Source organism: Cygnus olor, chromosome 1 (assembly GCF_009769625.2).
Source record: "Cygnus olor isolate bCygOlo1 chromosome 1, bCygOlo1.pri.v2, whole genome shotgun sequence".
NCBI classification, from domain to species: Eukaryota; Metazoa; Chordata; class Aves; order Anseriformes; family Anatidae; genus Cygnus; species Cygnus olor.
This window is the reverse complement of record NC_049169.1, coordinates 67,471,696-67,729,208: the sequence shown is the minus strand read 5'-3', so window position 1 is coordinate 67,729,208 and position 257,513 is coordinate 67,471,696. Positions and strand designations below refer to the sequence as shown.

The 257,513-nt window shown below is 38.9% G+C and overlaps 3 protein-coding genes across 11 annotated transcripts; 1 reads left to right on the top strand and 2 right to left on the bottom strand.

Annotated features, from left to right (window-relative positions):
- Nucleotides 1–21,802: 21,802 nt before the first annotated feature.
- Nucleotides 21,803–77,090, bottom strand: DERA (deoxyribose-phosphate aldolase). 2 transcript variants are annotated; one of them, XM_040563813.1, is made up of 9 exons: nucleotides 76,944–77,088; nucleotides 67,242–67,339; nucleotides 64,011–64,158; nucleotides 62,458–62,553; nucleotides 60,843–60,977; nucleotides 53,146–53,274; nucleotides 30,175–30,287; nucleotides 26,456–26,605; nucleotides 21,803–24,129 (listed from the first exon to the last, which is right to left on the bottom strand). In XM_040563813.1, the coding sequence occupies exons 1-9, from the start codon at nucleotides 76,972–76,974 to the stop codon at nucleotides 24,073–24,075; spliced, it is 957 nt and encodes a 318-aa protein (XP_040419747.1). In that variant the 5' UTR covers nucleotides 76,975–77,088; the 3' UTR covers nucleotides 21,803–24,072. The 2 variants fall into 2 exon arrangements, with proteins under 2 accessions (XP_040419747.1, XP_040419758.1); XM_040563824.1 differs by lacking the exons at nucleotides 21,803–24,129; nucleotides 26,456–26,605; nucleotides 30,175–30,287 and adding an exon at nucleotides 32,610–37,846 and having other exon boundaries at nucleotides 76,944–77,090.
- A 1,341-nt stretch (nucleotides 77,091–78,431) lies between these two features.
- On the bottom strand, nucleotides 78,432–87,040 carry LOC121073136 (serine/threonine kinase receptor associated protein). The gene is made up of 10 exons (XM_040563801.1): nucleotides 86,722–87,040; nucleotides 85,574–85,709; nucleotides 84,725–84,806; nucleotides 84,394–84,466; nucleotides 83,728–83,824; nucleotides 81,855–81,992; nucleotides 81,146–81,282; nucleotides 80,277–80,426; nucleotides 79,701–79,766; nucleotides 78,432–79,363 (listed from the first exon to the last, which is right to left on the bottom strand). Exons 1-10 carry the CDS (start codon nucleotides 86,831–86,833, stop codon nucleotides 79,302–79,304), a joined length of 1,053 nt encoding a protein of 350 aa, XP_040419735.1. The 5' UTR covers nucleotides 86,834–87,040; the 3' UTR covers nucleotides 78,432–79,301.
- Nucleotides 87,041–121,378: 34,338 nt separating this feature from the next.
- Nucleotides 121,379–253,872, top strand: EPS8 (epidermal growth factor receptor pathway substrate 8). 8 transcript variants are annotated; one of them, XM_040563199.1, is made up of 22 exons: nucleotides 121,676–121,921; nucleotides 158,600–158,658; nucleotides 199,796–199,886; nucleotides 200,973–201,046; nucleotides 209,661–209,728; nucleotides 211,663–211,824; nucleotides 211,994–212,143; nucleotides 214,383–214,465; nucleotides 215,417–215,553; nucleotides 216,909–216,982; nucleotides 218,051–218,177; nucleotides 218,556–218,644; nucleotides 222,273–222,347; nucleotides 222,940–223,088; nucleotides 225,435–225,618; nucleotides 229,828–229,862; nucleotides 233,854–233,965; nucleotides 234,845–234,988; nucleotides 243,037–243,274; nucleotides 246,621–246,801; nucleotides 247,237–247,366; nucleotides 252,478–253,872. In XM_040563199.1, exons 3-22 carry the CDS (start codon nucleotides 199,825–199,827, stop codon nucleotides 252,589–252,591), a joined length of 2,388 nt encoding a protein of 795 aa, XP_040419133.1. In that variant the 5' UTR covers nucleotides 121,676–121,921; nucleotides 158,600–158,658; nucleotides 199,796–199,824; the 3' UTR covers nucleotides 252,592–253,872. The 8 variants fall into 8 exon arrangements, with proteins under 8 accessions (XP_040419115.1, XP_040419133.1, XP_040419075.1 ...); XM_040563141.1 differs by having other exon boundaries at nucleotides 121,689–121,921; nucleotides 229,828–229,961; XM_040563171.1 differs by lacking the exons at nucleotides 121,676–121,921; nucleotides 158,600–158,658 and adding exons at nucleotides 168,534–168,948; nucleotides 169,304–169,753 and having other exon boundaries at nucleotides 229,828–229,961.
- The last annotated feature ends 3,641 nt before the right edge of the window (nucleotides 253,873–257,513 follow it).

Sequence of the window (257,513 nt, the reverse complement as noted above, 5' to 3'; positions counted from 1 at the left end):
GCAGGTTCTTAAATGGAGGTGCTTAAAATTCTGCTGCTTACAGGCGCTGGCTCATTTCCAAGGGGATGGAGCAATGGAGAGCTATGTGTGCTGCAAAGAGCTGCAAAATGAGACCATAGTGTGCCTGGCAGCATGAGCTGGCATGCAAAGCTACAGAAATTATTGCAAAGTGTCCTATTTCTTGTGAAGTCAGAAGCACAGCAAGAATACTGGCATTCCCAATGCCAGTCTCCAAGCAGTGTGTGTATCATCAGAAGTCATTGCCAAACCCGAGTTTATTAAAGTTACAAAGCCAGGAATGTGCATTTTTAACCCTTCTGTTGTACTGCATGTAAGGGGTTAAGTCTTGCAGTTTGTTAAAGTAAAACTCTGTGGAGCAGACTAATTATCATACATACAAAATTACTAAAATCTGACAGTCACATGTCTCTTGGGACGGACAGCCCAAGAGAATAAGATAAGAATGAAGAAAAAGATATTCTTTAGGGAAAACTTTCCCAAATTTTCGATAGTTGTCTACATTGTGCTTTCCCTTCATGTCTAAAATTAGTCCCAGACAAGAAGAATACTTTTGATCCATGCATCTCAAGATCCATTGTGTGTATATGGCAACACCACAGCTGTCTGCTTATCCTCTCAGCTGTGGACAGCCCTCACGTGGAGTTGCGTTAAAGCCATGAAGACCCTCAGTACACCCCTAGTCTGTGCTCTGAGGGTTTCTTCACCTTCTAGAGGACTTTCCAGCAGTGTTCACCTTCATGTCTGAAGGGAAGCCCTGCTGGCTGCCAAAACCTGTTCATTCTCACCACTTTGCCCAGAGCTCACTTTTCTCCAGTCCCTGTCCCACAGAGCGAGGGCAATGTGTCACATAAGAAACAAGCCCAGCTTGCCAAATATTTAGAGGCCACATTTGAAATGATCGCTGCTTTAAAATAGAAGAGTGGAATCTGAAGAAGAAGAATTAACTTCTGAAAGTACCCCTCTTTGCTACCTTGGAGAGGAAGATAAGTAGCCGCATGAATAATATATACATGCCCTTATGAAGAGATGGGATTTCTGATGTGCAGATACCCTAACCCCAGCAGCTGCTGAGCGTGACCATGCTGGCTGACACGAGTGCACTCCACCTGAGGTTTGTCACTGCGCAAGTGAGATTGTTAAGGTTTCGGGTGAGGATTTTTCATAGCAGATGTTTTTCTCCACTTACCATTTGTTTTAATTATTCCTGATGTTTTGCCTATCAAATTGGAGGCTTCTACAAAGGAAAAGGAATAAGCAGTTGTCATAACAACAAAGCTCTTCATTACCACAGGAACCTTTGACAGCTTTATTTAAAACATTAAAAAAAATTAAAAGAAAAATCCAACCAATTATTTTTATGAGTCTGATTCATGTTCTTCTTAAACAGATTACAGTGTGTTCTCTAGCAGCTACACTATGAAGGAAGTATGGCATGAATATTTATTATAATGTAAACTTCAGGAAAAAAATAAAAATGTGAGTTTGTTGTCTATGAGCTTTCTGTGGCTATAGCTCGCCTTGAGTTCTCATTAGAGTGGATGAAGCAAAATTTAAAGGTGCATTTTTTTTCTTTTTTTCTAAGACATGAATCAAAATGGTTACTGTATGGAATAAAAATACTGAGATAGCCATTTATATGTTCTATTCAATTACATCTTCCCTTTTTCAAGCCAAAAGCATGTTAGGATCCTGAAGACAGAGGAGGAATGATCTGTTTGCTAAGGGGATGGGGCTCTTTGCAAAGTTTAGAACCCAATCCTGATTCAAATCTTCATCTTTCTGAAGCTGAAGGGGAGGGGGGGGAAGATGACAACCTCCTGTTCTGCCGTCTTGCAGACGAGAAAGCTGTGGGGAGGTGCTGCTTACTGCTTCCCCAGGCTACCAAGAGGAGAGCAGTTGACTGCGAGGTGCAACCTGCTGGGCAGGAGGAGGGGGCTGCCCTAGGGAGAAGAGACTGACTGGCCAAAGAAGAGCAGCAGTGAAAGCATCCTTGTATTTTCTCCACACAAGAGAGGCAAATAGCTCCCACTGCCTCCTGTTTGACTTGCGGACTTATAGTTGAAAGATACTTTTCTGGATTTCACATTCTAATTTTTAGTATGAAATAAAGGCTAAATGCCTTTCATCTGTTCAAGGCATTTTTAGTATCCTTAGCAAAAGGATTTTTCTACAGCAAAGTGAAGGATAATACTGGAATTGTTAAACTCATATCCCTTAAAATAAGTTACATTTGTCCTCACTTTGAACAGAGGTGTTTCTTGCTGGGCGTAATCAACAACTTAATTCTTTCTCTAAGCCAAGGAAAGAATGAATATCTGCAGAGACCTATCATTCTGTCTTCCATCCATAAAAGAGTATAAAAAGCAGCTGTTGCATTTATCTTAAGAAGATGATAGCTGCAAATTGCCTTGTCTCACAGGCACTTCTTCTACAGATGTCCATAATTCCTCTGTCACGATGATGACCAAGAAAAAGCGGGGAAAATCCCAAACAGGTAAGGCTGGACTCCCTTCCCACAAGAACAGATCACTTAACCTCAGTGATGTGTTGGGATCATCATGTCCAACATTTTTTGGACTGAGATATTTTTACTTAATTTTTAACAAGAACTAGCTACACACAGAACTCATTTTATTCCTGAGAAAAGGTGATGGCAGGTGCTTTGTATATTAGTTTCCTTGCAGCCTACTTCATCTACCCACAAGTTGGGTTTGACGGCTTCACTCTGATGGGAAATATGGCTGTGACTCTCCTGTTACATGAGATGGTGTAGGGACTTATTATTTAATTATGACAACTACACACATACAAGACATTGCATTAGGAAACACATATACACCATCTGCTAGATACCATGATTTAGCTGTAGGCGTACAAGAGCAGAGTCTTATGAGCATTAACTCTATTCTAGGAGACTATAAATGCAGGTCTCCTTGCACAGCACTGCCAAGGGAGGCATTCAGGGAGAGAACATTCCTCGATGATACAGTCATTACTGTTTCAGAAAGATGTTAATTTTTACAATAAATAAGTTTAATCCTTTTACGCAGATCGTTTTAGAAAATAAACAGGCCATTTTTATGAGCTACTTAGAGCTGGGGCTGAGATGGGATTTGCAGTAAGATCCCCCATACACTATAAATTGTAAGCAATTTTTAATTCCTGGGGAACTACAGTGGATCATTAGTTGTTTTTTAAATAACGTATAGATGCAACATTTCTGTGTTTCAAAGCATTTAAAAAGCAGAAACATTGCCTGGTGGCACTAAATTGCTGATTATGAAGGAAAGAAGATGATGGTAATCTATGCACTCTGTGTTTTTAACACACAATCTTTTTTTGAGTGTTTCTAGAGAACTTGAAAGGAAAACATAGTGTGTGGGAGCTAGCAGAGGAGAGCCTGACCACTGGCCTTGGAAGCATGGGTTTCCCTTGCGGTTCAGGCTGGTGTCAGTGCTAGTCAACTCTCTAACTTCAGCTGAGGCTAGCAAATGGCTGGCTAGCTCTGGTACCTTTAACTGCTGACCCCACTTGTGCAAAGAAAGCAATAAGACAGCTTTGGACTCAGAAGAATATTGCTGTCCTGTCTTAAGGGGGCTGTGAATAGTAATGTATCATGAATGCATGATTCTGATGTGAACTGGTGATTAATGTTTGCTGGAGAAATAGTGTGCCTGCTATCCTGAGAATAACAGAGATGTCTTTTTGATGAAGTATGAAAGAAATAAACAATATTAGTGGCCGTAGAAAGTCATTTAATGTCTTACGGAGCAAATCTTGAGAGGATACTGCTTTTGCCTTCTGGCCAGCCCTAAGATGAATGCATTTACATGACAGTCTCTGTTTTCACACTAGATATAATATCATTTCCTGGCCAGACGGTTTCATGGGTTTGGTGAGAGTCTATGAAGAAGCTGAATCACTCCATCCCCAAATAGTTGGGCTCTCAGGGGAGAAGTGGCCTGCTGTTTGGGCTGCTGCTGCTGACCTTACACCACGTGGGCTGAGCCCACTGATCTGCTGACCGCCTGCCTGTGAGTACTGACAAAGCTGTGTAGCCTGAGCCTCCACTCCTCTCTTGTAAATAAGAACATCTCATTTCCTTAGGAAATCTCATTTTCTCTTTAATGGTGAAAACAATGCTCAGGCACTGTGGAAAAGGGGCTCACACTGCTTCTAACAGATGACCCTGGGCTGCACGCAGCCATGCCATTGTGTCATTCCGTCCCAGAAGCATCCTCAGTTCAGCAGCTACAAGTTGATGCTTTCACTCCCTGTGGCATAAAAGTTTCAGTAAGACTGTGTTCCTCTTCTCACTGTCCACTGAGCCAAGCAGCTGTGCCTCACAAGTACAGGAAAAGCAAGAGGGAGTGTGGCTTTATTAGGGGAGCCTCAGGGAACTGCTGTGGCTCTGGCCTCTGCCCTTCCCCTCCAGGGAACGTGGTCCTGTGCTGCATCAGACATCAGCCCTGGTTTGCCTGACCACTTCCAGATGCAGTGATAACTAATGCAAACAGAAGCACCAACCAAGGAGCAGTGCTAACAACCTAAACAATGAAACCAGTCGTTGAACAAACTGGCATCGAGCTGAAGCGCTGTTTGTTGGTGCCTGCTGACCCATGAACATTCCTGCTACGTGCTGAGTGAACAACACTCCCTTCACACCCCTGTGCAGAGTGGCCCAGGGTCCCTTCAAACCCTGCAACAGTCCAAAACACTTACTTACTTTAAAACATCATCTTCTAAACAAATCCTGCATTATGAAAAAGAATGAGCAGATGAAAATATCAGTAGTTTTTTTTTTATATATATTTTGTAAAGTAGGTAAAGGGGTTTTGTGGTTTTATTTTTAATGCATATTTTATAATGTAAATATAACCTGGGTGAGGAACAGAAAAAATGTTTTCATCATGAGGGGGACTGTAATTCCCAATTAAACAATGCCTAATAAATGTTGGTATTGTTCAGTCGCTGTGGAGGCTACCACTAACATCACACCCTGTGTAGGCCCCCAGCGCTCTTGTTTGTTTCTAAAGCGATCAGGTCACACCACTCAGTTCCCCCCAATTTATTTAAATCTGTTACTTTATTTCAAGTGCTAATTATCTCTCACAACAAACAGAGCCTTGTCAGCTGCAATTACTGGCATTACAATAGATTATCAACAGAAAAGTGTGTCTTGAAGCAAGAAGTGTTGCCTTGGTTACCAACCCAAAATGCTCCTGGATTGCATCTGTAGCCACAATTTCCTGATTATACCTGAAATATTTCATGAGCAAGTCCCCTCTTTTCCTCCTCTATTAGTACAGCATATCATGAGCCAAATTTCACCCTATGGAGTTCAGATTTAAATTAAGGGAAGGTGCAAGCGTGGAGCTGGCAGTGGGCTCTTAAAGGCGAAAGAGAGGGTTTACATTTTGGATGAATGGGTGGGATGCATTTTGTGCTCAGTGTTGGCGTATAAAGGAATAATTCCTCTGTCTTCACAAGCGTTATGCCTGACTTGTAAATGAGAGTAGGCTCTTGTCCAGTAAACCAAAGCAGGTGTGTTTATTAAGGCTGTTCTCCTATCTACCAAGCACTTTGATGCGCGTGAAGAGCTGGCACGAGCTAGGGAGCCTTGGACTGGATGTAAATGCAGTTTTCAGGATAGCTGCGAGATCGGGATTTGATTTGACTTGGCAGAAGGATAAATGTCAGCTGTGAAGGAAGCGTGAGCTCCAAGTTCAGGCGAGAAGTTTGTAGGTTGGGTATGTCTCTCCTGTGTCACACAGCCAAAAGCTAAAAGCCTGTGATTGCCTAAGAAATGTCTGCTTGTCTTTCATTCCATGTATGGTTGCTTAAAATAGGAGGGAATCAAAGCCAGTGGAGATACAATGCCTGAAACTTAGTGACCTTGTCATCTGAGCAAGACATCAGGACTGTTCAGGGACGTGCATCAACCTCTAAAGGGGAAAACAGAAGGACTGGGGTACCTCAGTGATACTTCCATGAAATATAGCCAAGTATAAACTAAACTGCAGTCCTACAAAGCACCTTTTATTTGGACCCCAGCTTTTAACTCAACCTTTTATAGGCAGTTTACTCCTTGCAGGCTTTCCAGAAACCTCACACTCCATTTTTGTGCACACAGAAGCATCCAAGTCTTGAAACAAGCTGACCAGCTTGTTGCCTAAGCCTGATTCTGCCTAAGCCTAATCAAGATCTTCAAACAACATATTCATACATTCGCTCTCCCAGAGGAGTCTGAAAATTTTGCAAATAACAGCCAGATTGGGTAAAAAGTGGTGTAATCCTCTGCTTTCATTTAAGTTCTGTCTTAAATGGGAGCTTTTCTGCTCTCTTATAGTGGTTCAGTGTTACAGCGCTTGGCCAGAAAGTGGGAGTCCTGAGCTGATTACCTCCCCCACCCGAATCCCTTTCTGCCATTCCCATATGTGTGCCCTCTTTGCCCAGCTGCATTTTCCAGCCTTCCTGCAGGAACTGTGCCACTATGCAGAAGAGAATCAGCAATGATTTGGGCCATAGCCAGTCTTGTAGTCAGGGGATTTATCTTGAAAAAGGGTATCCTGAGTTCCAGTCACAGCTCTTTCTGTATTTTGCCCCTGTAAAATCCATGTAATGTAAATACATTTAGTTCTAGGAGCATGCACTGGGACCAAAGGCTCTCCCTCTCAAAGGAACGCTCTAAATAATCCAAAGAGCCACAGTCCTTTTGCTTATGCACACTCCTTCTCCTCTCTCTCCATCCCAATTAGTACCAAAGCTCTTTGGCTTTTCAGAAGAGGACTCTAGTGGAAGGCTGCCCACCCTCACACTGGGCTGAGCTAGGGCACATGAGCACACCCGTACACACGTGGTGTCAGCACTGGGCCATAACCTAGTGGTTAGGGTAGGACATGTCAATCTGAGCCCCCCAAGGTAGAGAAAAAACTTGCACCTGGATATACTGGATCTTAGTTAAGTGCTGTAACACGGCTGACACCACAGTGCCGAGCTCACGCAGGCATGTGGGTTTTGCAAGGTGAAATTGCACCCTTCTGAGGGTTGGATTCAAAGCCAGTCAGACACAGCTATGAAAACCTGATAATACCTCAGCTGGAGAGATAAAGTCCTGCCAGGGACAAAAATCAGAGTGAAGGAGTGGGGACCAGACATAGACCTGCACAGCCAGTATCCAGCATGGACACACCATCAGAAGAACATCATTGTTGGTAGCACTCATGGCACATGTTTCTTTGGCTTAGTCAGGAAATGAAGGGTACTGCAGTACAGGTCCTTCAAAGGTATGTTTTGGCTGCCTCAAAAATTAATTTATTAATTCTAAATAAACAGAAATTTAAATAAAAGTAGGCTTTAAGGTAAAGTAACTAGGAGTGAGGGGGAGAGCTGGGGAGACACAGCAGCACAGAGAGGTCTGGACATAGAGAGAGGGATGGCTTTAAGGTTAGCTCATTGTGCTCCTGCTACAATTAGATTCTGCCTGGTTTTTCCTAACTTAGGTTTTTGCACTGTCTTTGATAACACCCCCTCTGATATCCTAAATACACACTAGGGAAGTAATATAGATTAATTTCTATCAGCCCTTGATGTTTTATGTGCCTGGTAGTGCTCCGCAGCTCATGGGAGGAGGACAGCTGACCCGTGTGTGGTTTTCAGGACTGCACACAGATGAAGTGGGCATAAGCAAGTTTGTGCCATTGTTTAGATGTTGTATTTGACTGGCCTCTAATGCATTTTGTCTGCATGGAGCCAGCACTGGAATATGTCTAAAAGGCTCCCCTACTGAAGGGCAACAGGTTTTGACAACCACCAGTGCTCGGAGGAAGAGCAAATGTGTGATTTAGACCATTGTTATGGACTTTTTTTTTTTTCACAAAGAGATTTGTCACATTGCAAAAATGTGAAGCTGCGTACAATAGGATGCTGGCTGCAAAATATATTACAGTCATACTCTCCTATTATTTAACAGTGTAACTATGGCTATTTACCAATCCTAGATTGCCAAATCATGGAGGAGAGCAAAACTATGTGAAAAACTTAGTATGTCTATAACAACAACAACAAAAAAGCATTCTAGCTGAGGCTATGTTACTACATTTTGTATTAAGAAATAAAATTGTACTAAGAAATAAATTTATTGTGTATTGTTTACGTTAGAGGTGAGTGGTTCTGAAACTGCATTTTTTGTTCTTTTTTTTTCTTTTTTTTTTTTTTTCCATGTGACAGTGAATTTCAGTGAATTTTGAAGTTTCAACAAGAAATATGGGTCAGTTTCCTTAGGCAAGTTGAACAAATCATTTCTGACAATTTAGTTAGGAGCAGCAATGTGGTCTTTTTGTAATCATACACCCAGCACCTAGAATAAGGTGTACAAATCAATCTACTGTGTGCCTTTAAAATAAATGGCTAAATAATCCCAGGTGTATAGGAAAAACAATAATTCCAGAACAGGTTTTGTCTTCTGTCAACAATGGAAGTTTAAAGGAGAAAGAGAGAACCACCAGCAAAGTAAAAATAAGTGTAGTGTAATTGATAATTTTTCTGTCATCGACTAAAATTAACAACACAGCTCTGTGCTGGGGCAGAACAAAGAGAGCTACTCTGCCCTGAAAATTTTACAAGAAAAAAAAATGCAATTAAAAATGCAACCAGGTCTTCCGATTCTCTTGTTTTATGACCCTCCCCCGAACATCCTTTAATTTTGGTCTTTACTTGCAATGCTTGCTTCTGCGTTCCTTGCAAGCCTGTAATTCCTCAGACCGGTTACAGGATCAGGGGGCACATGAGGACCGTAGGACTGGGCCCTTGTTCTGTTTCATATCAAATACGCTCACTTCTCAAATGGGGAGCTCCTCCAGAATAGAAATAACTAATGTTAGTGTGACTACTTGAAAGCCACATGGAGGGAGGGAGGGAAGAGATGCTATTCACTTCAGCAGTACAAATAAAGCAAGAGCTTTCTTTCTACAGGCATGTGTGGGAAGGGCAACAACAGAGCAATTACATGGTGGGTGGGAAAGGGGATTTTGTCACTTTGGCAGCACTGACAGACAGAAATAAACTGCTTCTAGGGGGATAGCAGGGTAAGAACTTGCACATCAAGAGCATAAGCAGAATTAAAATGGGCCCTTAAGGGGATTTATTGAGGGTGTTTTTTTTTTTTTTTCTAAGTTCCTAAGGCTCCTACTATTTCATTGTGTGCATGCCAAGAATCAGGAGAGGGGAGAGAGAGTGAGCAAGTTACATCCAAACTAGTAAGAAACAGTTTGACTGCAAGAACATGATTGTGGCCAGCTGTTCCAGATGGGGGGAATGGCACATTCAGTGCGTAGGGCCTGGGATGCGAGGGAGCGAGGGAGGGAGTCACGGTCAAGAAGGCAGCATGGAAAAAGTCTTCCCCCATGCTTGGTTTTTAATAAATGAAAATAAATTGAAAACTTCTCAAAGCAATAGTGACATCCATTTCCTTTTTTTTTTTTTTTTTTTTTTTTTTTTAATATAAAACCAAATTGAAATAGCCTGAACGTATGTGCACGGCATCCGTGTTCCCGCTATCTGTGACAGACTTTTGTTAGCAGATATGATTGTAGTATTCTTATTCTTTCTTGATTTTCCTTTAATTCAGTATTACTCATGAGGGCTGAAGGCAAAACCTGCTCCAGGTGGACTGGAAGAGGGGACCAAAGCATACTTGTTCTGTACCTACATCTGCAGAGTGCTGTTGGTCTTCTGTGTGACTTAGTAATATTAACATGGGTTACAGGAACAATGGATGGCTGATATGCACATTCTGATCATGGAGATGGTTTTGCTTCTTTTTCATTTCTTTCTGTTAAAAAGAAAACAACCAGGGATGTCTTACCAGCATAGGTTGACATGGAGAGTTGCAATGCAATCATTCTGAATTGGCAACAGCAGACGCAAACAAAATATAAGAAATATAATGCACGAAAAGCATAGGAATAGGTTCACACACAAGTTCATTCCACCCATCTCTATCCCTTATGCTCATCTCAGAGGGAACCCCCTGACATAGTGAATCCAGTAACTTTCCTCTCCTTTTCCTCTCCAGAAGAAGTGATGGAAGGGATGTCAGCCTTCTTTTTAATGTTGAGTGCTGTGAAGGGCTGGGTAGTGGACTTTCCCTTCACATGTAAAACTTGTACTGCTATTTCATGGACACCAGATTTCAACCAAGTTTCCAACATCCAAGTTTGAGTGGATCACCATTTGGCAGGGCCAAGACCGGGCAACTCATTACACTCTTTGCTTTTAACAGCAGGCTGTGCTGCCATGGAGCACACTGCAGCTGAAAAAGAATCAGCCTGCCTTCAGCAAGACAGCCTAGAGATGTTTTAGATGGCAGATGATTGGTGATGTCACATAAAATTGACAGCTTCTCAGACAAAAGGAAGAAGCTTGACTTAATGAGTGCCATGGGTGGGTGTATAAGCAAAGACTTTTCTAAGAATTATCATTACCTGGGAAAGGCAATTTTGAGCTGAATCGACATTCCAGTAATTAAGGGCCAACGTAGAAATTCTTGGTCATTATAACTATTTAAATTTCCAAATTGCTTAGTTTAGAATTGCTTATGGTTGAACTGCTACTGACAGCTCCATCACTTTCTATTTTCAGCCAGCTTGATTGGCAAATTGATGAGGTCTGTACCGCACATCCGCGGTTCCATCCCAGTACCAAAAATCACTACCTGAAGCAAAACAACGAGCACAAACTATGGTCAGATCAAGTCACAGTTCCAAATTTATATTCACTTCTTGATAGTGTATTTACATGTTGAAAGGGTCATTGGGTGCCAGAGTCTTGAAAACAATGGTGCAGGGTGTTGTAGCATTTTAGTTTTTTAAATTTACTTTATTGGGGTGTGTTTTATATCAGACTACTTGGAATTCTCTCATGTAACCTACACTGCTGGGCTAATATAAAAAATCTTTTCCTCTGTGTAAACATGCTTGGGTGGACAATGCTTTTCAAAAGGCTAATGCTATTTTGTGGTGGTAAAAACTTTTTCCAGTGAGACGGGTGGGAGAGACATCTGGAGGAGGTTGCATTATATCTTGAAGCAACTTCCCTAATTTTGAAAGTGAACCACTATACTGCCAGTTGTTTTAATTCTCTTGTCATATCAAAGTCAAAAAAGACCAGGAGAGAGAAACCATCTTTTTATTTTAACAATTTAGAAGACTTTGCGCATTATTCTGCAAGGATGAAGGCACTGGATCTCTTTTAGCTTTAGCGTGTTGGCCTCTTCCCCCCCCCCCCCCCCCAAAAAAAAATGTATTGACTTACCATGTACTTTGTTCTACCAACTTAGAGGCAAATTTTTTTTTTAGTCCCTCTTCCTCTGTACTGTCACTTTTGATTCACAGTTGCTAAGCGTTGCAAAAGCTCACCAGAGGGACAATCTCATAGTGTGATTTGCAAACTTTGAAATAACACCCACCAGCAGAAGCACCATATGCTACGAAGTTGCACAATAAACTGACAGCAGTATTTCATTTATAATTTGAATTTCCAAAAATGTCAGCATTTTTCACATCAACAAATGCTCTCAGCTTGCAGTACATGACTCTCTCCTCTGAGTGGACATTAAATTATGTTAATCCTACTAAAATTTCTGCAGACTTTATTAATGACAACCACATTAAAATCAATTCATTTTTACTGTAGTTACATGTGGTTTAGAGACAAAATGGATCTGTGAATTTTCTGAATGTGTAGCTAAGTCGTTGGGTTTACATACTATACAAACATATATGTAATTTATGGTGTGTGGACTTTGTGGCTCTCTGTAACACTGATAATCCAGTGTACTCTTTTTGATAATAAAATAAAGTACCAAGGAATATTTTTTTAATCAATCAAATGCAAACTTCACATAAAACACAAGCTGTTCCCTTTGTGGTTAATTTTCATCCAGCTGCACTTAAGTACAACAGAGCCAGCAGAGAAAACTACTTGGCAACACTTCCTAATTAGGGGACGTTAATTACAGCTAAATACTATACAATTTCTATGTTATAAGAGTTCATCTAAATCAATGTTATTATGGTACTAAAGGAATTAATAATGATTTCATACTTAGAGGCTGTTGCCAAACTACCCATTAGTTCAGAGTTTAAAATGACTTTACAATGAAATCTCTAAATCTGCATTACACTGGAACATTCACAGACGATCACACTTGGCACTTCTATTATGTATTAATAACTGTGCCTGATGGCATCCCTTTGTCATGCTGGAGTGTTGATGGGGAGGGTGAGAGAAAGAGAGGAAAACGCCCCAGGAGACAAGGCATATATCCTTACAAACTGTGAAAGTGAGATCTCTCTCCAAGAACGGAGTTTGGTCCATTGGGAGATTTGATGCAGACTTCACAAGGGCACCAGCAGACCCTATAAACACACAGATACTTTGCACACAAGCAGCTCAAATTCCAGATCCGCAATACTAAACTACGGGCACGTAGGGCTGTGCAGTGGGATTGCAGTCCCTAAATTCATTGAGGTACGTGGCTGGCTCCAAGGCCACCATTTCAGATGTGCCCCTCCATTTAGTGTGGAGAACTTATGGTGGAGCTCATGCATGCTCAAATGTCTTTCAGGGGACACAGTCTTGTTTTAAATATAACACAGTGATTAGATCACTCTTTATGCATCTTCCATTTCTAGCAGCATCTGTCTTGTTGAAATTATGATTTAGCATTTCTAAATCAATGCAAATTAAAAAAAAGGAGGAACATAAGGCTACTATGCAGATGGAGAATTTTGCTCAGGTTAGTTCTTATTAAATAGGGATCCACAGGTGCCCACTGCTGTCAGAGCAGCCACTGCTCGGCAGCCCTGTCAGTAAAACTGGAAGAGAGATCAAGAGCAGCCTGTAATCACAGAGCAAACTAACACCTGGTCTGCACAAGGGTGTGGATGCTACTGAGTTACGAGCTGCAGTGGCTTAGCGAAGGCTTCACAGGGAGGAAGCCTGAATGGCTTAAAGACTTCTTTGTGCTCAGTCAATTTGCAAAAACTCTAGTTCCCTTAGCACAATTTGTACAACTTACAGTGCTCTCTCCCTGTGCTGAAAGAGCTCATTGGTCTTCTCCCCATCCAGATTACTACCACCCTGGAAAACACTGAGCTCTACACTTCATTTCCAGTGCCATAAGGAACTTCCCTCTTAGTGTCTAGCTCCATTTTATCTCATTCTGCCCCTTTGATTCAGTGTGATGGAAGAGGTACAATGCATTCAAACAGATACCCTCATTCTGGCTTTACAACTTCATTGGTTTATTTCTTAGAAATGGACAGAGAAAGATTAGTGTTGTTGCAGGGAAAAGCTGCTCAATTCATATAGTTTAAAGTAAATCAGGATCAAAGCAGTTTATTGATTCATTAATGACATGTAATTAACTGGCAATCAGTGAACTATATATCCAGGGTCCATATCAGCAACACAACAGAGAAACTACAATGCAAGATTCTTACAAAATTAAACACTAAGAAATTCAAGAAAGGCCTTCTATAAGTAGTCCCTCAAAGCTTTAACCCCATCGCCTTCCCCTCAAATCCACAGTGATGTGTCCCCAGAGGGTGAGGAGGCACCCCATGTCCCCACATGTTGTGCCCCGCACTTTTGGTCCACTTGTGGCATCTGGCAGGGAGGAGGCAGCACAGACCCTGATAGAGGTGGGGATGCAGTGGTACCGACGAGGTTTCAGCTGCTGATTCGTAGCTTGCCTCTCTCACTCACAGTACCACTGCCATTCTTTGCATAGGCAGCTGAGTACTGTGCCTGCAAACCAACATCTTTTGCCTCTCAGTTATAGTGAAGTCACTTTTTGTTTAAGATAGTGTATCTGTGTTAATACTTAAATGATATTTTAATAAAATTTTTAGTAATGTTTATAGTAGAAATACACTAAGTACTGCATCTTTTGCATACGGAGCAAAGGGTTGACTTGCAAGAGACTGCTATTTTGATAAGACTACCTTTTGCTTAAGAACTAGTCTTCAGGTTATTTTTCAAGTGTTATTCTAAATCTATGTTATAAAATGTTTATATGTGCACTTCGGAGCATGGTTATGGTATAGCTGTAAAAGAAGGAAAAAAAAAACACAACTGGTGTCTTTTCGCATACTTAAGATGTCAGAACCAATTTGCTGTTCTGTCACCCTCAGGCTGTGCAAAGCTAATCCTCACAACCAGCCGCACACTACTAAGTGCACGTATATGCACCAGCACTCAGTGCATTTCCCCGGTGCTCGCCTCCACACCTCGCGCAGTCACAGGCCGTCCCAAGAAACTTGGAGCAAAGCAGAGTGGTTCTGTCACCTTAAGGATGTGAAAGGAGATGTTCCTATGACAATAAAAGCATTCCTAAGTGCACCTCCAATCATAAATCATTTTCAAAATCGCTCCTGGCTTTTTAATTTCTTTCATTTGTAGGATTTATAGCACACTGACATGCTAGAATGTTTATTCTGTGGTCTGCCCATCACGTGGCGCACCATTGGCACAACACCAGGCTTCAGCCTGCATTAATCTAAACCTCTGCAATGATCATTTGCGTTTTTAATAAATGACTGATAATTGTGCGTGTAAGTCTGATAGTGATTAAAACTATCATCAGTACAGGGTGCAGACTGTTTCAGCCTTTTTTCATAGCTATTTGCCATTCGTTTTAGTATTGCCGTCACAGAAACAAAAAGCTTCTTGTTTGAAAATTATTTATGGAGTGATGCAGAGCTTTATAAGATTTTCATACACCACTCTGTGAGCTGGTATCCTTTTGGATTAGAGTGTACTCTCAATTTCAGCTCATGGATGAGAACTACTTGATTTCTCTTCATAGTTCTCAGCTCGAGAAATGTCCATGAATATGTATTGCATCTTTTGACATGCTCCTTCATGCTGGCTTTTGGGAAAGGCTGTGCAGAATCTCAGAAGTTAGAGACAGAGTGGACCCATTAGAACATCCACTCTGCCTGCATCGCTGTACAGGCTTGCACCTTCTGAACGTAGTTGTCTCCTATTCAGCCAGGTCCCAGCCAAGGGGCTTCTGCTATTTCCTTGGTGGGCTGTCCAACAGCCTTGCCTAACTACTTATAGAAAGATTCATTGGTACTCACTCAAAATTTTCTGCTTGTTATTTTTGCATGGTGCACCTGATATCATCCCAATGTTTTGTATCAAACTGTTCTCCTCCACTGTTAGAGTTCACATTTACCTTTTATCCTCCATTGGCATACTATTTCCTATTTGCAATCGTGTGACATGTAAGGGTGCTAGTCACAAACCACAATATTGCAGCAAGTGATGTGCAAAAACAGAACAAAAAATCAATCCCTGCCTCAATGAGTTAATTGCTCAGATGAATTAAATTTACATAACGCACAACATGCAACACAGAAGAAATATTAAGTTTTCAAAGACAAAGCATTTCAACGTTACAAACCACTAGCACGAAGGTTGCCCATGCCACTGTATCTCAACCTCTGTAAATGCTGTTTTCAGTGACAACGTTGTTCTTTGGTCTGTCTGTTGCTTCTCCAGCCATTCCTAAAATGAAATTCACAGACAGGAGATTAGGTCGGTGAACCGTTTTCTTTTGGTCTCAGTATTGCTCCTTTCCTGACAAGGCATCATGATGGGCTCACTCTCCCTCATCTTGCCCGGATCACCTCGCTCTCGTTCAGCTGCCACTTCTCATTTCTCATCTTCCGAGGCATCTTTCCCCCACGTCTTTCCTTCTGCTTTCCCTGCTTACACTTGCACTCACTGTTTCCTTTATTTCCCATTAGCTCTAACCTGCACCTGACTTACTGTGCCAATGTCTTTCTCTCCCTCTAGCCTAGCTTTTGGCTGCCATTTGAGTTTTGCTGCTTCCACACTGCATTGCTCCTGTTAGCACCACATACTCTACAAATGCAGCAGAAGGCAGGTGGTAAGGACAGGAGCCCTTCTCCCCTTTGCCATGGTTCACGTTCTGAAGCAAGGGAATTTAACAGTGTGAAATCATCAAAATTTCTAGGTGTGGGCTGCAAACCCCCAACCCACTCCACTTTTTTATTCAGCTTCATTTTTTCATTCTTTTTTTTTTAGAAGAAAGCTCAGCTGAGGAAGATAATCTACCTAGAAAATTGCAGTCCATACAACTAGCTTGCCAATGTCACAACTGGAGCATAATGGAGAAAATAATGTTTATGATTCTTAGCGTAGCCTCTGCCTATAATACATGTAGTTTCTGAGGATTCAAAGCTCTGCTTGTGTTTTGCTCATGCACTTCACCACCCTTTTCTGAAAACATAGCCTATTGACCAACTGCAGCATGTTCAAACATCCTAGCAGCAATTAACTTACTTATCTGCCTCACCTGTCACACGCATATCTAAAAATCTGTCTTAGCATCTCTGAGTTTCTGAATGTTGTCAGCAAAACCCAGAGCACTGGGGTATTCTAAGGAGCCATACATTTTTGTTCTCTGTGTTGCACCAGTTTTACACCCCATTGAGTTCAGGAGAGCAGTACAGCAGGAAATTAGGCCCAAAGTACGTATACAGGTTTAAATCTGCTTGTGTTCTAAAGCACTTGTAACACACTGCTCTACAGCCCTCTAATGGAGAAAACGGCAGAGATGCTCAGGAAAATGAAACAGAATTAGCACTTAACAAAGAAATCTGCCCTGGAGGAGGCAACTTGGAAAACACATGTTCATTTAAGAGTGGAGGGATATTTTCTTGTAGGTGAAGTGACTTTTGTTTATTCGTTTATTACTCCGAGCAGAAGGTAATGCGTTTTCAGTGAGTCACAGGGGTGGGCGATGAATTGCACGAGATCAGCAGAAAGAGCACAGCTGAAACCTCCTGGAGGCCCCAGCGCCATTGTCCAAGGCCTGCTTGGGGGAAGTCACTGCTACTGGGGACATTTCTCCAGGTGTCTCACAGAGACAGTCTCACTGAGGCTGTGGGCAGAGGTGACACGTGTCCAGTGAGCAGCCTGAGAAACCTGGCAATTCTCTCTGAACGCTTTCTACAACTCACTAATACAATCTGATTTGATTGCAGTCCAACACAAGACATCTAGCAAGCAGAGGACTCTCATGCATTGTTAACGTACCTGTTAAACCCCGACAGGCTGGGGGGAGTTGTTTCAGGTCAGGTCTCTGTAAGGACGAGCTGCTCCTGCTCATCAGCGTTTCTCATCACGGGGGATCTGTTTTGGGACCTTCCCTGGCATTTTCAGGAAAAGCCCAATAAAAACTTTGGAAATTGGGAAAACAGCTCTGCCTTCAGTCTGCTGGGGATACCTTTTAGGATGCCCTCTACTTCTGTCTCAGCTGCCTCCCCATTAGCTTAAGTGTCTGAAAGAAATAGGAGTTGTGGGAATTTGTACGAGATAATGGTAGGGAAAAGTAATGATATTTTTCTCAAACACTGTAGGAATATGCCCTCTCTGGATGCCATTGAATTGTTCAAGTATGTTGGAGACTCATATTGAAATGGTAGCCAAAGATATCTGTCATTTCTGAATAGTCAAGAGACTCTTCTTGCAAGCTGAGGCATTAGTCATAGCTTGCAGGGCTTTTTTTTTTTTTGCCTTTTTTTTTTTTTTTTTCCCTTTTTAAACCTCCATCCCATGCTAAGGAATAAAGGAGCAAACCATCTAAAGATTATCCTCGTTTCATTAGCAAATCTGAACAAGACAAACTACCCGTGCTAGCACGCCAAGAAATATAGTGGCTCCCTGTCCAAGTTCAGCACATCTTCAAGGTGTTTATTTAAAGCTTCTTGAGCTTCATACAGGTGTAGGCCAGGTCAATTTTCAGACCACAAACTTCAAGGAGCCCTTACGAAGCACCATTAGCAGAGGAGACTTGGTATGGCACTGTTTTACAGGGTGGCACTTGTATTTTCATGGATATTTGCCATCTGCAAGGACCAGTGTGGTCTGGCAGCCACATGGGGAAAAACGTTTGTGTAGATGTTCCCCGCTCTGCTGTCATCAAACACTGAAACAGCTTGTTTAAAAGGGTTGAAGAAACTAGAACAAAGTCCCTGGTGCCTAGATCTATAGTTAGAGGGGCATTACTGGATAATGTGATCCTACCAGATTGTAAGGTTTGTTTTTTTAAAACATCAGAGGACTTGCCAACCCTGAAGGGACTGAAAGGAGGATGAAGAGGAAGAAACTACCTGGATATGCAGCACCACAGATTTAAAGCTCTTAGTCTCAGAGCTCAGCACATGCAGTGCATCTGTGTAACATCCCTGCTGCTTCTGGGCTTCACCCTGAGAATTGCTCAAGCACTGCGTACCACCAAACATCCCCCCTGCGCTCGCATTAGGCTTCTCTTTATGTTCAGAGGGAAACAACAAAAGTTCCCCTTTTCCTTTACAGCTCTTTCACTTTCCGCCTAATGAAGGTGGAATATAAAATGTTGAAGGAAAAAGCAGTTTTTCCCCTACAGTAGAATTTCCTTTTCAGTTATTTTTAATCTGACATCTGTTTTAACATGCACTCATACACTACATTTATTTTTTTCCCTCCCTTGTGTTTTATTATTTACCTCCTGTTCCAAAGAGATCACAAAAGATTACACTTCCGTGAAGCAGTAACAGTGGTAGCAACGCTCTCTCTTACTTCTTGTGACTTCTCTTTTCACCCGTTTTCCCTTTGTCTACATCTTGCTGTCACTGCCCTCCCAGAGGCCTTGTTACAGTCACTACCAGATGGGGCGATGGCATTCATGTTTTTTGGAATTGGACAGATTTGTGCTAACTAAAACACAAAGCCTTTCTTGTTCAGAGCGCAGATAGTCACTCTTTGTTCTAGTTTTGCTCAGGCCTTTCAGTACATGAGAGCAAGAAACCCCACTCTGCCTCAGATGATGCCTGTGCTTTGAAGAAAGCCCAAGACTGCTGAACACTGCAGAAAGCAGCCAATGCTGAGATGTGGCAGCCTTTAGCCAGAGCTGTGATGTGACACCAAATGTTTCATTTCCCTTGGAAATGAAGGTAACATCCTTAATCAACTTAAGTGTGATTAAATTAAATGACGGAGAATATACATTCTCCGACTTCTCCTCAGAAGCTGGTTGCTTAGCTCTGAGCATTAGGGGCAAAAAAATATTCTCGATGGACCAGTAATTGCTACAGACAAATTTAGCACCTCCCAGTCCTGCAGCCAGGCTGGTAACCCTTGGGGCATCTTCTTGGTCAGTAAGACCTTAGGCTGGCTTCTCCACCCAGCAGGCACAGCAGTGCACCTTGACACCTCCTGCAGCGCATCTGCTCTCTGGGCTGCAACAGCAACAGGAAGCCGTAAACTGTGGGATCACCAACCCAGGCTTGGCCCTGACCTTCGCTGAGACATGGGAAGTAACCTAGTTTTTTGGTTTGCTTGTTTGTTTGATGGTTACAACTAGTAAATAGGAGATAACTCATGTAAGTCTTTGCATACAAACAGATCTCATGCTATTAAGTGAAATGGAAAAATGAGCTTATCAAGCTTTCCCAAGATTCTGGGCAAATCATCATTCATTTGGGGGTTTGGCTTTATACAACACCTTACTGTAGAGAAATGACACTTACCTCTACTAGCAGAGCCTAAGAAGTTCCTTTGTCTAGTCCTCCCACAGAGAAAGCAAGACTTACAAAAACAAGCATAATAAATTTCAGTATCACTTACTTGGTTTGTTAACATCCATTAAAAGTCCTTTGTTTTCATTTTGTCTAAGGAAGTAGTTCCAAACTGATGTTTTTCAGTTCAGTGTTTTCAAATGTTCCCTATGAACTGGGAGACCTGAAACTGTTATGCTTCAAGAAAGCTCTGCTTCCAGAAGACCACATTTTCTGCAATTTCCCAGAATTAGCAATCCACAAGATGTCCCTAGTGCTCAAACCAGAGCCACTTAAAATTACTAGACACAATAGGAATGGTTAGAGCATCTTGTGGGCACTCCTTGTATCAATGTTAAATTTTATCAAAGGATATTAAAATAACTGTGTCACACTTTCTGTTGCTATGTTGTTATTGTAGGTCCTCACAGAAAGTGAAGGAGCTGTAACCTGTACAAAACATACGAAAGGTCTCCACAATATAGCTGGATGGAACCTGATGGTCACCCATCACTTACTTACTCTTCCCTTTAAAGATGTGCAAGGACTGTAACCTTTTTTGATGCTTTTCTTTCTTTCTTTCTTTCTTTCTTTTTCTTTCCTTCTTTCTTTCTTTTCTTTCTAAGTCTTACCACCCCTCAACTTACAGTTCAAGCTCTCTAGGATTCTAATAAAAATGGTCAATTGGTAATTTGAGTTATGATGTCTTTGCATATTATAAATACTTTTATCCTTCGTTGCCCTATTAAATAAGAACTGACCAGATGGACATTTCCCTGTCGTTTTCTCCTGGGTAGGTTGCATCTAATTAAAAGCAATTCCCTCCCTCTACTCCTACTGCACACTTTATATATCATCCAGATGTCAGCACTGGTAATTTCAGCAAAAGCACACCAAGATTTGGATAAAAGTTGCTGTTTCTATTTTTTTTTCCCCCAGAGGAGGCAGGGAGCCAAAGTTCCAACTGAGCAAAATAAAATTAAAAGTAGATCAGCTTTTTCTGTCTCAGTAGCATGTGCTAAAGTATATAATGTATGTTCTCTGCTTCAGAAAGGAAAGAATGAACTTATACTACCAATGAAATAAAGATATCAAAGTATTACTTGCCCCAGCTGATATAATTACTATTTAATATCTTTGTTTCCTACAAACAAGAAAAAAAGCTTACCCTTTCTCCCAATTCCCTCTTCTTGTAAATAAGTTTATGCAGAATATTCTAGATTTGTAGTTTCTACTTGACTTTTTTCTTGAATTTATTCTCTTCTTTGTGAAGTAGTTAACAAAATGAAGCTATTTAAAACCTAAATGAATAAATGTTATAAAAATAATTAGTATACTAGACTGACTCGTATAAAACATATGTTATACTCTGAAATATATTTAGATGTGAGTGCATAATTGCCTGTTCCTTTTCTAATGGCCTGAAGCAGAGTGCTAAATCTGAACTTTTCTCGAAGTCTATTCAACCATGGTGCACTGCCCCCTCCTTGGTTACTGATTTCAGGTCCCCATCACCTTCCACATGCTTTGTGCAGCAGATACAACCAGCTGCAGTAGTCCAGATAAAGTCTCAATGCTTGTCTGATAAACGGAAATAAATAGCAGCAAACAGGCAGCCACAATGGGAAAGACGGAAGAGACAGCAGTGGAAGTGCTGGTCAGGGCGAAGGGCAGCATTGCAAGCACGAGCCCAGAAGACCACACGGAGAGCACTTCCAGATCCCCATGGGTGCAGGCGTATGTCCTGCTGCCAGTCTCTGACGTGAGCTCTAAATGCATCTCTAGCTCTCTCATGGGGCTAGCACTAGAATGAGCACCAACAGTCCCATGGCCCTGCCCAGCCTCTCCCCACCCGCACACCCATGGACTCAGAAGCCATGCTCAGATCGGCACAGGCATCAGGTACACTGCAGGAGTGCCAGTCTCCAGCCCTGCCTCTGCCTCCTGGGTGGACCTTGAACCTGTGCTGCTGGACTCCGTAATGCTGAGAAATCTGCTTATTCCTCAGGAAAACAAAAACAAGAAACAAACAAACAAGCAAGCAAAAAAACCCCACCCCAAACCAGGATTGTCTTTATTGGAATATGCTTACAGATTCTGCTACCCCCACCCCAAAAATAAATCGCTGGTTTCAACATAAATGATGCTTAAACAACTTTACTAGGAATCCAGCTTCTTCCAAAACACTGGATGGCTTGAAGCTGCACAGTATTTCAAATTGTTGTGTTTGTAACAAAAAAGGAAGCGAACATCGGACTTTCAGAAAGCCAAACCTCTCCATGTGCAGAGGGAACCTCTTCCCACCAAAGCAAACCAACAGCAACAGTCCATGTGCACATCAAAACAGAGAGGGAAAGGTAGGCGAAGGGGCGTATCAACAGTGATAATAATTCTCCTATCAATTTCGTTAATCAACTCATAGGTCCCATGAAAACAGTGAGGGTGTTTCCAGAAGTACTCACATTAATTAGGAGGCATGCTTGGACCTTTCTCAATTTTAAGAAACATTAGAGTCCTTCCTCTAGAAACTAAATCATCTCTACAGAATAGCTTGTGTGATCACACTAAATGTCTAAAAGACAACCAACAAAAAAAAGTGAACTTTGCAAGTGAGGTGACTCTTTCTACGAGATAGGCATTGAAGTACAGTCTAAACATTGACATGACTGGAACTAAACAGCAGCAAAAGCCCTGTGACGTGGCTGGGAGGGCATGGCAGAGGGACAGTCTGGCAGGCAGCTGATGGGAGGTGACGTCGTACAACAGACTCCATATTCCTGGAAGTTCAGCAGCAGAATTTTACTCTAAACATGACAACAGGCACTGGACTTTTTCCTTCAAGAAACTTTTGGGGAGATCAGAAGGCAAATCCTGTGGCAAAAGAAGGCAACTTTCCATGAAAACAAATGTGAAAACAGCCACAGCTCAGTCTACTGAGCCCTAATTTGCTGTGTTGAGACCTAAACCAGAAAAAGCTTGAGAGCCTTGGGTGAACTACTTACTGGGAAATGAGGGCCTATTTTTAGTACTAAGCACGGCATATAGGATTATGATTTCTGTATATGTTGCTTCTCTGTTCTTTTTTCCTGTTCAATTTTCCTATCTGTCCAATGTGTTTTATAGAGCAGTAGCGACTCAGGTGGTTTAACCAGATAAATAACTGAGTTATTATCTTTATGAAGTCAAGATCTCTTTGTAATAAATGTACCTCGTAGCTTGATTTACAGCAAAATCCTCCTCCTCTTACTTCCCTGATGAGACCTACTTAAGTCAGTGAGACTAGTCATGATGATAAGATAATTAAGTTTTTAGTACAACTCTGGTTAGTGAGTAGAATGCAGCTCTGAAGTAATGAATCTACTAGCTCCAGTCTGATATTCAAAAGGTGTTGATAATTTAGGCATTACTCTTAATATGCTCTGAGAAAAGTATTCTTTCATTAAAGCTGTAAACCCTGTATAGGCCACAATTCTTTTAAATTAAAGAAATGCTTTCAGAATGGCAAAGTTGAAGTTCAGACAGCATACCAGTGACACCTGCAAACTGACAGTCAAACCCCCCTACATTAAAATGCAAAGATTTGCATGAATGTGTTTAAAAATGACAGGAGACAGGAATGGGAGCTTCTAAGCAAGTTAGACTAAAAATTTTAAGAGTGAAATGCCTAAAAATAGGCCCCTGAATGCATAGTTAGGCACCTATATAGAGGCTGCTTGATTTTCAGTTGTTCTGATCACCCAGAGCTCCCATTAACTTCAGGAGCAACTGTGGATACTCAGCTGTTCTAGAAATCAAGCCACCTTTATTCAAGGGTCTAAATATGGATGTCTGTGCCCAGGTTTGGGGGAAAAGAATAAAAAATAAAAGAAAAAGATTTTTGCTACCAAGATTTTATAAAAGAAGGAAATAACCAAGTTTCATTTTCTCAGGTTACAATGCTTGAAATTGAATCAACATAACAATTAATAGTGCCACATATCTGTGCAGAAGATTTAGTCAGAGGTGAATGGAAAGCTGTTCCAAGATCTGTAGCTCTTAATTAGCAATCTGAAACATTCGTTAGATATTTCATATTCTGAGACTCCGAAGTGTTACCAGGCCACCTAAATCTTTCTCATAGTATTTCAGTGTTGCCATTAATAAGCTTTTCAGGCTGGTCTGAGGAAGACTTTGCAAGATTAACTTTGCAAATCTGTAAGTATTAACTATTTAACTGTTTCTGAATTACCATTATTTCTACTTTTGGATCAAGTACAACCAGCAGACTTGAGCATATTTTTAAATACTATAAAATATGAAGAAGGGAGAATTAGGCCTTTAATTCTATCAAATGCACTCGCTTGTCAGAAGACTTCTGAATGCTGGTTTTTTTTAAAGACCTCTTTTAAAAAATAATCCGGAGTTGATTTTGCATTTAAGCCGTTGCCAGGTCATGCTGAAGTGCATAAGAGCCAGTCACATGGTGGAAAATCTGCAAGAAGAAAGAAAATTCATGATGAAATTACATATGAGTATAAATTTCCAAGTGCCACGGAAGTAATAAATTAAAGGCATGTCAGATGAAGATGAAGGATATTTGTGTGTGTGTGTGTGTGTGTGTGTGTGTTCATAAAATATGATGTAGTATACCTTCATATACATGTTTATAGGACCCAAACTAAGGGTTCTTGCTGCCTTGCTTGGAAAAAAAAAAGTAAAAACTCCTGTTTTTAAATAAGCTTTCAAAATCAGACAAGTAGAAGATGATGCTTTACTGATTCATCGTAATCTGATTTTTTTACTTTACTGATTCATTGTAATCTGATTTTGATGATTTTAGTATTACTTCTAATATTCAAAGTATTCAAAATTGTTTATGCTTTTATATGGTTCATTTCATTCTCTTTACTGTACTACCTTAGGGCAGGAGGTTTCTCCATTTTCTGTGTTTTGCTTTTGTATGTATTTCTTTTAGTGGATATAATGAATGGCACATTTTATGATACATGTTTTTAGATGGCAGAGTATAGCAGAGCTTTGGTCATGATTGGGGTCTTCGTGCAATCCCTGGCAGACAAAAGGATGCCACCCTTAAGAAATCAGAACAAGCTGTGTCACATACACTGGCTGTCTTGTAAGACCCAGCAGTGATGGCAGTGGCAACACAAAAGCTCATGCTGCTTTGTCATAACCAGGGACATGATTTTAGGTCAAGTGAGAGGCAGAGACAGTCTGGCAGTGCAGCAAGCCAGTATTATCCTCATTGCAAGAGGGAACCTGGGGGTTTCAAAAGTCTCACAAATATTCACCCAGCAACCTTCAGCTGTTATATTTTTCTTAAGACACGTCAGTATTTCAGTTGCTAGAAAAGATGGGCAGGGGACTTATGTTTTTCTCTTTCAACCTCTTTACACAGCTCTGTTCTCCCACCAGCAGCAACAGCACAAGGGCTCCCAAACCATTTTCCTGGTTAGAGCTATTGTCACCTCACCTCCTGGGCTTAATGAGCACGAGAGTGAAGTTCAGCAGCCCTAGTGGTTTAGTCCTTCCTATGAAGCTATGTCATTTCAATTACGTTGTATTCTTCGGGGTAGATCCCCTACTACAGTGAGGCAGGTCACAGGGCAGATAGGTTAGAAACTTTCTTCCTACTGGGAACTACACTATTTGTCTGCCAGGAAACACAGTGACCTGCCCGAACAAAAATAAAAGCAATTACAAAAATGAGGCTTTGTAGGAAACAATTGCTTTTTCTTCCCCAGGAAATAATCAATATGTTAGAACTTCTCTATCAGCAGTACCATATGCAGAATGAGACGTGACTTTCTCCACAGCACAGAAATACACTGTGAACAGTTGTGACAGTGACACAAAGGGTCTGTACAGTATTCTGAGAGCCAGCTGAACTGGCAACAGACAGGAGTGCAGGGGAGTGCACTACCATGTATTTGCAAAAGACTCTATATGTGTACAAACTGAGCCCCTTTGCTTACTGCATTGTGAGACTGGCCCAGACAATTGTCAGCTGCCCGGATACCAGATTCCCAGGGGCCGGCAATGACAGGCCAAATTTAAACCAATACTGGGCTGGAAGTGAATTTGTCATTAATAATGCATTAGATGTATGTTCTGTTATCTTCTAAACAGCATCAAAAAGCATATTCTGGAAAAACACTAAGCTAGCACATTTAGAAAGATAACACTTTCTCTTCAACAGTGTGAAAATTGTTAACAACTGTCCTGGTTTCAGTTAGGACAGAGTTAATTTTCCTCCTAGTAGCTGGTAGGGTGCTATGTTTTGGATTAGAATGAGAAGAGCGCTGATAACATGCTGATGTTTTAATTGTTGTAGAGCAGTGCTTACACCAAGCCAAGGACTTTTCAGCCTCTCTCTGTCCTGCTAGCGAGCAGGCTAGGGATGCGGCAGGAGCTGGGAGGGGACAGACCCAGGACAGCTGACCCAAACTGGCCAAAGGGGTATTCCATACCATCTGACGTCATGCTGAACAATATATAGGGGTGGCTAGTCGGGGTGGAGGGGGGGCCGGCTGCTCGGGGATAGGCTGGGCATCGGTCAACGGGTGGTGAGCAATTACATTGTGCATCACTTATTTCGTACACATTATTACTATTAATACTATTATTATTATTATTATTATTGTTATTCTTTTCCCTGTCTTAATAAACTGTCTTTATCTCAACTCACAGACTTCACTTTCCCGTTTCTCTCCCCCATCCCGGAGAGGGAGGGGGGAGGGTGAGCGAACGGCTGTGTGGTGTTTGACTGCCAGCCAGGCTAAACCACAACAACAACTAACCTGTTTCTCAATATCTTCCAACAAACTACTAGCACCCAGGCGAAAGAGCTCTGGCTTTAGCCACTCCACTCCCAGTTCGTCCTTCACCAGCATAAGCCAAGTAATAGCTTCTTTTGCCGTCCGAATACCCCCAGCAGGTTTAAATCCAACCTTTATAAAGAAAAAAGAAATGTAATATACATTTTCATTCATCACAGCCCCAGAAGAGCAATCAGCATTTGTATACCTGCAGTCTAAGTGTGCCAGTGGTGTATATAGCACATTCTGTTCAGTAAGTATCTGACTGCAAACAGCGTTAGGTCTGGACTAGTGCTGAGAGCCATCAGGCCTCAGTCCTCACTGTGAAAGACAGAATTTTTGCCCTGAGGGGAAGCAAGGGAGGGAGTAATACTTTTGACACCTCTACACTTTCTCAGGAGCTGGGTTTGAGAGAACTTTGCCCATAACACATACTAGAACAAGGAACGTAGGCAGAACCAGGGATATCTGCATATCACCTACTGCCCGTGTTGCAATCTAATTCCAAATAAATAACACCAAATATACATGCAGTAGTGTAACACCAACGATGCTGAAATCAGGCATGTGATGCAGCTGACTTGTGTGGAGAGCAGTGAGAGAGAGCTGCACTTTATAAAAAGCCTGTGTGCCACAGTTATACGTGATTGGGCTGTAAATTCAAACTTATTTGGAGCTTTTTCACTAAAATTTTCCAAATTTCAATTAAATTAGGTCTGTCTTTACCAGAAACTGAAATTGTTTTACAGGAACTGCAAAACTCCTCTCCCACCACACAATGGCTAAGCTTTCAGACTCTCAATGAGAGAAGTGTCATACTTGGTCAGGTGAACTGCCACGTATGAAAAACCTATCTTTAAGGTAAAGCATGCCTTGAAATCCATGATCCCATGAACCAACACTGAGGTGACCAGATGTGCACCCCTAACGCCAATCTTGGTTATGTGCCATCTACACACATCTCATTCTAAGACAGAGCTTGTGATGCACAGTTACCAAAAGCCTGGTCAAAAATTTTGTTGCTTGCATTAGCTCAAATGTTGGCAAGCAGCAGTTTCTTTTAAATTCATGAAAAATAAGAATTGGAAAAAAGCGTTTCTTCATTAAAGAAAATCTGAATATATACAGTAGCACATAGTGATGCTTTCTACATTTCCCTCTGCCTCACATCTTTACCTTGGGTAGTCCTTCACTTTAGCCTCCTTCTGTAAGAATTATTGTTCTGATTACTGTATATACATTCCTAAAACCTCAATGCATTGACAACTTCTTTGTACCTTATAGATATGACAGTAGAATCGAAAAGTATCTGTCATTTTAAATACGTTTGGCAATTTTTATAGCGATTTCAGGACAAACAAACATAGAATAAATCCTTCTCTAACACTGAAGCATTGTGATAACAGCATATTTCCAATAAGATTATAAAGAACTATAACAGGAAAGGCTTGATAAATCCAAAACACAAAGGCTGTGTTTTTGTGGACGGATGGATGCATGCATGAATGTATGCATACATCTGTTAACATTAGATTTCCAAAAGGAATTTAAACCACAGCAACTGGAAGAACATCTTCTAGACAATAAATTAAAATAGCGGGACTGTGTTTTCCCTCAGGAAGAGAAATCCTAATCAAATTCAAATTTAGACTTCTTCCTAGAAATGTTACAGCTCTTTGAGGTAATCTGTGGGAAAAACAAGTAAAATACAGTTAATAAGGCAATTAAAAACACCAAGCATAATTCCTTTCCCTTTTAGCAAATTCTGAAAGCTCTTTTCTTTGGAAAAAAAAAAAAAAAAAAAAAAGGCTGACAAAGAAAAGCCTGTCTTCTCCCCCCATTTACCATCTTTCCAAATGGGGCAACTGATTGCCATAAAAACGCAAAAAGGAAGGGGGGGTTATTTAAGTCAAGAGTGGTATAAAGTCCAGCTACCACTTCCCTGCTGTTTCACAGTATTTCATTATTTTGCTTAATAAGTTCATCTCCTCAAGAATTTTCTCTTCACCTTATATTATTAAAAGTAATAAGTTTTTCTGGATTGGGGGTTTTCCCAACAGAAAAACCAATTTATGTATGTCCTTCAATAATGACAGGAAAAGATTATTTCCCATTATATTGCACACTTTTCATATCACCACCGCAGCTTATCATTCAATAAATGTTACTCTGCAACTTGTTCCTTTCCTCGAAGAAATTTAATTTCTGTATTAACCTGTTTTTCCCAGCCAACGCCTTGCTAGAAAGCATCCCTACAGCAGCAAAATTAGTTTGTTCAAGATACCATTTAGAAATCTCTTGTCACTGATAATATTGTCTTCAGTTAATAAAGCACATGAAGTCAGTTTACATCTAATTCTCTGACATATGCAGACATAAGCACTCATTCTTAATAACACATTTTATACCATGAATACACCCTTTAAAAGCAAAAGGTGAATTCAATATTTATATCCAATTATTATATGTACAAAGCTCTGCAAATGCGGCAGAGCCAACCACAGCTCCTGTAAGTAGTACCTGTGCCGAGGCGAGTCACCTGGCCCAAGGGATCTGCCTCAGGTTGGCAGCAATGATGCTCCTGAAGAAGCAAGACTATCCAAGATGCTGGAGTTGTTGCATGGCAGAGATGCAGACTGGGGAAGGTAGGGGAGAAGACAGCCCAAGGATCCAAGCTGGCCTCATCTAGACAGCTACAGAGAGGAGAGGGACACACATCTATCCTGCTGTCACCTGGTTCCTCAAGATCCAACAGCCCCTGAAGCTATCTCAGAGCTCTCTCTCTATCCCACTGGTCATCCCATGTCCTAACATCACACCTCGAAACGCCATCTGTACAAGGGGCAGAAGGGTAAGCTAGAGAGGACAGAAAGTGACCCAGAAGTGGGGAGAGGGTCTTAGCTAAAGATACAGTCTCCTTCCCTGAGGCCTCAGGTGATGACAAAGCCTAGCGCTGAATATCTGCACCAGATCTAACTGGGGACCTCACTTGTCTGAGGATACGGGAGGCAAGAACTGGCTTAAGTCTTCCTGGAGAACCTCTTCTTTTCTCCCTGCTCCTCACTGCCACTGACCTCCCTTGACGGTGACCTGAGGGATAAATGGTGTAATGCTCTCTCAGTTGCTGTCCTGCTCTCCCTCCACCTCAGACAACAGGATCCAACTGGATCTGCCTTCTTGTTGCTTTGGAAAGCCTCTCTGGCTTCTAATAAAAGATCAGAATTTACTCTTTGGGCTGCCAGAACAAAGTCAGAAAATAGAGCTGTGTATATTGGATGGACTCTCTGTGGCTATACATTTGTATAGTTCCGATGAAGTTTACAGGAGCATGCCAATCACTGCCAGCTTGAGATTTATTGAGATGACGATTTAAATTTCTTAAATGGTGAAACAAAACTCAAAACCACATGCAACACAGGATGTATCAAGACTGTGTGAGCTTTTAGGGAATTAACTGACAGTTAATCAAGGGAGGAAAGGCAAAGGTGTATTTTGGTTTGGGATTTTTTTTTTTTTTTAATTATTAGCAAATGGAAAGAGGAATACAACAGAGAAGTCCCACTGCCCATTACCTACTGCTCTATAGCCATGGAAGATAACATATGCAGATTTATATATTCTGCATTTTGAAGATGTTCCAGTCTTATTTCCTTCTGAGTAAACCTGTTTGGTCTATCTTTAGAAAGGTCACAAGAATTTACCTTGCTGCCGGTTTGCCAGTAGAATTCTTTAATGGCTCGCATCATGACTACTCCGACTGGAAGGGTTGCATTTTCCACTTCCTTTCCTGTAGATGTCTTTATAAAATCAGAACCTTAAAGGAAGTAAAAAGCTTTGTGATAGTTTTAGAATAAGCCACTGTGCACATATGTAGTTCGTGCCCTCCAAGGATGTCCTCATCCTTCACAGCAATTACGAAGCATCCCTTTACACGTCCCTGTGGTGTCGATATTAACCTTGCACCAGCTGAGGCTGGAACAGGAAGGTGAGTTACTCATCCGGTTTCTGAGCTACTCAGACTTCCCAGGGTCTAAATGAACACCTCAACTTTTAATTCTTTGCTCTAGCTATCGCACTAACAATCTCTTCAGGGCAATCCAATATATTATATGTTCCTGTATGCACATTCAATATATACATGTGTTACATCTGCTACACACACATAAAAGAAAGATATCAGATTAACCACAATAAAGCAAATGATTTCCTCTAAACAAATGTTGCGTATAAATCAACATTTTAATACTTACACAAGGATCTTTCTGAATAAAAACAATTTTCATCAGATTTTTAATTTCAGTTTGCATCCATTTAGTCTCATATTTCTAGTCTAGTATCATATCTCCTGCAGCTGTTTAAAGTGGAAGGAAAGAAATCCCATGTGTGTTTATGAAACCAGATGTGTAATACTGTAAATAGGGGGAAAAGTCCTTTCTTATGCATTTTACAATTGTAACATTGCAAATTACTATACTTAAAGCCATTGTCTGATATAATACAGTAACAAGGTCAAAAATTCTTATTTAAAGAAGGAGAGTTAGCCTTGGCTTAATTTTTATGTTTTCTCACTTTTATACAATATTCCTCACTGTCTTTCCTGAATACTTGTGTTCTTGTACATTCTTGCTGTTCCGGTTTGGCTTAAAATGAATCCAGGAGCACAGTATTGCGAAAAGCTAAGAAACTAAGAACAACAACAACAAAAAATGCCTTGCAGTGTCTGATGCTGCACTGACACAATACAATGACAAAACTTCTTTAATTGCATTAGGGCATGCTTCACCCCTGGGAACCTACTTCTTAGAAAAGGTGTACCGTGGGATCATTAATTATCAAAAGTAATTGGGAGGAGAAGAGGGCTAATTCAAACACAGCATAGTAGTGCATCATCCACTTAAGTCAATTGGAACTGCATCTGCTTCCACTTCAGATTTGGCTTAGGGTCCACTTTGTCTCTTATTTGAATGATGATGCCTCTGTGACATCCCCTAGAGTAAGAAAGGGAACTTTCACTACTGGCTGCAAGTAAGGAGTTGCCTAGACTACGTTTTTGACGGTGTGCTGCGGCATGCTCCAGAGAGCTAGCACATGGCTAGATTTTAGCCCGTTGGGAAGTTGAGACAAAGCCAGGCATGCTTCAGTATCCTGCAGTTTAAACATAATTGAACTGTATCACTAACATTGTCTCCTCTAAGACCACGGCTCTCTCTGTAGGCTTCCTGCCTAGGCATTGGTGTTTAAGTTGCACGACATTTCCCATTCTAAACAGAAGCAACTACTCAGGAAACAAGTTCTAACTCCAGCAAAGTTGCAGCTTGAAAAGGAGGCAATTAAGAGTTGATTGAGCTTTACAAAGAACTGAGCACATATGAGAGATAGTTGAGTTATATATTTCAGAGCTACTCCCTTTCAGAGAGACAGTATGGACATCTGATAGTCATGTTAAAACAAATAACAGTGGAAGTGAAACTTTAACAATGCCAAATTATATTTTTAATTTCCCTTTTAAAATGTAGCACTTAAAGTCCTTCAGCGCAATACTTTTCATTTTTTCTAGTATAAGGTAAGTCAAAGCTTTTATAAGTCTTATAATTACAAGTCTCTATGGTACAGTTTCATTAAAAACTTTCATTAAACAACAGCTGCCCTTGTATATGGTCTTCTAATCAATTTGGTCAAACAGAATGACTTCTAATCAGCTGTTGATAAAAATAGAAGATGAAATTTTAATTCTAATAGATTAACCACAAACTCAAGATAGTCTTCAAAATCCATCTAGCTCTATTCTCCCGTGGATTTAACGACTATTCAGCAACTCATTACTAAATAGAACAAGATGAACATTTTCCAGTTCATTAAAGAAATGTACTATGTATTTTTGCATTGTCCTCATGATTCGTTACAGGGAGTCTTAATTACAAGATAATGGATAATGGTTATTAAATGCAGACTCCAGTAATGAAGCTCTATTCATTTGCAAGCCTCAGAGACTGCAAAGAGGGGAAAATAAAATTACTAGCTTCAAAAGATTAACGGATCAAATTATTATTCAATTTTGAAAATCTCATTCAGACTTCATGGAAACAAGAAGAGATTAAAAACTAGTATTAGTACAAAAGTAGTGCATTTATATATTTATTTTTAAATAATATCTTAAGGCTATTACCAGAATAATCAGCTTTAGATGTGATTATTAGACAAACATACAGCCAATTTAGTAGCATCCTCTAACAATGAAAACAATACATTTTTATTTCATGAACAAATTCTATTTATGATACAAGAGCTTCCTTGCAGGACTCCAGGCAGCCTCTCACAGAACTCGGAAGATGCACTCTAGCAGAGAGCACCACAATGTAACATATTATTAGTGTGTAGATTTCAGTAATGAAAAGGGGGATTTACAAATCAACCACTGCCATAAAAAGCAGCTCATTAAGTAGAATTTATGCCAGCCTTGTAATAACAAAAAGCATTTCATCAATTCTATTTCTTACTCATGTTTTCAAAAACAAGTCTAAGGAATGAAGTTCAGCAGGAGTATCATTTGGAAATTTAGGTGATGATTTAGAAACCAAAATTTATCATGCATCCTCTCATCTTCCTATGAATGTATACATGCAAATATCAAGGCTGACATTAAAATATGTCCTGGGTCACTTTCCCCTTCCTTAGGGTAGGTTACCTCATTCAGCGAAAAATTAAGTCAAACTTACAAAATGAGTTTATCGGTGTAGACTTGTAGACCAGTAAGCCTGGAAAAGGCCACACTTTTTACTCTTTTCCAGTGTGCAACCACAATAATGCATTACCTTTCAAGGCAGTGAGTCAGGCACGACTCATTGAATCACTAAGGAGTTCAGACATCAAAGCCCTTTGAAACACAGCAGCATTAGATGCCTGTTTCAGCTTGGCTTGCTGCAAACCCAGTAACCCACCTGCGTGGGATGCTTTACAGCACCAAGGCCCAGCAAACATTGCTTTCGTGTAATTGGAGACAGAAATCTGTATAAACCAGAAGAAATGTGACCACTGCCAGTCTGTACAGAGAAACCAAGTTCTCTGCACAGTCGAGAGCCAGGCCACTTGGGTTGCGGTCACATGCCTTGTGACATCAGCTAGAGTATTTTTTTAAGATACTAAAACCCTCTTCCTTCGCTCTCTCACCCTACACACACACTTCAGCCACTGCACTCGACCAAAGGCCATTTAAAACAAGCCAGTTGAATTTGCACATGCTAAATTAAAAGCTGTGCCTTCATAGCTTGTTGTGTGAATCCACACCTAAAGATTAAGATGAAGCCCATTAAATTTATCTATCCTAGATACTCATAGGGCCCTATTTACTGTTGTACCTGACTGTAGTGCTGAGGCATACAGAAAAGAGTGACTTGCCCAAGGCCTCTCAGCAACCATTTGGCAGGGCAGGAATTGAACGTCCTGGTCTCCTGAAGGCCAGAATAGAGCAGGCACGACTGGCCTATCCCATTGCTATTCCCTCTGTCATCTCAAAACACCACAAAGCTTCCCAGTCCGCCTAAAAATGAAACACAGCACGAGAATCAGAGAATGTTATTTAGATTAGAGCATCCAGGAAATGAATTATGGTTCCATAATTAAGCAATAAGCAATAATAAGCAGTATAGCAATTGTAGAGTAATCACAACCTTTTGGTTGTGAAGTGCTTCAAATGCCCTTGGGGAATGATTATCTTCTGATAACTACAGACTCTGTGTTGTTGCCTTACTCTTAATGAAGAGCAAAGATACATCTGGCAGTTCCAAACAATAGTTCAGAGACAGGCGCTTGCAGAGGGACAATTATGCCATACTACCTTGTACGTACTTGCAACGAGCAGAAATGTATCTTGGTTGCTGCAACTCAGATATAACAATATATGGCAGCACAGGGTGAACACATGCCCACAAGACTTCTAGGAGTAGTGGCAGAGAGTCATGCTGTTGAGGGGACCTGCGTAAGCCCCTGCTGTTTGTACTGACAAAGTAGCAATCATAAAATAATACATTATCAAATATGCATAAAGTTGCATGAGCAAGCCATCTTTTTATGAGTACCTAAAATAAGGGTCTTAAGATTCACACGTGGTTACCCCGACCAGGGGCTACCAGGTTATCAACTCACTGAAAATGAGAGGCAGGGCAAGGTACAAAAGGCTAATGAAGTAGCTAATTCTTGTTAGCTGAAGCATCATAATAGTCCCCCTACATGTCCTACAACTCCAGTTGCAAGATAAAAGACATTTCCTGCTAGCTTAACTTTGCTATTGAGGAGAAGAGAATACACAGCTGTGACGACTCACTTGAGCAGGAGCTCACTGAGTAGCTTGAACTCCATCACACATGGCTACACTGCCAGACCACTTATTTAGGTACTTATGCATGTTTTCATATGCTGGTGTCTAAGCTACCATTTTTGAAATTGCTGGCTTATAACTTGGTATTTTGTGAACTTTTTCTTTTTTCCAATTCTTTTCTGAAAAGTACCTGTATGAGGAAGAAAAAGAGTCGCATCATGGGGCTCCATGTCTAATGTCTGTTTACAAATATGACAACCTTTCTAATGACCCATCCTATCATCTCAGCTTGGTTTTCAAGACTAGAAATGGATGCTTCCTTTCTTGTACACCATCTCTGGTAATAGGCGATCTGCAGGCCAAATGATGCCCTTAGGAACACTTACGCACGCACACAAAGGGACAAATTATTAAGTCCATACTTAAGCAAAATTCCCTGTAGATGATCTCTGAAAGAATTCAGCATTGCTGAATTATGCATAGCTTGCTAATGCACTATTATAGTGTCTACCACAGGTCTCCATAGGATACTATTTCTTAATTAATATTAGTTTCTTGTGTGTTCATTTAAAATGTGTTTCTTGAGAAGGTTCAAAAGAAAGATCCACACCACCTTCGTCACTCTGCTATATAGTATTGACTTTTGTTGTTTTTAGAACATTTCTTCCAATCCAATTCCTATTGTACACAGTGAAAGAGAAAAATAAGTAACTGACATGTGACATGCTCCAATCTCAAAGGCCACAGCTGGGATTGTCAATGGTGGCTCTTGGCTTTGGCTTCAAACCACACTAAAACATATGAAAAAGATGCTCCCAGTCCCCTACCATATTTCCAGGCTGGGATATGGCACGGGTGCAGGATTAGTACAGGCAGTTGTGCATCAGTCATTCCTTGTCCTCTCCAAAGAAGCAGCAGCAGGACATTTTCCCAAGAGCAACTACTGGGACCACATGGAAGCTTAAGGAATCCCTATATTGTTTTCTGCTTGTTAAATTTCATGCTCCTTTACTGAGATTTTCATTTATACTTATTCAAAAATGTGTACCGTGCATTACACTCCAGGGCTTTACAGTAATGACCTATATTAACCTTATTTTGTTTTGCAGATGGCAATACTGAAATTGGTTAAGCAGTTTGCCTAACGACACGTGACGAGCTAAAGGTAGAAAGAATAAATAAATCAATACATCCCAACACCTAATGGTAGCTTTGCAATTATCACTGAGAAAAAATATACCTTTCCTCTCAGCTTATCCAGCCGTAATGCTTTTATCCTTTACAGACAACGGTGTGGTTTGCCACTTGCCTCTGGTTTTGAGCAAGACACAAAATACCAAAATACTTGAAGAGCCAAAGAACCACAAACAACCTCCCACTCCCCAAAAAATCCCCAAAATAAAATCATTCACAAACTACACTGCAAAGCTGGCAAAAGGATGTTGTTACTGATGAGGGTAGGCACAGCACTGCATAAAATCTAGTGGAAGTGCACTGCAGCGCAGGAGAGCACAGAGCAGCAGACCCGCTCCCTCTCATTGCCACCATCATCTTCACTGTTACGCAGAGGTGACCTACAAAAAAGGCAGTCACATCTTTCAACACCTCATTCCCATTCTTTGCTGCAAAGATAGCGATAGCTGAATTCTGCAGCTCACCCTAACATCCAAAAGTCATAAATTGCATAAAAAAGCTAAAGGTTATAAAATAACACATTGTCTCTGTACGAGGACATTGACGTAGCCAGGGGCTATGAGGGGGAAGGTGACCTTTCCCTGCTCTGGCAGAGTGTTAGTATCACACGTTCAGCAGCTACAGGTACGATGGGTGTTTGAGAAGGAACCATTGCATTCATTCTCATCACTTTACCCGTGACACACTGGTTGCTGCTAAGACAAGTTGCTGTTCCATTACAAAGCCGCATAAAGGTTGGCCTCTCTTTTCAGATGAGATGCAGACACTCAGGTTTTCAACACCCAGCCATGTGCTTGTACTGAGCTGAGTCAAAAAAAAAAATGTGGGAGAAGCTAGATTTGATTTGAAAATCTCACCCATTAAGCTTCCTCTACAAACATTGAATTGTATTGCATCATTTACTTGTTCACACTTAAAATAATCTAAACAACATTAAACTATCCTAAATTGTGATATAATTAAAACAGTAATGTTCTAGGTCAGGCTTTTTCCCTGATGGCATTCCTGGCTTTGGATCAATACAACTTAGTCTCTCACAATGTTGCCTAGTACATGACATAATAAAAATTGTGGCTAAAGCCCTGATATATCTGCCAGTAATAGCACTACGACTTGGAAGTAAATAATAAATATGCATGACTGTTTGGAATCACAGCACTACATGGCATATCGCATACCATATTTTAGCAACCAGATATAGCTTTGTGCTTTTTAGTGTTGATAGCAACTCTGAAACAAATATGTTAACATTAAGTCAGGTATGCTTACATATTGTCTATTAGCTTGTAACAAAATTACTCAAATTGAAAAAGAGCTTCTTAAAATCCATTTGGAGATACTCCATACTGAACAAAGCAACTGGAAAATTAGTCTACTTTATCAAGATTAGAAGGTGCTATGAATTTTAAAGATTTTAAAAAAAATACATAATAGAGCCAAAATCATGACACTTCAATGTCATTTTGAGTGTTTTCCAACACTTCATGATAAAAGCAGTTTAAGATTCTGTTCCGACTCTAACCTAGAGGAAGGCGCAATTGATTTTTGAGATTTAAAAGTCATGTCTTAATGCCACAGTCAGAATCTGTCCAGCATTCAATTCTGCAGTTCAGCCACCTATTTGTCATGCAGAGGACAAACTGCCAGCATCAGCTGCTCATCCATACTGTCTCCTACATATAAGGAGGCAGCTAGCACAGGTGGAGGCTTCTGTAGAGCTTTTTCTGCACCGGGGAGATTTCCAGTATCAAAGGAACTTCCCAAGAGCATTTTGGGGCCAATGTCCTCCCTTTGGATTTGCGTGAAAAACACGAAGTGCTGGGTCTCACCAGTCTCCAGTTTGTAATGTCTTTGTTTCCTCCTGGCTTTAAGAAATGATATAGAATAGGTTACTTACAGGCTTAAATAGCAAGCTGAACCTTCCCCTTTCAGTAATCATGTGATTACTAGGAAAATGTTATGCACTTGGCTTAGTTTTTATGACACTTGAAAGTCTTCAATACCATAAATTTATGAACATGTAGACTGCCACCACAGCAGGTGTTGTTCTCCTTCTGATGCAACAAATATCAAAAGAGGAACACCCTGGACGGACTTAGTTACCAATAATGTAGTGTATTTCAAGGCAAAATTGTTAAAATGGCAAGTGTCACCAGCTATTATTTCTTTCTCAATTACTATTATTTTTTATAATATTACATTTAATATAAGGAGGTTGCTACCCCTCAGAGTGCTTCGTTCTTCTTCTCCCACGTTGATAATTTGGTATCTGGCAAAACTGCAAAAACCAGTATGTGTAGGCCACAGCTTGGGGGGAGAGTTTCCAGTTGCTAATGGATGTTTTCACCACTGTCAGGAGGGCTGTCAGTTTTGGTATTCAGGGTGGCCTGAATATCAAAAAGCTTGCCACCATAACAAACAACAACAACAACAAAACTGACTGTGCAGCCACACTCTGAGCAGGAAGCACCTCTCTGTTGGGGGAAAGACATACAAGCTTCTGTTTTTTTTTTTTTTTTCTTTTTAAGAAGTCTCCTCTCCCCACCCCACCTCCTCCCTCAGCTGTATTATTAATGATGCTTACATTGCAAAATTACAATTTTACTTCAAAGGGATGCTTTGTGAAGGCATGTTGGTGATAAATTGTCAGACTTTTTTGGCATAAGGATCTACTGAGAGCTACTTTTAAAAAAATGAAGAAAATCCAAAGAACCCTTAAGCACCATCAGAAATAGGCAGCAACTTATAAAAAGGTATTTAACATGCTGGAGCATTGTTTTTCTCCCTCCCCTTTTCAACCGTCCATGTCCTGATCTGGTCAGAGACTGCAAATACAGTGAGCATCTCAAACCAAAAGTACCAAAAATCTGGTTAAATAACTGACTGTTTTTTGGTTAAAAATAATTGGAACCGATACAGAAATGTGCATTTGGTTAGTCCACTGTCAAAAAGAAGATATTTTAATCTTCAACTCCACATGCTATATGTTTTACTTTTTTTTTTTCCAAAACCTACACTAAAAATACATTATCATTTTGTATATTGTCATTTCATCCCTCTTACTGAAAAACTGGAAATGAAAGAAATCATGTGTCAAATTCTCTTTGTGCTAGATGTACGTATACTCACAGGTATTATTGGAGAGTTATTAAATGTCACTATTCATTGAGACATGACATTTAATGTCTTTCTTACAGAAAAAAATAAATAAAATCTGCCTAAAGTTCGTATCTTTGCATGGAAATATTTTAGAGCCTTACTTTGATACCAATGGCTTCTTCATCCACACTTACCAAAAATGTACTGTCTCCCCTCCCCATATGAACTTGGTCCTAAGCACGCTCAGTTTAGATCACACAGAAGATAACAGCAAACAAAGCTACCCAAGGCTGAACCCCAAAGAAACAGATACTTGACTTGGTAGACTCTAACCCAGTAAACTCAAAGCCTTGCAGGATCAACGCTTTCAATTATGACTTCTAATGATATCTAAATTGGTATTAATGTTTTTTGCAGTGACTCAAATTATTCTGTCAAGAGTGGGATCATGAGACATGCTACCATGTTTTTTGTTTCCATGCTTAATCTAAAAGAAAAATACAAAAGTTTAAACATGATCTGTACTTTTTAATAGCAGGTGCTTTTAATTAAGTAAATTTAGACCATGCTATGACACTAAAATTCAGGACGTTTAACAACCTGCCACTTGGCTCTTCTCCCCATCATCTGTGTAGAGATGTACATAGTTCCATAAAGCAGCTACTTTTCAAAGTTACTGAATCACAACTGAAGTCACAAGGAATTATGTGTGCTCAGCATTTCTCTGCATCAAATCAGATATACGTATATTTATATATTTACATTGAAAAGCACTGGTCTGAAGCTCAGCATAGCAGTGCTGCATGTATCTTGTCCATCAGCTAACCATAATATCCTCTTTGCTAGCCATCTTCTTGTGCTTTAAGACACCCAGACATTAGCCCAAAGCAGAGATCGATTGTCTCCATTTAACTACATATCTTTTCAAGCTTCCTGTGATCAAAATGACTGAGTTAAAAAAAACAGCTACTAGTAACAGGAGGCTGTTTTTAACCAGCAAGCTCAGGTGGGTCCGTGCGTGTAGAGATCAGAGGAAGATGCTGCTGCTGCATGCTGTTTGCTTCTCCAATGTGAATTTATAAAGGGACATGGAAAGTGCAATATCAAGTAAATTATCAAGAATTAAAAGGATTAAATTCCCAGGAACCAATGAAGTCAAAGAAAAATGGAATATGGATTCAGCCCTAAAAAGATAAAATTATTTAACAACTTATTAAAACAGTTTATCATCGTAATTAAAATCCAAGTGCCTACAAGAAAGTTGCACAAGAAAGATAATTATTTATGAGGAGACTTTTAAAAGCCATTTATTGTGAATTTGGGAGAGAATCAGTCTGAAACAGTTGGTAGTAAAAAGAAACTGTTTGTTTATTCATAAAACTTATTTTGGTCTAGCAAACCACTCAGAATCCCTAACATCTGCTCAATGGCAGCTGTAAGTAACATTAGGAACACTCAGCCAATTTATATCTTTCCTTTTTATTAAAAAATAAACAGGTCTTTTTAAATTATTCACAAGTAAATTAACATAAAAATCAGTGCTGTAGCAACTCACATTTTGTGGAAAGGCGTCTGCAAGCTTTGTATAATCATGATGATCTAAACCTTTCTACATTTCACTGACTACTTTAGTCTTTATGTGATGTCCCACCTAATTTAGCAAATGAAAACGTAGAAAACCTACAAGCCGTATCAGTCACAGCTATGAATAATACAGAACGCATCACTGATGCCTCAAATGCTGTATTAGCTGCCTCCTTCCAACTTGAACAGATTCTAGTCTTACCTTCCCTTTGCCTTCCACCATTTAAAACCTTCTCTCACGCAGTCTCAGCTCCTCTCTTATTTCTGTCTTTCATGAAACAGACCTTAGACAATAACCTCAACTGGCACAACTGTTTGCTGAATTATTGCCAAGTAGGGAAATGCAGCAGTGTTAGTAATTAATAATTCTTTGTAATGAAAATCTGTAGCATTTCTATACATACATTGCTAAGTGCTCTGCATGTTCCTGTGTTCCACTGCAAAAATAGTGTACAAAAGGCACAGGAACCCCGTCATCCCTCAAGATTTCTCTGTACCCAACACACACACACATACTTAAAACAAACAAACAAACAAACAAACAAACAAAAGCCTCTCTTGAACATTTCAGCAGAAAAATACATTGCTTCCTTCCTAGGTTTCTCTCATGCATTCAGTTCTTACTTCCTAATAGGAGCAACTCTCTGCAAATGAACTCATCAAGTAGTTCCAAAGCATGGAGTAGCTATGTTTATTTTACCAGGATTTTTTGGTTTTACTCTTAAGCAGCAAACCAGTATTTCTGCAGTACACTCTGGAGACAGTTAGTTTACAGCTAAGTGAGCTGTAATTCTATCCCAGGCACTGGAAATCACTGGAAATGGCATAGCTAAAACAGCACAGAGTCCATCCAGCTGAAGGTCCCTGGGGAGCCTGCCTTGAGGCTGCAACTGCGCTACAACTGTAACTGAGCAAACTGCTGTGAAGCTAAATCTGGTTACAGCCAGAGAAGCTGCAAACAGTACCTGATTACAACAGGAATATAACCAGTTACCTATTAACAGCCTGTGCATGGTGTCTTGTTACCAGAGCACTACACGAAAATGCTGCCCCTCTCCTCTTGCTGGGGACTAGAGCTCACGAGAAACGTGGCACCCCCTTCCATCACACCCCACCAAGCTGCTTTCTCATCGTGGGGCTTGGGTTCATTTCAAAGCTCCATTTATGTGTAAGGCTTTGCATTTTCTTTGAGCTCTCTACATGTCCATTTTCCAGGACCAGTGGGAAGACGGCTTTTGAAGATGCATGATTCATAATTTTGTTTTGCATAATTTAAGTCTAATGTGCTGCATGGAATATGGAACATTGCCATTTGTTTCCTTTCTGGTCCTTTAGAGATGAATTAACAAATCTTGATAAACGACAAAATTTTACCTCTGCAATGTTTGGGATAGACTGATAAGTTGGAAATTGGATTGGCAGTGTAGCTGCAAAGGTGACAGAAGGAAGACTTTTTGTTTATAAAAACGCCCAGGCATAGTCAAGGAGGAAGTTTTTCTACATTTCAGATTTACTGAGAACTCAACTTGAGAAATCAGCTGCAGTTGTACACTGCAGGGAAAGTCACTCTATAGCACAAATGCTAGAGGGGGAGAAACATCAAAGGTGCAACAGACAATCAGATGTCAGATCCCTGTTGACTTGCCATGAAGGCTATGGACTTTACTATCATCTTTGTCTTTGAAAATTTCCCTCAAAAGCAGGGCTTTTACAGGAAGCTCTGGAAAGCTTCTGCGGTTGGGTAACAAAATAGGCATGGTCAAAAACTAGAAACTGACTTATATGAGAGATGATAAAATTAAAAACTAACATTTCAAAAAAGGAATATAAACTAAATAAACAAACCAGAAATGTTTCCCAGAGGTTGAAATTCCAAAGTATCTTGTCAAAGAAAGTACACGGTTTGCACTTTGGTAACACAAATCAAAGGAGCATAGAAAGCCTGGGAGACAGACTAAATAATAAAAGTACCTACCAAGGAAGCCCAGGTCCCTTCACAACTCACCAAAAATACTGCAAGCAAACACTGGGGCAAGCTGGGAAAAGCCATGAAGCGATCTTTCCAAACACCACTGAAATAAGCACATTTCTGAAGAATATTGCTATATAATATTATCATATTCTGATAGAAACATTTTCCTTTGAAAAAAAGGTCAAGAAACTCTACTAAGATGACCTTCTGAATTCCAGTTAAAAACTTATAAGGAATGGAAGCTGTTAAATATAAGCTTAAATATTTGCAATTGAATAATCAATCCTGTTTAGCTCAATAAGGAACGTGTTTGTAGTGACACGCAACACAGCAGTTAGCTTGGGTATTCAGCCTGTTCCTCTGAACTTAATGAAGTAACACCTGGAAATACAGTGTCAGCACTATTAAAATGTGATCTGTTAAAAGTTAGTTCGTATCTTTATACTGATCTCAGTATTTTTAAGATCCACTTTATTGGTAAGGAAACTATCCATAATCTCCTTAGGACTAATTTGTTTCATATGACTAATTTTTGTCCCATTTTAATATCTCAGTATGGAACTCACTTGTGTTTTGTGTCCACCTCTTGGTACGCTGCTTTGTTTTTCACTGCATTCCTGCTCCTTATGAGTAAATAGGTTTGTTCAAATGAGTATCTAGAGAGTTTCAAAATGGCCTCTTGATGTTCAAGATCACATATTCCCGGTGTATTTTTCCATTCAACATCTTTCTGTTTAGAAGTCTAATTTCACATTCTGCTATGATGGGCATATGCTTCAGAATAATTTCATATCACACAGGCCTGATCACAAAGCCATGCCACCTTAAAAGCAACACAAAAATCACAGGGCCTATAACTAGTAAAAGCATGCTGAGTTTATTTCCACATCTATATTAAGTTGCTGTTAAGGGACTGAACGTTCTAACTGGTGTTCCTACTTGCAATCTCTTAAAAGATACTTTAATATTTCATAAGACAATTTTGTATAATTGATAGATACGGTAAATTAAATATTTATTTCTATTTTTCACTTGTTTAGTAGAATTTAACACCTGCTCCTAAAACAATAAAAAAACAGCCTGAAATATCAGAGAAATAAATAGTACCCTGTACATCTATTGATTTTACATAATATTTCCATGTTTTAAAATTACATTCTCTCAAACCATTACCTTCAATACCGGAGCTTCACAGATGCAAAGTTTTTTGCTATGAAGCCGTGTTATTTTGATGGCATGTTTGACTAGAACTATTCACTGTGCAATGATTTCTGAGTCTGAAGCGATATGAAACTTCAAAAGTTTTAACTCAAATTCTAACAAATTATTTAACATAGAAACAAGGTTTCATTCATGGGGAAAATTAACGCAACAGGGGTGCTTTCTCACCTCTCTGCATCAGTTGTTGTAAATTGAAAGTATACCATTTAGATATTCCTTAATTAACATGCTCTGCAAAGACTATCAGCAAAAGAAAAACACTATTCAGGCATTTAGGATAGTTTGTTAAAAGAAGGCTGACCCCTCCCAGCAGTATGTCACACTGGCAGTACATGCCTACTCACTGTAACCTATTTCACACCAGTTTCAGAGGTTGAAGCACAAAGAATAGCCACTTTCTTATAAGTCAAGTAGCAGAAATCTGTGCAGACTAGGGTTCAAACCCTTAAAATACACCACAGGACAGTGGAAGCCCACAGCACCTGTCCATGCTTTGAAGACCTGTGTTGAAGAAAGCATAACTTGTTATATGATCCTCACTGATCCCGCTGTCTCTGTCTTCTCTGAGATCCAGTGACAAGTCCTGGGGAGATACCAGACTCCTCCCCTACACTTTCTTGCAGGGGCATGTTGCTCGTTCCACTTTGCTCAGTGAAAGGAGAGCACCAAAGCATTAATAAAACAGACATACAGGAGGCATGGCAACCCTCCTCCATTTAGAAGAACGTTTTGTGTGGAGTGCTGTGAAAACATCTGAAGGGAGATGACCTCCCTGCTGCTACAGACCGTGCCAGTCAGTTGTGCAGTGCACGGTACCATCACCCTCGAGTACCATGGCAAGCTGTGCCAGCTCCTGCCTCCACTGTAACTCCCAGAATTGGCTCTGATAGTCAGAAGCTCTCTCCAGAAAATTTCCAAAATTTCTCTTGCTCAAACTTCCCCATTTCAGTTGTGACCAAGGGTATTCCATCTTCATGCACAAACAAAGGAAAATTCTGCCTTCTAATGAGAGGAATACGTTTCTGCTTCTATCGTAATTTACTAGACGTCACAGAGGTCCTATGAAATGCTCAATGTCAGTTTTATGCATGGAAAAAACAGAGAAGTTAACTGAGTTGTCAAAGGTGATGGCAAGCTAGGAATCATTGTGCTATTTCAAACAATCCTACCCATCTTCTGGTTTCCTAACCTAACTGTATTATTCTGTTGGGAGGTGCTTGGAAATAGCACAGTTTCTCTTTATAAGTGGGGAATGGGTGGCGGGAAAGTAAAGTAGCATTGTAGATAACACAAAATCAAACAAACACGTATATAAAGAGCAAGATGTCAACTGTTTTTGCATCGGTATGTCTTCTTTGACTTGAATAGAGGCTTTATATTGGTATTTCTGATTACAGAACACCATTAATAGAATAGGCTTTCACAAAATTAGCAAACTGAGTCACCAGGCATCCTGGTATGGCAAATATGAACAACCCTACACAACCATCTCCCCCAGGTATGGCTGTATAGACAAGCACATGGTTCAGTAAGCACATAAGTAAATGCATAACAAAACGTGGCATTGCATGCATATCTGGGTTTCTACCTTAAACCACAAACAAATGAGGCTTTACTGGATGCACTACAACTCTTGTCCCCTCAAAGATCCTATGTACTTCAACATTTCTGTTTCTCTTGCATATTACTTCTATCCTCTACTTACCCATATAGTATTCTGTTGCTCTTTTGACTTTACTGAGAAGATTTTCCATTAGAGCCCACCCAAGTGTTTCTTAACCATTCCTTCACATTCCTTCATTTCTGATTCCCTATACATACATAATTGAGTTCCAGACAGATTTTTAAGTCTCATTTTGCATTCCTTCCAGATCTGCTTTATGCAAGACCAATACTGTTTTTGTGTTACTACTCTTTGTGTGGATCCTCATCAGTAATCCAGACCTGAGGATATTGTGATTGCATTGTTAGAACTTTTCAACTCCAAGCTTATCTATCACGCCTACATTATTTCTAGTGATTAGCTGCACTATCACTGTTAAGCTTGTAGGCAATTACATCGTTTAAGGGAGCATCCTTGTACTGCCTTTCTGAACATGCAGCTATCTGCATTTTTATACTACCGGCTTTTTTCTTCTTCTCTTTTCTCCCCACTCTGTACTAGAATAAATCGAGTCACTTGTTCCTGTACAGATCTCTTTTATACAGATTATATTTAAAGACTTTCCATGTTGCCAAGAACATCTTTTGATCTAACTGCTAATCCAAAACCTTTTTTATTCTATATCAACATTCAAACTTTTGAGGCAGACTGTGTTACTCTGCACTGCTCTGTATCTTGTTTTTTCCACAGCATGTTTTATGCTCGTTCCTTGCACTGAACTTTTGGTGATGTTAACCAGAGCTGTGAACATGCAGAACGACTGCAGACTATGCAGAATGTGAGACATCTGCTGCAGCAAACAGACAGTAAAGTTATCAGCAACCTTAGTGTTAATTACTGTCCCAATGAGTCTCTTACAGCAGCCATACTGCGACCATTTCTACATTCCAAGGCAGTAACCAAGGCTATACTCCTAAACGTACCTGCAACACTGCATCTTCACAACACAACGTGCTGAAGCAGTTCCAATTCTGCAAGTTCAAATTTATCTAAAAATTCTGAAGGAATGGGCAGATCTTTGGACAAACGAGGTACTGTTTGCATGTGTTCAGTCAGAAGACAGCCAACGCAAACATCGTATTATGCACTCAGTAAATTGAAAGAAATTCAGAAACGTGCTGATGTCCATGCTAGATCTAATCTGTACCGCCAGAAGATCACAGTCAAAGCAAATTGGGATTATTCTCTACCATTTGATAAGGCAGGTGGAAAAACTTTCTCTGCACTGTGCTTTGTTCTCTGAAGACAAGCAGTCAATGCAAGAACACATTGCATTCCAACATCTACCTTTTCCTTCCAGCCAAGCCAGAACAGCAAGTAATCCATTTTGCACCTTGGACTCACTCTGAGTCCTGCTTCGTTGGAGGGAGAGAGGAATCACCACCAGACTGTGACTGAAAAAGCCTTAGGCACCGGTCAGACAATCAGTCCTCTTCCCATATATTCAGAAGAGTAAGGACTTACTAGTTTGCCCCCGGCCCTACACCAGTAAATCTAAACACCATCAGTCACCCTGGAAAGCACTCAAAGCCAGTTCACTTCTGTAGAAAGGAATTGACAGTTTTAACCTGGTCTGCTTCTAGAACATGACAGCCACTCATTACTCCTCATTTCCAACTGTCCCTTTACAGGCCAAAGTGTGCCTTTTACCAGTACACAGCAAACTCAATACAGTTGGTTGTGTTTCGGATGTATAAAATAAGACACAGACTGGAATCTTGTTTCCTATCTGCTACCCAGCCTCCTGCCCTGCTTTGCTTTTCATTTGCTCTGGGCTTTAATAACTACCTTGTTAGTATCAAATTACAGCTGAAGCTGTGGACACATAATTAAATCAAACTTGTCTTTAAGCATAATGCAGCTCAAACACTACTGAAAAGGACCCTCAACTTTTGGTACGAGCATGGGATTTAAAGCCAGGAACTCACAACTGATCACAGCTTGACTTTTGACCCATCTGTTATGATCTTTGTCTCATACTTTACAGAGCTATTGTGAGATTTATTCTGCTAATGTCTGTATGTACTTTGAAGACGTAAAGTGCTAAGTATTATTACTTATTCAGTAGTCTTGTTTCCTACATTAGTAGCATCTGCACGAAGCATGCCTAGCTTTTCAATCAAATTTTGCTAGTTTGGTCTCCTCTCTTTTTTATTTCTCATGAAACATTTGCTTGGTAGAACCTTTGCTTTGGACCATGCCAGTCCACGTCCAGCAGCAGGAAATGCATTCCTAACACTTAGAAGGCTGCTAGCATGTTTAAAGCCATACCATCTAACCTGGCTCCAAACAAATCTTTGCAAGATAGTGTTCAAAATAGCAACAGTTATTGGTACCTCAGAATTTGCGTTCACATTATTCATGCTAAAAATGTGTCTGCAGCAATATTAACTACAGTATAAATACCTTATTTAGAGCTGAGCTAAAAGCTTTGTGTAGCTAGGCATTATTCTGTGATGTTCCACAGCACATTTCCTGGACTCTCCCTTTAATCATTAAAGTGTTATATCTTTTCTTAAATCAGAACTAGCCTTTTGTGCAGTGGGACGTTCTGGTCTTCAAGATTTTTGAGGAAACCTCTTCAAGCAGTACTCCCGTGTCCTGTCTTTTCTTAGGGGGAACCCTTTTGCCACTAGTCTCTGCTTTTAGAGACAAAGATCGAGTCTGACAGCCCTCAGCCAGTCTCTCCCTGGATCTAAGCAAGGCCAGCCTATTTCTGAAAATGATTTATGAAAATGAGTGTGTATTAACTGGAACCACTGCAATAAGGTAGGTTGAAGACTGGCAGAACTGATAACGGTTTCTCCTAAGAACTGCAAAGCACATTGTTTCTTCACTGTTTAGCTCTATTATTTCCTGCTCACTTTGGAATTAACAGTATCAAAACATCTACAAATTTCTGTGGGCAGATTCCATGTGTTTTAATTTTCTTCTTCTAAAGAAGGTTGCCTCGACCATCTTTTGATACTTTTTACAGGCTTCTTTGTGCTAGCGACTCTAGACATTACTTTGTTTTAGCACTAATTCATTCCCTTTCTAAATTCAATTTTTATAAGACTTAGTATCTCCACTTATTCGACTAACTGCTTAATGACCTACAAAAAATTATTTGAAACCCATATGTTTAGTAGGGCTGCAGAAGAGCATACATCACTCCTTCCTGATCTTTACATAGGTACTTGTTTAGTGATTTATAATGAAAACAAATATCTTTCATATGTCACTGTTTTATCTCCCTCAGCTTCCCAAAGAATGAGGTAAAGGGAGATGTACTGTGGAGACCAGCTTTGACAGCTAAAAACAACAGAGGAAGTTTTCACTTTTAATGTAAAGTATATTTACTTAGTTACTTCTTCCACCTCTCCTCCATTTGTGTATCTTACTTAATACAAATTCTTATATAGAACAATTAAGTTTTTGTAATTAGGTAATTTGGTTAAAACATGATTTTCCAAAATACAAACCTTATATATACTGAAATATGCAATTAAGTCATCTACATCTTTATTGAACCTTTCCCTTCCCACTGCCATCTTATCATCTTTCCCCTCCTTGTCTGACTTCTTTGGCAGTCTATGTTTGTTTCCAAAAAAAAAAAAGGCCTCTCTGCAATAATAAAACTGCATACAAGCCCTGTTTTTATTTTCTTTTCTCTCTCTCTTTTTTTTTTTTTTTTTTAAAGGCACCAAGGTGAAGAAACATGGTGTAGATCCCACTAGTACTGGGGAGCCAGGCACTCCCATTTGTGTTCCTCAGAACAGTTTCTTCCGAGAGGCTTCAAAGATGCAGATTTGATTGTTTTCTGTAGAAATGGACCTGACTCACACAAGTGTACACAAGACATTGAAAACCACTGATTAGTTTGCTCTGCTCAGTGTCTGGAAACTTTCTGTCAGAATCGAAGATGCAGTGAGTTACCCTTGGGAAGCTCATGCACTCAGATTCACCATCAACACCTCAAGAAGCTCAAAAAGTGGCAGTGGACATTACACACAACGACCAAAAAAATCCCTGATTCATTGCTGAGAATTGATCTCAGTCAGCTTTCTGAAATGTGCTCCTTTGGTAGTTACAAAGAGCCACTGATGCGCAGTCCTTACCTTCTCCATTCTCTCCTCCTTAGCACTGCAAGAATTATTCTTGCCAGCTGACTCACTGTCCTTAGAGGGCTGTCAGCCTCTTCCAGCACAGCACTCAGAAATAGATACTTAAATATTCCAGAAGAATTTTTATCACATCAGTCAAGTCGGTAAAGGGTTGGTTAAAAGAATTTAAGAGAACTGGGTGTCTGTTTCCATTCTGATGTCCTTCTCCCTATGCACTGCGCTAGAGAAGGAAGAAAAAGTAGACATGGTACTTCAGAGATAAGGTTTCAGACACAGGAGGAGCCTAATAGAGGCAAATGATTATATTTGCTTCAAATAGAGGCAGGTTATTATTGCATTCGCTGTGAAGCCATACTTTTTTCCCCCCAAAGTTCTGGCAGGTTCAAGCATTAGCAACTTGTACACAGGCATGTTGTACAAAGCACGTTTTCTACAGCTGACCCCTGCCATCAGTGCACTGCTGGGATCTGCATGTCTTGCTGGGCTCAGGCTCTCACTGGGGTGCAGTGAATGGCTTCCACCAAGTCCTGCAAGGACTGTGCTTCAGAGTACAGCTACAGATGTGGCCCATGCTAGCACTTTTGAGTACAGACGTGTGCAGGCACACTGCCCCAGCCTGAGCATGGCCCTTAGTGTTATCTTAAAATCCCAGCATTATCTTAAAAATCCAAGTGGAGGGGCTGACCTTTTACCTTTTGCCATACCTTTTCAAGTCAGTTATAGAATCATCTGTGCAGCTGGCTTCTCCTCCAGTGGCTGAACCCCCACTTGCTAGCTGAATCAGACTAAATATAACATGCTGTTCTTCCCAGCACACACCCATCATTCCTTAAGCCAGCATAAGGAAGCCTGTATACAAATTTTGAAAAGTTACTCGGGAGAGGAGACATCTGCATTGCATTCCCTGCTCAGTTAATTGCTTTGTGCAAAGCAGAGCAACTTTATCAGGAGGGACTGAAAACCTTAATGGCAAATACACTGTAAAATTTACCTTTGTGTGTGAGAACAACCACGGAGTGCCCAGGTGTCAGACATCCCAGGGAAGCTTTTTAACCATGGAGCTAGTGCTAAATCAGCACTGTGACACTTTCCTGTCCCCAGCCTTCTGAGTCTCGCAAATGAGACAGATGGGAAAAAAAATATGTATTTTAATACATGTTGCAACACAGATCAGTGCTTCTGAACCTAGGTGAGAGTGTGCATGCCCAGCAACAGTAATGTAAATATCAGTACAGCTAGGATTTTGTGCTCCCTACATGATAGACTTGCATTATGTGCTGTACAGTGAAAACAGCTTAAGGATTACAAGCCATGTCCTCAGCTGCACAGATACAACTGCATGCAAGGCAGGGCAGTAAACCAAATTGTTGAGGGGGTGGCAATTGGAAAAACAAACAAACAAAAAAACAAAACTAGTTACCCCTTTCTGAAGTAATTTGCATCAGTATTACTTCGATAACTCAGTTTACTGCGCAGCATGATGAGCACTTCTAACACCATAGCTGAAGGAGCAGCAGATTTGGGGGCAAGTACAGTAACAAGTGGCCAGAGGTAGCAAGAACTTCTAAAGTAAGTTTTGCATTTGAATCCAATATACTACATAACTATTTTCTCCACATAAAATTAATCATTAGCTTCAGGGTTATCAGAGGTGTTCTTTTTTACATTCAAATGAAAGTTCCCAGGACCTGCCATATCCACTAGATCAGCTGCATTTTTCCTTTCTTTCTTTCCTTTAGATCATAACAGCAGCTATAAAAATAAATGGACACTAAAGCTAGAACCTAAACCTACCATGCCAAATTACTTTCTCCCCAAAATATTACACATATGCATATCAAACAAACTTCATCTGGAATTTGAGTTTCTCAGCAGTTCTGACAAGTCAGAATCTGAAAATCTGGCCTTCAATACATGTGTGTAGAACAAAAATACATTTTTATTTTTACACTTACAAAGGAAAAGGAAGAGACTGAAACAAGAAAACTACTGCAAATGCTATACAGATAAGTATCTTATAAAATGAATAACTATGCAAGGAAAATCATTAACAACAGGGCCATCTGCTGTATTTCAGAAAAATTACACCAGCAAAAAATCTGAAAACATTCTAATGCTTTACAACCTGAATTCATCAGTACTGTATGTTACAAAAATGTGATGATAATTATTAGTATATCAGTTTAAGTGACAGGAAATGTATTTCTTATACCTATTCTAATTAAAAGCAGTATTTGCTAGCATAATACTGTACCTAAGGATACTAATTGACATAGCAGTATAAAATGCCTCCCATTCCATTTGAAGTAGATAAGCACAGTGTTGTGGAAGGAGGCAGTGAGGTCAGCAGCAAGTTGAATATTTATTTAAATACTGGAAAAACACTCAGATGACTTTTCTTGCTCTAAAATAAGAATAAATCCTAGGTCTGAAGAGCTTACAGTAGGAAAAAAAAATCAGTGCAAAAAAGAGGGAAAATTTAGTTAGAAGATGGACTAACTCAGTGGTTCTTAGTACTTCTTTACATTTCTCTCTGTCAATATTCATGAGGTACCCTCTTTCAAATATGGTGGAAGAAACAGGTGTCCAGAATGATGTCCAAAGAACATTTTGCATCTTAAAGACTGTATTAAACCACAGCCCTGAAATCTTGTTTAAACTAGGGAGAAATTGGACCAGCACTGGTCCAAAGTTGCAGAGGAATACACTGCTGTAAATCTAGGCTCAAATGGGTGCTTTCTTACATTCAGAGTCTGCAATGGCTATAGCTATGCAAAATAGTAATACCTACAACATATATACAGCCCCTAGAAACTCCATCCTGCTCATGGGAATGTGTTTCTTAGCTGAAAGGTTCAGGATAACAGACTGGCATGCTCCTAAACATCAAGACAGATGTAATTTAGTTTTCAAAGACAGGTAAGACTGAACACCAATTAATTGTCAGTAGTGAGTGTCCCAATCTTGAGTGGTCCGGTTATAACCTAGCACATTCCCACACCTGCTGTAGCACGTGGTGTTCTTCCCTTTGCTGCATTTCCAGCACAGTTGGGTACCCAACTCACACTCTCATAGAGGTAGTTAGAAGTGATCACAAACCAGAAGGGGAGTTTTCAGTGCAATCTTCCCAGAGAAATTCCCACTGCATTTAAAATAGGTTCACAAGCCACCTGCCTACCGCCCTACATCTGTATGCTCATCAACACTACCTGGAAAATCTACCTCAAATGTATGTGCCCTTATTAAACATCCCACGGATCAGACATTTGACAACATTATTTTTCCTACAAATCTTGTCATTTAGCAGTTTTAAGTGTTATTTAACACTTCATGCCATTTTTGTAGGTTATACAAACAAGTGATACTTCATTACTACACCTGCAACTTCAGTAATTGCTGCATAATAGTTTTTGCCGACTATAGGCAAAACTAAACTTTCACGACTAGAATTTTTTAGGCTTCATGAATAATATAGCAAAGACATTCTTAGCTTAAAAAGAAGAACACACATATATTTACCTGCCATCATAGCTATCATGCTGGCTTTGTAGACATTAGCAAGGGACCCCAGTTCACCCGTTGCTAGGATTGTTTTCATGTGAGCTTCTCCACAGGCCTCACGGCACTGGCGGATCTCCTCATAGAGACCTGTGGATAAAAGCATTTGAAAATGATCAAAGTTGGCTGAGAGACATTTTCAAGTATGGCTGTAATTTCCACTTCTGGATTAATTTCCAATCTTATAATTAGTCATAGCACTCAAGAACTTAAGTTTTGTAAGTTCAATAAATTACATGACTGGAGGTAATTAACAATGCCACACAGTTTCAGACTTAACTTAATAGCTATTAATGTCGCTTCTCTCAAAACTAAGAATGTGCACAGTATGCCAAACACTCATGAATACATCAGGAGAGAAAAAAAATGCTGTAATATTCAAGATTGATTTTAAAACAGCTTTTTCAGCAATAAATTTGGTACTAAACTGAATCAGTACTCAGGGACAGTTATGCTTTCCCGCGCACATCGTGACACCACGCTCCCTGTCCCCTTCAGCCATCTATACCAAAGGGCTCAGCCTACGAGGCAACAAAGGTGTGACTGAGTTGTCTAATTAGGGACCTCGGTGACACTTGAGGTGCCTGACCTATCATCCGCCTGGCTTCCAGCGGCTGCTCCTGGAGGCACCACGTCTGCATTAGGTCCTGTTGTACCCCCCAGTACCATGGGGCAGTCTGTCAGCGAGCTAGGTGCCTGTGTTTACGTATCCGAATCCCACAGAAGCTTCTTGAAAATACGAGTTTCCTGAAAATATGCAGCCTAATCAACACAGGCTGCTAGCACCCCTGGTGAGGAGAGCCCGAGGCCTGAGATAGCACCTTCATGGATCAGTGACTCTGCACAGCTCGGTGTTCACGAACCAGCTCAGGTCACTGCACTGCCCGGGGGTGACCGAGGACATGGACTTACTGCGTTTTTTCAAAAAGGCTAGAACTCGCATACTTGGTCAGGAAATGCAATGTGGGGAGCACAGGAAAACCCTACCACCCTTTTTACCAAAATTCAACTGTGCTCCCCACAAAACTGTAAACACAGGAAGATTAAAGGAGCTAGAAGTAATTGAAATGTAACTGCTAGAAGCTGACCACTTGGAGATGATTAGTGTTAGTGGTGGGAAGAAGCAGCTCTTACAGTGTACAGGCAACATTTCCAGAATCTGAATTAGAAAAAAAAAAAAAAAAGATATAAAATAAGCAAACGGGATCCTTCGTAGGAGAGTGCTTTACACAAACTGTACTTAATCTTCAAACACACAAAATTGAAAAGTTAATTTATAGAAGGTAAAAACATGGCTTTTAACAAATCCATCTTGCTAAAAAATGTCCAGGACCAATTTTTTTCAGCAATACTGGCTTTCTTTTCCTCTCAGTCCTCAAGCAGGACCTGTAGACATACAGGAGGATTCGCCATCCTGCTGCATGGCTGGACCTCCTCTCCACCCGCAATGCTGCCGAATGCTATTGATGCTGCTGGCACACCAGGCAGCCAGGGCTGGGATCACTGCAGTGGTCCGCTGAGACACGCTACACACATTAGTAGACAACTGGCTAATGCACTTAGCAAGTCCCTTTATAGACACCAGGTTTCACCTTGTTTCTCACTGTGTACCAAAGGTGTGAATTAATCAGCACTAGCATGCAGTCTCACATGTTTTATTGATCAATTGATGATACTCCAGAAACCTTCTACATCAAATCAAGTCTCAAAAAGGAAATACAAAGAACCTGTGCTATTTTCTTGTGCATTTGATAACATTGCTCATGTTAGATCCAAATGCAGTCTCTTTTTGTGGAATGACTCTTTCCCAAAGCCTTCGGAAAGCCAGAAAAAGCAGCTTTCATGTTCTAGTTATGGTAACAACAAGAAAAGACTCAAGTTTTCTCTACCTTTAAGATACACTGCCAAAAAATGTCAAAACAAAATCAACAAAATGTACATTTAGGTTGGATTCCATGAAAAGGAATTATATCCCCGTAACTGCTTTTCACTGAAGTTAGTACTGCAGCTACTAAACTCTCCCTATTGTTGGAAGGTACTTTTATATGCAATTAGTGCCAAGATCATTTGAAGAGTCTCACTATCTGACAGCATGCATCAACCCACAGATGGGAACAACTGAGGATCTTCAATCATCTGTGTCTATCAGGTTAGATGAGGTGGTGGAACAGTAGGCATGTTTTAATGCGGCAGGTGTATAGGTAATAAATACTGTTCTCTATTCACAGACCAATTATTGCAAACAATATCTGGCACTCACAGGACATTCTCAGCCTTACTGTAAAAGCACAAATAGAAATGCAACTACCTCTGGGACAGAGAAAATTAAGCAGACTGAGAACCCTAGTCCCAGGTCAAAGAGTGACTGCTTTGATACCGAACAAGTGCAAAAACTCCTACTCTTTTCAAAAATAAAAAGTTTCAGTACTCAGTCAGATTTAAATCGAAAGACTGATAACTTGATCATCCTGAAATTTCCCGTCAAACATCTGAAGTGTGGTTGGAGTTAATCACACTTGAATATGCACTCAGTGTTTCAAGAAGTCCTGGGCTGCCTCTAGAACAGTCAAGGCTGCCAAAAACAAACCACGTAACTACTCAGTTCCTTCAAGCTCATCAGTGGCAGGAGAAGCACTAGACACTGGTTCTTGGAATATCTCTGACCTGTGCAGAACACCAGTAGTAGTTGGCACAGCAGATGGAGCTGCTCTGTAGTGTCAGTAGTGTCTGCAGTAGTGTCAGAAAGCTTTTAGGATAAATCCCTATCACAGAAAACCACGCAGGCATATATATTCAACTGTGAGCTAAGACCATCATCAAAAGGTTGCAAGTGATTCTTCCTCTGACTGTTAAAAACAGTGGAAAAGAATAATCAAGAGCTCTCAAACCAAATGGCCAATATTGTGTAGTATCTTGAATATGGCATTAACACTATCCATATTAAATGAAGTCCAAGTCTTAACCAGGAAAAACAAAACAACCAAAAAAAAAACAAAACCAAACACACACACACACAAAGAAAGCAAACCAAAACCAAAACAAAATAAAACCACACACAAAGGAAGCCAACTTATATGGGTAATATTTAGGGTCAGATGATCACTGATGCAGTGTGTAATACCTTCACTGATTTAGCAGTTAAAATACGCGACAAGAATATTTCTACTTTGCACCCATTTATTTAACATACCTTACTGTTTTTATGAACTTTAAATCTGCTTTTATTATATGAATTTATACAATTTAGATTAAAAAAAACACAACAGACTTGATAGGAAAGAAAAAATAATTTCATAGCTGTGGTTTTAATTCTGCTGTTAGAGAAGAAAACAATTGGAAGGTGCTTTTTTTTTTTTGTGAGTTTTCCTGTATTTCCAACAATTAAGTAAAAGCATTCTATTGATATTTAGCAGCTATTAAGTACACCAGAGAAAATGTGCCTCTCCCTTCATGTCTTTCAAGCAAGTACCCTTACCAATTAATGCTGGCTATAACCTGCCCCAGATTATCTATATGGTCTTTTGCTTTGGTCTAATACATTTGTTCTAGAATCACATAATAAAGGGAATAATCTGTATCTTCTACACAGAACATGAAAATGTTAAAGGAAGAAAAAGACAGCTTAAATTTTTATGAAACAGCTCTTCTTCAAAAATGTGGTAATAGAAGCACTTTTTTTTCCTTTTTAATTCATCTTATTTGTTGTTTTCAACTAGTCAGTCACATTGACTGATGTTAAGGGTAGAAACTGAGATAAGAAGGGAAGATGTTTCAATTTCTGTTAGACCAAAGATCAAGGTAATCATGTTAGGAAACTGGAAAAGGAGCTGGAATCCCTTCTGTCTTGCACATTAATGGCAGGTTTGTTAACAAAATGACAAGCGCAAGGCTATCAGCACAACACGACTCTATCAGTTCTGCTCTCAGCCACATATGTGCAACTCCAGGCTCCAGTGATTCACATGAAACTGAAAACAGGATTTGGCTTCAAGAGTCTGAGCTGCTGCTGACAATGTAAGAAAGAAATTACGCAAAGACTTTGAGGTCCCAAATCAGCTTACAAATCTGGAAAATAGTAAATCCAACTATAGTATTTCAGAACAACATGTGCAATGCTTTCCAAGCCTCTGGATCAGGCAGTGTATTTTAGTGTATTTTCTCTGTGCAGTTTATACAGTATACAGCACAGAAGGTGTCCCCAACTCCTGAACAAAGCCTCTGAACTCATGATTGAATAGTTATTAGTAAGGATCGAAAGGCAACCTTCAGAAAGAGGTTATATCTATCTATTTCATGGACGCAGCCATGCTAAAACTTCTTAAAGTATACTTCTTTTGTTCCATTTTTGTACGAAACTTTGATTGACACAGAGCAAATATAAACCGTTATCAATGGTTAGCAAGAATTTGGAAGCCACTGACACTTGTGGTATGTCCAGTTGTTTGCTAAAAACTGTGGAACTAGAAGTAACATTGGGGCAACTCAGACAGCTTCAGAAAGTACAGCAATTCCAACATATGTATGGAGCACATATCCAGTTTCTTTCAGTAATTTGTTGGTCAACTTCATCATGCTTTACGTACAGCCTCCATACCCTGTGCTTAAAGACACTATCTAAATTCTGATTTTTAATCAGAATTCATACTTTGTCAAGTGATACAAGACAATGGTTGAGTAAACTATTGTAAAATATTATTGCTCTACAAGCTAATAGCTTGTAAAAGGTATATACATATAAGGTCATAAACTTAAATCTCATTTAAGGTTATTTTCCAACCTAAATTAGCTGCCCAATAAAGTGTTTACATGTTCAGCACCATTAAAAACCTCTTAACAACTACCTCATAAAGAACAGACCTACAAAATGTGTCCTGAATGTCATAAAGAGCCCCAATAATAATAACTGCTTTAAAAAAAGTTGATATAATTGAACGTACACTAAAATATTTAATAGCCACACAAGCTTTTGAAACAAATCACAAAGCAACACTATTTTATCATGGCTACCCCAATTATGGCACAGATTAGAACAGCAACTCGAAATATATAAACAGTAAGATAAAGCACTCTACCAGGTGAATATTTTTGTCAATAGTACCTGAAGTTTCAAAGAATGACAACATGAGAAAATAACCATAACAATATACTAACTAGTGTTTTAAGTATAAGCAAGCATTTTGCCATAACTGCAAGGCAGCTAGAGTTTATGAAGTACCTTGAACGCAGTCATTGCTAGTGCACTAGACATTCTTTTTCAATTTTACATACTAAATGGATCCAGCCTAAAAGACATTTCTTCATCCCTTCTTCTAACTTCACGAAATGTACTTTATAGCGTATCATACCTAACCATTAGATAGAGCTGGAAAGCTGCATGTTCACACAAGTAACATACACCTGCTGAAAGTAAATTCTTCACTTGGAGGGTGGTGAGGCACTGGCACTGGTTGCACAGAAAGGCTGTGGCTGCCCATCCCCAGAAGTGTTCAAGGCCAGGCTGGACGGGGCTTTCGGCAAACTGGTCTAGTGGGAGGTGTCCCTGCCCATGGCAGGAGGGCTGGAACGAGATGATCTTTAAGGTCCCTTCCAACCCAAACCATTCTGTGATTCTATGAAAGCTAGACAGAAAGAATAATGAATTCCTCCCCTCTCCCCCTCTCCCCCCCCCCTCCCCCCCCCAAAAAAAATCAGAGTTCCAACTGGAATAATTTTTTGGATGGGCACGTTAAATATTAGAATTTTTCCCCTTCATTATCTGGCAAATACATTCTGTTCCTGAGGTATCTTTTTCAAGACAATGTAAATAAGTGCCATACACAGATTCATGTTCATAAACAAACTTTCAGAAAACATTTGGAAATAATTTCAATTCTGCTCTCAGTAAAAGAAAAGTAAACTAACCATTGCCAAAAAAATGGATGGCTTTCAAGCTTGTCATGACTTCATCTATGGATAAAAGAATATATATACCAAATCAAAAGTCAACTCTAATTTACTTATTTAGTAAACTGGTAGCTTTATACTGGGTCCATCATTCTTATGTCTGCGTATTCCTCCCTAGTAATTTATGATTACCAAAAACAATTCATTTCCCACACAGAAAAAACTAACAACATATATCTAGTCCATTTCAATCAGTGATACAAACTTTCTCTCTGAATCTAGCCCTGTAATTCTCCTCTGAGTTCTTGTAACCCTGGACTACATAGTCTAGAGCCTGCATTTGCAACTGACTGCATGCACTAACCTTCTGACCTCTGCTCTGTGTAACTTGCACTTAACAGCAGTTAGTACCTCAAAGTCTGAAGCATGGTGACCACAGTTATGTCAGAATTGCTGTAAGACAATTGCTGGCAGACTTTGTCAGACACAAATTCAAGTTGATGTTCAAGTCCAGTCTGCTGGTCTTTTTTCAGTCTTGGTCAAAGATCATTGACTGGAATCATTTTGTACCTACCCTGTAAGTGTCCCCACTGGAGGGCATCTCCTGGAGGGGCAACATGCTTTGTAACTGGAAGTATGGATCACTACAAGGCATAGCACAGCACAGGAAGATGTGCGCACAACCTTGCTGCTAGCTGACACAGAATTTGAACCATCATTTTGTCTTATTTAAAACTGCTCAGTCACCTAGTCTCCATCTTCCAGCAGTTCCTGAGGCTGTATCTGAATTTAAAATAGCCACTCTGAAAGAAACAAATGACTGTGACAATGCCTGTCCTCAAGAAGCCAAACATTCATAAAGCTACATGTATTTATGGGCAAAGGGATATGATAAATACAAAAGAGGTCAAAATGTTAGAGAGAGTGGAAACCAATTTTGAAGACAGATGCAGAAACCTGCTTTTTTTGTTCAATTCTAACTGCTAATTGAAAGAAGGCCAAAATCAGAAAAGATCTGTTACCATGATGACTGCATTTCCTTAACCAAACCTTTGGAGTCTTCCAATCACACAGGCTATTACAGTACTGTATTATACAACTAAATGCAAAATTCATTCCAAGACAATGATGTGTTTACCTTCACACTGAGATTAGTTGTAGAAGCATTGTCAGCACTTAAGGCAAACCATTCACAGTACATTAAGGACGCAATTAGAGCAAAAACCATCTTCAGTATTATTGTTCTAACTTATTAGTTGTAGTCTACAGAACAGGAACATCAAAAATAATATGAACAGTCAATATGTACCCTCAACTTTCAGGGAAAACAAGTAAAATACGTATTTTTGGTCAAATATTGAAATATGTATATTTAACAAGATATTTAGACTCTCAGCCCTTTGGGGGGGGGGGTTAATAAAACAGTTCAAAGACTATAGCATTCACTTTTCTTCCATTTTACTTGCTATTTTTTATTCCTATATGCACAATCCTCAAAGGCATAGAAGCAATGGACCCGAATTTTCAAAACACAAAGTCATTCTGAATATCCAACTTGACAAAATTTGTAACAGCATTCTTTTCAAAAAATCTGACCATTTGTCATAACTTACTTATGCTGTTTTTATTTCATTCAGTGACCTGGATTATCAGCTACTCTTTGGGGAGGGACCAAATTATTCAAGGACTGATGTGGAAACTGGAGGAAGAGACAAAGAAAGAGCTCACACACGTGCACACATACAAGTTTAGGTTCCTTGCCTAAGGAGACTTACTTTCCCATTGGCCACTCAGCACCAGGCTCCTGCTAATGACGATGTCGATCTCTCTGGCACCATACTGCACAGCTAGCTTTATTTCAGCCAGTTTGGTTTCTAGAGGAGTTTGTCCAGATGGAAACCCAGCAGCCACTAGCAAGGAGGGAGATGCAGGCAGGGGGATGAAAATTTGTTTCATAAATTGAACATAAAATTTGCACTAAAGAATGCAACAAAGAATTTGAAAGCTTTTTTTTTTTTTTTTTAATTTTAAATCCCTATCACAATTCAAAAATCTAAAGGCAGCTCATCTTACTGTCTCCATACACAATAAACATTATTTCTTCCCTCAAGAACCAATGTCCAGCAAGATACTACAACCACTTCTTGAAAAAAGGTCTCTTTCACAAGCCTTAAAGTTTTCCAAAATGGCCTATGCGAGCATAGTATCTATGGCCTCCAGCGGAATTGAACAAACAAGGAGAGGACTCATACATGAAGCAATACATACTTTTAAAATTCTCTCCAACGTTTATAAGAAGCATTTCAGGTTAACTCCCAGTAATACATTTAACAGTTAAATCACAATATGCTAAAAACTTTTTAATGTGGCCTACTTAGAATTTCCTTTATGATGTTTAAGTACAAAAGCTAAAGTAACTTTGGAAATGCAAAAAATAATGGCTGTCAGAGATTCTCTGACATCTAAATACATGTAGTATTTATTTTTCCCTACACAATGAAAAAATGAAAAGAAAGCACAGAAAACATGGACATAAGCACCTGATAAACTTCAAAGTTAACCCCTGCTTTGAGTGGGAGACTGGACTAGATGACACCCAGAGCTCCCTTCCCACATGCGTAATTCTGTGATCTTATTTCTTGCTTATTGTAGATTCAGGACTTCTCTCTCATGTGGTTACTGGAGAAGAACTGGTGCTATTAGATTTGTGAGTACAAGTCCTGAACCTGCAGGCTGCTCAGCAAGCAATAACCCTTGCCTCTTCACACAGCTTCACTGAATTCAGCTTGTAGGATTACACTTAAAAACCAAAAAACTGATGGGGAAAACAAAACAAATCATACAACCAAAGACTTGTATTAGAACTGTCAAAATGATTACTGTAGTTCTATTATTATTAACAGTTACTTATTGTCTACTGATTCTTTGTCCAGCACACTATCTCAATTTATTTTATTCAGGTGAGGGGAACAGGCTGCCCAGAGAAGCTGTGGATGCCCCATCCCTGGAAGTTCAAGACCAGGTTGGTTGGGGCTCTGAACAACCTGGTCTAGTGGGTGGTGTCCCTGCCCATGACAGGGGGGTTGGAACCAGACGATCTTTAAGGTACCTTCCAACCCAAACCATTCTGTGATACTATGATTCTGTATCTTAAGGACCTCTCTGACAAACTTCCAGCAAAATAGACTTGGCATTCCTGATACGCTTAAAGTTGAAACAAAACAAAAGATAACAACTGCCAGAAGCAAATCCTTCTCTCTGTTCCTTTCCTTCCACCTGCTACCTTTTTACCTTACTCTCTGAAGGAAAAGCAAGTCCAAACTTCCAGATTTTTCTACATTTTTTTATAGCATAGAAAGATTTAATTTTTGATTTTAAAATAAAACTTACCTGAAGCTACTGGTATGTTGCAACCAGCAGCCTTTAAGGAATTAACAGCATCAGTGACCCTTGCAGGATATACACAAACTGCTGCAACAGTAATACCTGCAAGAGACACAGTTCACTTCTTCGTACGTGCATTTCCACCTTCTCTAGTGCAATCCATATAACAAGCACATGTGTATTGTTTGCACCTCCCACTTTTGTATTTTCACAAGGACCTTAAGCATCCACACTGGGATATATGTTTTATTGTTCAAGCAGTTCAGGTGATTCTGCATATCGTTACCACACTCATGTTTCTTCACCTGACCCTGGGAATAAGTTTGCATTAGCAGGAGTTCAAGCTACAAGATTTTTATTGATAGATTCACTGTTTAATGCCATACAGTAAAGACACTCTCAGTCAGTAGGATACTGTGAGAGAAACTGCTGCCAAGCTCTGTTCTTACCTGTAGAGCCAGACTGAGCCCAGCAGCAACTGAGCAGTCTTCATGTTAATGCAGTTCTACTGCATTTCTAGTTAAAATGCTATTCTCTCGAAGTCTCAGATAATTGGTCTCATATTTAATATTTCAGCCATCTGAAGAGTCCATAAATCTAGAAAGAAAGACTATCTTTGATATTTCAAATGTATGGCTAGAAACCAGACATCTAATCTCCCCCTTCGGTTTTATATCATATGACTCCAGTTGGTGGACAAATGCCCACATAAAACAACTGAAATATTTCAATAGTAGAAGCATGCCGTACATGTCACCAAGTTTGTTCTTTTTGTTAGATCATCATAAGGCCAACATAGCAGGACAAAAGTCAAACGGCATTCACTGACACACCAGTGATTGTATGTGGAAAAATTGAGAAGCGCTGCTCAGATTTAAAGAGGTTTTATATTGAGTCTTAATTTGCTCTGAATTTGTATTGGGTTCAGTCTTGGGTGTAACATTTGAACTTCAGATAGAGCCTGCTTGAGTAACGTCAGTGAAAGTTTTACCACTAGTTTGTAAGGGCTGTCTTCTTTCCTTTCAACTGTGTTGACTTAGCTGGGAACTTTGTAAGTGTGTGTATACATGATACACACACAACCACAGACACTCACTAAAGGACTGACTCCTTAAAGCAGATTGGGCTGCAAAGATGTCTCTTACCATAATTACTCAAACAAGTGGGTAACAGATAATACTTTCTGAGGGAAAAATAATATTCTTACAAGTGTGGAATGCATCTTTTCCAACAGGCAGAGTAGCAGACTTGCAGACTTGGTAGTAACACAGAGCAACATCATCTAAGTGTGAAATCCAAAGTCACATGAACATCCCCCCTTCTCCAGTTTAGAACAGACAGCAGCAGATTAATGGAATACTCAATTAGTTACACCTTAATGCACTGCTATTAAAACACATACACTGAAGTTACACCACTTACAGCTTCAAAATCAAATTTGCTCATTACGTACCATAACTTACCGTGTTTCCCTGACTCCATGCTTTACTGAAAACTGAAAAAATATTGAGGAAATAGACAATTTTTCTACAAAGCAAACAGAACAAAAATGATCGTACCTTTATCATGCATATCCATGGCTTTCAGCAGATCCTCTCTGATGGGATGCTTAGCTTTAAAACACATTCTGTGAACATTTGAAGGAGTATCGTCACCTGAAAGAGTGGTAAGGTCTATACATGTGACAGCTTTCAGCAGCCAAGCAGCCTGCAAAGAGAGTGAAGGAAGGAATACAGTATCTCAGTTTATGCTTCCAAAGTCAAACTGACTTAAAGGATCCAGAAATCCAAAGCCTAGCTCTCACTCTAAGAATCAGGAAACGTATGGCATATAATATGGAGGATGTGTAAAGAATGGTTTATGACAGGGATGGCAGAAATTTGCATGTCTTAAGCAATATCTAATAGTACAGAAAGGATTTGGAATCAAAAGTCAGCTTTTTCGGTGCAAAAGCTAACTACCTAACAGGACTCTAAGAATCAGACAACACTTTTAACTGGACAAAAAACATTTAGTTTCAAATTAAATTCTCTAAAACAAGGATAAAACCATCACCTACATGAACAACCTTACTGTTTCAGTATGTTCCACGCTATGCAGTATGCCTGTATCTTTAAAGCTGGTATGCATAGTAAATTATACATATGCTTAAAAAGGAGCACAGGTTTGCAAACACAAATAACCAGATGAGTGTACATGTCGGCAATTTGTACACTTGCACATTTTTATGTCTGTTCTACTGTGAGAGTGACTCATGGAAGCAATGGGACGTAAGAACCCATGCTTCTTAAAACAGGATCTATACTCCAGATGTTTCCACTTTCTGTTATGTGAATCTGAGATAAAGAAAAATAAATTGTAATTATTTGGTTAAAAAAAAAAAAAACACAGCATAAGAGCTAAATTACAGGGCTAAAGCAGCGTTTAGTTGAAAATGCTACAGAACTTTAAAAGACTTATTGATCAGAGCACTGAACAAAAGCACAACCAAAAAATTTTCAAGCTTTGTTGTTGAACAAAAATTTAACTTGAAACATTATTTTGAAGTATTTGTTAAAGGTCTTCCAGTAAATTCTCATTTACAGTAATGGCTTCACTAAAAGTAGAGATCTTTTGGTTGGCACTTGTTCAACAAGGGGAGAGGTTGGAGTAGCAAAATCTGTACAGCAATATCACGGGCAATGCCTCCCTGACCATTCTGCTCTGTGACATGATTTGTCAACATCTGCAGCAAAACTTCTTGCTTCTGCATGAAGGTATTACTCCGCAAATCTTAAGAGGCAGGCCAGCCTACAGACCTGTGCCACTTTGCTAATGGGAGTCTCCTTTCTAAACTTGTAGTAAGTATTACGCCAAAAGCTGTTTTGCGGTTACTGGACTGAGTAATGAACTGTTACTGGCCTGTGTTAGTCTAAGCTTGACTTCTTATTTCTAATTGATTTCTACTTTCACCCTATAATACTTTAGAAATGTTTTTCACTTTAAATGGTTTAATATATCTCTTACTTGGATGCTTTTATCCTTCATTCGAAGGATTTTTTGTCTCATCTATCATGACATAAATCATAAAGTCATCAAGACAGGTGTAGCAAGGGAGTTCCATGAACTGGTACGAACTTCATTTTTTAAAGGTATTTTTAAAACGTGTATTTTAAAATGCAGTATCTGAAGATAGCCAAGGTTACAGAATACCTTCAGGATCTTCTCACTGACAGTATAATGTCCAAACCCAGAGACACTGAATTGCTAAGTTTAGTATCAAGTAGGAAACTCAGGAAATGCTGAGCTAATCTCCAATTTTTATCAGCTTATGTCCATCCTTTTATTTACTCATAATGTTCAAACCACAGACTTCCAGGTTCATCTAACAGGCAGGAAGTTACTTGCTAGCAATTTATAGTAGGATCTTACGCAGTTCCCTCAAATTGTCACTGAACCATGGTCTACAAGAAGATTTGTGATCATCCTGAAGGTAGTTTCGGCCAATCCAGAATGGCTGCCTGACACACTAAGCTCAGAATGTCAACTATTTTGTGGAATTTTTTGAAAAAATAGGTATAATTAAGTGATTCTTGCTTTGTTCTGATGAGTGGCATTATTAAGATTTCTCCTTGTTTGCCTCCTTCCTCCTGCTCCCAGTTTATGAGTCACTGTCACAAGTAAGCAATGTGTTCAGTGTACAGAGGGGAGGAATGACACTTCTGCTTGCAGCACAGTTGTTTGGTGAACCTGGAATCAGCTTGTCCTTTGGACACTAGTTACAACCCCACAGCTGAGAGCTTGCTGGGAGCTCTGGGTCTACTCCACGGCATTTCTCAGCCCCTGCCTTTGGCTGAACACTGCCAAAGTGCTTATGGCATTCCTGCATCCAACTCCGCCTGCCAGAGCTGTCGCTGAGGCGGCAGAAGCCAGCACGTGGCCATGCCTTACTTGCTCTGCTTGGCAGCATTTGCTTACCTTGCTGAACTGACAGCTTTGCATTTTGATTCGCATCTATGAATTGAAGAAGCCAAAATATGCACCAGGTCAGTATCTGTCATTTCTGCCAGCAGGGCAGCAGAGGTTGACGGTAACTGCCAAGACCCTCTAAACGTGTGTTCAATGAATACAAGACAGCCTTGTAGAAAAGTTAATTTGCACCACTGGCTTTACAAGTCACTTACGTGCATGAATGTATTTTATAGTAAGATGGACAATAACTGATTGTTTACCATATCTCAGCAGTTGAGAAGTCAGCCCCCGTAATGTACGTGGCATCTTTTCTTCTTTCTCTCCCTGCCTTCCACCGCTCCCCCACCCTCCCAAGTCCCATAGCCAGTTAGGATATTTGAGTTTTAGGTAAGAAGTAGTTAAGCAAAGAAATCACACATGTTGGGCATGTTTAAGTAAACAACAATCATCCAGGTAGGTCAAACTTGACAGGGACCACGACCATATCTTACAGCTTTAAAATTAAAAAATAAGAAGGCTGTGCACAAAGAAGTCTGTCTGGGAAACAGAATAAATGTGGTGGGATAGTAATATACAATTTAATCCACTCATGAATAAAGATGACTAAAATTCATTTGCGGTTTTGCCACTCATGAGTTATAAGGTTTTTAACTTGTTTGGATAAATGCGTCACCTTATTCCATCCCATCATCATCAAATACAAATTATTAAAATAAGACATGGACAAGCACATCTTTTAAGTTTACATGCATCTTGAGCAAAATTCAATATTGCAGCCTAGTGCGGGAGAGTGACTGCTTTAAAAATACAGGAACAGAATGCATAAAAAGAGTACTTACTTGCCAATTGCCTTTCACAGTTCTCCATTTCTGAATTTGTTCTGCATGCCTTACAACTGCAGGTTGATTCACATACACTTTTGAGATCCAGCCAAGTTCTGGGGTAGGAGGAAAAAAAAAGAAGTCTCTCATCCATTTCTGTGTTATTTAATGTACCGTGTGGGAATTTGGATGAAAGTTGTAGCTTTGTTTGGGTCCTCTGAAGAGCATGTTGTGCTTTAATATCCTTTAAAGGGCTTGCACACTTCTTACTGTGCAAAACATCATACTACTATTAACTTCAGTCAGGGGATGATCTGTGAACTGGATGTTTCACGCAGCATGTTTTCTTTGCCATTAAAACATAATTAACTTAAAGCTGGTGAGAGATGCTATGTTTCCAGTCCTGAACTGTGAAGTTTATTACACATGTAGTAGACAAAAACGCACCAAACAGCCTTCTACCATTGCTTGCTGATTTACTTCTTGATTTAGAGTACGGTAACATTTATTCAATCCTTTGCTTGTCTGCCTGCAACCAGGATCCAACGGCATTGTGTGTGTGTGTGAGCGCACGCGCATGTGCGTCTGTACCTTTGATTACAGGATCTCTATCCCACATGGCACCAAAACCTCTGGACAGACCTCTGTGTAATAATGCATTTAGGTTGTTTTTGTCTAGAGCTACTTTCACTGAATTTGCTACTAGGACCTGGCTAGCTGCAAGTCTCCAAATGCAGTGAATTCCTGGGCAGCACATCTATCTGCCTGGAAGCTGCTGAGATGTATGCCTGCCTCAGAAGTGCTCACCTTGCCAAGCACCCCAGGGGACTTGTTTCCCCATCTTCCGTCTGTGAATTTCTTCAGATGCCCACTGCAGACAGTCTGGCTCACAATTTCAATGAGTTTCAGAATCCATAAACAATAACCAAGTCACAGAAAAGTGGATGCTCAACATTTACATAATAATGAAACTGTCCAAAACCAGAAGCACTAAAAAATGGTTACCTCTTAATGAAGGGTAACTGATAATGGAGAATTGATAGTTCAGGCCCTTGCATCTTGAAATTTCTGCTTAGTATGTTAAACTAGAGGTGCAAATTTGAATGTTAATAAACAAATTCAAATCCTCCTGCTCATAGAAGGATACAGGTAAAGGAAAATAGAACATCTTTTAAATCTCTCGTATTCCAAAACATAATTAATTCTTCTAAATATTATTCATATAACAAAACTATGAATATACTCTGAAGACAATATTAATGATCATCAACCACTAACCATCAACAAATCACCCCCATCAGTGGCAATCATCAATTACCATCATCAGTTAAGGACTGTATATGGACACCTGTACAGATATTAAGAGAAAATAATTCTGGGTAATCAATTAATTATTAATCAATCAATTAATTTACTAAGTGCTTCTCATCTCTTGGAGTATTCTTTCTTGCTGTATTAAGCTTGCATTTAAAAAAAAAAAGCAGATAGTCAAAATCATTAATTTCATACAGAAATCTTGTCCTGAGTTTTTTCTTCCTATTTTTTAGTTTTAGTAACATATAAAAGTGCAGGACTAATACACCAGTCAAAATATGTGTAAATACAAGCTTGTTTTCCTAATGGGACTTACAGAAAACACTGGAGAAACCAATTTACGGTAGAGATGACTCAGTGGAAATGCAGGACAAAGGCATGAAACAATTGAACTAAGCCTTGTTCTATAAGCCACCTCACGACTGCTTTTCTATTACCACCTACAAGTAATAATATAAGCCATACCTACAGGCAGGTTCAAAATGGTGACCAGAGGAAGTAAACAAAAGAAGGAATTTTAGAATTTCTAATGTCAGAGTCATTGTATGGTGAAAAAGGAGGAGCTAGCGAAGTTGCAAACCTCTGTAACAACAAACCCTCATTAATTCTCTCCGTTTGAAAAGCCACAGGCTAATTCATTGTCTCAAATGCAAGCAGCTCATCTGGCACGTAGAATGCAGCCAAGAAAATCTATAGCTACAATACTTACGGCTAGATCTTTCCTTCTTTTTGAATGTCAATAAATGTAAACCACATAAACATAGACAGCTGAAGTATAAGCTACGTCTTCTGCAGTTGCTTTAAGGTCAAGTCTCCCAGGTGATCAGCAGAGAACATTAATCTCTTCCCATGGGGCCACCATAGGTGATACTTGCCAAAGCCCATTGGAAAATATAAATGAATACATAGACAAATAAAGGAAACACAAACTCTGTGTAGTGATTCTTCTACTGTGTGCCAAGTGTTCAGGTAGAATCATTTAATCATAATCCAATTTGTCATGGTAACCTTTGACCTCTACTGGGTATACGGTGATCTTTCAGCTCCTTTGGAAAATATGATAAAGTCAAAGAAGCCAGTTTAGGTGAGGAACTCAGCTTCTAACTCTCTAATAAAGATCCAGAAGCTTCAGTTAATCTACTTTAACCCATTCTTCCTACCTTACAGAAGACAGCCAAGAAATTGGACCTTATAAAAGCTGCCTTCTACAGAGTTTGGAAGAATATGAAGACAGCATCCACTTCATTAGATATGGAAAATTTTCAACCTCTTGGCTATTGAGGCATAAACCCGAATTTAAGTGATAGAACAGCAACTGCCTCCATGGAGAGGTTAACGCTTTGTTGCTTATTATTTGGAGAGGATTTAATCTGATACATCTTGTGCTGGACTTCTAGAGACATACCGTTACTATATCTGGCCATACCTGACCTTTGGGCATAGCTTCTCAGAAGGTCTGAGCAATCTGTGTAGGAAATGGAGCCCTGCACATTAGCTTAGGTTAAAGGAAATAATCGAGGGTAATGCTGCTTGGGTGGTGGTGGGAGAAGTAATGTTTAAGAAATTCACAGTCAATGTGAGAAAAGAGGTGGAGGAATAGTGGAAGTGAAATAAGCCACTAATTTGTTAACTCATATTCACCCATTGCTGCTTTTAAAGGAGTGGGTACCTGAAAGATGACATGCTTATTCTTATGGTCCATTTAAAAGAATAAATAAATAAATAAATAAAAATAAAAATAAAATAAAACCACTCTGTTCAGAACCAAAAGGCCCTATATATAAAATTTAGTTTTACCTGGTCTCCTCAGAGTGGTAAATCACATGAGAAAGTCACCATATGATATGCCAGCTCATCAGCAATATGCACTCTTGGTTCTTTGCAGTACAATGAAAGGCACTGGCTTAAACCCTTCGGTCTCACCATGCAATACATTTTACCTTCTGTTTTTAATATCTCAAGACCAGTCATGAAGGTAGCTGACGCATGGCAACCCAATCTAATTTTTGTCTGAGATTTTCGTTTCCTTGAAAGACCACAGAATTTGGATCTCTAAGTCTTTTTCTGAATGTGGGATATTGAACTGTGCACAGCTTTAAAAACAAAACAAACTTAAAAAAAGAATATCAGAACTCCATGCAAAACATTAGGCAACTTACAAAGAGAAATAAAAATGCTGCAATAAAAAGAATGCACGGCAAAGAAGGACAAAGGTTCTGGTAATATCCAGCAGCAGATGGAGACTCCTATCTGACACAGATCTTTTATTCAAGCCCACTTCTCCATTAATTAAAGCAGTGGGCAACTGAAAACAAGTATATCTCAGTGTAATTGTCTCTAAATAGACTTTCAAAGTTTACTGTGTGAGACCTCACTAGATTTTAAATATAGGTGTCTCTATTCAGAAAAATCACTTACAATGCCAGCTTTTTTTTTTTTTTTCAATTAAGAAAAAATCAGAATAAAACCACTATTTGAAATAGAACTGACCGCCTTTGGATTCTGCCCCTCCTCCACTCCCCCAAGCTTTATGATTTAGTATCTGGATAAGGAAAACTATATTTAATTAGGCTCATTAACCTTGCAGTGTGAACACGTCTTTTTTTTTTTTTTTAAATAAGTCATCTGCTAGTCATCTGCAGCGTCATGTGGCTTCAGGGATAAAAGTAATTAAAGCAGTTACACTATAGCTAATTAGCCAATATTCTGTAATCACTCTTCAAGTTTACTTTTTCCTCTGAAGACATTTGAAAAAATCATATTCAACATCTTAACAGGAAATTCATCTCCTCCCTTTGAAGAACCCGACTCCAAAAATACCAAGCATTTCCTCAGAAAACAATAAATAAAACCACTTCATTAGTATAATTACATAAATATCTAAGATACCTAACACATTCCTCATGAAAAAAAAAGACTAAGCTTTTCAGAAGCTTTGGAAAATGTGTAGCTGTTACCCTTCAGATGGCGAAACAGAAAGTTAAGAATGCCTGAGGCTGTAGTTTCACAAGCATTTCAAAGCAGCGCTGTCCCCAAAAGAAGGTGCCCCCCCAACTGTTTATTTCCTTTTCTGTGCCAGAAACAGCATGTGTGCTCCTGCTCTTACCATAAACACATGATAAAATGGGTAAGGGAAGTGATGAAAGCTATTATTTCTGGAGAAGCTTATATGAAACTGTGTCCTGAACCTTCAGTGGAGAAATGAGGTTGAACAATTGAATATGGGCTGAATCCAGCTGGCCATTCATAGTCTAAGAAAAACACTGAAGAGAGAGAAAAAAATCCAGGATCAGGTTACGCTATACAACAGTTTCGTTACCAAGTAAGATGTTTAGAGCTTGGGGGTTACTCAGCTTCTTTGACATAGAAGCTGCAATCACCTTCCTATAGAAACTCTTGCCAGAGACCTATTTTATTCTCAGATGGGTCCTTCTTATATGGGAGAAGTTCAGCCTGCAAGTCATCAGCATTCAGGTACACAAAGAAGGACACCAAGGCATGAGCTCTGAACTAGAAATAAGCTCTACTGGCTCACGACATTAGTAAGGTCGCATCATCTTGGCTATGGATCCGATGAAATGGCTCACAGCATCCTCCAAAGCACTTTGAAAACCGCTTATGAGCCTTTCTTTTCTCAGAAGGCTGGCTGCTCCACGAGCTGCAGAACAGCAGGAGCTTGCTTTCCTGCAGATCTCAGTCGTCTGCTTCCACCCTGCCTATGGAGACCTCTCCTTACCCCAGCAGCCCAGCTGTCCTGTTATGGTCCTTATGACTATGGAGTAAGACAGGACATTGTTACTTGGAAAAAGCCAAAAAAAAAAAAAAAAGTTGTAATGAGAAGCCACATAATTGCTGAGCTGTGCCTGCCTTTTCCTCAGAGAGACTAGTTTGGTCATTCTGCCCAGTGACTTAGTTATTTCTGAGACGTCTATCTTTCTTTCGAATTACAGTTGTCTAGCAGATTCAAAAGGTGTTAGAGAGGAAACAGTGAAGGAACGGAACCACTGTACAGGCTAAAACCAGATATTAATATATTAGAACAGAATTACGTGGTCTTGAAAAGGGATGCAATGCTTCATTATCTAAATGCCACTTACCAACAGGCTAGCTCTCATATGTAAATGGCTCAGAAATACCAACTATAATTAAAAATATCAATTTAAACGTAACGAATGTATTTCTGGCCCTTCATCTAGAGGGACTGAGCAACATGGATGGATTTTTTTTTTAATAGTCCAAGAACAGACTTGGCAAAACAAGTGTAATTCATTATTCATATATATATACACACACCAAAAAATAATCAGAGAATGATTTGGGCTGGATGATCTCTATCATCCAGTCTTTTATCCAACCTCCTGCTCACAGCAGGGCCAAATCTGAGCTCAGACCATGTTTCTCAGGACTTTATCCAGCTGCATTTTGAGAGCCCCCGAGGATGGAGACTGCACAGCCTCTGGGCAACCTGCCCCACTGCCTGACTGTCCCGCATGAAGTTTTTCTTCATATCCAGTCTGAACTTCTCTGTCTCAGAACAAGTCTGTTGTCTTACTTCATCTCATCACGCAAGCCAAGAAGAGCCTGGCTCTGCTTTCTTGATGCCCTCGCAACAGGGATGAGCAGGCTGGTGTTAGTACCCCTGAAGCCACCTCCTCACCAGTCTAACTCAGCCTAGCTCCCTCAGTCTCTCCTCACAGGGCAAGTGCTCCAGGCCCCAGCTGTCTTGGTAGCCCTCTGCTGAACTTGTGCCGGTTTGTCAATTTAGTGACGTCTACACACTTTATGAGCAACAAGTCTATCACCACCTCTAGGTTACTGAAAAAAAGGTTAAACAAGATGGGCACCAGGCGAAACCCCTGTATCACTCTACCTAGTACCAGCCTCAAAGCAGGTAATGGTCAATTGGTCATACTCTTCTCAACTGAACCATCCAAACAGGTTTTTACCCATTCAGGTATCTACCTTCCCAAATGCCCCAACTTGGATACAATAATTTTGCAAGAGATAGCATCAAAAGCCTCGATAAAGTTGAAATAAATGACATCTACTGCTCTCCCCTTGTCAACATAACCAGTCATTTTACTATAGAAGGCAATTAGGTTGGTCAAGCATGACTCACCCCTTATAATACAATAAATTGTAAAACTGTAGTTTTTTCAACTGGCAATCAATTCTGCTGTTGATCTGCCACATGACCTTGGGTCATTGTTCAGGCCATTCCCCCATCCAACCTCCCTACTGAGCTGCCTGAAGAAAGATTTGTACCTAGGCACAAGTTCAGGATGCACAAGATGCATTATCTGCTGAGCTTTAAACATCCTAGTTGTCATTTTCTGCCTCTACCCAAGGTTACAGGACATCTGTCTATTTTTCTCCATGACTTCTGAAGCTGCTGCATCAAAATTACATCTGCAGGGAACAGAAAAACCATGTGGCAAATGCCCGCATCCCTGCAGTTAAACCAAAGGAGTATACTACTTAGCTTACGCTACAAAGCAAATGCTCATTCATGTTTCTCACTACTTTGTTCTGAAGTGGCATTAAAAGTTGCATCTGATGCTTTTCTGAAAAGTGATAAAGTACAAAGCACCTGGTCCATTATACTCAAGTGCCCTTAAGAGCAGAAGGGGAGAGGCAGATTCCTTTCAGCCCTCATAGTCATCACGATGTACCTGAGTATAAAAGAATGCTTCTGCAGACAGTCCCTGTGGAATGACAAACTTATAAAATTTCTTATCCACCTTCTTTATATGATTGTCTCACTGAAAATATATCAGAAGTGCCAGTACATTAGACTAGTGACCCTCTGACTAGTTCATTCAAATCTGTGTCTTTATCTGCTTCAGATGTACCTGTTCTTTTTAACAAGTAAACTCCTACTTCTACTGAGGAACAGCGATAAGAAGAAAGAAAGGATTAATTAAGGGTTTTTACAAAAATGTATTTATTTTACTGGAAAAAAATCATACGGGGAAGCATTATATGCAATGATTTAAGAACAGTTTAGTTTGCCATTCATGAATAAATAAGATGCTCTCTAATAGTGGCATCCGAAACACACTTCATAAATAATGACATTACGTATTGAACAAAGAAATAACAGAAGCACAGAAAAGGATTCAAATGAAATAAAGTATTTTTTAAGTAAAAGATATTTTACCACTCGGTGTCCCTATTAGCAAACACCTATAATGTTACAGAAAGCTCTGCAAGATATGGAGCAAATTATTTGAATTACTGTTAAAGCTGCTGTTGCAAGCAGGCAAAACCTTCAAAAGCTAACATGTAAAGTCACAGAAGCAATGTGCATAGCTAGCAACCATGAAAGATAAAGGCAAGGGCTTAACATACTCCTTTTGACTACTGTTACCAGCGAAGGTACAGCACTTAAAATATGATAGAGCAATTTACTTAAGATAATAGCACTAAAGATGTGTATTTACTTGGAGACTGAATGGCAGGGAGATTTTCTCCCTTAAAGTGCCAGCATAAGCCAGCAAGCAGTTAGAAACAGCCACTGCAGGGTATGACCTGTACCTCCAACCTGGGTCATTTTGACCACAACTGATTTAAAGAAATCACTGGGAGGGGATGGCAACAAGTACCTGTGGATAAACGGGGGGCAGTGGCCTTTCCAGGTGAACCAGCTGCAGTTGGAATAGGCCATGTGGTACAGCCCTAAAGACATCCATCCCACTGTGTTCTCCCTCAATAATCTTGCACGCAAGTTAACTCTATCTCTTGGGCAGTGGAGTTACAGGAACAGAAAATTACAGAAAATAGGTGGAAAGGTTAAAAAAAAAGAGTTAAAAAACTCAAAGATTATTTTAGTGGGTGCATAAACTAAAGACTATGCTTTGTTGGTCAGTTGTACACTGAGTAGTTTTTCTTTTCCTTTCACTATGGTTGTACAGCAAGATCCAGCCAAAAGTTAATGAGGTCACCTGTCTCTACCAGTAATTTTATACTTGGCAGCATTGCCTTCCTTATGACTACTCCTGTCTGTTGGATGACAACTGTTTAATAAAACTGAACTGACTTCAGATTCAAGTTTATGGAGTTCCTGCACATGCAGGTAATTAACTGTAAAACTAAATTTACTGTAAGAAGTACAACACGTGCCTAGTTTACAATAGCTGGAGCGCATGTGCAAAATTGCATGCTGACTTTTTTTTTTTTGTAACAGAGACAGAAGGTTTGCCACTGCATTATTAACACATTTGTGTCAGCAAAAAAGATAACGTTCAGACAGTTACACTTGAAAGAAACTTAAGCAGCCCAAGGATAAGCACATCAGAGAGCAACATGACAGCTCACTTTTAGGAGCTGCACGTCAGTCATTGCAGAGAACGAAAACAGAGTTAACTTCAATTTGTCCACAGGTTAATCATTCAAACTGCATATTAACTCTGTAAAAATGCCTGCCCTTGTGCCAGAGAGAGGAGTACAACCACGTGACCCTGTGCTGCATGGCCTCCTGCACTCTGCTCACGCTGACTGAGACCTCCTGTTCCTCCACTTCCATGACACAACCCTGTATCTCCTCCACTTAATTTACATCTCCTGCCACTGACCAAGTTATCATACCCCTCCAGGTGCCAGTCACCTCAACTCATTCCACCACTGCAATCAGGTGTGGCTGTGTGGAGAAGTCAGAGAGCCATGGCCAATTCTCCTTTCCCAAGGAGATGCATTCAGCAGTTAGCAGAATACAAGTTCCAGCCGGGGAGTGGCAAGGAAAGCCTTTATTGGAGGATCTCTGCCTTATCTGGGGTACTGCCACCTTTCTGGACTGAAGATCACCTGCAAACATCAGGAAAAACCTGATCAGTCCCCAGAGAGCAAGTAACAAATATGGAAAGGCAAAGTCCCAGATTTCAAATCAAAACTGAATTAATCAAAAGTGCTTTGAAACTCTTGGGGGAGAGGAAGAGAGAAGGAAGCCCAACAACAAAGGTTTCGCTCAGTCAGAGCCTGGAAGGGGCACAGGAGGGGACCCAGCTCAACTGCATGCCATGTCCATGCACCCCGTGAGCTTTGCTCTGCCCTGAGCCCCTCCAGGCGGGCAGGCAGTGCGCTGCGTGAGGGTAACCACGACCACCTTTTCGTACACTTAAAACTCGTACATTTGAAACAACTGTGCTCGAAAAGCCTGACTGGCACCAGGCGCGCAGCCCAGCTGCTCCACGCTCCTCCAGCACGGGGCCGCGCTTCCCGCTGGGGGGAGCAGGGGGAGCCCCGGCACTGCCCCCCGCAGCCCCCGACCCACAGAGGGAGGCAGCCCCACGGAGCCCCCAGCCTCCCGGGGAGACTCCCGTTAAGGAAGCCCGAGGCCGGACCGCCAGGCTGCCTCCCCCCCACCCGCGTTGTCTCTCCCCGGCCCTCGCCGCGGGCCCGGCCCCTTACCCAGCTCGGTGCCCGGGTTTCTGGCCGCCATCCCCCGCGCTACCGGCGGCTTTCCAGCCCGCCTGAGGCCTCCCCGGTCCCGCCCCGCACCGACAGGAAGCGGCGGGGACACCGGGCGAGCGCCTCCGGGCCGCGCTGGGCACTGCCCCAGCGAGGCGGTAAGCCCGGGGAGCAGAGGTTGGAAGCCTGACTGCCCCCCATTTTTTAAGAGGCGCACGCAGATGCCGCCACGCTGTCCCCGGTACCCGGGGCACCGGCACGGAGCCCAGCCTTTCCTAGGCAAGCCCCCAGCCGGGGCACCGAGACCACCGCCCCTTTGCTTTGTGTTATCCGTACACTGGTCCGGCAGCCCCCACAACGAGTCCGGCCAGCTTCACTTTCCTCCGAGTTCAAAGGAAAGTTCATATTCCTCCAACACTTACTGAACATGCTCTATATAAACTTACCAACTTCGTAAAGCTTTCTATTAACAGCTAGCAAAATGAAAATCTAAAAACTCGTGGCGTTGTCAGTGGCTTTGTTTCATGTTTTTCCCCTACAGTTGCAACAATGCAAATGCAGGAAAAAGAAGTATAAAGCATTGTCAATATTGAGACATCTTGCAACTTCAGTCCTACTCATTTCACTGCTAGCAAAGAAACCATGGACTACAACAGCATCTTGTAAAGCCATGAAGGGTCACAGCTCTTGGATTTGAGAATGCTATTCCAGAGTTCCCTCTGAAGTGCTGAACAGCCTACTTGAAACACAGCACAAAGACCACTCTATAAGAAGTTTCACTACAGCAGGGATAGAGAGCTCCTTGTTTTAAATGCACTTTTCAACTGGTAAAGTAAGCTTCTAGGTTGAATCATGAGACTTGGAATCACCATAAGCCTTAACAGAATTAGAGATGACTAAATCAAACTATTAGCTGTAAAGCAGAGGAGTACTCATGTTTAAGATAAAATTTCAATAAATATTTCAAAATTATCTTTAGTTGCCACTGAACTAACACACCTTTAATTATACCATAATTTACTACGAAAGCAAGACTCATTTTATCATTCTTTATTATCCTCCGTATTACTGTTTCCACCTCCACCACAGCAGAGTTGGGGCTGGAAGGGACCTCTGGAGACTTACTGAATCATAGGCCCCTGCACGAGCACACAAAGCTTCAGCAGGGCCAAATCCAGTCGGGTTTTCAGTGTCTTCAAGAAGGGAGCCTCTACAGCCTTCCCAGTGTTTGACTGCCCTCACTCTGAAAGAGTATTTTCTCTATATAGAATTACCACTGTTCCAATTTATATACAAGTTTTCAAATGTTAAGCTTCAATTTTCTTTTAACATTTCTTCTAGCATTACTGGTACTCCTCTGGACAAAAATCCCAAAGAATAGTAAGAACGAGAACCCTCCCAAATGTACCTACATAACATTTCTCCTTTCCACACAGAGCACGTTTTGTAAACCTTTCGGTGTAACATTAAAGGAAGTGACAAGTGGAAGAATGGCAATATTTTCTTTAATGAAGAAAATATGATTTTGACCTGGAGACAATAACTTTTTTTTATCCAGTTTAGAGGACTAAACCCAAGCTTTATACAGATTCATAGCCAACCTCTGAAATTTCTGTGTACAACCAAGTAGTTTCAGGCAGCACATTTAGTTTAGTAGTTTTCAATGCTTTTGATTTTAGAGACTCACTTTTACATTCAAACTTCAAAGAATAAAATGACACAAGGCTTACACGTCAAGAACTTGCCACTCTCTGTACCAAACACTAAAACATTCTTATTACTTTCCCTCTGTATAGTACAAAAAAACAGATTTTAGAAAGGATTACACAATTAACTTGGCTGCTTTTCTGTTCCATGAACCCAAGGCTAAAGAGTAAGATAGGAGTTTTGAGAGGCATTTTATTTAGACAACTGAAAACAGTTAAACATTCAGAAGCAGTGTACAATGAAACAAAAACCCAACCAAATACTTTTAGTACATTAATCCCCCTTCTTTTCAACTAAAGCCAAATCTTTCAAATTTCAAGAAAAAAAGGTAAAAGCCATTATATTTCTTCTCCATAATAAAGAAAACACACTACAATGAGTCTAATTGAAATTGGAGACTGGATCTTGGTTTGCACACTTCTTTCGAAAGACAGTAGGCAGTTATGCTAAAAAGACAGCAAACCTCTAGTACTTGTCTTCTTTTTTTGGATACTCAGTTCTCTTACAGACAACACCTAGCCACTTCCACCGCATTCTCATCAATTACTGCCCATCTTTGCCTTATGTAGAGAGCGCACTCTGGAAGGCTGCTGTTCACTGCTCACTTGATTTAGTCTTGTATGTCCATATGTTGCAAAACAGTTGAGATAATCACGCCTTAACTTCAGGAGTTGAGCTGTACACCGTATCTGAGTTTTCAGAGGCAACTTCTTCTGCAATGAAACAAAGAGGGTATTATTTAATTTCACCTTACCTATATAAACCAAAGAAATACTGCAGCACCTGTTTTAAAGGCCAGTTGGGTTTGTTTTCCCATTTAACCTGATTCAGTTATTCTACCACATCTGTTCAGTCTGCAGGCTGACACAGCTCTAGTCACCAGCCTGACACAGTCATTTTCAGAAAAATGCACTTAAATACCTTCTGAAAGGAGTGAAAAGTGACAGAAGGTACTTGGAGAAAACTAACTTTCCCATCCTATAGAACTCTACCATCTTGACTCATCTTTTAACACATAGCTGAGTGGAACTTGGCAGTTCAGTGCATTACCTATTTCCTCCTCTGCAGTTCCTGGAAGAGTGGTCCTTGCTTTTGCTGCTTCTGCATTCTCCTCTTCTGCAGAGAGGAGAAAAAAAACAGTTAATACCTTCACTTCCTCGACCCACAGAAATCAAAAAAAAAAATCCACTGTAGTGTTGAGGAGAAAGAGCTTGGTAAGCAACTCCATGAATTGTTACTTGCTTGCGGTTTTCTAGAGAATCAAAGCACAATATAAAATAAGCCTATAATATACACTCCCTTCCAGAGATTCTTTTATCCTTCAGTATTTAGAAAAGTACTTCATATCTCTTGTTCTTTAAGATCAAAATATGAGACCATTTGCTTAATTAGACACAAAGGGTCTATATTCATCAAGCTTACAGATTTGAAATTAATTGATTAAATGACAGCTACAAAAGCAAAACCTTAAATCCAACCAACTTGAGGGGCTATGAAGACGCCTCAGATGTACAGATACTGTACAAAATTCGGATGTTGTATACCACTTGTGATATTACTGCTAGGTATTACCTAAGAACTGAGTATGAAACAGCTAAATTTTACCACAAAAACATACACACTTACCAGGAACTACACACTTCCAAAGACCATAGGTTTTCCCTACTGTTGTCTGCCACAGCCTTAGCGTACCATCCTCTGAACCACTGGCATATAACTCTCCATCAGGACTAAATCTCACACAGTGAATTGGACCGAAGTGTCCTTTGTAAGATTCTGGAAGAACATAATTTCAAGTATCAGTCAACAGCAGAAGTTAACTGGTAAAGACTGAACAGAAGAAGAAAACAGAAGTATCGATGGGGGCACTTTCCCAGTATTTTATTCTGATGCAAAACAAAGTTTAGAATAACTGGTATCCCAGTGATTTCTAATTTAGAGAATATTAATGTTATACTAAACACAAGAAAACAGGTGCTTAATTCAAATTCAAGGCAAAAGTACAAAGCAAGCCAGTAGCATAGAGTACACAACCCTGTTCCTTCAACCACTCACTGTGCATACATCTGATTTTATATGAGGATAGGATTAAAAAAGTTAAAAATACACTTAAAAACCTGTATTTGGCCAACACTAAGAAGAACATAAACATATTACATTTTTCACACAACCAAGTATCTGTGACTCATTTGACATAATGAATGCCGTAGTAAGACATTTAAGTTAACATACAGCAGTATGGAATGACTCAACTTTTTTTTCCAATAGGTACAAAGAGCTGTTTAATGAAGGTTTTAATTAGATCTAGAACGATAACATTAGATGTTATGTTAGATATGCTGACAAAAAAAACTCTTAACTGACTACAAACCTTTTCATTGTCTTGCACAGCAAGCTATGCTAAGACCTCGTATAACAGTCTCATCTATTAGCCACCGTCATTAATCTAATACTTACATCAGAACTCATTTTTCTATTATAGTAGGCAAACATACCCAATTCTTCTCCTGTGTTATAGTCGTATTTATAGAGCTTAAAATCTTCACCGCCTGCAACCAAACATTCTTTCTCCGGGTGAAGTGATGCAGAATTGATTGTAGCAGGTGCTTCAAATGATTTAATCTGCTCTAGACTGAGGGAGAATTTTTGTTTTAAAAAAAGGTCCTGAAAGCAAAGAAACTAATTCTACAAATCACAACTGCTTTTAAGAAAAACAGAAGACACCCACACAGTTTCCAAAACAAGTTTTAGTACCTGCAAGTCAAGTCTATCAAGTTAAGAAACAACTAGTTCATAGAAACAACTAGAATAAGTAAAACAGAAGGCTCACAGATTCAGAACTACTTACTGAAATATGCTTAAGAATGTAACATGCTTTCTTAAGACATCACAGAGGTTGTATAAATAACTAGTTCCCTGAAAAGCACACTAAACTGAAGCCTGGATGAAACTCTTATTTAATGACAATTACAGTTAGTTTGAACTATGAAAATGGCACCGAACCTTTGCATCCTAGCATCTCACAGGCAGTTAGGGAACGCTATTTTAAAAAAGGATAGCTGTTTCACACTTCTTCTGACAAGATGGCAAGCAAAGATATCCACTCACACCAGTTCTGCCACTTTCATATTTTGGCCCTGTACTAGTTTGACCCACAATCAAACCCATTACTCAACCTGTGAAAATTCTGTGTTTTGGACTCACGTTTCTGCACTATGAAAAGCAATAGTCTTCCCATAGGTTATCACAAGTATCTGTCCTTCTGGAACATACTCCATGCTGCTCACTGACATTGCAACATTTAGTGCCTTCACTTCAGTCATAGTACTCCAGTCCCAGAGGCTTAACAGGAAACAAAAACACAAGGCAGACTCTCAGATTACTTCAGCAAATCAAACAGCTTTTATCCCCATCCGTGACAAGCTGTGGTTTAAAAACAAAAAAAAAAAAAAAAACAACAAAACACACCTAATAAGAAAGCCTGTGGTTTGATGCCACTGAAAATCCAAAGTGTCTGTGGAATTCTTATCTTTGCTTTGTGTAGCTTTATGTAGGTGGGAATTAAGGCATGGTTGCATTAAAATACTACTACTTTTGAAACTTCATACAACAGTAAATGGTCCACATATCATTCAACCACTCAAGGGTTCTCTTCAGAGACTGAAAACCTTATTATACATCTCCAGAAAAATACAGCTTTCTAGAAGCAAGGACTGAATATTCCATTCTGCCTTTTTAACTCAGAACACAGAGAGGTACTAATAGCAGTTTACCCAAAGAACAGACTCATTTAATGTAATCGAAAATTTTACCTAGGCATGCCAGAGCTATCTAAACAGAAACCAAATTAAATTGTGACATATAAGAAAATTCATAAATTGAGTGACCTCCATATTTCTATTTCTAAAATCCAGAAAAGAAAAAAAAAAAAGACCAGACCAGATGCTTGCCTATCTTGAACACGAGGAAGGCAGGGGACTTATAAAAAAAAAAGATGGAGAGCAGCTTTTTGCTCAGGCAGAAAATGACAGGACAAGAGGGAATGATTTTAAACCAAAAGAGGGGAGATTTAGATTAGAGGTTAGGAGAAAATTCTTCACTCAGAGGGTGGTGAAGCACTGGCACAGACTGCCTGGAGAAGCTGTGGATGCCCCATCCCTGGAGGTGTTCAAGGCCAGGTTGGATGAGGCCCTGAGCAACCTAGTCTAGTGGGTGGTCTAGGGGGGTTGGATGATCTTTGAGGTCCCTTCCAACCCAAACTATTCTATGGCATGAAAACTGAAAAGCACTGGAGCCAATAAGGAGACTACAGTTAGACTGTACCTGTGACTTCAACCCTCCCCTCCTTCTTTCCACAAAGCCAGATTATTTCTCTGTGATAGCTGTAAGAATGATAAGACAACTAGACACTGGTCACATTAACTAGAAAGCTGAAAAAGCAGCGAGGCTTATCTCCCATCTAGACAGCAAAGTTTGAGGAAGGGTCTTTGTCATTTCCTCACCACCGCAGCCAGGTTTGTCTAGGTTTCCATACATCTACCAATCCGGCATAAAGGAAACAAAACATTTAACCATGACCTGGGAGCCATCTTAAAGACACAAAAGCCTTCACAACTTATCAGTAGCTTTCATTCTCTGCTGTGCTATCTATCTGTCTATCAACAGAGCACTGATTCCAAATAGGCTTCCCAGTCTTTTATCCCAGACCCTGGCTAGTTCACACCTTGTGAATCTTTCAAGGCTTGGTTATGGAAGAAAAGGCAGCAATACCTCAGCACATGTGTTCACAAGACCCCATCTATAAACGAGTATTTTCTAGGATTATGAAAGACAAATTCAATCTACTATTCAGCTGTCAAAGACCACCTCTTACTATCAGTGAGGACATGTTCATGGGGTAAATCAGAATTATTTGGATGATTATGTCTCCAACAGCATAAGAGCATTTCATTAGGTATGCAACCTAGGATCAAATAACCTGTGTTACTGATATCCTTTACCAGAAGGCATAATGATCCTGACAGACCTTATGATAATAAACGATCTTCTTCAAAAACTCAAAGTTACTTTTTCTTACCGAACAGTTTTATCGTCAGCTGAAAGAATCTGTTTGTCATCACTGCTCCATAAAGCCTTTTTAATGCCAGAAGTATGCCCGCTGACAACATCAGGTTCTTAAAATAAAATAAAAGTATTTTAAGAACCAGAAATGACACCATGCAGCACTTTAGAAGCTCCAATAATCTACACAGGCTTCTATTTACCAGAAAATGTAAAATTACTTCAAACACCTCTGACTTTATTTACAGGTCTTATTCCAGGAACAGAAAAAACACAAATTGGTTAAGTTTAGACTGATTGTCTAAACTTAAAAAGCTTCCCTAGTTTAACACCAGTGCTGTCTAACTTTTTGTCAATCTTCAGTAGGTCAGTGTTGATATGAATTTAAACACCGCTTTAAACACATGGAGACTTTTTTTTTTTTTACTTTCAGATGACTGAATTTAATTACCTACTCCCAATAAGTCTGTGTTGCACTGAAACATGCTATCCTTGAAGCCCACTATAGATTACCTCTACTTCACTTGTAAAAGGATAAATTTAAAGATAACAGATTATTTTATTATGCCAAGGTGTTAAAAGACACCATGTTTGTAAAACAACCCTCGACTTTGTCTTTTGTGCTTCTATGAATTTCAGAACTTGTGTTTAATTAAAAAAAAGGTTCTGAATGAAGACTTACCTGCTTCTGGCTTGCTCAAATCATAGATGCGCAACAATTTATCTTGTCCACCTGTTAACAGATAATTGCTATCCTGAAATAGAAGTTATATAGTGTCAACTCTATTTTGAACTGAAATACCAGCCTTCATTCATGAGTCTTAAAATAACTGTTCTTTCTCTCAGTGTTTAAAACATTTATTAAATTTAAGCTTTGATCTCACAAACTAGAAGCTGCATGCTGGATTATTTGCCTGTTAAAATACACATGTAAAAAGAAGAAATGTAACTAATACCAAAACATACCCAAGAGCTTACCTCTCTAGTGAGTAAGCCATAGAAGTTTTTCATACCTGTGTAAAATCCACGCTTTTGACTATGTGTTTGTGAGCCAATGTGATCAGTTCGTCTCCTGACACAGCATCCCATACTTTGCTAAATGACAAGAAAAAACATTTACATTTCAGTAGCACCAGGATAAATCAGCTTCGACAGTCAAATTACCCTGTTTTTCCTATCCTACCTAATCTTTCCTGACACTATTGTTACTTTTTTTTTCTAAATAACAAACACTACATTCTGATCAATTACAATACAGTCAGTAAGTATACCTCATATGTTATTACTAAAGCTTTTTTTTTGTACTATACCCCCATTTTCCTTCACCACCTTCTTCAGGTGAATGCAGAGTAACTAGCGTTTTATTATGAACAAACAAATGCAGTTCTCTGCAACTTTTATAGATTGGCCTCTATTAACCAGATTCAACCCATCATATATATTGATATAGACTGCAAACAGTACAAATGAAGAAAAAAAAGAAAGAATTCACTAGTGTTTTTGCAAGTGTTCTTGAAAGAAAAAGTGCTTAACTAGTAAGACACAAAAATCACTCTTTCAACACTTTCTGGCATAACTACAGTGATAAAGTTTAGAATTGAACAGAAATGTTAGCCTAGCAAAACAGTACAGTAATTAAGCATATTTGTCAAGAAGCAATCATAGTTGTTCAGCATGACAGAATTAGCAATAGCTGCTTGCAAGCAGCTAAAATTCTTGGTTTTAATTTAGCTACCCATAAGTAAGCTAATAGTTTAATAAAAAACAACAAATGAATCAGTAACTTACTACAGCTATACGTCACAAAAATGTGCTATTGCCTAAAATCAAAATACAGACTTTAAAAGCAGTTAAGCACTTACGCTGTAAAATCTGCTGCTGCTGTAGCTGCTTTTGTGGCATCCTTGTTCAAAGTAGCACCCCAAACAGCACCTTTATGGCCTAGAAATGTGCCAATCCAGTCTCCTGTGTCACCCTGACGTAGCATAGGCTTACCATCTTCACAAAAACAAAACCATTATTCAGGTAACATGATAAAAAATGAAGCTGTTTTAAGAAAAGGCTCCCTTGCATGAAAGAATGAGATTGCCAATGGACTGGCCTCCCTTACTGGCGGAACACTTACCTTATGAAACTATTCTTTGTGAAATGGTTTAGCTGAAGAACTTAAGTATACAGCTGCACCTCCTGCACGTACCTAAAACTGTATGGATATTGGAATACTATTCCAGATGAGATACCAGTTTTCTTTTAGTTTTGTTTCTACAGTAGAAGGGTGATGGGTAGGACTGCCCAAGCTTTTATCAGGCAGAGCGGTTCCTTTGATTTTGGAACAATACTTTCAGACAAACAGTATGCAAAAAGTAGTATTTTATTTCTAACCAAAGGCATTTAAAATGTATCCAGAAACGTTGCAAAAAATAAAATAGGCTTGTAAAACCTTTCTTGTGATTATTTTTTCCAGGAGGCTATCAAAATATTATTCGCATGTGAATCAATAAAGATGACTATGAAGCATTCCAAGGCGGAGAGGAATGTCCTTTTAAACACATGAATACATCCAGAAGATTAACATCTACACGTAGGAAGTGAAAATGCCTCTCATAAACGAGCAGAAGAGAGTTCTCATGGGAAAGGAGGTGGACATCACTGCTCTGTTTCCAGGAAGGCAGCTGCCTTGGCTGAAAGGGAGCAGACTTTAAAGGCTACAGAATAGGCACACATGCAGTAGAAATATGCAGTTTCAGACCGGTATTTTCGAGTCTTTCCTGTCCTTCCCTCCCCACCCTCCACAACCGAAGGGGGGCTCAGGCACCCCGCAGGCTACGTTTACAGCCGAACCCCCGACAGGCCGCTCGCCTCGCCCCCCTCCTCCCCTTCTCCCCCTCGCAGAGAAGCGGCGGGGCCCGCGAGCAGCGGGGCAGCGGTCCCTCACACCCGAGGGCCGAGCAGCGTGCCCGGGGGACTCCGTCCCTCCCCGGGGGGCTCCGTCCCCGCCGCCCTCGCTCACCCTTGCAGGCGCTGATGAGGAAGTATCCGTAAGGGGTGACGCCGCTGAAGGCCAGGTCCACCACGGGCCGCGTGTGCCCGGAGCACGTCAGCGGGGTCTGCCTCATGGCCATGGTGGCGGGGCCGCAGCGGGCGGCTGAGGAGGAGGAGGAGGAGGAGGAGGAGGAGGAGGAGGAGGAGGAGGAGGCAGCGGGGAGGGTGCAGGCGGCGGGGAAGCCGCAGGGGGGAGGCGGCGGCGGAGCGCGGGTCCCCTCGGGCCGGCCACGGAACGGCACCGCGGTGCTCCTGCTGCTGGCGGCGGCGGCGGCGGCGAGGGAAATGACGCCGCGGAAGCTCGGTGGGGCCGGAAATGGCGGCGGGGGCCGCTAGGGGGAGCGGTTGACCTGGCGGCTGGCGACGCGCGCGGTGGGGCTGTTGGAAGGGGTGGTCTTCGCTCGTCCCCGGTGTGGGAGGAGGAGGCCCACGGGCGTCCGCGGGCATGCTGTGGGGTGGTTGGGGGCTGCTGAAACCGGGGGTACCGCGAGGTGGTGTGTCCCCACACGTCCCCGCAGCCACTTTCCAGGCGGTTCTCGGTGTCCCCAGGGGTGCTGCGCAGCTCCTGGTAGGCTCCAAAACCAACAGCGAACCAGTCTTGCCAAAAGCAGGTACAAACCAAAGTTTGGGGTGACTGCACTCACCCACTGTTGCTTTGTGAAGCACAGGCACCGTTTTCCCGTGTCTGACCACCTGGTGTTCCCGTTTGTCACCCAGACTGCTTACAGCCACAGGCTACCACATCAACCTTTTCCAGATTTCAGAGATATTCAGTTGTTTTCTTCTTAGTGATATCACCATCTCGCTGTGCTTTGATGCAGGCCTGTAGCTGAATCTAGCCAATCTCGAGCTACAGCTTATAGTTCTGGGGCATTCCAACGCATCTCTGAAAGATTTTAAAGTAGCATTTAAAGTCATATTTAAATGGAATTCCCCAAATTTGTTTCTCTTGATAAGACTCATTGTGACCAAAGAAGTTTCTGTATTTTATCCCATCCTTAGGAATACCTTTGGAGATTAAATATTTTTGACTAAAGTCACTAAAACTTCAGAACTTCCATACAATTTTATTATACAGCGACGTTTCCAAAATGTCGAGGTATATTAGCATGCTAAACTTCACATGTATGTTCTCTATCTGTCCTACTCCTTGCCATGTCTTTTTTCTTAACTGGACTGCTCTGGTCCTCGGTAGGGCCATTTCTCACCAGAAGGTACATTTATGGGAATGGGTCAGAGGCTAGGGGAAAAGACAGTAGGTGGAGATCCCTTATCTAAGCTTATATTTTAAACAGAACTAAACAAAAGATTTGTTACTTTAACATTTTTCAAAGGCTAATGTAAATGTAAAATTCCACCACCTAGTTAGCAAAGCTGCTTGTGTTTGTGTTCTAAAACACTGTTCTGGTAGCTGATGATATAAAGTTTTTGAGTGGAAAAATAAAAAAGCTAAGGGTCGGTAAAAAGACAAGCTTAACATTAAATTTAAGTTACCTACTTAAAATTCAGTATTAAGGATGTTGAGCTGTGTTTAGGAAAGTTTAGTTTTAGTGATTTCATAGCTTTGATTGATTTCGTCTTCTACAAAATTGGAGTGCAATTTTCTGCCTTCACAAAGCAACAATATGACATCTTCTTAGGGAGCTGTAAAAATTTATAACAAGCAGACGAAGGCAAAAATATTTCCAATTTGCTGAAAAGTAGATGTAAGTCAGAAAAGGAGAAAAACATGGAGATATGAAACTTGTAAAATCTACTAGGCCTAGCAAAACTGTACATGCATTCCTGAAAACACTAAATTGGTTAGTATTATGAAGGAAGTTCTTCATACACTTCAGGAACATAAACAATCTAGTAAGAAATATGAGGGGTGTCCCTAAGCCAGAACCCTAAAAGGCGACGTTGACATCTAACATGGGGTCACAGCAGACTCTTTGCTGCTGTATTTCATCCCAAGGAAATTTATTTTACTGGGTGGAAACCTGTGTATTGATTGAGTGTTATCAGCTAGTGCCCAGTTTTATAAAAGTTATAAATCTGCTGGGAAATGGGCTTAGTACATGCATGTAGTGGTCCTGTGTCTGGTTCCAGTGTTAGGTATATGCCTGATGATTCATAGTGAGAGCTGGACGCTTCCCCCTTGGCCCCAGCCACCATACCTCTGGCCTTGTTTCCCACCCACCAGCTCCCCTGGGCTGAACCAGAACACAGCAGCCTAAAACTGATTTTTACCTTATGCTCTGAGGATATTTCGATCCCTATGTACAGTAAATGTACAGCCACATGGCTGGACAGGAGCAATACTCTACGTATATCAACTGTAGAAATTTCATTCTCTCTTATCCTTTAGAGTTAAGATTTCACAGTAATATAGAAGCATATCACTTCTTAAGTTGTAATTCTGCAAAGCATGGGCACTTTGGGGAAACATGATTAAGGACATAAGGAAGTAAAGCTGAAAATAAAATCATCTACATATTTTCTTAAGTCAAATCTTTAATACCAAGCTAGAAGATAGTCATTGAAAGCCTCGGAAGCTTGTCCGAGGCCTAACTCAGGGTGTATCTTGCATGATTCAGCAAACTAATTTGTTTAGCAGCAGTCTCAGACTTTTTGCCTCCTATATTCCATATTCTGCATCTCTAGCCCAACTCCAATGAGAAATTGCTAACACAGCATTTCTTAAACTGAGGAGGGGAAATAATACCATAGAGCGTTTGGGGTTGAGGAAGGAGAAGCACTTTGCCATGGAGCCACTGCACATTGACTGAGAAGTGTGTTCAGGAGGAAGCATTTCAAACAGAAACAAGCAATGATGGGAAGGGGAAGGGCCAAATATACGCAGAGCAGGAGCAAAAGGAGCTGCTGAACTGATACGGCACTGTCAGGGGCTCTTGCTGAGGAGTAGAGAGAGTCGTAATGCAGTATCTTCTGTCAGGTGTGCTTCCTCTGCTTGTGTTCAGAGCTGTTGTCTTCCTTCCTTCACTGGAGCCTGACAGCCTTTGGCTCTAGCTGCACCTCTGGCATTACCCCTGCTCCTTTGTAATATCCTCATTTAAATATGTTTATTCCCCACACTTTGAGAATCTTTGATTTAGAAACACACTAATTCTGTGCACTCAGGCTAGGCTTCTTTTAACACAGAGATTGTTAGAGAAGCTGGAAACTGTAAAACAGGCTCTCAGGTTTTCAAGAGAAAGTGTGGGAAACAGCAGGAAAGGTGGAAAAAGCAGCCATTTACAAGTTTATCCTAGCAAGTTGGAAATAAAAGTAGGCTTTTTTGTGTTTTTTTTTTGTTTTGTTTTGTTTTGTTTTGTTTTGTTTTAGCCAAGGTGATTATATGTCAGACTTCAGTAAAGTAAGCAAGAAATTTCATTAAAAACTTTTTATTCAAAGTTTGTTATTTATCCATTTCGTATCCAAATAAGTGTCTTATATAGTGTTAAATATTCGTCAACCCCAACTTGTCAGGAAGTAATCAGGGCCTTGTAATCATACAGAGAAATTTGCGCCATTACTGCGCAGAGTAACAAGTATGCCAATCACAGGTTACAAAGCACCTGGGCGAGACTCTTTTACTTACCATTTCTAATTCAGAGTATCTGCTTGATTAAACAACATCTTTACACAGCCGGGGATTGAATGTTCTCAGAAATTGTTGCTGAACATGAATAAAGCTATCCTATTGAAAGGTCATGATTCTAGTGCTGTGATTAAAGTAAATCAAGCAGAGATTGAATTAAGTAGAGGGTGTTTAGTATACGTATTTACATTTCCAAAGATTCCTTTCTTCTTGTGTTAGATTACATTGTTGGAAATACCTCCTCATGCCACTAAGTGGAGCTCCTTGCATATCTATTAGCATGTTAACTCTAGCTGATAGCTTCTACTCTGAGGTGACTTTATGATGGTTACTTCAGCTTGCTTGCACATCAGCTTTGTGGACGTAGCGCTACAGAATTTACTAGATGCTTCTCTGAAATGAATTGGCTCAACAGATGAATGGAAATCTACTGATGCCAGAAGAGACAGCAACAGCGCAGCCCCTTTGTGAGGAAACTTTGAGTTATACTAACGACTTGCAGATTTGAAACATGCAGTGTAATGTGTATGCATGTTGATGCTCTGTACCTCTGTTAAGTATTCCTTTGGAGAAATGTACCCTACTAATTTGTACAGCTAATTTAGGAGAAAAAAAAAAAAAAAGAAAAAGAAAAAAAAATCATAGCTGTTTGCTGAAGGATGATGCGTTGCAGATGCTGTGAGATAGGCAGATATGTGAGAGCAGTTGCAGAGCATGTGGCTGTGTTTTCACCGGGGGACTAATTACAAGCAAGAGACAGCTTTGAGCAGTCAGTTATCACTAAGTAACTGGATGAAAAATGTAATCATATTTCACAAATAATAGAAAAGTGTGCATCAAGTCAAAGAGTACTTTCTAGATCAGCCTTTCACAGCAGGTGACTGTACTATTTGTCATTTTGTGGAACATATTTTAACATAGATCTTGAAAATATGAGGGCTGGAGCACACAAACCCTTTTTTGGATGTGCATGGCAGTATGGTTTGAGTGTGTGAACAGAGGCAAAGGGGATTAGACAGGGAAATGAGCTGTAGAGAAATTTGGAAGAGTGTGAAGAGGAATTTGAGGGAACAGCAAGAAAGAGATGATAAGTGTTTTAGTGGGAGAAATGTAGCACACTGAAGTTGGATGAAAGGGGAGATAAGAGACATAGCTCAGTGTCCAATTGCCTCATAGTGGGATTTGTACCTTTTTTCCTTCTGTCTCTTACAGGTGAGGTTAAACGTAAGATCATTTCTTTAATCACCACCTGAGCATTAGAAAATCAAAAGGATTTACTCTTCTGAGAAGAATTTTGCTCCTAACCTTTTCTGCATGCAAGTTAAACCCTAGGGAGCCTTTCCATCTGACAGGGATCAGGGACATTCAGAGCATGCACCAACAACAGAGTGATGAAGCCAATCAGGAATATTAAAAATGGTTTTATCTTTCATGTAATAGCTTCTCTGATCCTCAGTCTTCGGGTCTTCTGTCTTTTGAAAGGAGAAAGATGACAGTACTGGGCAGATAGACAGGATAGCAATAAGAAAAAGAAACTACAAAGTTTAAATAGCCAGTGTTTTCACTGAAAAGCTGATCCACTGCAAAACCAAAGGGGCAACAGTTGAAGTAATTATTAATACAAAAACAAATCCAAGGAAAACAAATGCTTCCCCAAATTCAGTACTAGCCAAATGTTCCCAAAATACAGAGTTGCTAAAGTTAATCCTCAGAGAAGAAAGTAATGTAAAGTAATTATACACATATTTTGGGTTTAGTCTGGAAGACGTGGAGTAAAGATGTAGCTGAAGAAACCTGGAAAAGATCAACATAAGAAACTCACCTAAAGCAGAAAATATAGTGTGCATGTGTTCCAAAGTCCTGCACTGGGATTGACTGTGTTCAGTCAATTCATTTAGCAGTACAGAATTTTACAGTAAACCAGTGCATATGGTGTGCATTTATAGATGGATAAGGATCAATGAGCAGCCTTATAGCAGCTCACACAAGGCTCGGTGCAAAGAAAGGGGACAGATTATCTTGCAGTGTTAATAAGGCAGATGGGAAGGAGAAATGGAGAGGAAGAGAAATATATACATCTGTTCCCATGCTCAGAGTTAGTGTAACCAAGATAAAGTGAAACAGCTAAGGTAGGGGTGTCAGGGTTATAGGTTATGGCTGAAGTAAGCCATTTCTATTTCCTTTCTCAGCCACCAGCTTTGCTTTCTGGACAGTTCAAAGCATGACTGAATTTTAAAGGAGGAAAAATAGTTAGGAATAACATAATATTCTTTTCCTACCTCTTTTCAAGTCTCATATTGGAACTGCTTGATAATTCAGGCTACCTAAATAAATATTTACTTCTGGAAAAACAAAACAAAACAAAACAAAAAAAACTACCAGCAACAACAACAACAAAAAACTCATGTATTTCAATTCACAATGAAAGCGTATTGGATTATAAAGGCTATTCTAACAGAGAATTAAAATTGTCTGGCAGTTCACTTACTTTTCAGGAAACAGTTTAGCAAAATTCATATTTTCTAAGTATCATCACATCTGTAATACCTCTCTGTGAGCTTACCATACTAAAAGAAGCAGTAATACATTTTTTTTCAGGAATGAGCTTTAGTTAATTTATAATTGTAAGCTGCTTTGATGTTTTCACTTGGAAGGCATTCTTCACAGTAGAAGATATTTATAGTTTTTTTTCTAAGAAAATAAAGCAATTTAAACATCAACCTGTAAAAATCAGTAATAGCAGACAGCCTTAGTCCTACACTCCTGGGAGTAGGAGTGTCCAGAGAGGTGGTGGAATCTCCAGTTTTGGAGAAACTAGAGATTTTTTGAGAAACTCAAAATTTGACTGAACAAGTTCCTGAGCAACCTGATCTATGCTGTCCCCGCTTTGAGTAGAAGGTTGGACAAGGTTACCCCTGGAGTTTCTCTTCAGCCTATGTGATTTTATTTCATTTCCTATTTCCTTTGAATGATGATTTTTTATTCCTTCGCTAGATGTATTTGCTCTCAGCCTTTGAAGTTGAGTTAGAGCAGCTTTCAAAGTTGTCTTCATGTTTAAGGCAAAACACTGTGTCTGAAAGGGCTGGCAGGTGTCACCTATACATACTTTATATTCAAGCATTGACCTGATTTCTCAGAAGCACATCCTGCTCCACTGCTAAATTTTACAAGTCCTTCACCTTCATGCACAAGATGTCATCTAACTTATGCTTTCTATGCATTAGTGAATCTATATATCAGACACACAGTGCTGACTGATGCAGGATGGCTATTACTCACTATCAAATTGGATCATTCAACAGAGTCATACACCTGCTTCCTTTAGTCACACAACTAGACATGGCAGGGAGTAGATCAGTGACACTCTTTAAGTGACCTCCTTACATTACAATAATGCCAAGCTGGTGCAATGAATGCTTCCAGCAATGTCAAGAACTAGAGCAAACATAAAGAACACAGTGAAATTTATTTTGATGATTCCTGGTAACTGTCAAGACCTTGACAGGGCAGAAGGTACAGAATTAAATTTATGTTTGCTTGTAGTGTATGTATTTATTCTTTTTTTTTTTTTTTTTTCAGAGATGCAAGCTTTGCTGAATCCAACAGTTAGAAAAGAAAGAAGCTAAACATCAGGCAGGCTTTATTGATAACCTTTTGCTAATCACTTTTTGAACAATCACAGATTTTCTTTAGATTCCATTTGTTAGCACTCACAGTCTGGTTGTTATACCATTAATATTAGTGGTACAGGACAAAGAAGCAAAATTCTGTAACCTCTGATAAATAAAGCTTAGTTTGTAACTTGACTGTAAGCCTCTTCGCCAGGCAACATGACATTTTCTTATTTATCAGAACAAGTTGTGCACAGCAGAGAACTAGAACACAGCAATGTTTTTTTGCTACTCCTTGTACAATAAATTAATTTTGAAAAAAAAAAAAAAAGAACAGTTTTGTTTGTTTGCTTGTTTTAGAGTAAAGTACTATGTATTGGTCTCTCTTTCCTTTTAGGATACACCAGAAAAATGGGTGAAATTGAAGATGGATGATAGTAAGAAAAGGATAAGAGAGAGTACTCATATGTCACATATACTCATGTTATTTAGAATACTTACTAGATAAAATTTCTTTGCACAACAAATTCATACATTTATCTCTGCCCTAAGGGCATAAAAGAAAAACAAATTTTAAACAATTATTGTTGCTGTTCTGAGATTTAAAAACATGTCCCATTTCAAAACAGTTTAAAGCTACATTTGTCTCTGGACTGAATCCACCAATGTCATCAGTATTAGATCATGGATTCATTTGGCTCATGGTATTATGCTTGGAGTAACTACAGTTGTGGAGTTTTGTTTTCTTGCCAGGATCAAACTTTGAAAGAAATTAATAGCATTGATGGTGGAAGAAAATGGCAGTGCTTTTACAACTTTGAGACATGCCAGGGAGATTTGCAAAGGTTTCAGTTTTACTGAGATTTGGGGGAACAAATATTATTGTCTTGAGGTGTATAACATATAACTCCAAGGAACTGAAAATATGTAACAGTGGAGTGAGTCAAAAGGAAAGGAGGTACCATGACAGTTCTTGAATAGAACTTTACCTCTGAGGCTTATGCAAGTAATTGGAAAATCATTAGTGCAGTGAAGATATTTGCCAGTTGTCCTTCTGTGCGAATTTCAGGTTTAGTGTTGCATGTCATATAACCATGCAATGCAAAATAAAGACTAGGACTCCAAAGAGTCTAATTATTATTTCTTTCTTTTTGTTTCTTGATGGTGACACAGGAACGGCTTGATGAGTTGAAGGGAGGCGTTAGTTATCTCACAGACATGTCCAAGCTAGTCTGTACTAGGCATGGATCATCTGCAATCACTCCAGGATGCTAAAAACAAGAATCTTAATTATATGTGGATGCCTATGTGACACAGGTTTCATATAACATTTAATCTGGATGAAATAGTTTTATATGGAAGAGAAGCTTAGATTTAGGCTAGAAGTGGCTGGCTGTCACACTGGATAAAAATGGAGAGAAAAATAAATCTTTAGAAACCCATGCATACTGATTCCAGGTAAAACCATCATCTTTGCTTATACAGTCAGAAGCCCACCAGCTAACTGAGCGTGAACCAGGAGGAAATCATAAGTTACCAAGACATTTAGATACCTTCAGAGCCATCAATGGCCTTTGAAGAAACCTCAAAGTCTAACTCCAAGGCAATAAGTATAGGATCGTGGACTCTATGGAAACTGAGTACTTGGTTCTGAACAAGGCATGCCATAGAAGTTCATTGTAGGAGTATCTAAGCAAACAGAAGTATCCAGTTATGTATCAGCAGTTACAGTAATATTCTCTAGTTCTACTTGTCATTTTTCCCCTGCTTTTATGTCTAAATCCTTGACTTCATTTTTTTTTTGTTATTATTATTATTATTATTATTTTTATTTTTGGTAAGGCTATGCTTGAGTTTACAGACTTGGGTTGCTCCATCTTTGAAGGGAGAGTGAAATCAGAGAGAAGTATATTCAGGCATCTTACAGAGCCATTCCCTGGGATAGATGGGGCAGTAGATGAGTGGGGTTTACTAGAGTATAGAGCAGCAGTGAGGGAATATCATCAAATACAAGCTTCTGGAAAGCTTCTCATTTTCCTTCTGATAGACTTCTCATTTGTCACTTGCCAAGAAGAAATATCTTAGAAGGAGCTTGTCATTTTATGTAGATGAAATGGAACCAGTAACAACACTCTATAGTTCCTGCAACTCCCTTGCATGTTCTGACCACCCAAGGGGTGATAGCTACAAACATATTACAGACAAAACCCCTGATCACACCAGCAGATCTGAGGGCTTCAGCTAGTATCTTTACATGAATAATAAAAGAACACTAAAAGTAGTTCATATGAATATAGTAATATAACCTGTAACATGCATCTAGTATCTTACCTATTCAAGGTGCGGAACAAATAACCACATGTGAATTAAGACATGGGAACAGAATTTAGAGATTAACAACTGGTAACCCACAGGAATAATATGAGTAATTTAATTTATCTTACCCTAACATCTCAGTGTATCAGCCAATCAAAAATATTTTTCCATTAAAAATCTGCCCTGCACCTGGAAATGTGCTGTTACTACAGTTGGCAAGAACTACAGAGATTTTCATCTGTGGATCATTAATCAAGTCTGTGACAACTTGAAAGACCAAAAGCTGCTATCACTTAGTTTGTCATCTTAAAAAAAGAATGGAAAAAAAAAAAAAAGCTGTCAGAACGCTCTGTGGTGTGACAGCATCACTCAAGAGGCCAGGGACCAATTAATCCTATTATCTGAACAACTTTTCTTCTCCTTGTGAGAATTAAAGTACATTGGTGGTAGGGTAGTAAGACATGGAAAAGTAGTAAATTATGCATTAATACATTCATTTCATTCTACTGAAAAACAGATTTCTTCCACATATTCCATTAAACAACTGTCAGTTCACCATCCTATCTGTCAGATCGCCAGCACTTATAGGCACTGCTGACTGTAGATGAGTGTGAATTGGCTGTCTGGAAGCAGAATATTTTGTTTGTTTTGATAACTGATATAACCCTTAACCTCCTGAAGGCCTTCAAGCTTCTGCCTTGTGTCTTATATCCAGGTTTTGACACCTGCCTCTGCTTTCTCTGTTACCTGTCTCTTCTGCCTCTTATAAGTTCATCCACTGAAGCCACAGCTGATTTGATGAACATTGTTTTCCTTATTGTTTTACAAATATTTTGCTAACTAAATTTATTTATTCTCTTCACCTGGTTTTGACCACTGAACTTGAAGACAATGAAGAAGAATCCAGATAGAAACTGCTTTTGTGGCTTCATATGCAAGTGATCATGAGTCGCTTGGTCTTAGGTGTGCCAGCTGCTTGTTCAAATCTATTTGAGAAACCCAGAATTGAAGTACTTGAAGGGATATGAGTGTGAGGGAAAACATAGTTACTGGATGTTTATTCAGATCTGTAATGTGAATAAGGAGATAAAAACAAACATACCACTTTCATACGCTCTTGATCTGACTACAAGTAGTATGGAAAACAGTGAGAGAAAGCATGTAAGTATCAAGAATAAAATTAATTAATGTATTAATTCTTTTTGGTGAGAATCTTTATACTTCTGGAACAAAAAACAATGCTGTACTTTTATCTCAACAGATATTACTGAAAATAGCTTGAATTCCACCTTCAGTGGAAGTGGAAACTTGGCATTAAGTTCGTAGTTACAAAAGTTTTTACAACTATGTCCCTACTTGTATAATTCCCTAAACCAAAACCCGAACTGCCATCCCTAGACTTTCAAGTCTATATAAGGATTGTTTTCATAAAACAAGCTAATATGAGTCTAAAATTACTTTTAAAATATTTTCCAGGAAACTAGTTTTAGCTTTTTTAAACCATCTTCAGAAACTTTAGATAAAATATTTTTGCTTAGATATCTGGGTTCATTGAACTCTCACGAAGTCTTAACATATGCCCGAGCCAAAAAAACATGGAACAACAGTTCACAGAAACTCCTGAGAAACAGATCCGCTGACTCTGGTGGAGAACAAATGTTTTTAAATTCATTTCAGTTTCTTTTATGAATATAATCCAAGCAGTACCAACTAGCTCATTCCATGAGCATATTTTCTGCTTCTCCCAGGACAAAATGATAACATAGGAGTCAAAGACTTGCAGCATCACAGTATCATGGCCTATAATTCTTCACTGTAGCAACAGATCTGCAGGAGAGCAAATGTTTGCTTTATAGTATGGAAAAGGCTGTTGGAAAATAACAGAAATCCCCATATTTTTCTTTATCCACAGTATTCTAGAGAACCCCGTAATGCCCTGTCTCTAATGTAAATGTACAGTACTTCATTTAACATACTTCCTTTATTTATTTTGTCTTAGTAATCAGCTGCAGCCTTTCAGAGGATAATAAAATTAGTTTTTATTCCCACACATGTACAATGCTATTTATTATGACCAATTTACTTTTTTTTTTTTTTTTAGAGAAGCTAAAAAAGGAGAAATACACAAGAGCACCCTTGTTCGAATAAATACTAGCCTGTCTGTATGGAATAACAATTACATGTTGAAGCTAGAGCAGATGTATGGGTGTGAATCACATAAGGGTAGGTTGGGGAATTATAATCAGCCAAACAGACCCAGGAATCAATCAGCAATGGGATTTTTTCTATGGTCAAACAGCAGATTTTTCTAACAGTATTATGAGGCAAGACAAGGAAAGTGATTTTCAACCCATATTTTGCTGAAAGTCAATGTGGAAGTTCCCCAGGTGTAGGACATGCTTTTGTGGTACATAAATGCAAAATGAAATGAGAGGTGAGGCTAGCATTGGCAGCCACCATTAAGACTGCTGAAGAAAAGTTTGCAGACCTCTTATTCAATACTCTGCAAGAACAACTCTATAGCTAAAACTACAGGTGTGGATGTGTATCCTCCTTTAAAGGGTAAGGTCGGCTTCTATATTGCAAATTAGCTCATCATGCAATCTAATGGTATGTTGTTATTCCCATTTGTGATATTCCGTTGGTACTTTCCTACACAAAATAGTCTCAAAGCACTGTTTAAAACAAATATCATATTTACCTACTTCATCATTTCTGCATTATCATTCAGAAATGTTAATTCAATGAATTCATTCAATGGCTTTCCCGGTAGTGTGTTTCTTAGCCATTTTTTCCATTGCTTGTAAAACAGTTTTGCCTGAGCCATCAACATATGCACACTCCCAAAGGGAGTTAAACATAAAAAGTTATGCTGCAAATTTTGTCTAACGTCAAGTCCTTTGCTTTCTCCTATTTGTCTTGTATTTCACATGTTGCCGTATATCTTAATTAGATTATTGGAAATGAACAAAGGCATGTGTAAGCTAGGGGTTCAAAAGCATCCTCCAAAAATCCATCAGAAAAATCTTCCATCAGCTTCAAGAAATAAACAATTGTGCTTATTAAGCTCATTCTTTGCTGTCAACCACAGCCTAGGAGGACTGAGTAGAATGTGCAATTAGTAGTGATTACACGACATTACTTGTGACTTCAAACTGTTACTATGGAACTCGATTGGGTGGCATTTATTTAGTGATTTTTTGTTCACTTCTCCAATATGTCTGCTAAGTAAGAAAAATAATTCTAGCTACGTGCTCTGTGGGCAGTCTCAGCTGACAATTCAAGACATAAAGGCAGAGGAACAGAACCAAGGACATTGCTAGGGGACTGCAGGGGATGTTGTGTCTTGCAGCTGTTGCTTCTGCTGCTCTTCTACCCACTCCATGTGGAGAGAAGGCAGTGATGCTTGTTGTCTCATCACAAACGCATTCATCTACCAAAAGGAAGAGGAGATTTTATATTATATTATATTATATTATATTATATTATATTATATTATATTATATTATTATTATATATATTATATATAATATATATAGTATATGTGTTATATATATAATATTTATATTTTATATATATATAATATATTATATTATATTATATATTCAGTTCATAATTGAAGAAGATTTCTCCACTATTATCCCCTCTACAGAAACTCCATGTGCATTAACTGCTTCCCAAAAAGCATGCAGCAAGTCCTGGCAGTTAAATGTTTCCTAGCCCATGACTTAAAATAATCCAACATAATTTGGAAAACGTATGATATTCCAGATTTTTAAACAATTTACAAAAGAAATACAAGTGTTTTCCAATAAGTATGGGAATGGTTATGTAACTTAAACCCAGTGATCAAAAAAATCAAGCCTTTCAATTTCTAATGATAGCTAACATGAGACCAGACTTGTTTCCAGTCACGCCAGTGAGGGTTTGTACAGTGATTTTAGAGAAAGTAAATTGAGCACTTCATTCTTTTTCCACAGTCTTTATTAAGTGGACTTAAACACTGTGTAAGACTTAGTAAGTTGAAGAAAAGATGGTGCATTAAAAAGCAGAAAACAAACCTACTGGTTTATCATTCTGCTTTAAAGACATAAGAAGATGCCTGAGACGTTTTTTTTCTGTTGCAGTAAGACACCATCAGAGTATATACCATCTCATCTACAGAACTTTTAGTGCAGAAATTAGAGATCTTTTCTTCCAGAAGTCTGAGAAAGTCATCTTGTGAATGTATATGTGTGGAAATAGTTACAAAGCAACACACCAGGGAGAGGAGGCATGGTCGTTGAATCCATAGTTGGTGCAAGGACCATAAGACAACTGAAGATGTCATAACAGGTTTATACAACCAGGGCATGCATTTTCAATTTCTATCTAGGTTTTCTCCTTCAATTCTTAGAAGAGACGGAAGACACACAGTGTCTCTATTGCATTTATTATTATTATTTTTATTTTCAAATCTAGGTTACTTAGTGCCACTTCTTTAAGTAAATCTCCTTGTGTTTTATCCTGTTGTGCTAACTGTGTAATCCAACCACAGCAGTGACATCTGGGATGGCAGTCTATCCTATTTTAACAGACAACAGCAGCCAAGTAGGAGTGTCACTCCTGGGTGACAGGGGATTCCCACTTCTGTGAATTGATTTTAGACACACATTAGCCTCTCACGAGATTTGGGCTGAAAAACCTGGCTACTTGCAAAACTAGCCAGGCACGTCTTCTGATGTCTGATGAAGCATTGGTTTATCAATGGAAATTATGAGTTTTCCTTAGAGAAATAAGATCACCACGGATTTTGTGGAAGTAGTAGGATACTCAGGATAACAATGGGTATTGGAAGCCTCCCCATTTATCACACACTTTTTATCCTCATATTTTTAGACAAAAATAATTGTCAAGAAGTAGTAAGGCCTAGAAACATCCCTATTCCTAGACTAACTGGGTATCAGTACAATACAGAGAAGCTAACAAAGAAAGGGCAAGGCTTTCTTGTGGTACTAGATAGGAACTGTACATGAATATTCCATCTTTTGACAGTATTTTGATGGTGTATCTGACCATCAGATGCAGAAAACCTGTTTTCATTACAAAGTAAAACAGGAACAATGTACGATTTAGCCATTCACTACTATAGGGAGTCAGTCATTCCCTATCAACAGTGTAATGAGGTAAGTAAGTAGCAACAAGTCCTGTTCTGCTAAATTGAACAAAAACTTGCTTCAATAAATATGATACTACCTGAAAAAATGGAGTGCTGTCAGTCATATATCAAGCATAATTGCTTGGATATATAGTTTTCCACAGGAGAATTCATCATCAAAAATTCCAGTGTATCAAGAAGAATTAATGTTTCAATGACGAACCAGTTTTTCAGATCATTGGTATGCTGTGCCAAAATAAGAGTAGCTGCCTCCCAGAGCTGGCTCAAGTAGCTAGAATATATTTTCTTCCTTCCACCCAGATGTTAATGTGATCAGAAGCATCAGCTTATTCATTAGGTCATAGGCAGCGTGGCAAGAACTCATCCTTAAACTTGATCCAATTCCCTACATCCTATCAGAAGAGATGCTGACTACAGTAGCCCGTTAGCTACAGAGGTTGTCCAGAGGTAAAGACAACACCAGGGCTTCTGCTGCCGAAGAATGCAGCTGTCTGGTTTTCAGTGGGATTGAGAGCTGCAGCTATTCTACATTGTTCTGCACAGATCTTTGTTAGCTTCTGGTCTGCCAAGTTGAGAGTCAGATCCTACTCTTTAAAGCCATCACTAAGTTTTAATCTTTAATATTGGTGGAACATTGCAATCTACACTGCATCAGAGAGTCCAATACAGAGTACAGTAAGATTAAAGAAAGATATTTTTGACAGAGGGTGTTCACTACAGAGTAATCTCTTCAAGGAGATCACACACTCAGCACTCCTGAACCGTAAAACCACTTCTAATATCCTTTCCAACTTTACCTGTCTTCCCTGCATTCTGCAGAATCTTTATGGTACAAAATCATATATTTTGTATCAGATACGTGGAACTGTGAAAATGTGATTACTGAGATTTATTTTCAGTTGAGAATGAACAAACCTCCAATCAATGAAAAGGGACTTGCACAAAAAATACTGTGCTCATTTTAGGATCCTGATGACATCCTGGCCTTCCACTTCACGGTCTGCTAATTGAAAAGCAGTTTGTCTAGTCCTCAGATTTGAGCAATTTCAGATACACTTCCAGACCTATCTTGACAAAGATTTTTCCACTAGAACTGTGTAGATTTAACTTATAAAGTCAATCTTTACCAACGAAGAAAGATTATGTCACGTATTCAACTCCCTTCAGAAATAGCCTCTTCTGCCCTCCACATATCCAGATGGGGATAATCCCCTGCAGCTGCTGATTCATGGTGAGGTTGCTCAAGCAAAAATTTCATGCAAGATTTACATTTTCAATAGAGTGCCTATAGTTGTGTGAAGGGACTCTTGCAGAAAACTAAATTTATGTTTCATTTATAAGCAATCATCTGTGTTCTAAGTAGTGATGCAATGCAAGGAATCAGGTAACAGCTTGAAGATCACCTGATTATACAACAGCCTACAGGTAGCTCTATTATAATACTAAGAAGGAAGAGAAACAAGGAAGTATTAAGAAAAATACATACCCACAGATGCAAGAAAACAACAACCAACCCCACAAATCATTTTGTGTTTAGTGGTCTGTCTTCTAGTAGACTAATAAGAGAACTCTTCCTGTTGGTATTTGTATGATAGTTTAGGACAGAAAGCAAAGACTGTCTTTTTCTTCCAATGGTACTTGCTTTCATACTCACCCTCCTTTTCGGCTAGCAACAGTGAAGTAACTGATTGTTGCAGATTAATTTTCAAACTTTCAGTAGTCCATGTTTTGACTTGATACTTCAGTTCTTGAAGAAGCTCAAACTCCACTTTTATAAAGTTACTAGGTCTCACAGAGAGAAAAATAAATAAATATAAACCCAAGTGCACCTTACGGGCTTGAAGTTAAAGGAAAACTAAAAATATTTTTATATAATATTTCACAGGTAGTCTGCATTATATGTTATGTTTACAACTAGCAACTTTGCTGAAAATTCTGTTCTAGATATTAATTATTTCTGGGATAACTTTCTGTAATTCAAATATAAAATAATCTATCCTCAAAAACATTTCAAAGATTCCAGTTTTGTGATTCACTTGTGAAGCAAGTTATTTTCAATCTTTCCCATGATCTCAGTGTCATGGGATTTTTATTCTCTTGGAGCCATGATGACACAAATAACATTAACAGTAACAAATGATTTATCCACTTAGAATTTATGATAAGAAAGAAACTCACTACCTCTGGTAATTTGTAAGTGGGCATCTTTTTGTAAGGTAGCATCTTATACTACCTGCTGCCAATACAAACCCAGATGTCATCAGTTGTGAAAGGCTGCATGGACTGAACTAGATGTCAGGGGAACTGCAGCACGTTTACACCCTTTTCTTATCTGGTGTGCACACTCTAGGCAACTGTTGGACAGTTTTATGTGGCATACTTGCTGTTAGTCTCTCAGTAATTCCATACATACAGAAAGAGAAATTCCTGTCCGTTTGGAATGTTTTCCTTACTTCAAGTGGAGTCTGTGTCCATTCTGTTTCTGTTTTGTGGTTAAATTAAGAACGTGGGTTTCTTGGAACACCCCATACTACATTATGATAGCAAAATAAATACATCTGGAAGGAACTGCAAAGGCAATACCAGTGCCTGCCCTCCTATCCCAGTGTTTTGCACTGCTGACCTATGCCCTAGTCTCAGTGTGCCCCGTCCAGCAGCTGTAAGAAGCTGCTCTGGTAAGGCATGCCGAGTGTGCCCCAGCCCCACAGAGCCCCTCAAGGTCACTGTGACCCTCCAGCTTTTTATTCAGAAACTAAAAATACCGCTGTTGTGCACAAGCTTCTGTTTCGACGTTATCTCACTGGAATTCAGTGTCAAGTGCCCCTGACGGGCAGATCACACTGTACTTGGGAGGCACAGGCTTTTGCTGCATTAGGTTAAGTTCTTACTGTATCTCAAGTGATAAAGATGGAAATAAAGATGAATGGCTGTCCTATGTTGAAAGAGGAGTAACTAGGTAATGTGGTGATATATGCTGATAGTCATACTATGTTGTCACAGAGGATGTTATGAATTAGTAGTAGAATAGAACCCCAAAATTTGTCATAATATGTACCTGAAATAAAGTCACCAGCCCAGATATGAATTTTGCATGTGGTCTTTTAATTTATTTTTATAGTAGGAATAAATATATAATAATAAATATTTAATATATATGATACCTGTCTTTCTATTTCCTACTGTACAATGAGGCAGAATTGTCTCTTTCATTAAGCTTTAACTGTGATTAAATGATTTTTGTTATATACTGTTAGGTATTATGTAAGAACAAAATAGATTTTTTTATTTTATTTTTAATCTACATTTATTGCAAATCAATTTGATTTTTTTTTGCCTAGCCAAAGGAACACACCTCTATCTTAGCTATATAGGATGTTTTTTATTATTTTGAAAATCTTTTCTGTATTTTTTCTTGTTTTTAGAATGTATCTGAATGAAGTTCTAATACTTGTGATGGGGTTCTTTTTTTTTCCAGAAACATTTTAGGCCGAACAACTCAATTTAAATAATACGGTGTAAGGTATCTCTAGTTTGGATTCATTATTTTATTTTAGAGACTGTTCTAGTCTCTACATGGTCGAGGATAATAAATTCTGTTGCGAAAATATGAAAAAAAAAACTAAAATTGATAAGGATATATCTTTACACATTTATTTCAAGAGGGGTCTACTTCAAGTCATCGCAAATAACAAGGAATAAGTCAGATTTCTTCTAACATTGTTTTGTTTTTGTTTTCACTCTCACAAACATTGGATGCAAAAATGGTATCTTCTCTCAGGCAGCTGTTGCTTTTCTGCCAAGGTCAGCTCTGCAAGCTAACTTTGTACTTTTCACATGGCTGTTTTGTGCTTCAGTGATTTCTCTGGTGTATTAAAAACAAACAGGCTCTTCTCCAATGTCAAATGATCACGCCTTGTCATTATTTCCCTGCTTCCACTTTAACCCATACAACTGTTAAAGCCCCAGGAAGATGCCCCCATGCCCTCATCCCACCCCATCCTTAGTCTGCCTGCTCTCCAGCTGCTTGACTGCTGAACTGAGCAAGAGCTGGTCTGTCTGGGGAGGCAGGGTTTAGGCTGTAATAAGAGGAAACTACTGATAAGAAGAAACTATTATGGATCCAAGAGTGGCAATGAGTAGGTCAAGGATGCACATGAATTTGTTCCGCAGAAAAGCCATGTGCTTACGGAATTGGTAGAAGATGATGACTGCAGTTGTTATAGGAGAGTGCTGTGTTTTGTTTTGTTCAGGGCCTACAATGGACTGTCTGTTCTATTGTAACTATGATACTTTTTCTTTTTTACCCCTGTCTTAAGTGTAGGACCCAAATATTGAATATAAGTTTTTCAAAATAGAGTGGGAGCCAAATGTACCATGCGATTGCAAAATTTGAAGGTTCTTAACTCTGTTAAGTCTTCGCAGTTTTAGCTACTTCATCCTCAGTGTTATGAGTGTTGTGGTCTGGGCTGTGGTCCAGAGTGAGCTTTGGTTTAAGTGTTCTTTGAGGAACAGATCTAGTGATCAACACCTATATACTGACAGATAGTACGAATGTTGTTTTTACGCATATAAAGTTGCATAAAGAGCAGACTCGAAAAGCTTGATACTTTCTGGCTTTATAACTCTGTAAGATAAATAATTTATTTTCTGTTTTATATCTCTAACTTAATGATAAACTTCCTGTTGTAATACATGCAGCTGTGGCAACATGGGCCTGGAATCTACAAGATGCTAGAGCAACACTTGGGCAAATGAAGTGCTGGCTGTTGGCAGAAAGAGGATCTTCATATGAGTCCAAGAGATGACTCAGTGATATAAAAGGCAATTTTAAGTTACCCCTTGTGACTTATAAAAATATACCTGGGAGCAAACTTTTTCGATTTCCAAGTATCAATACAAGACTCCAAACAAAACAAAACAAAACAAAACAAAGGAAAACAAAGGAAAACAAAGGAAAACAAAGGAAAACAAAATGAGAACTACCAAAACAAGCAAAAAAAGAAAAACAAAACAAAACAAAACACAAAACTACAAAAATAAAACAAGAATGAGTCTCAAGATTGTGAAATAAAGCATATTAAAATTCAGTCAACTTAATGACAAATCAAGTGCAATTTATTTGGCATAGTTCCACAATTTAACACAAACTATAATGCTGTGTCATAAGTAGTTAGCTGTGATTCCTATAAAGAGTTTATTGCTCTCCTCCTGGGGCCCAGGAGGAGACCCATACCTCATTTTTGTCCAACGTGGTAAAAACTACATACAAGTGAGAAAAAATTTAAAATGCAGGTCATTAAAATCATATTCCTCTAGTATAAAATAATAAATCCTCTGAAGAGAAAGCTCTGCTGTAATATCTCTCAAGATTTAATATCCTTAAATATCGTAAGGATAGAAATTGATGACTGGAACAAGGATAAGGTCAATATAACATAATAAACTCAATGAAATATATCAATGAGGATGAAATATGTAGCAAATCACTTGCTGACAGATGGTGATAGGCAACAGTCAGCTATTTATTTCCAATGTACTGTGAGCTCCACAGTCAAAACTATCAATTTTGCCATCAATTGTTCAAGTTCTGTCTCATTTTACTTCAATTCCTAGCTCATAAAGTATTATTTAATAGCAAAAATGAAATCTTTCTAATATAAAAATAAAATGTTATGAAAATATGTTGATAGGAGAAAAAAAATCCTGTTTACAAATCGGTCTACTACTGAAGAGACCTTGATTCTGTTTGAAGTTACTCAGAAAAAAAAAATATATTTTTTCAGTAGGATAAACATGCTTTGAGCAATACTCTGTTCCTATATCTGGCATCAACAACAATAATAATAATTCATATTCAGAGAATAAAGATTTTTCTATAAAATGAAATTAATTCTTGGTTATTCTATAAAAAGACACTAACAGTACTGCATTAAAATTATGCAGTCCTGCAGTGAACCCTAACTCATTAACATAAGCTTGTGTGCATTTGAATGGGGATGTATGGTAAAACGTATTTCATACACAGCAGAGTTCTGAAATCTGGTGATTTGAAAAGAAAAGGGATTTCATTTATTTACGGACTGCAAAAGAAGTCTTGAATCATAAACGTTTAAATCATAAAGCTGTTGGGACAGGATGAGAGATGAGGGAATAACCAGGGAGAAGGCCTCTCAAGTTAATGTTGCTAGTATTAAGGAGCAGCTTGTGGATGAGGGAGAAAAAGGTTGGATATGTAAGGGAATTCACCATATTTGTGTTTTACATCAGTATGTTAACTAGGCCATGGATGAATATGTGAAATAAAATAAAAGCAACAGAAGAACTGGAAGAGTTACAATTAAATGGACACAGTAGTCTGTGAAACCCAAATCCAAAACAGCTTACACTGGTAGGAATACTTTTAGCTCCCAAAGACTAGGATACATTCTATTTGAGAACTTGCACCTTACACTGCTGGGTTCTTTATTAAGATTATAGAATAACTATAATAATAATAGGCCACTTAAATAATAATCATAATATACTATTAACAAGGATGTTTCAAATACTGTCTTTCTCATTTTCTTTTCCTTTCTCCCAGATTTTGCAGGCATTACCATATTATTGTTGTTATTCCGTAGAATAGAAATGCTTCAAAGCACTAGAAGCAGGATTATGCAGTGGCTAGACTAAATCAATGAACAGGGATTGACCCCACTCCGGGGAGCTTAAAATCAAATGCAGAATGAAAAACAACAACTGAATTTAATGTACAAATGCTTGAAAAAAATGTGAAAACATGAGATAGCTCTAGGGCGTTAAAGCTGGGGACAAAGCTGGGGACTGACTATGCCACGGAACAGCTCTGCAATAAAGGACTTGGGTATCCTCGTAGACAGCCAGGTTTGAGCATGCATCAGCAGTGTACACTGGGAAAATGAAGACTAAGCACATACTAGGCTGTAGTAACAAGAAGATAGCTACAGATCAAGCAAAATGATTGTGCTTCTCCAATAGTGCTTGTGAAACCATTATCTAGAGTAGTGAGTCTGGTCTGGCCCCTGAGTAAAAGAGTAATATGGACAAACTGAAATGAGTCCAGTGAAAGGTCATGAAGATAACTTATTTGAGTGATACGATGTATAAACAGGATCTGAGAAAACCTCAGCCCTAAGAACAAAAAGCTTACAGGAGATCTTGCTGTCTATAACTGCCCAAGAATCCAATTAGTTAAAAAAGAAAAAAAAAAAAAAAAAAAAAAAAAAAAAAAAAAAAACAGAAGAAGGGAAATGGAAAATAATGCCATGTACAGTTGTCAAATGAGCTTAAACTTGTATTTTCTTTAGATGTAAACTTCTAGGAATGCTGGTTGTATTCCTCGGAAGAAGAAAGGTTCTAAGATACACAGAAGGAGGTGCTCCTGATCACAGCTTTTTATATGGATAAAGGGTGGTGAGGCACTGGCACAGGTTGCCCAGAGAAGCTGTGGATGCCCCATCTCTGGAGGTGTTCAAGGCCAGGCTGGATGGGGCTTTGGGCAACCTGGTCTGGTGGGAGGTGGTAGGAGGGTTGGAACAAGATGATCTTTGATGTTACTTTCAACCTAAACCATTCTATGATTCTATGATTCTACACATGGAGGAGACGAGGTCAGACTTTGCTCAGAGGTGCACAAAGGAAGGATGTGAAGCAATGACCACAGATTGGAACTTGGAAAATTTAAAGTAGATAAAAGCGGAAAAAAATCACTGTAAAGTTGGTTAACAATGGGACATGGACAGTGTGGAATTTACATCTCTTGGAGACACTAATTCAGCTGTACAAGTCCCCAAGCAGCCTGATCTAACTTCGATGTTCACTTTGCTTTGAGCAGAAGATTGGACTAGATGACCTTTAGAGGTCCCTTCCAAACTGAATTATTCTCTGAATCTGTAATTTGCTGATTTTCATTTATATTAAATGAATTAAACTATTTTACACCAAGTCTTGAAGTTTTGTGGAGCTTTCAAGTAAGTATAAATAAATAAATAAAATATGCATATAAGTAAATGAAATGGTTAATCTATGTTGCTGAAGCAGGGTAAACAAGAATCAGGACCACCAAATCCCAGATTCATCCATGAGAGTCCATCATGTAGGGTCACTGCACTGGGCAAACTGCTGTGTGGAGGAAACAACCCACAGTCTGATCTGCAAAAGTTTGCATCAGTTTGAAAAGAGGAAAATTCACTCAGCTCATATCTGAGTATATGCCAGTGCTGGTCACTCCAATATCCAACTGCAGTTCCCCCCATATGGAGAAGGTTCACTCAAATGCAACATTTTCTTTAAAGCCTTCAGCTTTCTTGGCCAGTAGCTTCTCCAGAGAACTGAACAGGGAATTGCATAAAATCCCCTGCGTGTTCATTACAACAAGCTTACCAATTAAGTGTGTTCAATTGCAAGTGAGTGGAGAGTGTCTACAAGATTAGGTAATATAATGTCTGCCTGCCTCTCTACCAAAGGGAAAAAAAAAATCCTGTCAAACTGTCTCTACCTGCTCTGTCTCTGCATCCTTCTACCTGAGCAGGATGAAACACACACAAGCGTTTTTCATTTATCGCTAAGCTTTTGGATTCCTTCAAAACTGAGGCAGCATCCACCTCATAAATGAGGAAAGTTAATTAAAAATTGCTCTCAGAGTGCAGAGCCTGACAGTGGGGAGTATTGTCTCTCTGTGCTATAGTGATTTGATTGGGGCTGCTGTCAGATGTTATATACTTTATGTTCGACTCATTACTGAAAAACAGCCTTTGCCATTTGCCCTGTTCTCACAGACAGGAAAGCTCAATCCATTGTTCCTGATTTGTTTTGAATTGTTTGCCTTCATGCTGATAATTTAGCAGCCTATAACTTAGATGAGGATAATGAGAATCTGTCTTCAAAATAATGCAGAGCAAAGGCACATGGAAGCATAATTAATTCTAGTTTCATAGTACTTTCTGCATTCTGATTTATCTGTTGCAACAGTCACTTACTCTGTAAAGTTCAGTAGTAATTTTGCAATGTATTTTGCCTGCTCTAATGTCCCATCAATTGAAAATATCCTTTTGGCTTCAGTGGACTTTAAATTCAGTTTTATCACAATTCTCATCTTGGGATTTCACAGTGTCTTGTAATTACTGCTGAATAAGTCTTCATGGTGTCACTCTCTTCCCTGTAATGATTCACTTTATCCGGAGGGTAGGGTAGAGTTTGGAGGCAGAGAATAACAAAGAAATGCAATACTAGCCATTCATCCTCTATGCGTGAAACCAGCCTCTCCTGTGGTTTCAGGTACAAAACCCTCACACTCCCTCGTGATGGACTTGCACTTTCCTTTAGGACTATAAAGCTCTATATTGATGTAAAAAGAAAAGAAATGATATTTTTATTTTTACCCTTATTCCATTTGACTGTGGTATGCATATAATACATCTTAAAAAAACAGTTTATTTTTTTAATGCAGATACCACACCATTTTAAATTGTCATGGGGCCTCTGTTTTGAGGGAACTTTAGGAGAACTGTTAAAATGAAATTGTTGCCATTTCCTACAGCTTACACAACATGGGAGCATACCAAAAAAGGAGGCAGTGAAATAATTTTTACAACTGTTACCAAAACAATTTAGGAATAACTTTCACTCTATGATAAAGACAAAGAGGTTGTTTGGACAGAAGTTTAGAGATACAAATATTTTAGCTTTTCTACTTTCAAAAGAGTTTTGGGGTCTTAAGGTGGAAGTCCCACCGAGTATCTCATTTGTGTTGGCTTCATTTTTGTTTTCAGACTGAAAAGGAGGAATGTTCCAGACATCCAAGGTTCACTTATTTCACCTCTATTGGAAAAACAAAAAAACACACACACACAAGAAAAACACACCACCCCCCAAGTTTTAAGTGCAAGGAAAAAATATCATAAAGCTGCATTTTTTTTTCCTCAGATCTCACAAATCCAAAAATACTTTGTGGGTTACAAATCCTTGAAATATGTTTCTGGTAGACCAGGTAAGCTAGCAGTGCATTGGGTAAATCTCTGTCATGTATTGCTGTCCTGTGGTTGTGAATCCAAAAGCTCTTTTGCTTCCCCCAGGGAGTCTTCAAAATTATCTATTCAGTTATTTTCAGAAACTGTTTGTTTGTTGGATTAACTCAGTTCCCTCTCTTCCTATTTTTCTTATAGTCCAGAAATATTCTTATCAAGAGTGTGTTCCCACTACTTGGTGTGTTCGCTTTAGAGGTTAAGAAATCTGTCTCTATCGTGTTCTAACAGTTTCAGTCGTTCTCAGTTTCTCCTTTTGTTCCCATACAGCTGTACCAGGCACAAGCACAGCCTGATCAAGACCATTCAACCCCCCTTTAAATTCAACAACAGTCTGGGTGTCTCTGCCCTTTTGGAGCAGTGAATTCTGCTGGCTCGGAGGAAGAAGAAATCCTTCTCTTGGCCAAATGATTGCTTATTCTTTTAACACAGGATAATGTAGAAAGGAAGAGCTGGCATTATTTTTATTATTATTTTGTCTATTTGGGGAGGATACAGAGTCTCTTCTCAGCACAGTGGCCTGGTTGTGCTAGGCACTGTATATATACATAACTGAGGACAAATCCCTGCCTTGAAAATCTCACCCTTTTCAAAACTGAAACCACAAAAGATGTGGGGAAAAAAAAAAAAAAAAAAAGAGGTTCTGTAAACAAACAGGCTAATTATAATTGCGGGTAAGCTCTATTTCTTTCTGCAGCTCATTGAAAAGCACCCCTGTGAAGGGTCATGAGGGAAGGTGTCTCAGGTTTCTCCCACTTCAGATGTTGGTGGGGTGAGGAGGAGGGGATGCACCACGGTGCTAAGCTGCCACATGGGACCCCTTCTGCTGACATGTCCATCAGCTGCAGCCTGGCAGTATGGCTATTCTCCACTTTACCCCTTCCCCTTGGCACCTCCATGAACCTTATGTATGTGGTCATGGCAAGAGGAAGCACCTCCACTGCTGCCTGACAGGATTGGGACACCAGCTTCATCATGGGGACAGGGTCAGCTCTTCAGGCCTCACACTCATGACATGCCATTGATGGGTTTATCCAGGATGTGGTCTTTTGTTTTTGAATAGCCAAACTCTTTTTTTTTTTGACATCTTGCACTAGAGGGGCCAAATGACCAGCATCTTACTGCCACTGGAAAGGATAAGAATGCTTCTTGCCCATGTGCCACTGTGCAGCTGGGTGTTGATGGATGCACTTACTTATAAAGGGGTGAGCAAAGTGCTAGGAAGTCTCAATAAAAATGAAAGGAAAAATAGCGAAAGAGGGCAGGACTGACAGAGATGGCTTTAACATCATGTTACATGCAAAATCTTGTTATTGGCAAAGGGGAAAACAAGTCAAGAATTTTTAGTCTAATATAATTCTTAACACTAACATACAATACAGAGTTAGTAGTGGTTGTACCATTACAATACGGAAATATTCACGATCCAAGTTATCTAATCAATATAAAATTAGTTCTATTGAGAACACAGTTTAAAATATTATACTAAATAACAGTCTCACAAACCTACCCCTCATTTTCCCGCGTTACACTCCTTTCTGCTGCCTCTCTGAGACCAGTGGATGATGGCACCAGTCTTCCTTTTGGACAAAGCGGATAGCAGACTTGCAGCAAGACATCAGAGTCCCCATGGCCCTGGGAACACCACCAGACCTTGCTGTACCTGCCCCAATTCCCCAGGGCTCCTCACTCTGCCCATGGCCCAAGACCCATGTCAGCCCCTGACCCAAAGATGCTGCAGCATGGCCAGATCCAGCTCCCCACAGCTCTGCCCATGTCCTGGCATGGTCTCAGCCTGTCCTTGTCTCCAGGGAGGTGTTCAGCCATCCTGCGGCAGTTTCTGACCCTGGTTCATTCACCACAAGTGAATGGTTTATCCCATTCATGTCTCCAGCATCATCCTGTGCCTGTCTGTCTCTGGGCTGCATCCTGCACAGATCTGTGTTCTGGGCAGGTGCATCTGTGTTCCTGCTTTTGAGGCTTCTGCTGTTCTCTTGTACCAGGGTTTTATATTGTAACAGGGTTATAAATATGTCATAATACACAGGCTATCAGGTCATTGCTATTATTTGTATAGAAATGATGATCGGGCCAAATAGAGTTACTATATGATTATACCATATGATTTTCCTCAGCTCTAGAGCTAAGAAAAAGTTAAGTGAATGAGGCAATAGCCACCTGGTCACTAGAGAATTGCTCTTGCAGCTACATAAACTGAAACAAAGTTCCAGGCAGGCTAAAACACGTCTGACGTCCAACATGTCCTGAGGCCTTGGCATGTTTGAGCAAAGCCAGTGGACTGTCCCAGTGATAGTGCTGGGTTTCTGGGCTCAGAGACTACAGCTGGAACACAGGACTGGGCATGAGGGACGGGCACTTCTTGGGGGTGGAGGGAGAACTGGGATTTGGCAAATAGCCACCCTTCCAAAGCAAAGTATCCACTGCCCGAAGGCACCCTGATGCCCAAGGGGACACAGGGGTGGAGCATGCAGGGGTATCTTGTCTGTTGTGACACCACTTCTGCAGATACTACTGAAAAAAATGAGTATGTTGTTGGCAGGATGGCAGTTAGAAGGATGGTGCCCTCAAAGACCCCTCCAGAGTCCAGCTCTGGCCAGAGGCAGTGACCTCCAGCCAGGAGACTTCCTGAGTACTTTTTCCATGTCCTAGCCATTTCTTCTCAATGTTTCCTCAGATGTGTGTAACAGCCAGTGGGACCAAATCCCCACTGCTGCATCTGTAGGAGAGAGAGGGTGCCAAACAATAGGAGCTTTCTTAAGCCCTTGGGATATAAACACATCTTTGCATTGTTTCTGCCCAGAAAAGGATGCATGTGGTGTATGTCCTCTGAAAACTCTCATCCCCTGTTTACTAGGCAGGACAATTTTGGAGTGCAGAAGGTCCTGGAGTGCAGGAAGGACATAAAGAGGCAAGATCCTAAACAAAAAGGCCAGCGAAATCAGGAGTGGGCCTTGGGATAAATGTATGAGGCAACTGAAATAGAAAATTATTGTTGGCTTCCATAATATGAATTCAAAAATTGATTAAAAATGTGTGTTGACTGACATGTCATTTATATTCTCTTCTCTCAATGTTTCATCTGTTGCTTTGCAGTGCTTTCTGTAGTGTGCATAGAGCTTGGATGATTTAACCCAAGTAATTGAACACTGCCTTTCTAAAGCATGTTTCTGTTTGGTTGTATTTATGTTGTCACTTTGTCTCATAGTATCGTATAGTGTGCTAGTAAACTGTTAAGATGCCACTGCAGTCCATCTCATGAGCTTTGCAGGGCTGATTGCTTTTTCTAGACAGATTTTTATTCCATACCCAACAGCAGCCATCAAACTGCTTGCTCAGTGTCAGACTGCACAAAGACCCTGCAAGCACATTTCTCCTTATGCTCCAGGGGGTTTGCACAAAGCCTCCTAAGGTAGACAGCTTCCCCCCTTTCCCAGCATACCTGAGCAAACAGTTGTGACTACCTCGGTATGAAATTCACTAATGGCTGACTAATTATGACAATAAAGACACGATTTAGACTCCTTTTTAATTATTAGCCTTCCCTGACTTGACTTGTTATAAGCTCATGGAAGGTCTGCTTCGATTCAGTAGTATGTGTGCTTCAAATGCTGGTATTATCACAGGGTTTGGGGTGCCTTAAGGCAAAATTACTGCTTGAAGTAATGCAGCTGCAGATTTGCCACATCTCTCACAGACTTAAGCAATTGTGAATTTGAACATTACGTATGTTTATCTGAAAACTGTATAGAAGTGAAACTCTCTCATGGGCACCGTCCTCCGGAAAGAAAAAGCTTGTTGAGTCTGGTTGCCTTTGTATAGGCAGCCTTTCCATCACATCATAGCCTTCTCCATTATTAACTCCCAGGACTATGCCCGTGAAACTGAATTCAGAGACATTGTCTCACTTTTGTTTAAGGAACTCCAATGGATGAAGCACAACGCTGGCAGATTGGGTCTGTGGGTCCCACCATAGCCCCACATCCATGTGCACTGGATGCAACTTGCCATTGCTACCTAACGTCTCCAGCTTTGCCAGTGCAGTGTGACCAGAAATAACAGGACATTCTCATACACCCAAAACTCATGAGGTGCATGTATTCAAAACTATACATGTACACACACATACGCAGGTTTATTTCATATGTATTTATTGTCATTTTCATTTCTGAGATCCCAGGATCAGTTGGTACCATCTTTTAAATTCTGTGCTTTTAAGTTTTAGTAAAAACACAACTTATCCAGGTTTCAGGATGTAACTGTGAAGATTTGCAGTATTAGCTAAGCCTTGGTGTCTCCTTCTGCACAACGAAGCTTGTGACTCCAGATTCATTAATGCCAGCAGATAGATGATTTTGAGGTCTGTGGCAAGAACTACGTAACCAAAAATTGTCACCGGTATTATTAATTACTTCCCTCATCTAGTGAAACAATTACGGGATCAGAAGTAAGCAAGCATTTGCTGAAATGATGATTTTTTTTTTACGCGTATGCAAATAGCGAACTTCAGATACCCTACACATTCTGTAAGAGGGTCAGACAGCTGAACCGGCCTTTCTGTCCTTAAAACCAGGAACTGTGACTACCATTTGAAAAGTTAAAATTCAGTGCAAGAACAGGAAAATTTAATGAAGAATAACAATACAGTTTCAAAGTAATTCTGGCCAATCTATTGATTTTAGTATTGTGGTAATGATATTTTATATATTTCTTAAAAATTTAATTGTCTGTAGTCCTGTGAATGCGCCAAAACCTTTCTATTTGTTAGAAAAAAAAGTCTCTTCCTCTGACATTTCTGCTAGGAAATATGAAACCTGTGGACCCCAAAGCCAAATAAAAATGTCAGCACCTTTTTTGTTAGCACCTCATGATTCTTAAAGAAGTGTCTTAATTTTAGGTGCTTGATTCAAGAACTCTGGAGGCCTGGGAAGAGCAGTGTAGTTAACATTGTTCCCTCTCAACCACCAGATAAATGTATGTCCAAAACCTCAGAAGGAAAAACAAAGCCCATAAACTTATAGAAGTTTCATGCAAAAAGAAATTCTGGCAAAACAGATGAAATAAACGTTTTCAATTATATGTTTTTCTTTCTCCCTGCCCCCTTTCTTTTCTCATGAATATAAGATGTGAGGAAAATGTTATATCTGAGGTTTAATGCTCTACCTCTCTCTCAGTAAATATACAATTGTAATAAAAAAAATCTGTCATGCTTCCCTATAAAGAGCACAGCATAGATATAAAAAGATTGATTGTCTGCATCATATTTCATTTTTGTCTCACTAAGATAGGCATACAGAGGCATCAGAATGCATAACAAGGTTTGAGTTCGCGTTGTAACCTGCAGTTTATTTGCTTAAATTCAATTAGAGTCTCATGCATCAAACACAGTGTAGCTCTTGAGAGGGGATAGAACAAAATCTAGCAATCACTTCCAAATGTGCTGAGCTTTACCCACATGATGTCAGCGGCTCCTGGATGTCTTTTCTTGTGCTTCAGGTTTCTCTCAGGACAGAATCCTTGACTTACAAACCAGAGTGCCAGCTAGCAACTAGAGACTGAGAAATGCACAAATTAAGGACTTGGGCCTGACTCTACTCCTTCTGAAGCAAATGGCAACACTCCCCATGCCTTCAGTGGGAGAAAGGTCCTCTACGTTACTTCACTAGTTGATTACGATCCACAAAGGACTGTGCAGTAATGACTGCCAGATAATTCATAATGTCCCAGGACCCTTGTCTTTCTGGAAGGCTTTTTATCATCACACACACAACTTTAATCCCAGCCATAAATTTACATGGGTTGTAATCAATGCATTAGTAACTGGAATGGCTGGATGGCAAGTTTGTAAGTCATAGGTTATGGCAGCTTCTGGCTGAGGAGTTTGGGGGCTCAGATGTGATGATAAACAGCTGTTTTTTTTATCCCAGTCAGCTTACTCAAATAATCTCCTCCACAGATGTAATGATAATTAGGAGGAAGGAATAAAAATCTGGTGACCCTTGGCAGCTAGACTAAGGAGCAAATCAGGAAAGTGTATATTTAGAGAAGCAAGCTCCAAATTAAGCACAACAGGAAACAGAACACCCCGGAGGCATAACTGCACAGCCTCTGACTTGGGGATGCAGGTACCACAAGGACCACGAGCAAATGATTGTGCCTTTCCTTTTCTCAAGACGTCTGACCTGTCTGCAGTTTAGAATAGTCCCTCGTATAACATGGACTGAGTGATTCACGACAACTCTTTGAGACACTCATATCCATCACACTTGAAGTCTCCACGGAGCCCAGTGCAGTGACTCCAGCCTGACAGACACCTCGTTATCCTCTGATATATTCTCTCCTGTATCCTCGAGCTCTTCAGAAGAATCATTTCTGGTGTGGAAATGAGACTTTCGGGAATCCTTTGCGCTGCTTTGGCTCCATACCTGGGAAAAGGGCTCTGAGTCAGCCAGGAACAGTCCAGGGGCTTTCCCTGTGGTTCAAAAATATGTTTGCAGCTCTGGTTCTGTGAGGAGAGGGTTACAGACATGCTGGGCTCCTTCTTCCTTTGCAGGTTTAGGTCTTGGATAGTTCTCTCATCTGCTTTGCTTCTTTTTGCTGAACCAACCTTCCCTAGAAAGGTCATTAAAGAAAACACAAGTAACTCTGTAATTTAATATTAATCAATGAAGCACAAGCTCTACAATAAAGGAATGAACTGACTGGTTCTTAATGCCTATGGGGAGAGAGGATGGCTTTTTATAATTTTATATTATATTCCATTTTCCTGGCAATAAATAAATAAAATAAAACACCACTACAAATCAGAGTGTTTGCCCAAAGCTAATTTTTGGATAGCAGAACTTATGTTTCTAATTTATTTAGAAGTTTACAGAATCTTCCCAGCATGTTTCGACCAAATCAGTCTCACCAGTTTTGAGGCTGTTATGTTACAGATAGATTTACTACTCCTATTTATAGACTTACTACAGCTCTAAAAATATTTTTATGGCACAAAGGATGACACATTTAAGCATAATATTTTAGAAACAGGCACACCCCAAGGAAACTCCTGATCAGATTGTAGACAATTTGGGGAAGAGAAGAATCTCTGTGCTTATTCTTATCTGCTCTGGCCTGTTCTAGATGGCACCATGGTTAGCTGTAATGCAAACAGTCTTCTATAGTTTTACCTAAGGAGCAAATAAATAGTTTCCCCATTTGGGATTTCCCTTTTCTTTTCCATGTTTTTTTTTTTTTTTTTTTTTTCATCAGCATAAAGAATGGAGCAACACAGACTGCTAGCCAGTCTCTTTTGTTTCTCTCTCTTGCTGTGGATTACTCTGCGTTAAGCTCACATTTGTATGATCCTAAACCAGAAACAATTTGCTTGTTTCTCACCGTAAGCTCGTGCCTTAAAATCAAGAGAAGAATCAGGCTTGCTTTGTGTGTTTCTCTCCTGAAAACTCTATGGTTACAGCAGGGTAGTTTTTCAGCAACAGTGGAAATTCCAATATCCAGAGGTTAATCTAAAATCCCCAGGCTTGCTGCAGCCAGCACATAGCATTTGAATACCTGCCCATCTATTTTCTGTACAGCCTGAATAATGGCCCTCCCCCTGAGTGCACAGGTTTGTTGTCCACATGCCTTCGGTTGTATGGACACATGCAAAGGAGTTGGCCACCAGCTGTAGCGGGGTGAGCGGCTGCAGGGCTGAATTTCAGGTGGGAAGGAGGCTCCCAGCTCCCTGTGGAAGCCATTCGCTCTGGGTAATCCATTCTACAGGTCCCCAGCTGGAAAGTATCTTTAGGCTGTTCTACAACAGGAGGAAATTTCTTGGTGAATTTTGTTTTTTCCCCAACCAGAAAAATGCTTGTGAAATGTCTTCTTCAGCCACTGCGTTACCATGTTCTGATTTCCTACCTGCAGCATTATGAGCTTCATAATTATATCGAAACCTTTTGATAAATGCCCACGCCTCTTGCACACACCCTGGTGAACACATGGTAAACCACATGTTCTAGGTAGGTACAGAAGCTGAATTTATCTTTCCACAAATCTTTCTGTCTCCCATTTATTCTTCTGGTTTCCCTCATCTCACCCTCATGTCCCACTTCCTTCCCAGTTTCCTGTTGATTTTTTTCTGTTCCCTTTAAATATTTTCTTCCCAAATAAAAACAAGCAACCCACAGTGGTCTCCTGCATTTGTTTTCTGTTCTTTGTCGATGGGGTAAGCACTTTTTTGTGTAAATTGCTATTATTTACCTAGGGAGTCTGCATGCGGCGATTGGTATCAATAGTTTGGAAATGTCAGTTCAGATGTCAGTGTTCCTGTGAGTGCTCATTCACACTAATGACTGAGATGACCTCTCCATAACCTGATTTCTGAAGGTTTGAAGGTCTGTTGGAAACAGACTTCCTGTTATCAAGGTAAGTGGATGGTATCTACGCACTCATTCCCTGTTTAGGTGCACAAAAGCTGCTTCGATCCTCCCTCCCCACCCCCATCACTTCACAAAAGTTCTTTTTTCTCTTTCCTGCTTTCTGGAGAACCATCTGGACCAGAAAAAGTAGCAGGGACAGAGCCATCAGGAGAAGACCCAGGGTGATGAGGGGTTTTTCCAGTTCAGAGCTAGGAAAGGGAAGCTGGCTGAAGTGTTTTGCTTTTTCTCCTGGGTTTTTTGAAGCTGGATTGAGGTGAACTCCCAAACGACTGCGGGCTGAGACCCCACCTCTCCTGCCTGATCCGCAGGCTCTGGTTACTGTCTCTTGCCTGGTTCACAGGAGCCTGCAGCAAGGCTCACGCCTGCGTGCTGCCCACTGCCTTCAGACCTGAACCTGCCCAGGAGCCTGGCAAAATAACACAGTGTGCAGTACTCAGATCTTACTCTCAGGAAGATTTGCCAAACAGCCCCAGGTCAAGTATGAGCTAGCATCGCTGTAGAAGGGTACCAGCAACCAAACCACTGCAAACAGTAGCTGGGAAATATCTTCCTTTCTCCTTTTTGAGAAAGTGTTTGGGAAAACCAGTGTCCTTGCTGGAGAAGCCGTCAGGGGCATGACTCTGGCAGCGATGGCTCTGACTTCACCTGCCTCTGCAAATGAGTCACAGAGTGTTATAAAAAGCAAGGACCTGCCAAGTCTCATTTTCTTGGAACTGAGTGGAAATTGTAGAAGGCAGCTGCTCTTTCACTAATTTATACTTTTCCTGTGTGGGTTTTTTTGAGGAGGGCCTGCAATCAGAGAAACGTTGCAGCATAAAGGACCTGTTGCTATGTTTCAATAACTGTGCCTCAATCCTGCAAATGGCTGTATGGATGGTTCAGACCTTCAAAGACTGCACTTCTTAATTTTGCTCTTTGTGAGGGATCTTGGAGAAACCTGGAAGGAGACCTGGGAACATAACCAAACAGGTTTGTAAGCCTTGCAAGCCAGTTCCATCATATCAAAAACCAGGAACTGTACCTCAAAAACTAGGTTAGCTATTTTATATGCTACTTGAAGGGGGGGTCTTTTTTTTGTTTGTTTGATGCTGTTGAAAAATTAGTTTTCCAGCTTTTCTATGGAGTCACAAAAGACAGAAAATTACTTGAAAGTGAAATCCGTGAAAATTGACATTCTCAGGGACCAGCCTGACTGTAGTGGTGGAAGTGGCTGGTTATAAAAGTCATGAACGTGGCACCAGTGTAGCATCAGGGCTTTGGCTGCCTGTCAGCATGCCAGGAGTATCTGTGCACAGGACTATTCCCCCGTGCAGAGCAAAAGACACGTCCAAGTTGTCAGGATCGGGAGGGATGTGGTGCCAGATGGAAACAACATAAACAGCTGGGAGATTTCATCCGGGATTTCCAGTGAGGACGGGAGACTTTTGTTCGTGTAGCCGACTCGTTCTACAGCCGGTTTAGATACATCTACATCTTCAGGGATTTTAGCTTTGGAGTCCGGGTAGGTTTTGTGCGTGGCTTTTTTTTTTTTTTTTTTTCGGTAAATGCTTCAGATCGCTTGAAGCAACTCACCCATCTGATCCCGACTCCGGGGAGGTGCTCTAAGTAAAGTACCCCGGCGTTTTGCAACTGACCTGCAAACCTCGACAGGGCGACGGGGGAGCAGGGGCTGGGCGGGCGGCCGCGCACCGCCACCGCCGGGCTCCGCGCTGCGCTTCGCGGGCCCGCCCCGGCCGGGGGCTGGGACCGGGGCCGGCACCGGGGCCGGGAGCGGGGCTGGGGCCGGGGCGGGGCGGCGGGCCGGCAGAGGGAGCTCGGCATCGCTCCGCTCCGCTCCGCTGCGCGGCTGCTCCCGCTGCCCGGCGCCCTTCCCGCGCCGCTCGGGCACTTTGTCCGCGCCTGCCGCCCCTGCCCCCGGCCGGCGGCGGCGGGGAGCCCCCCGGATCTCCCCCGGATCCCTCCCGGATCCCCCCACCGGCCGCCGCGTCGCCTCGAGCGGGAGGAAGGCGCCCGCGGAAGGTAAGGGTCTGGCGGGGAGGGGATTGCCTTGCCCCCGGTGTCGGCGCCCCCCATCCCTCTTTATTCTGCCCCCTCTCTTTTATTCTGCCCCAACCCTCTTCATTCTGGCCTCTTAACATGGCGAGCGAGGTGCGGAGCGCTTGCCCCAGCCTCCTCCAGGTGCCGCTGGGGCTGCTGCTGCCGCCCGTCCTTCTCACTGGGAAACTGCCCCCGAGTCCCCCGGGCGAGCTCAGGACAACGCTCTGGGAGCAGGGGTCGGAGCCTCGGCCGCAGCCCTTCCCCGCGTACACCTGCGGGGGTTCCCGTGGAGATGCGCACGGGCTCTTTCCCCCGGCGGTGTGCCACCCGCGCGCACCTTGTCCCTCGGGGAGGGTCCCCGGCCCTGCCCCCGAGCTCTGCCACCTCCCTCCTCACCTCCTCCCAGGTGGCCAGCCCGGCTCTCCCCGCCGCTCACCCATTTTTCCGGAGTCTAAGGTGGTTTTTCCCGAGGTGGTGTGTGTTGGTGGTGGGTGGCGGTGAGCAGCTGTCGGGTGGGATAATCCTGCGGTGTGTGCCCGTGTTGCTTTGGTGCACTGCCCTGCCAGCTGCCTCCTTGGCTGTTCAGCCCATTGTCGCTCTCTCTGCTAACTTTCCCTGGCATTCTTCCTCCTTCCACACCTCTCATCGCCATGGCGTGCACTTCTGTCCACATTGCACCAGTGCACTAAGGGAGACCCGGGCGCATGGTGGAAAACAAGTTTCTGGCATTTCACAGGGTGATATACGGTGCTCCATACCCCCTGTAACTTCTGTAGGGCTGGGTTATGTCCATCAACAACAGCAAGGGACTGCAGCCTCCATGAAACCCTAGCCTGAAGCCAGCTAGGAGCAGACAACAGGAGAACGAGTGGATGAGTTTTTCTTAAGGATATTTTTTTGCAAACCAACTCTCCCACCCCAAAGCTGTGTTTCGCCTTAGCTCATGGCTCTTGTACCCCGTGGGTTATAGACATGCAGCAGTATGACCTTTGGTGGTGTCTGTTTGTTTACTTCAAGCGAAGTACTGAAGATAAAAATATTATTGCTCTAGGTTGTGTCTGCTGAAATATTAACCAAATGATGGATCTCAGATTTCTTTGCAGTGCAGACCGTGTTTTAATACGGTTTCTCCTTCCTTTTGTCATAAAAAGTATGGTCCTCCACCCTTCCTATTGACCATCTTTCTTCTCTTTTGTGATTGTGAAATGTCTGTATGTCAGCTACAAAAATTGCTTACATGGAAGAACATAAATATGACCATTTTTGTCATTAGCAACTGGAAATACAGAATCAGCACTGTGTGAGCAGTCTTCTTCCCATGGAATACCAGTGGAAATGCTGCAGCCAGAGCCTTTTGAGAAGAGGGCTCTCTTAGACCAGCCCTAAAATGAGTTCCTCGTTTTCTCCCAGTGGTGGGGACTGTGAAGAGCTTACAGGGTTTCCAAGATGCAAGGGAGACACAGCATATCTTGGCTCAATTCACAGTTCACAGCAAGTGTAATGTTATTAGCATACAGGTGTCTTCAGGTAACAAGATACTGTGCTCAAAGGTCTATGGGAGCAGACGGAGGCTGCTGTTTGCTCTGGCTGGGGGAAACTATGGAAATATAACCTGTTTTGGACAATACTTGTATTGTCACATCCTCATAGTGGCTGTGGTATTGAGTTATGCATTCTTTAAGCTCAGAATAAATTTTTTTGATTGTATGTAATTTTGAAAGCACCCAGAGCATCTCATTAGGTGTAATTGGAGGGAGGTGACAACCCCACAAGGAAGCGAGTACAACCTGGCTATACGCAGCAATAACACAGAGTCCAAGATTGATCTAAAGATACTTCTGTTGTGAAGTGCACAGAGTTAAAAAAAATGCAAAAGCTTTCCACCTGGTGACAACTAAATTCATGAAATATGATTGATTTTCTTTCCGGTCATACTCTAGCTGTAAATGGCAAATCACTCACATTAACTGCTGTATTTGTTCCCCTGTGCATGAAAGCTTATTAAAACCTAAACATCTGAAGTTGAATAATTGGTGCCCTGAGGGTCAAAATAGATTGAGTATATATGAACTTTTCTCTTCAACTATGGCAGTGGCATAACAGAAGACTCAAAGTCCCCACAATAAATGCTGCACTAAGAAAGTGCTTGTTAACTTTGATTTCAGTGTCTAGCACCTCTCTCGTACTCCTAATTGCTGCGTCAGCCTGTCTTCTAGAACAGCGAATGACTGGTCGAAGATGGGAGATTTCCTTAAAGAAGCAACTTTCAACCATGCCAGATGGAAAAATGGAAGCTTTTGGTCTGTGAACCCTCCAAAATCTGGAGCACAGTAGAACCTCTTCTTTCTTTGCTGCATGGCTGGTAGCCAGAAAGAAAAGACATTTAACATCTCAGAGCTGTGTAGCTTATGGTACAGGGTGCACAGCCCAATCCTGTTACCTCCATTCAAAGAGAATTGGAAAGGTGCTTTGCTTGCAGTGTGTGTTTTCCACATATGGATAGGATAGGTTCTCATATATCCTTTTAAACCAAGATTTCTTCTTGCTTTTTCATTTAACAGCGTCTGGTTCTGTGTCTCCTTTGTCTATAGGCATTCAGGGTTTTCATTATTCTAGTCCTGAGCTGGGGTCCCAAGGAGGCTAATCAACACCCCATGACTGGATGGCTTTGAACTGATTTTGAAACCTCTGTATTTATTTTGTGGTACAGAGAGCAGTCTGATGCCTGAAATATGCCTTTTGCTGAAGCTAGGGCAATACTCAATACTTACTGAGCACCTGCTAAAACTATAAGTCACTAAAAATACTGCTGGTAACTAAACTACCAGTGCAGATACAGATATTGAATATTCACAGTGGGAGAAAAAAAAAAGTAATAAGAGGCGAATTTGTTGTTTTCAGAGTTAGTTCTCTAGTTTTTCCAGTGTTAAATGCTCTGCGTTTGCAGAAACTAGAGTTCCTGCTTCCACTAAGGGTTATGACTGCTGCAATTTTATCTCAACTCCAGAATTAGACTCTGCTTCATCCATTTATTTATGCGTCCAACACATATGATTTTCTCATAGTTTTGTATATACCTTGATTTAACCCTGACACCTAGAAATTTCAGTTTCCCATCTTGGGTATCAAGTTATATGATTGTTGCCATTTGAATTTTATTTTTGGTGGGAATTTCAGCTGTTACTATGGTCATGAGGGGCTGCTGGATTTCCCACTGTTATGAATGTACACAAACCTACATATACAGTAAAGTTTAATCTCAGTCAGTGAGACTACTTGGATTTGCACAGGTATCTACTAAACAGAGCTCTCAGTTCACTGAAACAGGAAGATTAGACAAGGTGTGTTTTGTAGCATTTGCTACTTTAGTGATTCTGTATCATTTTGCTTGTTCCCATGCGAGCTTACTCGCAGGTTTCTTGGAAGGATCATGGGGATGTGGGAAGAAGCAACCTTCACTATTTTGTGATTTATTTACTTATTTTTTTTGTCCCTCTCAATAGCACATTATGGACTTTGAGGAGGTAAAAAATTAGTCAGTCAAAAATACAAACATTGTTAGAATTAGCTTTTGAGGACCACTTTTCATTTTGAGCTGTATCCACGAGCCTGCATTCACTAACACATTGCTTTGATTTTATTCACTAATTTAACTTCCAGTAAAATTTCTCAATATAAGCCAGCTCAGGGCCTTGAATGCTACTAGTTGAACGCATTCAACCCTTTCTTCCCTTCCCGTTCTATGCCACTGTCTATGCAATTAAAGTTACTCATGCTGTGACTCTCTGCAGGAATGAGATCTGAAGTGGAAATAGCAAATTACAAATTACTTTGTTTGCATTTATTACCTCTGTCATTTTCTGAATAGACTCTAGCAACCTTATGCATTTTGGATGGACATAGTGAGCAGATGTCTCTAACTTCAAAGGTTTATCGCTAGTAATTTGCATGGAATTTGTACATCTTGTGTAAAGTTATGCATTTCTGTAGCATTTTCTGTTGTGTAATGTTCTGATGCATAAAGGGCATCTTCGTTACTAATGGTGTGACAGGGGATTCTAGTTGCATTTGTTTTTAACGCCAAATTGAGTGAAGCTTTTTGACCAGCGAAAGAAATTGCGATGTTCTCTAATAAAACTGTGGGTTGTGAAATGATGAACCTGTTGTTCTGGAATACTGTGAAACCTTTAATGTTTCCACAGAATATTTAGGAAATGTATTTTAAGAATGGTATTTGTTGAGTCAATATAGGTGTTGTGGATGTTATAACTCCAAGCTGGCTTTGTACAGATAACTTGTCCTTTTTTTTTTTTTTTTTTTCCTTTCTTTCAAGAATGTGTTGATTTGATGCAAGATACATTTATCTTTTAATAATACAAAATGTTACCATTTAGAGATTTTATGGATTTTACAGATTACCACTGCAGGTAAGGGAATATATGACTTCTTTTAAGTGTCCCGTGAGCACAGAGGAGCTGAGTTCAGCTCGCTTAATTGTGAAGCTGCCATGGCTGTTTTTTGGGGCAGGGGGCTAGAATTTACCGTATCTCCGGAGTGTTTCAGACTTCACTTACTGCAGGACAATCATTGTAAGTCTTATGTCTGTAGCTTAGGATTTTTTTTTTATTTATTTATTTTTTAATATCTGGAAAATAAAGGGATGACTCATGGGGATTTGTGTATTACTTTGATTTCTGCTCCGGCATGTAAAAGCATTTTTAAGATTTGACCAAGTAGAAAAGCAGGCACTAGGCTTGCTGCTTCTCCCATCAGTACTCCCTTCTCCTCCCCCTCTTCTTCTAGAAATTGGCTCATGTGCAAAGAGAAGCTGAAAGTCAGATGTTAGCAGTGCTTTTTCACTCTTCATTAAAATAGGTCCAGAGCCATTAGGAAAGGGAAACGATATGTAACATACCTCCCAAATTAGCTGCTTAAAACTTAATCTAAAAAACAGGAGAAATACAAGAGATCAGAGAAGTGGGTTTGTTCTTTCATACTTGCAGATGCAAGGTGAGATACAAGATTATCCTGATCTTATCAATGTTTTCACTTTAGGTGGAATTTGGCATTGCTGTGATTTGTTCACTTAATGGTCCTAGTGGTTTGTCTTGCATGTGAAATATGAACGTTGGTTAATGAGCACTTTCTTTCATTATGGGGTGGTTGAGAGGGTTTAACATTAATTCTCTGAATAAATCTGAATGCTTTTCTTGTGAAGATGCAGAACTCTTCTCATAGTTCTGATGTACTTTCTCTTCTTGCAATGCCACTGCTTTTTTTTTCTTTTTGCTTGCTTCCACAGTATGTTTTATGTGTCATCTTCTCTATTACCTTAGTCAATAACCTCTTTGTTTCCAGTGTAAAATATAATTTGCAGTAATTAGTGTTGAGAAAGCATGCTTTTTCCAATACATAAATAATGTAGCAGTGTTTCAGGGGGGTAGATATTTGATTGATACAGGCATTAGTAAGAGTTCAGTGCCTTTGAAAATCGCATGTTTACAGGTTTATGTATGTCATAAACCTGTACATTACAAATATTTTTATTATACCTATCATGGGAATTTAAGACCCTTGTTCAGAGCATGAGACATTCATGTCCCTTTTTCAGTTCTTCAGTGTCAGTGCATATGACAATAATATGGCTATAGCTATGCCATGGAATTGAATTATGTCGTGAGAAGTTTGTGATACCAAGTTGTGATAAAATGATGGTCTTCCATGCCATTTTAAAAACGGAGAAGTCAGCCACTTATAGATAGGCCTCTAAAGTAATGTACAGCTTTGCACAACGTGTCTTGAGAAGCATGTGAGTGCATTATATTGCCTGCAGTTGGAGATATAAATATACACGTGTGGTTCTCATTTAGAATTTGGTGGCAGGCTGTGTATTTAAATACATATTTTTCTACTTTAATTTCAGTGTCATCTCAGGCTTGTTTTTCCCATAGTGGAATTGCTTATTCTCTTCTCCACTTCTATTGTTATTTATTGCTTTGCATTCCTTCCCATGCTGTGACAACCTTAGTGTAATGTTTCATCTCTTTTATTTCCTTCTCTTCCTGTATGAGGGATAAAGAATTGTCCAGGCATTAAGGCAGAGGACTGGGAGGTAGGAGGATCCCATCTGTTCCTACTTCAGCTGCAAACCTCTTTATAGCTAATTAACTCTGGGCTAACTGATGATTAGTCTCTTAGTGCTGTTTCACTCACAGAGGACAGGACAGAGTGAGGAATCTGGACTTTGCACCTTACCGTCCATTAGGTAAATCACCTGTATGACGAATGTCCTACCACTGATGAGAAACAAACACAGCTTCTCTGTTGTAGTCACTGTTTTCCTTCTGTTCCTGCTCCTGTGCTAAAGCAGTAACGCATTTTGAACTTTGCCTTCTGCTTTGGTCCATGTTCTCCCTGCTCAACTCAGCCCTTGGGTTAGCTCTTAAGATTTTCCATTCTTCTGTGCTTGCTCAAACCATGTTTCTCCACCATCTTCCATATTGTGGTCCATCCTGCTCTTGAGTCTTGATATAACTTTAATCTCCTGTTTTATTTCTTCCTGATTCTTTATTTATCCTGTAAGTTTTCGCTACACTTTTTGTTTTACTTTCATCTTCAGTTGTGTGTAGTGCTTCTTGTCCGCTTTGCATAATGCACTTCCCACCACTGCTTGCAACAAAGCTGTTCCTTTTTCACAAACCATTTCTTTTTCCCCATTGTGTCCATTTGTGCCATTAATCTGTATTTCAGTGTCTTCTGAAGTGCATTTCAGATTCATTGATATCAGTGGGATGGTTCATATTTGAAATTGCATGGATAATCAAGTCTTTGTAGGATATGGCTTTAAAAGTAATGTATTATCTAATGGTTTAATGCTGTATTTTGTCTAGGCAATAATTTTAAGCTCACTTCAAGCTGCTCTAGAGCTAAAAACCTGAATAGGAGGTGTTAGTGTGTGTAGGCATTTTGTTTCTGTATGTGAGCGACGTGTCTAATATACACATGAAAAATCTGTTCAATTGATGTCTTACTGAATATGAATGGGAGACCTAATCAGAAATGCCTTCACTAAGCAGTGGCATTTGTTCATTTCTACTTAGTATTTACAGCATTTCTCACTTTAATCTAAAAAGTTAAATATTGATGTGAAAGAAAGAAAATGTGTTTGTATGTTTTTTAAACTGTGACAGTGCAGAACACAGCCCCAGAGGGCAAGTGAGTTGCTTTTGAGGCACAGTCTTGATGATGATTGATTGAAGTAGCAGTTTTGTGCAGTTTATCAATGGTTTTATTTTTCAGAGGGAGTCGGTCTTCCAAGCTGGGGGTTTGGCAGATGTGATGGTCCTACTGGCCTGTTTTGTCCAGCATTTCATGCTCTTCAGTGGCAAGCAGCTTTGAGCAGCTGGCAGCAGTGAAGGACGTCTTCCCTGGGAAAATGTTTTCTTTTTTTTTTTTTTTGGAGAAGGTGGATGCACAGAGCATGAAGGTTTATGTCCCATCACATTCTTTGGGTATTTTAAGCAGTACTTTTATAACTCCAAAAGTTCTTTTCATCCATAGAGATGTCTACTCCCCTTTTTAACATCATCTCGAGATCTTGATGTTGGGGACAGCTGTTTTGTCTCTCTGCCTCAGTTTTCCTATTTATAAAACTGAAAAAAACTGTCTCTCTGGGAGGCTTAATTAGCAAATGTTTACACAGCCTTTTGAAGATGTAAAGCATCGTATAAATGCTAAGTATTATTATTATTACCACCAGCTGCTTCATAGTAATTGCAGTAATAAAAGTGTCAATGCTCATGGTGGTATTATCCTTGCTCTAGCAGTGGATTGGTTTGCATCATTATTAGGATCCTGAGAGTTCTTCCGCTTCTATTGTACAATGCAGGAAATGAGACGTTCAAAATATTTGACAAGGTAGCCCACCCTGAAGTTAGTGCATAGGGTGCCACTTCACATATTTCCTTTTTCAATCAAGTTTGCATTCCGGAACATATTTTTCATGAAATCTCGCAAGCTTTCCACATGCTCTGACATCATCTGTTCACACTGCGTCTAGTGTTCCGCTCACAGGGGAGCAGGCTGAACAATGCAGACATTGAGGGAGGTTTGTGAAAGTGATGGTGCAGACTCTACTGAGGTACAACATGTGGGAGAGCTGAGGTGGGAGAAGCTGGGCTTCCAGCGATGAAATCTTTGTGAAGGACTTATTTAAAAGGAAAAGAAAAGTTAAAGTCCGTAACTGGGAAAGAATGAAATGTCTTCTGCAGCATGACAGTGTTTGCACGTCTCAGGGCTGACTCGGGGGTGGTCTATGCTGTGCAGTGTCTGAGCTGATTAGAAATGAGCCAGAAGCAGTTGTGTTCATGATGTTTGTATGTAAAAGAAGAGATCTTTTAGACGTGATTGATAACTGGTAGTGTAGGGAAAGAGGTGCGGTATAAATCACAATTAGCCTTTAGTGGTTTTTTTTTGTTTTTTCTTTTTTTTTTTCTAGGTTTACTTTTGTAATACATCCATGACTTAATGCTGAGCTATTTTTATTAATGTTCTTGTGCTTATCTCACATAACCAGCTTGTTAAAAGAGGATATGAACACTTTTTAAGGCTCTGACTTATAAATTGTGAGAAAGAGAAAAGAAGATTGATTCCAACAGGCTTGAAGGTAGATTCATTTTTCTTCTAGCTAGTAAAATGGAAAGGGGAATAATTAAAATGAAGCCATAGTGGGGCACAGTTTTAGCTGGGTGGAAAATTATTAGATATTTCTCTAATATACAATTTAATTGTAAAACTTAAACCTAAGAGAAAACAAATGCAGGGGAATTCTGTTTGGTGAATTGATGGTAGAATCTCCTAGTCATTTCTGCCTGAAGAAACAAGGATAAGAAAAAAATAGAATAATAACAAAGGAACACTGAGGGGGGATAATTATTTTGCTATCATATCCTGAAGATCTGAGGGGATTACTTGGTCGAGTTATAAGAAGCATCTTGTGCTGCTGGAATGTTGGGTAGGATTGGTAGTGATTGTGCTTTGAAGAAAATGTCTCTGTTCTTTTTACTATAAACATTTGAGATAAGATGGAAAAGTTTGGAAGAACACAACACATTCTGTGAGTTCTTTCAGCGTTCTTAATTGCTGATTATGAGATGAGAATATTGTTGTTACTTATTTTGGGTGATTTTTAGTGAGCTCTGCTTCACTAGGTTGGGCCACCAAAATGCCTGTAACAAATGATCATTTATTAGTTGTATGTTAGTATTTAATACAGTGCTTATTTAAATTGCTAGGGATATTTCCCAGTAGCTTCTGGATCAGTTGTAATTATGAAGACCTGGATGAGTTAACACATTAAAGAGGTCACGTGAATCTGGATCATGGGCAGCATCACTTCCTAGTGGCTGCGCTACAAGGACTCTTAAACTAGAAATGATGCAAAGTAGGAAAATGATTTAGTCCTTTATGATTCTGTGTATGCAAATTTTCAGACAGCTCTGAACACTATTAAAAACAACAAGAAAAGGCACCAGCCTTCTTCTATATTCTGTAAATTTAGGGAAATCTTATTTCAGAAACATCCATAAACTGATTACTTCTGATAACAACTGATAACTCCTTTTACAGAGAAACAGGAGCATAGGAGTAGGCCATGTAACCCTGAAGCCCCAAAGGAGTCCCAGATACTGGCTGGCAGGTTCACAGAATTTTGGAGCATACTGCTTTAATTGCTCAAAATATTTTCGATGGTGAAGTGGAATTAAATTCAAAGTATTGTATTAAAGTTTTTCTGTCTTTATCGTGTGAGACTGGTGATATTCCACTTTGAAGAGAAGTCTGTGTTTTTCTGAGGGCTGCAGGGAAGAGCAACTATTTTATGCCTCCTGCATACAGTAGTACAGCAATTTGATAGGAATTTATTTTTCTGTTACCCTAGACTGTAACATATAGTAGTATAATAGATATCTTTTGAAGTATAGAAAATCTGCCTAAGGGGCCATCATTTTAAAGTCTAATATGAAATTCTGTTTTAATAAGGTTCACTCCTTGCACATTTTAAATGCTAGGAAATGTGTATGTTGAAACCTTACTAATCCTTCATTTGCACCAAGTATTTGGCTCATTCCCTAACTGTCAAGGAATTAATGGTGTGCTTCAGTGAGATCTTGCATTGCTAGAATGTGGTTGTAAGAGATTCTACACTGCATTTGATGGTGCTTTATGAATTATCTTAATAAATAAAATGAAATTGCCGTTGTCAAAGCATAAGAGCAAAGCAATCCAATTCTGATTGTTTGTGTACTCACTCACTCACAAAATTAAATGATTTCCAGTGGACTTGCAGGCCGTCCATACAAACTGGGGAGCTTTTCTGTGTTATATTGTGCTTGTGACCAGTTAAACAATGGTGTAGCTGACATGCAGTCACTCTACTGATGAGATGACAGCACCTCTCTTCTGTACTTCCTCTTTTGGCCTTGTACTTGGAAATGAAGCAAAAAGATAACACACATATTGGTGCATGTAATTAATTCAGATCCCTTCCTGAACCAGGACGGCACGACCTCTCGCAATTATTGTATGGTAACAGGCTTCGAATGAAGTCGTTCAGAGGACTGCCTACAGCTGAGATGTCATGACAGTGTAGGCAAGGGGACTTTAATTGTGCTTCTCTAGTGCAGGAAACAGGCTACAGTTGCACGGGATGCTGTTGTCTCCATGCCTCTTGGCTGAGGACAGAGATCCTTGCTGCCACAGCTAAACCATGTCTGGTACCTGAACCTGGGTGTGGTGTCTGCACCATAGACATGCCCGCCATCTGTGTGCTTTTCTGCAGTCCTGCACCTGGTAATGCAGACTGTGTAGAAGATAGTACATCCTGTTTACATTTCAGGCAGATGGAGTCAGTGGGATAAAATTACAATTTCAGAATATCTACCTATTTCTGTTGTGTTAGCTTTTTCAGATCGTAGCTAGTGACTGGAGGCTTGTTGTACTAGGCACTCAGTTTCAAGAGAATTTTATTATTTAAACATAATGTCTATTTTTAAGTCATATAATCTATAAAACCTGTTTAAGGCCACAAGGGATCATTACATCATTTAGTTTGACCTCCAGAGTATATGAAGGAGGAAAGTTTCTGCCCTTCTATTTCTGGTAGGAAAATATAAAACAAGATTTCCTGCCCTTCCTTTTTGTCCATGATAGACACAATAGTTTAAGCTACCTGCCTCTGGCAAATATTGGTATTTTTCACTAAGTACATTAGTGAATTTCTAGCAGTTCTGTGTTTGAATTGTGTGAATGCCAGAATGCGGTGCTACCCCCTAGATACTGTTGTTTGTATTTTTATATTTTTGGCACATAGGAGATGCAGTACAGATTTCCTCTTCTGCATAGAGACCTTTCAGTCAAAACCTCATAGGCTAAAAGCAGATGATCCTGGAGCCTGTCCTTCTTTCTATTCATGCTTGACTGTATAAATTGTATAAGCTCAGATCACTTTCTGAACCGCTATATACTTATGTGCATAATCATTTTTGGCTCACATGGCTGTCTAACACATTTGGCTGGAAAACATTTTCTAAGGGTTAAAGGCTATATTGCCCTGTGGGAAATATCTGTGGAAGTGTTGGAAATAAACAGGAACCTCACCACCTAGGCAGATTTGAGAGAGTCTGGGCCTTTCTACCTCCTAGACCATAGAGATAGTGTCGTACAGTGACTCAGATGTCCAGATGCATGCTGTCCTAGTATTCCCAATAATGCCAGCAATAACATTTTTTCTCCGTAGTCATATCTTCTTTATGACTGATGTTGAAAAAGATTCACAGATGTTACTTCAGGCAGTTTAGTAAATTGAAGGCATGATGACTGTGTGGGATTGTGTCACAAGTGATGCAAGTCCTGCTTGGTCTTAAAACCTCCTTCACAGAGTTTTACTGCAATGATTTCTCTAAGATGTAAAAAGTGAATAGTATTTTTAGATATGACCTTGCTCTTTACACGCTCACAGCTTGTTTGCCTTGCATGGGACTCCAGCTTCCAGTAATGAGGAAATGTTCTGAGGCGGTGCTGTTGCCATGATGACTTATAGAAATAATGGTGACTTCCAGATATTCCCCTGTTTTTTCCCTGTGGTAGCTGTATGTCTTCAGGAATCAAATGACCTTAAAATGATGCAGATCTCAGGCTTGGGGTTGTTTTTGTGGTAGAGAAATGATTTTTCATTGGTGTTGGGATGGTGGTGCTGCACTGATTATATGTGTGATTAACATTCTTGGTCTAAATTTGCAGTCTTCACTCTGGACACATTACCCCTCTAGAGCTTAGAGAAATGCAGTGAATCTTTGCTTTGGAAGGAAAAAAAGATGCAGGGTGTTTACCCTCTTTTGCTTTTTCTCATTTATGCCTTTAAGACTGTTTGTATATAAATTCTGCACAGATAGTTTTTCAGTTTCTTTCCAGTTTTACAACAGCTGCATGTATATATATTTTTTTCATCTAGAGCTAGTGTCTTTCATAGGAAAACACATCTGGTTATGTAGATATGTCTTCAGCAGTTAATAATTTCCAGAAAATGATACAATTCATGTACTGTGAATCTGATAAAGTGTAGGGTCTGGTGTACAGTAGTATTTAAATGTTTGTAGCTTGGCAAAAAGTCTTCTCCCCTTCATTCTTTGGATGTATTGAGCAGAAATCTTTTGTTTCAAAACTTACCAAGAGTTTCCTAAGACCTACCTTGACCAATTTCAATGTATTCTTCAGTCCTGTTGGAAAAGTTAGCTGCTAAAGCTTGGTGGTGGTGTTCACGAAGGAGTTGCCCTCAACTGAGGGGGAAGAGGGGTAATTCAGAATGAAAATTCTGATCTGTAAGTATTTGTTCCAGTGATAGTAATGGGGTAACTAGTCTTTCTGCCTGCTGTTAAAATTAAATGCTTGTGAGATTAAGGTCTAAAATCTCAAATAGGAAAAAAAAAACCAACACCAAAAACAATACAAAACCAACAACAAAACCCAAGAAAATTCTACATTATTTTCTTAATAGAATCTTAGATCATATGTAAACAATGTAAAAGAATTTGTCACTTTTTTTTTTCCTGTGTTTTCATTTTAATGTGAGTAGTGACTTTTGTTTGAAGTGTGTGCTATTTTAAATGAGCAGTATTTTTCATGAGAGTTGTGCTGGACAACATCTTAACTCCAGATGCAAAAACAAATAAACCAAGAAAAACTGTTTATCAGAGATGAGAGTTTGAGAGAAGATCTAAAACTACATAATGGTCTCCCTTGTTTCTCCTTAATATTCCTTCATGTTTTTCTGCAGTCCTCGGGTATTATTCTATTTTGTTGGTAAGTCACTGGGGTATAAACTACAAAGAAGTCTTAAAGCGCTTTCCATCTTCAAACCGTATAGTGAAGAGAGGCTGAAAGTTCTGTAATGGTTCATATAGGTTGATTCTGACTTTACTCTGTTCAGATGTAGATTTCAGAGGAGAGGCGGAAATTCAGAGAGTGATGTAGGTGTTAATTGACAAATAGCATATTTCATGTACTTCCTGTACCCTGGTGAAGTAATCTGAGAATTAACCTCTCTGTTTTGGGGCTGCTCATTTTATAAAAAACTGAGATCGTTTGTGTGTAAGGTTGGCAACGTGAAATTTCTGAAGCTAATTAATGAGATATGGCAGGTTATTCTCAATGTTACTATTCAGTATTGCCACAAACCTATTCTATTCTATTCTATTCTATTCTGTTCTGTTCTGTTCTGTTCTATTCTATTCACTGTAAACTTCTCTAACCTCCCTCTTTTCCATTGCATTCTGTCACAATTTCCAGTTGCTTGAGAAGCCAAAGAATCATCTGTCATGATTTCAGTATTGGCACCGTAGATGTAGGTATACTAGATGTGGTGAGTGAAGTGAAGAGTAAGAAACCAGAGCTGTTGACTGGGGAATGAGCAGTCTACATGACTGAGACTTAGGAGAGCCCTCAAGGTCCTGTATCAAGAAGCCCTTGAATTTGCTTTCACTCAATTCTTTCTCCATCTAGACTTACCTGTTTAAAGGCTAGCAGTTAAATGGGAAGTACATCACTGAGGAATTTTCTTGCTTTTTTTTTTTTTCATGGCATCTACTGTATGGTTGGAGCAGAAGATTTATTTATATATATATATACATATATATACATATATTACAGTACGCAGAGGTTTTGGACTGGCTGAAGCCCCTGTTGTTACCTACCAGACAATGAAAAAGGCAATGACCATCCCACTGGCCTAGCAAATCAAATTCCCAGCCATGATATCAGGTGGTGGGGCTGTGATGGCAGTAGCAAACAGAGGTCTGGCATGAGGAATGTCAGTACTGCCACTCAGGAAACTAGAGCTGGTGGTTTTTGTCCCTCTTCTGCAAAGTACTGGGATGTCATGTTTAGTTCAGTATGCTACGTCTTGTGAAAACAATGAACTGGCGGACTTCCAGTAGCATGATTTTTATCTTGAATTAACAATAACTTGGCTTTCTTCACTAAGGCGAGTACTTATGTTTAAAACTAAAATTGCTTTCTCTTCTTGGGGATTCTAACATGTTTGCTAATGTGAAATATACCTCCTCCTCACCCCCAATAATCTTACTGCTATCAGGCTCTTTGATCTGCCGTGGATTTTAATGAGTCACTTAAAAACAGATATCTATTTTGGCAATTTGACTGTGATCCCGTCTCTGAAGTCAGCTACCATTTTGAGAATGACATCTGAGTCTGCCTATGTTTCTGCATGACTGGAAACTGTCACTACTCATTTAAACTTATTAGTGTTGGAAATGGATATGCTGGTTCATCTAACAAGGATGAAACTAGGCACTAGCATTCAGATTCAAATGTTGCTCCCACGTGTAAAGGAAGATGTGATTGTAGTCATGAGAGCTTGGACAATTGGGGGTGAAAGCTGCACTGCAGCTCAAGGGGGTGTTGGATGCTTTTCCTACAGGTCACTAGAAGAAGGTTGTGGCATTTCGGCCAAGTCAAGAAAATTCCGTGTTTGATTATAAAAGTTTAATACAGTAATTCAGTGCTTCAGCTGAAGATTACATCATGGAAGATACTAAGTCTTGCTCTGAGGAGGCGTCTTAAGTTGTGAATACTCATTTTGAGGGGGGGAAAATGAGCATTTGAGAAATGAGATTTTTGAGAGGGCAAAAGTAACTTTCTGACTAAAAGTTGAACCTCTGTTATGATTCTTGATAGTCCGTGCATGCACTGAAGGCATGCAAAATGTTTTTCTTTTTTAAATACAAACCTGGAGAATGATGGCCACAACCCTCCATCTATCTTTAGAGGATCTGAAGTGCTCGGGACGTACAAGCATTGCTGGCACACAATCGCTTTTCTTATCTAAACAGGCTGTGAGCCAAAAGAGCAGAAAGAGGCAAAAGGAGAACCTGGATGTCTGGGGCTGTAACTAGTGGCATAGCACTGCCACTGCTCTTCTCACAAGGCTGTACCATGCAAAACCATGTTTTAATTTATTCATTATTCTTCCAGTCTATTATGTCTAAATACATTCCATGAGCAGAGATTGTTTTTGTCTATTTAGGCACTCCTGTGGCTAAATACAAGCCCAGAGCTTGCTTGTACTAGGAGCATTTTGGCTGACAGTACCTTCACCATTTGAGACTAGCGCTGTGCTAAAATGAACAACTGATGTTCCTGAAACTGTAGAAGTGACCTGGCAAAATGTGATTTTATATAGATATTTCCTTTCTTTCTTTTTCTCTTCTTTCCTCTCACTTAGCTGTAGATGAGTCTTAATTCTGACAGTGCCACATGGTTACAACACTGGTTAATGTCTCTGCAACCTGCAAAGAGCATACACTCTGAAATGTTTACCTAATCAGTCAGTAAAATAGAACTTAAATGATAATAATAACCAAATCCTGGTTTAACCTTTTCCTTTTTCCCTAAGTAGAGTTCAAACTGCAGTAGAAATACAATCTTGTCTAAAACTGATGGCTAATAGAGAATGCAAAGGTGACTGTCAAGTTGATGGTGACAGGACAAACTAAATGCTACTAATGGATTTATTTAAGACTGCCTCTCAACAACACATTTATTTCTCTGTAATAGATGACTTGTGGCTCTGTTTAACTATCAGTCTTTCTAAAGTAGGCTTACAGTTCTGCTAACCTCTGATGCATCGACTTGGAGACTTTCCTCTCTTGACAGATAATACTATTGGGAGGAAAAGGAAGTTTTGCAACCCATAAATTTCCTGAAAAAAAAAAAAAAAAGAAAAAGCTGTTAAGATTCCTTTAAAATAAATTAAAAACAAGACTGAAAAACTCAGTGACTCACAGCTTACAGGAACATCAGCTTTTTTTTTTTTCTGTGATGATAACTAGATAGATTTTTTTCCCGTTTATCCCAAAGGAAGGCAAACTTTGCCAGCATTTTTTTTCTTAATTTTATTTATTTATTTTACAGCTGCTACACTTCAGTATCACAACTGTATTTAAAAGAATAGTATGAATTTTCATCCATTGGTAACATGAGGATGCTTCAGAACAATTAATAACATCAACATTAAAGGTTTGAACATTAAATAAAATGAAATGTTGAGTCAGTTGAAAAATATACGAGGAATTTCCAAAAGGCACAGTATAAATAACAGAGGTAGACATTCACAGAAATGCTTATAAAGAAAGACATTTTCATTGTAGCAAGCAGTCTGCAGCTCACTTATTGGGAAAACAGTCAAAACAAAATTTGTTTCTGTAACACAGTAGCAAGGCTTTGGCTCAGATAAAAACTGCAATATTCCCTTATTAAAGCAGTAATGCTAGCTAGAGAATGTGGGATCTCTTCCAAGTAAAGTCATGTTTCCTGTATGAATTAGTGACCTGATCTTAAAGAAGGATCTTACCTGATCTGTGCTCGAGGTTGTATGGCATTGTGCATTACACATTTTTAAAACTCTTTTACTAAATAACATTTTAAGAGTGTGCTTTCATCTATTAGACATGTGCTGTACCTAAAACTTTTAGTTCACAAGGACCATCATGTTCTCCCTGATGACTTTTTTGACAACTTTTGGGATTTTCACTTTTGAATATCTGTTGCACATAGTGCTTTCTTTTGACCTTCAGGGAAACAAGAGTGTGTTTTTTATCTTAAACGTAGTAAATTTTTTGTTTTGCTTTGTTTTTCAGGCACTTGAAATAATGATGTAGTTATTAGATAGATAACAGTAGTTATCCTGTCCATTTTGTGCTCACAACTGCAGTAGTACAGAGCATCAGAAACCTGATTTGTCCTGGTGCCTGAAAAGAAAGTTGATATGGTATCTGGGCACTATACATCCCATTTGGGACTTGAGTTAGGTGTGCCTATTTCATTTAATTTTCTACTCCTCATGAAATGCGTTAAGCCTCCCAACTCCAATAAAAAGTCATGTTGGGTATATTAAGTATCTCCTCACTCTGTCTGCCCCCCTCACTGCATCCCATCTGCATGTGTCTTCGTCCTCTCTCCATGCTGTGACCAGGGGCGCTGCTCTGGCACTTCCCAGGTGCAGCAGACAGACATCATCCAGTGTCCTGTGCCCAGCTGGGCCAATGCTTCCTTCTGCAGCACCTCGTGGGTGGGGGCTCCTGCTGGAGTTGGTGCCTTGGAGGCTGGGCCTTGTCCAGGGTGCCTCAGAAGCCTTCTTCATCGCCCCTTTCCTGTGCTGAGAGCTGGTGAAAGGGAATGTCTGTGTGCTTAAAGGAAAGGAGAAACCTTGGTGGGGTTGAAGTGTTAGGAACCATTGTGTAGATGCTTTGGTGTTAGCTAGTAAGAATAGTTCCCTCCTCTTTCATTTTTATGCTCTTTTGCAAAGCTTTAATCAAAAGAGGCTTATCTTTTAAGATGCAGGCATCTCCCACACGCAAGAATGTGACGGCTGCTCTCTTTCTTCTCCTGTGTAAGATGTTCTCTCTTACTTCGGGTGATGTTTTCACATTCACTCTGTGGTAGGGCTGTGGGCCAACCATGTCTGTGCCCCGAGCACTCAACAGAGCAGAGCAGAGACCAGATCGCAGATGATGGGCTGGGTGCCTCTCTGAGCTTGCAGCTGTATTGAATTACTGTGGTGCCTTTTTTTTTTTAAAAAAAAAAAAACAACACAACATTCTTGCTGGGGGGTTTATCACCATGTGTGAGCTGTTTGTAGAGGAGCTCTCACATTGTAGAGAGTTTGGGTGAGAGAGAAGAGGGGCTGGGAGGGACAGCAATCTCAGTTGTTGATTGTAGGCGTACTTTGTGTGCAAATATGCCAGCCTAACTGGTAAGGCCAAAAATTATTTGTAAGACTCTTTCTTAACAGTCAGATCCTGTTAACTTGTTAAGTTCAACATCTTCAGGATATATAACTATTTTTGTTTGCTGGGACATCTGTAAATATTTATCCAGTTCCAAGTGGTAGCTTCCTATTACCTACTTCTTATCATCAGTTTATTTGCAGCATTGAGTGATGGCTGTGGTGCCTTTGGGGTAAAAAATAAAGAGCAAATGGAGCTTTCTTGAGCACAGACTTTCTTTTGGCCCTGCTTCTGGTGGGCTTTCCATAACTTTTTGATAAGTAAGAAGTTACTTTCCTAAGTCGGGGAGAAGAAAACTGTATCTTCCATATGCCAGGATATCTTGAGGTGATTCATCATCATCTTTTTTTTTTTTTTTCCCCTTTTTATTTATTTATTTTTAATCACAGATAATCACAGAAGCACAGAGGGAGATCTGTTTCTCAACTAATAATGCCAGTACTTCTTTGCCCTTGGAGAATATTCCCCTACAGATTTGGGGGGTTATTTTTGTTTTGTTGTGGTTTTTTGTTTGAGCCGGTTTTAGTAAACAAGTTGAAGTTGCTCAAGGCTAGAGATACAAAGAAGTTCAGGGTGGTGACCTGAGGACTTTTGCTGAGACATGTTTGCAAACTAACTCTACTGCCAACATAGAAGCCATAGGTAACTTGTTCTCTGTAAGCCTCTGTGAATACAGTTTCAAAATACAGTGCTAGTACTTACCTCCAGGTAAGGCAAATAGCTGGGGTGAAGGGGTTATTGTGCATGTCCTCAGTTCTTTCTTCCTTACTTTTATGATTTTTCATGGTTGAATGTGGGGTAATACTTTGCATGGTTATAACTAGAAATCTGCTATTGATGCTTTGCATCTCAGTCCTGACTTGAATGCAAATAATCATTCAGTTAGATAGAACAGGTATAGTTTATATCCCCGGGACACTGATTGAGAATAACTATGTAAAGCTGCAGATATTTCCCTTCCCTCATGCAAATTGAGCTGGAAATATTTGCCCCCAGCCCGCTCCTTCTTTTGCAGTCTTGCATAATGTGGAACATAAAGGGTTTTGTAAGAGCTTTCAAAGGGGAAAAGTATGATTTGCAGACTCTTTTTTTTTCTTTTTTCTCCTGCTTTTAGGTACAAAATAAGCAGAGAGCTCCAGCATCTGCTGCTGTATCCCAGTGCTTGCACTGGGAAGTACTCAGCTATGTCACGTGGCTCAGGCTCAGAGAAGTTCTCTGCTGGGCTGTGCAGGTTGTGGCAGAAGAATGGGGTTTTCATTTGTGGTTTTGCAAGGAAATTCATAGTGAAAATAATACAAATAATACAAAACTATTCAGTCACAAAAGATTTGCAGATCTCCGAAAAATGATATGCCAAGTTAAAACTTAGATTTTAGGAACTGTATAAGCATTAATACATGCAGAAAGTTTTATTTTCTTGCCTGGCTGGAGTTTTTCACAATGTAAAGAAGAATCCACATGTAGCCTGAGTAACACACAATCATGTTGCACTGGAACTTTCAAATAGGACTTTTAGGCTTGATGGGCTCTTCATTGTGTCAGCATTGTACGGCTGTAATGCAAACAAACCATAAGTACCTAGAAAAGTAGACTGAAAAATGTGCCAAACTTTTAATGCTGGGAATTGTTATGTCTCTGAGTAAGTCTTGTATGGAAAACATTTTTACTTCCCTCAGGAAAACAGGTGATTAAACATAATATTCTCATTTTCCTGTTCTTGCAGTATTTTTGCAGCAAGGTAATAATAATTTTATTTTATTTTTTTAATCCACCCATGCCCACATTATGTGGTTCTGAAAGCAGTCTTTATTTCTGGCTGTTTCACACAAACCAGTTGAATTTTGGGGATGAGACTTTACCATGCTACTGCTACCCACTGTAGGAGAAGGGAGGATGTACGTGTTTAAATTCCTAGCAGCATGTAGACAATGCTGTGATCAAAACTCTTTCTTGGTATCTTCAGGAGCCATCCCAGCATTGCCGGTATCGGTATAAATAATGAATGGTTAAAAAATGAGCCAAGTGACTTAAACTCCTATTTCTGTAAATACAGCGTCTTCTTGCCCAGCTTTCCTGCGAGGATTTGTTCTGATACTGTTTGCCTATATTAGTCACTACTTTCACGATGGTAAATTGGTGAATCTCATGAAGCCACTGGCCCACTATCACAGCTAAGGAAATATGTGACTGGTTAATATGTGAATAATATACAATAAAACTTAAAGCTATCATAGACAAGTACTTAGGTGTTTTTAATCTGTAGGTGGAATGTGTCATCCCTCAGTGGAGTAGCTACATTTGTCTCAAATAGAAGAAGTTATGTGTACAGACTGAGCACTTTATCTTCATTCTGCTGCTGTACTTGAAGTCATCCCGCATCTACATTAATTTCCTATTATGAAAGGTTTAGAATTTAGAAATACTGGCCTGAGTGTCATTTTTCTGAAGTAACTTAATGAATCGGCATGGAGGCTTGTCATCTCATGGTTGGTTGAGGTCCTGAGGCAATATTTAGTGTAATAGAATAAGTGGTGCTCCAGTTAACACAATCATCCCTTATGCAAAAAGACGCATTTATGCCTTTCAATACAACAAATCTTTTCACTGTATGTTTAGCTATTATTCTGTTAATTCTTTGCAGAGAATTGGAGACTGCCACTTCTTTGTTTTCTTTTGGGTGGGGAAAGAGCTTTGCATGCTCTCTCTGAAGAGCCCAGAATTTGAACCCAAAAAGCTTACATAAGGATTATCTTTTTAAGGACTTGAGGATCCCCATAGACTTGCCTAAACCCTTTAATCAAAGATTGAATTTTCAGCAGAATATATTAGTTATGTTTGTCCGAGTCCTAGAGGGCCAGTAAATCAAATTAATCTTAATTAAATTTAATCTTGTGATAGGATATAATATTGTAAAGGTTAAAGTTTGAAAGGATCATTATGCAAGCAGACCATTACTTTTTCCAGTGAAAACGTAAACAAATTTTAAATTCACATTTCTGTAAATACATTTTAACAGGATCATTTTTAGACCAGTGTTAGACTTTCAGTAATATACTGAGTACTGCGCTTTTGTCTTCATGGGAAGAGTATTTTTCAGATCAGTAGTCTGAAAGCTCATTTAATAAGCCTATCTTGTCATACTAATGTAAATTGTTTAGATTGAATTGGCAACTTTAGTAATAATGTTACTATTAAAAACAAAATTACTATAGTGGATGTTTCCATATGCTAAAAATTTCTGTATGCCAGAAACAGATAAAGCTAAAAGTGGTAAAGATGGCCACCTACATGTGTTTTGGTTTTTTTGTGTGTGTGTGTGTTTTCTTAAATTGACTTAAATGTGCTAAATTCCTGCACTAAGAATCCTTAGAAGTAGTATCATGCAGAATTACTTAATCTTCTGCGGGTGTCTGCATTTAAGAAAAAAAAAAAAGTCAGTTTAACATCTTTAGGTCTATTGATTATTTCTGAGGAAAATTGCTCTTTTGATTTAAATCCAGTGGAAAATTTCTCTAAATGTTTGTCTTTATCAGGCCAATACTGCCCTGTTTCACACTGACAAGGCATCTCTGCTGTTTCTGAAGGTCATATTTGGTATTCTTTCATATCTCTTCTTCTTATGTCTCATAACAAAATTTATGCACAAATATGCAAACAAATGTAATCGGCAATGTCTTAAATTAGATTTCAGCACTCCAAAGCTGTGAAAAACAATATTAACTTCAGTCTTTTTTCTAAATATCCAACTTTCAGGCCCTCTTTTATTTCTGCCTTTGGCCCATTTCTTCATACACCTGGTTTTAAAACACTTCATAGAAGCTTACAGGAAGTTTTTGCATAGCTTGTGCTTGGTGTACTCCACTGACATAACTTATGTTTTTCACAGGCCCATATCCCTGCTGGGTGACCTGAAGTAGCCAGTTCACGTTTGGCTTTCTTGTGGTGACACTACAATGGTGACAGAGTTTTCAGATTCCTGTGAAATGATACATTTTCCTCCTGAGTAGGACCTTGAGGCATCAAAAAGTTTCTCCTTCTTTTCCATGTGTGTCTCCCCTTAGCATCCCTCCTTTTTTTTTTTTTTTTAATCAGTCTTTATTTATTCCTGGCAAGCAGAGAGGGAGAGGCTGTGGTCACACCCAGGATCTATTCTTAAATTCTGTGCACAGATTGTTTTGGAGGTACAGATAAACAACACTGCTTCAGCTATGGAAATAAGTGTGTTACCGGACTTACTGGAGAGACTTCTAAAGGTTCACACTTCATCCCATCTCCTGCAAACAGCTGCCAAATGTTGGCCTCCAGTTAGGCTGCTCAATGTTGCTTTGATTATTAGGGTTAATCAGGACTCTTTTCTCTGTGTGTGGTTTTTTTTTTTTTTTATGTTCCAAAGAAATTAGACTTCTGAGATGAATTAGTAACATTTTCATCTGTCTTTGCTTTAATAAGTCTTGCCATAGCAGAGGTTCAGAAGTTTGCTGAGCACCCCGTCACTCTCTTTGCTTTTGTTGGGTACTGAACAGGTTTTATCAGGCTATCTAAGAAATTGCAATGATGTTGTTAACTTCCAATTACAATTCCAACATACACAGGCATTCTTTATTGACAGGCAAACCTGTGTATTTAGTGAGAATTTAAAATTGGGCCCTTGCTGGCTTGGTCACAGCCTTCACTTTCTTCAGATGATCTGTGTTCCTTCTTCTCCGAACAGAAACATTGGGTTTCCTTGCAGCCAGACAGCTTCAGTTTAAATCATTTTTGTTGTCCTCTGCAGGTCCTGAGGCTGTAGGGTTGCTCTATTCCATATGATATATTGCCAGGTTTGTGTTCTGTGAAAGGGGGGGGAGACGGTGAGGAAGAGAAAAAACTAAAAATGGTTGTGCCTAGGAGCTTCATGGGTTTGCACTAAACGTGCTCTGTGCACAGAAAAAAAATGTTCTGCTTTTGCTCCAAGCTTGGTAATATATACATATGAGATGCATTTTGTGGTGCCCATGTTGTCAGCCTTTCCATTATAACCTCCAGTTTTAGTTTTGTATAATGGCCTCAAATTTAATGCTCAGTGCAAAGTTTAGGTATAACCTCCATCTTCCTCCAGTGAACAGTGTTTCAGCTATATTTTCTTTATTTTTTGTACTTTTTTTTTTTGATTCAGACCTGTGAACATGATATTTTATGGCTAAAATTACAAGTCTGAAAGTACCTTTGAATGCATAAAATAATGAGTTGATGTGTGTTATTTTAAGTGGTTAGAGTGAATTTCTGCTTTTATTTATCTGTTCTCCCACTGGAATTCTGATAGTAAGATTAAAGTGGGGAAACAAAGGATTAGGAACTGTTTGTTCAGAGGGGTTCTTATGCTGGAGTGTGTTAAGCATTCGTAATGCTAGTATATGACTTTTTGCAGTCAAGAAAAATAAACAATTAAAACAGTTTGCTGATATTGGCAAGACAAATTTTAGGCATCCTCAACTTGATGGGCTAGCTTTTGTTTAGCTTTCAAGTGTTTTGCTTCAGGATGGGATGCACAAAAGACTCCTTTTGATCATGTAGATCTTTACTGTCTTTATACTGGCTGTGCGGCTCTGAATTTGTCTCGCCGTGTGGTTGGTCATTATAACCAGCAAAAATAGTTTGGAAATAGAAAAGGTAGGCAGAGGGTTTATTAGAGCTGTAGAAAAGCCTACACATAAGTGTGGTAGATTGTTTTTGTTTTTTTTTTTTTTCAGCTTGCGAAGAAGTTGTGCTTTCTGTGTGTTTGTTTTTATGTATGATCAGTTAGTCTGGGATGTTTGTTTGTTTTTGTTTATTTGTTTATTTTGTTTGTGGTGTAAATCCTGCTCTTGGCCTAATATGAATGCTAATTAGACTTTTGTACTTAGATATACCACCACTGCAGGATCAGAGTCTTAGCAGTGAGACAAATAAAAACACAGACAAGATAATATAAGAAGGTCAAAAAGAAGCAACGATCAGATCAAGGATAAACCCTCTTGTTCCTGAATTATAAAACAGAAGAAGAGAGATGCTTAGAAAAGTTGGAAGGTGACACTTTAAATGTTTAAATATAAGGATATCCTTTTTCTACACCCTTGTAGAAGAATAGTACTGCAAGACATTACTGAAACTATTACCTTTAGTATGCTTCAATAAAAGAAACATTAGCAAAGAAACATTTGTAAGAGGTAAGTGGGGGGCTTTGGACTTCTCTTTTTTTTTTTTTTTTTTTTTTTAAGAAGTGGGACCTTTTAGAAAGCTGTTTGCTAGCTCAGGCTTGGGAGTAGTTGGGTAAAATTGATTAAAGGAATGTCAGTTCACCGTAGTCTGTTGTAGGGCTCCTTCTGAGTTCTTGACCGTCGGTGGTAACTACATGCCCTACATGAAATGGAGCTAGGGGACCTTGCCTTATAAAAAAGGAACCATCCTATTTCTTATTCTTTTGTATGATCTGAGAAGACTATTTAGCCCAAGGTCTCCAGAAATACATGCCTCCCAAAATACTCAGATCTCTAGCACATCCAGAGTGCTGCTCCAGACCGGGTTGCTCCTGGTGATTCATACTGCAATAAGAACTAACAACACTAGTAGTAAAGTGATAGCAATAAGTATTACAAAAATGCGTTTTGATGCTTGAATATGTTTCTTATAGGAAGGAATTAGTAGTTATGCTCTATTGGAAGCAATGTGTTTTCTTGTAAATGAATAGAGCGCCCCCAAGAAAATTGCTACCTTGTCCTTGTTGCAGACTTCAGATTCCTGAGTCTTCTTTTGACAAAAGCATGTGTTGCATTTTTATTAGATGTGATAGTTGTCCTAAAAGTGGTTTATACATTATTTCAACTGCACTACTGGACTAATAAAAGCTATTACAAACATTGTTTTTCATAGTTGCATTGATTTTTTTTCTAGGATGATTTAACTTCTAACAGGGTACAGCAAACAACATTAAATTCTGATAAGCAGGTAATTCATAAAGTATAGGTCATGCAAAAGATAATAATGAGTTCAAAGCCTGTGGTCAGTACCAGTGATGAAGGAGAAGAAAAAAGATCATTAGGTGTTGAGTTGCATAACAGGTTGCCTTGAATTAGAGTGGAGGTTTTATTACCTTGATGGGTAATATCAGAAGGGACTGGAAAATGTCACTTATGGTACAGTGCTTTGATCCCAGAAGACTAGCTGAGCTCTTACAACAGTGATTGGCATCACTAATCACTATCAGGGAGAAGTTTAAAGGCATAGCTAAGAAATAGTATTTGAAAAAAAAAATAATGGAGAGATGAACCAAAAATCTTGGCATCCAGTTGTTCTGATAATGTGTCTGTACGTGATTCCTAGAGGAAAGATAGCATGTACTGATGAAGAATGTCTGGTTTTATGGAGTATAAACAATATGAATTGACATGCTTGAGTGTGGAAAAAAGTTTGATAAAAGTTTTAGGTGTTTCAGAGGTCATGTTTGTAGCGTGCTCTATCTTCTCTTGAGATAAAAATTTCACAAATCCAAGTTTTAATATAGCTTGGAACCAGCTTCAGATTACATCATGATGGGGAACCCTCACCCGGCTCCTCAGCTACAAAGATAAAATTATTGGCACTGAAACTGATTTATTACAACAGTCTGTACTTAAAATAACTTTTATTACTGTAGCGGCCATAGTGTGGTAAAAGTCCATGGGTGTATTGATGAGGAAACCTGTGGGATTTTACTTGTAGAAGTGATTTCAAAAGGCTGTATGACTTTTGTGCATTCCTTGATATACCGAAAAAAGTCAAGATCTTCCTGATGATGCACTTTCACAGAGTGGTAAGGTCAGGAAGGTCTGCTAAGTGCCTAGTTTTAAATTTATACAGTCTAGAACAAGTCTTTAGCAAATCACTGTTTTTCTATCAGTTTTCTTCTTAACTGTCTTGTTACTGACTGCTCCTTCATGCTGCCTCCCCATCCTTCTTATGAAGAGATTCTATTTAGTTTTTCATAAAATGATATCACAGATCCTTTCTTTGTATCTCTAGAGGTCTCAAAAGACAAGTGAACTATAATAATAAATTTACACAAGGCGAGATTAGCAAGTTTTCTAAGTAAGTTTCTTTGTTTGTTTAAGGCATTCTTTGCCTTTCTAAAAAGAACTGAAGGAACCTGACTCTTTAGGATACAGGGGGACAACAGCCTCGGTTGTTTCAGCTCTCATTGTACAAGAGGGCTTCACTCTCTTTGCTTTAGAGGGCAGCAGGTGTTCTGGTAGGCTCTAGTGCCAAGGTACGTGAAGGATGGATGTTCTGTTTTTCTGCAGTCATGCGTATCCTTTTTGTTTCCCTGTTTCTGTGAAATGTGATAAAATTGAGCAAAAAAGGCCATCTAGAAGAACTAGCACAGTTACTCTTCCCACTCGAGTTTCTGCTGTTCTAAGCACCTGTAGCAAACAATGTCCCCTTAGAAGCCAGAGGTAGGATGAAGGGAAAATAATGTTTTTGGGTAGTGCAGGAGAATGTAAACTCTCTTCGTGGTGAATTGGGATATGATGGGTATTCTTGCCACAAGCAAATATCTAGAAACAAGTAGCTGAAATGCTCTCTAAGTCACATTGAATGTGTTAAGCCTGGGAATTGAGCACTGAGTGCTGTGCTCTGAACACCCCTCAGAGCAACCTCTCCGTTCCCTCCCCCCCCCAAAAAAAAAGAAAGAAAATTATATTTCTTACTTCTTCTTCCAATATCACATGTAATACCTCCCACACATCTTTTAAGCTGCATCAGTCCTTGCCAAAGATCTGAGAGTTGATGCAGCTTTTAAGAGCGTTCACAATCTTATAATCTCTTTGTGGGAGCAGGAAGAGAATTTGTGCTCAAGCTACTGTCATCCTTGTGTATGTTTCCCACTGTGATATCCTGTATGCACATCCTTTTAAAGTCTGTAGATTATTTTATTCAAATACCATCAATATTCCTGAAAAATGTTTCTCTCAGTATTGTTTGCTTACTGTATGCATGTATTTAAAGACAAATATGTCTATTGTAGTATTAGCAAGAAATTCTGGGTCTGTTGAAATTTAAGACCAACTGCATATTGACTTAACAGTGTGAATCTTCTAATATTAATCTCTCTTTACTTAAACTTAAAAGAGGATAATTTTAGAAATGCTACCGAGATGTGCCTTTCAGTTAGGAAAACTAGGGTTCTGTGTATGAATATATGTGCTAGTTAACTTTTTTACACACTTAAATTTATGAGTAGACACAAGTTGGATGTATGAAAATAACTTATAAAACCTGAGACTAACATATGTATTTTTTACTATTTTAAAATAGAATAAAAATGGCAATGATTGCTTTTCAAATGATTAAACCTGATACTTGCACAGCTCGAAACCTAAACATTGTTGCAGGAGAAACCTAAAAATAAAACAGATTTCATTGTTCACTGTGCAAGAAGTTGAAGCTGGGAAAAAGGCAAAAGTAGACAAGGAAACAGTGACAAGTAAATAGTCACTAAAACTGTTTATCACTGAGCTAATAAGCCAAGCCTGGCATTATTGTACAGACAAAACCAAGGAAGATAAAAGAATTCAAAGAGCAGTAAAAATAATAATTAAAAAACAAACAAAAAAAACAACAAAGCAAAACTGTAACACTTCTGAACCTCTGCAGATGGACAATTTCTAGAAATCTGACTCAGATTTAGGAAACTGTATTAATGTAAGTAACGTGAGATATGACTTGTAGCTCTGTTGCCCCTCTATCAGGGCTTCCGTCTTTCTTGTAAAATCACCACCTCTCCCTGATATCTCCTTCATGGTTTGGGGGGGGACTTATTGGTCTATTTAGGATGACTCTTCTACTGTGGGATTGTAGAGCAGTTTTGAAATGCTGTTGTTAAGTATAATCTCTTAACAAGTGTCTGACATTTTTAAATACCCAAGTCTTAAGGAGGACTTAGGTACAAACCACTATAACAATAATAATTAACAAGTATTTGATGGCTTCAAGTTCTTTTAGCTGTGCAATGTCAGCATGCTGCACATCTTATCTCCGCTTTCTCAAACTGTTCTAGGTTTCATCAAGAGAATGGAATGAAAAAAAAGGAACGAATGGATTACAGCCATTCAGAATGCTATGGAGAAATGGTTTAAAAAAATAATAGTAATGGCTGGAAAAAACAACAACAACAAAAACCTTCCAGGCTATTGCTATTTTCACAAAACAGCTGTGGTCCAGATCTGTTCAGGTAGCCAGTTCTCCTCACTTTTAGGAGTATGTCTGTGCTTTCTTAGGATGAGGCAATGCCAAATTAATTGAATTGTTTTCTTTTGTGAAGCAAATCTGGCTAGGCCATGCTTACTCGGATTAAATACAAGCAAAAATAAAGCTCACATTGGTTCAGGAAGTTTATTTTGTGGTTCTTTGGAAGAGAACATTCTGTCCCCTCTTTGCAAAACCAATACAAACAGTGTCTTGGCAAAGACACTATTCTTTGTAGATACCTTACTTTAAATTATCTCTTGGTTATTTTGCAAGATTAAATGTCACAGTTCCTGTTTCCTGGATGAATTCTGCCTTATATAATTGTGCTTTCACTTTGTAAGTCACATTTACAGATGAATAACATAATTAAATTAAATCCTCTAAACACTATTTGAGATCCGCTGATGAGAAATACTTAAAAATAGAAATGGTGACTATAAATTGTAGGACAGTAAACACTGTTTATAAAATAACACTTTTACAGAAGTGGTTATATCTCATTGTAGAAGTGATCATGTAAATTCATCTTGTGACTTATTACTGGAAAAGAGCTGTGGAAGTATAGAGTAGCAGTAAAACATCTATTGTGAGGGATTTTTCTTTATCAGGTAGTTAAGGAATTGCATGCAAGTTTTGTAGTAAGACGTCCTTTTAACTTTTGTATAACCTTTTTTTTTTTTTTTTTTTACAAGAGTATTACTAAGCTACTTTGGCTTGCAATCTAAAGGAGTATGGAGGAAAATGCATTTCATGTGCTTATATTAGCTATTTCTCACACGTGAGAATTTGGCATGCACTGCTGGAATTGAGTGAGAGCAGGGAAAGAAGTGTGCAGTGCAGCCTTAATCAAACAGTGAGAAATCTCTAGTGCCCTCTTTTGATAATATATTCAGTGGAGCCAATTAGTGGGGATCTTGAGTAATGTTGGTAGGTTATTGAACTGATTCTTCAAGTGGCTGTAACTCCTACTGACTTGAGCTCTTACTAGAAGGGAAATGAAAGATGTCATGTACCTTGTAGGAAGCAGTACTACTTGTAGTAAGCGATATTCCCAGAGAGTGAAAAAAGCAAGCATATATGCTATCTGAACAAATCTCTGCTGTAACAGCTTTGAAGTGAGGTGAAGTTTTACACACACATCTGGATGTAATTTTTGACAAAGAGCTATATTTAAAAACAAACAAACAAAACTCATAAACTTTGCATTTCCCTACGTTTAAATCCAAAGAGTATAATGTTTTGATTGTCATGTCAGTCTTATCTCTTTTAGCAAAGCCTTTTTCTTATAATTAAGGGGGCATCAATTTTTCCAATTGATGGCAAGTCCAATCTGAACCACCCACACAATTATTTCACCCTTCCCTCCCCCCATCATCATCTGATATTTTGTTTGCACAGTCATTATTCATTAACTGTGCTCATGTCCAGGGCTGCTAAGAGCAAAATAACATTAGCAAGGTGGAACTTGGAGAATCTCCACTGAAATCTATTTTTTCCTTTTCTGTCTTTTATTGGCTTTCAAATGAGAATCTCAAAACCTGTCACAAATTTTTGAGATAAGGAGCTTTGAAACAATGAATATAGTATTTTTATGGTACTTCCTTTTCTTAGCAGAGTTCTTTAGTTCTTCCAAACTGCTCAGAAGAATTAAATTCTGAGTAAGGAGCTACTGAGATCACAAATAACTATTTGAAAAGAAAAGAGGTGTACTCGTGTGAGTTGGTGTGTCGTGTGTGTATGTGTGTGTATATATATATATATATATATATATATAATGTGTATACTGTCAAGTCTATTCCTCTGTCTCAGAGATTTGTAGATGAGCCTGTTTGGTGTAGAGGTAACCTTTTCCACTTGGCTGTATCCTCAGGAGGCTGTGTCTGTCCCCTTGCCCATATGAAATACAGAGCCCCCCACGTAAAGGTCTCACAGTGATTGCTGCTGAGGCTCTTTTGGTACATATGGTGTTTTTCAAAGCTTGGTCTTGATTCTTCGGAAACCAACGTCGGCCCTCTCACACCAACCAAGGGTATTGGTAGGCACTGAATGTGCTAGTAACAGTACCTGGCTCTTAGGCTTCTCCTCATCACCTGCACTCATATTTTATTTAGAGGGCTATCACCATTATCCGTGATTTGCTAGGGAGAAAATGCTCATAGAGAGGTCGAGGGTCTCGCACAAGGCCAGTGAGCTGGGAAAGGCCAAGGCTAGCACTGGGAAATGATGTATTGATGGAGGGCAGTCCATGCTGCCTCACTGTGTTGTGCCAGTGTGTCGTCATTTCTTCAAATTAGGCTTGAGTTGAAGTATGTTGAGCAGGTTCACCAAATTATGAATTGCCTAGCTTTCCTTGAAACACTGAAATTTTAAATTTTTAACAGAATTAGGTGATTACCGGGTAAACTCTCGCTGTATGTTAGTAAGCAGCTCGATAAAGTTCAATATATAAGATGGTTGAATATGCTATTTTATATGTTAATATGCAACTGTTGGATCAATTCAGATTGACTGAATTGACCTGTTGCCACCTGCCCTGTCACTGGATTGACTTGCTGCAGCTTCTTCCTAATTCTGTGCTCTCTGTTGCTATATCAAATCGATCTGTACATTTTAATTACTTTTAATTGGATTTATCCTAAAATGGAAAACATCACTGCAGAATTGGCCCTGTAAGAGAGGAGGCTATGGGATCTCTCATAGAATTGGAATAATATCATAATGATCTCCCAAAGAGAGTAACTCATAAGAAAATACAACTGCAAATACCACAGGTTTGGTAAAATTTGAAAGACTGCTCAGCCTTTGGGATGGTGCAGCTACAAAGCAAGAAGCAACTTGTATGTACAACTTGTTGGAAGAAAGTGTTGGATGTGACTAAAGAAATGAAGTAGAAAAGGACTAAATATATCTGAAATGTTGAATGCCAGATTCAGTATTGAGGGGTGGCATAAATTTGTGGAGAAAATGAGAGTATCGTAGCTGTCACCTCCAAAAATAAATTAATGAGTAAAAACCTAGTGTTTGCTCTCTTCTCCTTCCTCTGCCTCTTGCCTTGGCTTTCACATTATTCTTCCTTTCCAAAATTCTCAGTTCCTAAGCACCCCAGGGGCTCCTGCCCCACTGGTTTGTGGGGAGTTTTTTGACTTTTTTTTTTCTCCTCAGTCCCAACACATTTTGTGCCATCTCCGTCCCATAGGGTCCAAGGTGGCTGCTGGTGCCTGGTGAAATCCATCCTCAAACTGTGTTTGACAGTAGAATTTAGCGTGGAGGTTGTCTGGGCATCCTGACTGTGAGGTTTCTGTTTGCTGTATAGAAGGTTTGTTTTTGATATTACTGTGTTTAGAAAGTTCCCGTGTTTGAAAGCAGTGGGTGAACTCCAGTGGAGATGTACTTCTCCCTCTCACACAGCAATGGGAAACCACATTTTTAAGAAGTCAGTGCTTAGCAAGTCCAACTGATTGCATAATGCGCAGTGGAATTGCTAAGCTGAACCTGTTTCCCTTCTATTTTTCCAATGATTTGTCCTTTTGGGCAGCTGCCTTCTCAGTGCCTCTGGAGAGACGTCAGCCACTTGCACTGAGTGAGCAGCGGCAGGGGCAGCACCTCCGAGGCTGCAGCGCAAGTCCCAGGCATGCGGCGTTTGCACAAGTGGTCACTGGCGAGTTGGACCTAAGTGCAGCTTCTCTCTCTTTCTGTCTCTTTAATAACTGGCACCTTTTAGCAAATTGTAAGTTTCTGGATGCAATGACTTGCCTTTCTTGCTTGTTTGTTCCCAGGAGGGAACTGATGAGCTGAGAGAAAATGAGACTGAGCCAGACTACCAGCTAATCTTAGGAAATCCTTACTCTTTGTTTGTATGTTTATGGATTATTATTTTCACCTCTCCCTCCACGAAGTGAGTAACGTCCTGATTGAGGCCAGACTTAGAATCTGTAGCAGTTGGTGTGTCATGCTAGGCAGTATCACAGTACCTTTTTAATCAGAGGAGATTTCATACCCTGTGCCTTAGCACTTCATAGCCTGAAAATACAAGCTGTGGGGCTCTGATAACAGAAGTAGTGACTGGCTACTGTCAGCATGAGGGTGATTAAAAATGAGTGTGTGAGCGAGCTTCTTCACTCCCTATCCAGCTGAACAGAAAATGAAACTCTCCAAAGCCTTTTATGTGTGTGGGTTGTTTTTTTTTTTTTCCTATTTAAATCTGTGTGGCTGTGCACAAACTTCATCCCCAGCTTCCTTTTGAGGATGCTTTGTAAAGAAAAGACTCTGCTTGTTTTGACCTTTGAAGTGTGATCCTGTCTTCAGTTCAATACTAGATGTACCCTCTCTGCAAAAGATAATAGCTAGCAATTTCTTTTTGAGGGGAAGGTGGTTTCCAGTCAATTTCTCCCATCTGTGATTTTCTTTTTCTTCATAAAACAATGGCAATCTGCTTCTTCCAGCAGCTGAAATGCTGTGATTCTTTGACAGCAAATGTGTTGAGTGCTGCCTTGCACCTTGTAACACCCTGCTTTATTTAAGACACTGTCGTGCTGGGCTGACTGCTGTCTTCTCAGTAGTGTTGCACCAAGGAATTATTAATCAGATGCAGCCTGGTCTGCAAAACACACGTTCACTATTAAAAACAACGTGTGTGCCCTTAGCTATTGCTAATGACTCAAACATCTCTGAGAAACCTGGGGTGAAGTAGATGCTCTGTACGTGGATAGAGTCCTATTAAAGTATCAGTATGATACAGCTCAGCATCAGATACTAAATCTTCCTATGAGTATCAGATTTGAGGATTGGTGCTTTAAGCAGAAGTTTAAAGTCATCTTCTTGAGAAGATAGGAGTTCCTGGTAAGGATGGGCACAGAGAGGGAAATATACCATGGGCTCTTGTACAAGTCCTTCAGATTTTTACTGTGTTGTTATGAGTGCTCCTTGGAATATTTGGACAAAAACCTGGAGGTTGGTGCCGGACTGAGGTGTACGTGCTAACTTGATTAACTTGAAAATGACTTTGGCCTGAAATCATCAGTGTAATTCTGGCTTTATGCTGGAGGAGGTAAAGACAGAACAAGGAACTCAATTATGTTATTTCAAGGTCCACTAGTTTATTAAACCAGGCTAAAACCAGTATGTTTTAATTAACGGAAAGTTTGGAAAAACAGATTTTGTGCTATCGTAAAGTAGCCATTGTATTTTTGCAAGTTGCAAGATATGTGCCCTTAGGTTCACCTCACTCATTACTGCTATTCCTCCTGCTTCAATGCAAGCATAACAGCTGCTGTCTTGGGAACCACTTAAGGTGTACACAGTTGCTTGATACTGCTCCAGAACTCTGAATGCCAGAGCTTAAATAATACAACAACCTCAGCTGTAACTCTGGCAACCTTTGAGCGAAAAGTTTTTAAAATTGTTGCAATTGATTTTCTGGGTGCATAGAAATATAGGAAGCAAGATAGCAATTGAAGTGATGTGCTTTTATTTAAAACTGCTGTCACTTGGGTAGATGCGTTTTCTTTTCAGCAATAAATAAAAAACTTTTCAGTATTTTCAATTATTAGAAGTATGAGACCATGAATTTTACAGAAGCCTAATCCTTTCAAGTAGATAAAATTATTCTTGTGCAGCTCAGTGGAAGCATGTCTGTGCCTTGGTAAGGAAGGTCTCATGATCATGAGTAGCTGCTGGCTGTCATGTCTGATCCCAGTCTGTTTCTCAAGCCCAAATGCCAGCTTGAATGGGGGAGAGGGCAAAAATCTTTGCTCCCCTATGGCAGGAGTGGGAAAGCATCTCTGTGTGAAGTTATTTCTTTTGAAGACCAAGATCATCAGGAAGGTACGTCGAAAACTCATTGCACAAATAAAGATCGAGTCAGCCAATGCCTGCTTATCACGTCAAGTAGTGATTACACCATGACGTAAATCACTGGGTGCTATGAATAGGTTTGCCTGTGATTGCACTTTAGAAATGTGTGAGAGTTCAAATGTAGTTTCTTCCTTCCCTGAGAGCAGTAGTAATGCCGTGGGCCTAGAGCTTCAACTGCAGCATACGTGGTGAGTGTCCTGCACTTTGGGTTAGGCTGTTTTGCTTTCTGCTTTAAATCCCACTCAGTTGTAATCTTTATTTGTAACCTGAGTTTTCTCAAAACTTTCTCAAAAACTTTTTTTTTATTGATCATGTTTTTGTATTCATAAAGCTTTTTCTTAATTTTATGCATCCTTTTGTGTCAGAGCGGTATTAAATCAAGGTGATTGGCTAATACAAATATTGAAGAATCAGGTAAATGAACCTCCTGCCTCAGTTCACCACAGGTGCTGATTGTTGTTGATGTGCTGAAACACAGTGACAGAAACACCAAACCCCTCATAAGCCTGCAAGTCAGTAACGGTCAGCTATCAATGAATACTTTTGAAATGTTACAAAAATATTAGCTTAAGCAGTTCAAATCAGAACAAATCAACAGTTTTGTTAGCATATGTTTTGCTTGGCTCCATGGAATCGCTGAAGCTAGTTGAGTATTTTTGAATGCTTCATTACAGCAAAATGGAACTTAATTCCTGATGGGAGTGAGATTTAACCTCCTCTTAACTGCTCCAATCACCTTTATTTTGTGTTTTAAAAAATATTCCTAAGAACCATTATGTATGTGGTTATTTTTGTTCTTTTTTTTTTTTTTCCTTTTGATCCTGTGTTTCAAAACACATGTTTATGCTCTGTTTTAGATCCTAAAGGTAGGGAGGGCTTTCTCCCATCAAGACATTCAAGACCTGGCCGTTCGGGGGGGCGGGGGGAGGATTTGCCTTTGGAGAAATAGGGAAATGTGGGTATTACAGGAGCCATCGTCGCATGTGGTGCAGGTGCTGCCTCCCATGTGCCCTGCTGCAGGTGAAGGATTGGTAGCGCAAGTGAGAGACCGGCTGCTTGCAGGGTGTCGACAGCTTGTTGTTACCGACAGTGTTTCATCTCGTGCTTTGTGGCTGAAAAGGTTTAGAAATGCTCATAATCTCTTTCCTGCGGTGACTTGGGGAAAGGTTTTGGTTTGTTCCTTCTAGGCTGAGGGAGAGAAGAGACACTCCACTTTTCATTTCTGCTGAGTTAACAGTTATTTTTACCATCTAGGTCAGACTTTCTTAACCTACCCAGAGCCATTAAGCTCCCGGGGAGGGAAAGTGGATGTGAAGAAAAGGAGCAGCGGGAGGGGGGTTGAGGAGGAAGAAGAAATGGTAGTTAAACAGGTTTGGGTTTTGCTTACAGGTGTGGTGTTTACTTTCCAGCAGCTATTTCTAGTACATAGGGAAGGTGAGGTGTTGGTAGGTATGTGTAAGCATGTGACATTTGCCCAGCCATGTGGCAAGGAGGGGTTCCACATGAGCTGGTTCTTCTCATCCCTCGTAACCATGGCTGTAAAAAAGATGTTTTTGTTTAATGTGTAACCCTGTCCGTTCTCTGCTTTGGGCACGCACGCTGAGCTGATGAAAATTAAATTAGCAATGAGATTCAATTACATCAAAACAAAAGCAAGCAAGCAAGCCCCCCGCGGGGCGCAGGCGGGGAAGCACCCTTCCTCCTCACTCCCTGAGGAAGGCAGCTCTTGGGGCTGGTGCCCGCCCATGTTTTGGGAGGTTGCTGTGGCAATGAGCAGCCTTCATGGAGGGCCTGAGGGCAAGTGTGCATGGCTGACTTACTTCTCATGTGTGAAACAAGCTGCCTGTCACACGGCACCAGAGCATGTGTTCAGGCAGCGGTCCTCCTGCTCCCCAGGATGAGTCAAGAAACAAAGCTGTTGTTGTAGAGCTAGTCGTTGACACGATCTTCACCCAACGCTCATATACAGTGCATTGCATTACTTCTATTACTAGCAGGGGCTGGGCGATGGCAGGGAGGTGTGTGTGGACGGGGGAGTTGCAGGCCAGCTGATACGCCCCACTTGCGCAAGCTGGTGACACTGATCTTCATTACCTGGGCATGAGTAAGGCTAGCAGGGATGGGAATACACTAACAAGGGTGCTCTGCGGAAGGAAAGAGGGAAATGTTATTTATCTGAAAGGTGGTTTTATTTTTTTTCCCCTAGTGTTTCAAAGATTACATTTTCTGTACTGAGAGAGGAAAAGAACTAGGAATTGCCTGCATGTAAGTATTGTTTCTTCTTAACCTCCTTTTGTCAATAACTACTACAACCAAATATGAAATTCACTGCAGTTCAAAATATATGATTATTTTTCATTAATATATGAAAATGTAAGGTAACTGCATTCTGATACAAAAGTGCAAATTAGAATACATGTAGGAGTATTTTACACGAGGTGTGTGTGCTTTAAAATTTCAATGAAGTCTCACTGTTACCAGTATAGTTTGACGGTACAGTTATCTGAAGATGTTATGAATATTACTTGTAGGTAAAGAGATGCTTTCAAGAAGGTCCTGGAAATTTTGATTGATTTCAAGTTCTATAGCATTGCTGCTAGGCTGAGAATAACAAGCATTTTTTCAGCAAAATACATGTCTGCTTCTATGACCTGTATGTTTTCCCACACCAGAAAACCCAGTGGAGCTGGTAGGAATGAATTCCCACCTGAGGCAGCTCTCGGAGAATTTCTTTCCCTGTGCATTGCCTGTGTTCCCAGAGTTGGCAAAGTTGCTCCGTATATAACTTCTAGGAAGTGCCTAGGAAAAACTGAGTCACTAGAGATGATCCGGTGGCCATGACAAACACAGTGAAGTTAAAGTGTCTAATTGTGCTGCATAATTCCTGAATTAAGGAAAAAGAAAATTTAAGAAAAAATTCCTGAATTAAGAAAAGATTCACATTAAGTGTGAATTATTCAGTTCTGTGTCAGCTCCTCATCTCTTAAATAGGAAGAATCATGCTTGGTGGTTTCACTTGTGAGGCTAAATGCTTTGAAGATTGTCATGTATCTTGACTGAAGCAATAGTAGAGAATCACAGAGGAAGATGAAGACTTTGCAGAAGCAGTAACACCTTTTCTAGTACTCAAAGTGAAGCCGAGGAAGGCCGAGCACATGGCCCCGTGCAGACCCGAGAGGACTTCGTGCTGGTTGAGAGCACCTGGGGAGGTGACCTCCTCTCCTTCCCACAGTGTTTTGAAGCTTGTCATCTTCAGGCTTCCACCAGCACAATTTAAACACACTGTCAACTCCTTTCAGTGGCTCGCTTAGTTAAAAACTTCCTTCAGTGAGGAGATATTTAATTATGTCTTCTAATACATTATGCGAGATTCTCACCTGGCATTCTGAGAATCTGAAGAATGCCACTAATAGAGTGGAGCCAGCATTCACAGGAATAAATTAATAGCAGTACCATGTTCATGTTTTCTTACCAACTGACATATTCTCCAAGGCTAATGCTGCACCTCCCCTACTTCTTTGAATTCATTTGTTCCGTTTCAGTTCATTCTTTTGAAATATTTTGTGATGAATGGGTTTGCTTTACAAGCCTGTGATCAGCAGCAGCTGTTCATAAACATGGTTTAAATTGAATCCATCTGTCAGTGGGCTCTTTAAAGTGTGAATTTCACGTTATCAGGAGACCTGGTAACACCAGGGCAGTATCTGGCTGCTGTTTGCCAAAAAAGGGGAAGGCAAAAAAGAAAAAAAACAAAGTGAAGTGTCCTGGCATGGGCTCTGGGATACCCTTGCAGTTTCCTCTGTTGTGCCATGCTGTAGTCTGGGGAGAGGAGAGCTAAGTGGCTGCAAGCAGTATTTTTGTGCTGACGTACGGATAGGTGTTCAGAAGTAGGTTGTATAAACTAATGGGGAGATGAACTGCAGTTAGCTTTCTAGAAACCATATGCAGTGCTGGCTGCCTGTTTTTTTGTCCTGACACTTTGATGAACCTCTATCATCAGCTCTTTCTTATTTGTTTGTAGCATTGGGGTAGATCAGTGTTCTTCAGAGGGATGAACTAAAGAGGAAGAGATGTGGCTTATTCAAATCAACAAAAGGAGTCAATGCTTCCTTTTTGCCCCAGTGCACATGCATCATTTCTTATTTTGTTTGTACCTAGAGGAGGGGGGAGCATGTCTGCTAAGGCTGCTTTGCAAAATGCATTTATGGCAACATTTGAGAACAACAAATGGCCACTCACCGACTGCATTCATTGTTCTCATAACTTAATGTAAGGGCTTTGGTGCTTAATAATGGTCTTAGTAAGTTGCATAGTGGGTATGAAACCCAGCTGATTATTGGACTGCAGCTTTCTGGTCTTATCCGCAGGTAGCTTCTGATGTTTTCCTTCTCTCCAGTTTCTTCCTCACCAAGACTATAGTGGGAGGACTGGGCTTGTGCTGTGGTATGTGCATAGATCTATGGAAAAGCATTTGTTACCAACCAAATTTTACTCACCACAAAATACCAAATGTTTAGCAAAGCATGTAATTTTTAAGATATCATTTCTTTTTAGAAGGGACAGCCTCCTTTGGAGGGCCAAAACAGTACAGCCTCTTCTGCCACTGAAAAATCTCCTATTTCGTAATAGAAGGGTCATATGTTATTTCTAGTCTCAGGGATCTGGCATGGTCTCTAGCCGCAAAGAATACCTTTTATCAGTGGTCAGGTAAATGATGTCCATGGACAGTCCCACACTTATGGGAGGCTTCATGCAGCGGGTTAAGTCCACACGTTTCTTCAGCAGCTCAGGAGGCTCTGGTACAAGCTTCTTGTTCTCTGTTTTACCATTATGGTCTCTGAGCATCACTGGACAACAGCACAGCTGCCTCACTGCTGCATCCTTAGCGTAAGCGCCAAATCAGCACTTTAATTAACACTAAATTCAGTTCTGGCAGAAGTACAGAGAAGGGATAAAACAAAACATTGAAACAAAAAAACACCCAGACTGGCTTTGTAAGCTTGTATTTGTTACTCGATGCTAGCACAGTATCTTTGAAATGAAGTGCCCATTCTTGTGTGGTGAGAGAAGAATGTCATAGTTTTTCTTCAGTATATAGAAAATAGTACTGTGTATACTAGAACCCGTTATTGCTGTGCACCTGATAAATACAGATTTTTTTTTTTAAATAGCAACTCATTAATGTGTTCCACATGGAGATGGTGTGAATTGCACACTGAGTGAAGAGATTGATTGATGTTGGCTTATGTTAAGAAAATACGGCTGGCAGGAGGAGTCAATACATGCTCTTTTTTTTCCCCCTTGAAGTGTATTGTTTTTCTTGCATGTGTTTAATCAGAGAACTTAGCTGGGGAATGCAATTGCTTTAGAACTGACAATACCTTGTTATCTTCCTTTAAAATCCTTAGTAATGTTAAAATATGGTTATTAAGATCTGGTACTCATTTGAATGCCTGCTTCGACTTTGGATTATAAACACGCAGTATCTGTAAATCAGCTGCAGGCAAAGAGCAAGCATTCAGTTTTTGGCATTTGACCTAGTAAAGACTAAAAGTTGTGCACCACTCAGCAAGTGAAAAACCTTTATCTGCAAGCCCTTGGACAAACAGGTGTCCTTCCACACAGCTGTTGAGCAGAAGTAGCTCAGAAAAGCCTTCCTAAGCAAATGGCTGGGGCTGGCTAAGGAGTGCAGCAGTACTCTCATGGAGCGTGCTGGCTTCTGATTTGAGTTTTTCGAACTTCACAAGTTGGGCCTGAACAGAGGGAATTGGCAGGAGAGCAGAGGGGAAAACTCTTTCCCTTCCTGCTTACATATGTGCGGGCAAACATGGAGAGCATTGAAAGGCATTGGCAGGGTATGCCAGGCCTACAGAGTGGGTATTTGGAGAGGGAGCAGAGCTGTCTAAGGAATGAAATGCTCAATATCTTTTCTAGATTGTACTGATATATAGGATGAAGTAGCTTTCTTTTGTTTTTGTTTTAAACAGGTTCTTTTCCTTGGACTTTACAAATATTTCCAAAAGATAAAATACAAAAATCCTAACAACAGTACTTCAGCACAATGATAAATTTTAAGCAGAAATGCTGATCGGTCTGTGTTATCTTTGTGTAGTCTTGTGTTATCTGTGGTTTCTCACTCAGAACTAGATGAATAATGTATTTCTGTTAATACCTGTGACTGACTGAATGTGCAACTTTTATGATGAATTAGTAGCATGAGCCAGTATCATTACTGCTGAATAAAATATTCAGTTTCTTCTGCTTGGTACTGTCCATGAGGAGTTGCGAGTAATGTTCTAGTACCTGGTTTATTTTTTATTAGGTGTGCAGGGCTATTTTGTTCCTGGAAATGTGGATCTGTGAACAGGGTAAGGTACAGTGTGAACTGAAGAGGTTTATAACCTCTGTTAATTGCTGCAATACTTGATGAAGGTTCAAAACTGTAATGGTTGATCCAATAAAGATGTGATAGATAGCAAAATGTTGAAATTGCTAGAAACCCGATTGTCAAGTACTACAGTCTTAGCAGATAAAACAACGAAGGCTTTATTATGGTGCCTCAATTCATATTGTAGCTATTGTAGCAGAATCTGAAATACTCCTTGGTGCCTTCTGGAGGTGGAAATTTCTTCCATTTTATTTATTTTGAAACTCTAGATGAAAGATCAGTTGACATACAGAAAATGTAAAACTCAGAGTGTTTACTATAATTGACTGTTGCCAGTTTCTTTACCTACAGGTTTTCTGTTTAATGCAGCCTAGGCTATAAATGGATTTCCTAGGAGAATTAACTTTTTTTTTTTCTTTGGCAATCCTTTTGGTAAGTGAGTTGAAATGACTTACTGTAAGCCATGCAGCGTTTCTTAGTGTTTTCTACTGAGTTTGGGAAGATTTCTTTAGAGGGAGAAGTTTTTAAAAGCTGCTTTCTGATATTTATTCACAAACAGTTTTTTCTCTGAAAGCTCTGTACAGTGCCCTGTGTAACCGAATAGCATTCAGTCATCTAGTATTAAATACAGGATTACAAGGAGCAATGAGCTAGAGGTTACATTTGTTTGTATTTAATTTTTAATACTTAATTACCAAACATACATCAAACCAATTTCCATTCATCTTTTCAGACACTGCTGTGATGAAGTTGCACAATGTGAGATTTCACTGGACAATATGAAAGGAGAACAGTGTCTTTCAGTTTTGTTTTTTAGTGTGGGATGACAGTTTTGGGTTTGCAGGGCAGTTGTTGCAGATTGCCACTTCACTGAATCAACTGGGTATCGAGCCACAGCTGTATGTGCTTATGATGGTGTATGTGGGTTGTTGCTTTTTTTCTTTTTTTTTTGAGACACAAAGCCCATGTCTGTTTCCTCTGTACCTAACCCGTTTTCTTGTATTGTGTGGGCAGTATGTGTTAAGTAACCAGGCAGCTGCCTGACGAATTACCTGCTGTTCTCTTGTAAGGAGAGGAACCCTTGGAGTGGGACCCGCTTGTCAAGGCTGGCATTGTGCCACTTGCTGCTGCTCTCCTCCTTGCAGTCACTTATTCAGAGACATGTACTAGTCAGAAAGACAGGCATGTAGGGCTGAATCACAGTCCATGATTTCACAGAGTATTTCAGAATAGCCACTTTCCTGCTGGCATAATTTAAATTTCACTCCTCCATTGCACTATGGTTAGGTCAAAGCAAACCTGCAATTCTGGCTTCTATGGCAAATGCTGCCCTGTTTTGAAACTGGGTGTGTGGCGAGGCATCATGTTCATTACCAAGCTCCTAATACCCATCCGATTTAATCCCTGTCGGCGTCCTTTCCACGGCTCAATTGAGAGCCCTTGCTACCATACAGCAGCTGTGCAACGTACAGTGTGTAACACAGTGCTGTGTCTGTGCTTTGTCTTCTGTAGCCAAAAAGCATTTCAGGCAAGGGAGGGCCGATGGCTACTTTCTCTGTAGGCTTAATTGTTGATAAATAGGGATCTGATACAGCTGACATCTTATTGATAGGCTTGAATTGTGTTGAGTAGGATTACGTGCTCCTGAGAGTGCCTCAGGAATCCATGGGCTTTGGCACCTGCCTGTTTGGACGGATGTGCAGCTGGTTACAGCTAATAATTAATAGAGATGAAATGCAGAAAAATACAGCAGATAAGGAAACACAAATTCCTTCCAAGAAAAGGAAGAGTAAAGTTCAGGATGCTGGCAAGGCGTTTGTACACCTGCACAGTTTTATAATGCTGTTCTGTAAGCACCACTCAAAGATTTCAGTTTTTAAACAGGGAGGGTGTCATTCTTTGGTTTTCATGCTGATCCCTCAGCAGGGTTAGGAAGGGACTTTCTGATGTTCTTAGCAAAGGTCACCAGGATCACCTGCTTCATTATGTGGTCAATCACGAAGTATTGACTGCTAGCAGATGCAAAATATTAAAGCAAGTAGATCAAACACTCAAGTTGTTACAGTTGTGTGTCTCAAAAGTGATCTCATTCTGTCTTATTTCTTGTCCCATAGTTTTTCTCATTTAAATAATGCTGTTGAGTTTTCCTTCTCGTGTGTAAGAATTTTTCATATAGTTCTTACTGATATTTTCTTTGTGCTTAAAAAAACAACATTCTCCTACAGGTGTTAAATTGCTTCATCTTATTCATGTTTTGAGAAGAGGCCCAAAGAAATCCAGACCAGAACTCTTTCTACTTAGTTATTATTCTTACTCACATTGTCTTAAAAACAGAACACCTTTCTATCGTGTGACCAGTTAGAAACATAGCATCTTATTTTAAACTAGTTCATTGCTTAATGGATTCTATTATTTGAAAAATTAGAAAGTCATAGGAAGTCATTAGAAAAATCATCAGTCATAAAGATTTTTTCCCCATTACTTTTAAAAAACATGTTTATCTGAAAATGTTTAACTTGTTATTGGTATGGAAAATAAAATTACTCAAGCAGCTGTAAGCCAGTCAACTTCCCCTGTTCCCTCCCTCTGATTTGTTTCTTCTTTCTGCACTTCCGTGTACTCCATCTGTGTGCGTGTGTGGTACGGGGGGGTCACTTTCTCTGTTCTCTCTTCCCTGGGCTCATTTCCACTCTTTGCTGGCAAAGAAACTCTCATTATTGAATCAGAAAAATCAGCCAAACCTTGCAGGCACTGTTTATAATTTATTTTAAATATGGGGTTTTATCCCTTGGGTTATTGCAAGTGGGAGCAGTTCTTGAAATCTATTGCTATTCTGACGCTTCACCTTTGGTTTGAACATCTGCTGTCTACTCTGGGATTTTCCTAAAAATTGCTCAGGTGAGGTCAGTAGTTCACAAGCCTCTTTTAACCAGCCCTTTAGCCTACTGGCTTTGTACCTAGAACCCGGGTGGCCTGGCATAGCTAAGCTTTGGGTACAGGTGTCCTGTCTTCCTGTTACTTCCAGGACATGCACAACCTGCCACTTGGTGCTCCAAATTGCTCCATACGTGGGTGTTACATGCTATGTTTGCTGTTGAAGTAACAGCGTGACTGTGTGCTGTCGATAGAAATTGTGAGATGAACTTTGTGGTGTACATAGGAAGCTTATGCCTCGGTGCTTACAAAAAATCTCTTTAGAAAATCCCTTTGACAAGTTCTATAGGTGTTTAATAGGTGCTGTTGAAATGCTAAGGGATGCCAGCACAATACATGTTAGTGATTTCATGTGCTTGGCTTACATTATCCAGAGGGTTCCTACATGTGTGCACTGGGATTTTTCAAAGCAGTCTGGACAAAGTAATCCTGTACATTGTATTCATTTCACAAGGAATTCTCTTTTCTGGTCTGCTTTGAAAATTTAAATTACCATTTTTTCATGGAGGGAGGAGTTTCTTTATTTTTAGGAGTTGTACTCTTAAAAAAATGGCAATGGGTTTTCCTTTTAAAAGTCCTTATAATTTGTGATATCACAACATAATAAAATTGACCTCGGCCTTAGAGGTTTTGAAAAGACCTCTTTAGTTTACAAGGCAAATATCTAGACAATTAAGTTCTTTACATTGAAATATGCAGTGATTTCATGTTTTGTTAATACTATATTCGTGATTCCTTGAGTTAAACTAACACTGCTACTGTGAGCAGACAAACTTTGATTTTCTTCTCCCCTTTTACAGTGACATTCATCGTTGTAAGATTATAATGCAATGAATTTGCAAGGTAAATGTTTGCTTATTAAGTGAAGGAATTCTTGGTTAACGCCCTTGGAAAACTCAGTGAGGAACTTCACACAATACCTAACTCATAAGAAGACGACACCTCTTTGCTGCTATGCAAAGTTATTTGTCATTTAGGGAAGAAGTCAAGCAGCATCTTGAGTGTCAGTAATACCTGACTGTGTGTTTAAAATATTTTTATTTGAGGTGGAGTTCTGAAAGAATGTATTATTAGCTATGAAAGAATGTGTTATTTGCTGTTTTGGTATCAATTATCATTAGGCAAAGTTTGTTACGAAAAATGACTGTGTCATACACTATTGATAGATATCAGACTGTTAGCCCTTTGACCATTTATAACTTACTGGAAATGAAGTGTCTTGTAAAAGATGACTTTGGGGGAACTTAAAACATTAATATTGGCTGTATTTTGTAGAACTTCAGAATCTGTTTCCTCTCAGATAATGAAAATGTGAGCTGTGAGTATACAACCTCAATCCTAAGGATTTCCTTTATAGGTGTTCAGATTATTTATTTTTTTTTCCCCAAAAGTAATGAAGCACATTGCTTCTAACATCTTTCAGTGTATAATAAAAGTTTGGTGGCAGATTCTACAGCAGATAACTTTTTTTGAGTTTTGTATTGAAGGAGAGAACTTCTGACCTGGATATAGTGTTTTTAGTACTGCTTATATCATTTGTAATCAAGCTGAATTTGTTTTTGAATGATGAACTACTACTTGTTTTGAATGCTGCACTAAAATAAAAGGATGTTTCCATACTGAATTTCATCCCAAATTGTTTTAACCATTGACAGAGGAGCTCTAATGCCAGCCTGTGGTGAGAACAAGCAGGAATGTTCCAGCTTTTTTACAGGCTGGGAAAATGAGACACTGAGATATGAATTAGAGAGGGTCCATAACGAATCCAGTGCTGAGGAGGGAGGAATAAGACATCCTTGTGAAGATATAGCCTTTCTTTTTTTTAATAGCAGTGAGGATAACCTTTCATAGGGATGATGTGTACAAGTGGAACTGGGACATCTCTAAGGTGGAACTGAGTGGTGTTGCCTTTGGTCTAGAAGAAGTCTTGAAGTGATGCCTGCACTTTTGTTCAGCTGTGTCCATGGCCCATCTGACACTTGCTGCTGTTGTGGGAATAACCTTTTTTTCAGCTGGGAGCAAGTTAGGCATCTGTGGTACTGACAGGGAAGTAGGAAGGTGTAGAGTCTTTTCTCTGGGGGATTTTTATCTAGCCTAACAGATCATTCAAATATTTTTGTGTTGGCTTAGTGAAGTCACTGGTTTCAGCTGTAATCTTTATTTAGGATTTAAGTCTGTCAATGGGCACTGAAGATAGCCATGAATTTATGAGGAGGGGAGAGGAGCTCTTTTTAAGAGGGTGTATGGGGCTGTAGGCCATGGGCTTCCTGGAACTGGGGAAGGGGGAGGTAAGAAGATGGGCCCTTTGGGAAGGATCATAGCGTGGGTTTGGTTGGGTGTGCGACCGTGTCCGGGCCCTGTCCCTACAGTGACTCTATGCACAGCTGCTTTCCCTCATTCATTCTTTTATGTGGGTGTTACTGTGCTTGCTGCAGCACACAAATCCTCTGTAAGGAATTGGGAGATACACCACGAGGTCATAGCCAGCTTCATGTCTCCCGGACAGGAGAAAGGAAGTGGGAAAAGGTACCTAAAACACCTTTCTAAAACACCTTTCTTCTCCACAGAACAAGGAGTGCAGGTAGAGTGTGAGGGGCATAGGTGTCCTGTGCTTGATACAGGGTCTGGTCTCTCAACACAAGACCTCCAGGTATTTTTCTCTCTTCCCTTCCTTTCCAGTGGATCTTGATAAATAGTTGTGACCAATCTGGACAGTAGCTTAGTGAGCTGTGTGCTCATTTTCATTTTGCTGTGTCCATGACAGTGACTAAGATGACGTTGAGACCAAGAATTTCTTTGTGGTTTAATTACAGGTCCTGTTGACTTTCCCCTGCTGCTTTTCACCCATCCCTAGGGCAGTACTCAGCCAACACCCTTTGTCACCTGCTATCTGCATTTTTAATGTGAGCTGAGTGAAACAAACAAAACACTTATTTCTCTCATGCTGTCATCTGAAACCTTGCAAAGCCCACAAGGCAAAGAGCTTTGTACCTATCCGGGCTTCCTAAATCTGGTGCTGAGGACCGGATGCTTCTGGCAGCACGGCAGGGGCTGGCGGTGAGTCAGGGCTCAGCTGATTGTTCCAGGCTGGCAGCTCGCCCAGTGCCGGCTCCCAGCTACCTCATTTAGGAATATCAGGGACTTAAAAGTAGGAAGAAAACAGCTGCCCATCCCATAGTGACATGGAAGGGGCTCCTTGTCCCAGAGCAGGAAGTAGATTTCAGTGGATCCAGGTATGTTTGCTCTTAAGGTACTGTTATCATTTTTGTTTCTCCAGTAAGCTTTTTTCTTTTTTCTTTCTCTAACTGGAAATGGTTGAAGTACTTATCAATGCATTCTTGAGCAATACAAAAGGTCTAAGTCCAAACTAACTTATGACACCTTGTTCAGTCTGTATTTTGCGGTACTCCAGTAATAGAAACTCTTTCCAGTATTTATAGAAACACTTTGTACTCTCATTTTGTGCACTGGAGAGACAGGATTATGGCTGCGTCCACCTAGCTGTAGTCATGTCATGTTTGGCCAGGCCATTTTCACCCTGAGAAAGCTGAATATTATAGTGTTTGTTTGTTTTGTTTTTTTTTAAAGTTTTCCTTTTGAACTGGACTTTGAGTGCTATTTCGTGTACTGTACCCTCACTGTTTGCAGTGGAGGAAACACTGGAGTTAATTTGATAAAGCTGCCAACCATTGATTTCTTCTCATGCAACTGAATTGCCAAAGAAGACAGCAAGAACATTGCTACAGGATCAGAGAAAATTGTGCTCAACTTAGGAGAAGCATGTGGTTACATTTGATGACTGGGCAGCTCCTTCTTGTTAACTGTAGGAAGAGGTTTGGGTTCTGAGTCTGCCGTGGTGCTCGGTGGCAGCCATCATACAGCAGTGACTCATGGATGTGAGCGTGGGGCCACACCTGTGCTGTCGCCAGCTCAGGTCCTGCTGTTGGTGAAAACAGCAGCAGCCTGGTCCAGGAGCCAGGCTGGTCCCTCAGAAGGCAGGGGTGCATGGGTGGCAGACGGACAGAGAGATGCTCCCAGGTATGTGCTCAGTTTTTCCTAGGAGGCAGAGGTGGTGAGCAGGATAGAAATCCTTCGCCATCTGGAATCAACCTGCAAGAAATTAATGGAGCCAACTGTGCTGTGTTACTCTTCTACTGTTATGACATTTGCCCTTTAAAAATAATTATGCTAGATTTATTATTTTTTATTTTTTCCAAGTACATTTTGATCATTTTGGCTTCTCAGTTCATTTGTGAGAGCAGTCTTTCTGGTCTTCAGATGTAAGTGTTCTGCTGGATATTATTGTTTGACCATCGGAATTAGTCATCTAATTAAGGAGTGGTTTGACCACATATTCTATGTTTGACTAAATTGCTAAGAAATAACTTTGTGAATACTAATGGTACTAAATGCATACTGCTTGGCCTGCAGTCCAAGTGCTTGCTGAAGCAGCTGCAACGTTTTTGCCTCCAGTGTTCTGCCAGTCCCAGTAATGAATGTTGTGATGCAGTAGAAGTGGCTTTGTGCATGAACTATGTATACTCAAATCCTGCTTCAAATGACAGAAGAGAAAGATGAAAAATCCCTATTTGTTTCACTGTCTGCTTTTCATGATATGTTGTTTTTTCAATAGTTCATATGATATTTTAAAAAAATAATAAATATTGCTTTAGAATGACATGTCTTCTGGAGATTTTACATAGCCATTTAAAGGACATTTTATAAGTTTGAATTGAAAAAATTTCTGGGAAAGTACTATACTTGGTCACTTTCCACTGATATTAGTACTTCTGGTTCTGTTTTACACAATTTGGTATGTTTAATTTTGATGCTTCAGTATTTTATTTTATAATATTTGTGTTGAATAGCTTAAATGACTATGAATATTTTCACATCGATAAATGTATTAATTTGCAAACAACCCTAGTTGATGTGTTTGAGAGGATTTTTTTTGTATGTATTTTTGAGATCCCCTGAATCTATGGAGCAATGTGCAGAGCTAACATACCGAGCTATGTTAAACGATTTCCAGTTCCCCTGTCTCTGAGTACCTTGAATTCAGAGCACTATTTTTGTGAACTTGACCACAACCTCATGAGAGGTGATGAGTACTTCAGATACACCACTGATTGCTGTCCTGCCTTCGGATTTATTCTGTCCCTCAATTTCCTATATGTCCCCTTCACCCAGCATTCCCCTTCTCCTTTCCTGAAAAAGGAAACATCAAATCCTCTATGTTTTTAAAATATCATATAATTTCCTTTAGTGCAAAGGAGGAATACTACTTAGAGTTCAGCAGATTCAACTGAAACAAAGTTACTTTTTCCAGCAATGTTTTTAATTATTTTGCTTTAGAAAGCTAGCTTTGGTTAATTTTACAGTGTGTAATTTTGTGCACTAATAAAGCTTGTTTTTTACTTTGAAAAGTTGTGGACATTTTATTGTAACTGTGCACCTGAACATGTGAAAAAATACAACTTTTTTTCTAGTTTCTTTCTGAATCCTGATTTTTTTCTTCTTGTTACTGTGATGCCTGTTCTGAGATTTATATTGGTGTGTGGCATTGAAGAATACTTGCTTCAAACTCATGAAGCTTGAATTACTTTCAATGAATGATTAAAAAGGATGAAGCAGCAAAAGCTAGATTTAATAATTAATCTTTTATTTTTTAATTGCAAAACACTGAGAAGGAAAGGCTTTGTGTAATAGCAGCTATAAGTCTGGAAGAGAACAGTCTGCTCCTAGAGATGCTTTGAAGTGGGTGTACAGTAGGGTTGCCAGTCTGTATTTTATTTCTTCATTATGGGCATTTTTGTTTCAAAGCAGTTCTGTTTATAAGGATTACAAAAGCACTCTTAGAACCAAAACCCACGAAGTACCAGGATTCACCAGAATAAACGTTTTAGCATCTTAATGTCTTTGCAGTTATCTAGCTTCTGTTACTACTTGTTTTGATAAAAGGGCTGTATTAAGAATTTGTTTACTTAAATACCAAAGTAAATAATCCCCCTGTACTATGCTTTCTGAGTTTAAAAAAAAAAAAAAAAGGGGGGGGGGGGCACACAACATTATAACTTCACAATACAAAATAAATATATAGGTTATTTTACAGTATCCTTCTTGGATTTTGCAGAGATTTATTGGTTTAACAGCCACCTAAAACTGAGTGGTTACAGTGTATTTAAGTGTATTTAAGCTGGTGCTGCCATCCATTTGCTCCTGCTTAGGTTTTTAAAAATTATTCTCTGTCAAAGGTGTCAACAGTTTCACCTCTGCCATCAGCAACTTCTTCCTGTCTGAATTTTTTAGGTGGCTTGCATGCATCTAAGTCCATGTAGTTAATAACTCTCAACATATAAAATACCAAAAATGCGTAGAACTGACTGGTGTTTTAAGCTGCAATTTGATATAAAAACAGAAAACCAATGGTAAGGGAGATGTTTGGCAATTACACTGGTTAACTAATTGAGCTGGGAGACAAGTCCCTTTTGACAGGCCGTGGTCATGTTCTGACTTAGCAGAGCTGATTTTTATTGGAACAGAGGAGGAAAACTATGGGATGTGAAACTGTATACAAGAAAAAATATGGTATTTTTGCAATCCTTGAATTGCAAGCATGGGAATTGTTATCCTTAGGTAATTAGCTGTCCTTTAACTCTTTGATTACCACCATGGGCAACAGTGACCTGGTGTTCCCCTCAGCATTTGCACACTGTCTGGTGCTTTGCCTCTTCCCCTTGAGCCAGTACTTCCAGCAGGGCCAAGCAGGATGCTTGCCTTCAGTGTTCCTCAGCCTTATCTTTGCTGTCCTTCAGTCTGCCAATTTTACTCATATTTAAGAGCCTGGCTAGTGAAAACTTTGTAATTGAAAGTGTGGAGCTAAAGACAAAATGAGGAGGGAACTGATGAGGTCTGGCTTGTAGCAGCCTTTCTAGGAGTAGGATTGAGTAGAAATCTTGATGAATAAGGTTTCAACCTCAATGGTTTTTCTGTTTTAAATGCCTTTTTTTTTTTTTTTCCCCTTCCATTTATCAGTACTGATTTTCCAGTCACCAGTTCTCTTCTCAGGAAAAAACAGGGTATGCAAATTTAAGTTGTGATGAAAGAGGCATGGAGAAACACAAGTAAAAGAATTCTTTCTTCTTGGAGAACTTCCTTTTTTCTTCCATCTCTCTCTCTCTCTCTTTTTTTTTTTTCCTTGTAAAAAGAAACGGAAGGTCTGTCTTCACAAGGAGAGACCTCCTTTCAGCACTGTATAGAAGTACAGTGTGCTGTTAATCACTTACGTGTTTTGAGTTGGAAGAAAAAATCAGGTTATTCACTTCTGTGCTCAGTCAGAGATAAATCTGAGACATGAGAGTGGGTGTTTTGGTTTATCCAAATAAGGAGAGAGGGAAAAATATTACAAGTTGGTGACAGCTTTAATGCCCAGATGTGAATACTTCAGTAACCATCATGTCATGTAAATCCCAGACACCTGTCCAAACACCAGAATTAGCCTAGAAAAAATATTGTTATTTATTTTGCTACACGAATTTAGTGTATACTAAAATCAGAGTTTGCAGCTGAGCTTAAATGCATTTTAATTCTGTTTGTACTAGCAAATGCTTGAAAAATCCAGCACTATCATACTGATTATGAATTAGGACACACAATTTTTTAACTTTTTAAACAGAAATACAGAATGATAACAGACCAGTGGATATGTTGAACCAAGAACCTGCCCGTGCAGAACCAGTGCTCCTTCAGTCTGTCTGCAGGGGCAGGGGTGCCCTTATATGCTCAGCAGACACTCCTGCAAACCTCTCGTTTGGCCAGAATGAGTTAAATTTCAAAAGCATTTGCTGAACAGTTTTCCTGTTTCAATATTGAAAATGCTTACGTGAAACCTTGAATCAACCAAGGGCATATTTTTCCAGGGGGACTGAAGACTCTTAAGCTTTTGAGCCCATTAGCAGCGGCTCTTGCTCAGTTTGCATGCAAGCTGTGCAGTCCGGGCATGCATCCTCTCTGCTCCCTTGTGGGGATGCTGTGCCTTCTCTGGAGGAGGCATTTGAGGGCCTGCTGATGGCAGTGATTCCTGGATGAGGATGGATTAGTGGAACTTCAGGCCAAAAAAAACATGTTTTTCAGCAACTTCCTTTTTCTCTACTTCCCTAGGAAAGGGTAGGAAAGTACCCAAATTCTTTTTGAATAGGTGGGTTGAGTAGTGAAGGGCAAGGATGTTCTAAAGTTCTGTTTAAACAAACACAGAACCCTGTAAAGCTTTAGTCACAATCATTTCAGAAAGCAGTTGATTGGATCAATGACTGTTGATTGGAAATACAAAATGCAGGTGGCAGAACAACTTTTAAATTCAGAGAGGTGGAATTGAAGGGATTCTTGCTACATATGTAACACATTCCTTCATCACCTTATTTTCACCTGTTTTCTTTCCTTGTTCATCCTCTCCTTTGCCACAGAAAATAGAGGTGGTGGGGTGGCACAGAGGATAAAGGCCAGTAGGTAGAGTTGAGTTATGGAAGCAGAAATGATGATGTCCTTAATGCTTGTTAAGATGCTAGGTCAACTGTGTGGTAAATTTATGAGATACAGACTAAAATACCTAGCCAGCACAACAAGCAACAACACAGCTGTGTTGGTATAGTGGTGGCCAGGCATTGTGCCTTTTAGGACAGGACCAAATATCTCAATGCACTGCCGTGGAAATAGAACAGTTTGTGAGACATCTTCAATGTACTTCTTCATTGTACCTTATGGATATGTAATCAGGACTCAGGCAACGCACAAACACAAAAGCTAATTATACATAAGGTTGGTTTAGCAGGTAGAAAAATGTCCTCACTTATGTTATGCTCATCAAACCCAAACAAGGAAACTAATTGTGAATTTAAGGGAGCATCCGCTGATACACTCTGAAGGTTTACTTCTGTCTTCCATACGAGTCATAAGAACTGGCAAAAAAACAGTGGTTCCTTGTGAAACAAAGGGGAACCACGTGCTGTCACTAGGCTGTCAGGGATATGCAAGAACATATTCCCACAACCAGTCTGACACTTGCTTCCTGACTGAGAACACATGCTTTGCGAAGTCTCATGTGAGAGAAAGTAAAGCACAGAGAGAAACTGCCTACCTCCTGGGGTGAAGCTATACTTCATGATTTAGGAGTTTTGAAAGGAACAAGTTGCAAAAAGTTTCAGAAACGTGGAAAGTGGCAGGCGGGGTAACCCCTTACCTGTCCTGAGAGAGATAGATAGTAGTTCTCTTGTGCTTTGGAATAGTGATATATCTTGCTTTCACGGTAATTTCTCACTGAAATAACCATTTATTTTTAACATTTTTCATGATATTTATATGATGACATTTGAGTTACTATGACTTTCTGAAGTGCATATGTTCAGAGTTACATGTATGTGAGTGGATGATGCATAGGTGGTATCCCTATGCATTAACAGAGTGGTGTTCAAAAACAGACTTTCTCCCATACCAAGACGACACATCCCAGGCCTGCAGTAGTATCAAGACGTATTGCAAACTTGCAGTCCTATCACCTGCCGTTAATACTTTAATACTTTTCCTTGTACATGCGCTCATGTTGCGCATCTCAGGGCAGCTCAAACAGCTGCCTTTATTATAAGGGTGAAGAAGAAGAGGTAGTATCAGTAATATGTAAGTGCAGGAAGTTAAGCCTGTGGGAGAAGCATCTGCTCCTTACCCCTGGAGTGGAGATCTGACCAGAGCTACCTTGGCTTGCAGGTAGGTGCTGGCAGGATTCGGTCCTGGACTGGACACAGCTCCTCTGAACCTTGAGGCATGGAGGCTGCAGAGCTGCCTTGGGCTCATGATGGCTGTGCTGGTGCTCGTCCCATTAAGACACAGCCTTCCATGCCAGGTAAACCTGGACAGCATCTCATTCTTGTAGGAGCTTCATGTAGCTAAAAGGCTTAGCAGCTTGAGACATAAAAAGCCACAAATTTGAGAGAAGTTAATTTAGCTTACTTTGTTGTATGCCAAAAACTGTCCGGAGGATTCAGCAGAAAGGACAGCAAGGTCTAATCTGCTTTGGCAACATTTTAAGACACTCTCAATGTAAAGTAAATATTTTGCTGATGTGATGTCAACCATCCTCTTAAATTTGAAATACTGAAGGAATGGAAAGCTCTGACACCAACAATAATGTGAAACTTTGAGTGATTCTGTTTCTGTTCTCTGCCCTGTTTTTGATTCGCTCTTTTGTGGCATGAAATGAAATGGATCTGATGTATCATGAGCACAAATGGAGGGTTCTTAGTAACATATATATATATATATTAAGATATACTGCCTGCTAACTTGGACTCTGTTCAGTAAGATGAACAACGGTGTTTACTGAAGATTTTACTCCTATTTCAGTGAGGCTTCTTAGATTAGAGAGTACAATACTCCTTGACTTCTTTATAAGACATTTCAGGCTTCATATCATTACTTTTGGGTGAACTTTATGAGGAAATAGCAGAGTGGCACTAGATAGCAGCGCTGACTTTTTACTGAGATACTAAGATACATGCACATCTAGATGTACATATGGTACATGCTATGTTTAATTAAAGAGAAATAGTTGGCTTTCAGGAACTTTAGGTCAGATAATGGTAAGAAAATAACAGTGATGTATTTTGTCTATGTGTCCTGGGAGGCTGTGGAAGCCAGGCTTCCTGCTTTGCTGTCTGTTCCTTCTTTTAGAGGCTCCCTTATCTCTCCAGCATCTAGGTTCCAAAAAGCAGACACTGCCACTAGCTATTTATACTAAGTATTGTCAAAATAAACTCTAAAATATTTTAAAACCTCTCTTTCAAGCATATGTTTCCTCTCCTAATATTCGTAATAGTTTCTTAAAAAGTGGTAGCTTGCCAATTGCTGAGAACTTGTGTGGCCCGTTTCTTTTCAATCACTTACTAACCAGTCTTGTAAAATGTTATTTAGTCTCATTCTGATAGGATCGCAAGGTAAAATAGATTTTCTAGTCTATAGTCTTGAGTGAGGTGATGAGCTGGTATTTATGCGTAAGATGTGTGTTTTAGTCTGCATACTATATGAGTAACCTACACATATGATGTTAAACTTCATCAAGAAAAAACACTTGTTAAATATTTTTGTACTAGCTCATGTGCTTGTTATTTTGTTGCTGTAGTTTTTCCCATTTAAGATTGCTTGTATCTGCAGCATTTCATGAGGAAAAGCTGCAGTGCTTGAATTGGATGGTGATTGTTTAAAAGTAGCTTTATGAGGCTGGAGTTTCTGTTTGGCTCTAGATTAAACATTTGCCAATCTCGTAGGCTGATCTTCCTTCCTGAGCATTTTCACATCATAAAGTTTGTGCAGAGCAAAGCGTGCTCTGACATCGTTGCTTTATCACGTTACCTGTTAGTGAGTAGTGCAGTAGGGACCATCTGGATATGTAATTGAAAATTAATGAAGAACTTTGCTTTATATATGACACAGCAGTGTTCAGTTTGTTTCTCTACAATAGCATTAATATCCTATTGCAAACAGGCATGGAAGTAGTAGACCTTATTTATCTCACTAGTTAGCAGCAGTCACTCTTGACTACACACCAGAGGCAGACCTGCTGAGTGCAGAGATGCCTTTTTTATGTTGTTATTTATCAGACCAGAACTGCTGCCTTTACTCTCAAAGCATTTTATTTATTTATTTTGGAGATACTATTTTTGCAGAAGAAATGAAGTGTAAACCAATTTGCAGAGAAACAGCATTCAGAAAAAGTACTTCATTCGTGCTTTTATTTTATGAAGTTATTTCCTTCATTTTTTTCCCCCGTTATTTCAATATCTAACAAATAGGTTCAAAGAAACTTGCTATTTGGTGAAGTCATTTGTATGCTGCCCTGGAGCTGTTGATAAAATGCCTGTGATAAAATACTTGTCACCATGTATAGAAGTGAATCAAGGTACAGTGTAGCACATGACCAGCACAGGGTTTTCAAATGCTTCATTTTATTTCTATTTATCTTTTAGATATGCAAAATGTAGTGACTTTATTTTTATTATTTTGTCTGTGGCCAGAATTGCAAGAATGTTAATAGTTTTAGTAAGTGCATGAGAAGATAAAACCATGTTGTAAATAAGCAACGGGTTATGAGGAAAAGAGGAGCTACAGGGAATTATTAAAGTAATGCCTTGTCTGGGTGCTGCAAGAAGCTTTGAGATTCAGCATTAATTGGTGAAGAGAATAATTTCAACCAATTACTGAATATATAATGTTTTAAGAAGGGGACAGGTGTGGGGGCAGAGGGAGGTGAAGCAGGTTCAAGAGTAGCTGGTGAGCCGAACCAGGCTGGGCTGATGCTGCTTGTCCTCAGCAGAGCTTCCTGGGATGCTGCTGCAGCCATGCCAACGGCTGGGCTTGTAGGCAGCTTCTTATTGATGCTACTTACTGTATGATCTGTGGCTCTTGGCCTAGCTTCTTACCATGGCTTTGAGACATACCCTGAGTTTGGAGAGGATGTGGCATACAGTAATTTATTTGCTTAAAATGAATTTGAGATTATTTAAGTATAGAACAATCAATACAAAGGCTTGTCTGTGAAACAAGCTGAGACATGACTATCCAGAAGTTTGGAAATCACCACTCTTGGATATGAAGAAGCTGTTAGAACCAACTTCTCAATTATTGAGTTTTCGATTACTCACAGAAGAAAGGGGAGACTCTAAGAGGCTGGGAAAGGGGAAAAATAGAAACAAACCAAATATTAAATGTGACTTGCAAGAGAATGAAAGGATTTATGGTAGTTTGCAAAGTGAAGCATATGTGAGATTTGAACTCTCCCCACCCTCTTCCTCTTACACTTTGTGTATTGCTTTGTTTTGCATTCTCTTTATTTGGTTTTGAGTTTGATAGTTTTAAGATGGTTATGTTATTGCTACCTTGACTTGCAGGGAGGGTTCTTGAAACTCCTGTGTCTTCTTGTAAATTGCAAGACTTAAACATGTATAATAAGGTTGGTTTTGTTTCCAAAATGTAAATTTATTAAAATCAAATAGTGAAACAGTGTTTTAAATTCCTCAGTGAAATGACCCACCACCAAGGTCGTTCAGCTGTGCTGCGGAGTGGAAGGGTCATAGGAAGAATGTTTTCAGTTTTCTTTGGGCTGCTGTGATCACTAGGGATTTTAAGCAATGTGATTTGCTATAGTACCTGTGATTTGCTCAGAACGTTGTTGCTGTTGCTGGTGGAACAGCAGTTATTCAATTTGCCAGTATGGTCACAATGTGAACAGCAAAGCTTGTTCCTATCTGTTGGACACACCTTCTAATGCAGTTTGCTTTCAATGCTATCCTGAGTGACAGGATAGGGAACTATGACAAACTCTGGTGTAGGATGGTCAAACCATTAAAAAATGTACAGCCTGTTCCACTTGGCAGAGCTTCTTATTGTAGCCTCAATGTGTAGACAAAACCAAATGTATCAGGGCATACTGAGGGGCTGCAATGCCTATTTAAACATGTGTATGTGTATATATAAAGATATTATATATGAATTATACGTGTATAAATATATACATATATACATGAGTTGCACTAATCTAAAATGATTTTGAATCCATAATGAAAATTACAGCCTGAAAAATCATCTGTGATAGATAGTAAATGTTCATTCCCTGCTCTATGCCAGAGGACAGCATTTGTGGTAACTCAATCGCTCTCCTCCCCTCAGCCCCATAGTGAGGCCTCGGTTAAGGGGAGTTGTATAAACAGCTGCAGCAAGACTTTTGTAAATACAGATGTCTTCCTGAACTGGGTTCTCTGGGTCACCAGGGACCATGCAAGCCGTACTAAATGGCTTTACAGGAACCTCTCCATGTGTCAGCCAACTGAGCTATGCTGATATCCACCAGAGAAATGCTGCTTTGACTTTTGGCCCCGATCCTTCCCCCACTACACTGTCCACCTTCCTCCTCCGCTCCTGCAGCTTTCTGTCCTTGCTCTGCCACTTTCTTCTCTGCCCTTTATTCCTAACAGGTTTCCTAAAATGCTCGTGTACTGCATGTGATTCACAGGTTGGCAGCTGTGCTCTTGCAAGATCTTTACTTCTGCTCTTGATCCTGTTCATCCTATCAGTAATAGGATGTAAGCGTGGGACCAAGATGGGATAGCTTATTTTATCAGCAGTCAGGAACTAATTGTTGATCACTTGCAGAATATCTTGTGGCTTGAGGAGTCATTTTGATTGTATTGTACAACTCATAGATCATATCTTAGTTTAACTTCAAAGTTGGCCTTGTTTTGAATAGCAGGTTGGACTGGATGACCTCCAGAGGTCACTCCCAATGCTAATTATTCTGTGATTTATACAAGGCCAGAAAGCATAATACAGTTATGGAGCAGATGCTTCAAGTCAAAGAACTGGTGAATGTAGTGCAGAGTCAGGAGGAAACAACAGGTGACTTAAAGGCTAAAAGACAAAAGTTAAAGATCTGTGCCTCTTTTGCAACTTAAGACACTTGTGGGTTGATAGTCAAATGCTATTGATAAGCCACTATGTAACTGATAGATCCTAGAAGTAAAGGTCTGTGAGTATATTTGTAATTAATTTTGTTTAACATTCTTGTTCTTAACTCTCCTGAAAAGAGATCAAGCTGTACAATGTTTACTGCTAAGGATATATAAGTACTGTGTGAGGGGAAAAAATCAAGGTTAAAAAAAAAGGACTAATTTGTAGCTTTTTATCATCTCTTATAGCTCACTAACTCATTTATATTCCTCTACACCCATTTAAAAAGAGTTCAGTAGCAACATGGCAATCCCACTTATTCACCAGAATAAAACTTTCTACAGTAATGTATTGTCGTAGTGATTTATTCATTTTGCAGTTGACTCATGCTGGTGAATCACAGATCTCTGATTCTTCATGTAGCCAAGCATTTGTTTTGCTACTATCATCATGGACATAAGCACACCATTGCTTGTCTATTATGATATGTATCCTCCTAAAATGTTAATTCTACAAATGGTTATTTGTGGTCAATGTACATTAGCTACTAGTACATAACATGGTATTTTTTTCCTTGAAGTAGAACAAGAATAGCTTGCTTTTGGAACTTGAACAATAAATACAAATCTAAAATGGTACAAATACAAAATTGAAAGTCAAATCAACATAGGGGCTAATGCATGTTTTATACTTTGTGATATCATTTTTAACTACTTAATATCTGGTCTGAAAATACCTTTATTTTCTGAAGACAGATGCTGAAGATTTTGTCTTTTCATTTCTATTATTAATGCCTGTATTACTCAATTAGATGCCCCCAAATTGTGACCTTCTTCTAACTCACGAGCCACTTCAACTTCTAGATCCTCTTTGCTAGTGATCCAAGCCATGACCCTGGGAGCTTGTGAGGGTGCTGGCTCCAGTGGTGCAGGCTGTCCACACAAGCCTTGCCATGAAGAGTCCAAATATTGCCCTGATCTGTGCCTTAATTTGTGTGATGCAGTTGCATTTCTCAGTGTTCTCCTGTTTATTCTCTTTTCATTCTTTTTTTTTTTTTTTCCCCTCTTCTTTTTTTGCCGACCATAACAGTGGGAAGAAATAGTCTGTTCCTGCGTTGAGTAGGAGATACCTTTAGGGCTCTAATGGGTGCTGCAATAAAGATACAAATCCAGAGGCACTTGGGATGACATCTATTCCAAGCCATGGAGCATGGCCACCAGTTTCAGGTTCCCTTGTTGCTGGGGGATGGTGGGAAGCAGGTCGTTCTGCACTGCCGGGTGCACCCTCCAGCTGTGGTCTGCTTTGCTAGAACCAGCTGCCAACACCCCTGCCAGGTCTCTGGGTTGTTTTGTTGCTAACAACCCAGAGGTGCCAGCTAATATTGCTGCCCCGGCTCCCAGGTGTATTGTTTCTGAAACCTTTGGGCGTGCTTGTCACTAGGGGAGTGTGCTTTTCCTGTTTCTGCCCTGCGTGCACCTGCGCAGGTGCAGGAGCCCATGCTCGCTGCTCGCATCCCTCTGTAGCCTACCCACATCTCCCCAGCCTTTGCCCCAACACAAGTCATCTGCTGTGCTGGGAGAGGATCTACGCGGTGGAGGAGAGCCACGCAGGTGGGGCTGTCCACAGCCAGCATCATCCAGGGGTCGGTGTGGTCTGTGGGCTGTCGGCAGGCTTTCTGACACCAGCGCACAGCATGTCCAGTGGATAGGGGGGCTCACGAGGTGGCCCCGGCTGCCCCAGCCAGGGCTTGAGCAGCAGCTCCTGCTGCCTGGCAGGGCCTTCACTCTCAGCACTGGCTTGGAGAACTGCTGGCATGTGCCGAATAACCTCTCTTGTTTGAAGATTTGATGAAGAGGCTGTCAGCTTATGTTAGCCCTTCTGATTTGGAAGGTACCTTCCCTTTTTAAGCAGATATGTTTGTCCTCGTTATTTTTGTAGCTCATAAGGTCCACCTCTTGGTGCTGTTTAAGGGTGGATATCTCCTGCTACTCGTCTTGCAGCTCTTACTAGGTGCTGGTGGTTGCACTACAAAAATAGAAACCAGTGACTTATATTCATTCGTGGTGATAAATGACCTTGGAATCTAGTCTGTCATGAAATAAACTGTAAATAATTAAGCTTTACCTTGTGAAACCCTCACTGAACCCAGGAGGTTTCTAGTTGTAATCTCATAATAGTTAAAGTCTAAATCACTTCCTAGAGACTGTGCTTTTGTGTGGTAGTCAAAACAAATAAAAATTAAATGCTATGCGTACCTTTTTTTAATGTACATAAGGCAATACCCACCATACACATTTAAAATATATTAAAAAAAATAGCTGATATAGATACAGAATAGTTAAACTTCAGAATAGGAACAGGCTCTCAAGCTCATTGTCTCCCTATTTTTTTATTCTGAAAATCTGTCAAAACTATGAAGTTTGGGCATCTGAGTTCTGTTCCAACCTGATATTGGCAGTTGAAATACTTTTCATTCATATCCAAAGGAAAGGCAGCGGGAAGGTGACAAGGGTGAAATTTTTCAGGAGTAGGGACTGAAGTGGAGGACTGAAAGTCTCTGAGAAGAGTAAATTTCCTTTCTAAAACTTCTCTTCTAGTTTGGAGTATTGAAAGAGTCCAATCATCTCTCCTGATTTAGCAGGACTAATATTTTGGGAGTTCTGAGCAGAACTGTTCATGAACATTAATGCTCAAATTACCCAGTGTGGGATTTAATCCTGGGAGTGAGCATATTGTGGTGAAATAAATTATTTTCTGAGGCATTTGGAAGTGAGTTGTAAAGATGACAAAAACGTCCAGCTGACTGCACTACTGTGCACAGAAATATTACTCATGCCGTGTTTTTCTTTGAGAATCATCCTGGTGTGAGTCCCTTGATTGGTACGAAATTGGAATCTTCAAAATCAGTATTAAAAAAAGGCTGATGGAGGCTGATTGATTGATCTATGTTTCCTTCATCCCCTTTCCACTCTCTGGAAAGAGGGTAGAGGGTGGGAAGTGAAACTGTAGCTTTCATTTGGAGAGAGACTGTTTTGCATCTCATGATGCTCTTCTTTTACACTTTTCTGTCACTTCTAGTTCATGTTAACAGTTAGCATATCTTGTAGCTGACTGAAAAATGATTTCAGTTTCCAGGCAGTGTCCATCTGAGTAATGTGTTGTGACTTTACCTGTTGTATCCCACTTCTAAATAGTTCTGAAATGTCAATCTGTCTTCTAACAGGGTTTTCAGTAATTTTGGTAACATTATGGACCTCCTTTTTCTGCTTTTATTTTAATTTGAAGTTTTGAGCTGTGGCTTCAAGTATTTCTTATATTAGCAATCACCTTTCAAGTGTTTGTCTTCTGTGTACAACAAGCCAGGGACTTAAAAAAAAAAAAAAAAAAAGGAAAGAAAAAGAAAAACAAGGAAGTGAGATTTTTTCCTCTGCCCTTCTTTGTAGGCTTGGGGAGAGTAACGCAACTGAGTTTAATTTTGTGGGATGTGGACAGAAGGCAAAAAATATTATTAAAAAATATAGTGTAGAGATGCATTTCTCTCTAGATAATACATAAATACTCAAAACCTCATTTTACTGCTTACACTTGCCTTGTGGCTTGAAATATATCCCAAATTCCTCAAGTTTTGTGCAATCTTTTCTCTTTCATGGAGGAATGAAAATGCATGAATTTGGAGCTGTGTCTTCTTCCTCCACTCCTCGTAGCCCTCTGCTCCTGAGCAGGGGGTGTCCAAAAGCCATTTCTGATTCATGAAGCACCCTGTGCTCAGGCCAATAGTGTGAGTCAGGAGTGAGAGATTTCTTCCGTTCCCTGCCTCAGCTTGGACAGTTTTGAAAATCATCTCTGGAAAAGTATTTGCGGTCAGTTTGGCATTAGCTTGTATATCACTTGTGCATAGTTTTCTGCATCATGTGTATCATCCTGCTTTGGAGTGCACTAGAGCATGACAAGGAGAGCTGGATAATAACAGCCTAATAGGAGGGAAGTGCAAAGTACATGACACTAACTTTTACGCTCTTCCATTTCAAGAGCACATCCAGCAGCATCTCATCTCCTCCTGAAAAAGCCCTCATTAGAGCATCCTTACTATTGTAGATAGAGGGCAATTTAAAGACTTGCTTGTTAACCACTCAAAGAAAGTGAAATCTGCTGGAGTTTAGTGCATTTGATTTAATTGCAGAGAACGAAGAGGTTGTGTGATGTATACCAGAAGTTTCAAAGGGGGGCCATAGCTGCTTCTGGCTGAGTGCTGCCAGAGCACTTTGTCCTTTCCTGGTCATAGACCAGAGCCCTCTGGTCACGTGTGTTGCAGCTGCATGGCTGCGTCTGCTAATGATTAAAAGCAAAGAGGATGTTTAGGCTTGCTTGAGCTTCCAGATTGCACCAAGCTGGAGGAAGAGAGTGGTGCCTGGCAAGCTGGTGCCTCTGCTTCTAGCTGCTGTGAAAGTCTTCGTGCAGGAGAGGGGATGCTCTGTGCATGCCGAGGAGCAGCCATCTGCTAAGCAGACCAAAGCCTGGCCAAGGAGCCCCTGGTGCTCACCAGTCAATCTGGGCAGCTGGAGAAGATGTTATGAGACTGTTTTTTTTTGTTTGTTTGTTCGTTTTCATGATAATGGACACTCTCCCTCCCCACAGTCGATACTTTTCTCATATGTTCTTCATGGAGGCATGCAAATATTCTGAGGAATTCTTCCAAGCTGAGATGTTTGTGTTCTTGACTGGGAAAAGACGGACTGAGGAAGACAGGTACAGCAGAGCTTGTTTTGAGACTTGGCTGCAAATGTCCTGATTTGAGCCTAAATGTGCATGCACTTTTTCCCCATTCCTAGAGCAAAAGTACTCGCTATTTCCCCAAATGAGTGTTGATATTAGCATGACTCAAAGCTGTCAGCTGAAACCCTGTGCACCTTTTCTTTAGCCAGGTATGAGAATCCAAATGAAGGGCCCCTGCAAGGGCCTTGCACTACCAGGTGTGGTTCAATTCATGTTTCTGTATCGCAGTTTTGACAGGGTAGAAGAGGACCTAATGGGTGCAGGTGCTGCAAGGCCATGTGAGCAGGAGCAGAGGGTGGTTGTGCCCTCAGAGGACCCTCCTGTGCCTCAGCTGCACTTTCTTTCCTTTGGGTACAAGATTTTCAAGAGGAGCTGCTCCAGCAGTAGAATTGGAGAGCAGCCAAGGCTTGTGCCCAGGGGAGTGGTCTGGTCACAGGAAAAGGGCTGAATTCACCTCCCTTCTCCATCTCTACCTTCTGTAATCCTCCACCTCCCCGAGCTGATTAGAGCACCCAGCTGACCCTGTTTTTATGTTTTAAAATGGGCACATACATCTCCCACTAACGTCACCTGAGAGGTTGGCACTGCCTGTGGCATTGCCGGCAATTTAAATCCCCTTGGAAGAACTGAGTCACAAATCTGAATAATAGCAAAGGAAGCAAATTTTTTGGATGTGTACTTTGCCGAAATGTCACCTTCAGCGCTCTGGACTCCAGCCATGCTGTTTTCCCTTCCATAAGGGGCACAACGGTAGTTAGCTTGGCCATCTTGGCTAGATATTAATTGTGCTGATGCCTTTGGCTATGAGCATCGACCTTGCTCTGCTTGAGCAGCAAATGTCTCAGTAACCTCTCTGTTCATCCCATGCAGTGTAACATCCCTGCAGAGCTGATAAGGGGAGTGGCCATGTAATCCCCTGGGGTTGGTTAGGTGGGTGGTGATGGATGGTGGCTGTATGGGGACACAAAGCAGTCTCTTAGGAGAGCAGTGGCTCAGCTCTGCTTTGGGAGAACACTTTACAGACCTCATTGGTCTGTGCTGCTGACTGCACGTCGTGGAGACTTTCCATCATCTTGTGGCCTCTCTTTGCAATAAAACTGAGTTGGAGCATCAATGAAGTAATGTGTGGATAGCTTGTGTTTCAGTAAAGGCAAATCTGGAGAGAACAAAATAATCTAAAAAGTTGTTTAGGTCTGTTTCGTAGAGTGCAAGGTAGTGTCCACGGAACAGGAGAAAAGTCCCCTTTCTGTGGATCTTTTGCAAAATACGAGGCTATTGGACTAGGGAGTCTCTTCCTGGTTGGTTCATGGAGAAAATGTTTAAAATGTGACCCAAGCGTGCGTAACTTGGGGACTAAGCTGTTTGTGGATAAAAAAACATAGGGCTGTTCTTCCAGTTGTAAACCGTCTTGTCCCTGTGCTAAATTTTATTTGTGCCATAGTGTTGGCTCTCTCGTGTGTGCTGGACTTCAAACTCAGGTGTCCCAAGAGAGTTTGAGATTTTTATATCTTACTTTTACTTCCCTGTAAAGTCAGAAAGAGATCATAGATGACTGGAGTAATTGTAGCTTCTGCCATTTCACTGAAGTCTGTCTGTGAAGATCTGCCTGCCTGTCAGATCTGTGAGGTTTTGGAAAGAATAATGCAATAGCTGGGAAGCATAAAATGCCACATCTATTCATGAAATCCCCTACCTCTCTAATGCTCTTGCAACCTCCGTTGGGAAATACGATATTTGTAGCTGTCAGTGTTAATGATCTCAGTGGTCATCCAACCCAATCAGACACGAGAAGAGGACAGTCATGATGCTGATGGCAAGCTGAGTCACTTGTTTAAGGGCCTTGAACAACATGGGGGACTGCTGTGGGGGCTGTGGCAGGCTTATTTTTTCCTTGAAAAACCTTGTTTCACAGTCTGCTGCAGATGTGCATGACAAAAGGAAAAGGAGGAGAAACACATACGGCTGAATTAGACAATATGAGGAAAGAGAAGGGGTTATGTAAAGTTGAAGAAGCAAGGGGTTATGGTTTAGAAAAACACTGAGATAATGAAAGATAATATATAGATGAAGTAACGGTAATATTTTTTCTTCCCCCTGAAACTTGCCTTGTGAGATCCTATGGGAAATAGAAGTTGACGTCTGCTTACTTTGGATAGTTGAGCTGGAAAAACAAATGAGATGGTATGCATGAGACATCACCCTTGTAGGCCTATTGCAGTGCCGATATGAGTGATAAGTTATAAGAGAGGAGGTTGCGGTGAGCCAACTCTTTATCAAACAAGACTGAAGGACAGGATATTTTTGTAAGCCCATTTTAGCACCGATTGGGTGCATGTTATTACCTTTTATTCTTTTTAAAAAATTATTAAGCTAATGAATTTCTTGGGCATGCTGTGCATAGAAGCAGTATCAAGTGAGTTTAAACTGCAACAAGGATTTAGAGTATTTATTGAGAACTTTTTCAGAATAAGGTTAATGAGCCCCTGGGGTACCCCAGACTTGGCTTTTAGCCTCTCTAGCTGGTGGCAGGAGGAGAGGTTGAGCAAATACTTTTTGGGAAGTACCTTGGCACAGTTGCTCCTGACCCGAGGATGGGAGATGACTTCTTTCCTTCTCAGCCCCATTTTCTGTGATTGCGAAACTGTTTAGAAAAAATATTGCATTTGGGGGAAGGGCATATGCATGGTAAAATCTGATGTGATCTGAGTAATTTTCCAAGAACTTTCTCCTGGTTCTTTCGTACTCCAGGTCTGACCCAGACCTGCCCTAGGTTAGACAACAAGCATCAGAGTCCTGCATGGAAGTGTGGATATCTAAGAGTCTTTGTCAATATGTTTGTTAATTATTTATACCTCTAAAATATGAGTATAATTTAGTATCTTTTATCATTTTTAATTAAAGTGGAGTTCAAGAGGGTACATGCTTAACATTTGAAACCTATAAAGATAAAAGCTTTTTTTCATAAAAGAGCTTCTTTAAAAGCTTTGTTTTTATTCTTTAGTCTTATTTTCCTCTTTTAGTTTCTTCTCACAGTAAGATAAAGACATATGTATTGAAAACAAATAATAAGCACTGGGAATGGCATGCAGAAAAAAAAAAAAAAAGATAAAAAATAGAAAAAAGTTCAGCTTTTCATAGGGTTTCAGAATTCTTTGGGTGTTTGCTAGAAGTGCTGGCTTTAATCCAATGTGCTTTTATTGGCATACATGAACAAATTATCCAGGACACAGCTATTTTTCTTACTGTAGTAAAAACAGGGACTCTGAATGGAGGCTTTGTGTAGGACAAATATTTTTCCTTTGAAACTGGGTAAGAGTTTAAAGTTTATCTAATGTGCCTTCTGGAAAAGGAAAAATTATCCTTTTCAATCTCATGAAATAGAATATATATTACAGTATAAGTAACTCAGAGCTCTGTAAACAAAATTAAATCATTGGTGAGGAGCTGGTGAAGTTTTATAATGAACAAGATTTCTTAGTTGCTTACAGTGTGGGGGAGAACTCTATTTATAAGGGCCTTCCTCTTTCAAAAAAGTTTCTGTGGATGCCCTTGCTCTAGCATCTTCTTCAGGGATATTTGTGTTTTATGCCCACATGGGTGTAACCAGGAGGAAAAAGGCCTTATAGATAAAGACCTCAAGATAGCATTAATTATTTTAAGGACTATCTCAATGGGTAATCCTTCTTACTCCAATTGAAATTGTAACTCACTTTGCAGTGGTGTCATTGCTATGAAAGTCAAACAGCCTGTGAAGTCTGGCAGTTCTGTTTGGTATCATATATTAGAAGTACCAAGGAGATGCAGAGTAGTTGAAATGTGTTTTTCTGGGAGCAGGGAACTGAAAGAAAGAAAAAATAAATCCAACCAACCTACAGTGTCTTTGACTGTCAGTCTTGCAAGAGCCCTATAAATTAGTGACTCATCCTGAAAACTAAAGAGAACTTAGTTCTCTCTTAGCAGTGTAGGAAGGTACCCATATTTTGAAAAAAGATTTTAGATATTTGTTTATGCCATAGCACTGGAGTTAGTTCTAGAAAAAAACTATTTTTCTATTTATATTTTATATATATATTATATATATAAATTTTATATTTATATTTTCTATTTAATATTTTATATTGGAAATGAGTGGTGCACTCCAGTTTCCCCCAGTCTATCACCTCACCTCTCCAAGCAGGAAAAAATCAAAAAGCATTAGCACAAATGGTTTTTTTAGCTCCTTCCCTTTTTGCTCTCCATTTTACCACACACTCTTATTGCACACATGCGTGTTTCTAATAAAAGAACTAAGTGGAGAACAGTAATTCCATCTTCTAGAAGGTTTTTTAGTGTTAGCTTCCTTCAAAACCTTTGGAAACTTTCTGAAAAACAGAGCTCCTCTGAGGTTTCCTGGGAGCAGGATGTAATGGGCCCCAGTCCAAGACTGAGGTTTTCATTGGGAACCCAGCTGACATAATTCAAAAAAGTAATAATTTGACCTTGGAAATGCCTCAGCAAAATGTTTTAAATTCAATGAATCAGCAAATTGCAGTAAAATAACTGGTTGCAGTCTTTCAGAATCCCTTTCTAGTGATGCCTTACTAAATTTGATGTGGTAACCAGCAATGACAAATTTCTGGACAAAATTTTCTTGTGATATGTGAAAACTCAAACTCCACAATTAGAGGAAATTGGAGCCAAAACCATTTTGTGCTGATTATAATTTGACTTTTTAAAAGGTTTATAATGTTGTCATCTTTAATCACTGAATGTTTGCTGGAAGCCTAACAAGCGATTCTAAGGGCATTGAAGTTTATAAAACAACAAAACTTTATACTTTTGCTTCTAAAAATCAAGTCTGTAGCTCTGGGCATTCAAATCAGAGACTGCTTTAGAAATGTGAATTTGTTAATTAGGGAAAAAAATCACATTTCGGTACTTGATCAAGTAATTAAAAAAATACTCAAAAACTTGACATAAGCTGAATATATGTTTTCATATCTGAAATGCATATAGAGGAAGAGCTTTGCCCAGATTGCTGGAAGACAAAATTGTATATGTATAGGGAGAAATAAATAACTGAAAATAGGAAAATCAGAGACATGAAATGCCAGAATTTTAAATTGCTTTTCTTCCCACAAGTTGTCGAATCTGTTTCTGTTCAGTCTTACTTTGTTCCGTGCTACCAAGGCTTAGTTACAGACATACACTGTTGATTCAGTGGTGGACTGTAACTTATGCAGCTTAGTTCAGCATGTTCTTATATACTTCACTTTGTGCTTAGTAGTTGCTGTCCAGTGTGAAAGAGTCAGTTACGCATAGATTTTAAAATAGTGCCTTTTGTTTACTCACTGCATTGGAATATAGTCTCTTTGGATTACATGTACATTAATGCAATCAAAAATGGATGTTCAAAATTTTTGGTTACTCAGATAATCATCACCAGCTGATGTTTGGGTGCAGGTGAGGTATTGCGTGCCTGACAGTGCTGAGAGCTGCATAGGCTGCATTCAAAGTCAAGGATCTTACTGATCATAGTCACACCTGTTTTTAACCCTAGGTGACATGAAGCAGTTCTTGAAGTCTGCTTTTGCACATTTGTCATTCAGAATGCAAAGCCTTGGAAAAAAACAGTGAGATGTAGAAAGACTGGCCATTTGGCTTCACAGTTCTGTAAAAGCAAACAAGCTGCATAGCTCTTGTCATATCTCTACATTACTCCACTCTGCTATGGGACAAGAAATGATTGTGGATTACCTGATTGGTGTCTAGGGGGTATTCCGATTAGAGGAGAAAACATATTTTTTCTAGTGCATATTTTCCAGTGACAACAAAATCTTATTTTATTTTTTACAGTATTAAATTGAACATCACAATCAGCTCACTCATCACCCCTGGGTGATGGCAGTACGGATTTCCTTCCTTCTTTCCAGGTGGGAAAATTGAACAGGTTTTCTAAAAGTCAGTGAGGCTGGTGTTAGGTCTTAAAATAGCTTCTGATGTAACTCGTTCTCCAATTCTCTTTAAAAATTAATTTTGTTTTCTTCTGCCTTGTCTCTCTTCTGCCTATTTTCAAAGTCCCTATGGTTTTATTTTTGTTGTTAGTTTTCTATATGGACACTGTGAATCCAGCCCCCTTCTCATGGTGTCTCCTACCGTTAATGAAAAATAGAAGAGATAATGATCAATTGAGTGACTGGATGGTGATTTAGATACAAACTTTCAGGAGCAGCATTTTTCCCACATAGATTAAAAACACTGTATTTTTTTTAGGTTCCTGAGTTTGAAAGAAATAGGGTTCCTGTAAAACAGGGTAAATTTTAAAGATAACATACTTTTCAGTTGTTAGTGTCTCTAAACCAGCTTCAGTTAAATGTTGAATGTGCCCTGCTGTGAGGAAGGGCACAGAGGTTGCTGTCATACCATACAGCTATGTAACCACATGGCTTTATGGACAAGTACTGCTTCTGTGTTCTGTGCATGCATGAAAAGTGAAAACCTGGTCTCTCCTGGGAGATATGCTTGGAATGAGTTCATCCTTTCCAGGCAGCATGTGTTAATTTAGTACTTCAGTGTATACGTGACGTTGCAAGGTCATTGAAAAGTATTAGGGGAATATTTTTAAATTACTTCTGAGAATATGAAGAGTCTACTGCCTCTTAAAGTGTTAGTATTTCTTGTTTAAGCCCAAAAACTTGTTATGGTGGCATTAGTTTTAAAACATCTTAATCTAAACTCATGAGCTGTTACATATCAGCCTTGTGAAGCTTCATTTGCTGCCATTCTTGTACATTACTAGGTCTAGATGAAACTAAAGACCTTTCTTAATTGGGAAGTTTGAAAAGTTAATCAGCATCATTGGAATACCTTATGTTATTTTTTTGTTTTAAAAGAAAAACTGTTAAGCTTGCAAGTAAGATGTGGATAGCTGGTTAAGCCAGTTTCATTTGGTTAACTTGCAGGAGCAAGTAGTAATTTAACCACGAGTTCACTCATCTTTTAGCCAGATTAAGAGGAAATTTTTATCTGAAACAAAAACAGACAACACTTACAGACATATTCTTGTTCATTTTTAGATGTGTCTGCTACGTTTACAGTAAGTCTTCCTTTTTTACTTTTAAATTCTTCTAATTTCTTAATGTTTTTACAAGCACTTCACTGCAAGAAAATATTCAGAAGTAATTCATCAGTTACAGTCATAGCTTGTTTTCAACCTGAAATGAAAAAAGTATGTTCAATTTTCACGAACCTTTTGACATGTAGCGTCTTCTGGGTAGTGGGAACCTTACTCTCATGACATCTGGCAATAAGCACTCTTTGCACACTTTCTTGCTGAGTTTTCTGCTGATCTATCTAAAAGTGCACAAGTGTATAAATATCATTTATAAGTTCTCCTTTTGAAAGTCAGATTGAAGGTTTGTTGATGGTACACTGCAAGCTGACTTTCAAATCAATGTCTGGAGTGCCCTCTTTTGAAATCTAATGATCTAGTTTGTAGTGTGCTGTATCAAGAAATAGAAGGAAATAATGAAAAAAATCAGAGGGTGTGAAGAAGAGATATAAAGCTATGGTGTCTTTGCTAGCTCAGTTGTATTCACTAGTTAGTGGTTCCAAATTTTTATTTATTTATTTATTTATTTTTGTAATATAATAAAACCTGAGGAAATTATTTTACATCTCTCTGCAGGTGGAGATTTTGAGAGCACTGTTGCAGCCATGTTGAAATAGGATTTGTACCCTCTGCTAGTTCGTGTGTCTTTGTGTGTGCTCTGAATTTTGCTGGATATTAAACTTGGATAGAATTTTAGTTTTCAGGTTTCTGTCTTGAAACTGTTCTATAGCTGTTCCTTGAACGCTGGAAGGGGGAATTTAGTGATGGTGCTGGGCACAGCAAATGTGTTCCCAGCCTCCTTTCTGTGAGCCCACACAGGTGCATGCTGGCTCCTGGATGCAGTGGATGAGGCATTGAATTAACTTCTGGAGCAGTGTGCCAATGGCACTTCAAAGCTGTGGCCTCTTGAAACAGCTTGTTCTTTGGTCCTCTTTATATACTTGAGCTAGACGTAGCATTGACACTTTTTTGTTTGTTTGTTTTTTATGGTACATTTTAATCACATTTTTCTACCTCCTTCTATGAATTTCTTCATGTGCCATAGCCACCTTCCTCTTTAGACTGTTATTCTATATCTGTGGTTGTTTTTGCTTTTTTGTTTGTTTATTTTGGTGTGTGTGTATGTGGTGGGTTTTGTTGTGTGGTTTTGTTTTATACAAGATACTGGTCTTCCAACACTGACGCTTTCTGTAAGGTCTGTATAATTATCCTGATCTTAGTAATTAATACTCATCATGCTTTAGAGGGGGTGGTTAATTCTCTAATTAAAAATATCAGTGAGTCATGGGTTTAATGCTGGCATATTTATTAATGTTCCTTTGTAACAACAGAGATTTTAAGTCTTTGAAGCTTTTGTATCTGTAAAGCTGTTTTATTTTCTTTCAGTAGGGGTAATTATAAATCATGGCCCAGACCTGAGTGAAATGAATGGAAATAGGTTACCATGTCTGAATAAGAACCTGTTTTCAAGCAGGTTCTCTATTAGTGTGTCAATACAAAGAGCTAAATCTGCGAACAGGATCTATCTGAAGTTTATTCATTCATTTTTTGCTTTTTAGCTTCATGTCTCCCCTTCCTCCAAATAAAAGATCCCTATCTTAAGTATATTGTCAGAATGTTTTCTTAACAATGAATCGCTGTAAAATATCATAAAAACAAAAATAAAATTTATGGGGCCCTTTCTATCTTGTTAGTTTTCCCAGCAGAAAACTTCTCTTTCAGCTAACAATTCTTTCTGTGGACTTGTCTTGCATTAACATATCCTGTCTCCTATGTTGACTGATAATTAAGTTTCAGAATTTTCTTAAAAAAATTATCCTGTCTATTCTGCTGACAAGAATACTCCTGATGAATTTAGCATACTCCTACTGAAGGACTGGGGGAAAAATATTAAATATCAGAAAGTGTGAATAATAACCAAAGCACTTTTTTCAAATTGAAGAATCAATGTTGATTGAGCTCACTTGCTGCCCTGTTGTGTGGAGGTGAATACATTTGTAAATCCCTCCTGCATGGTGCTATGTCTCCCGTCACATGGTGTTATTTCCCTCCTGGCCAGAGCCATAGTCATTCATCTGTCACTGTCACTAGATTCTTGAAATGCTCGTACCGCTCTGTCCCCTGATCTCAGTGGGCAGATAATATTCTATCTGTTCAGCTTTTTATAAGGAGCAAAATGCAGGGTGGGGGGAATGTCCACTCATTTCCTCCTCACCCCCAGATTTCTTTAGCAGGAAAACCATTTAGCTACATTACATCCACCAGAAGGGCTGATTGGGAATGCACTGAAATCTAAGCACAGGATGCAACTCAATGCAGATTTGTAAGACACAGTGTAGCATAATGCCAATGGCCATGCTGGACAACTGGTCTAGATTCGAAGAAGACCTGAAAATAACAACTTTTTCAAAAGTAATTTATAGTGGTTATTGTACATAACATATTTACTTGAAGTTCTGATGCTCAGACATGGGTGTATACCAGAGCACCTGTTCTTTCTGAGAAAAGCTTCGACCTCCCTCCCCATCCATCATTAATGAAGAGTGGCTTGAAAGAGGCAAAAGGGACAGCAGCCAGAGCAATGGTGAAAGAAGGCCAAGTCTTTTGTCTTGAAATTGCATCACTTGTCAGGTCTAGCTTTCAAGTTTGTGTGTTATGTTTACCATCATCTTTTTACTATCCTTTCGTTGCTCTAGTCCCCTTAGTAGGAAATGGAAAACATTATACTTTGAACCTGCTGCCAGCCCAAAGAGTAGCAGTTTGTCTCTGAGAAATTCTGATATCAATGTGCAGAGGATGGAAAATCCCCAATGATAATTTCTGAAGCAATACCTACTTAAATGCATGTGTGTGCATCTTGATGTTTGTCTAGAGGCAGGATGCTGAACAGAGTGCAGAAGGCATATTTGCTCTTGGTTGTTGTCTGAAACGAGTCTTGAAGTAGAGGGCAGTGGAAACATTTCATTTGAGACTGTCTGTGGCTTCCAGCAGGAGTTTCCCATTTGTAAAATCTGTGGTTGTGGTGAAGATAGGGAACAAGATGTTAGACACAAGAGGACAAGACACCGATACAAAAGAACATAAGGAATAAGTGAAGAAATGACCTCAGTGTGGAGGTACAAGGGGATTAAAAAGTACCAACTGGCATGAGGGAGTAACATGGGTTTGAAGGAAGGCATGTGGGTGAAGAGGGTGAATCAAGAAGCAGCGCATGAAATATAAGAAATGAAACAGCAAGCAAGTTTTCAAGAACAGCAGCACTGAATGCTGTGGAATAGCAATGCTAGGCATTTTTATTGAAGCTATAGTGAGTTACAGCGTAGTATGGAGTCATCTGATTTTTTGTTGTTTTTATTGTCCCTCCCTCCCCCCTTTTTTTTTTAAGGGGAAAGGTTGGAGAGACAGGGTCCTTTTGTGACTTTGATACAATGTCAGATCTGCTACAGATAAGGGTTACCTTGTAATGGTCCACTTGCTTTTGTTTAGGCTGGAGTTACAGTCTGTGCCTGTTATCTAGCTGAGGAAGAATCTGTATGTTTTTTGGGGCATGTGGTAACAATGGCTTCTGACTAATAACATTTTCTTAATCTGTAGATAATTACTGTTCCAGCCATTCTTGGCTTTCCTCTTCCTTCCCGCACATCTTCCTCTCTTTAACCCTCCTGGCTCCTTGCATAATGTCTAAAAACCCCACACCACTCAGCTGTTTTTGTTTGTTTGTTTGTTTGTTTGTTTTGTTTTGTTTTTGTTTTTTCCATTTGATATTGTGATCTATCGCTGGTGAGACTGATTGATTCAGGATGAGTGGAAAAGAGCACCATTGTCTTGTATATCTCATTTTCTATAATGAGATAGTTCTGCCCTTCTAGAAAAGGGATTTTTAAAATAAATTGAGGGATTTTGTTTCCTTCAAACTCCTGCTAGGAAATTAAATGGCAGGACGTGTGAGTTGTCTATGTGTCATCTTATTCTTGCACACAAATTATATTGCTTTCATCAGGATGCTGTGCTGTAAGGTGGAGAAGGCAAGGAGTATTTTAGGATTTGGGCATGTTTTTAATGAATATTTATGACCAATGAAATCATCTTGTATACCACTGCTATACTGTCCATATTTGAGGTTAGCCCACCAGTAACTGTCAACTGAAGAACCGAGTTACATCTTGCTCAGAAATGGTTTGTCGTTTACAAAAACTAGACCTTTGTCATTTATGTTGCTGCTTACTATCAGTATCTTAGAGTCCTGCCAGAAATAAAGCTGATGGCACTGGTGAAGTCCTGGGTGGATTCTTTTTCTTCAGTCTCAGATCCTGCCAGAAAAGGATTTTTTTTTGTTTGTTTGTTTTGCATTAAAGAATTTCCTACTTAAAACTATTTTTCTCATGATATTTATTGTAAGTATTTTTAATATACTTCTACATAAGTATTTTAACATTTATCTCACTATTTATTGTTATTTTTACATATTTTCTTATGATTCTTTTCTTCCTAAATTCTTGTTTAGTTTTCCTGTTTTAAAATATTTACTGTTCAGAGCAGGCTTTATTTCTTCTCAGGATTCTCAGAAAGGCATGACCATGCTTGGATATATTCACAAGTAAACTGTTGATACTTCAGGTCTACTTAAAGAGGGATTGTACAGTTAATTTTGAAGGATGTTTATCTTAAAGCCTACGGTACCAGTATATTTTACCATGAACTGCTGGGCTGAGGTGAAAGGGAAGATTAAGGAGGAAGTGGAGTTTATTAATAGACTCCTGGATGACAAAAGCTTAGCAATGTGCACTGGTTGACTTTTTCTGTGGGACTGGTTGTAAGAGATGAAAGAGTATTTGAGATGAAAAATACAGCAAAGAAAGCTGTACAAGCGCATAGTAAGTGAAGCACTACACTTCGTTATTCTTTTAGGTTTCTGCCTTGTCTCCATTATGCACCTAAGAAAATTTTAAAGTGTTTTCTTAAAATGTTTTTTTCAGAAATATTTAAACTGAGAGAGATGAAATAGCATGATAATTTTGGTGGAATCATCAGTACCGAGGACTAATTATGAATAATGACTATGAAGGGTTAGATTTTATTCACATTCAGGAGCTTTCTTCAACAAAGTTATGAGAAGTACTGTGTAGGCTCTGGAATTGTGCTGTCAAAGGAGTGACCTTGATGTTTCAAAGCATTTGATTTCTTCTAATGGCATAAGAGATTGGAAATACCGTTGGCTTTACTCAAATCAAATAGAATATGGTGTTTTGTTTGCAAATCAGCTAAAACTCCCTAAAACTTTTGTGCTTACTTGGCAGAAAAAGGTTTCATCTCCCTTTCCCTCTCCCTTCCCATCTCCCTCTTCCTTGCTTTCTCCCTGAGGCAGACAAAACCTCTAACTTTGGTTTTGCACCATCACTTTATCCTAAATGTAGTTTTAAAGCTTTTTGTATTAATGCTAAGTGGTGTTACACCTTACAGTGAGCAAGTATTTAGTCAAGGTATTTTCTTCTGATGTGAAAATTTGCTGTTCAAGGTCATTGTTGCTATAAAACTTGCAGTGCATTATGCTAATTTCAAAGACTGAAGCTTTGACTTCTAAGATATTACTTTCCTTCTACTTAAAATGTTTCACCACTATCATAAAATTAAGTGGAATAAAAGTAATAAACCTAATATGTTGCTGATTAAGAGGAAAAATTATGTCAGAGGAGCAAAATAATTTTGATTTTAAAAAACGTGTTTGTTTGCTTCCAGATAACTTTAAAATGAGTTGTTGAGGAATTTGTGATTTGAAAAATCACAGGTGGTAAATGGGTATAGAGAATAAAGTAAGAGTAATCTTAATAAAAGTATGTGTGGAAAGTATATGAAAAGAGGATACTGAAAAATAATAGACATAATTTGTGGAAGTTTTATGATCCACTCACTCTTAGGAAGCTAATCCTACAGTAAATTGTTAAGCAGTGTGTCAAAATTGAGCAGTGTTTCCAGATTATAAGAATTAATAGCCAATATGAAGTGTCAAAGAGCTTAATAGCAGCGTGATCTAGAGAACAGCAGTCTGAGTGGCTGTGGTCTGTGCGTGTATTAGAATGGCACAAGGAGTGCACAACGACCTGGCACATCCTGTTGTATAAATGAATATTTCTGTTCTTTCAAGTCATGGGTCAATTCCAGGATGCTTCCAAAAGGTTGTAATTGCTAATGAATTGAACAGTGCTCAGCATGGGGAGTGATTTGTTGTAGACAGCTGCCAAGTATTGCACTGTATGAAAAGTGGCTTAAGAGCAGCCAAACATGCTACCAGATTGGGTACGTGATATGTTATTGGCGACATGCAGGAGAGCTGGAAGTAAAATACGCATCTGTCAGTAAAGATCTTTTGCAAGGAGCAATCAAAGATCTAAAAGGAAAAAAAAAAAAAAAAGAAAAAGAAAAAGATTACAAAGTATGTGCTTGCTGTAGGGGAAATAGCACATTTCCACATGGTGACAGTCAGCATGTAATCAATATAGCTCTGTTCTAGTTAGCTTTGCTAACTGTATCTCAGGTAAGAGATGTCAGGTGAGAAAGATATAAAAATGACTCTGTGCTGGGTGCAGAAGTCTCAACCCAGCTTTTAAGCCTTAAAATAGCAGAAGGCTTTGGAGCTGAGGGCAGAATTCGTTTTAGATTTGTGTTTCTGCATGAAAGAGGAAGGGAGCAGAACACATACAAAGTGCAGTATGAGCTGTAGATCAATTGGCTGCTGCTTCATTGTAAAGCAGGAAGAGAACAGTTAAATTAAGCAGTAGGCTGACAGTGATTCAGAAAATAAGCTGCTTGTAAAATGGCTTTAGTACAACAAAGCAGGTTGTGCTTACTTTAGGAAATGGAACGTCTGTTGGATACAAATTTTATCTTACATATTTCTGAATAATTTGTGGAGTTGAAATAGTTTTTTCTATTTCATGACTCAGGATTCTAGATAATTATTCAAATATGTATTTAGTATACACATATGAAAGAATATTTTCTCATGGTAAATTCAAATAGTGATTTATTAATTGTAATATGAAAATCATTTTCCAGAGTCAATTTTAATTTCAATAGCATGATACTAAAGGTGGAAATTCTTTTAACTCTTTCATCATGGCTTTCTCAGGATTGCTATTATATGAGAGCTTCATTTGGCACACCAAACTTTCAGGAAATTACATGCTGCTAAAAAAAAATTATATATATTTTTTTAGTCCCAAAATAACTAACCTTGCAAGTTTCCTCCTGTGATAACAACTGTGTTTTGTTTTGATAATGCATTTTCTAAAAATTCAGCTGATACATTTTATAGAAGAAATATGTATCAAAAATTCATTTCTAAAGTTGCTTTCAAATAATTGAATTGTGGTTTAAACTCAAGCATGCTTGATTATTAAAGTTGCCATTTGGAACATCTTGTCCACTTCTGCAGCAGATGTTCTTTGTTTGGTCAGCCTTTTATTTTAAAAGTTATTCCTAAAGACTATTCTAATGGCTTAATTCACCAAATTATAAATTATTTGAAGCAAAACCTATCAAATTTCAACTGGGGGAAGTTCTGTAACAGGTCTTTAAGGTATTGCCACAATACAAGTAATAACAATTGAGCTTGTTGATGCAATTCCTTTCCCATTTCAGCCATAACTTTTTCATTAGGTTTGTATTACATCTGTATTAAACCTTCATCTTTTTAGAGACTTCAATTCATTTGCTGCTGTTTCTTTTCGCAGATCGTTTCCCTCAGTAAGTGACAATAAGAATGAATGGACATATATCAAGTACCCCTCCTGGTGGATATGGAAGTTATTCTCCTCAAATCAAGTAAGGTTATGCCTTTGATTTTCCTTCCATGGAGAAAAAAATAGTTTTGTGCTTTTTTCCTTACACTTTCATTTCAGATGGAGCCATGATTATTAGAGTTCATTGGAATAATACAAAGGCAATTTCTGTAAAAGAGTGTTGCAGCTTCCCAACTATGTTACCAAACCGATAGGTATTATCTGACTGATTTTTCTATCAGTGTAAGTGTAAAGTTGTATTAAGGAATGTAGTCATATGGCACAGAAAAATAAATTGCTGTAGCCACAATATAATTCGTACATGACTCAGAGAGGTCTTCGTATGCCTGAGCTGTTTAAGGCTAGCTCTGAGTGAATGCATTTTTGTGCATCAAAGATGAGGCTGCTCTTTCCATCTGTGAGAAAATACCATTTCTGGGTAAACAGAACTAAGCAACTGTTGCTTTCCTTGAAAGTGTTACCTTTTCTGAGACAGGAGGATGTTCCTTGTGTCAGAAGCATGGCACTAGACTCATTCACACCACTAATAAGAACTCGCCTAATCTGATGCAAAAGAACATGTATTCCTGTATGGAGCAGGGCATCTGTGCTATCATCTGCTTCTCATATTGTTGTCCCTTCACAATGCGTTTGTATATGTAGCATTATTGCTGTTACACTAGAAGGAAGTTAGATTGTCTTTTCATTTGTTGTAGGCAATGATATGCCTTTTATTTTTTATGAAAACCACATTAAACTGTTAAAAACAATTAACACTTGTGTACGTAGGCAAAAGGCAAAATCCTACTAAGTCTTTGGCATAGTCTTCATTGTTATTCCTTCATAGTAATTACTCTTACCTTATGGTAGTGTTTATATGTATACCACACCCCCCTTGTGCATGATGTTGTATTAATGCAACAAAAAATAGCACAGAAAGGCTTCCAGCCTAAGGGAAATAAACTTAATTATATTCATGATGTGGAACCAGTATCCAGTAGCATTACCTCTGTTAGCAACGTTGTAGGTGTGTATAGCCCTACATAATGGAAGGGTTTTATTCAATGGCTGTGTCTTTGTAACAAATATATCTATTCAGAAGTTAACCAGAAATGTTTTTTCCTTCCAGTGGCTATGGCTCACCAACATTTGGTCAGGCAGAGAGGGAGCAGAATTCAAGAACAAGTGCAAAGGCTCTTTATGGTAAGATGGTATAAAGTCACTGAACTTTTATGTTAGAATTGTTATTTAAACATTGATTGTGATGTCTTGGTATATATATTTTATTTATGTCTTTATATAGTATGTATACAAAACTGAAATGTGTATATATATGTTTATAAGTAGGTATCTCATTATGTATCTGTCAATATGTATTAACAAAATAAAAGAATTAAGTGATTTTATTCTTACTAAAGTGATAGTTTTCAACAGTGATTTCTGCATCCTGTGTATGTTCACTCGACATACTGATTATGTGTGCTGACAGAAAAAGCAGGTGGTAACAGAAACCAGCAAGAGACATTCTGATGATTATTTCATCTGCAGATTATTTCTTTGGCATGCATTTCACTATTTTCATTTTATATCATCCTAATCATTTTTCAAAAGTGCATGTTTTGAAAGATGTGGCAGTACTAGCAAGTATTTTAGCCATGTCCTTTAATCTTTGTGGGCTTTTAAAATGATACCTGTCTGAGGTTTTTCATGTCAAACATCATAGAATATTTGCATGTAAGTAGAATATGGGGACAAGTGAGTAAATTTGAAACATATAATGGTAAACGGCCTTTTACTTCTGAAATAATTGAATTCAAGTATTAATTGAAAATACTGTTTAACTACTGTGTTACAGGTGGCTACTGTAAAATGAGTTGTTGGTTTTGTTTTACTTCCATTGCTAGTAGATAGATCACAAAATTGCAGTTGTAATTGACAAGAACTGAATGAAGCAGAAGATTCAATTTTCCTGGAGCTTCAAGTAAAGATACATTTCCACTGCCTTTAGAGAGGGGTTTGCACATTTTACTGCTTCTGCTCAGTTTTATATACATAAACTAGGCTGTCAGTATCACCAACTGTATGAGCTGGAGAAAACAGGAAAAATACCTAAAACCTTTCTCAAATTCTAGGCACTTATATATTACTTTTAAGAATCATGTTACCATTCTGCTGCATCTGTCATGTGTCTTCAGTGTTTTTTCCTTTGTCATGCTTAAGAATTTTTTGCATTCTTTCCCAATGGAGTGAGAAGCAGTTAAGTGGTACAGGAATTGTTAAAAATTGCATGAAGTGTTTATTATAAAATATTTTATTAATTTATAATTAATAGCTAGTGTATGTATTTTGTTTGACCCATGAGGCTGAAAGACTATGAGAAGATTGAAGGTCTCCTAGCTCTCCTTTTATATTATGTATAAGTATACTTCATGCAACTATATCAGTTATGTAAATAGTTCAAGCCTATGTATTTAATAGATTCACTTGTAGACATCTAAATAGTTTTAGTGTAACTAACATGGAACACTTTTTTTTTTTATGAAAGCTGTCAACGTAATGTTAGCAGCAAATTTTGTTCATGACAAACTTCCTTTTCTGGAAGTCATTTTCTGAATGTTACTTGGACTAAAGCACCTATCCATGGATATCAACAGGTGAAAATGGTACCTGGGCTCCTAAGTCACCACTTGAATGCAATTTTTTCCAGTCACAGTGAAGATCTTAAAACATCTATCTATCTATCTATCTATCTATCTATCTAATCTATCTACATATGTATATATATATACATCATGGCATGAAGTTTAACTCTTGGGTCCCAGTGCTTATTTTGGTAAGGTCATTCGTGATCGTTCAGTCCTTCAGTCTTCAGGAAGAAGGCTGACTGCACTGCTGATTGGGAAAAGAGGCTGGAGTTTTATTTGTGTTACAGGCAGTTTGGTTAAAAAACAGACTGCAGCCATTGCTATCTCTGATGTGGTTACCTGATAGCAAAAACTTGTTTCCAACTGCCTTTTCCTGTGTCAAATAATCTCTGTTTTGACCCATTTCCTGCCTGAAATGAAATGTTTTCTATTTGCATGATAAATGTCCCCCTGAACTAAGAGGAAGGATGCCCTCTGCACATTCTTAAGGGTTTTATTTCATTATTAAATTCCTCATCTCTCCATCTGAAATGGGTTTTGGCTCATACTGTCATCTATTGTTCTAGCATTAGTTGTCTTCTGCATTTCAGCACGCAGGGAGACGTGCAGCATCGGTTGGATCCAATAGCCAGTGCTGCACTGGGGATTTGCCAGTGAGTGACAAATTGCAGAGCAGCCCCCTTTCCTAGCAGTCATAAGCTAGTGTTTCACTCCAAATTGTTGGACTGTTATTCGGTACAGAATTGGAAGATTTTATGAAAGCAACTGCACCAGAAAAGACCAGGTGTTTTATATATTGTGTTTATATTCTCATGGCCGTGATTAGGTGCTAGCAGTGAAATTGCATGTGTATCTTTGTATTGCTCAAATACCTCATTCAGAGCAAGAAATGTGCTGTAATAGGGGTCTGTTAAAATAAGCCATCCATGTAACATTCTTGTGTTATTTGATACCCAAATGAATTAAACTAACAATTGACTACTAAACAATACACCTTCTCTGATAGCTAGCTGCATGTAGCCATCAGGGAGAAGAATGACAGCAAGAATTTCTGAAAGTGATAGTGTTTACTCCTCTGATACTGACATTTGTTTTTAAATCAAGTTTTGACCTTTCTCCTTGGAGGTGTAGATCACAACTCTTGCACTTTGCTCTGAGTCTCAGTTTTTTCCAGTTGCTGCAATATATTCTTAAAGGGGTATCAGCAATCAGTCCAATGCAACCATAAATATACAGTAGTACTAAGTATTGTGGTTTTCTGCTTGTCAATGTGTGGTAATAATTTACAGTTTTATCAAGATTTGTAGGGCAGTTTGTGAGACAATCCATCTCCATGTCGATTGCTATCTAATTTCAGAGCTTTGTCTCTTTTTACACTATATAGACATTTTCCAGTTTCCCTATGGAAGCATAAGATAGGATTCACCGTTATCCTTCTTTTAACTATCATAACTGGAGTGCTGATAACTTTTATTACATCTTCTATGCAATTATTTGTAAGATATCAGTGGAAGTCTAGGCACAGGAATTCTTCATTTCTGTTTTAGGCTCTAGGCACTGAAAATTTGTTTGTACCTAAACATAGCATAGCCCTAACCAGCACCACTTGTGCTTTGAGTGAAACTTGTGGTTTTTTTTGTGAAGACTCGGCCTCGGGACTTTTACATTTGGAAAGAATTACCTAGATAAAGAATCTACCTAGATAATCTACCTAGATAAAGAATCAGATTTGTCTTAGAATCATAGAATATCTCGAGTTGGAAGGGACCCACAAGGATCACATCCAAATCCTGGCTTCGCACAGGATCACCCAAAAAACAGATCCTATGTGTGAGAGTGTTGTCCAAATGCTTCTTGAACTCCAGCAGACTCGGAGCTGTGACCACTGCCCTGGGGAGCCTGTCCAAGTGCCCACCACCCTCTCAGTGAAGAACCTTCTCCTGATACCTTGATGTGATTTTTCTGTGGTCTTCTTACTGGACAATGACAGAGTCAGACTGTGGTAGAATTTGTTAAGCAACTTTCTGATTTGCCATTTAGCTGTAGCCTCTTCCAGTGGAAAAATGGGTGAGAGAGGACTCTAGCTATGACATAGCTCTGCCTCAAATGACCTTGGGCAAAGCTGGTGTTTTTGTCTGAAACCATGGAATAGTTACCTTTCCAAAGTATGAAATGGTCAGAAATAACTGGGGAGAGCACAAAGTTTTTGGTGTAATGAGGGCAATAATGAGTCTGTGTAGGGTACTGCCTAGTGTATTTTTAGCTTGTCCAAAAGCCTTTCATTGAGAGTTTTTTCATTTGTTTTTGTTATCTGGTGTTTCTGTGGCTGCTTCCAAGTTTAGTATGAAGCCAGCACCTTTTTACATCTTTTTAAAACCAGAAATGTGGTCCATCCCTGATGATTGGTAAATGCAGTAAGTTCACAAAGACTAGAAGAGCCATAGCATCACTCCATGTCAGAAAGAGGCAGGAATATTAGTTTCTGTGGATCAGTATTTGTGTTCCTTTGAAAAGCTTAGTAGCTAGTAGATCTTATAGTCAGGGCCTATAAGTGAAAAGCTGTTCTGCTTTTAAGTTTATTGTGCTTGCCTTGTGAGAGATTTTATTTTGCTCAGATTCCTCCGGGTTGCTTTTGCTGTATATAATTGTGATTAAGAATTTGACTCTGGTGTCTTCTACTGTTATTCTTTTTATCTCTGCTTTCATGCTTTCTTTTATCAGAGGGAAAATATTTTAGATAAATTGTGTGCAGTGTATAAGCTAAGTTTGAACTTACTGTGCTATGAAGGCTGCACTGTTTTACATATTGGACGTAAGAGCTGTAATAAATAGAATAAACAGAAAAAAAAAGAGAAAAAATAGAAAAAAAGTTGTGATTGTTTTATTCATCATATCTCAAAGCCTCTGTTGTAGAATATCACTTCAGCTGCAATAATTCTCTTCATGCTTGAAGGGACCCATGAGAGGCTGAGATTGATCAGGAGGATTAGGAGAGTGAAATGGAACATATAAAACATTTCTTTTTTTTTTTTTTCAGTGTAAGGACTTGAACCCAGCCAGCATCTAAGGACCTACCCTGAGTGAGTTGCTTGGTCACTACCCCTCTCTCACTGCACAGTGGGATAGAGGAGAGAATAGAAAGAGCAAAAGCAAGGAAAAAGCTCATGGATTAATAAGTGAGGGGAAGAAGAACTAAAAACAAACAAATGAAATAAAAAAGAGCAAAGCAAAAGCATTTTGTATTATATACTACTTACCAGCCTCCCACAGGCAGATCAATGTCCAGCCAGACTCTGAGCATTAGGTACTTTGGAAAGACTACCCCTCAGTTTTATTGTTGAGCATGGGTTTATTGCTGAGCATTACTTTATATGCTATGAGCTTCTGGTCAGTTTGGGTCAGTTGTCCTAGCTGTGCCCCCTCCCAGCCTCTTTTGGACCCCCAGTCAACTTGCTGGGGGGCAGAGAGAGAAATGGAGAAGTCCTTGATGCTGTGCAAATGCTGCTCAGCAATAGCTAAAACCTAGGTGTGTTATCAACGCAATTTTAGTTACAAATCCAAAACACAACACCATACAAGCTGCTGTGAAAAATTAACTCCATCCCAGGCAGACCCAGTCCATTCAGTAAGTCAGCAAATTCATGAAAATGAGTCATGCTTATTTTCAATAATAGGGTATGAGTTATTAACATTTGAATATCATGTAATAAGTCAAGAGACGTTTTCTGTTATTCTGCAAAAGCAGTCAGAATTGTATCAGCGAATATTTTGCTTGAAGTCCAAGGCAGTGGAGCACATCAACAGAAGGGGTACAAAGGGTTTATGTAGGGTTTATGTACTCCTTTCTGAGGGCAAGGTGAGAACTTGCAGAGATTTTTTTATTTTTTTATTTTTTGTCATGTGGGGACTTTATTCATTCATTTGCATCCTTTATGGCACTTTCGTCAGCGCAATTTATGCAAGGCAACCAGTAAAACTATCTCTCTGGGAACATGGGTTATTAGCAGCTAGCTTGATAATATGAGGAAAGAGACCTGCTTGCTAAATATTAAGTTATAAAAAGGCTGAAAAACAAAGGTTAAAGAAAAACTTCTTTAGAAGCAACTGAAGAATTTTGCCTGATGCTAGGTTACTTATTAGAAGTTGTATTTTGAAGGGTGAATGATTCAGCATGGGTGGGTTACCCATAATATCTACCTCCAGCTCCTTTGTGGTGGTGGTGACAACATTCACAGCTACTACAGGCTACTTTTTACCTCATTCAAAGCCAGAAAAATGTTGCAGCACTGAACAGCAACTAAGAGCCTGTGAGGTGTTTCCCCCCCCCACACACTTTTTTTTTGTATGTGTGTGTATGTGTTGGTCTGTAACTGCAACAAAGCTTGGAAGCCTCCCCAGGTTTAGTTTGCATGCTTTACTGTAGAGTTTAGGTTGCACTGCTTTCCTGGGCTCTGGAGTCTGAAAGTCTGTAAGTTACATGTTGCAGTGTTTTTAGAAGAAGGGCTCGTTGGACAGATATCAAAGGTAACTCACATCTCTAACAGGTTCTAATAAACATTCTGCCAGCATAAGTGTGTTTAAAAAATAAACGGGTAAATAGGAACTGTTGCTGAACTCAAAGTAGACTGTCAGTTGTGGTGACCATATTTTTTATTTGTTAACACAGACACTGACTGAATTTTGCTAATTCAAATTCTATCAAAGTTCTTGTTACTGTCCTGTTGTAATTAAGAATGCAGAACTTCGGGGGGTCTCCTTTGCTCTCAGATGCAGGCAGTCACAGCTTTTATTATCACTCAGAAAGCTCTCTTTCTTAATACAAACACTATCATTCTCACCATGACATAGTATGTTGAAAACCTTGCCATCTTGTCCATTGTGAGTGCTGTGCTGTTCTGTGGAAGAGGATGTGTTAATCAGTGCTCCAAGTGTTCTTGGATATCCTAATGCAGAACAAAATTTCTGTGAATCAGAGCAAGGAATCTCTTGCAAAAGTCATTCTCTGTTTTTTAATTACTTTGGAGCCTTTACTTACACCAGGATGTCTTTATTTAAAACCACTCCAACTGCTATTGTTTGCAGGATTTTTAATCCTTACAGTGGTTGTAAGATTTTGTATCCTTGTGTAATTTGATATCATTAGAAATAATGCTCTTTTTTCACCTAATAATAGTAATAACAATCAAAGTTGAATATTTAATGTGTTGTTAATTGAAACTTTTTTTTTTAAGGGTATTTTCTTTCTTACTAGACAGTGTTTGACTACCATTTACAGTCCATTAAAGAGGGTTGTTAACTGATCCCCTTGGAGATGCAAATCATTCTCTGGAGTTAAACTAGATACTATTTTTTTTTAATTCCCTTGTTTTGTTAGGAACAGATGGACTTTACTTCTTCAGATCATCATCCAAAAAAAAAAAGAAAGGTAGCAAGTCAGACAGTACTGCTTCACTGACTGTTTTTGTTGGGATGTGCATGTGTGTGTCTATTATCCTTAAAAGAACAACAACCAAATAAGATGCCTTAAATAACATGCTGCAAAAGCAGAAATATTAGTTACAATTGGAATCAATGCAGGTCCTCTGTCCTGGGATTTAAGATATGGGGTGATGAAATTAAGACATCTATTTTTTAACAATTCACACACCTAGTTAAAAATTCTGATAATCCGTGGCATTCTTCAATTTGGTGTTTGCATTGGGACTCCTCTCGCTAAACCAAGCTGAGTAGCTGCGATAAGGGAGCAGGATAGCTCTTCTGCATGAGCAGTGTTTGTCATTGAGGAGGGGGCCCATCAAGCCAGGGAGGGGTTTCAGAAACTGGGTTGTCTTTCGTGAAACTCACTGAGGATTGGAGAGGTAATGGGTGTGATTCTAAAAGGTGACAAAATACTTCCAGACATTACATCTGTAAGTGCTGGCACTTCTTTCCTTGTCATACCTGAAATTCCTGTATGAAGGAATCCAGGTCACAGACAAGCTTTTTGCAGTGTTGCTTTTATGGCGTCCTCACTACAGATCTCTGTACATCACAGATCATGTGTTTGGTAGTAGGTAGCATTTTTAATTTTGCAAAAAGGAACTTATCTCTCGTGGTGACACAATCACACGCTCTTATTTTTGCCCCAACTACTCCAAATGGGTATGATGAAATGAAGGTAACATCAGTTACGTATATTTTCTTCCAAACACAATAAAACTGCCTATTTTACTTGAAGATCAGAAATGTAATTAAATGGAGATTTAAAAAAAATATATGCAGAATTTCCTTGTACTTCTTTTGAACAAGTCTCCTAGTGACTTTTTAGACAAAAGTCCCAGTGTTTTGGATTGGTCACTTTAGTGGTTATGGGGGTAAAAAAGAGAAAAACCCTCCAAATGTTGCATTCATCTTTTTTTCTAATAAAGTTGAAAAGTTCTTTTTCTTTTTTCTTTTCTTTTTTTTTTTTTTTTTTCAGCATTCATCTTAATTCATTATTTTGTGGTGTAGGTGTGTGTTGTGTCCTCATCTTGCATTTCCCCTTCCCTTTTCCCCTGGTTTGATATTAATCTATTGTATGGAGTAAAAGGCAAACAATGTTTCTGATTTTGCAGCATTTTGTTTGTCAGATGAAAAATATTTATGTTCTGAGATATTTAATTTGTATTTTGTTGCTGCAGCTTTTGGCTTTTTTTTCCTTCCCTGTTTTCCATGTATTTTTCTACAATAGTAATTTAACAAACTGAATACTCTAGGAAGAGATAAGGAATGACTCAGGTCTGGTTTGTGTGTGACTTTGTTGTTTTCCAGATTTAGCATGAGAATTATGTTTATATCAGAGAACACTTGCTTTCAAGTGCATTCACACAACTATAACAAACCTAATTACCATGTTGCTACCAAAGTGGTAAGCCAGCGATTTTAATAGTCGGGCTTCCCAATTAAGTGTTTTCCATCAGAGCTCTACTCCCATCCAGAGTCAATGAGACAAGAAAACTGGCTTTTAACATGGATGTAAGTACGATGCTTGTGCTGAACTATGAAGGTTTTTCTTTTGAATACAGAAATAAACAGCAGCTCACCTTCTACTTTCATATATATGGCTAGTCTTAAGCATCTTTGAGAAGTATCCAAAACACAGCATGATAAGAGTTTGAATGAATAATTGTTCTTTCTTTTCTCCCTGTCTTTAGAACAAAGAAAGAATTATGCACGGGACAGTGCCAGCAGCATATCCGAAACTTCGCAGTATCACGTAGAGGTGAGACAGGGATGTATGACAAGGCGATGTACCAATTACAATTTTTGGTTACGCACAGTGATTTTTGCTTACATGATTTTTGAGGATAACATGCTTGAAGACATGTAAATCTTCCAAAATATCCTGCCAGCCTGAGGTCACTTCAGAACAGATTACACTGAAATGTATCAAATTCTCTAGCTTTGCCATAACAGGCTGGAATTTTTATGTAGAAGAATGTAAGCAAAGCTGTGTGTAGTTTGGCAAAGGGACAGGGCTTCTCAGTGGGATCTCAACTCAGTGTGTTATGCTGCCCTGTCTCTGAACATGTCTTGTTGCAAGGATGAGGCAGCTGAAAAACACTGTGCTGTTGGTGAGGCACACTGACTGATATTTTAAAGGAATACCTTGATCATTTATAATCAACAGAGGGGCTGGGATATTTAGAAAGAGCTGGGTACTAATCCCTAAAAGCCTTAGTAAGTCTGTTGCGTAGCAGTTTAACAAGTACATTCTGCCTGCACAGTTTCATCCCCAGTGAGAAACGCAAAATACATTGCTTCTTGTCTTAAACTGCTTCACAGAAATACTGTATGCTGCTGTCATATCTTCTTCAGAAATAGCTATGTTTAAAATGTTCAGCAAAGTAAGCCTGTGTGCCTATACATCGTCTGTTAGGCACTTCTGGGTGCAGTGCCTCATTCCATAGTTTCTTTGGCATAAACTTTCTCCTGCTGCCATCAGAACACTGTCATAGGTTAAGAAGAGTCTTGCAAAAACCTTAGATTCTCAAGTCCGTTTTAGCTGGGTTTTAAATTTAGCTGTAAGTCGTGAAATTGTATGCAGAAGTGCTTCTGTCCTATGATCAGCTTCCAAAGGAACATTAATGTTGCTTTTAATTGTCTGTCTGTCTTCAGTTTCTACGTAACCATTTTCATACTCTACTGGCGTAAAGATTAGTACTGGTATTTGAAGTCTAAGCCTTCCTGTGTGAGCAGTCAGTAGAGTTTGTTTTAAAATACTTTGATTATATACAGATCATATCTACTCTTTTGTCTGTCATTACTAAGTGTGCTTTTTTCCTGTAATAGAAGAAAACTCACTTGATTCTTTTAAGTTATTTATAAAGTGGGTATGCAGGCATATATTAAAATTGATTCAACTTGAGTGAGTGTATCCAGATCTTTAAAATAAAAAGTGAAGTTAGAGTTATGCCTGGATTAAATTAAATAACTTTATGAGTTGTCTTGCATGTCTGACATGTTGAAGGAGAAGCTGTCAAAAATTAATGACAGAGGAACTAGTTGAAGTGATATCTGTGAAGTACTGTTTAATTTCTAGACCTTTAATGGAATCTGAAGAATGTTCCAAATTGATGGTGAGCAAAAATAGTTCATATGCTACGTCTTTACTGTGATCTGCATAAAACAAGCAACTAGCCTGTCTGTAGGGTATCTCAGTCAGATGCAAGCCCTTCGCGTTTGCCATCAATGTGCTAACTGGCAGTTCTGGAGGAGATTGAGGATGTTCCAGGTCAGGGTGGTGGTGGAGGAATGTTGGCAGGCTGTTTCTGGGCTGCTGCTGCTGATGCTTCTGAATTCAGCTTGCCAATTGACGCAGGTTTTCAATCCTCAGTAAAGCTAATTAAATACTCAGGATTCGATTCTAGCCATGATACGTGGAAGATGTTGGAATTTGCCTTCAAATGTAACCAGTACTGTAGTGAGGAAATGACAGGGGATGACAAATAGTGAGTTACAAAAATTGTTTGACTTAAAATGACATTACAGACTGAACAACCTCGCCTATAGCATATTGGTGGGATCTGTCATAAACAAAGGCACTTCGATTCAGGAATTATTTGTATTGCTCTTTCATGACAATTTGAATACTGACATTGCCTAGTGATAGGGAGAGTTACAGGTTTTTTCTTCATTGTTTGTACCATTCACCAGCACTTGACCACCTTTGTTCTGGACCGAAAAGAGGCGATGATTACAGTAGATGATGGAATAAGGAAGTTGAAATTGCTGGATGCCAAAGGCAAAGTGTGGACTCAAGATATGATTCTTCAAGTGGATGACAAAGCTGTCAGTTTGGTGGACTTAGAATCAAAGGTAAGATCTGTGAGTGGCAGTCTCATTTTCAGAGAGAGAGAGAAGGGAAAAATGATGTATGTAAGGTTTGGTATTTTAATTAGCTTATTATCACTTTCCCTTTTTAACTCATGTAGCTTTTTTTTTTCTTTCTTTCTTTCTTTTTTTTTTTTCCCCTCTCTTTCGGCAGAATGAACTGGAGAATTTTCCTTTAAGCACAATTCAGCATTGCCAAGCTGTGATGAATGCATGCAATTACAATTCAATTCTTGCATTAGTATGTAAAGAACCAACTCAAAACAAGCCAGATTTGCATCTTTTCCAATGTGATGAGATTAAGGTAAGGTGGTAATGGAGATTTGCTGTGACTTATTTGAATGGGGGAAATTTCATGAATTAGAAAGTACAATGGATGAAATTAAATAAATGGATTCATAGTAAATAATTCTGTTCTTTTATTCTTATAAGTATGTTTCAAGTTTAATGAATTTATGATTTGAGCACTACTTTATGTTAGTAAATGCAGCATGGTATGTCTCGTAAGAGAGGTATGTAAGCTGAATCTTTAGAGCATGTGCAAATATGTTGTTACTGTAAATATTGATTCTTGGGCTCTGTAGCTGTTCATTTAGGTTTGCAAATGAGTAAAGCTTTGGAATGTGTATATGTTTTGTGTTCACACTTCTGAAGAAAGTGGTCTAAAATAGTTTGAGTTATCTCAAATATATTTTATAATCTGGAAAGAACTCATTCTGAGTCTTACCTAATCTTTCCCCTTTTTCTGCTCTTTTTGTGTATTTAATTAACCTCCTCTATGTTTCCACATCTCTGCATCTCTGTCCTGCAGGAGAGATAGTAAAATGGAAGATACTACTTGCAAGAGGGGAAAGTAGTATAGCAAGATTATAATTTTTTTCAAGCTTTCAGAGTAAATATTTTAATGCATTCAGCAATACTTCTTTATTTCCAGGACTATAAATTTTGATGTGTTAGTTACTCTAAATAATTGGCATTTCTTTTAATTCTAGTCAACAATTTCTTGGTTTCATTTTTCCCTTTTTTTTTTTTTTTTAATTCCTTCTTAGTAATATATATCATTATCTTTAAACAGCAGATTGGTAATCACATTGTACAACCATTTGGAAATTGCTACTGTGCTAGTGGTTTGAAGAAGACCAAGTAATTGTGTTAATTCTAATTTCACAGAATTTGTTGTTTCAGTGGGAATTGGGATTCTGTGAGAAGTTCAGTTTGTAGTTTGCTAAATAGTGCAGGGCTCCTCTTTAAGGTCTGTTTGGACACAGCCTCCCAAGGTGTAGAGGTGGTCGCTTTTCTTCAGATTTTCATCTTTTGAAGTTGTTCCAGTGTGTACCAATAAAAACACAGAGCATATAAGCATGACTTGAAGTCTGGGATCCCCCTTTACTTCTGGGTTATTAATTGAGTCTGTGACTTTACCCTAGGTTCTATTCCTTTCCCATAACACTTGGCTGTTCTTGAGATATTGCCTTTTTACTGCTTTTGATCAGAAGTTACCATGAACCTCAGGAACCTCTGCAACAATAATTTATTCAAAAACATAAAATTATATTTTGGCCATTGAATATTCTCTAAAAAAATGTTAAATAATAAATATCAATAGTATGATTAATGAAATTCTTCTGTTATCCCCTCAAGTTTTTTTCCTATTCATTCTTTAACATTAATAGATCTTGGGTACAGTTCATTGTAGTCTGAGAAGTCTGTTAATCCCTTTAGTTACTAAATTCAAGGAAGTTTTCTGGTCCTGGCAGAAGTTACATATTCCTCTCAAGAAGTTTCTTCTCCTTCATAAGGGGACCAAGATAGAGGTGGGCCTTGTAGAGTAAGCCATACATGAACAGACTGGGGCTTTGACAGCCTGTATAGGAAATTAATTGGTCAGCTGAAGACATGTAATGGAGCATCCTAAATCCTATGAGAAGCCGTGACCTATTTAATGCAAGATCTATTAAAATGATGCCTTAGACATGTATCAGAATTTCACTTGTGAGCCACTGGTGGAGGTAGGTACCTACAGATTAGGAAATGTTCTGAAAAATTCATCTTTTACTAAACCAAAGAGAAACTGGAGGCTATTGTTACTTTTTAAAGGAGACTGTAACGCTACCAATTATTTTCCTAATCCTTATGCTGCTGCTATCTGTAGTAGTTTTGGTTATGTCTTTCACTAACGTGCTTGACAAAAACAAAAATGATGTACGTGGAGAAGGATAAAATAACTTATGCAATAATTGTTGGCTTGGGATAATTACAGCTGTTCAGACAAATTTGGTAGCTAGATGAAACACTCATCTGATGATAATGTTTGAGAATGGAACAGTTACAAAAATACCAACTCCCAGACAATTGTATTGTGTGTTTCTTTGTTCCATTAGCATAAAATAATTTATCCCAGATTTATTTATTTATTTTTAAGTGGGATATGATAAGGGATTCTCTAATCTAAGGATACCTTAAAAAGTGTATGATGAGATAATTATTTCATATGTCTCGTTAGTCTAGCTGAATATTGATGATTTCTGCTTCTGTCTCTTCAGGCTAGCTTTATTCATGAAGATATAGAAAGTGCAATCAGTGACAGCAAAAGTGGGAAACAAAAGAAGAGACTTGAAACACTGAGGTAAAAACCTAACTTCTTGGCAATATATAGAATCACCAGCTCCCCAAGTCTATCTACTGTTTCATGTTCTTTTTTTGCTAGTTGATAATATACTTCCAAAATCACATGTAGAGGCCTTGATTTAATACTTATGTCATGCTATTTCAATTTATAGCATGACTCTTAACTTTCACAATTCCACCTTAGTGATTGGAACGTCTGACATAAATGCAGGTTGCCAGAGAATAACATTCTATGTCTCAGTTCTGCAGTTGGATCAAATATACAGGTTATGAAGATGGTGAAGGGTCTAGAGGACAAGATATATGAGGAGTGGCTGCAGTCACTTTGTTCAGGCTACAGAAGAGAAGGCTGAGGGGATGCCTCATGGCGGCATGCAGCTTCCTCACGAGGGGAGCAGAGGGGCAGGCGCTGAGCTCTGCTCTCTAGGGACAGCGACAGAACCCGAAGGAACAGCATGGAGCTTGGACTGGGGAGGGTCAGGCTGGGTGTTAGGAAAAAGTTCTGCACTGAGAGGGTGGTCAGGCACTGGGACAGGCTCCCCAGGGCAGTGGTCACGGCACTGAGCCTGGCAGAGCTCAAGAAGCATTTGGACAATGCTGTCAGACATAGGGTCTGGTTTTTGGGTGGTCTTGTGTGGGGGCCAGGAGTTGGACTTCATGATCCTTGTGGGTCCCTTCCAACTCAGAATATTATTTCCCATGTGACTAGGTGATAGAGGTTTTGTTTTACTGATGAATATTTTGCTAACCCCACCATGAAGTGCGTTTCCTATTACGTTTAATATATTTACACACCATGGTTTTGAGTACTGCTAACTTGGTAAGTCCATAGTGTGTTCAACGGCAGAATAGGTCCTTATACAGCCTCCCAGTCTTCTCTGAAGAAGCACTAAAAAATAGAATGTTTTTGCTTCAAGTGTCACTTGTGGGCTTCCTTCTCTTCCTGTAGGATGATATCCAATGCTGACAGCACCATCCCTCCACCTCCGCGGGCACCTGCCCCTGTGCCACCAGGGACCATCACCCAGGTGGACGTGAGAAGCCGTGTGGCAGCATGGTCTGCATGGGCTACTGAGCAGGGGGAGTGTGAGTATTTCTGCACAGCGCAGTGATAAACAGTTGTTCTGGGCAGTAGGTTTTTATGATCCTTGGTAATAACAAAAAAATAATTTGCAAAGAACACTTTTATGAAGATTACAGTAATTGAATGCGAATAGAGAAATGGTTGTACTATGTCACCCCTCTGTCCTTGCTGAGAGCAGACAGGATTATTCTCCCAGTCCAGTTTGAAACACCCCAAGCCACTGTTGCTTGATCTATGGAAGAACTGGCTGTCATAATCTGACTTGTCATTTACTTATCATTTTCCTGAATTTCTGTTCAGAAACTTATTTACTTGTGTTTAGTTACGTGGTTGTATAGGCTATGAATTTTAACTTGGGCTTTTATGTGAACATAGTAACACACACATTAATCAGTACTGTCATAACTCTAGTAAATTAATGATGCCCTATATAGTAATAGGGAAATCATAGGCCAGATATTTCAGGTAATTAAAAAATATAATCACTTGGATTAAAATCTGACTGGAGATCAACATTATTTATTTATGTGTTAATGACTGAAGTAGTTCATGTTTTTAAAGCCTTAACCAAGGAATGCTGTAGAATTTCTGATATATTTTTTTCTTTAATCTCTAATGGCAATGTTTTTATTTTGATCAGATTCCTTTGAAAAAAAAATCTTTAGAAACAATAAAGCTCCTTCTGTAAAACAGACTAATAGTGGAGTAATCTTGGTTAAGGTGAGGGCTGCTTTTTGTTTTGTTTTGATTTTTTTGTTTTTTTAATAATAGATACTAAAATTTCATAACTAAAGTCATTAACCATGACATCTTTATTATTTTTGGTTTATTAAGCTATATCACTCAACAAAGCAAACCAACTATGTAAAGAAAACAAAAATGTTCAGAAAAACATGTAATGTTAAGAATGTTTTCACCTACTAATATGCAGCATAACACCTACCTTGAGTAATGGCTAGTTTGTTCGTTTGACTTCTCAATTGAAAAAAAAAATTTCATTAGTTTATCAAGTGCTCTGTCAGTGATTTGAGTTCCTGTAGATCCCTCTATTCCACTCATGTGGATCTTTTCTAAAATGTATTTACTAAAATCCTTCCTGTTAACAAAAGCAATATAATATTTAGTTACTCAATATACAATGTACAGTATAATATTTACTTATAATATTTAGATTTGGCAAGATCAGGTATTACAGTAGAAGTTCATCAGGTTGTATGGAGTCCTTGTAAAGTGAATGGTACAGTTTTGTGCTTCTTTTTCTTACAGTAGAATGGTTTCAAGCATAAGCTATTTAGGAAGTATTGCTCTTTAATTCTGCGTATATGGATGGCTTATTATCCTTTTCCCTTTTCCACAGTTGAAAAACATAGACAATACCATGACCATGAAGAAACAGCAGAGATGATAGCAGCCAGGATTGACAGAGATGTTGTAAGTGTTATTGCTACTACAAGAGATATTGCTTAATGTCTGTGAAATTTTGCAGCCCTACTTCTTGGGAAGACTTTTTCCACATGGGAAATTCAGTTCTAGAGGAAAGCATTCTGGACACCCTATGCTTGTGCAGTAGACCTCTAAATGAATAGACAATTGTTCTTTTTTATTAGTAATTTTTCCTTAAAATAGATGGATGGATGGATGGATGGATGGATGGATGGATGGATAGATGTATGTTAAGTTTTCTGAAAAGCTAGAAATATAAATAGTAATTTGTGAAGACTAAATTCAGAGACTATGTAATTGTAAACTTTAATTCTACCAATTTAGTGGGACTTAGGCATGTGCAGTATCTAGAACATAACCATATAGTAATTTCTGAAGACAGATGTACCATGCACATGCATAAACTAATCTTTTCTGGCCACATAGCAACAATATAGGACAGGTCCTCTGATGTATGCAATATCAAATATCTCCTTGTTTGTTAGTTGTAACGTTCTACTCTTCTACTCTGATGCTGCCCTCAGCAACATCAGGGGGTCTTGAGGGAAGCATGTTGGGGCCTGCTGAATTGCTTCCCAGGGGTTCCTTCTTTTTCCTCCACTTGCTCTATGGAAACAATTCTTCATAGAGCACTACGTCTATAAAACCACATTCTGACATTCAACAAATAGTTTAATACTTTGTGCTAAAGGAGATTATGAAGTTATACGGTTTAGGAAAATGCTGTCCTACACAAATAATTAGATTTTTTTTCATGTGCTGTGAGAGAAAATGTAGTGTGTGAGTTGTGTAATTCCAATCTGAATTTAATAATATTGATGTTTATATTTTAAAAAATTCTACTTGCCCTGAGTTTTGGAAAACAAAAACAAAAACAAAAACACTAAAATACTTGACAGGTATGTGAAGTTAAGAACACAATGAATCAAAATATGCGGTTTTCTAGCATCAACTTTGTACAGAAGAAGCTGCTGGTCTCTAAGAGTATAGTTCTTTTAATTTCTTGAATATTACTGCTACAGTTTCAATAGAGTAACTGTAATTTTTCTCATGTAGCAAATTCTGAACCATATTTTGGATGACATTGAATATTTTGTTACCAAACTTCAAAAAGCTGCTGAAGCATTTGCTGAACTTTCAAAGAGGAAGAAAACTAAGAAAAGTAAAAAGAAAGGACCTGGAGGTAGGAGCTCTTACTGCACACAATTCTGTTTCTCTAAGGATCACCAAAGTAGATAGCAAATATGGCTGTTTTTTTTTTTTTTTTTTCTGGAAGGTAGTAATTTTCTTTCACTTTAAGCACAAAAAACATCCACGCAGTATACTAGTATACTCTTAGAGAAAAATCTGTTAAAAACATTTGCTTGAAATCAGTGGAGAGTGACTGATTAGAGATGCGACTGCAGGATATGCTCACTGTAGTGGTTCTATATTTGCAGCATTTTGTATGTTGATAAATCTATTAAGTGTGTCTTTACATGTTTATTATATCTTTATTATTTATAGAAATTGTGTGAAATATGAATGGATGTACAAAAATCTCAATTTATTTGTTCAACAGAGGGAGTTCTGACTCTCCGTTCAAAACCGCCACCTCCAGATGAGTTTGTTGACTGCTTCCAAAAGTTCAAGCATGGCTTCAATCTTCTGGTAACTACTACTGTAGAGAGGCATGCTATAACAGTTTTTTGCTGGTATAGTTAATGTTAAATATAACATGATCTCTGTCATGCCCTGTTGCTACCAATTCATTTGAGTGCCTGTTTTACTGTATTGCTTTTCCATTGTTTTATTCCACTAATATGAAATGAAGAACTAAAATTCTTGTGAAAGATAAAGAGAAGAAAAAATAAGTAACACAATGAATTTTCTTTTAGTTATTTTTAAGTTGTGTTTCCTTGGATGTTGCTGCTTTTCCAGGAGGTGTGATTGCTTTATTGACTCCTCTGAGGGGGCTGCAGAAGGTCGTCTCTTCCTTGGGAATGCAGTAGTCAGGTGTTGTCTTCTAACTTTCCTGGTGCCTTGTCTGTATAGAGAAACCTGGTGGAGCTTAAATGCCCTCCCTGCTGCTGTAAGCTGTTGAAAGGTGGTCACACCATATGGGTAATTGTGAGCCTGGATCTTTGTTGTCTTGGTCTCCACTACTCTTTAAAAAGGAGCAGACCCAAAATGGCTTTTGGGATGCTGCTCCTCAAAGGCTCTATGCAGTGACAAGATGAAAATATTTTTTTCTCTTTCAGCATTGTTGTGTTTCTTCTTTTCATGGCTCTTTGAAACCTTTTACTTGTGAAATTCAATTTTAAATCATAAAAGGATTTCTATGAAAGTCTGTTGGGGTCACAGCTTTCTTGCATGCTTGCCAGCATCACCAGCACTTAATTTAGTTTTATTCAGTTATGTCCATCAGACTCTCTGTACTTGTTGCCATCATTACACAGGACCTTTCTGGCCTCAGAACACTCCAGCTGGCAAATTGCTGTCTTGTTGGAAGTTCTCAACAAGCGGAGGTGCTAACTCAAAAGCCTTCTCCTTGACATCTCCTCTTCTGCAAGTGCTATTAATGGAAGGCAGCAAGTAGGACACCTTCAGTGCATTTACTTCCACATACTGACTGTCCCTTCCAATTGCTGGGGAAGCTATGCCAAAAAGAAAGTTTGTTCTCACATTCATTGAGTCAAATCTTCGTTTTTCTTCCTCTTGGGGAATTAATTTTGATTGCAGGGCCGTGGGTGATATTTAGAAAAGTAAAGAATATATTAAAAACCTCTATATCAAATACTGTGATTCTGACCTCAGAAGATTGCTGCTGGGGGGTAAGGGAAGGAGGAGAAAGGGAGAGGCAGGAGATATCTTAGAACATGCTGATCTTTCTCAGTAATAGTGTTTGTAATGTTAATTTTTTTCATTATAACTTAATACTGCATTTAAATTAGTTTTCACGGAGGAAAACCCATGTATCTAAATCTTTATTTTCTGTTCAGGAGTAGAAGCCGTTCTTGTTTTGGTGCTGAGAGCATCTAGGACCTGGTTTCTAATGCTCTTTTGTGAAGATCTGTGCCATACCAGTGTGTTGCTTCAGTGTCTTTGCAGAAGCCACAAAAACTTGAAATTTCCTTTCTTAGGCATTTATGTCAGACATGGAGAACTGTATAAAGTGAAGAATCTAGTTTAAAAATAAAAGAATTAGCTAGAAGAATAAGATCTCTGCCAGTAGAATTGAGACTGTTTTAAAATGCCATGCTGGAAACTGCTAGAAAGTGCCTACCATTTGTCAAACAAACAAACAAAAAAAACACTTTAGAAAGACCAAAAGAAAGTTGTTGTGTCTGAAGGACAATGTATAGGAAGTTATTAGCACTAAAAACACATCCTCCTTGTTTCTTAATTTGGAGGCACACTCTAGGGGGCTAGATGTAAAAATAGAATGAAGCTAGCCAAAAGTAGTTTGAGGAACAGACAGCAAGATGCAATAAGAATTACTAGAGTTTTTCAAAACACATTCTGGCATGTTTGCTACTTCTGGAGTCTGCAGGGCTGATGGGTCATCACTAAATAAAAGGAATCCTCCAAGAAGTTGTAGCAGAGAAAATATGTAATTTTTTTAATGCATATATTTACTTGGAAAAACTTGATAATGGACAATATGTTCATGAAAACCATTGTTTATGGGAAACACAAGAGAGTATCAGTTTCATGTTGATGAACTGGTAATGGGTTAAAAAACAGAAAATCAAAATGGCAAGTAACAGATAGATGGATAGAAACTCTGTTGAATGAGTACCATTCATCCATCTCTTCCAAAAACTTATGGATAAATCAGCAAACCACGCACAGTGGTGTGCAACCTCTCAGACTGGCTTTCTTCCTGAGGAAGAGAAATGTTAAGGTAATGTTTATAATTTTTAAAGTAATTTCAGGGCTCTGAGGGACTAAGACAACCAAGTACCCATGAGGTACCCCCCATGGGGTATTATAGATATATTTAAAATTATCCCTGTATATTATTAAATAATATACCTGTAGACAGGTATATTAAAATTGGAGAAGAAGCAAACATACATATTGCAAAGCAAAATGATGCCTACAAATCACTCAGTTTTTTATTTTGTTTCTAACAAGGTCACATACCCTGAAGTTTGTAAAGAAACTGAGCTGCTTTGAGTTCAAATAGAGCTTCCTAGACTCTTGCTTGGCAAAATAGAAAACAATTTATAAGAATGAAATGCTCATTCTCAAAGTGCAGTAAATTCAGCAGTGAAGTCCCATGCACAACTATGCAGAGGCCTTTGCTGTCCAGCATATTCACAGGTTTTCTGGCAAATGGGGAGTGAAGTGACAAGATTTGATGAGGCTACTAAGCTATTCTGGATAGTAAAATTAGACTAATCCTCGGTATGGAAATGTAGAAACACCTCATGATAGCAAATGCTGAATTTACAGATGAAATTCAGTGTTGACAGGTAAGATACAAATGGGAAAAACCTCATATATAGAACAAGTCAGAAAAAAATGCAGATGTAATACATATTTCTGTGAAAGTTTCATCCATGTTCAATGTTGACGAACCAAGTGAATGCTAAGAGATGTCAGAAAAGACAAAAATGAACAAATAAAGAGCATCAATATGCCACTATGTTCACTGCCTTTATTTTGTTCCCAGTACAGTGAAATTGAAGAAGGTACAGGGAGGACAAGAATGCTGTAAGGGATGATTATTTAGGCTTTTATTTAGTTTAGAGAAAAAAAAAAAAAAAAAAAGGAGAATGTAATAAATATATAAATGGTTATGAACATCACTGGAAAAAGGGAGGAGAGAAGGATTGCTCAGTTTTCTTTGGAAAAGAGCTACAGGGTATGAATGAAACCAAGAGCTGGCACATTTACAAAGGAGATGCTTTTTTACAAAACATATAATTCAGGTGCCAAACTTCTTATTTGCATAGTACATGCTAAGATTTACATGGATTCAAAAACAATTGAATGGATTTATTCACAAGAAGAACCCGTCAGTGGCTATTAATATAAAACACTAGCCTTTTGTACTTCTAGTTTCTGAGAAAAGTACTGGTGGATACAAAATATCTTGGGGAAAATTTCTTATGCTTTTGCCTTTTTCTCACATTCTTCCCTTAACATTTGCTCTTAGCTGATGTTGGAGACAAAGCATTGGGCTTGGATGGACCTGTGGTCTCACTTCAGATGGTCATTCTTAAGTGAAGTATTTATTGTCATAAAAGTTAACTGTTTCTTACAATTTATCATTTTCCCTTTCCCTCAGGCCAAATTGAAGTTCCATATCCAGAATCCTAGTGCAGCTGAACTGGTTCATTTTCTCTTTACCCCACTACATATGGTAAGCTTTTATAATTTTTTCAGTGTTTTCCTTCAGAACTCTTGTATCTGTATGCTCAATAACCTTTTCAAAGATAACAAGATTAAGATGTTGTGTCCCTGGACAGTAACTAAGGAGAAATACGTCTATTTGAGGATGAGGGTCACTTTAGAAAACACGTTATATCATTTTCTGCACATATATCCATCTATTAAATATATTTATTTAAAATATTTTTAGATTTTTGTGTTACAGTTTGAAATTATAATTTTTAATTAACAATTTAAAAATGTGATAATTGTTATAATGCAGGAGAGTTGAATGCACAGCCATATGCCTTAATGGAAGTATGTGTGGTTTTGATCAGTACATTAAAATAACATTGCAAAAGTGGGTCTAAATATAAAATAGTAGGTGACCAGAACAGCAGTTATTTTGCAATAAGTGGTTTTACTTCATCCATAAGGACATTAGGACACATGTTAGCTCCTCAGAAATTATTTGTTTGTTTGAGTAGTAAACGTATCCTAGCAGCACTGCAGATACATATTCAATGTAACTTCCTTACTTATGATGTGTATGTTCTTTGTGTTATTTTAATACTTGTTTTTAGGTGGTGCAGACAACAGGAGGTCCAGAGCTTGCTAGTACAGTACTAAGTCCCCTTCTTACAAAAGATACTATAGACTTCCTGCAATACACTGTCACCAGCGAGGAAGGACAATTATGGATGTCATTGGGTGACACGTGGACCAAAGCCAGGTGAGAAAAAGCTCGTTTATTGACACGATCTTAATCATATGGTCCACCCCCAACAAACTTGATACTAATTTGGTGGTATTTGGACTCCTTACAACTATTCTTTAAAGTTTTTGGAAAGGAACCCTTTAGCCTCAGTGGGATTTGGGAACGGTTTGAATTTAGGGGTCACATGGAGGGAGAAAATGCAGACAAAAATTTTTGTTTCCTCCATAGAATCTAGGAGAAGAGACATAATTACATAACCTTATATCATTATTTTTTTTCTGAACTGTCCTTCGCATGCTTGCAACTGCTTTACACCCTTATTTTTCCAACCCAATCATTTGGAATTGATTAAAAATCAGTTTGAAGAAATTGCTATAAAAAGTGAAAAATATGGAAAAAGAGGATACAGATTTCTATTTTCAATTTCCAATAATGATTACAAGCTAAAAATTTTGATGTCTTTACTTCTTTAAAAGCATCATAATGCTATAGAGAAAATGCTTCAAACTTTTAAAGAGTGTTTATTGGCTGGATCATGTTATGTGTACATACCTTACATGTCATGTTTAATGGATTCACTAGTATGGTTAGGTTTCACTAAAATTTAGTTATGTATTTGGTTTTTTTTGAGATGAGTATATGGTTTGAAATTACTTAGTAAAATACACACAAAAAAATCTTAAATTGACAAAATGTGTTTTAACTGTAATCTTTGGTAGATAAGTACATGTAACAATGATTAAGCATGCAATCACTTCAACTGGAAAGACACCTTGTCTTTTGAATTTATTCATCTTGCTCTTAGATTTGAAATTTGGAAATAAACATCTACCAAGTAGATTTCTTACTTTATAAATTAATTAATCAATTAAAAAGTGTTCTTGAAAAAATGACTAAGAAGTGATAAAAGTTAATTGAATGTTTTCCTGGTAAGAAAGGCTTCATAGAAAGCCCTAGAACATGGAGAGAGAAGCATCCTCATAGTAGGGAGTGTAATGTACGAGTGTTTCCCTTCCTTGATCTCACTCTGCTGCTGGAACAATGGCCAAATACATCCTTAGGGCCTGTTGTCCAGCCTGCTACTACAAAATGGGCTGGAAACAGCAATTAGAGCCCCTTGTGACTGCCAGAGAGTTTACCCCAGAAAAGCAGAATCTGCTTGCCTTTACCTGCTCTGAGCTCTGCTGGCTTCACTGCAGCTTGTAGTGGGGCTGGCTGTGGAAATTTCCACAGTGTTGGAGCCCCATGCAGGGAAAATGGATTTCTGTATAAAATCGTTGGCTCCTCATCTTAGGAACTACCTTCATTATTATCTTAAGCCATACTGAAGAAAGTGTGATTGAAAGAGAAACAGCTTATGTTGCATAGGGAAGAATGAAGCACTTAGAATACTGCTAGTTGACCTGTGAAGATTAGATATTTCAGTCTGACTGATCTCAGTATACAGAGATACACTGTGGTGCCGTTTAGCAAGAGAGATGAATGATGAAACTAAAGGGTTACTGACCTACATCAGGCCTGCTAATGGGATAGTAATTGCTGACTGTTCCTGCAAGTCGTGTGGCTGACAGCATTTTTCCCTTAATTTTGAGCAATGTCAACAATGAGACTGTTAAGCCACTGTAATGTCAGTTTCCATTTCTGCTTCCACTGTAAAGATACAGTAATTTATATTGCAAGATGGTGCGTCATGCATGGCACAAAGGCAGAGCATGAAAGCATTAATTTAGGTACTGCATGTTAGAGTAGGGAATGCTAGTGGAACACTAAAAAGTAATATGGTATTCTAAGAAAATTAATCTAAAGTATAAAACATTAAATATACTGATAATTCTTGTGCTTTTTTTTTTTTTTTTTTTAATAGTATAGGCTATCCATTGCCTAATTTCTTTAAGGTGTAGCTTGGCCTAAGCTTCTGCGCTTCATACCTATTTTCAGACTTTCTTATACAGTATATACAGTAGGCAGTTTCTTTGAAGTCTTCTGTGTAGTCCTTTAACACAAATAAGGCATTGCAACACTTTCTCCCATCTAACAGTTAAAAAAAAATCCGAGATGTGTTTGTGATTGATTCTTCTATTACTCATCCTTTGCTATGAGACAGGAATTTGTTGTGTTTTAGCACTGACAAGTCATTATGGCAAAAGTAGTTAGCTTCTTGCTATGCCTTGCAGAAAAGCAGTTATGGTCAATACATATTTTCTGCAAATTTTCTGTGTTCTAGCACAATTGTATCTGTACTGTGATCACAGCCTCTCCTCTTTATTAACAAAATAAAAAATATTTCAATTTTTACAAAACCTATTAAAATAATATTTTTTATGGCTCTTGATAAAGCTCTCTAATTTGCTTTTCATACAGAGCGGACTGGCCCAAAGACCAGTTTATTCCACCTTATGTCCCTCGTTTCCGAAACGGTTGGGAACCTCCTTTGCTGAACTTCATGGGAGCTCCAAATGAACAAGAACTCAATCATTTGGCTGAGTCTGTGGCAAACTTTGCAGAGCAACAGCGGAAGCAAGAAATAAAAAGATTGTCAACTGAGGTAGGTTAACTATGACAGTGGTTTGTAAATTCATGGAAAGCAACATAAATTACTTTCACAGAAAAAAATATTCTGAGACATTGAAGAGACCACTCTCTGATGTCTGCTACATCAGTGCAAGCTTAGTATATTTGCTATAGGAAACCAAATCTGTTCAACCACCAAAATGTGACTAGGAAAAATACAAGGATTTTGCCTACTACCCTCCTTGAACTTGGTGGGTTTTCCCACATCAGTTGAAAGGACAATCCAAGCCCCTAAAGTTTGTTCTGGCCCTTGTCCTGTGCTTTCAGATCCCATTGACTTTGATTGTGTATGCTTTAGGCAGAATTTGAACAACAGTGTTTTCAAATGTGCATCCATGCACACAAACATAAACATAACAAAACAAAACAAAAAATAGGGAATTTTGAATTTCAATTGCTTGTTCATAAATGTAGAATTTAATATTTCTTTTATTGATTTTTTGATATTTTAACTGTTTTGCAAGAAAATATTCACAGGTACTATCACAGTAATGCCACGTCAGGTAATTTGCTTCTGAAAAGTCATTGCCAGTTAGAAGAATTGTTGCACAGGAACATTTTTCTATGCTTTTCTCCAACAAAATATGATGAATTTAGAAAAAAAAAAAAAATCTGTTTGGAGAATGGAAACATGCACCTGCATCTAAAGCCTTCAGAGAAATCAGGGTACATTTTCTCACTAACTCTGTGAGTAATGAATAAAGGGGAAAATAAAGGGACTGACTATCAAGATTTTACCTCTAACTTTTTCAGGAGAGTTGGTCAGAAAATGTACTTTGACTTATGTGAAAACTTTAAAAATAGAAGTGATTTTTTTTTTTTAATTCACAAAAAAGCTGTTGCCATTTTAAACATATGAAAGTTTTAGTTTTGGAAGCTTTTTGGTTTTGAGAGGAGACAAGATTAAATTTAAAACTGTAATGTATTGAACTAGCTGTAGTTTAAATCAAAAGTTAGCTAGTCCAAGTTCCCCTGTTAACATCTGTGGGAAGCACAGCTAAGAATTTTTGAGTTTCAACCCGTAGACTTTTGCATCTTCCTTGGACAGTTTACACTGGTACTATATTCAGAATACATCTTAATGCTATTATATTAATTTTATCTTAATTTTATAATTATGAGCTTGATAAATATACTAGTGACAAAATGCGCATATGGAAGAAAATGCAAGGGAATGATTTTACATGGATCACATAGTTGCCATGTTTTTGAAAATTATTTGTCACAGTTGCCATTTCTGGTTTTGAGCAGAGCTCTGCTTTCTAGTGTGGAGTTACTGCCATGAGCATTTGCCATTTCCTGGGAGAGGAGCCTGCCATTTCACCTTTGTGCTGGGAGGTCCTAAGTGTCTGCACAGGAGTGAAACTAAGAAGTAAAAGCAGTTTCTCTTTCATGCAGCTTTCATTATGAAAACAACCAAACTTCAGAATACTTTTATGGTTAGGGTATTTTGTCTGAGGTATGGGAAACATTTAGTCTTAGCCTGGTAAAGTTGAGTTCACCATTTACTGTTTATTGGCTGTTGTGGGATGACTTTCTCTTGCAGAACAACTCTCATGTTGTCTTACTGGAGACAACAAAGTTTCTCCAGAAAACAAAAACAAAAACATTAAATGTGCCTGTGGAAAACGTGTCACAATGAAACTTTGTTTTGATGAACCTCTGCATTTAAAAAGTAAAAAAGAGTATACCATGTAAAAAGTCTGCCAAGCAAAGGAGGCTAGCATGGTTCATATTTGATTACTTAAAACACTGTTTGGCTTTATGCCTAATAGGATATACAAGAATAAATGCACCAAAAAGTATGTTATTGCCTGTGAGTTTTTTCTGAGCAAAAAAAAAAGTGTTTAGTAAAAGTTAATGGGCACAGTAAATGAAATGTAGCTGTTGCTGTCATCTCCCAAAAAAAGAGCTTCATCAAACATTGTTTCACTGCTGCTCTACATTGACATGCAGGTTTTATAGTTTACGTTGTGCTCCTTTTAAATTAAAAACAAACAAACAAAAAAAAAGAAAGAAAAGACAAACCAAAACAACACGCCACCTTTTCTCCACTTATTGATATGTGAAAAGTGCAAAATAGTACTGAAAAAAGGGGCATTTTCTGTTATGATTATTAATGAATACATATATTGCTTATGTTATATTAGTATATAATAAGTTGAAACATTTTTTTGGGGGGGGGGTGGGGAATACACTGAAATATTTTGTTTGTTTGTGTTTTGGGGATTGCATTCTTCTTGATGTTGGTAATGTTGGTTGGGTTGGTAGGTATTTGTGCTGACTTAGCCTCTTTGTCCTAGTCTTCAAAAGACCAAATAATAGTAGTAGTAGTAAAAATAATAACAATAATAATAATAGTAATAATAATAATAGTAAGAATAACAGTTCAATAAAGGCATTTGTGTGACTGGTACCTGGGATGTCAAGCCTTAGTTTCATGATTCCTGTGTGGTTTTGGGCAAGTCACTTAACCTTGGTACCTTGGATCCCTGCACCAGTGCCTCCTGAGCACATCCCCTGGGGGAGAAGTGCTGAGCTGCTTAATAGCCGTGAAATGCATTAGGTGCTCAGCTGGAAAAGTTGCGCTACTGCAGAATATCTACAGCAAAAGGAGCATCCTGGAGTGGGTGATACTAGAAAAATTATTCTTTCTAAGTCCATCAGAACAGCTTAGTTGACAAATAGTACTGGAAAAATTATATGAGAATGTGTCCATGCCTTGCCGCTCATGAGCCCTGTGCCTCAGTGGGGTGGTGCAGGTGGGGGTGGAGGCTGGTCCTGCTGGGAGAGCATATTGAGCATGTGCACCGGGAAGCCTTATTCATGAGGTGTTTTTTTTTTTCTTTTTCTTTCCAATCCTGTATCCTAAGATGTAGTTGCACATACAGCTCCCACCAAAGGGTTTGAAGGTAGAGTCATCTGAGTGATGGGGACTTCAAATGGCAGTGAAACAGTGGGGAGCTGGTGATGAGAGTCCAGTGAGGTTCAGGAGATGAAAATAATTTCTGTGTGAAGTAAAAATGAGTTCGTGCTTCCTGGCTGTCTTTTGATGTGAGTTATAAAGTCGGTGACACTTGAGAGGTTTTTTTTTCAAAGAGGTTATAATCATGTATTTTTAAAGAAAATTCTGTTTGTATAGGATGTTTTGTTTTTGTTTTTGTTTTCCCCTCTGTGTGTTTTTAATTTCTTATTACAAACACTCAACACCATAGGCAAGTGTTTCTGGGTGCCAGGTCAGATACTTGGAGGCAGGCTTGAGGAGGGTGGCTTTTCTGTAGCCACACAGCAAGAAAAAAAGGCCAGGGTGTAGAGATTTGGCAACTTGTGGTGAATCTCAGCTGTTCTAGCTTGTTGTGCAACTGGATGGTGGTACAAGAAAAAGATCAAGAATGAGCATCCTCAGTTTCATAATCTCCAGAAATGAAGTGCTCAGCTTGTCTTTCTTTTGGGGAATGGACATTAAAATAATTCTTACTAGAAGCAGAGTATCACTGCTGGATTTAAGGTAGGTTTTTTTTTTAAAGGAATGCTGCTTAAAAAGAATTTTCTATGTGTGCTTGTAATAAGTTGTGATTGTTTCCTTTAATTATAATCCTTAATTACACAAAGTACTACCTTCCTTTTTGCATTTCTTCTTTGACTTCAATCATGTTCTGTGAGAGGGTGACATAAATGAGCCGCTTGATATTATGATCCTGAAATAGGGTGATAATTTTACTTGGGAGCTTTTATTTCTTACACACACTTATGGTTAGCTAGCTAGAGTTTTCTGGCTTGAAGTGTACATTTAGAACAAAAGCTCAGAGCAGTTTCTCAGTGCCATTTGTTTTAAAGTCATTCAGGCATTGTTTATAACTTTTGTTGCTGTAGAGATACCTAAGAGATGATGCGGACCTTGCCCCAGAGAACTGTTTTTTCTAAAGAATATCCACTGTAATGTTAATGCAGGAGGGTGACTTAGGACTGAAATTCTTTTATTCTTATCCTTTTGATCTCTCTGCGTACGTATTTGAAATGCAGAGGCTATTAACATTTCATAGCAGAATGTGAGCACCTGAGAACAAGGACGTGGGAGTGCTGGTGGGGAGCACGGGGGCTCTGGATTAGGTGAAGCAGGCAGTGTGTTGCTCTGTGTGACACTAATCCCCTTTTCGGCTTTGTCTCTTTTTTTGTCTTCCAGCCTCCCAGTGTTCCCGACTACCCTCCGTCTGATGGGTATGCATTCAGTAACACAGTGTACAAAAGAGGGCCTCTGCTGGACCAAGGGGCACCTGTTGCTGCCTTTAAGCAAACTGTTAGCCGACATGTAGATAGGTAACACTGAATCAATGTTGTACGTGGTGCTGTGGATAACTGTCCCGACTTATTGCTGCTGGGGTGGTGGTGTCTCTGTTCACCTCTGTTTGTGCCTGGCGCAGATCCTTATTTCTATAAGGCAGCCACTCTGGCTAGCAGTGGCTGTTCTGCTTTTGCTTCTCCCAGGCACATCCATAAGACTCTTTCAGTATTATTTCTATGAAACATGTTTATGTATGCTGTTAAATTCTTGCCTTTGTCAAAAATGATATAGCAAAATTCCAATCTGATAGAGAACACAGGATCCTGCTATTTGGGTTTAATTTTTTTTTTTTTTTCTGCTTTATTTCAAATTTTTAAAAATTATTCTTTGCTCTCTTTGGAACTACAAAGAATTACAAGTACACTCTGAGATTCATCTGTCCTTGTTTTGAATGATTGTTTGATTTGTTTAGCTGCTCACTTGCTACTCCTTAGTATCCTGCTTTTGATGTTCTGGGCTGGTGTATAAATGCCCACTTCCAGAATAGTAACTAATTGTTTCTTCCATTCTCATTATGAACAAAGCTACAAAATGTTTGCATAGCAACCATGGTCTTCTTGCACATCCTCTTTCATCCCCTTCATTTTAGCCTAAATCTGAATAGATGGTGAAACGCAGTGATCCTTGGAGTCTCCACCCCGTTGGCATGTAGAATTTCTGCTGCTACAAGCTGTGGAAGTAAATCAGTAAAGTAGTGCTATAATTGCGTCCCCACACCAAACCGTATTCCTTATGCACCATTTGAAGAGTATTTTAGCTCATGTGCCATGGAAGGTGCTTAAACTAAACTTTTGTGATCAGATTGCTGGTAAAAACAGTGTTGATACAAGTCATAATTTGCATAACCCCTAATTTTGAGCTATGAGCTAGAAGATGCTGTTATTAATCTGCATGCAAATGAATTCCCAAGTGGTGTGCAGGGTGAAGACTCCATTGTTTTTCTGAATTTTGTATTTATTCTTTGTAACAACAGCAACCGTAATGGTCATCTCTAATCATTTTTTCCAACTTGGTTACTTTGAGGGTTCTTGTCTGAGGACCACTCAGCTTGCAATCTAAATGACCTGCGCTAGAAATTCTTTTCTCTTTTATCTGTAATGCAATAAGACCTGTTTTGTCCTTTCAAAGCAAGAATGAAAGCAATGCAAAGGCTGTTGCCTCTATTTCAGGTTTAGAGAATGGGGCTTATTGCATTGACCCATTGATGATATCAGCATATCTGGCTGTAACTGAATGAGTCATCCAAGCTTCCTTTGCAGAGGGCAAAGAGAAAGGCGTGTTTCTAAGAAGCAGGTCACGTCAGGTGAAGTCAGTCTTTTGAAAGATGTGAAATGAGACATGCAGTGGTGGTGCCTGTTTCTCACCAGTGATGGCAGGAGGGAGTCTAGATGTCTGGTACTGATGCAGACGTTTACGGTGTGCCACTATCTCCTGATCCAACGCGATGTAAACTTCCATTTGTTAATTGGCTCTCAAGACACATAATACATTCCTGGTAGGAGTTCCATATTGGGTGAAAGCTATTAATATGTATTACCCATAGTAACTTCCATTTAAAGATAAATTGTAAAGCACCTGTGAAGAAGCAGGTGCAGAGGGAAGGAGGTTTGGGGGGAAGGAACAAGGAATACAAGCTGGATGTTTCGGCCACTGTTTGCTGGTCCTTGTTGAAAGCTGGCTTTCATGAGCAGTCTGAAGGCAGTGACTGAGCCACCCACTACCTGTGCAGAGACATGCAGGTCCGAAGAGCACGTAATCACAGAGAACTTGAGTGAGCCTTATTCCAATGTGCCAGGACCTCCAGTAAGGCATGCTTTCATTGGGTGACTTAAACTAAGCATCAGGATCTTAAACTTCCAGTGTGTTACTAGCTATATCAAGGGCTCTGTCTAATGCTGAAAGAGCACTGAACAATTTTTCAAAAAGTTGTATGGTGTTTCAAAATAGCATGCCATGTAGTTGGTTTTGTACTGTCATTTCTCGAACAGCACCATGGGGTTCAGTGCAATCTACCGGGCTCTCCTGCAGCGTGCACAGCAGAGCTGCAGTTACAGCATATCTGGCAGGCAATAGGAGAAGGCAGCAGAAGATTTGGTGGATGGAAGCTCTGGGGGCATTTGTACCCAAAGTAAACAGTTTGGCTCATTAAGGTGGGCTTGAAGAGTTATCATCTCTTCAGCAGTATATAGCCACTGTCCAGCCCATGTGCTGGGGATATTGGTGTTGATTGCACCAGACTGGGCTAAGACTGAAGCATAAGTGCATAAGCTATTATTATTAATAATATTAATAATAATATTAACAATATAATATATTTTAATTATTAATTATAATATTAATATTATTAATAATTAATTAATATTATTTAATTTTATTTAATAATTTATTAAATATAAATAAAAATTTAACAATTTATTAAATGATATTATTTAATGTTATTTTAATTATTATTAATAATAATAATAATAATAATAATCCCTCCTGAGTTATGTCTTTTGGAGGGATTGGGATAGCTAGCAGTTGACTAGGCAGGAAGACACAGTTAATAAAATGAGATTGGAAAGGCAGTCTACCAGTAATACTACCTTCAGAGGTGGGTTAGTCATATCCCCAAACTGATAAGAAAGCACCTCAAAATTATATAAATTTTGAGTGGGTGGCTGAAAAAATTGGGATTACTCACACGTCTCTAAACCTCATAATAGGTATTCTGAAGGCTGTGGTTTATCCCATGTTTTTCGCTCTCTCCTTTAAATGCTCTAAGTGTTTTGTCTTTCTTTCAAAATAATACATTTTCAATCTAAATATGACTGTTTCTTTGTTCTGCTCTTCAAGTCAAGTGAGACAGTTCTCCACAGCCATGCAATAGCTAGGTAACTCCTGGATTGCTGAGGCACACACCTGGGATCCATTGCTGCACAGCACCGACATCAGCAGACATCTGCATTTGTATCCCTGTGCTGTGATGTTGTATGCCAAGTCATTGTTTGTTTATTTTTTTGCTGTTTTTTTTTTTTTTTTTTAAATTTATCATTGTTTTGTTTTAAGCTTTACTGTTTGGTAAGGATTTGGGTTTTTAAGTGTTATTTACAATACGTGAATAATGTTACTGTTTCTTTTGGACGTATTTTGAGCGGGGTGGGGGACTTCTCACTTTGAAGAGGTAGCACATTAAAGAAACTAGTAACTTGTTACCCAAAGGCAACGTGAACAGATCTTTCCTCAAGTAAAAGAATGCTGCTGACGTATACTGTGGTATGCTTTATTTTACAATGAACCCTGCTCTTAATTGATGCAATAATTTGAGATTCTTAGAGGTTATGATATCTTATAAACAATTAAGAAAACTGATCTGCAGCAGGCAAGCATTTCTTGGAGTTTAATTCCATTGGTATCAATGTCAATGTGACTTGAAGCTTAATTTATAATGAATACTAGAAATACAATTTAGTGCAAAGCACAAGATACTAAGTGTATACCAAGTATATTCATTTATTAGTATGGGAAATGATTGTTTAACCTAATGTAGTTCTCTATAAGAAATAAGACTAAATATAATGTGCATATTTATCTTAAAAAACTGGCACCTGCAAATCCAAGTAATTATCATACACATTGCAAGCAGTGAGCCAATAAAGATTATCAGTTCTTAAGGTTCATGCAACTCAACCACATTTTTCTTTTTTTCTTTTCTTGATATGTACATATTTAGTAAGTATGTTGTGAATAGACAGTTCTATAGCAGCAGCAAGTTATGTTCTTTTTTGTTGTTTAAATGTTTTGCGGGTTGTTGAAAGAGGGCGTTTTATCTATATTTTTATTTGCTTGAATGTCTCACTGAACAATAGTCTGATCTTTGCATTGCAGAAACTATGAAGCACACAATAAAACGCAGTCCAAGAAATATGCCAAATGCAAGTACGAGTTTATGGCAAGAAACAACAGTGAGCTTTCTGTCATGAAAGAAGAGATAGTAGAGGTAACTTTTTTGCAAAGAGATGACACAAATTTCTGGTACTAGTCAAAGCTGACGGTACCTTTCCTGTGGGCAGCAGTAAGGACTTCAATGTTTTTATCTGATTGATCTCCATTAATATGGAAAGTTCAATTAATTTGTTTTGCATCGTAGACAAGATAAACAGAAATCCTGTGCTGACTTACAGCTCATTGCTCTAGAGATTCATGCTGTAAATATAATTGTGTGTTTCTTCTGTTTTCTCATTTAAAAGCATCATTTGGTAGTATGTAAATAACTGGCTCTGTCAAACACTACCTGTGTACACACAGTGAAAGACTGTCCTTTCCTGGAAGCTATGGTACCCTGAGAGACAAAAATGTAGAGGGGAGGAAGTAACAGAGAGAAAATGTTGTGTATAAGGCTGCACTGCTCATAGTCAGAACCCAGATTTCTGCTGGCCATCCTGCTCCAGTTCCTTCTTTACCCAGAAATGCACTCTCTCCAAATTTGTGCTATTGCAGAGTCACGCATTTTCCCTTGGGTTGTTAGCAGTTCTTCCTTTTGTTAGCACACAGGCTGTAGAGATGCCAGCCTCTCTGTACAAGTACTTGGTTTTTATTCCAGTGTGTTGTCCTGCACATGTCTGAGTTCACACAGGTTCGTTTGCATGCTTTTCTACCATATCCTTTCTTGAGAGCCACATTTTGAAAAGTGAATTACTATGATGTAGAATTACTTATGGTGATAATCAAAGAAGCCTACAGGGCTGTGTAACATCTGTGTAAGATCTGTTGACAATCACAGAACCTGGCAAAGGTATGATTTTGTTTGGAAATGATGTAAATGCTGGCAGGAGGAAAGTCAGAAAAAATATGTAATTATGTTACCAAATTATTTCAGATTCTGGATGACAGAAAGCAGTGGTGGAAGGTTCGGAATAAAAGCGGCAACGCAGGCTTTGTGCCAAACAACATTTTGGACCCTCTGAGGAATTATGAAGGTGGTCTAGGATTGCCAGAACCTGTGTATACCCGCACCATCCAGGTACCATCCACTCCTTGGGAGACAAAATTTGTTTTGAAGAGTGTGTGTGTACTTGTTTGTGCATGCACAAATGAGGAAGAGATTCACAGCAAAGCTAAAATATTTTCATAGTCTACTGATATGTCAAAAGATGTATATTTCTTTTACAGGCTGAAGTTTATTTCTGTATTGCATGGAGTCTAACAAGAGAATAAAGTTGATAGAGATATAGCAAAGTCTTTTCATTTAGAGCTTTTTTTCTGGTTATTTACTTAGAGGTGGTAATTTCCACCCTAATGGATGTTTATGCATTTATTTTAATTGCAAATATCTTTTGTGCATTGATAGCTGTTGATGCCAAAGAAGGAGTTTGAATTATTTAAGGTAGGGTATTCTTTTTTACTTCTAGGAGAGTGAACACTAGCTTTTCTTTTTATTTCTTTTTATTTTCTCTCTTTGTGTGTGTTTCAAACTTAGTTTCAAATTTATTTAATTACAGTAATTTTGGAGTTGTAAAAAACAGGTGTCTTTGCTTTTGAATTCATGAAGTAGTTATTTTCAATTATTATTCCTGTGCATCATCAGCAATTTAGTCTACTAAACTAATTTTGGTTTTATTTCTTTCATATTATACTACAGAATTAACTTTATATATATATATGCCAAACAGAATTAGAGGGTAAAATATTAAAAAACAAATAAACAAACAAAACACCAAACCCCGTATCTTCCCCCCCAATCTTACATCAGTGCAACTGTCTGCCTGAGTAAGGATTTAAAGACTTAAAGTATAAAGTTGTAAAATATATTTTTACACCAAATTTAAGTTGTCTGGAGGCTCATAAAATAAAAGATCATATTTCATAAGATCTGTTTCTTCCCTCTTATATCTAATGATTTTGAAAAATTAGGCAAACAATTTCAGATTAAGCAGAAATTCCAGGCCTGACTCTAAATGAGACTTTAAGTTCAAATGGAAGCCAAACTTCTGTCGAAACTTGAAGTTGAATTAAATGTTATTTAATCTAATATTTGTTCCTTGTTCCTACATGCACCAGCTGTTGACTGAAAAACAAGAAATGCCATAATGTTATTGTTAACAGTTTATTGCAGACTCATCTAAAAGTTCCAGCTGCAGGTGTCACTGTGCCAAATTACGTATGCAGAGTTACCATGAAAGCTGCAGCTTTTGCAGTGTTTCCAGTCTTTCCATGGATATGGAAAGTCTCTTGATAAACAGGTCCTATGTAATTTCTCCCACAATCATGTGGAGGATGTATCCTGAGCTTGCTGGGCTTTAATCAGATCATTTCTGAGTTTTTCCTATGCGTAATTGTTTGCCAATAAGGTATGAGCTCTTTATAAATTGATTATGCTTTTTAGCTCTGTGTGAAGTGAAGCATGCATCTAGAGTGCTTTTCAAATCCTGGTTTAAAGATCTGACTTATTTTCTTTAAGTGCATGTAATTCTGTGTGTTTGGAATTTGCCAAGAAATATTGAGCCGACTAAAGTATAGAACTGAATAGAAGTTCTTATACTATTTTTTTTTTAATGCACTGCAGGTTTTGATGTTTTCTATTTGAAATAATTACATGGCGTAGGAAGTAGTAAAATAATCATTTTCACAAAGCATTCTCCATGAAGCCATGAAAATTAGGGACAGAGAACAACTTTTAAGATAATTTTTTCTTTCCCCTCTGGCAGGTTGTTCCCTACAGCCCATTGTTTATTTCAGCTGTAGCTTTATCGTATTCAAATGTGAGTTTTAAATGCTGCAAAAGTATTTAAGAATATAATGAATTACATAGGATAAAGGAAGTCTTTACCAAGACATGTCAGTAATGTTGTTCTCAACATTATGTTGATTACGATAATTTTAGGACTGCTGCGTATACTCATTCATCTCTTTCTCTGATAGCTACATGGTTCATTTGGGATCTTTTTTGCATAACGCTATTTATTTTCATAACAATGCCAAGAGACATTGCTGCTATTTCAGAGAGAAATGAGGCATTCAAGGGATTACTGCCTGACCCAAGGTCAAACAGGAGAGCTTGTGGGCAGAGCAGGGAATTGAAGCTGTTCTTATCAGTGCCTTTGAGAGACCCTGAGCACAAGCAGGCTCTGAGTGCCTGTTGCTGTCCAGATTTCTGCCAGTCTGCTGAGTTGTCTTTGGTTTTCAAAGGACTATTTTCAAAGTGGTGTGCTAGCTGTGTCGAGCACCGTGGTCCACTCTTTGTCGCAGATAAGTGCGACGCACAAGGGAAGTGTGTTTCATTTCAGGATAATGGACTTCAAAGCATAGCTGACCAAAATAGGTTTCCAGATTATTATGAAGGATTAAGGATTCTTCTTCATAATAAAACAGATTATTTTTCCATTCAGTCATTTTACAGGCTGACACCCTTTCTCTGAGAGATGGATGCTGATTATCACAATTTTTCTCAGAGCTGCAAAGTTTGTTTTACGCTCGCTCTATGCCCCCTGTGAGTCCACATGGTAGATTAGAACCTAATTCTTCTCTCAATCCCTTTCAGGATCCAGGTCCCAGATAGTTACTTGAAAGCAATGAACTGATCCTACAGATGATACTTGCAGGACCATTGTAATCAATGTCCTAGTAATTTCATTGTCTTTGTGAGTCAGAGTCTGTAACACTGTTGTTCTGGTCATGGGAAAAAAATTAAAAAAAAAAAGAAAAAGAAAAGATGTCTGGAATTGTTTCCATTAAAACCTTTGCTTTTAGTACTTTTGTAGATTTAGTAGAGTTTTTTGATGGTTGTTTATATCTTCCACTAATGTTAATTATACGCTATCAGTTTCCTTTGGTGTTGGTCATTTAGTCTGCCTCTTTATGGTGGAACAGCAGTCATACTTCACCATCCTCTACAGATTATATAAACAGTTTCCCAAGCACTTGGACTTCTCCTTATATACAGGTATTCCCAGAGAACAGACAAAATAATTAATCACAGTATTTCCTATTTTCTGTGCCTTTTATAATATTTTTTTAATGCTTTTCAAAAGGAAATATGAAAATCATAATTAGGGTAGAGGTTTGTATCTTGCTGGGTGTGCTAATTAATCTCATGACACCTTTTGTGAGGTGAAGCAGCTATTTTCTCAGTGATGTATATGAAATCTCGAGGCACAGACAGTAAATGTTAAGCCAAATGCAGTCTTATTTTAATAAACCTTGACTGTCCACAGAAGTGATACAGTATATTTATGAGTCATGCTTTTGGTATGTAAACACTGAGATAAAAGTCTCCACTTCATTTAGGACAAGCATCCTTTGGGTTTCTTGGTGATCTACCATCAAAACCTTTCTTTCAAGTCTCTTTGTTTAGCAGCTCACTGAAAATATCTCTCTGTGGGAAGTTGTTTTCTCTCAGGCACAGCATTTGTGCTCCAAGTTAGTGTCATAGTGTCATACTTATCTTTTTGCCAACTTAGAGTTTGGACTAGATGATCTTAGAGGTCTCTTCCAACCTAGACGATTCTGTGATTCTGTGATTCTGTGTATCTTTCCCGCAGATCATGAAGTGCTTGATAATGCAGAGATGTAGTTGCCAGGTGTTCATTTTGTCGTGGCCAAAGAGATGTCACAATTTTTTATCATGAGCCAGTGTCTCTTTTACTTTGTTTCATATTAAATGCTCTTTAAAGTCGCCATCAGACCAAGGCTTTTTGATGGCTTTAGAAGAAAGGTAGTTTTCTGTCCAATTCAACATTGATCTAATCCCAAATTATGGGATGGCATTTATTAAACAGAAATGTAATGAATAATTGTAAAAAAGGGCATGATTGCTAAAAATTAAAAGTCCACAGTGTGCTCCCCAAATATATACATATATTTGTAGGAAATGGGGACTAAGCTTGGCTAATAACGATCTGTGTAAGTAAATTTTGTCTAAATTTTTCCTTTGTTCCTTCTAATATACTTCTTTCCTTCTGGCAAGATTCTAGCAAGATGGGTTTGTAAATCCTGTAAAACCATAAATTCCTTACACCCCACAAAGTGTAAAGCAGGTGCCTCATAATAGTATTAATAGTATTAATAGGCAGCTGTCTGATTCTGTTTAATAGCTGAGCCCACCAAAGGCAACTCAAGTAAAAGACCTCACCTGAAATTTCCTTTCCCAGTCCTAGGTACTTCATTGTCCCTTCTGAGTGTAGACAGACAGTTGGTTCTCCCTTGTCTGTATAAATACAGCCCAAGGAAGGAGGTAGATGCCCTGAAATTGTGAAGCCCCCAGTGTGAGTCTCAAGAAAATATCCACAAAACCATGCTATTGATGAAACTAAAGCTGAATGCTCTGCACCCCTCTTTGTGAGCTTCTATCACAGCCAACAGGAATGTAATACTATAATGTTCAGAAAGAAAGTAAATGGAAGGTGCTCTGTGTTATCTGAATGAGAGCATTTCCCAGTACTAATGCTACTTATGGTTATATCCAGTGAGTCTTTAATGCAGTGTGAATTTGTCATAGTTTGAACACGCACATTCCCCATTTTTGATGTCAAAATGTATTTGAAAATACATTGTTCCCATATTTTGTTTTTACAATGATTAAGAACTAGGGTTGATACAGTTACCACTTTTGCTCAGTTTTATTGTCGTGTTTACATTAAAAATAGATCAAATCATGTTTTGTCTTGATTTTTTTTTTTTTGACAAGGTAAAGCCTGTAACAGGTTGAAAAAGAGCTGTGGGACCTCTTTTTTTTTTTTCTTTTTCTGTGAAATAAAAATATTTTCTGGAAAAAAAAAAGAAATAAAAATCTAGTTCTAGCAAGCTTCTCTAACATATCCAGACTTCTAGTAAGTATGCATCATCACTGTTCCAAACAATTTAATGGATTTATTCCAATTTAAATGAGTTAAATTTATTCTTTAAAAAAATGCAAGGAAGGGGGAAAAAAACACAGGATTCTTCTGATGGCTGTTAGCAAATTAGGGGGTACAAGCCTATTCTCTCTGGTGACCAGCAATAGGACCCAAGGGAACAGTATGGAGCTGCAACGGGGGAGGTTCAGGTTGGCTGTCAAGAAAAGGTTCTGCACCGAAAGGGTGGTCAGGCACTGGAACAGGCTACCCTGGGAAGTGGTCGCGGCAGCGTTCAAGAAGCGTTTGGGCAACACTCCAAGACATAGGGTCTGTGTTTTGGGTGGTTCTGTGTGGACCCAGGAATGGGACTCGATGATTCTTGTGGGTCCCTCCCAACTCAAGATACAATATGACTGCATGATTCTGTCTGCCAGCAGCAATCTTTACCTTGTTTTGTAAGCTACTCAATATTTTTAAACTCCAATAAATAAGCTTTTTTTTCCCATACCTGTTCTGATTTAATTCTCAGTATTCTACAGTTGTGACATCATTCACATCATCACAGATACACATTCATATATATATATATATATTTTTAAATCTATTCCAAAGTTTCTGTCTGTCTGGATAGGTGCTTTGAAAAGATCTCATTGCTGATATGGCTTCACATATGTGTGTTGAAGTAGCCAATACTCCATTCATGGTCCAAAAGAAAAAAATGAGAATAGCTCATTATATGACTTGCTTAGTGAGTAAGAAGAGGTAATTATTAGCACTGATGTTCTTTTATTTTTAAATTGCTAATGTGTGTGAAATTTCAGGAGACGTGTGAGGCAGTTACTTTTTACCTTACTAACAATACTCTTTCGTATGATTTACTCCATTTTCCTCACAGCAATTGCTGGGAGAGCTTTCAGAGGTAACAAAATTACTATTTTGATTTGAACCTCAAAAATGACTCTTTTAGACTATGGACTATGTAGTTACCGAATTCCATAGTGCATGCTTGTTTTCGTTGTAGCAATGAATAGAAGTGATGGGATGAATCTGTGGATGTCCTCAGAATATCTGGAATTAAAGAAAGAAGTGTTCAAAAAAAAAAAAAAAGTAATGTTAAATTGATTCAAGTGTATAATTGGCTTTTGTGCAGTGTTCAACAAAAATTGAAGTGTGTTTCAATGTTGTTTCATCTTTAAATTTAGAATTTGAGTGATGTTTCCAGATTAGTTATTTTCACTCTAGCATGCAGTAAGTTGTTTTGATAAGGCTTGTGATTGCAGTTTGTGATTACATGTTTCAGAAACTACATTAGTATCATCTGTTGAGAGCTATATGTGATGTTTTGCTATCACTTCTGGATTGTGACTGTGGTGATATGATGCATTGGTTTGTAATGAATCTTCTCTACCATAAAGAGTGGTGCTTTTTCTTTGCATGTTGGTTAAGAAGGTCAGGGACATGCATGGTGGCATATTGTGGGGATAGTAGTCTTTGAAATATGAATCTGTGAACAAAAGGTAGATTTTATTTATATTGTTAGAATATTTTAAAATCTGTGAAATTCTTAAATTCATTAACATAATTTTGGATATATCATAGTGAATCTCTATGTAAATTTCTTAAATATACAACATTCTGCTTGTTCTCTTATATTCCACGTTTCACTTTTTTGGCATTTGAGATTTTATTTAAAAAAGTGTTTTATTGTCTTCACATCAATATAGTAGAATACTGAAAAGTCAGCTATATGATTTTTTTTTTTTAAATGTCTCCACCGTGCACTGCACAAGATGAACACAAAATGATCCATATGAATGCTTTTTAAATGCTAAGAACAGAAACTGAAAAGGTTTAATGGAGAATGTATTGTAGGACATGTTTGCTTCAGTAGCTGACTACTACAATTTAAGTGAAAAATGATCTAAGGGAAGCAAAATACATTTTTTTTCCTAGGCTTTATAGAACCTGATGGGATAAATTTTTGGCTGGTGTAACCCTGCAGTGCTTAGTGTTTACAATTCCAGTTCACACTCACTACAAAATGCCTCGCCCATCAGTTAGATGCACCAAGTGGAGGATTCCTGTATAAGGGCTGTTGTTGACATTTTATAAAGGTTTGCTTGTTGACAGGGCAGTGATGTGCTGTTCAGTTTCTAACATATGGCTCCTACAAATATTTCTCTACTTGATCTGCCATAAACCCTCAGCCTCCAAGGAAATAGTAAATTTTATTTCAGGATGGAACAATGAGTCTGGGGAATGTACTCATCTATTTTCATACCAAAATAAGCAGACTTCTCATAACTAAGAAATGAGACATCAGTACTGAGCAAGCAAACTTTAATATTAAACTTTCAAGCTGTGTTAGTCTAAAACTGCAGAGAGGGAGCAGTGTTAAAACAGTGAGCTGTGAAATGGGAATTGTTGGAAAGAAAAAAGTAACATAAGCTAGTTACAAGCTTCTGGGCTTGTCTGTCGTTGGGACTACTTTGCGAATATGCATGTCTCTTCCCGTAACTGGCACCATTCTAAAGGCAAAGGAGAGAAGAAATTATTCCCCCAAATTATTTTGAGGCATTTGCCAGCTAGCTATTAACAGCAAGATAATTTGCATGCTGTTAGAAAAGTTTTGGGGTGAATTTATTCCAAGAATTGTGGAGTTTGTTTAATTGCATTGTTGCATTGAGGTGGCTCGTTAGTGCTCATACAGATAGTTGAAATGGCACTACTGAATAGGTAGGAGGAGCAGGAACCTCTTTAAAAGTGTCTGCAGCTCAAGAAACAATATGTTATTCCAACTTTGGTGACGTTCATAAGTTAAATCATTAGTCAGGTTAGGTGTGGCTGGACATGTTCATTTTTCACTATTTTTAACATAACTTCTATAAAACATATGTTTTTATACAGATAAACTCCAACAATTCAAAAATTTTGGAAGCTGTTCAAAAGTGCCAGATAATAAAGTTCAGAATTTTAAAACTACTTTATTTATAGAAATCATCTGTTTGAAAGAAATAAATGCATTTCATATGATGTGATTGTTTTGAGTTTTATGTCTGACAATGATACCAAATCAAGCTCCGGCAAATTTTGAAACTGTTTCTGGCAAGTTGGATGTTTTTGTGCAGTAAATGAAATCAGTTGGTACAAAGCACCCCAGCTTTTTCTTCAGAAGCCTGAGTTTGTCCAACTTCTTGTCCAAGTTTTGTTGTTGAACCAAGTCTCTGCATCTTTTCAGAAACAAAGGACAGACTATGCCGCAAAACAACCCGATCCAGTTCCTGCTACTCCTTCGCCGCCTCCAATGCCTGCTCCTGTCCCCGCAGCTGTCCCCCTCCCTCCAAGCACACCAGCACCTATACCAGTTCCTGTGCCCAAGGCGCCAGCAACCATCAGCCGCCAAAGCAGCACCTCTAGTGACAGCGGTGGTAGTGTTGCACGAGACAGCCAGAGGAACAAACAAGTTCCTGTGGATCGTAAGTTTGTCTAAGAAGCAAGAAAAAAAAATTACTTCTACCATCCCTACATCTTTTGCTTAATCCTTGAATTCCTGAAAAACTTGTGTTTCAGATAAATGTTTATGAAATATTTAGCTTTAACCCCCTATTTAAAATACTGATTTTCTAAGTACAGTGTTCTCTATACAAATATGATGGTAAGTAGGAGCAAAACACTTCTGCACTTACGCTAGTCCTAAAACAGCAGTACATCCTCTCCCTTTATGACTATTTATGATCTTCAGTCTGTGGTTTTCAACGCTGTAAATGCCTGTGCTGATATTATGGCTAATGTACATTGCCTGCCTGCAATGCATCATCGCTACTGCATTACAATCCAAATTGCTTTTGAAACCAGTTAGACTGTTTTTACACTTCCATCAGTGGTCATCCATGTTTCTAGGGAATTTGTACCTTTCTGAAACATGTATCCAAGGCCTGCAACAGGACTTACAGGTCTGGCTGATGCATAGAAACCATGCTGCGATGGTGTTGTAGGAGTCTTGTCTTTTATAATCAGGACCTCTCAGCTTGGTCAAAGCAACAGCAACTGGTGGGCCACTGAGCAAATTAGTGTGTCCTTGTCTCAGGAGGATGAGAGAATGTAGTCCATAGCCCTTTAGCTGGAAAAACATGGTAACCTGCATCCAGCAGTGTGTGGCAGTCATGGAATAATCTGCTTTGGACATCCCTGTAATTTTAAAACATGGCTGCTGCTGAAGCTCCTACTGTGTATCAAGTAAAAAGCAGTTTGGTTAAAATAACTTACTTAATCAGCCAATACTTTCTCTCCTAAATGTACTTTAAGCACTGAAATTACCTAGCTTAAACATAACTGAAACTTTTACGCAAGCATTTGCTATAGCTACTAAAACAGTAGCTGTTAAAATAATGAGCTTTTGCAGTTCAGTTGACAGCTTTTCCAGTCCCCTGCCTTATCAGAAAATCCCACTTCCACTTGAGCTAAAAACTGGAACTGAGTGTAATCCTTTCTGAAGAGGGCTTCTTTCCCCCCCATCACCAGCAGATGGGAAGCATGCCTGCTTGGATATGCCTGCTCTGGCATTGCCTGGAGGTAGACCAGCTCTCTCCTAAGCTCTAAACTCAGGAAGTCTCTGGGACGTTTTTAGTTTTTTCATGCAACAGACTTTAAAGCTTGTAATTATAACTGGAGATGAGCCTTGCAGGAGGAATGTGCTTCGCTGAAGCTTCCCAAAGAAACAGTAGGGCCTGCTTCTGCCCTTGTCCTCTGTTGGGTGATTTGACACTTTAAAAAACAAACAAACAAACAAACAAAAAACAAAACAGAAACCAGAACAGTTATAAAAGAGGTGTAGACCAAGTGGTTACAAGACATGTTCTGTGGCACCCTTAGGTTCCAGTGAGGCCAGGGGGCAAGCCTGAGATTCGTGCCCTCACTGGGGCCTTTAACTCAAACCCACTTAATGGACTTCAGCTGCCTCAGAGTCCTTGGAAAATAACTGCCTCCGTGACAGTAATGGGCAGCTCTTGCTTTGCAGCTGCTACCTGAGCACCCACCTCACCCTGCAAAGATCAGGGTACCGAGCATTTGGTACTGAGTGTATTTTGTATGTTTATGGTAATGTATCTAACAATAGTAAGGATCTGTTACCTAACAGCTAGATATTTATCTTCTGATATAGTCTTGGTGTGGATAAAACCTAAGTCTTTCAAAGTCTGTGTAAATAGAAGGACAATAGCAATTTTCTTTCTGTCTTCCTGTTTGGGAAAAATAACTGGTGCATGCTTCATTAACATTGCCTAAAGGTTTTGTTCATATATCTCCTCTCAGACCTTCACGTACCACTGAGCACATGTCATTTTAGCTTCCAATTCACACTGGAAAAAAATTACTGATGGGGTTTGAATGCCTCAAATACTTTGCTAGAGATACTTTGTCCACTTTCAGCCTGGGGCTATTTTATAAAAAGAAAAAGAAAATGGTTAAGATGAGGATTTTTCTTCTTTTGGTGGTTTTATTAAAAAAAAAAAAAAAAAGCCTTGTTTTTATTGATCCAACTGGCTAGAGAGGTAGATCCTTGGAAAAGTGTTGGGATAATATAAAAGGAAAAAAGAGAATGAAAAATTTTAATATCTTACAGTTTTTCCATATGATGCTGTGTCTTTTTCCTCTGTTGCTATCAGTGTAACAGGAGGAAAAGAATGACTTTTGCCACCTGAATGCATCAGAGAAGTTGATGTAGTTACTCTTTGTGTGTGAAAATGTGAATGTTGAATAAAGGAAACTAAAAACAAGGAAATCCTGAGAATTTTCAAGTTCACTTAAAGTTGCATGTCAAAGTATTTTTGTAATAAGACCAGAGTTACTGCATGGAGAGGTTAAGGGAGTTAAATCGTTATGTTCTGTGCCTGAGAAGATATTTACACCCTTCCAGGTTCTACCTATTTTTTGTGAAATCATCCACAGAACATTTTTTATGCATTAAACAAGTCAGTATCATCATAGCTGATTTTGTGAAACGAATGAAAAGCATTTCAGTTTGTTGTCTGTTAGTGGCCAGCCATAAAACTGAATGCTTCAGACAAAGGGGTTCTGTGGGAAAGCAAATTTGTATAATTTGGTTTTAATTAAAAAATAAATAATAAAAAAACAAGTTCTTGCCCCAGTTCCAATGTCTCTGATATGACAGACAGCTACTTATTTTGTTGTTATTTTTAAACTGAAGCATGACGTTATGTCAGCCAACCATCGCTGCACTGCTGAGGCTAGAAGTAAATTCAAGTTATCTTTTATGGTCTTTTCTTAAAATCCCTTGAAAAATTTTATTACTATACTAATGCGTTAGCTGTAAGGTGGTATGTTTCAGTAGCAGTGAAATTTTTTTGCCTACATTGATTTGCACCAAAAACTTGAGCAATAAAGTAATAAACTTTCCACAGTGGAAAGAATCTTATTTTCTTTCTTCTGTTTTTGTTTTCATTTTTTAAATATCATATTTCTGTTGGAAGAAACTCAAACTATGGCAATTGAACAACCCTCTGTACCCATTTTCCTGTGCAGCTTGAGGGCTAGACTGCTCTGCATACTTCTGCAACATCAAGTTTCTCTCTTCTTTCTAGGGTCTCACTTGAATATATTTATTTAGCTCGTTTTGTTTTGCAAAGGGATTAGGAATATTGAAATCTTCCCAGGGGATCAAGGGAAATAATAACTCAATTAGAGCCACTGAGTAAATCTTTAAAGAAAAAAAAATGTTTAAGATTTAAAATGGAGTGTAAGAAATAACCTGGCCTTGGTAAAGCACCCTTGAGAATAATTTCTGTGGGGCACTTCTCTCTCTAGGCAGGAAATCCCAGATGGAGGAGGTGCAGGATGAACTTGTTCACCGGCTCACCATAGGCCGCAGCGCTGCCCAGAGGAAGTTCCACGTGCCACGGCCAAACATCCCGGTAGTGAACATCACTTATGACTCCTCGCCTGATGATGTGAAAGCGTGGTTGCAGTCCAAAGGATTCAACCCTGTGTAAGTTTGAGGAAAAATGTAAGAAAGCTTCTAAAAATGATTTTCCTGTCAGTAAGTTGTGTATGGTCTGCCTGCTTTTTAAAATCAAGCAGCTTTCTGAAAATCAAGACATGTCAGCTGCACTCTTGGAAAATATTATTTGTTTTAGCAAATATATATTTATATACATATGAGTGCATATATATATATATTTGTATATATTTCTACATGGTTATAGATATATAGGTATATTTTGGGAAAAAAAAAGTGCACATTAGCCTTCACCAAAAGGTACTGGCTATGACAGGTACTGAATTGACTTCAAGTGTCCTTTTGCTTGCAGTTTTGACTTGATTTGGTAGCTCTGCTCTAGTGAGGGATGAAGAGAACCTCCTTCTTCCCTTTAGCCCATTGTATTTTTGCTTATTTCTTGCTTGCTCCTTCTTGTGACCTCAGGACTGTTAACAGCCTTGGTGTGCTGACGGGTGCGCAGCTTTTCTCCCTCAATAAAGACGAACTGAAGACTGTTTGCCCAGAAGGGTCTAGAGTCTACAGCCAAATTACGGTACAAAAGTCTGCTTTGGAGGTATGTATAACCCTTCTTACTAGCCTAATGCTGGCTTGCTGATATCTGAGAAATAGGATTTGAGTCACCATTTTTGAATGTATAGAAGTAAATAGCTCTTCATGCAGTTCCCATCACATTGATATGCATTTTTTTACCTGGGTTATTTGGTATAAATGCATTGAAACAGCATTCCTCAAAAAGACCAGGTGGAATCTCTGCCCTCTTCTAAAAGAGTCCACAAAGTGTTAGAAAAAGTGTACAGTGGTACTGAAGCAAAAGAGGTTGAGTGTTGTAGTCAGGCTCCCTACCGTTACAAGAAGACAAATGAGCCAAAAGGGACTTTAGGGAAAACAAGAGGAGAGCATGAAATGCCTTTCTTTCTGCTTCTTGCTCAGCCCAATACATGGACAAACAGGTTCTCCAGGTACTTTTGGTGGCGATGTGTCAGTTTTGCACTATCTGCATAGAGGAGATTTGATTTATTAGGTGTGTGAAAGCGACAGAGTGAGAGCACACTGTTGAATCTCATGGTCTTTCAGGTCAAAAGCTGGGGCATCTTTATTGGTGGATCCTAAGAGTAGCAAAACACATTTGATGCTATGACAGCAGAATTACTGAGCCATAGATAAATATACAGTGCTTCTGTATTCATTGCTCTGCAACAGTTTTCTTTAATTGCAGTGGTATTGTTCCTTACGCACCTTAAAATCTTGGATATAGAGTTGTGCTATGGAGAATGCTTATCAATTTAAAATCATGAAAATACTAGTATTTTTTATTTTAATCTTGCTGTGGTAAATGGAGAAATGGACTAGGTAATATCTGGAGCTGAGACTAGCCCACAAAGAAGCTATAATCTTCACATCCTGTTTAAAAGAAAATCATGAAAAAAGATTAAAATATCTCTTTCTCCCCTCACAAAACTAGGACTAACTTGCTTGATTTGAAGATTTAACTGCCAGGCCTATTTTTAAAAATAAGTTTAAAATTATGCATGTTTTACGATTTACTGATTAGTGTAGAATAGAGAGAATTGCTTTCTAACACTGTTAAACTTTCTTTATTCCTTTCTTCAAACCCTTTTTTCCTGTGAGAGGAGTGGAGAAATTTTTCACTTTTACTCTTAAGAATATGTCAGTACAGTCCAATGCAATCCATCACTTCCTAGTGAAGATATATGTGTATTCTTCAACTTTTCTGGAATGTCAGCAATCTTCAGTTTCATAAAGAAGGCCTTGTTTACTGAAATGGAAGTACAAACATGAAAATGCTTATTAAAATAGCTTAAAAACAATTTTATACCCATATCATCATAAGTAAATATGTTATGGTTTAAAACTTTAAAGTAGGGCTTATTTTCATTTTTCTTAAATAGAATGATTCTTACAAATGTGTTTCAGAATGTCATTAAAAGAGAAATGTAATCTATACTTCAGAGATGCTGACTTGTTGGAGGAGATAAAAGAAATAATAGTTTTAACATGGCACCTAAAAGAACATTTCCTTTTAAGAACTGTGTGTCCTGCCAGAGGACTTGATTGATGTCCTAGTAGGGTGTAAAGCTAATTTCATGATTATGCTAGGCATGTATGTGGGTTTCAGCTTCCATATCTAAGAAAGCACTCCTCACCTTTCTGGTGGAAGTCAAGTTGAAAACCAGAGATCCACCGGACTGTAGAGGTCTGTCCTTTTTTCCTCTGTGCTGTTTCTCTGCTTGCCTCAGTTAGGCTTACTTTGCAGGAAACTGAGCAGTTGAAACGTCTAATAAATGCTCTACAAGTGTTAATAAACAGTTCCTGAGAGTTTAGCAAGGTTGTTGGACTTTGTCAGTGAAAATGTAGCGCAAATCCTTATTTCTGCTTCAACTGTTTGAGGTTTAACTGATGAATTCAGAACTGAAGCAATTCCTGATTGCTTTAGCTTGTGTGCTGCATTGCACAGAACATGAACACACATCTTGCTTTCTGTCCACACAGTATTTCATGTCACAGGTTTCAGGAAGGCTATCCGTGTTTAAGAGAATCTGTAGGAATGAGTACCATCAGTCATAGCCAAAATGTCTACATGTTACCCAGCATACATGAGCTTGTGTCTTCCAAATAAGGTTGTGTTTTACTGCTCAAACTAGAAATGTTTCTAATTACAGAAGTATTTAAGTGCACACATACCTGTTGTACCTGTTGTACAATCAAGCATAACTGAATGCTTTTTATAAGTAGTTACTAGGTTATGGGCTTGACCACAGCAATTGTCCTACAAGTGACAACTTGTCCTAAAAGTGACAACTTTTCATGAAGTTTTGTAGCTCTGACATCCTTTCTGTAGTACTTGTGCCGTCATATTTCTGTAAATGTCCTGGGCGCTAGGCATAAGTAACAGTAATAGCCAGAGTCAGAACAAACCCATGCATTGTCTAGTGTTACAGAACTCCCTGCCTTGTCTTTGCTTGCTATTTCTACCCAGGATCTTCCGCAAATTTTTCTTGATTCATACCATCTCAATTCATACAATCCCTGCCTCTCGGATTTGGGTCTGCAGTCCCCAATACTGACAAACAGACCTTCACCTTTATGCAGCTGCATTTTTTTTTTTAATTTGTTATTCATATTATTTTTTAGGTTCTTCTGCCTCAGGCAGAAGAATTTAGTATTTTAAAATTGGAATTCCAGTTCTAATCATTACTGGAATTTAGTAATTTTACCTTTTTGAGGAAAAAAAAATGAATAGGTACCATTACTTCATTTTTTTTTACTTTATTTTCATGGTAACTCCATTCAATCCTGAATCAAAACAGAGTATAAAACATCAAAGGAAGTTTTGTGCTGTACCTGTATAAACATGACCAAGGAACAGACTGTGAATATGGGGAAGGTATTTGATGTTTAATAGCTTTCTACGCCTGGCCAAGCAAAAGCAGAAGGAAAACTGTGCGAGAACAGCATGTCAGACAGCAGGGAGCTGGCCATAGCCAGGGGCAAACACTTCTTTCCTGTCAGAAGATATGGTGGTGGCAGCAGCAGCATCTCAGGAAGATGAAAGATAGGATGCACCACATGTTGTACTGATCAGATTACCCCTCTGAGGAGCTGAGGTTGCTCCAGAGAGTTTCAGTTCACTTTGTATGCAACATATAGGGCATTTTAGCAACCTGGCTAGTCAGCTGTATGGATTTACTTTTTCATTGTAAAGTTATTATGAATTTTTTTGTGTGCATTTCCTCAACCTTTGTCAAGCATTTCAAGTTCTGGTGTTGAAAAACATTAATCAGAAGATAAGCATAGAGATAGAATATCCTGAACACCACCTTTGTCATCTCTAGACATGACAAAAATTTCAGGTCTACATTACTGTTATTTTCCTATTCCATCAGTGGAAAGCATGGGCACACTTCAAAATAGTTTTTTATCTAGTATGTGTATCAAATTGCCTGGAAAAATAGCTTATTCTCTTTTGCACCTAGGTGAAAGGAAAAACACAGAGGTAGAAGTGGGATTGAATGATGGGGCTTACTGATACCTCATGATCTGGTTAGGGACTAAGTTGGGTAGATCAGAAGCCAAGGTCTAGCAGTCTGTTCCAAAAATTGTATTCCCCAAAACAGCCCTAGGCTGCTTAGCTATGTTGTACCCTGTCTCAGCAGGATGTGCCTGTTGTGTTGGGCCACATGATATATTGCAGTTTGTTTAGTTGAGCAGCATTTCAAGCCCATCAGTCATGCTGTTACTGATGGTATCAGGAAGGTAAACTGTTTCAGCCTTGACTGCTCAGTCCTTCGCAGAATATATATTTCTTTATGACCTTTGATAAAGCACGTTGCCAGGTACTTGCTAACATTTTTTATGCATGATTTCAATAATGGGTGACTACTGCTCTGTATGTGAAACCAAATGGGCAAGAACAAGATGAATTAAGACAAATACAAGTGCCTTCTCACCTTCAAGGAGTCAGTTATATGCCCTTTGCTTTGTCCTTCCACCCAGGGAGAAGGGAAGAAAGCAATACTAATTTAGCTAGGACAAGCCCCTCTCCCTGTAGATGCTCAACCTGTCTGCCAGGTAATAGTATCAGATAATGCATTGTAATGGATCTAACAGGATAAATCTAAATTAAACTTTATGTCATGAGATACATTTTAAGAATTGAAGGATTTTGAAGAAGCTGAAGAATCAATGGAAGGATTTTTCCCCATAACTGTCCTGAAATTTGTTTTACAAATTTCAAAAACAGTTTCTGCTTCCTTATTGAGAGGATATTTCGGAAGCTAGCGTTGAAGCTTGGAAGGTCATGTTACAGGCAAATAACACCGTAGCTGTTATGGATCTTGCTTTGTAATCCTCTAGCCTTATTCAAAGTCATGCATGCTTTGGAAAGTTCTGCTCTAGTGGATGTGTCCTAGCCTTGTTAATAACTTCATTTACATTGACAAAGAAATCTGTTTGCCAGTAGCTCAGAAGAACCTTTTTATTTTTTATTTCACTCTAAATGTGAAATAAAGCTACAATATTGTTCTCAGGTAACACTATTGCTAATACAGTAATATGATTCAGTTCTTATTGCTCTGTTCTGAGTTTGAAGACTGTGCATCTTTTAACAGCAAAGCCATGATGGAGCCTTGTGTAATTTGGGTTGCTTAGATTAGCTATCCGAAGCCTTACTTAAGCCTTGGCTGTGCAAACCCATGTGCACGCATGAATTTTGTGTTGACATAAATCTAAAACCCATGAGTTTATGTGCTTTAATTTCTAAATATGATTGTCCTGATTTTTAAGTACTCAAGGGTGGAATCCTAGCAAACCTGTTGGACTTTAACTTTGTATTTACTGATGCTATATTTCACCTCTTAAATATCCAACACATGGGGGCTTGCGTGAGAAGTAAAAATGCTCAGCAGTGTTAAAAGTCAAACTGGCACTTTTAACAGTCTGCAGGCTCTTTTCTGGTCCACATTTAAGAATAGTGTAAATCCTTTCGTATTCCCAATGTTATTTAACCAGATTCTTAGTGCATTTTTGTTTTGGAGCTGCAAGGTGTGTTTAACTTGTTCAAACATTAATAAAACCCTGTCAGTAGAACTTCATCCTGTGTAAAAACTCAAATTAACTGTTTTTCTTTTTTTTATTTGTTTATAGGCTAACAGCGGTAGTTCAGAACTGCAAGAAATTATGAGAAGAAGACAAGAAAAAATCAGTGCAGCTGCCTCAGATTCAGGTGTGGAGTCCTTTGATGAAGGAAGCAGTCACTAAAAGTCTTTCCTCTTTTCTTTAATTCCATTGTCCATAGCATTATACCATCCAGCTTTGCTTTAGGAAGCAGTGAAGGGGAATGTCTTAATACAGTGTAAACATAACTAGCCACCAGAAAGAAAACTTACAGTAGTCTCCCCAGAAGAACCTGCTGCTGGCTTCCCATCATTAAAAATTAACAGCTGAGAAATCCAATGGAAGTTCCTGACAGGTGAAACTATTAGGACTTGAGTCACTTACACCCAAAGATGGGCCTTGGCTTTAACCATTCCATGACAGATAAACTGGAATGTGGCTTTGTTTTTGATCCATCCTAGGAAAGCTGAGATAGCAATAAAAAGCATATGAATTCAGTAATAATACAGTTCTGAATTCCATTGCCAGCTTTGCAACTCTGTCTTTTTGGCTCAGTCTTTCTTGTCATGCATTCAGCTGCACGATGTTCAGTTAAGTCATTGATGCCAGCAATCTAAGAGGAAACGTTTAGGGAATGAACAGCAGCCCAGCATAGACTGAATTTTTCTTGCATCACTCCCAAAATGTTTTATTACTAATGATGGTGTTTATAGCAAAATAATACTCTGTACTTTGATTTTATCAATACTTCACTCCTAATGAACCATAATATTGCACAAGAAGGAATAAACAGAAAATAGTAATACAACTCAGCTCAAAGAGGGGATCAGATCTGCTGTTGGTAGCCATGAAACAATTTGCGTTACTTTTTTTTAAAAATATACTTGCATTTTTTGTTTGTAACTTAACCTGTTAAAAGAACAGTATATAATCTAGACTTTGTGTGTTGATCCCAGATGTCAGTTTTCCATATGTAAAAAGCTATTGTTCCATTATAGATTTAATGTTTTGGAAAATTGGATTCCTGGAGGCAAAAGTGGGAGAAAAGAAAACATCCTTTTCAGCAAATATTATTTTTGAAGATGCAATGATTTTTTTCACAAAAATATTCTGTTACTTCACATGTTTTTGTGATTTTATATATAATATATGTATTATATATAATATATAATATCACTTAATTTAGACAAATTTAATCATCTGGTTTGATTAAGTTACATAGTGCCTTTTTCACATGAATCAGCTTAGTCTGCAATAAACAGTATTTCTTGTCTGTTAAATAGTTGTATCTTTATGGCTGCAAAGATGGTATTGAAATAAGAAAGTGTTCTTGATTTTTGCCATTAGTTTGCCCTTCTTCTGCATAGAAGGAAAAAAAGAATCCTATTCATTTTTTCATAAAAGAAATTAAAATCTTAATAAAGGTGTTTAGTGCCATTTATTGTAAATGTCCTTACAAATATTGTTGTGTGTTGGTTACGTGTCTGTCTATATTTTTACATTCTATATATATTCTTTACACCTGTTAAAAGTACATCAGTACTACACCTCTCATTTAAATGTGGTCTTACCCAGAAATGGGTCAGGAAATGAGGAATCCGAAACTGAAGATTCTAAACACCATAGCAATTACCAAGAATTGGATTTTTTTATTTATTTTTTTACCCAGTTAAAGAAATGGTAATTCCCAATTGCATTCTTCCTGCAGGAGACATTTGAACTGGACAACTTGCATAACTACAACCATTCAACCTATACACATAGCTTTACGGAAGAAAATTGTCTGTCTTGCTGCCTGTCCTATCATTAAAACTCAAGGCCAGTCCTCAAAAGATTGGAACTATTCTCTCAGCCAGGTTTAAAATTGTCTTTTCTGCACCTTATGTCTATTATCTACGGTGTCCATACCTAGCTTGAAGAATGTTTGCTGTACAGTCCCCAGACTAACCATATAAAGGAAAATCCGAAGCTATTCGTACAAAGGTTCTTCCATAACTTGCAAGTAGAGGAGTAAGAAACTTTTTAAAAGATCTTTGAAAGTTGCACTTAAAAATTAGAGTCACTCTCTTTTCACATGCAAAGTACATCTGATACCATAAAAGCCATAGTGGTGGTTACTTGTACCTCTCTGTCCTTGTTAGTTACCAAAATATGAAGCCAATATTTGTATTGACTGCAAGTTTATTCTTGCATTCAACATATGGTTGCTTTTGCCCAAAGGAGGCACCAGATCTGAGACTCTTTAGACATTCTGGAGTTTGGTTCACAGAGGTCTTGGAAGAAGCACCCATATTATCATCTCTGAGAGGAAAGAGGTAACTTTGCAGCTGGTTTTTGTTGTTGTTGTTGTTGTTTTGTGTGTGTGTTTTTCTTTCTGTCTTTTTTTTTTTTTTTTTTTTTTTTTTTTAATGTGAATGCAGGCAGTATGCTCAGAGACATCTTTGGAAATACACAGCAGGATAACAAGAAATCCATTCCATATACTTTAGGGATGAGGACAATATTTTTCCCCATTTTTTTGTTTGATTTTCTGCAGTTGTTGTTGTTGTTGTTATTGCTTTATTATTATTATTATTATTATTATTATTATTATTATTATAGTAATACCACTACAGCTCAAAGTTGTATTTTACACTAAATTAGACTGCATGATTTCTGTGTAACAGACTGTGAAAGCTGAGTGCCATTAAGGCAGATATTTCCCTTTCTGCTGGGTTTTCTTTGATGGTTTAAAGCACTGTAGGGAGCTTGGTGCCTCCACTATGCAGCTTTTGGATTTGCAGCTTGTTGGCAGTTACAAGAAAGCAAAAGGCGATTTGATTTAGGGTTAACCAAATGAAAATAAAACATTTTCTTCAAAATTCTGTGTCTTAAATGAGAATGATCAACAATGGTCAAATGCAGTGTTTCATTCCAACTGTTTTCCTTAGGATTTGAGCAGTGAGTTGTTTGTTTGTTTTTGACACTAATATTTCAGAAAACTGAAATGTGTGTAAAGTACCTTTGAGAAGGAAACAAAACAGTTTTTTTAAAAAGTGCCTTACTAGATGTGAAAAAAAAGAGGAATCCTGTTCAGTAACATAAGAACTGCTTCACTATTTTGCTGTCATCAAGGCTGCCTTTTTAACTGGGTGCGGGGAGAGAGTTTCAGCAGCCTATGCTCACTCAGCAATTTTATACTTTCTAAGCACATACCATGTAACATCAGCAAGTTACTTCTTCCCATCCTTTAGTCTGCTTCCTCCCTTGAGACAGCATGGGGAAAGAAAAAGACTCTGAAACCTCACATTTAATTAATAAAGAACATGTCTAACCAATATTGACACATGGACAGACAAGGTTACTTACCATCTATTAAATGCTAAACAGTGCTGTCCTCAAACAAACTTTGATTTATGAGTGAGATTTTTTCCACACCCTTTTATTACCCTAAAGCAGTGTGTTATAGAAAGATTGGTATTATTTGTAGCCTGGAAAACAAGCGTAGACGTCCACAGTGTTGTTTGTGCAGAAATCAATGTTTTATGTGAAAGTAGGCATCCAAAATGATATGCTACTCTGAAATACGCTGAACTTCCTGTGACTTTAGGTGTATTCATCAGAGTTTGGGAAACTGAAAGCATCCCTGGCAGTGTTAGGGAACAGAAATTCATGATAACTGGCATGATGTAGATTAAGAAACTTGAAACTAGCAAAATTATTATTATTAATTATTATTATTATTATTATTATTATTATTGTTAAACAGGAAGTGAATGCATTTTGAGTTTCCAGGGTTTTTTTTTTGTTGTTGTTGTTTGGTTTTTTAGGACATACAGAGGACCAAGATACAGCCTGAATACCTTGTTCCAGCAGGTATATTCCACTTGTTTTCCTGAGCTGTATCTCATGAATAAAGGACACATGATTATGAATGGAAACCTGTGCTCCTGGCCAAGCCACCATTTTGTAGGAACCAGTTTGTCTACGATCATTTTCTCAACTGTGAAGTTTGAGCGATGTTTAAAACACAAAACAAGCAGCCCAGTGTGAGTAGTGAGTCAGGCACATCAAGCGTGGTTGAAAGAATGTGTCTGTGCTCAGCCTCCCAGCTTTGCCACAAGCAGTAGTTATGTACATGGAGTGCAAACCAGAGGAATTTGTAAGAATGCATTGTGTTCCGTGTTTAAATATTTTGAAATGTGTTGAATTTTTTACTGCTGCTATGTTGAGTTTTAGCTAATAAGTGCCTTTTTAACTGCTTTTGGCTCTTCAGTATCTTTCTTTAGTCTCCCTGTAATTACATGCTTAGGTTGCAACTTTGACCTTTTACTTATTCCCCAGCATGCAGACCAAAAATCAGTATCAGGATATTAGTTTGCGCTTCTATTTCTTACTAGCACTTGTAGATTAAAATAACAGGAGATGAAAGAAAATGGGGAAACTGCTTAGTCACCACTGTTGCCTGCCACAACATTGAAAGCTCAACCCCGAGCCCTCCCAACCTACCTTTGAGTCCATAGCTGCTATAAATGCAACAGCTATTGATATAGACCATATGTAGTATCACCAGAGTTGTAGGAATGAACCCCATAATTCAAGAAATTCATTAAAAAAAATAAATTGTTTTGACAGATACTCGAAACCTCATCAACATGCAGGATGACTCCAAAACATACTTCTTTTGGTCTGGCTTTCATTGGCCATGACAAGTGTCTGTATGTTGAGTCATGCTAACAGGCTCTGCATGCTTCTTCTGAGCCACACTGTCTCCCAGACAATCCTGTTGCTTTAGATGTGTTTTGAAGAACACCAAGAGAGGTGGTTTCCGCTGCCATCCCAACGCACCCATGTGTGCAGGGCTGGGTAATATAAGTGGTAGGAAAGGATATTTTTTTCTGAAGGAAGGATTTTTGTTGTTGTTGTTTTTGTTTTAATAAGAACTGATTCTGTGACAAAGTAACTATTATAGGAAAAGTATACACCTGTTACCATGTAATCGGAGCATTTTTTGACATGCATTCAAAAACATAAAACGAGGATATTCAGGCTGCATAGCTTGCAACATTGTGATTTTGGCATCTTTG

What these genes read in the sequence shown, in the direction of transcription:
- DERA (XM_040563813.1), bottom strand. Translation starts at nt 76,974, where the DNA reads ATGGCGGCCAGAAACCCGGGCACCGAGCTGG. An exon ending in CTGTGAAAGGCAATTGGCAA is followed by an intron (nt 64,159 to 67,241) that starts GTAAGTACTCTT and finishes CTCTCTTTGCAG; the next exon opens with GCTGCTTGGCTGCTGAAAGC. An exon ending in ACTGGCAAACCGGCAGCAAG is followed by an intron (nt 26,606 to 30,174) that starts GTAAATTCTTGT and finishes TTCTTTATAAAG; the next exon opens with GTTGGATTTAAACCTGCTGG.
- EPS8 (XM_040563181.1), top strand. Translation starts at nt 199,825, where the DNA reads ATGAATGGACATATATCAAGTACCCCTCCTGGTGGATATGGAAGTTAT. An exon ending in GGCTACTGAGCAGGGGGAGT is followed by an intron (nt 215,554 to 216,908) that starts GTGAGTATTTCT and finishes CCTTTTCCACAG; the next exon opens with TTGAAAAACATAGACAATAC. An exon ending in TACAAAAGTCTGCTTTGGAG is followed by an intron (nt 247,367 to 252,477) that starts GTATGTATAACC and finishes ATTTGTTTATAG; the next exon opens with GCTAACAGCGGTAGTTCAGA.
- LOC121073136 (XM_040563801.1), bottom strand. Translation starts at nt 86,833, where the DNA reads ATGGCCATGAGGCAGACCCCGCTGACGTGCTCCGGGCACACGCGGCCC. An exon ending in CCTCATCAGCGCCTGCAAGG is followed by an intron (nt 85,710 to 86,721) that starts GTGAGCGAGGGC and finishes GTTTTTGTGAAG; the next exon opens with ATGGTAAGCCTATGCTACGT. An exon ending in TAACACAGGAGAAGAATTGG is followed by an intron (nt 80,427 to 81,145) that starts GTATGTTTGCCT and finishes ATGTTCTTCCAG; the next exon opens with AATCTTACAAAGGACACTTC.